A 209956-nucleotide genomic window follows, 5' to 3' on the forward strand; every position below is an offset into this window, starting at 1 on the left:
AAAAGTGCTCTTGGCAGCTAGAGAGTGCCGCGTTGACCACTGCGCATGAAGAAATAACCACCTGCAACGTTTGGTTTAGGTTTTGGGTGCATTTTTAATTTTATTGCTTAAATCGCATTTTCTGGACGAGCTGAGCACGTTTTCTGAAATGTGCTCCTCCCGTCACTCTGGTTGGGTGTGCATAGTAAAAAGTGCTCTTGGCAGCTAGAGAGTGCCGCGTTGACCACTGCGCATGAAGAAATGACCATCTGCAACTTTTGGTTTAGGTTTTAGGTGCATTTTTTATTTTATTGCTTAAATCGCATTTTCTCGACGAGCTGAGCACGTTTTCTGAAATGTGCTCCTCCCGTCACTCTGGTTGGGTGCGCATAGTAAAAAGTGCTCTTGGCAGCTAGAGAGTGCCGCGTTGACCACTGCGCATGAAGAAATAACCACCTGCAACGTTTGGTTTAGGTTTTGGGTGCATTTTTAATTTTATTGCTTAAATCGCATTTTCTGGACGAGCTGAGCACGTTTTCTGAAATGTGCTCCTCCCGTCACTCTGGTTGGGTGTGCATAGTAAAAAGTGCTCTTGGCAGCTAGAGAGTGCCGCGTTGGCCACTGCGCATGAAGAAATGACCATCTGCAACGTTTGGTTTAGGTTTTGGGTGCAGTTTTAATTTTATTGCTTAAATCGCATTTTCTCGACGAGCTGAGCACGTTTTCTGGAATGTGCTCCTCCCGTCACTCTGGTTGGGTGTGCATAGTAAAAAGTGCTCTTGGCAGCTAGAGAATGCCGCGTTGACCACTGCGCATGAAGAAATGACCATCTGGAACGTTTGGTTTAGGTTTTGGGTTCATTTTTAATTTTATTGCTTAAATCGCATTTTCTCGACGAGCTGAGCACGTTTTCTGAAATGTGCTCCTCCCGTCACTCTGGTTGGGTGCGCATAGTAAAAAGTGCTCTTGGCAGCTAGAGAGTGCCGCGTTGACCACTGCGCATGAAGAAATAACCACCTGCAACGTTTGGTTTAGGTTTTAGGTGCATTTTTAATTTCATTGCTTAAATCGCATTTTCTCGACGAGCTGAGCACGTTTTCTGAAATGTGCTCCTCCCGTCACTCTGGTTGGGTGCGCATAGTAAAAAGTGCTCTTGGCAGCTAAAGAGTGCCGCGTTGACCACTGCGCATGAAGAAATGACCACCTGCAACGTTTGGTTTAGGTTTTAGGTGCATTTTTAATTTTATTGCTTAAATCGCATTTTCTCGACGAGCTGAGCACGTTTTCTAAAATGTGCTCCTCCCGTCACTCTGGTTGGGTGCGCATAGTAAAAAGTGCTCTTGGCAGCTAGAGAGTGCCGCGTTGACCACTGCGCATGAAGAAATAACCACCTGCAACGTTTGGTTTAGGTTTTAGGTGCATTTTTAATTTTATTGCTTAAATGGCATTTTCTCGACGAGCTGAGCACGTTTTCTGAAATGTGCTCCTCCCGTCACTCTGGTTGGGTGCGCATAGTAAAAAGTGCTCTTGGCAGCTAGAGAGTGCCGCGTTGACCACTGCGCATGAAGAAATGACCATCTGCAACGTTTGGTTTAGGTTTTAGGTGCATTTTTTATTTTATTGCTTAAATAGCATTTTCTGGACGAGCTGAGCACGTTTTCTGAAATGTGCTCCTCCCGTCACTCTGGTTGGGTGCGCATAGTAAAAAGTGCTCTTGGCAGCTAGAGAGTGCCGCGTTGACCACTGCGCATGAAGAAATGACCACCTGCAACGTTTGGTTTAGGTTTTGGGTGCATTTTTAATTTTATTGCTTAAATCGCATTTTCTCGACGAGCTGAGCACGTTTTCTGAAATGTGCTCCTCCCGTCACTCTGGTTGGGTGCGCATAGTAAAAAGTGCTCTTGGCAGCTAGAGAGTGCCGCGTTGACCACTGCGCATGAAGAAATAACCACCTGCAACGTTTGGTTTAGGTTTTGGGTACATTTTTAATTGTATTCCTTAAATCGCATTTTCTCGACGAGCTGAGCACGTTTTCTGAAATGTGCTCCTCCCGTCACTCTGGTTGGGTGCGCATAGTAAAAAGTGCTCTTGGCAGCTAGAGAGTGCCGCGTTGACCATTGCGCATGAAGAAATAACCACCTGCAACGTTTGGTTTAGGTTTTGGGTGCATTTTTTTAATTTTATTGCTTAAATCGCATTTTCACGACGAGCTGAGCACGTTTTCTGAAATGTGCTCCTCCCGTCACTCTGGTAGGGTGTGCATAGTAAAAAGTGCTTTTGGCAGCTAGAGTGCCGCGTTGACCACTGCGCATGAAGAAATGACCATCTGCAACGTTTGGTTTAGGTTTTGGGTTCATTTTTAATTTTATTGCTTAAATCGCATTTTCTCGACGAGCTGAGCACGTTTTCTGAAATGTGCTCCTCCCGTCACTCTGGTTTCGTGCGCATAGTAAAAAGTGCTCTTGGCAGCTAGAGAGTGCCGCGTTGACCACTGCGCATGAAGAAATAACCACCTGCAACGTTTGGTTTAGGTTTTGGGTGCATTTTTAATTTTATTGCTTAAATCGCATTTTCTGGACGAGCTGAGCACGTTTTCTGAAATGTGCTCCTCCCGTCACTCTGGTTGGGTGTGCATAGTAAAAAGTGCTCTTGGCAGCTAGAGAATGCCGCGTTGACCACTGCGCATGAAGAAATGACCATCTGCAACGTTTGGTTTAGGTTTTAGGTGCATTTTTAATTTTATTGCTTAAATAGCATTTTCTGGACGAGCTGAGCACGTTTTCTGAAATGTGCTCCTCCCGTCACTCTGGTTGGGTGCGCATAGTAAAAAGTGCTCTTGGCAGCTAGAGAGTGCCGCGTTTACCACTGCGCATGAAGAAATAACCACCTGCAACGTTTGGTTTAGGTTTTGGGTGCATTTTTAATTTTATTGCTTAAATCGCATTTTCTCGACGATCTGAGCACGTTTTCTGAAATGTGCTCCTCCCGTCACTCTGGTTAGGTGCGCATAGTAAAAAGTGCTCTTGGCAGCTAGAGAGTGCCGCGTTGACCACTGCGCATGAAGAAATAACCACCTGCTACGTTTGGTTTAGGTTTTAGGTGCATTTTTAATTTTATTGCTTAAATCGCATTTTCTCGACGAGCTGAGCACGTTTTCTGAAATGTGCTCCTCCCGTCACTCTGGTTGGGTGCGCATAGTAAAAAGTGCTCTTGGCAGCTAGAGAGTGCCGCGTTGACCAATGCGCATGAAGAAATGACCATCTGCAACGTTTGGTTTAGGTTTTGGGTTCATTTTTAATTTTATTGCTTAAATCGCATTTTCTCGACGAGCTGAGCACGTTTTCTGAAATGTGCTCCTCCCGTCACTCTGGTTGGGTGCGCATAGTAAAAAGTGCTCTTGGCAGCTAGAGAGTGCCGCGTTGACCACTGCGCATAAAGAAATAACCACCTGCAACGTTTGGTTTAGGTTTTAGGTGCATTTTTAATTTTATTGCTTAAATCGCATTTTCTCGACGAGCTGAGCACGTTTTCTGAAATGTGCTCCTCCCGTCACTCTGGTTGGGTGCGCATAGTAAAAAGTGCTCTTGGCAGCTAAAGAGTGCCGCGTTGACCACTGCGCATGAAGAAATGACCACCTGCAACGTTTGGTTTAGGTTTTAGGTGCATTTTTAATTTTATTGCTTAAATCGCATTTTCTCGACGAGCTGAGCACGTTTTCTGAAATGTGCTCCTCCCGTCACTCTGGTTGGGTGCGCATAGTAAAAAGTGCTCTTGGCAGCTAGAGAGTGCCGCGTTGACCACTGCGCATGAAGAAATAACCACCTGCAACGTTTGGTTTAGGTTTTAGGTGCATTTTTAATTTTATTGCTTAAATGGCATTTTCTCGACGAGCTGAGCACGTTTTCTGAAATGTGCTCCTCCCGTCACTCTGGTTGGGTGCGCATAGTAAAAAGTGCTCTTGGCAGCTAGAGAGTGCCGCGTTGACCACTGCGCATGAAGAAATGACCATCTGCAACGTTTGGTTTAGGTTTTAGGTACATTTTTTATTTTATTGCTTAAATAGCATTTTCTGGACGAGCTGAGCACGTTTTCTGAAATGTGCTCCTCCCGTCACTCTGGTTGGGTGCGCATAGTAAAAAGTGCTCTTGGCAGCTAGAGAGTGCCGCGTTGACCACTGCGCATGAAGAAATAACCACCTGCAACGTTTGGTTTAGGTTTTGGGTGCATTTTTTAATTTTATTGCTTAAATCGCATTTTCTCGACGAGCTGAGCACGTTTTCTGAAATGTGCTCCTCCCGTCACTCTGGTTGGGTGCGCATAGTAAAAAGTGCTCTTGGCAGCTAGAGAGTGCCGCGTTGACCATTGCGCATGAAGAAATAACCACCTGCAACGTTTGGTTTAGGTTTTGGGTGCATTTTTTAATTTTATTGCTTAAATCGCATTTTCTCGACGAGCTGAGCACGTTTTCTGAAATGTGCTCCTCCCGTCACTCTGGTAGGGTGTGCATAGTAAAAAGTGCTTTTGGCAGCTAGAGTGCCGCGTTGACCACTGCGCATGAAGAAATGACCATCTGCAACGTTTGGTTTAGGTTTTGGGTTCATTTTTAATTTTATTGCTTAAATCGCATTTTCTCGACGAGCTGAGCACGTTTTCTGAAATGTGCTCCTCCCGTCACTCTGGTTGGGTGCGCATAGTAAAAAGTGCTCTTGGCAGCTAGAGAGTGCCGCGTTGACCACTGCGCATGAAGAAATGCCCATCTGCAACGTTTGGTTTAGGTTTTAAGTGCATTTTTTTTATTTTATTGCTTAACTCGCATTTTCTCGACGAGCTGAGCACGTTTTCTGAAATGTGCTCCTCCCGTCACTCTGGTTGGGTGCGCATAGTAAAAAGTGCTCTTGGCAGCTAGAGAGTGCCGCGTTGACTGCTGCGCATGAAGAAATGACCATCTGCAACGTTTGGTTTAGGTTTTAGGTGCATTTTTAATTTTATTGCTTAAATCGCATTTTCTCGACGAGCTGAGCACGTTTTCTGAAATGTGCTCCTCCCGTCACTCTGGTTGGGTGTGCATAGTAAAAAGTGCTCTTGGCAGCTAGAGAGTGCCGCGTTGACCGCTGCGCATGAAGAAATAACCACCTGCAGCGTTTGGTTTAGGTTTTGGGTGCATTTTTAATTTTATTGCTTAAATCGCATTTTCTCGACGAGCTGAGCACGTTTTCTGAAATGTGCTCCTCCCGTCACTCTGGTTGGGTGCGCATAGTAAAAAGTGCTCTTGGCAGCTAGAGAGTGCTGCGTTGACCACTGCGCATGAAGAAATAACCACCTGCAACGTTTGGTTTAGGTTTTGGGTGCATTTTTAATTTTATTGCTTAAATCGCATTTTCTCGTCGAGCTGAGCACGTTTTCTGAAATGCGCTCCTCCCGTCACTCTGGTTGGGTGCGCATAGTAAAAAGTGTTCTTGGCAGCTAGAGAGTGCCGCGTTGAGTGCTGCGCACGAAGAAATAACCACCTGCAACGTTTGGTTTAGGTTTTAGGTGCATTTTTAATTTTATTGCTTAAATCGCATTTTCTCGACGAGCTGAGCACGTTTTCTGAAATGTGGTCCTCCCGTCACTCTGGTTGGGTGCGCATAGTAAAAAGTGCTCTGGGCAGCTAGAGAGTGCCGCGTTGACCACTGCGCATGAAGAAATAACCACCTGCAACGTTTGGTTTAGGTTTTGGGTGCATTTTTAATTTTATTGCTTAAATCGCATTTTCTGGACGAGCTGAGCACGTTTTCTGAAATGTGCTCCTCCCGTCACTCTGGTTGGGTGTGCATAGTAAAAAGTGCTCTTGGCAGCTAGAGAGTGCCGCGTTGACCACTGCGCATGAAAAAATGACCATCTGCAATGTTTGGTTTAGGTTTTAGGTGCATTTTTAATTTTATTGCTTAAATAGCATTTTCTGGACGAGCTGAGCACGTTTTCTGAAATGTGCTCCTCCCGTCACTGGTTGGGTGCGCATAGTAAAAAGTGCTCTTGGCAGCTAGAGAGTGCCGCGTTGACCACTGCGCATGAAGAAATAACCACCTGCAACGTTTGGTTTAGGTTTTAGGTGCATTTTTAATTTTATTGCTTAAATCGCATTTTCTCGACGAGCTGAGCACGTTTTCTGAAATGTGCTCCTCCCGTCACTCTGGTTGCGTGCGCATAGTAAAAACTGCTCTTGACAGCTAGAGATTGCCGCGTTGACCACTGCGCATGAAGAAATAACCACCTGCAACGTTTGGTTTAGGTTTTAGGTGCATTTTTAATTTTATTGCTTAAATCGCATTTTCTCGACGAGCTGAGCACGTTTTCTGAAATGTGCTCCTCCTGTCACTCTGGTTGGGTGCGCATAGTAAAAAGTGCTCTTGGCAGCTAGAGAGTGCCGCGTTGACCACTGCGCATGAAGAAATAACCACCTGCAACGTTTGGTTTAGGTTTTGGGTGCATTTTTAATTTTATTGCTTAAATCGCATTTTCTGGACGAGCTGAGCACGTTTTCTGAAATGTGCTCCTCCCGTCACTCTGGTTGGGTGCGCATAGTAAAAAGTGCTCTTGGCAGCTAGAGAGTGCCGCGTTGACCACTGCGCATGAAGAAATAACCACCTGCAACGTTTGGTTTAGGTTTTAGGTGCATATTTAATTTTATTGCTTAAATCGCATTTTCTCGACGAGTTGAGCACGTTTTCTGAAATGTGCTCCTCCCGTCACTCTGGTTGGGTGCGCATAGTAAAAAGTGCTCTTGGAGGCTAGAGAGTGCCGCGTTGACTGCTGCGCACGAAGAAATAACCACCTGCAACGTTTGGTTTAGGTTTTAGGTGCATTTTTAATTTCATTGCTTAAATCGCATTTTCTCGACGAGCTGAGCACGTTTTCTGAAATGTGCTCCTCCCGTCACTCTGGTTGGGTGCGCATAGTAAAAACTGCTCTTGGCAGCTAGAGAGTGCCGCGTTGACCACTGCGCATGAAGAAATAACCACCTGCAACGTTTGGTTTAGGTTTTAGGTGCATTTTTAATTTTATTGCTTAAATCGCATTTTCTCGACGAGCTGAGCACGTTTTCTGAAATGTGCTCCTCCCGTCACTCTGGTTGGGTGCCCATAGTAAAAATTGCTCTTGGCAGATAGAGAGTGCCGCGTTGACTGCTGCGCACGAAGAAATAACCACCTGCAACGTTTGGTTTAGGTTTTGGGTGCATTTTTAATTTTATTGCTTAAATCGCATTTTCTCGACGAGCTGAGCACGGTTTCTGAAAAGTGCTCCTCCCGTCACTCTGGTTGGGTGCGCATAGTAAAAAGTGCTCTTGGCAGCTAGAGAGTGCCGCGTTGACTGCTGCGCATGAAGAAATGACCATCTGCAACGTTTGGTTTAGGTTTTAGGTGCATTTTTAATTTTATTGCTTAAATCGCATTTTCTCGACGAGCTGAGCACGTTTTCTGAAATGTGCTTCTCCCGTCACTCTGGTTGGGTGCGCATTGTAAAAAGTGCTCTTGGCAGCTAGAGAGTGCCGCGTTGACCACTGCGCATGAAGAAATAACCACCTGCAACGTTTGGTTTAGGTTTTAGGTGCATTTTTAATTTTATTGCTTAAATCGCATTTTCTCGACGAGCTGAGCACGTTTTCTGAAATGTGCTCCTCCCGTCACTCTGGTTGGGTGTGCATAGTAAAAAGTGCTCTTGGCAGCTAGAGAGTGCCGCGTTGACCGCTGCGCATGAAGAAATAACCACCTGCAGCGTTTGGTTTAGGTTTTGGGTGCATTTTTAATTTTATTGCTTAAATCGCATTTTCTCGACGAGCTGAGCACGTTTTCTGAAATGTGCTCCTCCCGTCACTCTGGTTGGGTGCGCATAGTAAAAAGTGCTCTTGGCAGCTAGAGAGTGCTGCGTTGACCACTGCGCATGAAGAAATAACCACCTGCAACGTTTGGTTTAGGTTTTGGGTGCATTTTTAATTTTATTGCTTAAATCGCATTTTCTCGTCGAGCTTAGCACGTTTTCTGAAATGCGCTCCTCCCGTCACTCTGGTTGGGTGCGCATAGTAAAAAGTGTTCTTGGCAGCTAGAGAGTGCCGCGTTGAGTGCTGCGCACGAAGAAATAACCACCTGCAACGTTTGGTTTAGGTTTTAGGTGCATTTTTAATTTTATTGCTTAAATCGCATTTTCTCGACGAGCTGAGCACGTTTTCTGAAATGTGCTCCTCCCGTCACTCTGGTTGGGTGCGCATAGTAAAAAGTGCTCTGGGCAGCTAGAGAGTGCCGCGTTGACCACTGCGCATGAAGAAATAACCACCTGCAACGTTTGGTTTAGGTTTTGGGTGCATTTTTAATTTTATTGCTTAAATCGCATTTTCTGGACGAGCTGAGCACGTTTTCTGAAATGTGCTCCTCCCGTCACTCTGGTTGGGTGTGCATAGTAAAAAGTGCTCTTGGCAGCTAGAGAGTGCCGCGTTGACCACTGCGCATGAAAAAATGACCATCTGCAACGTTTGGTTTAGGTTTTAGGTGCATTTTTAATTTTATTGCTTAAATAGCATTTTCTGGACGAGCTGAGCACTTTTTCTGAAATGTGCTCCTCCCGTCACTCTGGTTGGGTGCGCATAGTAAAAAGTGCTCTTGGCAGCTAGAGAGTGCCGCGTTGACCACTGCGCATGAAGAAATAACCACCTGCAACGTTTGGTTTAGGTTTTAGGTGCATTTTTAATTTTATTGCTTAAATCGCATTTTCTCGACGAGCTGAGCACGTTTTCTGAAATGTGCTCCTCCCGTCACTCTGGTTGCGTGCGCATAGTAAAAACTGCTCTTGACAGCTAGAGAGTGCCGCGTTGACCACTGCGCATGAAGAAATAACCACCTGCAACGTTTGGTTTAGGTTTTAGGTGCATTTTTAATTGTATTGCTTAAATCGCATTTTCTCGACGAGCTGAGCACGTTTTCTGAAATGTGTTCCTCCCGTCACTCTGGTTGGGTGCGCATAGTAAAAAGTGCTCTTGGCAGCTAAAGAGTGCCGCGTTGACCACTGCGCATGAAGAAATAACCACCTGCAACGTTTGGTTTAGGTTTTGGGTGCATTTTTAATTTTATTGCTTAAATCGCATTTTCTCGACGAGCTGAGCACGTTTTCTGAAATGTGCTCCTCCCGTCACTCTGGTTGGGTGTGCATAGTAAAAAGTGCTCTTGGCAGCTAGAGAGTGCCGCGTTGACCACTGCGCATGAAGAAATAACCACCTGCAACGTTTGGTTTAGGTTTTAGGTGCATTTTTAATTTTATTGCTTAAATCGCATTTTCTCGACGAGCTGAGCACGTTTTCTGAAATGTGCTCCTCCCGTCACTCTGGTTGGGTGTGCATAGTAAAAAGTGCTCTTGGCAGCTAGAGAGTGCCGCGTTGACCGCTGCGCATGAAGAAATAACCACCTGCAGCGTTTGGTTTAGGTTTTGGGTGCATTTTTAATTTTATTGCTTAAATCGCATTTTCTCGACGAGCTGAGCACGTTTTCTGAAATGTGCTCCTCCCGTCACTTTGGTTGGGTGCGCATAGTAAAAAGTGCTCTTGGCAGCTAGAGAGTGCTGCGTTGACCACTGCGCATGAAGAAATAACCACCTGCAACGTTTGGTTTAGGTTTTGGGTGCATTTTTAATTTTATTGCTTAAATCGCATTTTCTCGTCGAGCTGAGCACGTTTTCTGAAATGCGCTCCTCCCGTCACTCTGGTTGGGTGCGCATAGTAAAAAGTGTTCTTGGCAGCTAGAGAGTGCCGCGTTGAGTGCTGCGCACGAAGAAATAACCACCTGCAACGTTTGGTTTAGGTTTTAGGTGCATTTTTAATTTTATTGCTTAAATCGCATTTTCTCGACGAGCTGAGCACGTTTTCTGAAATGTGCTCCTCCCGTCACTCTGGTTGGGTGCGCATAGTAAAAAGTGCTCTGGGCAGCTAGAGAGTGCCGCGTTGACCACTGCGCATGAAGAAATAACCACCTGCAACGTTTGGTTTAGGTTTTGGGTGCATTTTTAATTGTATTGCTTAAATAGCATTTTCTGGACGAGCTGAGCACGTTTTCTGAAATGTGCTCCTCCCGTCACTCTGGTTGGGTGTGCATAGTAAAAAGTGCTCTTGGCAGCTAGAGAGTGCCGCGTTGACCACTGCGCATGAAAAAATGACCATCTGCAACGTTTGGTTTAGGTTTTAGTTGCATTTTTAATTTTATTGCTTAAATAGCATTTTCTGGACGAGCTGAGCACGTTTTCTGAAATGTGCTCCTCCCATCACTCTGGTTGGGTGCGCATAGTAAAAAGTGCTCTTGGCAGCTAGAGAGTGCCGCGTTGACCACTGCGCATGAAGAAATAACCACCTGCAACGTTTGATTTAGGTTTTAGGTGCATTTTTAATTTTATTGCTTAAATCGCATTTTCTCGACGAGCTGAGCACGTTTTCTGAAATGTGCTCCTCCCGTCACTCTGGTTGCGTGCGCATAGTAAAAACTGCTCTTGACAGCTAGAGAGTGCCGCGTTGACCACTGCGCATGAAGAAATAACCACCTGCAACGTTTGGTTTAGGTTTTAGGTGCATTTTTAATTTTATTGCTTAAATCGCATTTTCTCGACGAGCTGAGCACGTTTTCTGAAATGTGCTCCTCCTGTCACTCTGGTTGGGTGCGCATAGTAAAAAGTGCTCTTGGCAGCTAGAGAGTGCCGCGTTGACCACTGCGCATGAAGAAATAACCACCTGCAACGTTTGGTTTAGGTTTTGGGTGCATTTTTAATTTTATTGCTTAAATCGCATTTTCTGGACGAGCTGAGCACGTTTTCTGAAATGTGCTCCTCCCGTCACTCTGGTTGGGTGTGCATAGTAAAAAGTGCTCTTGGCAGCTAGAGAGTGCCGCGTTGACCACTGCGCATGAAGAAATGACCATCTGCAACGTTTGGTTTAGGTTTTAGGTGCATTTTTTATTTTATTGCTTAAATCGCATTTTCTCGACGAGCTGAGCACGTTTTCTGAAATGTGCTCCTCCCGTCACTCTGGTTGGGTGCGCATAGTAAAAAGTGCTCATGGCAGCTAGAGAGTGCCGCGTTGACCACTGCGCATGAAGAAATGACCACCTGCAACGTTTGGTTTAGGTTTTAGGTGCATTTTTAATTTTATTGCTTAAATCGCATTTTCTCGACGAGCTGAGCACGTTTTCTGAAATGTGCTCCTCCCGTCACTCTGGTTGGGTGCGCATAGTAAAAAGTGCTCTTGGCAGCTAGAGAGTGCCGCGTTGACCACTGCGCATGAAGAAATAACCACCTGCAACGTTTGGTTTAGGTTTTAGGTGCATTTTTAATTTTATTGCTTAAATGGCATTTTCTCGACGAGCTGAGCACGTTTTCTGAAATGTGCTCCTCCCGTCACTCTGGTTGGGTGCGCATAGTAAAAAGTGCTCTTGGCAGCTAGAGAGTGCCGCGTTGACCACTGCGCATGAAGAAATGACCATCTCCAACGTTTGGTTTAGGTTTTAGGTGCATTTTTTATTTTATTGCTTAAATAGCATTTTCTGGACGAGCTGAGCACGTTTTCTGAAATGTGCTCCTCCCGTCACTCTGGTTGGGTGCGCATAGTAAAAAAGTGCTCTTGGCAGCTAGAGAGTGCCGCGTTGACCACTGCGCATGAAGAAATAACCACCTGCAACGTTTGGTTTAGGTTTTGGGTGCATTTTTAATTTTATTGCTTAAATCGCATTTTCTCGACGAGCTGAGCACGTTTTCTGAAATGTGCTCCTCCCGTCACTCTGGTTGGGTGCGCATAGTAAAAAGTGCTCTTGGCAGCTAGAGAGTGCCGCGTTGACCACTGCGCATGAAGAAATAACCACCTGCAACGTTTGTTTTAGGTTATGGGTACATTTTTAATTTTATTGCTTAAATCGAATTTTCTCGACGAGCTGAGCACGTTTTCTGAAATGTGCTCCTCCCGTCACTCTGGTTGGGTGCGCATAGTAAAAAGTGCTCTTGGCAGCTAGAGAGTGCCGCGTTGACCATTGCGCATGAAGAAATAACCACCTGCAACGTTTGGTTTAGGTTTTGGGTGCATTTTTTTATTTTATTGCTTAAATCGCATTTTCTCGACGAGCTGAGCACGTTTTCTGAAATGTGCTCCTCCCGTCACTCTGGTAGGGTGTGCATAGTAAAAAGTGCTTTTGGCAGCTAGAGTGCCGCGTTGACCACTGCGCATGAAGAAATGACCATCTGCAACGTTTGGTTTAGGTTTTGGGTTCATTTTTAATTTTATTGCTTAAATCGCATTTTCTCGACGAGCTGAGCACGTTTTCTGAAATGTGCTCCTCCCGTCACTCTGGTTGGGTGTGCATAGTAAAAAGTGCTCTTGGCAGCTAGAGAGTGCCGCGTTGACCGCTGCGCATGAAGAAATAACCACCTGCAGCGTTTGGTTTAGGTTTTGGGTGCATTTTTAATTTTATTGCTTAAATCGCATTTTCTCGACGAGCTGAGCACGTTTTCTGAAATGTGCTCCTCCCGTCACTCTGGTTGGGTGCGCATTGTAAAAAGTGCTCTTGGCAGCTAGAGAGTGCCGCGTTGACCACTGCGCATGAAGAAATAACCACCTGCAACGTTTGGTTTAGGTTTTAGGTGCATTTTTAATTTTATTGCTTAAATCGCATTTTCTCGACGAGCTGAGCACGTTTTCTGAAATGTGCTCCTCCCGTCACTCTGGTTGGGTGTTCATAGTAAAAAGTGCTCTTGGCAGCTAGAGAGTGCCGCGTTGACCGCTGCGCATGAAGAAATAACCACCTGCAGCGTTTGGTTTAGGTTTTGGGTGCATTTTTAATTTAATTGCTTAAATCGCATTTTCTCGACGAGCTGAGCACGTTTTCTGAAATGTGCTCCTCCTGTCACTCTGGTTGGGTGCGCATAGTAAAAAGTGCTCTTGGCAGCTAGAGAGTGCTGCGTTGACCACTGCGCATGAAGAAATAACCACCTGCAACGTTTGGTTTAGGTTTTGGGTGCATTTTTAATTTTATTGCTTAAATCGCATTTTCTCGTCGAGCTGAGCACGTTTTCTGAATTGCGCTCCTCCCGTCACTCTGGTTGGGTGCGCATAGTAAAAAGTGTTCTTGGCAGCTAGAGAGTGCCGCGTTGAGTGCTGCGCACGAAGAAATAACCACCTGCAACGTTTGGTTTAGGTTTTAGGTGCATTTTTAATTTTATTGCTTAAATCGCATTTTCTCGACGAGCTGAGCACGTTTTCTGAAATGTGCTCCTCCCGTCACTCTGGTTGGGTGCGCATAGAAAAAAGTGCTCTGGGCAGCTAGAGAGTGCCGCGTTGACCACTGCGCATGAAGAAATAACCACCTGCAACGTTTGGTTTAGGTTTTGGGTGCATTTTTAATTTTATTGCTTAAATCGCATTTTCTGGACGAGCTGAGCACGTTTTCTGAAATGTGCTCCTCCCGTCACTCTGGTTGGGTGTGCATAGTAAAAAGTGCTCTTGGCAGCTAGAGAGTGCCGCGTTGACCACTGCGCATGAAAAAATGACCATCTGCAACGTTTGGTTTAGGTTTTAGGTGCATTTTTAATTTTATTGCTTAAATAGCATTTTCTGGACGAGCTGAGCACGTTTTCTGAAATGTGCTCCTCCCGTCACTCTGGTTGGGTGCGCATAGTAAAAAGTGCTCTTGGCAGCTATAGAGTGCCGCGTTGACCACTGCGCATGAAGAAATAACCACCTGCAACGTTTGGTTTAGGTTTTGGGCGCATTTTTAATTTTATTGCTTAAATCGCATTTTCTCGTCGAGCTGAGCACGTTTTCTGAAATGCGCTCCTCCCGTCACTCTGGTTGGGTGCGCATAGTAAAAAGTGCTCTTGGCAGCTAGAGAGTGCCGCGTTGACCACTGCGCATGAAGAAATAACCACCTGCAACGTTTGGTTTAGGTTTTGGGTGCATTTTTAATTTTATTGCTAAAATCGCATTTTTTCGACAAGCTGAGCACGTTTTCTGAAATATGCTCCTCCCGTCACTTTGGTTTGGTGCGCATAGCAAAAAGTCCTCTTGGCAGCTAGAGAGTGCCGCGTTGACCACTGCGCATGAAGAAATAACCACCTGCAACGTTTGGTTTAGGTTTAGGGTGCAATTTTAATTTTATTACTTTAATCGCATTTTCTCGACGAGCTGAGCACGTTTTCTGAAATGTGCTCCTCCCGTCACTCTGGTAGGGTGTGCATAGTAAAAAGTGCTTTTGGCAGCTAGAGTGCCGCGTTGACCACTGCGCATGAAGAAATGACCATCTGCAACAATTGGTTTAGGTTTTGGGTTAATTTTTAATTTTATTGCTTAAATAGCATTTTCTCGACGAGCTGAGCACGTTTTCTGAAATGTGCTCCTCCCGTCACTCTGGTTGGGTGCGCATAGTAAAAAGTGCTCTTGGCAGCTAGAGAGTGCCGCGTTGACCACTGCGCATGAAGAAATGCCCATCTGCAACGTTTGGTTCAGGTTTTAAGTGCATTTTTTATTTTATTGCTTAACTCGCATTTTCTCGACGAGCTGAGCACGTTTTCTGAAATGTGCTCCTCCCGTCACTCTGGTTGGGTGCGCATAGTAAAAAGTGCTCTTGGCAGCTAGAGAGTGCCGCGTTGACTGCTGCGCACGAAGAAATAACCAACTGCAACGTTTGGTTTAGGTTTTAGGTGCATTTTTAATTGTATTGCTTAAATCGCATTTTCTCGACGAGCTGAGCACGTTTTCTGAAATGTGCTCCTCCCGTCACTCTGGTTGGGTGTGCATAGTAAAAAGTGCTCTTGGCAGCTAGAGTGCTGCGTTGACCACTGCGCATGAAGAAATGACCATCTGCAACGTTTGGTTTAGGTTTTGGGTGCAGTTTTAATTTTATTGCTTAAATCGCATTTTCTCGACGAGCTGAGCACGTTTTCTGGAATGTGCTCCTCCCGTCACTCTGGTTGGGTGTGCATAGTAAAAAGTGCTCTTGGCAGCTAGAGAGTGCCGCGTTGACCACTGCGCATGAAGAAATGACCATCTGCAGCGTTTGGTTTAGGTTTTAGGTGCATTTTTAATTGTATTGCTTAAATCGCATTTTCTCGACGAGCTGAGCACGTTTTCTGAAATGTGCTCCTCCCGTCACTCTGGTTGGGTGCGCATAGTAAAAAGTGCTCTTGGCAGCTAGAGAGTGCTGCGTTGCCCACTGCGCATAAAGAAATAACCACCTGCAACGTTTGGTTTAGGTTTTAGGTGCATTTTTATTTTTATTGCTTAAATGGCATTTTCTCGACGAGCTGAGCACGTTTTCTGAAATATGCTCCTCCCGTCACTCTGGTTGGGTGCGCATAGTAAAAAGTGCTCTTGGCAGCTAGAGAGTGCCGCGTTGACCACTGCGCATGAAGAAATAACCACCTGCAACGTTTGGTTTAGGTTTTAGGTGAATTTTTAATTTTATTGCTTAAATGGCATTTTCTCGACGAGCTGAGCACGTTTTCTGAAATGTGCTCCTCCCGTCACTCTGGTTGGGTGCGCATAATAAAAAGTGCTCTTGGCAGCTAGAGAGTGCCGCGTTGACCACTGCGCATGAAGAAATAACCACCTGCAACGTTTGGTTTAGGTTTTGGGTGCATTTTTAATTTTATTGCTTAAATCGCATTTTCTCGACGAGCTGAGCACGTTTTCTGAAATGTGCTCCTCCCGTCACTTTGGTTGGGTGCGCATAGTAAAAAGTGCTCTTGGCAGCTAGAGAGTGCCGCGTTGACTGCTGCGCATGAAGAAATAACCACCTGCAACTTTTGGTTTAGGTTTTAGGTGCATTTTTAATTTTATTGCTTAAATCGCATTTTCTCGACGAGCTGAGCACGTTTTCTGAAATGTGCTCCTCCCGTCACTCTGGTTGGGTGCGCATAGTAAAAAGTGCTCTTGGCAGCTAGAGAGTGCCGCGTTGACCACTGCGCATGAAGAAATAACCACCTGCAACGTTTGGTTTAGGTTTTGGGTGCATTTTTAAATTTATTGCTTAAATCGCATTGTCTGGACGAGCTGAGCACGTTTTCTGAAATGTGCTCCTCCCGTCACTCTGGTTGGGTGTGCATAGTAAAAAGTGCTCTTGGCAGCTAGAGAGTGCCGCGTTGACCACTGCGCACTAAGAAATGACCATCTGCAGCGTTTGGTTTAGGTTTTAGGTGCATTTTTAATTTTATTTCTTAAATCGCATTTTCTGGACGAGCTGAGCACGTTTTCTGAAATGTGCTCCTCCCGTCACTCTGGTTGGGTGCGCATAGTAAAAAGTGCTCTTGGCAGCTAGAGAGTGCCGCGTTGACCACTGCGCATGAAGAAATGACCATCTGCAACGTTTGGTTTAGGTTTTGGGTGCAGTTTTAATTTTATTGCTTACATCGCATTTTCTCGACGAGCTGAGCACGTTTTCTGAAATGTGCTCCTTCCGTCACTCTGGTTGGGTGTGCATAGTAAAAAGTGCTCTTGGCAGCTAGAGAGTGCCGCGTTGACCACTGCGCATGAAGAAATGACCATCTGCAACGTTTGGTTTAGGTTTTAGGTGCATTTTTAATTTTATTGCTTAAATAGCATTTTCTGGACGAGCTGAGCACGTTTTCTGAAATATGCTCCTCCCGTCACTCTGGTTGGGTGCGCATAGTAAAAAGTGCTCTTGGCAGCTAGAGAGTGCCGCGTTTACCACTGCGCATGAAGAAATAACCACCTGCAACGTTTGGTTTAGGTTTTGGGTGCATTTTTAATTTTATTGCTTAAATCGCATTTTCTCGACGAGCTGAGCACGTTTTCTGAAATGTGCTCCTCCCGTCACTCTGGTTGGGTGCGCATAGTAAAAAGTGCTATTGGCAGCTAGAGAGTGCCGCGTTGACCACTGCGCATGAAGAAATAACCACCTGCAACGTTTGGTTTAGGTTTTAGGTGTATTTTTAATTTTATTGCGTAAATCAAATTTTCTCGACGAGCTGAGCACGTTTTCTGAAATGTGCTCCTCAGAGAGAAGAATAAGGCGGCAGGCTTTGATGTCTATTCATATGCAAATGAGTTAGGAAGTCATAAAATTTTATGACCTATTGATGTTAAGATTTATGGCTTTTTTTTTATTGGGGGTCATAAATCACCCTTGGGGGCATCAAGATGGCGCCAGTCATGACGGCGCCATCTTTGACTGTCGCCATTTTGGTTTGCTGGCGCCATTTTTAAGATGTGGATATGTATGGGCATGTATTTTTATGAATCAAGACAGGTGCAGCACCTGAGCTAGCTTTGCTAACAGCCCTCTGAGCTACCTTTGCTTCCGGCCCGCACGTGTGAGCTTGAAGAGAGCCTTTCTGTTGAGAAGAGGAAGAGGAGGAGGGGGTTAGAGAGGCGTCATTAGAGGTGGCAAAGTCATTAGAGGTGGCAAAGTTGGCTTCAAGAGAGTCGCATATAATTTGAGAAACAATAGCTCAGCCAAAGTTATCTGAAAGCGGGAGACGCATGTAATTTGGTAAACATTGCTTTAGAGGATCAAGGGGGTTTTGGAGGATCAAGGGGGGTTTTGTTGAGAAAATCACACGGCTACAAGTCACAAGTTATCTCTAATGTAATTTGACAAACAATAGTGGAGCCGGCATTACTGGGTCCAGGTGGAACCGTTTAACTTTGGAGGGAGACAGACGAAGGCCTCTGTTTTTTTTATGAAGGCTGTATAAGTTTAAAACATATCCTGATTTAAAAAATGAAAAAAAAAAAACACGTGATACACAGAGGTGTGGTTTGAGAGAGGGGCTGGACTTGTTGTTCGTATATTTACGCGAGAGTATCGGGCTGATAGTTCATAGAAAAAGAGCTAAAGCTGTGATGTTAAACTGCAAACCTGAAGCTCAAATCATGATAGCAGAAACGCCGGTCAGTATTCATCTTTGCCGCAGAGGCCCTGATGGTTTGCTAGATGCCCCTAGGAAGAAACAGATGTATCTGAGACGTATGCAACAAAGGCCTACAGAAAAACTTGAGCGGAGCTGGCATCTAACACCAGAGACTCAATGGGGATTTAAATTTTTTTACGAGACTGGTGAGTTGTCTTTCTTTATGAGAAACCAAGAGAGCTCTGGATCAAGCAACAGCAACTATGTGCAGGCCCACGCATTTGGTACTCTGAACTCAAATGATTGGGGTGTTTTAAATCAACTCCTGCCAGAGGTTTTGACTGAATTTCACAATGAGTACGGGTCAGAAGGTGAGCTGAATGCAACTTGGATTTCAAAAATCACAGCCGGCGGGAGATGTTTTTTCCGGCTGAAAGTTTCTCCTCAAACTGTTGATGGGTCAGAAGATGGGGAGGTAATGGATTTTTTGTTTTTAAAACTTGAAGCATTCAGCAGTGAATGTGGGCTTTTCCAGACAATTTTGAATATACCGTTGACAGAATGGTATGGAACGATGCAAGCATATGGGGAGAGTATTACGAGGCTTTTTCTATCAAGCCGTGTCTGGACAAACGTCGTCGGAGTGAAACGTAAACTGGCTTTAGATTAACCCTTACTAAAAAAATAAGTTTAAACCCTGGCCCTCTTCAACACACAAGACTCTGTTCCTCCTCCTACCCCCCTCTTTTTCTCACCTGCTGTCACAGGAAGGTGGAGTTATAGTCATTAGCATAACTATCTAAATTGTATAAGAGCGGGCTTGCAATCGGCTCTTTCACACACGCACACGCACAAGAGCAAGAAGATGGCCCAAAAAATGCTTGCCAGAAGACTTTTACCACGTTCTACACCTACGGGGATCACGTTCTGGTCAACCCCTGACAACTCGGATGCAGAGTCAGATGCTGCTGACGATGGGAACACAGCTTTCCTAGCGTCGCCAAGACCGACGCCAGTGGGGCCTGAGACATGGGCTGAAAGATTTGAGATTCTTCCGCTGCCGCCATCCGATCCGAACGAATGCGCCTCCCCGATTCGACTCGACGATCTGCAAACCGATTCTCTCTATGGAGCTTTGTCATCAACTTTCGACGTGTTTGAAACCCCTGAAACCTCGGGGGAGCAGCAGCAGCAGCGGCAGCAGGAGGAGCAGCATGAACCATGGTCCACGTCACGAGCCATTGAATTGTTTGATGGCGCCTGCGCACGCTATCCTGAAAATGGTATGGATTTGCCAAGCTTGTCTGCTACCGACATTAGAGTCTTACTCAGAGAGGCAGAATCGCACCTGCCCGCTGATTTTGAGGAGGTTGACGACACGATGGCCCTTGAGTTTGGGGCCGTTCCTCCGAGGGCCCCGGCGCCTGCGAGAATCAACACACAGATGGACACGGAGGCTGACGACACGATCGTTGGCACTCCGATGGTCCTTGAGTTTGGGGTCGTTCCTCCGATGACCTCGACACCTGCGAGAATCAACACACAGATGGACACGGAGGCTGACGACACGATCGTTGACACTCCGATGACCTCGGCACCTTTGAGAATCAACACACAACAAGACGCAGGGTATAATATGACAATAGAGCCTCTTAAATGGTTGGTGATTGAAGACTACACACGCCTGAAGCTGATGCTGGTTCATCTTTTGTATGATGCCTTAATGAAACATGCTAAATCTAACTGTGACGGATGTGCTCTTGATGATCTTAGCCAAATGCATCATACGTGCCTATATGTTGAGGATCGAAACTTTTATTTCTATGCGAATTATGAAGCAGTGACGGGTGAATTGTGCAATGCTGACTTGCTACACACGTTGTCGACAATGTTTTTCTATTTTAAAAGCTCTGCAACGCTTATAAACATCCGCAATTCTGTTTCTGCCATTCTACATGACCTAGCTCATGAAGGCAAGATCTTCACACGGCTCCGTGCGATAAAACAAGAAGCTGGTGGTACTCTTCTGAATCGCAACGAAGTCACTCTATTATTTAGAACGTTTGGAAAAACACAATGGGAGGTTTTGTAAAAAAAATGTGGAATCAATTGATGACTTTCCTAACAGTACTTTTAGATTTAACAGGGGGGCAGCTAAAGAAGTTTAAAACTCTAATAGGGTCCAAAGTAACACCATCTATGTTATCTTCATTCATGCGTTATGTCAAACCTTAGGATTTATAGAAAAACTTTTTTTTACCATGTTTTACATTTGTTTGTGTTTATTAGTAATGTTTTTTAAGAACTAGTTTGATTTTTTCTGTAATAAACTATTGTGACCGTTTCTCTATGTTTATTCAATGGTGAGAGATGTCTTCAGCTAAGAATCCTGATAGTTTTTGGGGGGAGAGGGGAAAAAAAAAAAAAAAAAGCCAAATCGAGAGTCACGCCCACATAGAGGTAAGAAAAAAAATAAATAAATAAAGCCAAATCGAGAGCGAAGGCCGCCCAAAGCAACAGTGCGTTCGAACCTCTCATCTCGTGCGTTTACTAACCTCGACTTAATCCCCCGCTAAAAATTTGAAATAATGCCCTCTAAAAAGGGCCTCGTGATGGACGCGCTGGAAGACCTGTCCAAGGAAAACTTCAAAAAGTTTGTTAATGCTCTGGTGAGCCGCCGCGGTAACATAAAGCTGGCAGAAAACAAGCTGCAAGATAAGAACTTTATGGACGTAACCGAGATGCTGGTGGCCACTTTCACCGAGGATAAAGCTCCAGCCGTGGTCTTTGAATTGCTCATCTCTATTAAGTGCGTCGACGAGGCCGAAAAGCTCTGTAAACTCATGCGTTATGTCAAACCTTAGGATTTATAGAAAAACTTTTTTTACCATGTTTTACACTTGTTTGTGTTTATTAGTAATGTTTTTTTTTTTTAAGAAGTAGCTTGATTTTTTCTGTAATAAACTATTGTGACCGTAAAAGTGACTGTTTCTCTGTGTTTATTCAAAATCGCGAGATATCAGACCTGTTTGCTTTATTAACAGCGTCACAATCTGATATCCATCAGAATTTACCTAACAATGGGTGGCGACAGGTGTCTTCAGAGACTCTACTATTGCGCTAAAAATCCAGCGAGTTTTGGCGGCGAGAAACGGCTGCACAGGGAGGCGATTAATAGCTGTAAAAACACTAACATAAGAAAAGTAAAAGCTTTTTTATCCGATCAGGATGCGTACACTTTACACAAACCAGCCAGAATAACTTTTCCTAGAAATAAAGTTTTTGTTCGAGGTCCTATGAGACAATTCCAAGCAGATTTGTGCGATATGCAATCACTAGCACGCTACAACGATGGATATAAATATTTACTAACCGCAATCGATATATTCTCGAAACGTGCATATGTACGTGTTTTGAAAGCGAAAACTGGTACACAGGTCACCAAAGCATTTGAAGATATCCTGACAGTTAGCGGTTCACCATTACGCCTTCAAACAGATAAAGGGGTGGAGTTTTTTAACAAACATTTCCAGAAATTAATGAGAAAGCACAATATTACACATTTTTCCACCGCCTCGGACACCAAAGCCCAAACGACTGAAAGGTTCAACAAAACGTTAAAAACGCGGATGTGGAGGTATTTCACTGCTAAGAACACACAACGATACGTCGATGTAATTCAGGATTTTATTGTCAGTTATAACAACAGTTTTCACAGCAGTATAAAAATGACACCTAACGCTGTAAACGAAGAGAATAAGAATATCGTTTTCACTAACCTCTACTCAAGAAATCCTTTTCAACGGGGATGCAAGTTCCGGTTCGCACCGGGTGACACTGTGCGAATTTCCAAAATAAAAGGGAATTTTGAAAAAGGTTATTTACAAAGTTACACGGATGAAATTTTCAGAATAAGACAGCGTCTCCACCGCGTTCCTCCCGTCTATAAAATATCGGACTTGGATGGTATGCCCGTGCAAGGCAGCTTCTACAAAGAGGAATTACAAAAAGTAAAAATTAAAAAAAATAAAATTTTTCGCATACAGAAAATTCTTAAATCACGTACTGTGGCAGGTAAACGCGAGTCCCTCGTCCACTGGGTGGGCTGGCCAGCCAAATTCGACAGTTGGGTACCCACAAAGAGTATTAAAACCATCTGACGGTCTCTAAAGCGGCCATTCTGTGGAAATTACAAGATGGGTGACCATCAGAGAGAATTCTACATCACATTAGCGTCAAATGCCAGTGTTCATCTTTTTAGCTCAAACACGCTCACAGAATTCAAAACCGAACTAGCTCAACATATCGATTTAAAAGGCTCGTGGGAGGTCGGTTTATGCGAGATTTCCTACATCAACACAATACCCACCATTCCTGAGAAAAAACGGAACTTTTACCTAAAACAACCTAAAAATCCGCCCCCTAGAGGTGATACGTTCCAAGACGACTCATCAGAAATTCGACATTTGCTCAAAACAAGGGGAGGTGTTTATCAAAATTATGACTCGTTAGCTTTGGACATTCAAACTCTATTAACTAAAGCGAGTAACAAAAAGATTGACGTCCGATTTGATCAGCACAAACAGAGGTTCATGTTTTCGGGCGAAGAAGGATTGAGAGTTATGTTCAAGAGCCCCCTGGCGTACATTATCGGAATGGCGCCAGAGAATTGGTTGTCACTCAAACCGGAAGGCGTCAACGCACAACATCCTGCCGATATACGCGCCGGATCATATTTCATGTTCATCTACACCGACATTATACATCATCAGACAGTTGGTGACGCGTACGCCCCCATGTTACGAACTCTGCCTCTGGAAGGCGGATACGGTGAAGTTGTAAACAAAACTTTTAATCCGGTTTACTATTTAGATGTGTGCAGGAGCCATATTGAAACCATTTCGGTTTACCTACGAACAGACCAGAACAACCCGATAGATTTCGAATACGGGAAGGTTATTCTCACTCTGCATTTTAGATCTAAATAATAATAAATTTAAAAAAAAAAAAAAAAAAAAAAATGACGTCATCGTCAATGCATCCCGACTTGTATCGTTTTGTTGATTATTATGAAACACAAGTGGGGGGCTCTTTTCAAGCCGGTTTTTCGGGAAGCCCTGTGCAGTACGGACGAGGGATTGGGTCTATTTTTGCAAAATTATTTCGTTTTGTGATGCCTATGTTTAAAAGCGGGTTTAACTTGGCGAAGCCGCATCTTCAAGCAGCCGCTAAAAACATAGCAACGGATGTAGCGGGGCGCGTCATTCAAAGAATCCACCAGAAACAGGGCCCCGAGCAAGAAGGTTCCGGGCTTGCTGTATTGTCACGTGGGACGATCCATCCTGGGGGGCGGAGAAAAAGAAGCGTTAAAAGGAAAAGACGCTCCACCCGTCTCAGACCAGTTGTCAGAAAAAAGCGGAGAAGAAGCAAGACAGATATTTTCTCTTAAAAAATGGCCCTTCTACATTTTAAAAGTCAAGAGGCGATTTTATCCAGTCTTGATCTGTTTAGTGCGCCCCTGACGCAACTCTCCATAGAAGATAGCTCATATGTCGAATTCCAACCGTTAACAGCAATCGTGGACCAAGGCCCAATAGAATTTTATATACCCGGGGACGGCTCAAAATATTTAGATTTATCCGACACTTTACTACATCTCCGTGCAAAGGTGACGCGTAGGGATGGGACAAATATTCCACCGCAAGAACAAGTCGGCATCGTGAATTTTCCTATAAACACAATTTTTAGTCAATTAGATATTTCGTTGGGTGGACGGTTAATCTCACAATCTAGCGCCACGCACGCCTACAGATCCATCATCGAGCTGCTGTTAAACTTTTCAAACGATTCTTTGGAGACACAATTCACAGCAGGAATGTTCGCAAAAGACTCTAGGGGGCGCATGGACTCCATTTCTTTCGAAGAGGGCGTGGCTAACGCTGGTTTTGTGCGGCGCGCACAACAGATTGCAGGCTCACGTGAATTTCATCTTATGGGACCGCTTCATGGAGATATTTTCTTTTCCGAACGCCATCTACTGAATAATGTGGATCTGCGTCTAAAGTTAACTAGAGCTTCTGATGATTTCTGTCTCATGAGCGCTCCAGACAGTGATTCGTGTCTCAAAATACTAGGAGCATCCCTGTTTGTGAAAAAAGTATCAATCTCACCGGCTGTAGCTATAGGTCACGCCGCCGCATTACAAAAAGGTAATGCCCTCTATCCCGTCAGTCGCGTAAACATGAAAACCTTCAGTATCCCGCAAAACTCGAGAATCTGTCAGCAGGATAATCTCTTCCTCGGACACATCCCCAAGCAAATTGTATTAGCTCTCGTAAACCACAACAGTTTTATGGGACGGAGAGATTTAAACCCGTTTAATTTTTTGCATTATAACATAGAGTATTTAGCTCTCAGCCACGAAGGTCGACAAATACCTGCCAAACCTTTTCAGCCCAATTTCGAAGCTGGACTATGTACACGTGAATTTCATAATTTATACACAGCAACGGGGCGTTTTCTAAAAGATTTACCTCTCTGTATAAACCAACAGGATTTTACTCAGGGCTATTCACTTTTTGTTTTCAATTTAAGTCAGGTGGATGACTCAGGCGCGTTAACGCCGATCAATAACGGGGTGCTGAGACTCGATTTGCGCTTCAGAACCCCATTACCGCATACAGCAACCCTCATTGTATACGCGGTTTATGATTCGCTTATAGAGATTAATGCTAAGAGGGAAGTATTGATGGACTATTATTAACGCTATGAACGGCCGTGAATTGGACATGATTATGACCCGGATGCAGAGAACCTTATTTGGAGGCGTTTTCGCATCGGATGAGCTAGGTGACGTCAGAGACACGCCTCCGAAACATTACATAGTCAATACGCATCCAAGACATTTACCCGGAGAGCACTGGCTCGCTTTGACTTTAGAATCGGACGGCTCGGCCACATTCTTTGATCCTTTTGGGCTACCACCGAATGGGTCGTACTACCCGGCCAGTATATACAGATTTTTGAAGAAGCATTCTAAACGGATCGACTATCAGAACGGGCAGTTGCAGCACGAGCTCACAGACACCTGCGGTCAACACTGTGTGTATTATTTAACCCAACGCGGATGGGGGCACACTTATCGTGAAGTGCTGACTCATTACAATTCCGACCCTCTCCATAACGACGCGATGGTTAGAGAGTTTGTCAAAAAATGTCGAAGACCAGACCGGATGTGCGGCGGGCAAACATCATGTTCGTTGCATAAATTTAAAAAATGTCATTGTCTGAAACCATGTTAATGTTTTATAAAATCTCTTTTATTCAATAAACATTGTTAAAGAGAGTTACAGAGTCATGCGTTGTTTTTTCCACTAACAACAATAGTGTCATCTAATAACTAACCCATTTTACTACCGGTGATGTCCTCTTTCTTTTTTTTTTATTCATCATGTTTACATCTTCTACATAAGAAACATCCCCATCTTCACCTGTAGCGTATTTTAAACGTTTAAAATCTGCGCGAGCCAAGGGGTTGGAGATGCTTGTTTCCGGCAAGTTTAACCGTGCTAGCGTTCGGAGAAATTCACTCCATCCTACCGGCTTCTCGTTGATTTTTTTCCCACTCGTACACAAATGTCTCAACAGATCGCTCATATGGGAGCCTTTGATAGTTTTTCCTCTAAAAACAAATTCACTTAACGGCGTCCAGCTTACATCTTCTGCCGATAGTCTTTTCAGCACATAGTTGGCATTGCGTCGGAAACGTGGACCTATGGCGTCCAGAATATCATCAGTTGCGCTCTCATCAGCGGCCTTTATTTCACCCCTCTCATTGTCTTCGTGGCGAATCGTAATAGGAATTTGCTCGGAGTCTTTTTGTTTGACCAACCCCAAGTAACGCTGCATTAAGGTCTGATAAATTTTGATCTTTTCATATTGATTTAAATTTTTATTATCCAAAACCTGTTTCATCTCTTCATCCAAAGAATGCTCTGCTGTATCACGGATGGTCGGCGCTGGTCGATTCAGCCTCTCGAGCTGATAAGGCGAAATCAGGAACATTTTCTGAGCCGTTTTCAAACTCATTTTATGCTTTGTTCATAAAGCCACTAATGACACTCCCGAGAACAGGTGCGAAAGCGGCCAGTAACGGTAAAATAAAACCACCTTTCTGAACTAACACAGCTCTTTTCTTCTTCAAAGTATTTTTCTTATCAGCCAAAAAGCGGATATTTTTCTTTTGCTTTTTAAGTCTCTTGTAAAGTTTTGATTTTAAGGGTACATGTCCTTTAAGAAGATTTAGAGCAATCTCACATAATGCTTTCACCAAACTACTGGGGCCTCTGAGTAGCAAATGCTTACGTTTGGCCGGCTTGGATGTAAACAGAGATTTGAGTAACGGTGCGTTTGTTTTTAAAAGCTTCGTCATCGCTTTATTGTTTGGGTATATAAACGACAGGCCACTGGTTATGTAGTACACCTGTACGTAGTCTATATTGTTCTGGGCATGAAGGTGTCAAATCTACCAGTAAATACCCATGCGGCTCTCTTGTAGCATCTTCAAAGCATTCCAGGAAAAACTTCCGGTTGCTGGGAGAAATTTGATTCGCCAGGACACTCACCTGCAGTTTATCGCGGGGGTTTTTGAACAAAATCAAATAATTACTGTTCAAACTAATAGTCCGGCTAAATTTCCCCTGATGGAATACATTCTGCGTTAGCATTATAACGCTTAAATTTTTATGATGTCTATATTGGGTGAATATTCGAACCACTTCAGGGTTATCCGAAGCTTGGAAGATGACGTCATCCAGAATCAACAGATGGTGCTGCTGTGGCGGGAACAGCTTCTCGTCGTCAAAAGATTCAGGCAGCCCCTTGATAAAAACAATGTCTTTATTCAGGTTTTTGAGCTCATCGTACATTGGCTGGTACGAAGTATAAACCCAGACAATATTATCAGGTTTTTTTCTCAGAACATGTTCAGGATTTTGCAATACATTTTTTACAAAGAAAGTCTTGCCACAACCCGAAGGCCCTGCTACTAGCGATGAAAAAGGGAGTTCTAATCTGGGGTCGAATTCAATCTGATTAAAAGCCATTTCCACACACAGACACACGTATGGATAGATAGAAATATCAGTAGCCAAACGGTTCAGTGGTGCCTCGCTCTAGCAGCCTTCTTTTATCATACACCACACGAAGCCGCTTGGAAAATGACACGTTTCTGAGATGAAACCCTCTCTTATCGCGAACGATATTATGCTGGGGCGCGTAAAGCACATCTGAGGTCGCACCTGCTGTATCGATGTAGCCTTGAACCAAACTGAGCATGCTGTCGAGATTGATGCTCTGACCGCTTTCGTGACTTTGTGTGATACCCTTTACCTTCATGACCGTCTGAGACGACCCTCGTGTTTTATAAGCGTATGTTTTGGGGCCGGCTGAGACAAATTCTAAAATGCTGTCGTTCGAAAGCTCATCTGTCAAATCACCCAGATAATCACCTAGCGCGAGAACACTTTCACCTGGCTTCACAGTGTACACGAGGCTGTCTGTATCTGTGTAAAGGACACGCTTCTGTAAAATTTCTAAATAGCTGTACATTTTTAGGCGTGCATAGGCTGTTGTGAAACACGCTGCAGCCACGTTTGATGTTTTTGAGGCGGGGATCTCGTTGTTTATGTTGATACAATACTGCACAATTGAGAGCTTCTCATTGATAAAATGGAAGAATTTCACATTGTACAGACCTGAAAACAAAAGTTCAAAAAAATCCTCTGATTTTGTCACAATTTTTGTGTTTGTCATGTTGTCACGTTGCGCGAGTTTTCCCCACAGATTGTTAAGACAGAGTTTTGACACTTGCCTTTTGCCAGGGTTTACAGCAATTTTGGAAGGATCGAGTTGGATACCCTGATGAATGGCATACCCTTCTATGTATCTTTCTCTGTCAGCCTGGTTGACCACGTGAGGCGGGTAACCTGAAGATTCTTGTTTACCTTTTAGAAATGTTCGCATGTAATCACGGAAAATTGTGTCGCTCGTTCTTGTGTAATGCCACACTTCTGTAATTTCCGCAACCGTGTACCCGAGATCGAGTGCCTTAACAAATTCAGGGGTTGTCCAAACACCTGTTAACGATCTTTGCTCATCACTATGTGTACAAGCCGTCTGCTGGTTGTTACACTCGGCACATGTGCGGCACAGTGTGAAGACGAGTTTACCTTTAGCTGTTTTGAACGGTAGAACGGGAAAATATAAACCACGGGGTGGGTTGACTGTGGCGCTGATGAAACCAAAATACGACCTAGGGTCTTTAAAATCATCGTGGATAATCGTTGGATGATCGATTGGGTATGTGGCTGTACTGTTGATGAAAGGATATAATGATGTCACATCAACATACAACACACGCTCGTCTGGCTCTGCCGTGTATTTTAAAACGAATGCGTTTGTTCGGCCCCCAAAAAGAGCCTGCCTCGGTTTGAGCGGTGTAGGAAATTTGTTTTTTTTAAGGAATTCCTTCACCTCTATGTCCATCTTTTTCATTTGCAACCATTCATGCTCCCACATAATTACAAGGTACACATCCTGTCTAAGCTGTAGATCCTGAATTTTCTTTTGTGTTTTATCAAACCTCTCCTGAAAAGGGCGTTTGGTTGTCGGGCATATTTTAGAGAGGTCGAAGCATTCTGCGCAGCCGTGGTGATAACAACCAAAATACTCAAACACTATTTTTACGCCCCCGATTTCACAATAACCATCTACAAAGTAGTTGTCTATCCTAACTTCACCACCGTTCAACGCATGTCTAATTTGGATATTTTGGCTGTGCATGATCCATTGCATGTACTGAATAGAATCGTGCGAGAAAGCTTTGTACTGACGCATATAGTTGTCTGATGGTGTAATGGCTAGTGTTTGAGGAGTCAGAAAATTAGCTCGAAAAACTTTCATGCACGCCGACGCAATTGTTACCGCATTGAATGGATCTGTTCCGGTGGCCTCAAAAAACTCACTCCTGAATTTTTCACACCCTTGCATTAACAGATCAACATCATTCTTGCAGTAGGCTATTGCCTGTTTAGCAAAATCAAACACATTGCTAGCTTCTTTGGCATACCACTCGTCAAACTTTGATCGTTGGGAGGGTGACATTCGCTCGGTGCCGTAGTACGTGGGGTCAGGGTGAGACCCTACGTAGTTTAGATGCTCTAAAGAGCTGAATTTGTGTGGGAAGTAACCTTTTGATTTGTCTTCAAACCCCAGGGCCTTAGGCATTGCGCTTAGAGGCATCGTCAAGAATGAGAGAGAGTCTATGAATCGAGATTTTGTGTCTAAATCGACAAATGATAGAACTTTACTCCCTTGCATCAGAATGTCGAGTTTGAGACCTAATTCAAGCATTCTCCTTATCAGTATGTATGAATCAAAACCTCTCGCATTATGTGCAACAAACGTAGTTTGTTTAAACCGTGGCCTTCGGAAAAATCTGAGAAATTCATCAACACAATCTGTGCCATACCAATGCTTCGCCAGTCCATTATTTGATTCGCAACAGATGAGAAAAGGTTTGTGTAAACCGTCTGAATCTACATAAGTTTCGAAATCGTAGTAGACTACATTTTTGCACGGTGGTTGTGGTTTGATGGGCTGAATGTAGCACATGTGAGGGTTCAACAATGCGTCATCTTGATTTATGATCTCATCACACACTGTGCATTTTTTAACGGGGCAACGATGTTTAGCACCGGTACCATCAGCTCTCACATAATATTGAAGACCGCACTCCAAGCATTTTTTGTATGAAGTGCAGTTGCTGACACGATTCATTGATCGAGACTCTTTATGTTTGGTAAAGCATTCCTCATTACGACAAGATTTGTTACAGTCGGGGCAGATGACATGTTTAAACCGTCGCTGTTTACAGCATGGATCAAGACAAACGCCACAGTGTCCTTCACAATGGTGCTGTTGCCAATTCTCATGCCCTTTGTAACAATGCCTGCAAAAAAATGCGTGGCCGACAAAGGCCTCAATCGCTTTCACGCCGTAAAAATGGCCCTCAAGATTTAAGACAAATAAAGTGTCGTTATCTGTTTTGGGGTAACGCGTGTCGAAAAAGGTCATGGGGCGGCAGTCCTCTTTTCGATACATTACAGTTATTTTCCGTTTGAGGACTTTCTCAAATTTATGGACATCGCCCAGACTCACAGGTGTTTGACAATCCAATCCTACACTCTCATGTAAGAGCCGTGCGTGTCTTGTGGCCTGTTTTGTCGTGAGTGTGTCATTTAGCAGATAGGTTAGTGAGAGAGCGAAACACAATTTATTGTCTGTATTACGTGGTATGTGTAGGTGTCGTTTTTTCAACCTCAAAATCTCTCTGTTGGTAGTGTTCAACAGCCTTCGACGCATTCCACCACCACCACGCAATGGTGTGACTATTTGTACAATGAGCTCTAAGCCCTCATCAGCCAGAAGCTCTGTGTTTGATTGGGCTAAACGTTCAAGCAGGTTTGATACATTATCTCTGATAGAGTTTATATCACTAGTTTGCTGGTAGATGTGAGCTCTATCGTTACCAGCCGCGAGCTCTATCTGAATTACATCACCTGTTTGTGCCCTGCTAGCTACCTCTTGCACGACATCATCTATTTTATCTTCAATCTGGAGGTAGAAGGTTGCAAAATCATTAATGTTCTGTTGCGATGGTATATTTAACCGTCGCCTTACCTCTACATTATTGAAATGTGGCCTATTGATTACAATAGAACCGCCGTGTTGGTCAGCTAATACAGAACCGTTGTTAGATTGCTGGGGCGTGTGTTGAAATGCTGGTGTGTTGTTGTCAATAACGTCTATTTCGTGATCAATTATAACAGAGCAGTTGTTAGGCTGAAATATCGGCTGAACATCGTCAACAGCAAACGATGATGAATCGACAGTGTTAGCGGTCAACGGGTCAACCAGAGGCTGTGTATTTAGATTTTGGATCATGTTTAGCAACTGCACAGGAATGTCAGGACTGATACGCCCGTTGTTGCCATTAGCTTGGTTGTTTAATTCCGCTATCATGTTTAGCAATTGTGACGGGATTTGTGTCGGACTCTGTCGACCTTCATTCATACTTTGATTGTTCAATTCATCTATGACAGCCTGTAAATGAGTGAGAATAGCAGGACTGTCTGGTCTCTCCCCCTCTGACAAAGCCGTGCTCACATTGTTGAGCAAATCTGTTATTTGACTCGTACACACATTGTTAGCGTTTGATAAATCTAGCTCTGGTGTGTCACTTCTTTGGCTTGGCCCGCTAAATGACGGTAAATCTATTTCATCAATGTTTGCTAAGAAATCTGACTCCGTTGACGTAAGGTTTGGATGATCCATTATATTTTCTTTTACAAAACACAACAGAAACAACACAAACCTATTTTGATTCGGCTAAATCTGTAAGAGCACGTATAATCTTAAAACACTCTTGTAACCGTCTTTTGTAGACACAGTTACCACGACACTTTAGAGACCCCCTGCTGGTTGAGTGGTGCGTGTTGTAGAAGGGGTGCCCTCTCCTCCTCCCCCGCCTCTTCCTGTCTCTCGTGTCACGACGCTCACCTGGAAGTGGCTATAAAAAAAACAAAAAAAACGGTTAACCCTTTATATTATCAAAAATAGCAAGTCGAATGATAACATAGAAGGAAATGCGTCTAACTTTGTTTGTCGACTCTTGATGATGCTTCAAGCCCTCGTAAGTAGACAGAGCTTCAACTAGTTCTGAGTCCGTCGCTGATTCCGGCTGAACGGTGCGGGTTGAGATTGGATTGGTTTCAACAGTAGCACGTGACTCTGATGCCGCCGGTCGCGCTGGCGCTGACGTTTCGACTGCTCCAATATGGCGGTCGGACGTTTCGACTGCTCCAATATGGCGGTCGGAGGCAGTTTGTGTCGGCCGATTGTTTTTTCTAGTGGCAGCGGCCAGGAGATCTGACGCATACAAAAAATAAAATCAGCAACTAATACCCTCTATATGAACTATCTTAGATGCGCGATTGACTCACCGTAGTCTGATTGTGTTAGGTAAACGTCGCTAAAATCGTCGTCAAAAGATGCGTGGACATCGGCAAAAACGATGTTGTCTGTAAACAATACATCTTGTTTTATAAAATAACCTATTATTATTATTTATCATTATTATTATCTGTTATTATTATTGTGAGAAATGTAGTAAAATGACTTACCTTTAACCATTCTCGAAAACAGCTTTTTGACGCGCTTCGACCCCCGTTGGTCCGAGCGATGGGTTGTCTTGTCTTGTCTTCTCCAAAATGATGCTCGTCCACACCAAACTTTAAATTCGGCGGGGATAAGACCACGCCTATGAGCTCACGTGTCGCACGAAATCGGATAACTTTGGCCGCTTGTTGATGACGCATCAAAGAGGTCTTTCTCATATCGTCGGACCCAGTATTGTTTGTCAAATTATGCACCAACACCTTGCGACTTGTAGCCGTGTGATTTTCTCAACAAAACCCCCCTTGATCCTCCAAAACCCCCTTGATCCTCTAAAGCAATGTTTACCAAATTACATGCGTCTCACGCTTTCAGATAACTTTGGCTGAGCTATTGTTTCTCAAATTATATGCGACTCTCTTGAAGCCAACTTTGCCACCTCTAATGACTTTGCCACCTCTAATGACGCCTCTCTAACCCCCTCCTCCTCTTCCTCTTCTCAACAGAAAGGCTCTCTTCAAGCTCACACGTACGGGCCGGAAGCAAAGGTAGCTCAGAGGGCTGTTAGCAAAGCTAGCTCAGGTGCTGCACCTGTCTTGATTCATAAAAATACATGCCCATACATATCCACATCTTAAAAATGGCGCCAGCAAACCAAAATGGCGACAGTCAAAGATGGCGCCGTCATGACTGGCGCCATCTTGATGCCCCCAAGGGTGATTTATGACCCCCAATAAAAAAAAAAGCCATAAATCTTAACATCAATAGGTCATAAAATTTTATGACTTCCTAACTCATTTGCATATGAATAGACATCAAAGCCTGCCGCCTTATTCTTCTCTCTCTCCTCCCGTCACTCTGGTTGGGTGTGCATAGTAAAAAGTGCTCTTGGCAGCTAGAGAGTGCCGCGTTGACCACTGCGCATGAAGAAATGACCATCTGCAACGTTCGGTTTAGGTTTTAGGTGCATTTTTAATTTTATTGCTTAAATCGCATTTTCTCGACGAGCTGAGCACGTTTTCTGAAATGTGCTCCTCCCGTCACTCTGGTTGGGTGCGCATAGTAAAAAGTGCTCTTAGCAGCTAGAGAGTGCCGCGTTGACCACTGCGCATGAAGAAATAACCACCTGCAACGTTTGGTTTAGGTTTTAGGTGCATTTTTAATTTTATTGCTTAAATCGCATTTTCTCGACGAGCTGAGCACGCTTTCTGAAATGTGCTCCTCCCGTCACTCTGGTTGGTTGCGCATAGTAAAAAGTGCTCTTGGCAGCTAGAGAGTGCCGCGTTGACCACTGCGCATGAAGAAATAACCACCTGCAACGTTTGGTTTAGGTTTTAGGTGCATTTTTAATTTTATTGCTTAAATGGCATTTTCTCGACGAGCTGAGCACGTTTTCTGAAATGTGCTCCTCCCGTCACTCTGGTTGGGTGCGCATAGTAAAAAGTGCTCTTGGCAGCTAGAGAGTGCCGCGTTGACCACTGCGCATGAAGAAATGACCATCTGCAACGTTTGGTTTAGGTTTTAGGTGCATTTTTTATTTTATTGCTTAAATAGCATTTTCTGGACGAGCTGAGCACGTTTTCTGAAATGTGCTCCTCCCGTCACTCTGGTTGGGTGCGCATAGTAAAAAGTGCTCTTGGCAGCTAGAGAGTGCCGCGTTGACCACTGCGCATGAAGAAATGACCACCTGCAACGTTTGGTTTAGGTTTTGGGTGCATTTTTAATTTTATTGCTTAAATCGCATTTTCTCGTCGAGCTGAGCACGTTTTCTGAAATGCGCTCCTCCCGTCACTCTTGTTGGGTGCGCATAGTAAAAAGTGCTCTTGGCAGCTAGAGAGTGCCGCGTTGACCACTGCGCATGAAGAAATAACCACCTGCAACGTTTGGTTTAGGTTTTAGGTGCATTTTTAATTGTATTACTTAAATCGCATTTTCTCGACGAGCTGAGCACGTTTTCTGAAATGTGCTCCTCCCGTCACTCTGGTTGGGTGCGCATAGTAAAAAGTGCTCTTGACAGCTAGAGAGTGCCGCGTTGACTGCTGCGCATGAAGAAATAACCACCTGCAACGTTCGGTTTAGGTTTTGGTTGCATTTTTAATTTTATTGCTTAAATCGCATTTTCTCGACGAGCTGAGCACGTTTTCTGAAATGTGCTCCTCCCGTCACTCTGGTTGGGTGTGCATAGTAAAAAGTGCTCTTGGCAGCTAGAGAGTGCCGCGTTGACCACTGCGCATGAAGAAATGACCATCTGCAGCGTTTGGTTTAGGTTTTAGGTGCATTTTTAATTTTATTGCTTAAATCGCATTTTCTCGACGAGCTGAGCACGTTTTCTGAAATGTGCTCCTCTTGTCACTCTGGTTAGGTGCGCATAGTAAAAAGTGCTCTTGGCAGCTAGAGAGTGCCGCATTGACCACTGCGCATGAAGAAATAACCACTTGCAACGTTTGGTTTAGGTTTTAGTTGCATTTTTAATTTTATTGCTTAAATCGCATTTTCTCGACGAGCTGAGCACGTTTTCTGAAATGTGCTCCTCCCGTCACTCTGGTTGGGTGCGCATAGTAAAAAGTGCTCTTGGCAGCTAGAGAGTGCCGCGTTGACCACTGCGCATGAAGAAATAACCACCTGCAACGTTTGGTTTAGGTTTTGGGTGCATTTTTAATTTTATAGCTTAAATCGCATTTTCTCGACGAGCTGAGCACGTTTTCTGAAATGTGCTCCTCACGTCACTCTGGTTGGGTGCGCATAGTAAAAACTGCTCTTGGCAGCTAGAGAGTGCCGCGTTGACCCCTGCGCATGAAGAAATAACCACCTGCAACGTTTGGTTTAGGTTTTAGGTGCATTTTTAATTTTATTGCTTAAATCGCATTTTCTCGACGAGCTGAGCACGTTTTCTGAAATGTGCTCCTCCCGTCACTCTGGTTGGGTGCGTATAGTAAAAAGTGCTCTTGGCAGCTAGAGAGTGCCGCGTTGACCACTGCGCATGAAGAAATAACCACCTGCAACGTTTGGTTTAGGTTTTAGGTGCATTTTTAATTTTATTGCTTAAATCGCATTTTCTCGACGAGCTGAGCACGTTTTCTGAAATGCGCTCCTCCCGTCACTCTGGTTGGGTGTGCATAGTAAAAAGTGCTCTTGGCAGCTAGAGAGTGCCGCGTTGACCACTGCGCATGAAGAAAAGACCATCTGCAACGTTTGGTTTAGGTTTTGGGTGCATTTTTAATTTTATTGCTTAAATCGCATTTCCTCGACAAGCTGAGCACGTTTTCTGAAATGTGCTCCTCCCGTCACTCTGGTTGGGTGGGCATTGTAAAAAGTGCTCTTGGCAGCTAGAGAGTGCCGCGTTGACCACTGCGCATGAAGAAATGACCATCTGCAACGTTTGGTTTAGGTTTTGGGTGCATTTTTAATTTTATTGCTTAAATCGCCTTTTCTCGACGAGCTGAGCACGTTTTCTGAAATGTGCTCCTCCCGTCACTCTGGTTGGGTGTGTATAGTAAAAAGTGCTCTTGGCAGCTAGAGAGTGCCGTGTTGACCACTGCGCATGAAGAAATGACCATCTGCAGCGTTTGGTTTAGGTTTTAGGTGCATTTTTAATTTTATTGCTTAAATCGCATTTTCTCGACGAGCTGAGCACGTTTTCTGAAATGTGCTCCTCCCGTCACTCTGGTTGGGTGCGCATAGTAAAAAGTGCTCTTGGCAGCTAGAGAGTGCCGCATTGACCACTGCGCATGAAGAAATAACCCCCTGCAACGTTTGGTTTAGGTTTTAGGTGCATTTTTAATTTTATTGCTTAAATCGCATTTTCTCGACGAGCTGAGCACGTTTCCTGAAATGTGCTCCTCCCGTCACTCTGGTTGGGTGCGCATAGTAAAAAGTGCTCTTGGCAGCAAGAGAGTGCCGCGTTGACCACTGCGCATGCAGAAATAACCACCTGCAACGTTTGGTTTAGGTTTTAGGTGCATTTTTAATTTTATTGCTTGAATCGCATTTTCTCGACGAGCTGAGCACGTTTTCTGAAATGTGCTACTCCCGTCACTCTGGTTGGGTGCGAATAGTAAAAAGTGCTCTTGGCAGCTAGAGAGTGCCACGTTGACCACTGCGCATGAAGAAATAACCACCTGCAACGTTTGGTTTAGGTTTTGGGTGCATTTTTAATTTTATTACTTAAATCGCATTTTCTCGACGAGCTGAGCACGTTTTCTGGAATGTGCTCCTCCCGTCACTCTGGTTGGGTGCGCATAGTAAAAATTGCTCTTGGCAGCTAGAGAGTGCCGCGTTGACCCCTGCGCATGAAGAAATAACCACCTGCAACGTTTGGTTTAGGTTTTAGGTGCATTTTTAATTTTATTGCTTAAATCGCATTTTCTCGACGAGCTGAGCACGTTTTCTGAAATGTGCTCCTCCCGTCACTCTGGTTGGGTGCGTATAGTAAAAAGTGCTCTTGGCAGCTAGAGACTGCCGCGTTGACCACTGCGCATGAAGAAATGACCATCTGCAACGTTTGGTTTATTTTTTGGTGCATTTTTAATTTTATTGCTTAAATCGCATTTTCTGGACGAGATGAGCACGTTTTCTGAAATGTGCTACTCCCGTCACTCTGGTTGGGTGCGCATAGTAAAAAGTGCTCTTGGCAGCTAGAGAGTGCCGCGTTGACCACTGCGCATGAAGAAATGACCATCTGCAACGTTTGGTTTAGGTTTTGGTGCATTTTTAATTTTATTGCTTAAATCGCATTTTCTCGACGAGCTGAGCACGTTTTCTGAAATGTGCTCCTCCCGTCACTCTGGTTGGGTGCGCATAGTAAAAAGTGCTCTTGGCAGCTAGAGAGTGCCGCGTTGACCCCTGCGCATGAAGAAATAACCACCTGCAACGTTTGGTTTAGGTTTTAGGTGCATTTTTAATTTTATTGCTTAAATCGCATTTTCTCGACGAGCTGAGCACGTTTTCTGAAATGTGCTCCTCCCGTCACTCTGGTTGGGTGCGTATAGTAAAAAGTGCTCTTGGCAGCTAGAGACTGCCGCGTTGACCACTGCGCATGAAGAAATAACCACCTGCAACGTTTGGTTTAGGTTGTAGGTGCATTTTTAATTTTATTGCTTAAATCGCATTTTCTCGACGAGCTGAGCACGTTTTCTGAAATGTGCTCCTCCCGTCACTCTGGTTGGGTGCGCATAGTAAAAAGTGCTCTTGGCAGCTAGAGAGTGCCGCGTTGACCAATGCGCATGAAGAAATAACCACCTGCAACGTTTGGTTTAGGTTTTGGGTGCATTTTTAATTTTATTGCTTAAATCGCATTTTCTCGACGAGCTGAGCACGTTTTTACTGAAATGTGCTCCTCCCGTCACTCTGGTTGGGTGCGCACAGTAAAAAGTGCTCTTGGCAGCTAGAGAGTGCCGCGTTGACCACTGCGCATGAAGAAATAACCACCTGCAACGTTTGGTTTAGGTTTTGGGTGCATTTTTAATTTGATTGCTTAAATTGCATTTTCTCGACGAGCTGAGCACGTTTTCTGAAATGTGCTCCTCCCGTCACTCTGGTTGGGTGCGCATAGTAAAAAGTGCTCTTGGCAGCTAGAGAGTGCCGCGTTGACCACTGCGCATGAAGAAATAACCCCCTGCAACGTTTGGTTTAGGTTTTGGGTGCATTTTTAATTGTATTGCTTAAATCGCATTTTTTTGACGAGCTGAGCACGTTTTCTGAAATGTGCTCCTCCCGTCACACTGGTTGGGTGCGCATAGTAAAAAGTGCTCTTGGCAGCTAGAGAGTGCCGCGTTGACTGCTGCGCATGAAGAAATAACCACCTGCAACGTTTGGTTTAGGTTTTAGGTGCATTTTTAATTTTATTGCTTAAATTGCATTTTCTCGACGAGCTGAGCACGTTTTCTGTAATGTGCTCCTCCCGTCACTCTGGTTGGGTGCGCATAGTAAAAAGTGCTCTTGGCAGCTAGAGAGTGCCGCGTTGACCACTGCGCATGAAGAAATAACCACCTGCAACGTTTGGTTTAGGTTTTTGGTGCATTTTTAATTTTATTGCTTGAATCGCATTTTCTCGACGAGCTGAGCACGTTTTCTGAAATGTGCTCCTCCCGTCACTCTGGTTGGGTGCGCATAGTAAAAAGTGCTCTTGGCAGCTAGAGAGGGCCGCGTTGACCACTGCGCATGAAGAAATAACCACCTGCAACGTTTGGTTTAGGTTTTGGGTGCATTTTTAATTTTATTGCTTAAATCGCATTTTCTCGTCGAGCTGAGCACGTTTTCTGAAATGCGCTCCTCCCGTCACTCTGGTTGGGTGTGCATATTAAAAAGTGCTCTTGGCAGCTAGAGAGTGCCGCGTTGACCACTGCGCATGAAGAAATAACCACCTGCAACGTTTGGTTTAGGTTTTAGGTGCATTTTTAATTGTATTACTTAAATCGCATTTTCTCGACGAGCTGAGCACGTTTTCTGAAATGTGCTCCTCCCGTCACTCTGGTTGGGTGCGCATAGTAAAAAGTGCTCTTGGCAGCTAGAGAGTGCCGCGTTGATTGCTGCGCATGAAGAAATAACCACCTGCAACGTTCGGTTTAGGTTTTGGTTGCATTTTTAATTTTATTGCTTAAATCGCATTTTCTCGACGAGCTGAGCACGTTTTCTGAAATGTGCTCCTCCCGTCACTCTGGTTGGGTGCGCATAGTAAAAAGTGCTCTTGGCAGCTAGAGAGCCCCGCGTTGACCACTGCGCATGAAGAAATAACCACCTGCAACGTTTGGTTTAGGTTTTAGGTGCATTTTTAATTTTATTGCTTAAATCGCATTTTCTCGACGAGCTGAGCATGTTTTCGGAAATGTGCTTCTCCCGTCACTCTGGTTGGGTCCGCATAGTAAAAAGTGCTCTTGGCAGCTAGAGAGGGCCGCGTTGACTGCTGCGCATGAAGAAATAACCAACTGCAACTTTTGGTTTAGGTTTTAGGTGCATTTTTAATTTTATTGCTTAAATCGCAATATCTCGACGAGCTGAGAATGTTTTCGGATTTGTGCTCCTCCCGTCACTCTGTTTGGGTGTGCATAGTAAAAAGTGCTCTTGGCAGCTAGAGAGTGCCCCGTTGACCACTGCGCATGAAGAAATAACCCCCTGCAACGTTTGGTTTAGGTTTTGGGTGCATTTTTAATTTTATTGCTTAAATTGCATTTTCTCGACGAGCTGAGCACGTTTTCTGAAATATGGTCCTCCCGTCACTCTGGTTGGGTGCGCATAGTAAAAAGTGCTCTTGGCAGCTAGAGAGTACCGCGTTGACCACTGCGCATGAAGAAATAACCACCTGCAACGTTTGGTTTAGGTTTTAGGTGCATTTTTAATTTTATTGCTTAAATCGCATTTTCTCGACGAGCTGAGCACGTTTTCTGAAATGTGCTCCTCCCGTCACTCTGTTTGGGTGCGCATAGTAAAAGGTGCTCTTGGCAGCTAGAGAGTGCCGCGTTGACCACTGCGCATGAAGAAATAACTCCCTGCAACGTTTGGTTTAGGTTTTGGGTGCATTTTTAATTTTATTGCTTAAATCGCATTTTCTCGACGAGCTGAGCACGTTTTCTGAAATGTGCTCCTCCCGTCACTCTGGTTGGGTGTGCATAGTAAAAAGTGCTCTTGGCAGCTAGAGAGTGCCGCGTTGACCACTGCGCATGAAGAAATGACCATCTGCAACGTTTGGTTTAGGTTTTAGGTGCATTTTTAATTTTATTGCTTAAATCGCATTTTCTGGACGAGCTGAGCACGTTTTCTGAAATGTGCTCCTCCCGTCACTCTGGTTGGGTGCGCATAGTAAAAAGTGCTCTTGGCAGCTAGAGAGTGCCGCGTTGACCACTGCGCATGAAGAAATAACCACCTGCAACGTTTGGTTTAGGTTTTAGGTGCATTTTTAATTTTATTGCTTAAATCGCATTTTCTCGACGAGCTGAGCACGTTTTCTGAAATGTACTCCTCCCGTCACTCTGGTTGGGTGTGCATAGTAAAAAGTGCTCTTGGCAGCTAGAGAGTGCCGCGTTGACCACTGCGCATGAAGAAATGACCATCTGCAACGTTTGGTTTAGGTTTTAGGTGCATTTTTAATTTTATTGCGTAAATCGCATTTTCTGGAAGAGATGAGCACGTTTTCTGAAATGTGCTACTCCCGTCACTCTGGTTGGGTGCGCATAGTAAAAAGTGCTCTTGGCAGCTAGAGAGTGCCGCGTTGACCACTGCGCATGAAGAAATGACCATCTGCAACGTTTGGTTTAGGTTTTGGTGCATTTTTAATTTTATTGCTTAAATCGCATTTTCTCGACGAGCTGAGCACGTTTTCTGAAATGTGCTCCTCCCGTCACTCTGGTTGGGTGCGCATAGTAAAAAGTGCTCTTGGCAGCTAGAGAGTGCCGCGTTGACCCCTGCGCATGAAGAAATAACCACCTGCAACGTTTGGTTTAGGTTTTAGGTGCATTTTTAATTTTATTGCTTAAATCGCATTTTCTCGACGAGCTGAGCACGTTTTCTGAAATGTGCTCCTCCCGTCACTCTGGTTGGGTGCGTATAGTAAAAAGTGCTCTTGGCAGCTAGAGACTGCCGCGTTGACCACTGCGCATGAAGAAATAACCACCTGCAACGTTTGGTTTAGGTTGTAGGTGCATTTTTAATTTTATTGCTTAAATCGCATTTTCTCGACGAGCTGAGCACGTTTTCTGAAATGTGCTCCTCCCGTCACTCTGGTTGGGTGCGCATAGTAAAAAGTGCTCTTGGCAGCTAGAGAGTGCCGCGTTGACCAATGCGCATGAAGAAATAACCACCTGCAACGTTTGGTTTAGGTTTTGGGTGCATTTTTAATTTTATTGCTTAAATCGCATTTTCTCGACGAGCTGAGCACGTTTTCTGAAATGTGCTCCTCCCGTCACTCTGGTTGGGTGCGCACAGTAAAAAGTGCTCTTGGCAGCTAGAGAGTGCCGCGTTGACCACTGCGCATGAAGAAATAACCACCTGCAACGTTTGGTTTAGGTTTTGGGTGCATTTTTAATTTGATTGCTTAAATTGCATTTTCTCGACGAGCTGAGCACGTTTTCTGAAATGTGCTCCTCCCGTCACTCTGGTTGGGTGCGCATAGTAAAAAGTGCTCTTGGCAGCTAGAGAGTGCCGCGTTGACCACTGCGCATGAAGAAATAACCCCCTGCAACGTTTGGTTTAGGTTTTGGGTGCATTTTTAATTTTATTGCTTAAATCGCATTTTTTTGACGAGCTGAGCACGTTTTCTGAAATGTGCTCCTCCCGTCACACTGGTTGGGTGCGCATAGTAAAAAGTGCTCTTGGCAGCTAGAGAGTGCCGCGTTGACTGCTGCGCATGAAGAAATAACCACCTGCAACGTTTGGTTTAGGTTTTAGGTGCATTTTTAATTTTATTGCTTAAATTGCATTTTCTCGACGAGCTGAGCACGTTTTCTGTAATGTGCTCCTCCCGTCACTCTGGTTGGGTGCGCATAGTAAAAAGTGCTCTTGGCAGCTAGAGAGTGCCGCGTTGACCACTGCGCATGAAGAAATAACCACCTGCAACGTTTGGTTTAGGTTTTTGGTGCATTTTTAATTTTATTGCTTGAATCGCATTTTCTCGACGAGCTGAGCACGTTTTCTGAAATGTGCTCCTCCCGTCACTCTGGTTGGGTGCGCATAGTAAAAAGTGCTCTTGGCAGCTAGAGAGTGCCGCGTTGACCACTGCGCATGAAGAAATAACCACCTGCAACGTTTGGTTTAGGTTTTGGGTGCATTTTTAATTTTATTGCTTAAATCGCATTTTCTCGTCGAGCTGAGCACGTTTTCTGAAATGCGCTCCTCCCGTCACTCTGGTTGGGTGTGCATATTAAAAAGTGCTCTTGGCAGCTAGAGAGTGCCGCGTTGACCACTGCGCATGAAGAAATAACCACCTGCAACGTTTGGTTTAGGTTTTAGGTGCATTTTTAATTGTATTACTTAAATCGCATTTTCTCGACGAGCTGAGCACGTTTTCTGAAATGTGCTCCTCCCGTCACTCTGGTTGGGTGCGCATAGTAAAAAGTGCTCTTGACAGCTAGAGAGTGCCGCGTTGACTGCTGCGCATGAAGAAATAACCACCTGCAACGTTCGGTTTAGGTTTTGGTTGCATTTTTAATTTTATTGCTTAAATCGCATTTTCTCGACGAGCTGAGCACGTTTTCTGAAATGTGCTCCTCCCGTCACTCTGGTTGGGTGTGCATAGTAAAAAGTGCTCTTGGCAGCTAGAGAGTGCCGCGTTGACCACTGCGCATGAAGAAATGACCATCTGCAGCGTTTGGTTTAGGTTTTAGGTGCATTTTTAATTTTATTGCTTAAATCGCATTTTCTCGACGAGCTGAGCACGTTTTCTGAAATGTGCTCCTCCCGTCACTCTGGTTGGGTGCGTATAGTAAAAAGTGCTCTTGGCAGCTAGAGACTGCCGCGTTGACCACTGCGCATGAAGAAATAACCACCTGCAACGTTTGGTTTAGGTTGTAGGTGCATTTTTAATTTTATTGCTTAAATCGCATTTTCTCGACGAGCTGAGCACGTTTTCTGAAATGTGCTCCTCCCGTCACTCTGGTTGGGTGCGCATAGTAAAAAGTGCTCTTGGCAGCTAGAGAGTGCCGCGTTGACCAATGCGCATGAAGAAATAACCACCTGCAACGTTTGGTTTAGGTTTTGGGTGCATTTTTAATTGTATTGCTTAAATCGCATTTTCTCGACGAGCTGAGCACGTTTTCTGAAATGTGCTCCTCCCGTCACTCTGGTTGGGTGCGCACAGTAAAAAGTGCTCTTGGCAGCTAGAGAGTGCCGCGTTGACCACTGCGCATGAAGAAATAACCACCTGCAACGTTTGGTTTAGGTTTTGGGTGCATTTTTAATTTGATTGCTTAAATCGCATTTTCTCGACGAGCTGAGCACGTTTTCTGAAATGTGCTCCTCCCGTCACTCTGGTTGGGTGCGCATAGTAAAAAGTGCTCTTGGCAGCTAGAGAGTGCCGCGTTGACCACTGCGCATGAAGAAATAACCCCCTGCAACGTTTGGTTTAGGTTTTGGGTGCATTTTTAATTTTATTGCTTAAATCGCATTTTTTTGACGAGCTGAGCACGTTTTCTGAAATGTGCTCCTCCCGTCACACTGGTTGGGTGCGCATAGTAAAAAGTGCTCTTGGCAGCTAGAGAGTGCCGCGTTGACTGCTGCGCATGAAGAAATAACCACCTGCAACGTTTGGTTTAGGTTTTAGGTGCATTTTTAATTTTATTGCTTAAATTGCATTTTCTCGACGAGCTGAGCACGTTTTCTGTAATGTGCTCCTCCCGTCACTCTGGTTGGGTGCGCATAGTAAAAAGTGCTCTTGGCAGCTAGAGAGTGCCGCGTTGACCACTGCGCATGAAGAAATAACCACCTGCAACGTTTGGTTTAGGTTTTTGGTGCATTTTTAATTTTATTGCTTGAATCGCATTTTCTCGACGAGCTGAGCACGTTTTCTGAAATGTGCTCCTCCCGTCACTCTGGTTGGGTGCGCATAGTAAAAAGTGCTCTTGGCAGCTAGAGAGTGCCGCGTTGACCACTGCGCATGAAGAAATAACCACCTGCAACGTTTGGTTTAGGTTTTGGGTGCATTTTTAATTTTATTGCTTAAATCGCATTTTCTCGTCGAGCTGAGCACGTTTTCTGAAATGCGCTCCTCCCGTCACTCTGGTTGGGTGTGCATATTAAAAAGTGCTCTTGGCAGCTAGAGAGTGCCGCGTTGACCACTGCGCATGAAGAAATAACCACCTGCAACGTTTGGTTTAGGTTTTAGGTGCATTTTTAATTGTATTACTTAAATCGCATTTTCTCGACGAGCTGAGCACGTTTTCTGAAATGTGCTCCTCCCGTCACTCTGGTTGGGTGCGCATAGTAAAAAGTGCTCTTGGCAGCTAGAGAGTGCCGCGTTGATTGCTGCGCATAAAGAAATAACCACCTGCAACGTTCGGTTTAGGTTTTGGTTGCATTTTTAATTTTATTGCTTAAATCGCATTTTCTCGACGAGCTGAGCACGTTTTCTGAAATGTGCTCCTCCCGTCACTCTGGTTGGGTGCGCATAGTAAAAAGTGCTCTTGGCAGCTAGAGAGCCCCGCGTTGACCACTGCGCATGAAGAAATAACCACCTGCAACGTTTGGTTTAGGTTTTAGGTGCATTTTTAATTTTATTGCTTAAATCGCATTTTCTCGACGAGCTGAGCATGTTTTCGGAAATGTGCTTCTCCCGTCACTCTGGTTGGGTCCGCATAGTAAAAAGTGCTCTTGGCAGCTAGAGAGGGCCGCGTTGACTGCTGCGCATGAAGAAATAACCAACTGCAACTTTTGGTTTAGGTTTTAGGTGCATTTTTAATTTTATTGCTTAAATCGCAATATCTCGACGAGCTGAGAATGTTTTCGGATTTGTGCTCCTCCCGTCACTCTGTTTGGGTGTGCATAGTAAAAAGTGCTCTTGGCAGCTAGAGAGTGCCCCGTTGACCACTGCGCATGAAGAAATAACCCCCTGCAACGTTTGGTTTAGGTTTTGGGTGCATTTTTAATTTTATTGCTTAAATCGCATTTTCTCGACGAGCTGAGCACGTTTTCTGAAATGTGCTCCTCCCGTCACTCTGGTTGGGTGTGCATAGTAAAAAGTGCTCTTGGCAGCTAGAGAGTGCCGCGTTGACCACTGCGCATGAAGAAATGACCATCTGCAACGTTTGGTTTAGGTTTTAGGTGCATTTTTAATTTTATTGCTTAAATCGCATTTTCTCGACGAGCTGAGCACGTTTTCTGAAATGTGCTCCTCCCGTCACTCTGGTTGGGTGCGCATAGTAAAAAGTGCTCTTGGCAGCTAGAGAGTGCCGCGTTGACCACTGCGCATGAAGAAATAACCACCTGCAACGTTTGGTTTAGGTTTTAGGTGCATTTTTAATTTTATTGCTTAAATCGCATTTTCTCGACGAGCTGAGCACGTTTTCTGAAATGTACTCCTCCCGTCACTCTGGTTGGGTGTGCATAGTAAAAAGTGCTCTTGGCAGCTAGAGAGTGCCGCGTTGACCACTGCGCATGAAGAAATGACCATCTGCAACGTTTGGTTTAGGTTTTAGGTGCATTTTTAATTTTATTGCGTAAATCGCATTTTCTGGAAGAGATGAGCACGTTTTCTGAAATGTGCTCCTCCCGTCACTCTGGTTGGGTGCGCATAGTAAAAAGTGCTCTTGGCAGCTATAGAGTGCCGCGTTGACCACTGCGCATGAAGAAATGACCATCTGCAACGTTTGGTTTAGGTTTTGGGTGCATTTTTAATTTTACTGCTTAAATCGCATTTTCTCGACAAGCTGAGCACGTTTTCTGAAATGTGCTCCTCCCGTCACTCTGTTTGGGTGCGCATAGTAAAAAGTGCTCTTGGCAGCTAGAGAGTGCCGCGTTGACCACTGCGCATGAAGAAATAACCACCTGCAACGTTTGGTTTAGGTTTTGGGTGCATTTTTAATTTTATTGCTTAAATCGCCTTTTCTCGACGAGCTGAGCACGTTTTCTGAAATGTGCTCCTCCCGTCACTCTGGTTGGGTGCGCATAGTAAAAAGTGCTCTTGGCAGCTAGAGAGTGCCGCGTTGACCACTGCGCATGAAGAAATAACCACCTGCAACGTTTGGTTTAGGTTTTGGGTGCATTTTTAATTTTATTGCTTAAATTGCATTTTCTCGACGAGCTGAGCACGTTTTCTGAAATGTGCTCCTCCCGTCACTCTGGTTGGGTGCGCATAGTAAAAAGTGCTCTTGGCAGCTCGAGAGTGCCGCGTTGACCACTGCGCATGAAGAAATAACCCCCTGCAACGTTTGGTTTAGGTTTTGGGTGCATTTTTAATTTTATTGCTTAAATCGCATTTTCTCGACGAGCTGAGCACGTTTTCTGAAATATGCTCCTCCCGTCACTCTGGTTGGGTGCGCATAGTAAAAAGTGCTCTTGGCAGCTAGAGAGTGCCGCGTTGACTGCTGCGCATGAAGAAATAACCACCTGCAACGTTTGGTTTAGGTTTTAGGTGCATTTTTAATTTTATTGCTTAAATCGCATTTTCTCGACGAGCTGAGCACGTTTTCTGAAATGTGCTCCTCCCGTCACTCTGTTTGGGTGCGCATAGTAAAAAGTGCTCTTGGCAGCTAGAGAGTGCCGTGTTGACCACTGCACATGAAGAAATAACCCCCTGCAACGTTTGGTTTAGGTTTTGGGTGCATTTTTAATTTTATTGCTTAAATCGCATTTTCTCGACGAGCTGAGCACGTTTTCTGAAACGTGCTCCTCCCGTCACTCTGGTTGGGTGCGCATAGTAAAAAGTGCTCTTGGCAGCTAGAGAGTGCCACGTTGACCACTGCGCATGAAGAAATAACCATCTGCAGCGTTTGGTTTAGGTTTTAGGTGCATTTTTAATTTTATTGCTTAAATCGCATTTTCTCGACGAGCTGAGCACGTTTTCTGAAATGTGCTCCTCACGTCACTCTGGTTGGGTGCGCATAGTAAAAAGTGCTCTTGGCAGCTAGAGAGTGCCGCGTTGACCCCTGCGCATGAAGAAATAACCACCTGCAACGTTTGGTTTAGGTTTTAGGTGCATTTTTAATTTTATTGCTTAAATCGCATTTTCTCGACGAGCTGAGCACGTTTTCTGAAATTTGCTCCTCCCGTCACTCTGGTTGGGTGCGTATAGTAAAAAGTGCTCTTGGCAGCTAGAGACTGCCGCGTTGACCACTGCGCATGAAGAAATAACCACCTGCAACGTTTGGTTTAGGTTTTAGGTGCATTTTTAATTTTATTGCTTAAATCGCATTTTCTCGACGAGCTGAGCACGTTTTCTGAAATGTGCTCCTCCCGTCACTCTGGTTGGGTGCGCATAGTAAAAAGTGCTCTTGGCAGCTAGAGAGTGCCACGTTGACCACTGCGCATGAAGAAATAACCATCTGCAACGTTTGGTTTAGGTTTTGGCTGCATTTTTAATTTTATTGCTTAAATCGCATTTTCTCGACGAGCTGAGCACGTTTTCTGAAATGCGCTCCTCCCGTCACTCTGGTTGGGTGTGCATAGTAAAAAGTGCTCTTGGCAACTAGAGAGTGCCGCGTTGACCACTGCGCATGAAGAAATAACCCCCTGCAACGTTTGGTTTAGGTTTTGGGTGCATTTTTAATTTTATTGCTTAAATCGCATTTTTTTGACGAGCTGAGCACGTTTTCTGAAATGTGCTCCTCCCGTCACTCTGGTTGGGTGCGCATAGTAAAAAGTGCTCTTGGCAGCTAGAGAGTGCCGCGTTGACCACTGCGCATGAAGAAATAACCACCTGCAACGTTTGGTTTAGGTTTTAGGTGCATTTTTAATTTGATTGCTTAAATCGCATTTTCTCGACGAGCTGAGCACGTTTTCTGAAATGTGCTACTCCCGTCACTCTGGTTGGGTGCGAATAGTAAAAAGTGCTCTTGGCAGCTAGAGAGTGCCGCGTTGACCACTGCGCATGAAGAAATAACCACCTGCAACGCTTGGTTTAGGTTTTAGGTGCATTTTTAATTTTATTACTTAAATCGCATTTTCTCGACGAGCTGAGCACGTTTTCTGGAATGTGCTACTCCCGTCACTCTGGTTGGGTGTGCATAGTAAAAATTGCTCTCGGCAGCTAGAGAGTGCTGCGTTGACCACTGCGCATGAAGAAATGACCATCTGCAGCGTTTGGTTTAGGTTTTAGGTGCATTTTTAATTTTATTGCTTAAATCGCATTTTCTCGACGAGCTGAGCACGTTTTCTGAAATGTGCTCCTCCCGTCACTCTGGTTGGGTGCGCATAGTCAAAAGTGCTCTTGGCAGCTAGAGAGTGCCGCGTTGACCACTGCGCATGACTAAATAACCACCTGCAACGTTTGGTTTAGGTTTTAGGTGCATTTTTAATTTTATTGCTTAAATCGCATTTTCTCGACGAGCTGAGCATGTTTTCTGAAATGTGCTCCTCCCGTAACTCTGGTTGGGTGCGCATAGTAAAAAGTGCTCTTGGCAGCTAGAGAGTGCCGCGTTGACCACTGCGCATGAAGAAATAACCACCTGCAACGTTTGGTTTAGGTTTTGGGTGCATTTTTAATTTTATTGCTTAAATCGCATTGTCTGGACGAGCTGAGCACGTTTTCTGAAATGTGCTCCTCCCGTCACTCTGGTTGGGTGTGCATAGTAAAAAGTGCTCTTGGCAGCTAGAGAGTGCCGCGTTGACCACTGCGCATGAAGAAATGACCATCTGCAACGTTTGGATTAGGTTTTAGGTGCATTTTTAATTTTATTGCTTAAATCGCATTTTCTGGACGAGATGAGCACGTTTTCTGAAATGTGCTCCTCCCGTCACTCTGGTTGGGTGCGCATAGTAAAAAGTGCTCTTGGCAGCTAGAGAGTGCCGCGTTGACCACTGCGCATGAAGAAATAACCACCTGCAACGTTTGGTTTAGGTTTTGGGTGCATTTTTAATTTTATTGCTTAAATCGCATTTTCTCGACGAGCTCAGCACGTTTTCTGAAATGTGCTCCTCACGTCACTCTGGTTGGGTGCGCATAGTAAAAAGTGCTCTTGGCAGCTAGAGAGTGCCGCGTTGACCCCTGCGCATGAAGAAATAACCACCTGCAACATTTGGTTTAGGTTTTAGGTGCATTTTTAATTTTATTGCTTAAATCGCATTTTCTCGACGAGCTGAGCACGTTTTCTGAAATGTGCTCCTCCCGTCACTCTGGTTGGGTGCGCATAGTAAAAAGTGCTCTTGGCAGCTAGAGAGTGCCGCGTTGACCCCTGCGCATGAAGAAATAACCACCTGCAACGTTTGGTTTAGGTTTTAGGTGCATTTTTAATTTTATTGCTTAAATCGCATTTTCTCGACGAGCTGAGCACGTTTTCTGAAATGTGCTCCTCCCGTCACTCTGGTTGGGTGCGCATAGTAAAAAGTGCTCTTGGCAGGTAGAGAGTGCCGCGTTGACCACTGCGCATGAAGAAATAACCACCTGCAACGTTTGGTTTAGGTTTTAGGTGCATTTTTAATTTTATTGCTTAAATCGCATTTTCTCGTCGAGCTGAGCACGTTTTCTGAAATGTGCTCCTCCCGTCACTCTGGTTGGGTGCGCATAGTAAAAAGTGCTCTTGGCAGCTAGAGAGTGCCGCGTTGATCACTGCGCATGAAGAAATAACCCCCTGCAACGTTTGGTTTAGGTTTTGGGTGCATTTTTAATTTTATTGCTTAAATCGCATTTTCTCGACGAGCTGAGCACGTTTTCTGAAATGTGCTCCTCCCGTCACTCTGTTTGGGTGCGCATAGTAAAAAGTGTTCTTGGCAGCTAGAGAGTGCCGCGTTGACCACTGCGCATGAAGAAATGACCATCTGCAACGTTTGGTTTAGGTTTTAGGTGCATTTTTAATTTTATTGCTTAAATCGCATTTTCTGGACGAGCTGAGCACGTTTTCTGAAATGTGCTCCTCCCGTCACTCTGGTTGGGTGCGCATAGTAAAAAGTGCTCTTGGCAGCTAGAGAGTGCCGCGTTGACCACTGCGCATGAAGAAATAACCACCTGCAACGTTTGGTTTAGGTTTTAGGTGCATTTTTAATTTTATTGCTTAAATCGCATTTTCTCGACGAGCTGAGCACGTTTTCTGAAATGTACTCCTCCCGTCACTCTGGTTGGGTGTGCATAGTAAAAAGTGCTCTTGGCAGCTAGAGAGTGCCGCGTTGACCACTGCGCATGAAGAAATGACCATCTGCAACGTTTGGTTTAGGTTTTAGGTGCATTTTTAATTTTATTGCGTAAATCGCATTTTCTGGAAGAGATGAGCACGTTTTCTGAAATGTGCTCCTCCCGTCACTCTGGTTGGGTGCGCATAGTAAAAAGTGCTCTTGGCAGCTATAGAGTGCCGCGTTGACCACTGCGCATGAAGAAATGACCATCTGCAACGTTTGGTTTAGGTTTTGGGTGCATTTTTAATTTTACTGCTTAAATCGCATTTTCTCGACAAGCTGAGCACGTTTTCTGAAATGTGCTCCTCCCGTCACTCTGGTTGGGTGCGCATAGTAAAAAGTGCTCTTGGCAGCTAGAGAGTGCCGCGTTGACCACTGCGCATGAAGAAATAACCACCTGCAACGTTTGGTTTAGGTTTTGGGTGCATTTTTAATTTTATTGCTTAAATCGCCTTTTCTCGACGAGCTGAGCACGTTTTCTGAAATGTGCTCCTCCCGTCACTCTGGTTGGGTGCGCATAGTAAAAAGTGCTCTTGGCAGCTAGAGAGTGCCGCGTTGACCACTGCGCATGAAGAAATAACCACCTGCAACGTTTGGTTTAGGTTTTGGGTGCATTTTTAATTTTATTGCTTAAATTGCATTTTCTCGACGAGCTGAGCACGTTTTCTGAAATATGCTCCTCCCGTCACTCTGGTTGGGTGCGCATAGTAAAAAGTGCTCTTGGCAGCTAGAGAGTGCCGCGTTGACTGCTGCGCATGAAGAAATAACCACCTGCAACGTTTGGTTTAGGTTTTAGGTGCATTTTTAATTTTATTGCTTAAATCGCATTTTCTCGACGAGCTGAGCACGTTTTCTGAAATGTGCTCCTCCCGTCACTCTGTTTGGGTGCGCATAGTAAAAAGTGCTCTTGGCAGCTAGAGAGTGCCGTGTTGACCACTGCGCATGAAGAAATAACCCCCTGCAACGTTTGGTTTAGGTTTTGGGTGCATTTTTAATTTTATTGCTTAAATCGCATTTTCTCGACGAGCTGAGCACGTTTTCTGAAACGTGCTTCTCCCGTCACTCTGGTTGGGTGCGCATAGTAAAAAGTGCTCTTGGCAGCTAGAGAGTGCCACGTTGACCACTGCGCATGAAGAAATAACCATCTGCAGCGTTTGGTTTAGGTTTTAGGTGCATTTTTAATTTTATTGCTTAAATCGCATTTTCTCGACGAGCTGAGCACGTTTTCTGAAATGTGCTCCTCACGTCACTCTGGTTGGGTGCGCATAGTAAAAAGTGCTCTTGGCAGCTAGAGAGTGCCGCGTTGACCCCTGCGCATGAAGAAATAACCACCTGCAACGTTTGGTTTAGGTTTTAGGTGCATTTTTAATTTTATTGCTTAAATCGCATTTTCTCGACGAGCTGAGCACGTTTTCTGAAATTTGCTCCTCCCGTCACTCTGGTTGGGTGCGTATAGTAAAAAGTGCTCTTGGCAGCTAGAGACTGCCGCGTTGACCACTGCGCATGAAGAAATAACCACCTGCAACGTTTGGTTTAGGTTTTAGGTGCATTTTTAATTTTATTGCTTAAATCGCATTTTCTCGACGAGCTGAGCACGTTTTCTGAAATGTGCTCCTCCCGTCACTCTGGTTGGGTGCGCATAGTAAAAAGTGCTCTTGGCAGCTAGAGAGTGCCACGTTGACCACTGCGCATGAAGAAATAACCATCTGCAACGTTTGGTTTAGGTTTTGGCTGCATTTTTAATTTTATTGCTTAAATCGCATTTTCTCGACGAGCTGAGCACGTTTTCTGAAATGCGCTCCTCCCGTCACTCTGGTTGGGTGTGCATAGTAAAAAGTGCTCTTGGCAACTAGAGAGTGCCGCGTTGACCACTGCGCATGAAGAAATAACCCCCTGCAACGTTTGGTTTAGGTTTTGGGTGCATTTTTAATTTTATTGCTTAAATCGCATTTTTTTGACGAGCTGAGCACGTTTTCTGAAATGTGCTCCTCCCGTCACTCTGGTTGGGTGCGCATAGTAAAAAGTGCTCTTGGCAGCTAGAGAGTGCCGCGTTGACCACTGCGCATGAAGAAATAACCACCTGCAACGTTTGGTTTAGGTTTTAGGTGCATTTTTAATTTGATTGCTTAAATCGCATTTTCTCGACGAGCTGAGCACGTTTTCTGAAATGTGCTACTCCCGTCACTCTGGTTGGGTGCGAATAGTAAAAAGTGCTCTTGGCAGCTAGAGAGTGCCGCGTTGACCACTGCGCATGAAGAAATAACCACCTGCAACGCTTGGTTTAGGTTTTAGGTGCATTTTTAATTTTATTACTTAAATCGCATTTTCTCGACGAGCTGAGCACGTTTTCTGGAATGTGCTACTCCCGTCACTCTGGTTGGGTGTGCATAGTAAAAATTGCTCTTGGCAGCTAGAGAGTGCCGCGTTGACCACTGCGCATGAAGAAATGACCATCTGCAGCGTTTGGTTTAGGTTTTAGGTGCATTTTTAATTTTATTGCTTAAATCGCATTTTCTCGACGAGCTGAGCACGTTTTCTGAAATGTGCTCCTCCCGTCACTCTGGTTGGGTGCGCATAGTAAAAAGTGCTCTTGGCAGCTAGAGAGTGCCGCGTTGACCACTGCGCATGACTAAATAACCACCTGCAACGTTTGGTTTAGGTTTTAGGTGCATTTTTAATTTTATTGCTTAAATCGCATTTTCTCGACGAGCTGAGCATGTTTTCTGAAATGTGCTCCTCCCGTAACTCTGGTTGGGTGCGCATAGTAAAAAGTGCTCTTGGCAGCTAGAGAGTGCCGCGTTGACCACTGCGCATGAAGAAATAACCACCTGCAACGTTTGGTTTAGGTTTTGGGTGCATTTTTAATTTTATTGCTTAAATCGCATTGTCTGGACGAGCTGAGCACGTTTTCTGAAATGTGCTCCTCCCGTCACTCTGGTTGGGTGTGCATAGTAAAAAGTGCTCTTGGCAGCTAGAGAGTGCCGCGTTGACCACTGCGCATGAAGAAATGACCATCTGCAACGTTTGGATTAGGTTTTAGGTGCATTTTTAATTTTATTGCTTAAATCGCATTTTCTGGACGAGATGAGCACGTTTTCTGAAATGTGCTCCTCCCGTCACTCTGGTTGGGTGCGCATAGTAAAAAGTGCTCTTGGCAGCTAGAGAGTGCCGCGTTGACCACTGCGCATGAAGAAATAACCACCTGCAACGTTTGGTTTAGGTTTTGGGTGCATTTTTAATTTTATTGCTTAAATCGCATTTTCTCGACGAGCTCAGCACGTTTTCTGAAATGTGCTCCTCACGTCACTCTGGTTGGGTGCGCATAGTAAAAAGTGCTCTTGGCAGCTAGAGAGTGCCGCGTTGACCCCTGCGCATGAAGAAATAACCACCTGCAACGTTTGGTTTAGGTTTTAGGTGCATTTTTAATTTTATTGCTTAAATCGCATTTTCTCGACGAGCTGAGCACGTTTTCTGAAATGTGCTCCTCCCGTCACTCTGGTTGGGTGCGTATAGTAAAAAGTGCTCTTGGCAGCTAGAGACTGCCGCGTTGACCACTGCGCATGAAGAAATAACCACCTGCAACGTTTGGTTTAGGTTTTAGGTGCATTTTTAATTTTATTGCTTAAATCGCATTTTCTCGACGAGCTGAGCACGTTTTCTGAAATTTGCTCCTCCCGTCACTCTGGTTGGGTGCGTATAGTAAAAAGTGCTCTTGGCAGCTAGAGAGTGCCGCGTTGACCACTGCGCATGAAGAAATGACCATCTGCAACGTTTGGTTTAGGTTTTAGGTGCATTTTTAATTTTATTGCTTAAATCGCAATTTCTGGACGAGATGAGCACGTTTTCTGAAATGTGCTCCTCCCGTCACTCTGGTTGGGTGCGCATAGTAAAAAGTGCTCTTGGCAGCTAGAGAGTGCCGCGTTGACCACTGCGCATGAAGAAATAACCACCTGCAACGTTTGGTTTAGGTTTTGGGTGCATTTTTAATTTTATAGCTTAAATCGCATTTTCTCGACGAGCTGAGCACGTTTTCTGAAATGTGCTCCTCCCGTCACTCTGGTTGGGTGCGCATAGTAAAAAGTGCTCTTGGCAGCTAGAGAGTGCCGCGTTGACCACTGCGCATGAAGAAATAACCACCTGCAACGTTTGGTTTAGGTTTTGGGTGCATTTTTAATTTTATTGCTTAAATCGCATTTTCTCGTCGAGCTGAGCACGTTTTCTGAAATGCGCTCCTCCCGTCACTCTTGTTGGGTGCGCATAGTAAAAAGTGCTCTTGGCAGCTAGAGAGTGCCGCGTTGACCACTGCGCATCAAGAAATAACCACCTGCAACGTTTGGTTTAGGTTTTAGGTGCATTTTTAATTGTATTGCTTAAATCGCATTTTCTCGACGAGCTGAGCACGTTTTCTGAAATGTGCTCCTCCCGTCACTCTGGTTGGGTGCGCATAGTAAAAAAGTGCTCTTCACACAATAATATATGCGACGTGTGTCGTAAACACGAAAATGTCAGGCGCAGAGCAGGGAGAGGACTCGAATGCAGAGATTCCAAAGTTCAACAAAGTGTTTATTGTCTCCACTGATGGTCGAACAAAAAACGCCTCACTAGGGGGGGAAAAAGGGGAAACTAAGGCGCCTCGAACCGAGGGAGAAAAAGGAGAAATCAAAGCACCTCGAACCGAGGGAAATACAAAAACAAGATAGCGATGTGACCAAGTTAACATCGGTGATCAAAGACGTTCAAACAAGGCTTCTACGTGGACTCGAGGGTTTCGTGATCACTAGTGTTCTCAACAAGGCAAGACGCACTGGCACTGGATACGGGGAAAGACGCGGGTTATATGGACACAGGAGGGGAACACAGGTGAAGACAGTTGGTCATTGGCGCAGGTGCACACACTTGGAATCAGGGGTTCACGTGACCGGACGCACATGGTTAGGACACACCGACTGGAACGAGAGGAAAATCACACAATAAAACAGGAAGTGATCCGGACGACACATGACAGCATGACAGAAACGTCATAAACGGAGGACCCCCTATAATCAGATAATCAGCGAGGTCTGCAGAAGCTGAAGAACGACTCTAATCTTGTTGTAGGTTATTTTCTATCCCGCTAATGACTGGCCTGCTTTATGAAACCCGCAACTGGGGTGAATACAGCAAATGTCCTCAAGGGAGCTGTCACCAATTTAGAACTTGTTGGCCAAATCACTTGAGAGCGTTGTCGATCACAAGTATTGATGACAGTAGCACGCTGTAAGAATGTAAACTTCAAAATAAACCTTGGCATACCAGATAATACATAGGTGTTAATTACCTTACTTTACTTTTATTTTGAAGGTTTCCCAGCAGCGTTTGGTGGCGTGACAGCTATCTTGACTCGTAGTTCGGACTTGTTTACCACCAACAAATAAACAAAATGCCATCCCAAAATCATCTTATATTGCTAATTCCCGACGCAATTTTTTTTAAATTAAAAATAAATACATAATTCGGCTGTCTTTGGCCGATGTATTTAACAGGTTTTGAAAAAAGATGGTTTTAGAATAAACTCGAATGCAATATGTGTTTGTCGTAATTATTGAATTATCAGTAGAATACTTGATTCTAAAAACAATTTAAGAATATTCAAGGCATGAGTTATATACATCGTTGTTTGCATCCATGTTCCTCTGGCGGTGAATCTAGTAATTCATGGTGTTTTTAACATGTTACAGCCAAATACTAGCCACGCTGCAGTTACATTAACCTTCATTCATTACTGATACAAGTTAGTGTCACGTTCAATGTATAGAGCTTTTTTCACTCACAAACTAATGCATGTTAAGGGCATGTGAGTTTCAATAAATCAATATGGCAAAGTGGCTGAGTATCTGATGATGACTAGTGGCATATTATGTCATACAATTTACTCAACTGCTCTGTCTACAGGAGGTCAGTGCATTCGGAGAGAATGGCGAGGGCGAAGTCAAGTCAAGTCAAGTCAAGTTTATTTGTATAGCCCTAAATCACAAACAGTCTCAAAGGGCTTCACATAGCCAAAATTGACAATTATTCTCAAAGCATCCCCTGATCATAAGCTCCCAAAAGGGCAAGGAAAAACTCAAAAAACCCCTACCAGGGGAAAATGAGAAACCTTGAGAAGGGACCACAGATGGAAGGATCCCCCTTTCAGGATCACCAGGTTATAATGGATGCAGAGAGTACACAAGTAATACATAATATGAAAATCAATGAAAAAAAATGGATGTCGGAGGTGTCCTCGATTGTCCTGGCAGTGTCCTCAAGGGGGCCGAGCCGCAGCTCCCCCATCCCGAACTGGTCCCCGAGAATCCAGCCAGCCGCTATCCGCTTTCGAGCCACCTAACCCCCTCCCCAGCCGGGGAGGAGGTGGGCAGAGAGAACAGAACAAACTCCGGCCAAATCGGCCATCACAAGTTAGTTAAAGGCCATCTCATAGAAATGTGTCTTTAAACGTGTCTTAAATGTTTCTACTGAGGTAGTAGTTCTAATATCCATTGGTAGGGCATTCCAAAGCTCTGGAGCCCGAATAGAGAATGCTCTAGACCCTGCAGACATTTTCTTGGCCCTCGGTATAACTAAAAGACTAGCGTTTTGCGAACGAAGGTTACGAGACGGAACATAAGGAACGACTAGGTCGACGAGATATGAAGGCGCTAAGCCATGCAGTGCTTTATAGGTTAGTAGAAGAACCTTGAAGTCACATCTTAAATGGACCGGGAGCCAATGTAATTCGGCTAATATTGGGGTAATGTGATCAAATTTTCTTGACCGTGATAGCAGCCTCGCAGCGGCATTTTGGACTAACTGTAGACTTTTAATACTGGATTTAGGAAGACCAGAGAACAATACATTACAGTAGTCCAGGCGCGACGTGACGAACGCATGTATAATAGTTTCCGCATCCCCAGTCGAGAGGATAGGACGAATCTTAGCAATATTCCGAAGGTGAAAAAACGCAATCCTGGTTATATTCTTAATGTGTTTTTGAAAGGAGAGCGTTTGGTCAAATATTACCCCGAGATTAGTTACCGTATCACTCTGAGTGATAGTACGGTTATCTATAGTTATAGTGGTTTGCTTAAATAAATGTTGATAACGAGTAGGACCAATTATCAACATCTCAGTTTTATCCGGGTTAAGACGAAGGAAATTGAGAGACATCCATTGCTTAATCTCCGCAAGGCACGCCTCGAGATTACAGCAGTCCTGTGGATCTGTCATCGATAACGGCATATATAATTGGGTGTCATCCGCGTAGCATTGAAAACTAATATTATATTTACGTATTATGCCCCCAAGCGGAATCATATAAATATTAAATAAAATCGGTCCGAGTACCGATCCCTGTGGGACACCACAAGTAACATTATAAAGCTCAGAGGACGTATTACCATGGACCACTCGGTGCGTCCTGCCTGATAGATAGGAATTGAACCAGCTTAGTGCTGACCCTGAGATACCAACACAACTTTTAAGACGCCCTAATAAAATATTGAAGTCTACAGTGTCAAAGGCAGCACTAAGATCAAGTAGTAACAATACAGACGACGTATTTGAATCCATAGCTATGAGGAGATCATTAGTCACTTTAGCAAGTGCTGTCTCTGTAGAATGATTGGCTCTAAAACCAGACTGAAAAGAGTCATATCGATTATTATCGACCATGTAATCAATAAGCTGCTGTGCTACTACTTTTTCGAGAAGTTTTGCTATGAATGGGAGGTTTGAAACTGGCCTATAATTACTGAGACAGTCCGGGTCAAGATTTGCTCGCTTAAGTAGTGGTTTAATAATAGCGGTTTTAAAGGCCATTGGCACTATCCCAGAGGAAACAGACAGATTGATTATATTTAAGATGGACGGTCCTAAAATTGGAAATAATTCTTGAAGTAGTTTGGCTGGAAGCGGGTCGAGTAAACATGTTGTTTGTTTAGCCGTACTAACCAATTTTGTAAGCATTTCAAGGGACACACTTTTAAAATTTGAGAGGGTTATTGCATGATCCCCAGCGCTAGTAACCGGCGGAGCGATTGGCATGGTATTCTTGATCTCGTCCCTAATGGACTCAATCTTTTGAGCAAAAAATTTCATAAACTCGTCAGCTGAGTGGAAGGAGCTATCGGGGGTCGGCTGGCGCAGAGTTAGCTTTGCCACTGTATCAAATAAGTATTTAGGATTATTTTTATTAAGATTAATGACTTGCGAAAAATAACGAGTTTTTGCTAAAATAAGCGCATCTTTATATTTCAGGAGGCTGTCCTTCCATGCCTGATGGAAAACCTCAAGTTTGGTTAAACGCCATCTGCGCTCATGCTTTCTACATAATTGTTTAAACGTACGTGTTTCATCTGTGAACCACGGAGTTGGCCATCTACGGCGAGTTTTCAGACGTACCGGTGCCACAGAGTCGATGGCTTTTAATAATGTCGCATTGAATTCATTTGTAAGATTATCGATAGAGCCACTGTACGCGGGAAACATGGCGGTTGCCGGCGACAGTAACTCAGATAGCGCAGTTGCAGTCATGGAGTTAAAATTACGGCTGCTATAATTCTGATTGCTCTCTTGTCTTTGACAAGGAACTAAAATTTCAAATTTTATTAAAAAATGATCAGACAGAACAGTAGTGTATGGCAGTACTGTTATATTTGAGGTTGTTAGTCCTCGGGATAATACCAGATCTAAGGTATTTCCATTCTTATGCGTTGCTGCCTGTACAGCTTGCGTAAAACCAAACGTATCGATTAAAGTTTGAAATGCCGAAGTCAGTGGTTCCGACGGTGAATTCATGTGGATGTTGAAATCACCCATGATAACTATATTATCTGCATTTGTCACTAGATCAGCCACAACTTCTGAAAATTCATCCAGGAAGCCAGAGTAAGCCCCGGGTGGGCGGTAAATAACAACAAGATAGAATGACGGTAACGCAGTGGATCGCACAATGAGAACTTCAAATGTTTTAAATACGTGAATTGAGCGAGGCCTAAATCTAAGCTCAGAATTTGAGATGAGGGCGACACCCCCACCCTTTTTTCGAGGACGAGCCACATGCGAGCTCACAAAATTTGGAGGCGAGGCCTCGTTAAGTGGCAGCAGTTCATTAGGTTTTAACCAGGTCTCGCAAAGACCAAAAACGTTTAGATTATGTTCCGTGATAAGGTCATTAACGAGAACTGCTTTCGTATGAAGTGATCTAATATTCATAAAACCGAGTTTAAGTGTAATTGGTTGATCAGGGTGCGTATCTATCGAAGGATTTTTAAACGGGATGCGAGTAAAATTGTGTTCTCTAGGCCTAATATCACCTCTCAAAAGTTTATTAGGGCGGTGGGATGAAACGACCGTGGGAATTTGATGATGAGTATTTGTTACACATGTGAAGTTATCTAAAACAGGCACCGTTTCATCAGCAAGACCGGTCGGGACGGAGTGATTGGATTTGTCTACTACCCCAGTAGAAAGTGTGTTTATGTGTACTGCAGCACTATTTAAACTGTCGCGCTCTAGTCTACACGAGGAGCTATGTGTATGCTGAAAGTCTAGCCTAGCGCTAGTTAACTTTAACTTAACAGACTCCAAACCCATCCTCACAGGTGGTCTAATCACCTGTGCCCTGACCTGCTCTAAAGTGACCTGTCATGAGTGGCTCAAACAGTAATCTATATTCCTAGAAAGAGTGAAGGCGCCTTCACGGTTAGGGTGAAGGCCGTCCTTCCTCAGCAGGTCGGGGCGGCCCCAGAAGGAGGACCAGTTATCTATAAAATACAGTCCCTGCTTTTTACAGAACCCAGCCATCCATCGATTAAGGGAGACTAATCTACTAAACCTCTCATCAGTGCCTCTCCCAGGCAGGGGGCCAGAGACAAATACTCGATGCCGACTCATCTTTCTGGCAAGATCACAAGTCCTCGCTATGTTTTTCTTTGTGATCTCTGACTGTCTCATCCTAACATCATTGGAGCCGACGTGTATTACTATGTCCGAGTAGCTAGTGTTGTTGGAACTACGCTGTTGACTAGGCCTATTGCGAGTCAGCTCCCTAAGATTAGCTTCTATGTCGGGTGCTCTGCCCCCAGGAATACACATTACCGTGGCTGGATTTTTAAGCGTAATGTTGCGGGTAATGGAGTCGCCTATGACCAAAGTGCGAGGGCCAGCAGACCGAGATGACTTTGGACGGCTATGCGAAGACCTGGACGTTTGGACAGTCCAGTGTGATGGTGTCCACTGGGAGCGCAATGATGCTGTGCGATTCAAACATGTAGGTACCAATGTTTTCCTGAGTGTGACAGGTGAGCAGTATGGCCCCCCCCATCCGTGGCCAACGGGAAGTACACGGAATGACCTCAACAAACCAACATAACTGGTGGCAGGTTATGGAAGGCGTCTTCATCCAGCCAAGCAAGGATCCACTTCATCAATCAACCCACCACGGTGAACTCTAAAATCAAAAGCAATAATCACAAAATGATGGCTGCCCCTTGGTAAATTATTTCAGTTGAGTGATGATTTTTTTTTTTGTTCATGTTCTCAAGGAATTGCGATGAGTTGTATGTAGAGATCATGAATAAAGATGGGCAATCCCAAGGGAATTTGAGCATACGTAGTATATGACACATCCATGAAAATGAAATCAATGTTTATTTCAACTGACCTAGGGTTTGAGCTCAAATATCCATCTCTAAGCTCCGCCTCTGCATGTACTGGTAATACAAAGTCTTGATTACATTAGTGCATCCCAAAGAGATACGTGGGTGAGCAATAACTCACTGACATGAGCAAAGTCAACCTCCATAAACTGGTGTTGTTGGCATATTTTGTGACGTGTGACCTCCAACCTGTGACACGTATACCAGTGGTTGGAAAATTACGGAAGAGAAGGGAAGGGTCTGACGCTCCCATATGTACTGTAAGTGTCGCTTCAAACCTTTTGCTGCTGGGAAGGATAAAATAAAGCCCCATGTTTATTTCATGTGTGCTTAAATCACTGGAGTACGTTCACAGTTTGCCACTCAATACAGTTCGGAGCTGAGAACACCGATCTGAAAAGATAACAGTTCTGTCAAATGAGGGTATTTTGTTAAACCGTCATTCTTGATCCTTGATGTATTCTTGATCCTTGATCTATATTGCCTTCTGTATGTTACAGCCATTGTATCTGGACACCCAGGAACAGGAAAAATCTAACAGTGATACTTTGATATGTCATTTGCATGTGTTTTTGAAAAAATATGTGAATTTTAAATAAAACAAAAACAATGGTTTGTGAAATTTTCTTAGATATTCCATCCATCCATCCATTTTCTGAACCGCTTAGTCCCCACGGGGGTCGCGGGCGTGCTGGAGCCTATCCCAGCTGTCATCGGGCAGTAGGCGGGGGACACCCTGAACTGGTTGCCAGCCAATCGCAGGGCACACAGAGACAGACAACCAATCGCACTCACACTCACACGTAGGGACAATTTGGAGTCTTCAATCGGCCTACCAAGCATGTTTTTGGAATGTGGGAGGAAACCGGAGTGCCCGGAGAAAACCCACGCGGGCCCGGGGAGAACATGCAAACTCCACACAGGGAGGGCCGGAGGTGGAATCGAACCCGCACCCTCCTAGCTGTGAGGCGGACGTGCTACCCAGTGCGCCACCGAAAATTCTAAATTTCTTAGATATTTTTTCAGAAAAATAAATTCCACAGTTAAGATCAGCGGCACAATTAGATCGACACATCATGAAATCTCAAGATTCTCTGATTAGCCATGCATGTGCGATTAGCAAGTGACTGACCAGGCCTTGCGCTATCTGACCTGTGGTTTGGCGATCCTATTTACTATGCACTCCATAATTACTATTGGACAATATCCCTTAGCACAGCTGAACGTCTCTCACGGCACCTGGTGTGCTGCAGCACAGTGATTGTCAAACACTGCAATAGAGCATTCCTTCACAACACAGACGTTGGAAATTTTGGGTTTTGGAAATAGTTTCACTAATGTTATTGTCATGTTGTATGAAGTATGCTATACATATAATTAGCTCAATTATTTTATATGAAACTCTTTCTCTCACAATTAGAGAAATTGATACTATATTAACTAAAATGCTCCAATGTTAGAAATACATTCTGTAGCTATAATAAAATTTCTCCTGAAGGAAGGTCTTTATTAGAATTCAGAATCAAATAACATAAATTGATGACAAACATGGTTATGCCTGTATAAATTCTGTATTTCAAATAAAATAAGAGAGCTTCAATTTAAAGTACTACGCACTGGTTAGCATGTCTGGCTCACAGTGCAGAGGTTGTGGGTTTGATTCTGGCTCCGGCCTCCCTGTGTGGAGTTTGCATGTTCTCTCTGTGGCTGCATGGGTTTCCTCCGGGTATTCCGGTATCCTCCAACATTCTAAATGGTAGGCCAGTTGTCACCTCCAAATTGTCTGTGAGTGTGAATGGTTGTTCGTTAATGTGTTCCTTGCGATTGGCTGGTGACCGTTCAGGGTGTACTGCCCAAAGTCAGCTGGGATAAGCTCCAGCACGTCCGTGACCCTCGTGAGGACAAGCGGTTCAGAAAATGGATGGATGGATATTTATCCTCGCAATTATGTACTCTCCAAGTTCACTGGCATGGAAGACAAATACACCTTCTGTGGGAGGGATTGGGAGACGATTCTACATTTCTTTTGAACTTGCTCTGTGTCATTGAAAGTTTGAAGAGATTTTGAGAAATCTAGATGTGCTAAAATTGGTCATTCCATTGCAATTCATTCAAAATATATATTACAATTTTTTGTACATGGTCAGAACTTTGTAAACAATCTTATGCAAGTTTTCCTTGCACACTTGCACAAAATAATATGTTCATTCCTAACATCAACATCTTCATCTCTGCCTTCTGTCTTTCTGTTAGTGCCACCGTATAAGCTGAACAATGTAGCTGGTCGCAATACTGCCTTGAAGACTTTTCCCTTCACCCTTGCAAATATTATTCGATCACAAATCACTCCTGCCACCTTTCTCCACCCACTCCACCCTGCCTGCACTCTCTTTTCCACCACTCTGCCACACTCTCTATCACTTTGGACAGTTGACCCCAAGTATTTAAACGTATGTATCTACTTTCACCACCTCTACTCCTTGTAATAGTTTTGTTCCACTGAGTTTCTCGAATAAATTGTTGGGGATATGATACTAGAGAGAGAGTTGTTATTTAGGGAAGAGTTTAATCAAATGGTCTTTGAGGCTTCTGTCTTTTTATTCTTTGGTTATTTCAATATGTACTATTTTATTATAATGATAATAATTTTCCCCCATATATTATCAAAATTAACTTGGTTGATTTTCTTAATGACTATACAATATTTTATAGATACATCGTGAAATTATTTCCAATTTGGTCAGGAGGTGATGCACCATAAGACAAATGGCCCAAGAATTAAGCGGTTCGGAAGCAGAATGAATGAATAATTATAATGTACCATACCCCCAGACCAGCAGATGGGAGTAATGCATTTTTAAGGAGGCTGCCAACTGTCAGTTAAATTAGAGTAAGAATCAGCCGAAGAAGATAGCCTTCAATTCATTGTAACGATTACCAGTAGCTACTCGTATCGCATTTAGTAAAGTTTATGCTGAGAAGTACAAAATGAGGACCGTTCTGATGGTGGCAGAAAAGCCTTCCCTGGCTCAGTCAATTGCCAGAATTCTCTCTAAAGGTCTGTACAGCAATAATTATAATTATAATAATTTGTATTACAAAGTTAGGCATTTCATATGTTGAATATGTTGGGTGAGCACAAATGTGCAATTCTTTCCTATGCGCTTTCTAGCCAGGTGACAACATTTCGGAAATAGTTGTCTCTTAATGTCAAACTGAAAACGTTTTGGCAGCTTTTATTCTTTTAAACAAAGACGTTATAAATATGATTTAAATTAGGTGGGTTGTTGTTTGTGGTGCAATTGCTTGAGGGAGAGAAGGGAGTAACAGACACACCAAGCCGTCTTCCCTTTTCACTCGATCAAGCCAGCCGCTCCTGAATTTCAAGTGTGCCCTTATTTTAGGCATTGCGGTAAAAGAGAGCGAAGGAAAAGCAGAGCAGTGCGATACCATATAAATACATAAATGAGTCGCTGATGGTGTAGCTGTGCACTTGCTTGCTTTGTTTGCCGACACCGTGAGTTCGCGTCCCACGTATGACGGTGTGAACGTGTGTGTGAGTGACGGTGTGAGTGAGAAGAAAAACAAACAAACAAACAAACAAACAAACATTTTATATCTATATACACACACACACCATACGGTTTTCAAAATAAAATACGTGCAGTTTCAAATATGTTGCATTTTATGTCATTTTTCCAAATGAAAAACGTGTTACTGACATACACATTCAAAACAACCTCAGCAGTGCATTTTAATATGATTGGTTATCATGACCTGGATGCTATTAAACTAAAACACTAATATTTACAGAAACAAATTCATGAAAAAATATGAAAAGCATTGGAATGAAATAAGATCAGTGGTTCTTAACCTTTTTGGAGGTCCCAAACCCCATCAGTTTCATATGCGCATTCACCGAACCCCTCTTTTTGGGGGGGGGGGTGTTAATGACATACCAGCAAATCAGTGTGACTTCTGCTGTTGCCTTTGCAAGACCAGTTCAGCGTTATCGCGAATTTACACGACATTCAGGTGTGTTCGGCCATCCGGGGGGGGGGTATAGCATAACCCCTGAAGCCGACTCACCGAACCCCTAGGGTTCCCCCAGGTTAAGAACCACTGTATAAGATGTATCAGTCCATATAGGTCCCAGTCCATATAGGATTATCCTGCACTGTCCAATTTATTGTTCTTGCTTGTCTTTAGGAAGAATGACACACCTGAGACAAAAATCAAACTTAGCATGGTCTGAGTCTAAATCCAATTCTTGTTGAAAGGCACACAAAGATGGGGGCCAGTTCGTCTTCCATAATCATTCCTTGGCGGCCCTTGTGGTTGTGCTCGTTCTTCTCCCTGCTCCTTGGTTTGTTTTCTCCAGTTCCTGCAGATATGATACTCACACCCGTTCCCCATTGGTTCTCCCCAACGTCAGCTCTTTTTATCATTTTGTAGCAGTTCTGGCCGACTATTATGTTTTGTTACTAATGTCCTTGCTATCCGTATCATCCCTCATACCCAAGCTCATTGTCTCACATTCTGCGCAAACATTCATTTTCTCTGTCCAACTTCAAAATGCCGCACATTATTCCTTGTTAATTGTACAAAAACCTCTAGCAGTACAAACAAACATCAAGCAGGTCAAGAAAGCATCAGGCAGTAGCTATAATTATAAAACATTATTTGGAGCCATTGAGCCATATCGATGAATGTTTAGAAGTCATTCAAATACATTCCCAAAAGATGTCTAATAAGAGAAGTTGTACAGGTAAAGTGATTTCAATATTAGAATATATACTGGTGCATTTTAATCAATGATTGTGTGTATGTAAATGTATGCTTGTGCCCTTTAATAAAATATGAGCTTATTGATTTTCTAGCTAACTGGGAATCTGAAACTTATAGTATATGCAAAAGTTTGGGCACCCCTGATGATTTTCATGATTTTCCTTTATAAATCATTGGCTGTTTAGATCAGCAATTTCAGTTAAATATATCATATAGCAGACACGCAGACACACACAGTGATATTTGAGAAGTGAAATGAAGTTTACAGAATTTACAGAAAGTGCAATTACTTGAACAAAAGTAGGTAGTTGCATAAATTTATATATATATATATATATATATATATATATATATATATATATATATATATATATTATACGGCTTTCCTCTGCTCTTTGTCCACCACCACAATGTCCGGTTGGTTCGCCATTACCAATATATATATATATATATATATATTGGTAATGGCGAACCAACCGGACATTGTGGTGGTGGACAAAGAGCAGAGGAAAGCCGTTGTGGTTGACATAGCCATCCCAAATGATGGTAACATTAGGAAAAAGGAACATGAGAAACTTGAGAAATATCAAGGGCTCAGAGAAGAGCTGGAGAAGACCTGGAGAGTTAAGACTTCAGTGGTACCTGTGGTCATTGGAGCACTAGGGGCAGTAACCCCCAAACTGGAGGAGTGGCTGAAACAGATCCCAGGAAAAACATCTGACATCTCAGTCCAGAAAAGTGCAGTACTAGGAACAGCAAAGATACTGCGTAGAACCCTCAAGCTCCCAGGCCTCTGGTAGAGGACCCGAGCTTGAAGGGAAAAAGAGACCACCCACGGGGGGTGAGGAAAAGTTTTTTTTATATATATATATATATTGCATAAATATATATATTGCATATATCTATCTATCTATCTATCTATCTATCTATCTATCTATCTATCTATCTATCTATCTATCTATCTATCTATCTATCTATCTATCTATCTATCTATCTATCTATCTATCTATCTATCTATCTATCTACCTACCTACCTACCTACCTACCTACCTACCTACCTACCTACCTACCTACCTACCTACCTACCTACCTACCTACCTACCTACCTACCTACCTACCTACCTACCTACCTACCTACCTACCTACCTACCTACCTACCTACCTACCTACCTACCTACCTACCTACCTACCTACCTACCTACCTACCTACCTACCTACCTACCTACCTACCTACCTACCTACCTACCTACCTACCTACCTACCTACCTACCTACCTACCTACCTACCTACCTACCTACCTACCTACCTACCTACCTACCTACCTACCTACCTACCTACCTACCTACCTACCTACCTACCTACCTACCTACCTACCTACCTACCTACCTACCTACCTACCTACCTACCTACCTACCTACCTACCTACCTACCTACCTACCTACCTACCTACCTACCTACCTACCTACCTACCTACCTACCTACCTACCTACCTACCTACCTACCTACCTACCTACCTACCTACCTACCTACCTACCTACCTACCTACCTACCTACCTACCTACCTACCTACCTACCTACCTACCTACCTACCTACCTACCTACCTACCTACCTACCTACCTACCTACCTACCTACCTACCTACCTACCTACCTACCTACCTACCTACCTACCTACCTACCTACCTACCTACCTACCTACCTACCTACCTACCTACCTACCTACCTACCTACCTACCTACCTACCTACCTACCTACCTACCTACCTACCTACCTACCTACCTACCTACCTACCTACCTACCTACCTACCTACCTACCTACCTACCTACCTACCTACCTACCTACCTACCTACCTACCTACCTACCTACCTACCTACCTACCTACCTACCTACCTACCTACCTACCTACCTACCTACCTACCTACCTACCTACCTACCTACCTACCTACCTACCTACCTACCTACCTACCTACCTACCTACCTACCTACCTACCTACCTACCTACCTACCTACCTACCTACCTACCTACCTACCTACCTACCTACCTACCTACCTACCTACCTACCTACCTACCTACCTACCTACCTACCTACCTACCTACCTACCTACCTACCTACCTACCTACCTACCTACCTACCTACCTACCTACCTACCTACCTACCTACCTACCTACCTACCTACCTACCTACCTACCTACCTACCTACCTACCTACCTACCTACCTACCTACCTACCTACCTACCTACCTACCTACCTACCTACCTACCTACCTACCTACCTACCTACCTACCTACCTACCTACCTACCTACCTACCTACCTACCTACCTACCTACCTACCTACCTACCTACCTACCTACCTACCTACCTACCTACCTACCTACCTACCTACCTACCTACCTACCTACCTACCTACCTACCTACCTACCTACCTACCTACCTACCTACCTACCTACCTACCTACCTACCTACCTACCTACCTACCTACCTACCTACCTACCTACCTACCTACCTACCTACCTACCTACCTACCTACCTACCTACCTACCTACCTACCTACCTACCTACCTACCTACCTACCTACCTACCTACCTACCTACCTACCTACCTACCTACCTACCTACCTACCTACCTACCTACCTACCTACCTACCTACCTACCTACCTACCTACCTACCTACCTACCTACCTACCTACCTACCTACCTACCTACCTACCTACCTACCTACCTACCTACCTACCTACCTACCTACCTACCTACCTACCTACCTACCTACCTACCTTCCTTCCTTCCTTCCTTCCTTCCTTCCTTCCTTCCTTCCTTCCTTCCTTCCTTCCTTCCTTCCTTGCATAAATTTACATACCGTAATTTCCGGACTATAAGCCGTGACTTTTTTCCAAAATTTTGGACCGTGCGGCTTATAGTCAGGTGCGGCTTATATAAGATTTTTTTCGTGATTTTTGTGATGACTTGATCACTTTTACTCTTAACACTATTATATACAGTAAAAGCTACAAAACAAACTGACAAATAACTCGTTTTCAAATCAGACGAGTAAAAACTGGTCAAATATTAAAAAAAAAAAAGATATTATTAAAAGTGAAGACAATTTGCAATTCTAGTAATGACACACGAATTTGATGCACAATTTGTCTTCGCGGGCCACATAGAATGATGTGGCGGGCCGTATCTGGCCCCCGGGCCTTGAGTTTGACACCTGTGCTCTAAACCCTTTCTCTTACTCTGCCATGTCACTCAGAGATTACACAAAGCAGTGGCGCTGTTTGGACCATCTGCATTGTATTAAAACCCAATCAATCAGCATTTAAATTCAATTCTTCTAACATTTTGCTCACCAAAAACAAGTTGTAATGAATGTGAACTTTTAATGCATTTTATTCAGAAGGTTACTTTGAACCTTAGACGGCGGCGCGGCGTAGTTATGGATTTTTACTGCCTCCGGCCTCCAGGAGGCGCTCTAGCAGGAAGCAAGAGCGAGACAGCCGGAGAAGAGATAATGCGCCGGAGAAGACGTGCTAGTTTGTGTTTACATTTCGCGCATCACGCAGAACGCGATCAAGTCGGACATTACTGAAAGGAAGCCTTTATACACAAACCGTCATCATGGGGGACAAAAGAAATGCATATGATGCCGCTTTTAAGCCAAACTGTGTCCAGTTTTTGTTTGCTAATAACTCGCGTGCACACTTCCGCGTTGCTGCGGTACTACTGGTGCGTCACAGGCAATGTTTAGAACATGTTCAAGTATGTTATTAAAACGTTAAAAAGTCTTTCTATGTACTGTCTTTCTTTGTAAAAAACTCGTGTGCACATGCGGCTTATAGTCCGGTGAGGCTTTTTTTTTTTCTTCTTTTTAAAGTCCACTTTCCAGACTCCGCTGGGTAGGACTGGATTCTCAATATGGCTTTCCTCCACTGGAGGTGGTCCATGGCCAGTGGATGAAAATGCCATACTGAGAATATTTTTGGAGCAAAGGTTTTTACAGTCGGATGCCCTTCCTAACACCAACCCAAGGGGTTTGCTTTTTTTTTTTTGCTTATGTAAGAAAAAAACTGAAATATCCCTGAATTTTAGCTGGTGCGGTTTATAGTCCGGCAATTACGGTATATATAAATTTATTGCATACATATATATATATAGATATATATAAATGTATGCACCTGCCTACTTTTGCATACGACTATGAGAGAGAGAGAGAGAGAGAGAGAGAGAGAGAGAGAGAGAGAGAGAGAGAGAGAGAGAGAGAGAGAGATATGAAAAATGGATCTTTAAATGTGCTTACGTAGGGCTTGGTGATTTCAACTGACAATGTTTTCTCAACATAAGTATAAGTACAAAATAGTTCTGTTAAACCACAATTCATTAGTTAATTATCATCAATAATGATTTATTTTGTATGATTTAAGTTATTTTTGTGACCACTTGGGTTTTTACTTTAATTATCTGAGGGGTACCAATAATTTTATCCATGTGTGTAATCGGCACCAAGTGTACACAGATGTTTGCTATTTGCAGGTCTTCCACTGTGTGTATGTATGCATCTCTCTCCTCTGTCTCTCTCTTAAGCTCTCACCCTCTCTGTGTCTCGCTCCCCACTCACTCACTCACTCACTCACTCACTCACTCACTCACTCACTCACTCACTCACTCACTCACTCACTCACTCACTCACTCACTCACTCACTCACTCACTCACTCACTCACTCACTCACTCTTTTTCTCTGTCTTTTTTTGACCAACTTGATGAAATACTGTACTGATTGTTAAAACATTTTTCAAAATCATGGTTCATTACCCACTATTGATTACATGATTTAAAAAAAAGATCAAATCAGTATATTAAACGCTTGACAGCACGTTCGCCATGACACATTGCGTAATCAGATTGCAATGAAAAAAGAGATTCATTTGAGTGAGGCTTTTATTTCTTTGACACCAGGTAGGATAGTCTAAATGTGAGAAAATAACTAAGGATATACAGTAATTTATATTGTCAGTGTCTATTGAAACTTTTAAATGAATATAAATTCACTATAATTAAATCACAACCCTTACATGAATCCTCTCAACAGACACATGCATCACAATCAGCAATGCCATCAGATGACAATGGTACCACATGCCCTGCTTAGCTTTGCCTGGCGATAGCACATATACATGCTATAGTGATTAGTTCAAACTCTAAGGAGTAACTTGCCGTTGGTAAACAGCTGGGGTTCTTCTTGAGGACGGGCATCCACAGGGCTATTGGTATGGTCTCAAGACCAAAAGCATTGTCCAGCCCTCTGCAGGAGTGGCTTGTGTGGCAACTGGCTTCATGGATCACTTGAGGTACCCGGTTCACATCAATGTTTTTACTATGTATAGGGATCAGAGTAAAACCAGAAATACGTAATGAGCATTCATGTACAAATTTTAATCAGGGATGTCTTTGTGCCTTTAATGGCTTTCAATGTATTTTTGATGCTGATTTAAAGATGTTTTTACTTTTTCCTAGCACATCAGATTTTTGAAATATTCTAATTTTTGTTTAGGACCTGTAAGCGCTTGTGCAATACTGATTTTACCATGCGTTATAATTTAATGTATAGTAATAACATTTCAGGTAAAAAACATGTTGCTGTTTTTAACCCTTAATAAATATTACCAAATACAGCATTATATATTATCGACCCTGAACAGGATAAGCAATGTTGAAAATGAATGGATTACTGTTATGATGATGATTGATGACGACGACAACAACGAAAGCCTGATGTGCTAGAGAAATAATGAGAGCATATTCGGAATCAACACATACACTTTTCATCTAGAAAACTTTACTTGCATCTCTGATTTAAAAAAAAAAAAAAAATGTTGACAAGTGTTAAAAATCAGTCTAATCTTTCAGGCTGAGACAAGTACTCACACATAATTCCAGGGGGCAATACTGCGCTCATTGATGTCACTGGGCATATTGACCAACTGGCTGCTGTAATCATGCAAGCTGTATGTACAGATTGATTCATCAATACATTGGCTCTGTGGTGGCATAGCCAGGCACCAGTGGACAGCCAGCAGGTACAGCAAAAATACACGCAGCAGCTGCACACAGAAAAAGAATGGAGCTAAATGTTGTGGTTATTCCGTTGTAATATATACTTTGTGCTGTGATTGTTGTATTAGTTCCCTTCAACCCTGCACACAATAAGGAGTATAGATGATGGATTTCTGAACAATAGTAATGTAAATCTCACATACCTGAATCCTTTCCATTAGTGATTTTCAGGGGTAAGACAGGACACTCTAACCCTAGATTAAGCCTTGTTGATGATGTTTTAGCCTGTTTTTTCTCTTTGTCTTGGTTTCTTTGTCCCTCACCACATCCTTTTGCTGGAGTTTTGAGAACTGTTCTTGATGTAACTCTTTTTATATGTATGTGTATGTGTACATGTGTGCAAGTCGCATGAATTTTAAAAACGTTTTGGTGATTTGTCATCAGCAAGTCTGAAATGTTGGTGAGGGCACACATTGGCCACTCTAGTTCATATTCACGTCCTTTGTCAATTAATATTCAACCTTGAGGGAATAATTGTATTCACAGAGGATGTAAGAATGTAGCAAATGAAAGAGCCCTCTTCACTACCCCCTCACAATCCTGGAAATGAACATAGAGTATCTCATCAATAACTCTAAATCAGCCTTGGGTCATGCTAATGAAGGGTAATGTGTGTGTGCAAAAAGTAGTTTCTTTGCCCACCTAGACTAGTGCCTTCAAGCTTAGGTTCTCTACCATCTGCTGGAACACTTAATCCAGTTTTGGGGTAACTGCTCCTGGATGCCAAGTGACACTACTGTTGCCTTTACCCTCCACACTTTCTCCAGTTGTTCAGCCCTTTACATTTCTCCAGATTTTAGTGTCCCTTTTTTGGGGGGGGGGGTATGTTGCTGTCATTCTGTATTATTGCATCTAACATGACTGCTGTCCTCTCATGTTTATTATCCACCTCTATATCAGGCTGGTTGACTATCACCAGTTTGTCAGTTTGGATCTGTAAGTCTCACAGGATCTTGGCCTGGTTGTTCTCAACTACTTTTGGAGGTATCTGCAATCTTGATTCTGGGACCTCTGTTGTTGATGTTCCGGTACACTAATTGTGCTACCTCGCTATGCCGCTCCATTTATGCCTTGCCACGTGCATTCACCCTGCTGTGATATGCTGCACCATTTCTGTGTTTTTAGGGCAGGTTTTTGTGCTGCCATGAATAGTGCCTCTGCACTGACCTTCAGTCCAAGTTTTTCCAGCCACTGATATGTTTTCTTGATGTCAGCCACTTCTTCAATTTGACGGTGGTGCATGCCATTCAGCGGCTTTTCTTTCCATGACTGTCTGGCACCTGCGTGAAGCTGGTCCCCCACCCCACGCAAAATTTAAGGAAAATAGTCTGTTTTGTTTGTGCTTCGTTTGTGCTGGATTGTGCCGTAAAACGTTTAGTTTGTGCTGCAACATATTTTTAGTTATGAGAGATTATTTTATAGGTCATCCAGAGTTCACCCAGCCCCCCATCTGCTCCATATGAACCCAAAACGGTACCGTTCGTTTGTGCTGGTTTGCGCTGCAAAAACCTCTGAGCAATGTGCTACACTGAGGCTAGCTGACGCGCACATGGGAAAAAAACACTGCCATCCAGGGATCGCAACAGCGGCAATGAGCCTTGATAGTGATTGGTCGACAAGAAATCCAGACAGGTTAATTAAAGGCCATGGCATAACATTTTTTCTTTAATCGTGCCTTGAATGTTTCTACTGAGGTAGCAGTTCATATATCTATCAGTAGGGCATTCCAAAGCTCTGGATACCGTGTCGAACTCGTTTTTTCCGCGGGCCACATTGTAGTCTTAGTTTCTTTCGGAGGGCCACTATGACTGTCAACCCAAATCAATGTATGTACAACTCATATTATATAAAGAATAAGCGACAAAACAAACTGACAAATAACCAGTTTTCAAATCAGACTAGTAAAAACTGGTCAAATATTAAAAATATGTATTTTTAAAAGTGAAGACAATTTGTAATTTTAAGTCAAGTCAAGTCAAGTTTATTTGTATAGCCCTAAATCACAAACAGTCTCAAAGGGCTTCACATAGTCAAAAATTGACAATTATTCTCAAAGCATCCCCTGATCTTAAGCTCCCAAAAGGGCAAGGGAAAAACTCAAAAACCCCTACCAGGGGAAAATGAGAAACCTTGAGAAGGGACCACAGATGGAAGGATCCCCCTTTCAGGATCACCAGGTTGTAATGGATGCAGAGAGGGCACAAGTAATACATAATATGAAAATCAATGAAAAAATGGATGTCGGAGGTGCCCTCGATTGTCCTGGCAGTGTCCTCAAGGAGGTTGAGCTGCAGTTTCCTCATCTTGAATTGGTCCCGAAGAATCCAGCTAGCCCAGGGGTGGGCAAACTTTTTGACTTGCGGGCCGAATTGGGTTCTAAATTTTGACCGGGGAGCCGAACCAGGAGCAGATGGATGTAGTGTTTGTGTGAAGTAATATAAACGACCTGTAAAGGTCATTGCATAAAAGGTTTTGGCCTTTAGTAGGTAGTAAAGCATGGATATTCAAAAAAAGTTTTTTGAAAACAAATGCATTTATTAACAGCATTAAAAAAAACATCCCTAAAAAACTGCTATCAGTGATTCTCATAAAATATGACACTGTTATTATGAATAACAGTCTCCATAACTTCAGTGCCTGCAGGTCAGATTAATGAAAGATGTATGTTTATCTTATGAGATCACATCAAACGGCAAACATTCTGACCAAATATATCATCTTGAAGAATCGGTGAAAGCATACATCCAAATAAAGTAATCAAACCGGCAACACGGTGAGGGGTATCTGAAAATCAGAGCAGAGTTTTAACTCACAAACACCTGGTAACAGAAGTGAGGAAACGGAAAACACTTCCTTAAAGTAAGCCTTAAGAACTTTAAAGGTTAAGATTAGTCACAAACAGGTGGTGCATCAATGTCCTTGAGCATCCTGCATTGTTTGAAAATGAGAATGGTCGCTAGTTTCAATCCCTGCTATTTGTACAGATCATATTCAAAATGCATTTTTTTACAACAAACTTGAAAGCCTCTCCTTCATTTTCAGTGTTCATTTGATGTTGATGTTCATGTGGCTGAACGTCACCTCGCGTACGTCGAGCCAAATTGGCCACTCTTTTTAAACACTCGGCACTCAGTGTCCACCTTGCTTTTCCGTGGGCGACTCATTTTAATGGAAGGATTCCAGGGGAAGGTTTGTGGGTGGCTTTAGCGTAAAACTGTATCCGAAAACTCGGCGCGCAAATTACAAGAATGCTGTCGTCACAGCCCACGCTCTAAATTCGGCACTGCTACAAATAGAGCGCGAAGGTGCCATTTCCGTACTACTGTGTACGTACACGCACTTGTGAGTGTGCACCGAGCTTTCTGACACGGCTTCCGGTAGTAAATGCGCAGGCGAGTGGTTCCCCATCTACTGGGTAAACGCAGTCATTGCAGGCAAAATGACCGAAAAAAAAGTTTAATAATACAATTTATTCCCACGGGCTCACCACCTGTGGGAGGGGCCGAAGGGGTCGGGTGCAATGTGAGCTGGGCGGCAGCCAAAGGCGGGGACCTTGGCGGTCTGATCCCCGGCTGCAGAAGCTGGCTCTTGGGACATGGAATGTCACCTCTCTGGCTGGAAAGGAGCCCGAGCTGGTGTGCGAGGCAGAAAGATTCCGACTAGATATAGTCGGACTAGCCTCCACACACAGTTTGGGTTCCGGTACAAGCCCTCTCGAGAGGGGCTGGACTCTCTTCCACTCTGGAGTTGCCCACGGTGAGAGGCGTCGAGCAGGTGTGGGTATACTTATTGCCCCCCGGCTGGGCGCCTGCACATTGGGGTTCACCCCGGTGAACGAGAGGGTAGCCTCCCTCCGCCTTCGGGTGGGGGGACGGGTCCTGACTGTTGTTTGTGTCTATGCACCAAACAGCAGCTCAGAGTACCCACCCTTCTTGGGGTCCCTGGAGGAAGTGCTGGAGAGCGCTCCTTCTGGGGACTCTATCGTTCTACTGGGTGACTTCAATGCTCACGTGGGCAATGACAGTGAGACCTGGAAGGGCGTGATTGGGAGGAACGGCCCCCCTGATCTGAACCCGAGCGGTGTTCTATTGTTGGACTTCTGTGCTCGACACGGATTTTCAATAATGAACACCATGTTCAAACATAAGGGTGTCCATGTGTGCACTTGGCACCAGGACACCCTAGGCCGCAGTTCGATGATCGACTTTGTAGTCGTGTCATCGGATTTGCGGCCGCATGTTTTGGACACTCGGGTGAAGAGAGGGGCGGAGCTGTCAACTGATCACCACCTGGTGGTGGGTTGGCTCCGATGGTGGGGGAAGATGCCGGTCCGACCTGGCAGACCCAAACGCTCTGTGAGGGTCTGCTGGGAACGTCTGGCAGAATCTCCTGTCAGGAAGAGCTTCAACTCCCACCTCCGGCAGAGCTTTTCCCACGTCCCGGGGGAGGCGGGGGACATTGAGTCTGAGTGGACCATGTTCCGCGCCTCCATTGTTGAGGCGGCCGATCGGAGCTGTGGCCGTAAGGTCGTTGGTGCCTGTCGTGGCGGCAACCCCCGAACCCGCTGGTGGACACCGGCGGTAAGGGATGCCGTCAAGCTGAAGAAGAAGTCCTATCGGGCCGTTTTGGCCTGCGGGACTCCGGAGGCAGCTGACAGGTACCGGATGGCCAAGCGGAACGCGGCTTCGGCGGTTGCTGAGGCAAAAACCCGGGCGTGGGAGGAGTTCGGTGAGGCCATGGAGAATGACTTTCGGACGGCTTCGAGGAAATTCTGGTCCACCATCCGGCGTCTCAGGAGGGGGAAGCAGTGCAACGTCAACACTGTTTACAGTGGGGATGGCGTGCTGCTGACCTCGACTCGGGACGTCGTGAGTCGGTGGGGAGAATACTTCGAAGACCTCCTCAATTCCACCTACACGCCTTCCATTGAGGAAGCAGGGCCTAGAGACTCTGAGGCGGATTCTCCAATCTCTGGGGTCGAAGTCACTGAGGTAGTTAAAAAACTCCTCGGTGGCAAGGCCCCGGGGCTGGATGAGATCCGCCCGGAGTTCTTAAAGGCTCTGGATGTTGTGGGGCTGTCATGGCTGACACGCCTCTACAACGTTGCATGGACATCGGGGACAGTGCCTCTGGATTGGCAGACTGGGGTGGTGGTTCCCCTCTTTAAGAAGGGGGACCGGAGGGTGTGTTCCAATTACAGGGGAATCACACTCCTCAGCCTCCCTGGTAAGGTCTATTCAGGGGTGCTGGAGAGGAGGGTCCGTCGGGAGGTCGAACCTCGGATTCAGGAGGAGCAGTGTGGCTTTCGTCCTGGCCGTGGAACAGTGGACCAGCTCTACACCCTCGGCAGGATCCTCGAGGGTGCATGGGAGTTTGCCCAACCAGTCCACATGTGTTTTGTGGACTTGGAGAAGGCGTTCGACCGTGTCCCTCGGGAGGTTCTGTGGAGGGTGCTTCGGAAGTACGGGGTGCCGAGCCAACTGATAAGGGCGGTTCGGTCCCTGTATCACCAATGCCAGAGTCTGGTCCGCATTTCCGGCAGTAAGTCGGATTCGTTCCCAGTGAGGGTTGGACTCCGCCAAGGCTGCCCTTTGTCACCGATTCTGTTCATAATTTTTATGGACAGAATTTCTAGGCGCAGCCGAGGCGTTGAGGGGGTCCGGTTTGGGGACCTCAGCATCGCGTCTCTGCTTTTTGCAGATGACGTGGTGCTGTTGGCTTCTTCAGGCCGTGATCTCCAGCTCTCGCTGGAACGGTTCGCAGCCGAGTGTGAAGCGGTCGGGATGAGGGTCAGCACCTCCAAATCCGAGTCCATGGTCCTCGATCGGAAAAGGGTGGAATGCCCTCTCCGGATCGGGGATGAGATCCTGCCCCAAGTGGAGGAGTTCAAGTATCTTGGAGTCTTGTTCACGAGTGAGGGGAGGATGGAGCGTGAGATCGACAGGCGGATCGGTGCAGCGTCGGCAGTAATGCGGACCCTGTACCGGTCCGTTGTGGTGAAGAGAGAGCTGAGCCAAAAGGCAAAGCTCTCAATTTACCGGTCGATTTACGCTCCTACCCTCACCTATGGTCACGAGCTATGGGTCGTGACCGAAAGAACGAGATCTCGGATACAAGCGGCCGAAATGAGTTTTCTCCGCAGGATGTCCGGGCTCTCCCTTAGAGATAGGGTGAGAAGCTCGGTCATCCGGGAGAGACTCGGAGTAGAGTCGCTACTCCTCCACGTTGAGAGGAGCCAGATGAGGTGGCTCGGGCATCTTATCAGGATGCCTCCTGGACGCCTCCCTGGGGAGGTGTTCCGGGCATGTCCCACCGGTAGGAGACCCCGGGGACGACCCAGGACGCGCTGGAGAGACTATGTCTCTCAGCTGGCCTGGGAACGCCTTGGGATCCCCCGGGATGAGCTGGATGAAGTGGCTGGGGAGAGGGAAGTCTGGGAGTCCCTCCTGAAGCTGTTGCCCCCGCGACCCGACCCCGGATAAGCGGAAGAAGATGGATGGATGGATAATACAATTTATTTAGGGTTGGCGGGCCGGATTAAACGGTCCCGCGGGCCGGATGTGGCCCGCGGGCCGTAGTTTGCCCATACCTGAGCTAGCCGCTATCAGCTTTTGCGCCACCTAACCCCCTCCCCAGCCAGGGAGGGGGGTGGGCAGAGAGAACAAAAACAAACTCCCGCCGAATCGGCCACTACAAGTTAGTTAAAGGCCATCTCATAGAAATGTGTCTTTAAACGTGTCTTAAATGGTTCTACTGAGGTAGCAGTTCTAATATCCATTGGTAGGGCATTCCAAAGCTCTGGAGCCCGAATAGAGAATGCTCTAGAACCTGCAGACATCTTCTTGGCCCTCGGTGTAACTAAAAGATTAGCGTTTTGCGAACGAAGGTTACGAGACGGAACATAAGGAACGACTAGGTCGACGAGATATGAAAGCGCTAAGCCATGCAGTGATTTATAGTTTAGTAAAAGAACCTTGAAGTCACGTCTTAAACGGACCGGGAGCCAATGTAAGTTGGCTAATATTGGGGTAATGTGATCAAATTTTCTTGTCCGTGAGAGCAGCCTCGCAGCAGCATTTTGTACTAACTGTAGACTTTTGGTGAGGGACTTAGGAAGACCAGAGAATTATACATTACAGTAGTCCAGGCGCGACGTGATGAACGCATGTATAATAGTTTCCGCATCCCCGGTCGAGAGGATCGGACGAATCTTAGCAATATTACGAAAGGAGAGCGTTTGGTCAAATATTACCCCGAGATTAGTTACAGTATCACTCTGAGTGATAGTACGGTTATCTATAGTTATAGTGGTTTCCTTAAATAAGTGTTGATAACGAGTAGGACCAATTATCAACATCTCAGTTTTATCTGGGTTAAGACGAAGGAAGTTGAGAGACATCCATTGCTTGATCTCCGCAAGGCACGCCTCGAGATTACAACAGTCCCGCGGCTCTGTCATCGATAACGGCATATATAATTGGGTGTCATCCGCGTAGCATTGAAAACTAATATTATATTTACGTATTATGTCCCCAAGAGGAATCATATAAATATTAAATAAAATCGGTCCGAGTACCGATCCTTGTGGGACACCACACGTAACATTATAGAGCTCAGAGGACGTATTGCCATGGACCACTCGGTGCGTCCTGTCTGATAGATAGGAATAGAACCAGCCTCGTGTTGACCCTGAGATACCAACACAACTTTTAAGACGCCCTAATAAAATATCGAAGTCTACAGTGTCAAAGGCAGCACTAAGATCGAGTAGTAACAATACAGACGACGTATTTGAATCCATAGCTATGAGGAGATCATTAGTCACTTTAGCAAGTGCTGTCTCTGTGGAATGATTAGCTCTAAAACCAGACTGTAAAGAGTCATATCGATTATTAGCGACCATGTAATCAATAAGCTGCTGCGCTACTACTTTTTCAAGAAGTTTTGCTATGAATGGGAGGTTTGAAACTGGCCTATAATTACTGAGACAGTCCGGGTCAAGATTTGCTCGCTTAAGTAACGGTTTAATAATAGCGGTTTTAAAGGCTGTTGGCACTATCCCAGAGGAGACAGACAGATTGATTATATTTAAGACGGACGGTCCTAAAATTGGAAATAATTCTTTAAGTAGTTTGGCTGGAAGCGGGTCGAGTAAACATGTTGTTTGTTTAGCCGCACTAACCAATTGTGTAAGCCTTTCAAGGGACACGCTTTTAAAATTTGAGAGGGTTATGGCATGATCCCCAGCGCTAGTAACCGGCGGAGCAATTGGAATGGTATTCTTGATCTCGTCCCTAATGGACTCAATCTTTTGAGCAAAAAATTTCATAAACTCGTCAGCTGATTGGAAGGAGCTGTCAGGGGTTGGCTGGCGTAGAGTTAGCTTTGCCACTGTATCAAATAGGTATTTAGGATTGTTTTTATTAAGATTAATGACTTGCGAAAAATAACGAGTTTTTGCTAAGATAAGTGTTGGGTTGACAACATTTATCTGAAATCAATCTCGGAGACGGTATGTCTTTCTTGGCTTAGCGTTTTCTCCTGCGCAGAAGGGCGCATCCCAGACACAGCAAGTGTGGCTGAGATTCGCGCTCTGCTCTGAGTTTTGCCGAGCTTTTTATTGAGAAAGAAACAATTGGGCAAGTGTACATGATCGGGTAGGTTCACAGGCAGGAAATACATTCCATAGTTATATCTCATTACCACAGAACAAACTCTCGTGGACGGAGCAGTATGGACGTCTCATGACTATTAGCTTAACAAAAACGTAGTCTTTAGTGGCCCTGGGAATACATCCCGGTGTCGTACTCATGACTTCAACTTAAATGAGACCTCTGTCTGCTTCAGCCATCCCATGACAATCTCATGATCTGAACATGTCTAGCTAACTATGGGGCTTATTGTATAGCGCGGCTAATGACTCCAGTCATTAGCCGGCCATATGCCCCCAAATCATTTTCACAAGGCTAGATGGTCACATACTGCGGAGAGTCTTGCACACAAAAGTAGATACATAGAATCCAATGATAAAAAGTATATCATTTCCAACATTCCCTCCTGTTTTTAACATTGGAATTCATGGGAAAACAAAACATCAACTAATAACTACATATGTGTATAAATGAGTATATGCTTACACAATATAGTATAGTACCATCAAAAAGCATGAAAGTTTACATTCCAGAGTTTATCAGAACTACAGCCCTTCATCCGGCTTTGGCTATGTTCGTTATAATGGAATGTATTTTGTTCTGGATCGTCAAGAAAAATAGACAGGTAGGCGATTTACGCAAGGCGGTCCCACTCATCTTGTTCACACTGGGCCAACATGATATTCTGGACAGCAGATGCTGATGTCAACCTTTTAGTCATGTGACTAATTAAAATAATGCCGCATGTGGTCGTTTGATAAAGTAATGAAGGACATAATATTGACACAATATCACAGCATACTGCAAAGTTGAAATGCTCTTAGTTTTGCCCCCCTTGCATATGTATGTGTCTGTCGATGAATTGCTCTGGGATCACTGCCCAGGCCCTGCTGTCCATCCAAGATCTTTATGTCCACTTCACCGTCCTCAGAGTCTCTTCCCAGGCCCCGGTCAGCGTTCAGGAGTTCCCTAGTAATCGACATCTCCATAACCAGTCGTCAGCAAACAATTCTTCTCCTTTGTGGTTGTTTGGGGCACGGGGATGATTGGTGGTCGTTGTTCAATAGAACCTCCAAGCGTCCCTGCATCTACTCCTACGATCCAGAGGCCCGCGTGAACCTAAAACAAACAAACAAACAAACAACAACACTCCCCCCAGGAGTTATGAATTATCTTCCTTATTTCTCATCGTGCTGTCAGTCTCGCACGATTTCTCCTGTGACTGCTGCCTGTTGAATTCTGGCACGTCCTGTTAAAGCCTCCAAAACAAGTGAATCCAAAAAAGCATTGAATGTCACAATTAAATTTTATATGTATCTACTTACGCACTCAAACGTAACTCCACCCCCCTTTAACACATTCGCCCAATGTGTCATTAGGCATTTAAAAAGGAACCGGCAAACGTCCTACCACATCATCACGTCTTGCAGCCAGTCCTGTCGAACCTTGCAGTCATCCAGGATCGTCATCCCCAAGTTCCTGAAAATTGACTGTGCACCTCACACTCGGCAATACCAACAACGGACACTTGTGCTCACAAAACTACACAGGCATCGAGTATCTACTAAATGAAAATAGACACACAATGAATCATGGCGCACGGGGATTCCGTCCTGAAAATCATCAATCATCATAAAAATCAAAAGGGTTAGGGTTAACATTTTCACGTGAATTCAACATAAACTTTCCAAGACTGCAATCGACAACCTGCAAAAGTAATACAAGTTATAAAACAACCAGCAATCTGCTCCTTGGCTGTCGGTTGACGCTGCAATAAGTCAAGTGACACACAGAAACAAAGCCAAGCTCGCACTTGCCACAAGCAAGCTTAAGTTCCATATGTATGGTTGTCATCTACATAGTCTGTCACCTTGTCGGGTGAGTTCAGGTTCGTCATGTCATATGTCCATCGTCCTAGTGTTCGATATCAGTCCTGTCTTGTCCATCCGTGTTGCTGAATTCGGCCTTCTCCATGAACTATTTTTGTTGTTCATGGTGCCTTTGATTAACCATCGGCTGTTAGTCATCACACTTGGGTGTTCCTGTCTCAGGTGAGAGGAATCTTACCCTCAACTGTGACCCTTTCATACCAACTACAAAATACTTTGGCCTTTCATACTGCCCTCAACACACACACACACACACATATTCGTAACCACACAAGCGCCAATCCATTTGCATCTATCACTCATACAACAACAAACAAATTTAGTATGTGTAAGTGAACAGGCAATCAGCGAATATTAACGGTAAACCCTTCATTTCTGGATGTCCTTCCCAAGTGAATATTTCGTACATTCGTACCGGACCTTTACTGTAAAATTGCCAATTAAATGCCTAAAAATTCAGTCATTTGTACTGCTGAGCATGTTCATGGGTGAGCATGGGGAAAGAAGCAGCCTCAGTAGGTCCTTAAATAATCTTGTCCTAATCCATCGTTCTGATCGAGCACCTGGGTAAAGATACTCAAAAGTCTTCCTCCAACAGTCTACTCCACTACATTATTTTCACTTTGCCATGTTAAGGCATTTGTTTTCCGAGTCCTATCACATTTGTGTCACGGTCGGGTGGAGCATGGAGCAGGACGACCAAGTGCAGCTTGGACCAGGGTTTATTGAAGCAACTCAAAATACAGACTCGGTAAACTGACATGACTTAAACAATAACTTGACTGACTGACCGGGACGTGGAACAAGAAGACAGCAGGACATGACGGCACCAAGACAGGACGACAACACCGAACGACAGCAACCAAAACCAAAACCAAAACCAATGACCAAAACCAATGATCCGACAGGGAGAGAGGGGCAGACAGGACTTTTATACAAGACAGGTAACGAGAGGCAGGTGGGAACAATCACACTAATCATGGGCACACAGGAGGGGAGGGGCGAGCACACAGACAGAAACCAAGACAACAGACACATAGTGGAGCAGTTGGGGACGAGACGTGACAATTTGTCATCGCGTTCACTGTCACTTGGTGTGAGTCTCATGCAGTGTTATTCTTAACTGTCAAAAGTTTTCATGGCTGTTATTCCTTGATCTTATCAAACTTTTTGTTTTGACACCAGAATTTCCCTATGAGGTGTGATTAACTTCTACTTTATTAATTACCTCCATTGAATAATCTAATCACCTTTTGACTGCATCCTAGTAGATCCTAATGCCCTATTTTTCCTTCTCCGAACTGTTAATGACTAAATGTCTAATTGTTAAGCTGGATGGGCTAAATGTGATTCTACTCTTATCTCTTACAATTTTAGCCTGTTTCATCCAAATTTATCCTCTGACTATGATACTTTTTCTTTCTTCGTAACACTACACAATTTGTTCCTTATTTGTTTATCTTTTAGCAAGACTCCTCAGTTGTGTCAAACTCAGTGCCCAAGCAAGCTTCCATCCACTCTGACCCAAGCTCCACCAAGTTTGATAACGTCTCAGCAGCTTGGTGCATCTTTCAGGTCTTGTGTGTCTTTCGCCGCACCTCATTGTCAGGTTGTTATCTTTGGTTGTAGTCTCAGAGTCAACTCATCCCTCACTCTTGGATGAGTCCATTTTCAACTGAGTCCATTCTCATCTTGTGAGCTCCTTCACTCTTTGTACTCCGCCTCCGAGGATGTCGTTCTCCTCCAGGGCGTTGTGCTCCCCCCAAGCACAAATATAGTCCTTCTTTGCTCTTGCAAAGGTCAAAGGTGCCTTAGAGCCATGCACCATTTTTCTTGATGTTCTCAGCTGTCGGTGGAGTCTCGGGATCGAGTTTCAGAGTCACTGATGGATACTGAAAAAACAGACTGGGATACCAAACTTAAATATCATCTTCCAATTTGACATAAATTCCATAGTGCCTTCTGTTAATCAAACTTCAAATTCTACTATTATCAATAATCTAATCTACCTGAGAAGAACAGCGCCTTTCCTTCATGAGCGCTCGGATGTATTGTGATGGACCTCATTTGAACCATTTTAAATTGACAGATTACCCTAAACTTAAATTGCAAGTCTTAACTGTTATTTCTCTCAATTATACTGTAATTTCCAGAAACTCCTCCTATTTTCAGGCCACTATCTATCTTTTGTTTTCCTAACTTTGATTTTATGCCATTCTCTCTATTACCTTTCCACCTTTCCTGATTTGAGCCTTCAATTTCTGATCTAGTTTCCAAATTTTGCCTAGTATCATCTCTATTTTGACCTCAGTATTAATGGTGTTATGCTCACTTTACAGATATTACTGAACTGTCCTGAATTTATAATTCACTGCCAGTACATCGAAGGCCATTTCTCAGCTGTTCACTTTTTCCATGTTCCTGTTAGGCTCCACTATTCGAATCTTCGAATTTTCATATAGAGTTTCTTTTAGGTTCCTGTGTGGATCATGTTTCACACAAACAGGACATGCTTAAAAAAAAAATTTTTTTTCAAGAATCTAAACCAAAGGTAACTAATAGGTAACTAATAACTCATCTCCCCCCTTTTGTCACATAAGTGACACAACAGGCGTTGCCTTAAAAGTCATTTTGGCAAAACAGTTTTGTTATTGACATCGTCAATAGCACCTTATCCATTATCACACCCTTTGTTGTTTGAACTAATATCATTTTCAATCTTGTCAATCCTTCTTCTACTTTTGGTGTCCACGCGAATGTATCTTTGACTGCTAACGGCTGTCCATGAGCCACTCCTGTTAGTGGCTTAGCAATTTCAGCATAGCATGGAGCCCAAGCTCAGCTGTAATGACAAAAAAAAAACATCAGTTGTTCTTCGTGGCAGGTCGTGGTGTGTCTAATATAACCTGTTACCTGCTCTCCCTTTCGCTGAGAGTAAACCAAGATAGTTTACTTCTGGTTTTTACCCATCCTAACTTCTGTTACTTGACTTCACTTCCTCTCTGGCCTAAATGCTGCATGAGGAGAAAGGAATCTCATCCTTACACTTCCTTTGTTTCAAAAGCAATTATCATCATTGTAGACGAAAACTTGAACTTTTGTCTACTTGAAGCCCTTTGAGACTGTTTGTGATTTAGGGCTATACAAATAAACTTGACTTGACTTTTAGATGAAAGCCTAAAACGAGCCATTCAATTCATGATAATCAGTCAACCACTGTGAAATAAGGCCTATTTTCTTTTCTTAGCATTAAATATGCTCAAAATCATTCTTTCTTCAAAGTTGTTCTACTACTTTTCACATAGTAGTCTCCAACAACGTCAACCAGTCAAGCTGTATCTTGTTATTCATTCCTGCTCATTTGCATCTCACACACGCGCACACACACACAGGCACGCACGCATGCACTGTTCTCACTCTCCTCAAGCTCTCTTCAAGCTGTCCACACAGTCATACTACATCATTTTTAATTCACAGTCCTCATTTGAATCTGTCCTATCTCAAGGTTCTTGGTAAAACAACCCACTCATTCCGATTTTGACATATTCCAAAAATTCACTCAAGAGATGCTTGCATTGAATTAATTCCATAAGCTTTTCATTTCCAAAAAATTTGCAGATTTAGGGCAATTTTCCTTCCACTCATTCTTACAGGCAAATTCTACATTTCACCTTTACATTGTCCCAGTTTGAAATTCACATCATTCAGCCCATTTAAATCACACTGGGAACGTTTTTAAACATTCCCGAAATTGCAAAATTAAGAAATTCATATTTTCACGTTAAATTATTACTTCTTTGTAATGCTATGGCATGCTCAAACTTGGCCAATAAAAGATTGATTAAAATTTCTGCAAAATTTTACAAAATTCATATTTCACCTCTAAGTTCTACATGTTTCAACTGATTCAATTCTGCTCGAACATCATTCTGTTGCATCTCCTAAATATTTATTCATCTTTTTCGCCTGTTTTTACACCAATTTCTCCAAAAAATGCATTTTCCAGTTTCAATGTCTCCTTTTTTATTTTATTTTTTCTTGCAGTGCAAATCGAATAGACCCCAGTCTAGTAACTTTCCTTGCACACTGTTTTAGCCAATTTCAAAATTTTAACACATAGACACACATAAACACACAGAGAACACAAGGACAACACAAAGGCCCACAACAAAACACAGTGCACAAACAACATCAACAAACAATGCTGTGCAAACGTCTTCCTCTATTTGATGTTTTGGTTTTACTATTTTTATTTATTTTTTCTCACATTACTGGCCTTTCAATAAGGTTTGACAACTGTATCATTCGCATACATCAGCGTCATTTATACTTTGGGGAAATTTAACAGCCTTGGTCATGCTTCTTGTTTGGTAGGAGTTCTTATTGACTGACCATAATATATTTTGCTATTATATGGGGGGGGGGGGTTCAGGTCTTTTAAATTAGATGCATGTTTTGCATAGGAGCAGAAGGAGCTTCTGCCTCAGGCTCCTCTTCTTGAGCCACGCCTAAGCCTACGCACTATAGCTTCATTGTCTGACAATCATACTTGCGGCCTCAAGTTTGGTAACTTATTTAACGTATACTTCTCATCCCCTGATACATTGTCAGTAACACTTTGACGGGCCCCCAATGTAATCAATTTAGTTCAACATTTAAATCATAGGGATTTCTAAAGATGGAATGTTTCTTTAGTGCAATAACAACTTTCTGTGGTAATTCCTGCTTTGACCAGTTTTCTGGTGAGGAATTCCACAGAAATTTGCCATTTCTTCCCACCATGTTACATGCAGCACAATAGCGAGTGATACGTGCTACCATTCACACACATTCACACCGCGGAATTTTCTTAACACAACGAGGTGTATTTCCGTCTACAAGTTCCATCTGTAGACCGAATTCCTATCACTTGGAATTCACAACAAGGACTCCGCCGTCCTTACCCAGGTACCCTTTTTCTGGGGACTAAAATACCCCAACCACGCAGCCAACAAAGAGGTCTCACCGAGTCTCTGAGAGATTTCTTTTGAAGTTTCCGTCAATCCTCGCTGCCGAGAGGTGCTGAACCGGACGCCGGCCTGGTGGATGAACATTGTTCCCCAGGGCTTTCCTTCAGGCGTCCTGTGACCTCTGCCGTGCACGGATTCGGCGTCTTCAACACTCTTCGGATGAGCGAGCAGATTTTCAGGAAATCCCGGACGAGCCCCCAAAAATGTTGGGTTGACAACATTTATCTGAAATCAATCTCGGAGACGGTAGGTCTTTCTTGGCTTAGCGTTTTCTCCTGCGCAGAAGGGCGCATCCCAGACACAGCAAGTGTGGCTGAGATTCGCGCTCTGCTCTGAGTTTTGCCGAGCTTTTTATTGAGAAAGAAACAATTGGGCAAGTGTACATGATCGGGTAGGTTCACAGGCAGGAAATACATTCCATAGTTATATCTCATTACCACAGAACAAACTCTCGTGGACGGAGCAGTATGGACGTCTCATGACTATTAGCTTAACAAAAACGTAGTCTTTAGTGGCCCTGGGAATACATCCCGGTGTCGTACTCATGACTTCAACTTAAATGAGACCTCTGTCTGCTTCAGCCATCCCATGACAATCTCATGATCTGAACATGTCTAGCTAACTATGGGGCTTATTGTATAGCGCGGCTAATGACTCCAGTCATTAGCCGGCCATATGCCCCCAAATCATTTTCACAAGGCTAGATGGTCACATACTGCGGAGAGTCTTGCACACAAAAGTAGATACATAGAATCCAATGATAAAAAGTATATCATTTCCAACAATAAGCACATCTTTATATCTCAGGAGGCTGTCCTTCCATGCCTGATGGAAAACCTCAAGTTTGGTTAAACGCCATCTGCGCTCATGCTTTCTACATAATTGCTTAAGCGTACGTGTTTCATCTGTGAACCACGGAGTTGGCCATCTACGGCGAGTTTTCAGACGTAGCTGCGCCACAGAGTCGATGGCTTTTAATAATGTCGCATTGAATTCATTTGTAAGATTATCAATAGAGCCGCTGTATGCGGGAAACATGGCGATTGCCGGCGACAGTAACTCAGATAGCGCAGTTGCAGTCATGGAGTTAAAATTACAGCTGCTATAATTCTGATTGCTCTCTTGTCTTTGACAAGGAACTAAAATTTCAAATTTTATTAAGAAATGATCAGACAAAACATTAGTGTATGGCAGTACTGCTATATTTGATGTTGCTAGTCCCCGGGATAATACCAGGTCTAAGGTATTGCCATTCTTATGCGTTGCTGCCTGTACGGCTTGCGTAAAACCAAACGTATCGATTAAAGTCTGAAATGCCGAAGTCAGTGGTTCTGACGGTGAATTCATGTGGATGTTGAAATCACCCATGATAACTATATTATCTGCATTTGTCACTAGATCAGCCACAAATTCTGAAAATTCATTCATTCCCCAGGTGGACGGTAAATAACAGCAAGATAGAATGACGGTAAAGCAGCCGATCGCACAATGAGAACTTCAAATGTTTTAAATACGTGAATTTAAATAGGCGAGGCCTAAATCTAAGATCAGAATTTGAGATGAGGGCGACCCCCACCCTTTTTTCGAGGACGCGCCACATGCGAGCTCACAAAATTTGGGGGTGAGGCGTCGTTAAGCGGTAGCAGTTCATTAGGTTTTAACCAGGTCTCGCAAAGACCGCAAACATTTAGATTATGTTCCGTGATAAGGTCATTAACGAGAACTGCTTTCGTATGAAGCGATCTAATATTCATAAAACCGAGTTTAAGTGTAATCGGTCGATCAGGGTGCGTATCTATCAAAGGATTTTTAAACGGGATGCGAGTAAGATTGTGTTCTCTAGGCCTGACATCACCTCTCAAAAGTTTATTAGCGCGGTGGGATGAAACGACCGTGGGAATTTGATGGTGAATATTTGTTACACATGTGAAGTTATCTAAAACAGGCACCGTTTCATCAGCAAGACCGGTCGGGGCGGAGTGATTGGACTTGTCTACTACCCCAGTAGAAAGTATGTTTATGTGTACTGTAGCACTATTCAAACTGTCGCGCTCTAGTCTACACGAGGAGCTATGTGTATGCTGAAATTCTAGCCTAGCGCTAGTTAACTTTAACTTAACTGACTCCAAACCCATCCTCACAGGTGGTCTAATCACCTGTGCCCTGGCCTGCTCTAAAGTGACCTGTCATGAGTGGCTCAGACAGTAATCTATATTCCTAGAAAGAGTGAAGGCGCCTTCACGGTTAGGGTGAAGGCCGTCCTTCCTCAGCAGGTCGGGGCGGCCCCAGAAGGAGGACCAGTTATCTATAAAATACAATCCCTGCTTTTTACAGAACCCAGCCATCCATCGATTAAGGGAGACTAATCTACTAAACCTCTCATCAGTGCCTCTCCCAGGCAGGGGGCCAGAGACAAATACTCGATGCCGACTCATCTTTCTGGCAAGATCACAAGTCCTCGCTATGTTTTTCTTTGTGATCTCTGATTGTCTCATCCTAACATCATTGGAGCCGACGTGTATCACTATGTCCGAGTAGCTAATGTTGGTGGAACTACACTGTTGACTAGGCCTATTGCGAGTCAGCTCCCTAAGATTAGGTTCTATGTCGGGTGCTCTGCCCCCAGGAATACACATTACCGTGGCTGGATTTTTAAGCGTAATGTTTCGGGTAATTTTAGCAATGACACATGAATTTGATGCACAATTTGTATCTGGCCCCCGGGCCTTGAGTTTGACACCTATTCTCTGAACCCTGTGGACTTCTTTTTGGTCCTCGGGGTCACTTAAAGACTAGCGTTTTGCGAGTGAAGGTTACGGGATGGAACGTAAGGTACAACTAGGTCGACGAGATATGAAGGCGCTAAGCCATGCAGTGTTTTATAGGTTAACTAGAAAATGCAATTTCCTCAGAAATTGCGTGTGAAGGTGAAGACTTTGAATAACTTCTTGGGGAATGATGCCGAATGATGTTGAAATGAGTTGAATTACTTGAGAAATATGAAAAATAGAAGTGTAAAATGAAATTTTGGAGAATTTGTGGTGAAAATTTGTAATTTTTGGTAAGTGGGAAATTGCGGAATACGTACGAAAATGATGAACAGTTGAAAATTTGAATGGGTTGAATCGGTTGAAAAATGTAGAAATTAGAGTTGAAAAATGAAAGTTTGGAATTTTTGGTAAGTGGGAAGTTGTGGAACAGGTAGGCAAAAGATGAAGGGTTGAAATTTGTAATGGGTTGAATTGGTAGAGAAATGTAGAAATTAGAGTAGCAAAACAAAATTTTGGAGAATTTGGTTGAATTTCAAATTAGAAATTTTCGGTAAGTGGGAAGTTGTGGAATGGGTAGGCAAGAGATGAACAATTGAAAGTTTGAAGGGGTTGAATTGGTTGAAAAATGTAGAAATTTGAGTAGAAAAACGAAATTTTGGAGAATTTGGTTGAATTTCAAATTTGAAAGTTTGGAATTTTTGGTAAGTGGGAAGTTGTGCAATAGGTAGGCAAGAGATGAACAATTGAAAGTTGGAATGGGTTGAATTGGTTAAAAAATGTAGAAATTAGAGTAGAAAAATGAAATTTTGGAGAATTTGGTTCATCCAGCTTCTTCCGCTTATCCGGGGTCGGGTCGCGGGGGCAGCAGCTTTAGGTGGGACTCCCAGACTTCCCTCTCCCCAGCTACTTCATCCAGCTCATCCCGGGGGATCCCAAGGCGTTCCCAGGCCAGCTGAGAGACATAGTCTCTCCAGCGCGTCCTGGGTCGTCCCCGGGGTCTCCTACCGGTGGGACATGCCCGGAACACCTCCCCAGGGAGGCGTCCAGGAGGCATCCTGATGAGATGCCCGAGCCGCCTTATCTGGCTCCTCTCAACGTGGAGGAGTAGCGACTCTACTCCGAGTCTCTCCCGGATGACCGAGCTTCCCACCCTATCTCTAAGGGAGAGCCCGGACATCCTGCGGAGAAAACTCCTTTCGGCCACTTGTATCCGGGATCTCGTTCTTTCGGTCACGACCCATAGCTCGTGACCATAGGTGAGGGTAGGAGCGTAAATCGACCGGTAAATTGAGAGCTTTGCCTTTTGGCTCAGCTCTCTCTTCACCACAACGGACCGGTACAGGGTCCGCATTATTGCTGACGCTGCACCGATCCGCCTGTCGATCTCGCGCTCCATCCTCCCCTCACTCGCGAACAAGACTTCAAGATACTTGAACTCCTCCACTTGGGGCAGGGTCTCATCCCCGATCCGGAGAGGGCATTCCACCCTTTTCCGATCGAGGACCATGGACTCGGATTTGGAGGTGCTGACCCTCATCCCGACCGCTTCACACTCGGCTGCGAACCGTTCCAGCGAGAGCTGGAGATCACGGCCTGAAGAAGCCAACAGCACCACGTCATCTGCAAAAAGCAGAGACGCGATGCTGAGGTCCCCAAACCGGACCCCGTCAACGCCTCGGCTGCGCCTAGAAATTCTGTCCATAAAAATTATGAACAGAATCGGTGACAAAGGGCAGCCTTGGCTGCGAATCCGACTTACTGCCGGAAATGCGGACCAGACTCTCGCTTCAGTGATACAGGGACCAAACCGCCCTTATCAGTTGGCTCGGCACCCCGTACTCCCAAAGCACCCTCCACAGAACCTCCTGAGAGACACGGTCGAACGCCTTCTCAAAGTCCACAAAACAAATGTGGACTGGTTGGACGAACTCCCATGCACCCTCGAGGATCCTGCCGAGGGTGCAAAGCTGGTCCACTGTTCCACAGCCAGGACGAAAGCCACACTGCTCCTCCTGAATCCGAGGTTCGACCTCCCGACGGACTCTCCAGCACCCCTGACCTTACCGGGGAGGCTGAGGAGTGTGATTCCCCTGTAATTTGAACACACCCTCCGGTCCCCCTTCTTAAAGAGGGGAACCACCACCCCAGTCTGCCAATCTAGAGGCACTGTCCCCGATGTCCACGCAATGTTGTAGAGGCGTGTCAGCATAAGGGACGGCCCCACAACATCCAGAGCCTTTAAGAACTCCGGGCGGATCTCATCCACCCACGGGGCCTTGCCACCGAGGAGTTTTTTAACTACCTCAGTGACTTCGACCCCAGAGATTAGAGAATCAGCCTCAGAGTCTCCAGGCCCTGCTTCCTCAATGGAAAGCGTGTAGGTGGAATTGAGGAGGTCTTCGAAGTATTCTCCCCACCGACTCACGACGTCCCGAGTCGAGGTCAGTAGCACGCCATCCCCACTGTAAACAGTGTTGACGTTGCACTGCTTCCCCCTCCTGAGACGCCGGATGGTGAACCAGAATTTCCTCGAAGCCGTCCGGAACTCATTCTCCATGGCCTCATCCAAACTCCTCCCACGCCCGTGTTTTTGCCTCAGCAACCGCCGAAGTCGCGTTCCGCTTGGCCATCCGGTACCTCTCAGCTGCCTCCGGAGTCCCGCAGGCTAAAACGGCCCGATAGGACTCCTTCTTCAGCTTGACGGCATCCCTTACCGCCGGTGTCTACCATCGGGTTCAGGGATTGCCGCCACGGCAGGCACCAACGACCTTACGGCCACAGCTTCGGTCGGCCGCTTCAACAATGGAGGCGCGGAACATGGTCCACTCAGACTCAATGTCCCCCGCCTCCCCCGGGACGTGGGAAAAGCTCTGCCGGAGGTGGAAGTTGAAGCTCTTCCTGACAGGAGATTCTGCCAGACGTTCCCAGCAGACCCTCACCGAGCGTTTGGGTCTGCCAGGTCGGACCGGCATCTTCCTCCACCATCGGTGCCAACCCACCACCAGGTGGTGATCAGTTGACAGCTCCGCCCCTCTCTTCACCCGAGTTTCCAAAACATGCGGCTGCAATTCCGATGACACGACTACAAAGTCGATCATCGAACTGCGGCCTAGGGTGTCCTGGTGCCAAGTGCACACATGGACACCCTTATGTTTGAACATGGTGTTCATTATTGAAAATCCGTGTCGAGCACAGAAGTCCAATAATAGAACACCGCTCAGGTTCAGATCGGTTCCTCCCAATCACGCCCCTCCAGGTCTCACTGTCATTGCCCACGTGAGCATTGAAGTCACCCAGTAGAACGATGGAGTCCCCGGAAGGAGCATTATCCAGCACTTCCTCCAGGGACTACAAGAAGGGTGGGTACTCTGAGCTGCCGTTTGGTGCATAGACTCAAACAACAGTCAGGACCTGTCCCCCCACCTGAAGGCGGAGGGAGGCTACCCTCTCGTTCACTGGGGTGAACCCCAATGTGCAGGCGCCCAGCCATGGGGCAATAAGTATACCCACGCCTGCTCGACGCCTCTCACCGTGGGCAACTCCAGAGTGGAAGAGAGTCCAGCCCCTCTTGAGAGGGCTTGTACTGGAACCCAAACTGTGTGTGGAGGCTAGTCCGACTATATCTAGTCGGAATTTTTCTGCCTCGCACACCAGCTCGGGCTCCTTTCCAGCCAGAGAGGTGACATTCCATATCCCAAGAGCTAGCTTCTGCGGTATCAGACCGCCAAGGTCCCTGCCTTTGGCCGCCGCCCAGCTCACACTGCACCCGACCCCTTTGGCCCCTCCCACAGGTGGTGAGCCCATGGGAAGGGGGCCCCACATTTCCTTTTGGGGCTGTGCCGGCGAAGGCCCGGCTACCAGACGCTCGCCTTCGAGCCCCGCCTCCAGGCCTGGCTCCAGAGGGGGGCCCCGGTGACCCGCGTCCGGGTGAGGGAAAACGAAGTCCATTTATTTTACTCATCATAAGGGGCTTCTGTGAGCCGTGCTTTGTCTGGCCCCTCACCTTGGACCCGTTTGCCATGGGTGACCCTACCAGGGGCATGACGCCCCCGACAACATGGCTCCTAGGATCATAGGGGCACGCAAACCCCTCCACCACGATAAGGTGACGACTCACAAGTTTGGTTGAATTTCAAATTTGAAAGTTTGGAATTTTGGTAAGTGGGAAGTTGTGGAATAGGTAGGCAAAAGATGAAAAGTTGAAAGTTGGAATGGGTTGAATCAAAAGACAAATGTAGAAATTAGAGTAGAAAAATGAAATTTTTGAAAATTTGGTTGAATTTCAATTTTGAAAATTTGGAATTTTTGGTAAGTGGGAAGTTGTGGAATAGGTAAGCAAGAGATGAAAAATTGAAAGTTGGAATTGGTTGAATCTTTTAAAAAATGTAGAAATGAGAGTAGAAAAACGAAATTTTGGAGAATGTTAAATTTCAAATTTGGAATTTTTGGTAAGTGGGAAGTTGTGGAATAGGTAGGCAAAAGATGGACAATTGAAAGTTGGAATGGGTTGAATGGGTTGAAAAATGTAGACAGAGTAGAAAAACGAAATTTTGGAGAATTTGGTTGAATTTCAAATTTGGAATTTTTGGTAAGTGGGAAGTTGTGGAATAGGTAGGCAAAAGATGAACAGTTGAAAGTTGGGATGGTTTGAATCGGTTGAACAATGTAGAAATTGGAGTAGAAAAACGAAATTTTGGAGAATTTGGTTGAATTTCAAATTTGAAAGTTCGGAATTTTTGGTAAGTGGGAAAAGGTAGATGGAATGGGGATGGAAGTCCACACTGCCACACGCCTGGAAGTCCACGCCGGTTCTTGGGGCCATGTGGCGGTTAACTATTTCTGTTACAGTTATTTGATATATTTTATTTCGTGTAGCAACTTGTATATGTTTTTATCGTTACAGTTCAGTAGTTGTTGGCTCGTTGAACTCTTGTTTTGTTAAATAAAGAGCCGTTTACCAAACCCACGTCTTTCCTTGTACTTTGTTAAAGCTACAATATAGTTATACACTAGATCTGTGGAATAACGACGAGGCTGACGTCAGGGCGCACGTGCGGCGTTGTTGACAAAGAACGAGGAATTTGATCGATTGATTTAATGATTTGAGTGGTTTGATATTATTCATCATATAATAGTTATTTGATATATAATTTATATACTGTTATATGGGCCTGTGGAATGTTTTGAAGTGCAAGCGCCGTCAGCGGCGCGCACCCATTGTTGTCAAAGTCAAAGTCAAAGTCAGCTTTATTGTCAATTTCTCCACATGCCAAAGACACACAAAGAAACCGAAATTTCGTTCCCCCCTATCCCACGGTGACAAGACATGGCTCACAACAGACAAACAAGTAAACAAGTATAACAAAAGCCTGCTGAATAAATAATGAATAAATAACACAACAATAAATAAATAAATAAGAGGAGCAGAAAAAAAAGGAGCAAGTGCGCGTACAGCAGACATTCCCGAAAATAGCGCAACAGTGCCGCACGCTACGCAGAAGGGGGTAGCGAGTTCAGGGCCCTAACAGCCTGGAGAAAGAAGCTGTTGGCGAGTCTGGTGGTGCGGGAGCGCAGGCTCCTGTACCTCTTCCCAGAGGGCAGAAGGTCAAACAAAGAGTGAGCCGGGTGACTCACATCTCTGGCAATCGAGGTTGCCTTGCGGGCGAGATGGGAGGTGTAAATGTCCTTCAGGGAGGGGAGCGAAGCACCAATAATCTTACCAGCCGTATTCACTATGCGCTGCAGGGCCTTCAAGTTCTGTTCAGTGCAGTTACCACCCCAGACAGCGATGCAACTGGTGAGGACGCTCTCAATGGTGCCATGGTAGAATGTAGACAGGACTGCCTGAGGAGCACATGCACGCCTGAGCTTCCGCAGGAAGTACAGGCGGCGCTGAGCTTTCTTTGCCAGTGACGAGGTGTTTGCGGACCAGGAGAGGTCCTCACTGATGTGCACCCCCAGGAACTTGGTGCAGCTCACCCTCTCCACCACAGCACCGTCGATGATCAGCGGCAGGTGTGTTGTGTGACCCTTCCGGAAGTCAACAATGATCTCCTTGGTCTTATTGACGTTCAGCAGGAGGTTGTTGTCCCTGCACCACGTGGTCAGAAGGTCAACTTCCGACCTGTACCGAGTCTCGTCGCCCTTCGTGATGAGACCCACCAGAGTTGTGTCGTCAGCAAACTTCACTATGTGGTTGTCGCTGTAGGTCGCAGTGCAGTCATGCGTCAGCAGGGTGAAGAGCAATGGACTGAGCACGCAGCCCTGGGGGGCCCCCGTGCTCAGCGTGATGCTGGCGAAGATTTTGTCGCCAATACGCACCACCTGAGGCCTCTGACAGAGGAAGTCCAGTATCCAGTTGCAGAGGGAGGTACTGAGGCCCAGCTCGTCGAGTTTGCAGATGAGTCGCTGCGGCACAATGGTGTTGAAGGCAGAGCTGAAGTCCACAAACAGCAACCTCACATATGAGTCCTTTCTCTCCAGGTGGGTGAGGGCCGAGTGGAGGGCAGCGCAGATGGCATCCTCAGAGGACCGCTTGGCACAGTACGCAAACTGGAAAGGGTCAGTGGTGGGGGGTAGAACGGACTTGATGTGCTCCATGACCAGCCGCTCAAAGCACTTCATGATGATGGCCGTCAGTGCCACAGGGCGGTAGTCATTGAAGCAGGACGGTGCAGGTTTCTTCGGCACAGGAACGATGGTGGCAGCCTTGAAACACGAGGGGACGATGGCCTGCTGCAGGGAAACGTTAAAGATGTCCGTGAAGACACCCGACAGCTCCCCAGCGCAGTCCTTCAGCGCTCGACCCGGGATGTTGTCAGGGCCCGCCGCCTTTCGGGTGTCAATAGCGGCAAGCGCCCTCCTCACACCGTCGGCAGAGAGGCGCAGGGGGTGCTCGTGTGGGGGGGGGAGTGGTCTTCAGCGGGCAAGTGCTGTTCTGGGCGTCGAAGCGAGCAAAGAAGCGGTTCAGATCGTTCAGCAGACGGACGTCGCCCTCACAGCTCCTTGGCGCGGGCTTGTGGTCCGTGATGGTCTGAATGCCCCGCCAAAGGCTACTTGCGTCCTTGCTGTCCTTGAAGTGGGTGGAGACCTTGCACGAGAACGCCTTCTTCGCTTCTTTGATGCCTCGGGACAGGTCGGCCCTCGCTGTCCTCAAGCCAGCCTCATCCCCCGCTCTGAAAGCCTTGTCCCTGGCCCTCAACAGTCTGAGGACAGCCCCCGTCAGCCACGGCTTCCAGTTCGCGCGAGTGACGACGGATTTCGAGCAAGTCACATCATCGATGCACTTCGTGATGTAAGAGGTTACAGAGTCAGTATACTCCTCTATGTCCGTTCAATCGTTGTAGGTGGCTGCCTGCTTAAACAAGTCCCAGTCAGTGGTGTCGAAGCAGTCACGAAGTGCATTGGAGGCACCCTCAGGCCACACTCGAACCTGCCTCCGAACCGGCCTGGATGCCTTTACCAATTGTCTGTATGCGGGCAAAAGCAAAACGGTGAGATGGTCAGAAAGCCCCAGATGGGGGAGGGGGGTGGCTTTGAAAGCTCCCTTTTGCGCCGAGTAGACTAGGTCCAGGAAGCTGTCTCCACGTGTCGGAAAAGGAACATGCTGGTGAAGCCTCGGGAAAACAGACTTCAGGTTGGCATGATTGAAGTCTCCAGTGAAGATGGTGAAACCGTCAGGGTGCGCTGTTTGCTGTTCACTGACAGCCTGGTACAGTTCACCAAGCGCCGCGATCCTGTCTCCTTCGATGTTGGAAGGCGGGATGTATACTGCGACTAGCAGAATCGCGGTAAATTCCCTCGGCAGATAAAAAGGACCATCGATGGATTTAATGAATTGGAGTGACACAGATGGTTTTATAAACGTGTTATTTATGTAATAGTTATTTTAATAACTCTGAATGTTACGTCAGGCCCATTCTCAGCTCTTCGTTTGTGTTTATGTCACGTTAGCATACCTATCGTTTAGCCTGTTGTTGCTCGTTCATGTCTGTTCTTGGTGTTGGATTTTGTCGAATAAATTTCCCCCAAAATGCGACTTATACTCCGGAGCGATTTATATATGTTTTTTTTTCCACGTTATTGTGCATTTTATGGCTAATGCGACCTATATTCCGGAGTGACTTTTTGTCCGAAAAATACGGTATTCTGATATTTCTTGGCCCAGTCTCGACGTTTCAACATGTATGTCTTGTTCAGTCGTGGTCGCTTGTACCACGTCTCTGAACACCAAACACTGTGATATAGGGTGTTTATCTCCTTCGGCCCTACTATCCCTCATTATATAGATACACATCACTTCATATGCTTGTATCGAGTAAGCATTCAAGCTTATACAGCAGGGAGTTGGAAAATATGCAAAAAATGATCAAATGGTCAAAATACACACTTTCCTAATAATTGTGCACACAGTGTAGTCCAGACACCTTCGCCTAGCTTGTTTTGATTTTATTTGTTATATAAGTTAATCATTGCACTTTATTTACCATTGTTTTGGTTTCTTTACCACTGACAATCAGAACACAAAATTTGCACACTCTGCTTGCAGGTAATTTACTTGCAGTTAACTTCAAGCTATTCCCACTCAAACAGTATATTTTATGTTGTGCTACAATAATAAATAGCTAGTTGGTAGATAGAAAAGCTCAAACAAAACATAACGACTTTTAGTCCGAAAAATACGGTATTTAACTTCTCTGCCATTTGGATGCGCTACCCGCCAATATCAAATTTCTTGTTTTGTCATTGCTTACAGTGCTTAATAATTGCCGTTTTTTGACATCGTTTTGATCAAGTTTTTTAAAGACCTACTTGGATTTATCCTGTCCAACAATTTGATTTCCTTGATGCTTTTTATGTATTTTTTTTTTTTCTGAAACCCGGTTTGTAGATGCAACCACATAAATTATCCATGGTAATCATCATAAGGTCATGCATTCTTGATCAATACACCAATGCCTGATTTTTCTCCTTTTTTATGTTTAGGAAATTTTACGAGCCGGAAGGGCCTCAACGCATCATGTTTTGTGCATGAATTCATTGGAATCTTCCAGGGCCAATCTGTACATTATAAGATGACTTCTGTTTGTGGACATGTGATGAGTCTGGATTTCATTGGTGGGTATTATTTGCATTCTATCATTCTAATCCTTATATATTTTTTTTTTAATTTGATGCCCATTTAATCGTTAAATGTTCTAATAGTGTAAACACCTAGTTGTTTCAAATAAATTTGTGTTGTATTGGTAGCATAGTGTTATTTTTGTATCATGCTGTCGGAAATGTGAACCGAACTCTGGCATTGATGGTACAGGGACCGAACCGCCCTTATCAGTTGGATCGGCACCCCGTACTCCCGAAGCACCCTCCACAGAACATCCCGAGGAACACTTTCTCCAAGTCCACAAAACACATGTGGACTGGTTGAGCAAACTCCCATGCCCCCTCGAGAATCCTGCTGAGGGTATAGAGCTGGTCCACTGTTCCACGGCCAGGACAAAAACCACACTGCTCCTCCTGAATCCGAGGTTTGACCTCCCGACGGACCCTCCTCTCCAGCACCCTTGAATAGACCTTACCAGGGAGGCTGAGGAGTGTGATTCTGCTGTAGTTGGAACGCACCCTCCAGTCCCCCTTCTTAAGAGGCGAACCACCACTTAAGTCTGCCAATCCAGAGGCACCGTCCCCGATGTCCATGCAATGCTGTAGTGGCGTGTCAGCCATGACAGCCCCACAACATCCAGAGCCTTTAAGAACTCCGGGTGGATCTCATCCTCATCCTTGCCTCTGAGGAGTTTTTTTAACTACCTCAGTTACTTCGACCCCAGAGATTGCTTCCACAATGGAAGGCTTGTCGGTGGAATTGAGGAAGTCTTTGAAGTGTTCTCCCCACCGACTCACGACGTCCCAAGTCGAGCTCAGCAGCACGCCATCTTAACTGTAAACAGTGTTGACGGCGTACTGCTTCCCCCTCCTGAGACGCCGGACGGTGGTGCAGAATTTTCTCTAAGTCGTCCGGAAGTCATTCTCCATGGCCTCACTAAACTCTTCCCATGCCCGGATTTTTGCCTCAGCAACCGTCGAAGCCGCATTCCGCCTGGCCATCCGGTACCTGTCGGCTGCCTCCGGAATCCCACAGGCCAAAACGGCCCAATAGGACTTCTTCTTCAGCTTGACGGCATCCCTTAATACCGGTGTACACCAGCGGGTTCGGGGGTTGCCGCCACAATAGGCATCGACTACCTTACGGCCACAGCTCTGGTTGGCTGCCTCAACAGTGGAGGCACAGAACAGGGTCCTCTTGGACTCTATGTCCCCCGCCTCCTCCAGGATGTGGGAAAAGCGCTTCCTGACAAGGGATTCTGCTAGACGTTCCCAGCAGACCCTCACAATACATTTGGGTCTGCCAGGTCGGACCAGCATCTTCCCCCACCATTGGAACCATGATCAGTTGACAGCTCCACCCCTCTCTGCACCCGAGTGTCCAAAACATGCGCCCGCAAATCCGATGACACAACTACAAAGTCGATCATCCAACTGCGGCCTAGGGTGTCCTGGTTCCAAGTGCACATATGGACACCCTTATGCTTGAACATGGTGTTCATTATGGACAATCCGTGTCGAGCACAGACGTCCAATAATAGAACACCGCTCGGATTCAGATCATGGGGGGCATTCCTCCCAATCACGCCCTTCCGGGTCTCACTGTCATTGCCCATGTGATTATTGATGTCACCCAGCAGAACGATGGCGTCCCCAGAAGGAGGGCTCTCCAGCACTTCTTCCAAGGACTCAAAAAATGGTGGGTACTCTGAGCTGCCGTTTGGTGCATAGACACAAACAGTCAGGACCCGTCCCCCCACCTGAAGGCGGAGGGAGGCTACCCTCTCGTTCACCGGGGTGAACCCCAATGTGCAGGCGCCCAGCCGGGGGGCAATAAGTATACCCTCGCTGTTCTCAAGCCAGCCTCATCCCCAGTTCTGAAGGCTTTGTCCCTGGCCCTCAGCAGCCTGAGGACAGCCCCCATCAGCCCTGGTTTCCAGGTAGCCCTAGTGACGATGCATTTTGTGTGGGTCATATCGTCAATGCACTTCGAGATGTAAGAGGAAACAGAGTCAGTATACTCCTCAATGTCCGTCTGATTGTTGCAAGTGGCTGCCTGCTTAAACATCCCCAGTCAGTTGTGTCAAAGCAGTCCCGAAGCGCATCAGAGGCACCCTCAGGCCACACTCTTACCCGCTTGCGAACCGGCCTGGATGCTTTCACTCTTTGTCTGCATGCAGGCATAAGCATAACAGTGATATGGTCAGAAAGCCCAATATGAGGGAGGGGGGTGGCTTTGAAAGCTCCTCTATGTGTAGTTTGTTAGAGATTTGCTCACACCAACTTATTTTGCAAGAACCACACGGAAGACAAGCAAGTTCTTTTAGACACCTGCAGGTGGAGAGATCACTCGCTACAGGAATGAAATCTGGAGCCTCTCCCAACTGCAAAGGCATATTTATTAAGAGAAAGAGTGGGGGTAAGAGTAGACTGAATAGGAAGCCCTTGTGCTCTAGTCAAAACATATAAGGGGATGTTTTACGACCTTGTGTAGGATGAGACAAGGTAGGTTATTTATTACCGGTTGCATTCCAACATAATCATGCGATAAGGATAATTTGAAAAACCCTAACATCTCCCTACTGTTTTATCATATGAATATGCCACCGCAAACAACAAAGACAAGTCAAAAAAACAAAAAAAAAACACACATATATATGTATAATGAAGAAAGAAGAATAGTAAAAATAAAAAACAACAAACAATGATAGCAACACTTTCCAGTGAAGATGAGGCATTACCTCAATACCCCAGATCAAACTTATTGTGTAAGCGAAAAACCTGCTGGCCAGATGTTATTAGCAGGAAAATTCTTACACGGCCCCGTTGCCACAGGCGACCAGAATGCTATCAATAAAAACAAAAACACAGAAACAGTACATCATTGTATCCATCACTTGCGAAGCATTTTCGATGGTCAAATCATCGTTTCTGTAAAACATGCTCAATAGAACAGCATTTACGCAATCCACGCTTCATTATCGTCATCACATCCGTCATCTCTAAGAAGTTGTATATGAACTTGGGCTACAGTAGAGGACATAAACTTCGACACAGCAGACTTCAAACATGGGATAACGCAGGACGTAAACAAGCACAACACCACCAGCACAACAAGCACAGGAGACAGCAATTTCAAAAGCAGTTGCCACCAGTTGCCAGAGAATAGCCACGAAAAGAAATCAAACTGATGTGGGACCTTGTCATTAGACGTGGCCTGCTGTAAGTTCTTCAGTGAATTCATGGCGTCGTTGATGTGGGTGTCATTTTCTCCTGGTATGTATGTGCAACAGGAAGTCCCAATGATGTGGCACACACCACCTTGTGCTGCCGTCAACAAGTCCAGAACCATCCTGTTTTGCAAGACCATCAGTCTAATAGCCTGAATCTCTCTATTTTGTCCATCGTTGACTTGCAGTGAGAGATTCACAAAGGATTGAAAACGATAGTTCAGTGTCTCGATGAAGAGCGATAGTTTCCCAACCCCAATCTGAGGGAAGAGCGCAAGGACAACTTTGTCTCCGACGGACCATACTTTATGGTCCTCTGGAACGTTCGCACCCCAGACAGGGTCATGAGGGTCAAAGGTTGCAACTGCTCTGCGTCGACGTCCAGAAGAGTTGTGTGCTCCTGTCAGCTGATGATGTCGTATCCTGTAGGTGTGGTCCGTCACCCACACTGGTGCACACACTCCTGTCCAGTTGGCGGGCAGCATCGGATAAACCTTGTGACCACAAAGCCACCAGCCATTCTGTATGAAGTATGTTCCGTTCGATGGTGTAGCCATGTTGGTTGGAGAGCCCTCACCACCTGAAATGGCTCTCTTATCTTGACACTCATCGGTGATGTCCAAAGCTCCCATCCAGTTTCCTCCTGGAGAGCAGTCGTCGTTAATGCAGACGTGGGTCTTGTTACCTTGGATGTAACATGTGTAATTCACTCCGGCTGGAGTCTCTGTGTAGGCCACTTGTGGTATTGTTCGTCCTCTAACAGTCACATTGAGATTTGTTCAGAATAGCTGATCACAGGCACCGTCAGCAAGTCCAGGGCGGTAAGGGTCGGCATCTTTGACTGTGACGGCACGGTGCTGATATCCAACTCCTCCCATGGATGCCATACATTTTGCTTCAGTGACATTCATTGCTCTGGCCTCCAAGCGAACTTGTGTGGAGGAAGGGGGGAGTTTCGAACACACATAACACCCCTCCTGTGTGTGAGCTCTCACAGTGAACTTGACATACCGGTACCAAGTGTTGGTTTCGTATGGGTTTCTGGGGTCCCATGACCAGTCCTCAAAGTTCTCATCATGCGACCATCGTTTTCCACGGGCAACATTGTCATTTGGTCTGTTCAGATGAGTCAATAGACCATAGCACGCTCCAACCACAACGCAGCAGAGGATCCATCTGGCATATGGAGCCCCGTTGCTACTAGGATGGCAGAGACACCGGGACATCCCCTCGCCTAGCGGAGTGGGGATCGATGAATTCTTCACCAACATTGAGACGTCTCACCCTAAACGATGGGACTCCTTTGTAGTTAGCCTTCCCCACCACTCCGAATTAGGGGTCCAGCACTCTCTGCAACTTGCAGTGGCTGAGGTGAATCCAACTGGGCCGTTGAGAAATCTTAACCGCCGTGGGAGTAGCAAGCAAAACTTGAAACGGTCCCTCCCACCGCGGGCTGGCCCAGTTCTTTCTTTTGATGACCTTGATGTAGACCCAGTCTCCTGGATTGATGGGGTTGTCCACCTGTGAGGGGGAGAGATCAGGCGGCAGTAAATTTGCATTGGACACATCTTTCAGTTTGAGCGTCCTGATTAGATAATCTGCCAAGGTCTGTTCTTCGTCTGCTTTTTGGAAATCTGCAGGGAACACTGGTAGTCTGTATGGTCTCCCATGTATGACTTCAAAAGGTGTTAGTCCTTCGGAAGTGGGAGTAATTCTCATATAGAGCTTCACTAAGTCGAGGCACTCTGGCCAAGGTCTGCCTGTTGTTTCCATGCATTTTTTCAACCTGCTTTTGATAGTAAAGTTTGCCCGTTCAACCAGGCCTGCGCTCGAAGGATGCCAAGCACAGTGGTTTTTTAACGTTATTCCAAGGTGTACAGCCATGTTCTGCACAACTTGGTTCACAAAGTGTGGACCATTGTGACTGTAAATGGTTTGGGGGATGCCATGAGTTGGTATGATGGTTTTGCAGATACCTTTTGCCACTGTTAAGGCATCTGCGCGTTTAGATGGAACTACTTCCACCCATTTTGAAAATGCATCAATCATCACTAGGCAGTATTTGTAAGGTCCACTTTGTGTGAGTTCAATAAAATCCATATGCATGATGTGAAATGGATAAGAGGGTTTTGGAAATGAGCCTCTCTTAGGTCTCATGTTTCCTTGTGGATTATGTTTCACACAAACAGGACATGCTTTACAATTTTTTTTTAAGTAAGCATCTAAACCAAAGGTAGTGAATTGTTGATCTATGATGGACTTCATCCCTCCTGTCGACACATGGCAAGGCCCATGTGTCGCAAGCGCTGCTGCCTTAAAAAGTGATTTTGGTAAAACAGGTTTGTCATTGATGCGGTGGATATTATCTGTATCCACTATTGCACCTTTTGTCGTCCACATTCATTCTAGATATTCATCCCATTCTTTAACATCTACAGAGGTTGTTGACAAAGTACACATATAAACATCATACTTTCTTGGCAGTCCAGATCCGACACAGCAGATCATCCTGCAAAGGTCAAATTGATCTTTTAAATTGGAGGCATTCAGTGTTTTTGTTTTTGTTGAAACAAGCTCTACAAAAAAAAAAATTGTTTTGTTTTGAAACTGTTTTGAATATGAATCAAATCCATATGTTGTATAAAGCTGACTGACCTGCCCCACTATCCCTCCTCTTGAGCCATGTGACACGCACCATGGCTCAATATTGCTCACCATTAGCATAGGTTCTTTGGTGGGGTAGGTCATTTATAGATGCCATTCTCTAATCTTGCCCCTCTTTTCGTCCATAATTGAATTTCACTCTATGGACTTTGTCGCTGCACATCTTTAAAAATGTTTCAGTGATCTAATCTGCTTCTTGTGTGTATAAAATTTGAAGTGTCTTTTGCGCTGCAGCTTTGTGGTTCTGTCTGCAAGCTTGTTACCTCTTGACACCTTATCAGTCTCGTGTGTGTGTACTGCACACGTGCACATAGCTACTTTTCGTGGCAATTGGACTGTTTTGACAACTCGCTTAGCAAGTAAATGGATGCCCTCCCCGAATGGGGAGTGACTCAGCTAGCAAATGATTAGACATTTTCACTTTCTTGTAGTTTCTTTAGTTACTTTTCAATCGTTTTCTCATTGTTTATCACAAGAATCTTAGAAATTTGAATACGAATCAAAACGTATGTTTTATTTTACTCAATTGTATGATTTAGAGAATCCATATGTAGTAAAGTGTTGTATTACTACATATGATTTCATCATCTTTTAATTTGACTTTCTTTCCAAAACGCTTCTTAATTTCTCAGTTCACACATCTTCTACATGTGTTACTGGTTCTCCAGTTTTTTCTCTAGTTAACTATCAATCCAAAAGCTACGTTTTCTTTTTAGCATTCAACCTGCTCACTCTTTCATCAAAGTCGCTCTACTAATTTTCTATAGTAGTCGCCAACGACTTCAACCATTCAACCTTTCATTCAGGCAATCATTCATCAATGCTCATCATATGCATCTCATACAGTCTCCAAAAAGGAGTCTTATCACATTGGTCCCATTTCATCCAAGCTCACCACACAACATTCATATATCATTTTCAACTCAAGTTTCCTGGTAGAACAATCCACCAATTCAAAAAAAAAACGTAACTAAAACAAACAACTGGCAAATTAATCTGAATTTTTTCTTTGTTTTTAAATTTGAAGAACTCAATCTCTCAGATTTAGCTTGCAATTAGAATTTTGCATCATCTTATAACACAACCAATCAATTATTCCTATTAAATGTAGCATTGCAAAATCTTAAATTCACAATTTAGCTTCTCCCAATTCCTGAAAGCATGTTCTGTTGTTTTGTTAACTCCGAATTTCTCATGAGGGCTTGACACTAACATGCACTAGTGTGGATTAGTTTCTGCTCGCAAACAGATTTCTCTCTTTTTCTTTCATTTTTATCTGTCAAAATTGTTTCTGTTCTGCGGTGTAAATTGAATAGACAACAGTCTAGCAAATTTCTTTATACTAAAAGTTTAGCCAATCTTCATCAACTTAACACATACGCACACACATGCACAGCTCTCGCGTGCGGAAGGTAGGTCCCAGCACCAATGATTCGTCACAGGCTGGCCATTTCCTGTGGTCGATCATGAGGTGGTCCCTCCCATGCACACGAGGACAGCACATTCTAATTTTATTTATTTATCTTCTAGAAGCAAGTTCCATTTCTTTACTACTTGATTTGCATATTTTAACTTCAGTGTAACACAATTTGATCTCTAGTCATTTGTAATTTGGGCTTACAAACAGCATTGTCATACTTCTTGTGTGGACAGGGGCTCTAACAATCTAAAAAGATTTTTGATAACCTGACAATGACATGTTTTGCTGTCATATGGGAGAGGTTTCAAATCTTTTAAATTTCGATACATGATTTGCATAGGACCGGAAACTCCTCTTGCCCCTTGCTTGAGCCGCGGCTTGAGCTGCGGCCTTGCACCTGCTCACAGGGGCCTTATTGTCTCCTGGTCTGACAAACACTTGTGACCGCATCAGTTTTCATCCTTCTAGCTTTTGTCTCTTGAATTCGTTCTCATCTCTTTGTGAAGATTTCAACCACACTCTAGCACTTCTACCACTTCTTCCACATTTCAAATTTCCCTGTAATCCATACATTTTCTTCCACTTCAGCATGTATTGCATACAATTAAGAAATCTACTTGCCATGAACTTCTCGTTTTAAAGAAGAGCAGAGCAAGAGATTTACCGTTCTTATTTCCCATCTTAATTTCAGTAGTTTAAGGTTTTACAATCTCTTTGTCTCAAAAATATTATTATTATTATTATTACTATTATTACTTATTTATTTCTTTGAGGATCCTCAATGCAGGTTTACATTGAACTTTCAACAAATTGCTAGCCTGTATCAATGCTAGAACTGCTATTTAGTCAATTTATCCTACCAGTCACACTCTCAATCACATAAACTCCAGCGCTTTTTTTTTTTTTTTTTTTATTTAGGCCTCATAGCTCGGACAAACCAAAGCCGTATCTCATAGGTCGGACAAACCAAAGCCGTATCCCATAGCTCGGACAAACCAAAGCCGTATCTCATGGCTCGGACAAACCAAAGCCGTATCTCATAGCTCGGACAAACCAAAGCCGTATCTCATGGCTCGGACAAACCAAAGCCGTATCTCTCGTGCACCTGTGGTTTTTTTTTTTTTTTTATATATACGCGTTTCACAAACAACAACACAATCACACAACTTCAGGCCTTTAACTTACTTGTCCCCTGGTTCGTTGCACTGCCGGGTCCCGTCAATCCACCTCTGTCAGACGAAGGCAGACCTAAGATGCTGGCCCAGCGAAGAATTCTCTTCCCAGGACTTTCTCCTCCAGGTCCTCCTAGTGGACGCTGGCTTGTCAACAATGCAGCACGTCCTTCTTCGTCAGACAGATAGCGGGTATGAGGGGTCCCGGGTTTCGGCACCAAAATGTTAGAGATTTGCTCACTCCAACTTATTTTGCAAGAACCACACGGAAGACAAGCAAGTTCTTTTAGACACCTGCAGGTGGAGAGATCACTCGCTACAGGAATGAAATCTGGAGCCTCTCCCAACTGCAAAGGCATATTTATTAAGAGAAAGAGTGGGGGTAAGAGTAGACTGAATAGGAAGCCCTTGTGCTCTAGTCAAAACATATCAGGGGATGTTTTACGACCTTGTGTAGGATGAGACAAGGTAGGTTATTTATTACCGGTTGCATTCCAACATAATCATGCGATAAGGATAATTTGAAAAACCCTAACATAGTTTAGACCAGGTCCAGGAAGCTGTCATCACGTGTTGGAAAATTAACATGCTGGTGAAGCCTCGGAAAAACAGGTTTTAGCTTAGCATGATTAAAATCCCCAGCGAAGATGGTGAAACCGTCAGGGAGCGCCGTCTGTTGTTCACTGACAGCCTGGTACAGTTCACTAAGAGCCGTGATCCTGTCGCTTTCAATGTTGGAAGGTGGGATGTATACCGCGACTAGCAGAATCGCAGTAAATTCCCTTGGCGGGTAAAAAGGACGGCACTTAATGATCGCAAACTCCGCCAGTGGCAAGCAGTGCCTGCATACAACTACAGAGAGAACTTGGCTCCTAGGATCATTAGGACACGCAAACCCCTCCACCACGATAAGGTGACGACTCACGGAGGGGACACACATGCGAGTATGACTCCAGCAAATCCTCGTTGATGTTTTCGTTTTGTCACCACAAAGGAATACAAAACATTAGCATTTTGTAATGGTACAATAACTCTTCATGGTAGCAGGTGACTTCCATTGAATGTGTCTAATTGTAATTGATTCTGAACATGATCTACTTTCGCGTCCCCAAAGTTATGGTGTCATTCAATTTTTTACATGTTGATTTAAATTTCCCTTCCTTAACCCTCAATATTTTAGATATTTTTCTATATAAAATATTTTTTCTACTAATCCCAGCCATTGCTTCTTCGTTGGTGCATCAGTTTTAAACCATACCCTTTTATGGCTTTTTTTGCTGGCTACCAGCAGTACTTTCATCAAGTATCTATCACATCCCTTTACATTTTCCTGGTCGAAGTTACCTAGATTCATCACCAAACCCATCTTTGGTATTTCATAGCCAATTATCTTCAATTTTGTCAAAACTCCATACAAATATTCTTTCAATTTTTGAGGCTTGCCTTTTTAAAAGACAATATTTCCTCCCCGTACAGCGGATTATTAGGGTCACTACATAATTAAAACTAAAAATTAAGCAAAATTAGATAAATAAAACGCTAACTAATAATGATTAAAATAGATTTACAGCTATAGGCAAGGGAAGTGAAGCAGCTCCAAGCTAAACTGACATAACAACAGCGATTCTTCATGCGGGGCTGCAAGTCAAAAGTAAATATTACTAAAGCAAGCTATGAAGCTGCCATGTTAATACTGTTGATGTCATGAACCTGTAGACATGACACAAACTATTACTTTCTGAAAGATATTGTAAATGACAAGAGCAAAATTCACTTGTTCTAAGTTTTAATAATAACTGACAAATGTGCATTACTTATAACTCCTGTTTAAAATGTTCATGAGGGAAAAATAATTTTAAACTCATGTAAATTTAAGGTATTTCATACAGTTTATTCAATGTTATCTGACTCTTCAGATATGAATGAAAGGCAGAATTTGTGTTTTTAGAGTTTTTCACATCTGCCTGAGTGACTTATATTGGGTTATTTTGTCATTTGAAAAATAAAGACGATTGTGACAATGAAATTTGTTTCATGAAAGTGTGTATTTGCATGAATTTGTTTTAGTTAAAAATGTCCGAAAAAAACTATTGGCCCCCGGGCCCCTTCACTTTTTTTTAAATCTGGCCGTCCTTGCAAAACATTTTGACACCCCTGCCCTAACCAGTGTTAAAGTAACATTTGCTAAAGTGTTAAATGTTCAACTTCCATGGTGTGTTGTAGCCACCAAATGTCAGTGCAGTAATAATGGCACTATTGAGTGTTTTGATTAACAATGATTGTTCATGCCAACACTATACAGTGTGGGGAAAAGCGCAACCTTAAATAAAACACATGACAACATTTCAAATAAAATCACATTTGTTTTATTAAAGCCATTTTTAACAGCTTCTATAAAACAGTAGTATGACACAATGTTATGTTTTTTATTGTTTTCATGCATAAACTGCCCATCATGATGGCAATAATACAATCAGGTCATACACACCAATAACAGCGAGCAAATCCTCATTGATTCTAAACGCATTCAGGTAATCGAAATCCATTGTAATTCCATCCATCCATCCATCCATCCATCCATCCATCCATCCATCCATCCATCCATCCATCCATCCATCCATCCATCCATCCATCCATCCATCCATCCACCCACCCACCCACCCACCCACCCATCCATCCATCCACCCACCCATCCATCCATCCATCCATGGATCTATCCATCCATCCATCCATCCATGGATCTATCCATCCATCCATCCATCCATGGATCTATCCATCCATGGATCCATGGATGGATGGATCCATCCATCCATCCATCCATCCATCCATCCATCCATCCATCCATCCATCCATCCATCCATCCATCCATCCACCCAAAAACCTACCCACCCACCCACCGAAGCCAGCCAGCCAGCCAGCCAGCCAGCCAAATACCTCTCCCCCCCCCCCCCATCCCCCCCCCCCCCCCCCCCCACCGGTTTGCGCACCGAGCCAAACGGTCCTCTGAGGATGCCATCTGCTCTGCCCTCCACTCAGCCCTCACCCACCTGTGAGGTTGCTGTTTGTGGACTTCAGTTCTGCATTCAACACCATTGTACCACAGCGACTCATCTGCAAACTCGACAAGCTGGGCCTCAGTACCTACCTCTGCAATTGGCTACTGGACTTCCTCTGTCAGAGGCCTCAGGTAGTACATCTTGGCGACAATATCTCCGGCAGCATCACGCTGAGCACGGGGGACCCGAAGGCTGCGTGCTCAGTCCACTGCTCTTCACCCTGCTGACGCATGACTGCACTGCAACCTACAGCAGCAACGGCGTGCTGAAATATGCCGACGACACGACTCTGGTGGGTCTCATCACCAAGGGCGACGAGACTCAATACAGGTCGGAGGTCGACCTTCTGGCCACGTGGTCCAGGGACAACTACCTCCTGCTGAACGTCAACAAGACCAAGGAGATTGTTGTTGACTTCCGGAAGGGTCACACCCGACACCTGCCACTGACCATCTAAGGTGCTGTGGTGGAGAGAGTGAGCAGCACCAGATTCCTGGGGGTGCACATCAGTGAGGACCTCTCCTGGACCACCAACACTGCATCACTGGCGAAGAAAGCTCAGCGCCACCTGTACTTCCTGCAGAAACTCAGGCGAGCAAGTGCTTCTCCGGCCATCATGACCACATTCTACCGTGGCACCATTGAGAGCGTCCTCTCCAGTTGTATCGCTGTGTGGGGTGGTAGCTGCACTGAATACAACATGAAGGCCCTGCAGCGCATATTGAACACAGCTGGTAAGATTATTGGTGCTTCACTCCCCTCCCTGAAGGACATTTACACCTCCCATCTCACCCGCAAGACGACCACGATGGTGTGTGATGTGAGCCACCCCGCTCACTCTTTGTTTGATCTTCTGCCCTCTGGAAAGAGGTACAGAAGCCTTCGCTCCTGCACCTCCAGACTCACCAACAACTTCATACTCCAGGCTGTTAGGATCCTGAACTCTTTCCCCTCTCCACCCCCGGCTGCATAACGTTCTGTACTTTTGTGCTATATTCTGACTGTCTGCTATATGCACACTTGCTCCATTTTTGCTCCTCTTATTTATTTATTTGTTATTTGTTTATTTATTATTTATTCATCACTCTTATTTGTTCATTGTTTGTGCCTTCTTGTTTTTACTTTTTGTGCTGTTTACTTGTATGTATATTGTCTTGTCACCGTGGGATAGTGGGAAACGTAATTTCGATCTTTTTGTGTGTCTTGACATGTGAAGAAATTGACAATAAGGCAGACTTTGACTTGAATTTGACTTTTGAACCGCTCCTCCTCATTTGCCTTATCAACATTTTATGTTTCTGAATGTTGAGGAATAATTTTCAGTACCCACACATATAGACATTTCCTTCTGGCATTTAATTCCTTAGTTTTTCACAAAGTAGTGGCAACACTACATATCACCTTGTCTAGATAAAGTATGCATGCATGTTGCCTTCATTGTGACACTGACAACTGGCTGGTTGGCCAAAGATTTCATCATGTACACGCCTTAATCACCTGATGTTGAATGGTTGGTTCAGATGTTGGTTGATGTTGCTTCAGATGTTGGGTGGTCTTGAAAAGTCTTTGGGCTACCTTCAAAATTACATACTTGTAGCAGCAAAATAGAAGAATATGAACACAAAACAATTCACATAACATAACGAAGTCCATTTCCTGTTGGCCTATATGGTCATTCTTCCTTTAACGAGAACAACAGTCTTTTAGGTATTATAGCATTAACTGAAAATTCTTCTTTTTTAAGCCAAGTACAACAACTGGGATAAGGTGGACCCTGCAGAACTTTTCAGCAAAGCCCCAACAGAAAAAAGGGAGGTCAACCCCAAGCTCAACATGGTGAAATTCCTCCAAGTATGTTCAATGCATGTCTGATGCTGCTCTTAAATCAGAGTGTTTATTGCACTTTGTATCTGACACTTTTGTATATTCTTTTATTAGGTTGAAGCCAGAGGCTGTGACTACTTAGTTTTATGGTTGGACTGTGATAGAGAAGGCGAGAACATCTGTTTTGAGGTCAGAACATTTCATTCCACATCATTTGCGTTTTTGCATGTTCTTTCATGTTGTGTGTTAGCAGCTATGGGCTAATGTATATGTTGTTGTAAAACACTAGAACAGGTGAGAGCTACTTCTTGGGTACTGATTTATGCGAAGGGCTACATGTTTTGCCAGTGTTTACATGATGAAGCTCTATTGTACAATATTCCAGGGCAGTGTGGCTCAATGGTAGTCTCGAAGGTCATCTCCAGGTTTGTAGGTCTGAAACCCTGACAACCATGTCAAAGTATCCGTGAGCAAGACACTGAACCCTAATTTGCTCCCTGTGGGCCCGTGTATTTTTAATATTTTAAATGTAGATTTTCATTTAGAATTTCAGTTACAAGACTGTGGATATATTTCTTAAGTTGATGATGTCGAGTGGCACTCTATAGCCCTGTGTTCAACTGCTATTCATACATGAGAATGAAATTGTTGGTACCCCTCTGGTAAAGATAGAAAAAGCCACACCATAAAACAAAAGTAATAATATCATGAAACAATGAAAATGAATCAATGAAAATCAGGGGCTATGTTTTTAATGATGGTCTAATCTTTTTCCAAGGTTATGGAGTCTGTACAGCCAGTGATGAAAGGGGCCGTTCTGGAGCAGACAGTTTATCGTGCCAAATTCAGCTCAATTACTGACACTGATATCTGGAAAGCTATGAATCACCTTGGAGAGCCCAACCGCAATGAAGCCCTTTCAGTGGATGCACGCCAGGAACTGGATTTACGCATTGGCTGCGCCTTCACTCGGTACATTCTCTTCAGAATCCTTCAGATTACAATAAAGGGATCAAACATGTTTTAACTGTGGACATGTGACTGAAACCATTAAATACCTGTACAGTGGAGCCTCGGTTTTCGAACGTCCCGGTTCTCGAACAAATCGGTATTCGAACAAACAATTTGAGATTTTTCTGCTTCGAATGTCGGACGAAATTTGGTTGTCGAATCTCGCGAGATGAGCCAAGAGGACCCGCATACCAACTGACTCCGTTCGTTATTACATTCTCGTTACTCTGAGGATTGCATCAACTCTAATCATGCTTCCAAAGGAACCAAGTGGGAGCAGTAAAGCTATCCTAAAACACAAAGACGCTCTTAAAACAGTGCGACAGTAAGCGTCCAGCACGCTGCGGTTGCGCGATCGGACTAAATTAAGCTCCTTGCGCACTAGGTCCACTTAAATTTTGGAAAGTACATCAGGACATTAAAAATATTTTATAAATTTCAGCGACGGCTCTGTCACAATAATGCGACCAGCGCGGTGTAGTCACGAGGTCGGCGACGCGCTACGGTTGCGCGTTCGGCGGCGTGCTGCGGTTGCGCGATCGGACCAAATTAATCTCCCTGTGCACTGAGGTCTACTTAAATTTTGGAAACTACATCAGGACTTTAAAAATATTTTCTAAATTTCAGCGACGGTTCTATCACAATAATGCGATCAGCGCGGTGCAGTTGTGTGGTAGGCGACGCGCTACGGTTGCGCGTTCGGCGGTGCACTGCAGTTGCGCTATCAGACAAAAATGCACAACATAAAAAATGCTTAAAAAAGGTGTTTTTTTTTTTTGCTTGGAACGGATTACATTTCCATTATTTGTAATAGGGAAACATGATTCGGAATTCGAATGATTCACTTCTTGAACAGCCTTCTGGAACGGATTGTGGTCGAAAACCGAGGCTCCACTGTATATCAGTTTACATAATTGTCCCATTTATTATTAATTAGTTTACTTTTGGCCTCCCATAGGCTCAACACCTATGGGAAGGACCAAAGGGGTTGGGTGCAGAGTGAGCTGGGCGGCGGCCAAAGGCGGGGAGCTTGGCGGTCTGCTCCTCGGCTACAAAAGCTGGCTCTTGGGACATGGAATGTCACCTCTCTGACAGGAAAGGAGCCCGAACAGGTGTGCGAGGCAGAAAAGTTCAGACAAGACAAGGTCGAACTTGCCTCCACACACAGTTTGGGTTCTGGTAGAGTCCTCTTGAGAGGGTCTCTCTTCCATTCTGGAGTTGCCCACAGTGAGAGGCACTGAGCAGGTGTGGGCATACTTATTGCCTCCTGGCTGGGCGCCTGCACCCCGGTTAACGAGAGGGCCTCCCTCCGCCTTCCTGACTTGTGTCTATGCACCAAATGGCAGCTCAGAGTACCCACCCTTTTAGGAATCCTTGGAGGAAGTGCTGGAAAGTGCTCCTTCTGGGGACGCCATCGTTCTGCTAGGTGACTTCAATGCTCACATGGGCAATGACAGTGAGACCTGGAAGGGCGTAATTCGGAGAAACAGCCCCCTCAATCAGAACCCGAGCGGTGTTCTATTACTGGACTTCTGTGCTCGACATGGATTGTCCATAATGAACACCACGTTCAAACATAAGGATGTCCATGTGTGCACTTGGCACCAGGACACCCTAGGTCGCAGTTCGCTGATCGACTTTGTAGTCGTCTCATTGGAATCGCGGCCACATGTTTTGGACACTTGGATGAAGAGAGGGGCAGAGCTGTCAACTGATCACCACCTGGTGGTCGATCCACGCTCCTATGGTCACGAGGTATGGGTCATCAGTCTGAATCCTTGAAAAGCAGTCTCACTTTTGCCTCTTGCAAGAGCCTTTTTAGTGAAAGAAAGCAGGGTGGGGGTGAGTGTGAACAGGTTTCAGGGTTGCCTCTGCAAACTGGTTCAGTCAGTGCAGACGGGTCTTATCTCTGTCTTACAAGGTTGTCCACAGATACTAGTCAAGCATGTTTGGACAACTAGCTAAGCAAGGACATTTTCACAACACACAAAGAAGGTGGAAAGTTTCAGCATCTCAAGAGTTTCGGCAAGCACTAACACAATTACTGATTCTCAGTCAGCACTTCACAATAATCATAAGATCAAAATAAGGTGTCAACCATTTCCCTCCTGTTTATCATATGATTATTCCTTCCTCTGTAACAAGCATAAGCAAGAAAACATAAACACAGTATCATTGTATGTATCACTTACTAGGGATCATTTTCAATGATAAATTCATCAAGTCCCTGTAATGCATGTTTGTTTACACAGCATCCTCACAATCATTGCAATCTTTCTTTGGTGTGATATAGTCATCACTTTTGACATGCCTCATGTGTTGTATTTGTCCCGGTTCTTGAACAAATCGGTATTCGAACAAACAATTTGAGATTTTTCTGCTTCGAATGTCGGACGAAATTTGGTTGTCGAATCTCACGAGATGAGCCAAGAGGACCCGCATACCAACTGACTCCGTTCGTTATTACATTCTCGTTACTCTGAGGATTGCATCAACTGTAATCATGCTTCCAAAGGAACCAAGTGGGAGCAGTAAAGCTATCCTAAAACACAAAGACGCTCTTAAAACAGTGCGACAGTAACCGTCCAGCACGCTGCGGTTGCGCGATCGGACTAAATTAAGCTCCTTGCGCACTAGGTCCACTTAAATTTTGGAAAGTACATCAGGACATTAAAAATATTTTATAAATTTCAGCGACGGCTCTGTCACAATAATGCGACCAGCGCGGTGTAGTCACGCGGTCGGCGACGCGCTACGGTTGCGCGTTCGGCGGCGTGCTGCGGGTATTTGCGGTTGTATTTGTACCTGTGTTACGGTAGAGGACACATACCTTGATACTGCAGACTTTAAACATTGAATAACCTAAGGTGTCAATAAGCATAACAATACCAGAACAGCAAACACAGATTACAGATTTTAATAGCCGCTGCCACCAGATAACCAGAGGTTAACTATGAGAAATCCCACTGTTGTGGGACTCTATCTTCTGAGAGGTTGCTGCCATGTCACTATGTGCAACTAACTGTTCTTTTCCTGTACTTGGCCAATGGTGTGTATGGTTTGGTCCTCTTGTACCAGTTGTCCTGCTGTTATCTCTCTTCTGCGGCTTCAGAATACAACAAAGGACAGCTTGGGTTGGTACAAATTACGTGTCATTATCTCCTAGTATATAGGTGCAATAGGAAGTCCTAATAATGTGGCATACGCCACCTAGTGCTGCAGTCACCAAGTTCAGGACCATCCTGTTTTGTAATACCATTAGTCTAGTAGCCTGAATCTCTCTATTTTGTCCATCATTGACCTGCAGAGAGAGGTTCAGAAAAGATTGAAAACAATAGTTCAGTGTTTCTATGTAGTGCTTGTTTTCCAACTCCGATCCAAGGAAAGGCTTTATGGCTGTCTGGGACATTCAAACCCCAGATGGGAGGTAGTGAGGGGTAGTCAGCAAGACTTGGAATGGAGGAACCAGTTTTTCTTTTTGACGACTTCAATGTAGTAGGCCCAGTCTCCAGGCTTGATTGGATTGTTGACCTGTGAGGGAGAAAGATCAGAGGGCAGTAGACTTGCATTTGACACATCTTTCTGTTTTATCATTCTGATCTTGTAATCTGCTAAGGTCTGTTCTTCATCTGCTTTTTGGATACCTGCAGTGAATACAGGTAGTCTAAATGGTATCCCATGGATGATTCTAAAGGGTGTCAACCCTTCTGAAGTGGGGGTGATTCTCATTTAGAGTTTCACAAAGTCCAGGTCAGTTTTAAGCTGAAGCGTATGTTGTCCTGAAAAATGTGACATAAAGCATTTCTTTTTATGCCCAAAGAGTAACAGCAGAAATAGAAACATTCTGACCTAGGTTGTCATAATTCATGCATGAAAGGGTTCATACATTATCTATAACACTAATCTGACATGGATTGTATCCTTGAATTACATGACTTCCTATACATCTAAATAGAGTGTGCTAATGAATACAATTGTTTTTGTTCTTTTAGTCTGAGGATAATAGTTGAATACAGTATATGAAGTTTAAGCCTCCTTTCTGAATGCCAAATTGTTTCTAGGTTCCAAACCAAATATTTCCAAGGAAAGTATGGAAATCTGGACTCTTCTTTAATATCATTCGGACCCTGCCAGACTCCAACTCTTGGCTTCTGTGTAGAACGTCATGACAAAATCCAGTCCTTTAAACCAGAGAACTACTGGATTATACATGCGAAGGTACACCAAATGTGAACCTCTATTATCAGTAAATATGGTGGTAGTACAGTATTTTGAGAAATATTTTCTTTTGCCAGGTGTTCAAAGGGAAGGATAACCCATTGACTCTTGATTGGAACCGGGTTAAGGTCTTTGACAAGGACGTGGGCCAAATGTTTGTAAACCTGGCCAAGACATCCAAGGAAGCCCAGGCAAGTACAAACACACATAATTTCTTTAAAATTGGTGCTTTCTGATGAATGTTTGCCACTTTTCTACTATGCTTAGAAAATATTCGAAGTAGGGCAGTCAATTTATGTTAGTAATTACCGCAAATTAACACACTTAAAAAATTAATACAATTAATCTTGGGTGGCAAGTCAATGAGCATGCAATTTGGCCGTGCGAGACCTGCATCCTGCAATGGTCCTGTGCCCACTAGCTGTACGATATCTGAGATTTTGGGATCATCAGTCCATAAGATCTTTAGAAAATATGTACCATATTTTTCGGACTATAAGTCGCATTTTTTTTTCATAGTTTGGGTGGGGGGGCGATTTATACTGAGGAGCGACTTATATGTGAATTTTTTTCACAAATTTTCAAAATAAAAAAAAAAAGTGAAACCGCGATAAACGAACCGCGATGTAGCAAGGGATTACTGTAATTTAAATTTCAAGTGACATTAGCTGCGCGCCGCATTGCGGCGGTTGTATACATAAAGGACAAAGATTCGATCACGGGATGACAAAGATGATGTAGGGGCCCACGTACTACCGGCATCATTAGCGGCTTTGTTTGTAAGTGACACGGAGGACGAAGAGTTTGAAGGATTTAATGATTTGGAGTGACACAGAAGGTTTGAAAAGCTATTATGGCTTTTACGCACGCCTGGTCCTACTCTACGGAGCTCTCTTTCACCTCCGTGGATGGAAGTAGGTGGCTGGCGCTCGGCCGGGTGGCTGCCCGGGGACGGTGGATGAGGCTCGGACATGGCTTTTACGCACGCCCGGTCCTACTCTACGGAGCTCTCTTTCACCTCCGTGGATGGAAGTCGGGGGCCGGCGCTTGGCCGGGTGGCTGTCCGGGGACGGTGGTTGGGGCTCGGATATGGCTTTTACGCACGCCCGGTCCTATTCTATGGAGCTCTCTTCCACCTCCGTGGCTGGAAGTGCCACCTCCGGGGATGGAAGTCCACGCCGCCACATGCCTGGAAATCGAAGCCGGTGCTTGGGGCCGTGTGTCGGTGAACAATTTATGTTATAGGTTTTTGATATATTTTATTTCGTGTAGCAACTTGTATATGTTATCGTTGCAGTTCAGTAGTTGTTGGCTCGTTGAACTCTTGTTTAAATAAAGAGACGTTTACCAAACCCACGTCTTTCCTTGTACTTTGTTAACGCTACAATATAGTTCTATACTAGTTCTGTGGAATAATGACGAGGTGTCAGGGCACACGCGTGGCGTTGTTGTCTTAAAGGACGAGGAATTTGATGGATGGATTTAATGATTTGGAGTGACACAGATGGTTTGCTAATTTGTATATTGTTATATGGGCCTGTGGAATATTTTGAAGTGCAATCGTCGTCAGCGGCGCGCACCCGGCCGGCATTGTTGACATAAAGAACGATCGATGGATTTAATGAATTGGAGTGACACAGATGGTTTGATAAACGTGTTATTTATGTAATAGTTATTTGAATAACTCAGAATGTTACGTCAGGCCTGTTATCAGCTCTTCGTTTGTGTTTGTCACGTTAGCATACCTATTGTTTAGCCTGTTGTTGCTCGTTCATGTCTGTTCTTGGTGTTGGATTTTGTCGAATAAATTTCCCCCAAAATGCGACTTATACTCCGGAGCGATTTATTTATGTTTTTTTTCCACGTTATTGTGCATTTTATGGCTAATGTGACCTATATTCCGGAGTGACTTTTTGTCCGAAAAATACGGTATTCTGATATTTCTTGGCCCAGTCTCGACGTTTCAACATGTATGTCTTGTTCAGTCGTGGTCGCTTGTACCACGTCTCTGAACACCAAACACTGTGATATAGGGGGTTTATCGCCTTCGGCCCTACCATCCCTCATTATATAGATACACATCACTTCATATGCTTGTATCGAGTATGCATTCAAGCTTATACAGCAGGGAGTTGGAAAATATGCATAAAAATGATCAAATGGTCAAAATACACACTTTCCTAATAATTGTGCACACAGTGTAGTCCAGACACCTTCGCCTAGCTTGTTTTGATTTTATTTGTTATATAAGCTAATCATTGCACTTTATTTACCATTGTTTTGGGTTTTTTACCACTGACAATCAGAACACAAAATTTGCACACTCTGCTTGCAGGTAATTTACTTGCAGTTAACTTCAAGCTATTCTCACTCAAACAGTATATTTTATGTTGTGCTACAATAATAAATAGCTAGTTGGTAGATAGAAAAGCTCAAACAAAACATAATATTACTCTTAGTGTAAAATTTCTATTACGGTCCACAATAATTATTTGAAAATAACTGAAATCATAGAAATAATTGCAAAGAATCGATACTACCCGTTTAATACTCACAGTAGCGTTGATTCTATTGATACAAGGATTGATCTGCACCAACCTCCCCACTCGTCAATTGCAAACATTACTCAGCATTTCCCCCAAATGTCGCACTTTCATTCTAAAGGACTTACCATGAAAGAATATTCTGTTCATGAATATTCTTTTTTCTTCTGCAGTACCTTAGTCTCAGATACACGGATTATATGAACAATCACAAAATAGTTCACAACATGGTTGACAGTCATGCATTGTCCACCAGAATGTAGCAGTGAGTAAACATGAGCCGAAGTGATTACCGTAATTGCCGGACTATAAGCCGCGGCTTTTTTCCAAAATTTTGGACCCTGCGGCTTATAGTCAGGTGCGGCTTATATAAGATTTTTTTCGTGATTTTTGTGATGACTTGATCAGTTTTACTCTTAACACTATTATATACAGTAAAAGCTAGAAAACAAACTGACAAATAACTCGTTTTCAAATTAGACGAGTAAAAACTGGTCAAATATTTAAAAAAAAAAGCTATTATTAAAAGTGAAGACAATTTGCAATTCTAGTAATGAACAACGAATTTGATGCACAATTTGTCTTCGCGGGCCACATACAATGATGTGGGGCCTTGAGTTCGACACCTGTGCTCTAAACCCTTTCTCTTACACTGCCATGTGACTCAGAGATTACACAAAGCAGTGGCGCTGTTTGGACCATCTGCATTGTATTAAAACCCAATCAATCAGCATTTGAATTCAATTCTTCTGACATTTTGCTCACCAAAAACAAGTAATGAATGTGAACTTTTAATGTATTTTATTCAGAAAGTTACTTTGAACCCTGAGGTTTAAATGGCGGCGCGGCGTATTTATGGATTTTACGGCCTCCAGGGGGCGCTCTAGCAGGAAGCAAGAGCGAGACAGACAAAGAAAACGTGCTAGTTTGCGCATCACGCACACACCCTCACCATGGAAAGCACGCGAAGAAATTCATTTGATGCAGCTTTTAAATTAAAAGCAATCAATTTGGCTGTCAAAGACGGAAATAGAGCGGCGGCACGTAAGCTTGGCATCAATGAATCGATGGTGAGACGTTGGAGACGGCAGAGTGAAGAACTGACACAATGCAAAAAGACGAGAAAAGCTTTCAGAGGCAACAAAGGCAGATGGCCCGAAGTTGAAAACATTCTTGAAGACTGGGTGAACACACAGAGAGCAGACGGCCGAGGTGTTTCCACCGTGCAGATCCGACTGAAAGCCAAAACAATCGCCACCGAAAAGAAGATTGAAGATTTTAAAGGTGGACCATCGTGGTGTCTCAGATTTATGAGACGAAAGGGCCTGTCAATCAGGGCACGCACGACTGTGTGTCAGCAACTCCCTCCCGACTACGAGGAAAAAGTTACAAACTTCCACAAATTCACACAAACAAAGATAGCTGAGAATTCCATCGGACCAGACGAGATCATAAATATGGATGAAGTGCCTTTGACGTTTGACTTACCTCTCACTAGGACTGTAAACAGGAAAGGTGAATCCTCCGTCACGCTGAAAACAACTGGCCATGAGAGAACGCATTTCACTTGTGTTCTGAGCTGCACAGCATCCGGACAAAAGCTCCCACCAATGGTGATTTTTAAGCGAATGACTATGCCAAAAGAAAACCTCCCGAAAGGCATCGTCGTGAAAGTAAACACGAAAGGGTGGATGATGGAAAGCCTAATGAAGGAATGGCTGGCGGAGTGCTACGTCAAGCGACCAGGAGGATTTTTTCACAGAAAAAAAACACTGCTCGTTTTGGACAGCATGAGGGCCCATATCACAGATTCTGTGAAAGCTGCCATCAAGAGGACAAACTCAATTCCAGCTGTGATTCCTGGGGGAACAACAAAGTATTTGCAGCCACTCGATATCAGTGTGAATCGTGCATTTAAAGTGGCACTCCGAGTTGAGTGGGAGGCGTGGATGACCAGCGGCGAGAAATCATTCACCAAAACTGGCCGCATGCGAAGAGCAACTTTTGCTCAAGTCTGCCAGTGGATCCTGACTGCGTGGGGCAGTGTGAAAAAATCCACGATCACCAACGGCTTTCGAAAGGCTGGACTGCTGCGTGAGGAAGAGAACGGTGCGAGCACATCTTCGCCTCGAGACGAAAGTGACAGTGACAGCGACAACGAAAAAGAGAGAGACGGTGTAAAAGTGTCTGACGAAGTCATCCTGAGTCTGTTCAAGTCTGACACTGAAGAAGACAACTTCAGTGGTTTTAGTGCACAGGAGGAAGATGAAGATAGCGATCAATGACTTTTCTGGTAGGCTGGTTATTTTTTTTAACCAGCGGTGTTACTGCCGTTGTACTGCTGTGTTATTGCCGTGTTGTTGCCGTGTTACAGGCACTTTTTGGAAAAAGACATTTATTTACAGTAAGCGATCGATTACTTTTCTGGTAGGCTGGTTATTTTTTTAACCAGATGTGTTACTGCAGTTTTACTGTCGTTGTACTGCCTTGTTGCTGCTGTTACTGCCGTGCACTTTTTGGAAAAAATGCATATAATTACAGTAATTAAAAATTACTGTAAAAAAAAATTCTGTGTATCATCTTTCTGTGTAAATATCTCATGTTACAACGTGGACACCTGCTTTTATACACGTCACTGGGGAGAAAAGTGGTGCGTTGATCGCATGTCCATCCGCCAGGCGAATAGTGCAGTATAATTCACTCAAATAAGAGACAGAACGAGATCAAGACGAACATTACTGAAAAGAAGCCTTTATACACAAACCGTCATTATGGGGGACAAAAGAAATGCATATGATGCCGCTTTTAAGCCAAAGGCAGTCGATGTTGATGTCATTGTGTTGTGTCTACTCTGGAGCGTATTTATGGATTTTTACGGCCTCCAAGGAGCGCTCGAGCAGGAAGCAAGAGCGAGACAGACGAAGAAGAGATAATGCGCCGAAGAAGACGTGCTCGCTTGTGTTTTGATCTTCTCGCGCATCACGCACACACTCACACTCACAAAGAAGATACATAATGAGATGAACACGGACATTACTGAAAGGAAGCTTTTATACACAAACCGTCATTATGGGGGACAAAAGAAATGCATGATGCCGCTTTTAAGTTATACGTTATATCGCTAGTTTAATGTAATTTAGCGCTTCGTGCATGAATAAGATAAGCATGAAGAACTCGAAGCAATGCATAAAAGCGACGACGAAAGAGAGACTGAGAAAGTGAGGCGAAGGATATCAAACGCTATTCCAATCGGACACTAACAAGGAAGACTTTGATGGTTTCAGTGCACAGGAGGAAGATGAAGACGGCTCTTTTTTACTTTTACTGGTACGTTTTTTTTTAACCAGCCCTGTTAGTGCTGTGCTACCGTTTTGCTGCTGCGTTACCGCCGCGTCTCTGACTTTGCTGTGTTACGTCCGTGTTGCTGCGGTATTACTGCCGCGTCACAGGCAGTGTTTGGAAAGAAATGTTAAGGTATGTTATTAAAGCTTTAAAAAAACTTTCTGTGTCCAGTCTTTCTTTGCTAATAACTCGCGTGCACACTTCCGCGTTGCTGCGGTACTACTGCTGCGTCACAGGCAATGTTTAGAAAGACATGTTCAAGTATGTTATTAAAACGTTAAAAAGGCTTTCTATGTACTGTCTTTCTTTGTAAAAAACTCGTGTGCACGTGCGGCTTATAGACCGGTGCGGCTTATGTAAGAAAAAAACTGAAATATCCATGAATATTAGCTGGTGCGGCTTATAGTCCGGCAATTACGGTAATCAACATGCCTATTTTAGCTGTGGTGCAAGTCTAACCAAATTATTTGATTTTAACAAACAAAAAATTTAAAGTGGTAAAACACACGTTTTACTAACTAACATGCACACAACTAACACCTCTATTTTGGAATATGAAATAAAGGGAAAATATTTAATCTTAAACAGTGGTATCCATGTTTCCTCCAATATTTATTTGGGCTTTGATTTGACATTGCTTTATTAGTCCCACACAGAGAAATTCCAGTATAGACCAGCCAACAGCAGTTAGAAAACAATGAAGCTGCTGTGGGAGGCTGCTGCTCATCCAGGACTGGAAGTTGTGGTATAACTTTGTACATGTCAGGGTACATCTTTGATACTCTCTAATCTGCACCCCCAATATAGGTGGAGTCGGTGACTAAGAAGGAGAAGACTAAGCAGAGACCCCTGGCTTTAAATACCGTAGAGATGTTGAGAGTGGCAAGCTCTTCCCTAGGTATGTTACACCAATTTAGCCTACGAATAAAGTAGCCCAGTTTAAACAAAATTGTAACATATGTAAAACAATGTATAATATTTTATTTTTGTCTTCACTGTTACATGTGTGGTCTTAGATATCTATATATTTTTTTTATGTCTCAGGTATGGGTCCTCAGCACACTATGCAGATTGCTGAACGTTTGTACACACAGGGTTACATCAGCTATCCTCGGACAGAAACGACCCACTATCCAGAAAACTTTGACTTGAAAGGAACGCTTAAGCAGCACACCAACTGTCGTTTGTGGGGAGAGGAGGTGAGAGATTTTGGCCTTATGACGGCGGTCGATAAGGCCGGGGGTCGCGGTGTTACCATGAACCCTTTTCATTATGAAGTTATACAGACAGAAAAAAGCGTATCTAATAAATCAAGCAATGCACTTTTTGCATGCACCTCTGTTGCAGTCATTGGTGGTGGGCCCCCAATGTGTGGTCTCTGTGGCATCGTAGCGTGTATGCTTCAAAATGCAACAGTGTTAGGGAGAAGAGCCAGGGGCTCTGAACAGAAATTTTGTATTACATTTAATACATATTCTAGACATAAAATAAGACGACGACTACATTAAAAAACACCGGAAAATGCTAACGTCTGACGTCAGCCATGACAAAGAAATTGATGTTAAAAAATTAATAGCAGTAATGTTATTTGCTTATTTTTGCACTATTTCGCACCACAGCGTACAGAATACAGAATTCTACACAATAATAGGACTCAAAATGATTTACATTTAATTTAACTTTGCTGAGGAACTGTTTTTCTTCTTCCAAACCGCTTATACTCATGAAGATCACGGGCGTGGTAGAGCCTATCCCAGCAGCCTTAGTACTAGGCGAGGTACAACCTGAAATGACAGCCAACTGCAGGGCACACAGACAAACAACCATTCACACACACAGCCACATCTACGGATAATTTAGAGTGGACAAACGGCCTATTATGCAGGTTCTTGTAATGTGGGAGGAAGCTGAAGTCCCCAGAGAAAATCCATGCAGCCACGGGGAGAATGTGCAAACTCTACTGGAAGGCTGAAGCCAACTTATACTCAGGAGCGACTTATTTTTTTATTTTTTCACACATTTTTACTTCATCATTAACACTTTACTTACTAGTGTAGTTGATCACTTCACATGTTATTTTCACTTTAAACCGCATGAGGGCGCACTATGGCTGTGGAATAATTGGAGCCTCACTGACAATGAGTTCCATTCACTGACTTCCGAAGTCGGGAGATCTAATGATTTGGAGTGACACAGATTATGCGATAAACTTGTTATTTATGTTATAGTTATTTGATATATGGGGGTGGGGGAAGAGCGATCCAGGGCGCTTGCGTGTGTTGGCTCACATGTTGAGCTCTTGCCTGGTACTTTGGTAACGCTACAATATAGTTATATATGTAGATCTTTGGAATAATTGGAGCCGACAACTGCCAACGAGGTTGACGTCAGCGGTGCATGTAGGCCCGGAATCTTTGACACAGAGGATGAATATTTCGGTGGATTTAATGATTTGGAGTGACACGGATGATTCATTAAAATTGTTGTTTATATTACATTTATTTGATATATCTAGTCTGACGTTAGCGGTGCATGTAGTTCCGGTCGGTGTCAACGGCTGTGTTTTTTTTGTTTTTGTTTTTGTTTTTTTAAGTGACACAGAAGACGAAGATTCTGATGAATTTATTGAGTTGGAGTGACACGGATGGTTCGATAAAATTGTTGTTTATATTACATTTATTTGATATATCTAGTCTGACATCCGCGGCGCACGTAGTCTTTCCGGCATCAACAGCTTTTTTCTTCTCTTTTTTTTTCACGTGACACGGAAGACGAAGATTCTGATGTTTTTATTGATTTGGAGTGACATGGATGGTTCGATAAAATTGTTGTTTATATTATAGTTATTTCATATATAGTTTATATATTGTTATATGAGCCTGTAGAAAAATTTGAACTGCAACGCGCCACTGACGTCGGACTTGTTTACATAAAGGAGGACCAACTCGATCGATGGCTTTAATGATTTGGAGTGACACAGATAGTTTAATAAAAGTGTTATTTATGTTATAGTTATTTGAATAACTGTTATTGTTACATCAGGCACGTTCTCAGTTTCTCGTTTGTGTTTATGTCACGTTAGCATACCGTATCGTTTAGCCTGTTGTTGCTCGTTCATGTCTGTTCTTGGTGTTGGATTTTGTCGAATAAATTTCCCCCAAAATGCGACTAATACTCCGGAGCGACTTATATATGTTTTTTGTTTTTTTTCACTTTAATCTGCATTTTATGGCTGATGCGACATATATTCTGGAGCGATTTATAGTCCGAAAAATACGGTAAATGTGAGACAACTTGTATGCAGTCCCTTAAACAAACATTGAGTAAATATAGGATAACTTATATGCAACTACTTCAAACTGTATGTCTTTTCTATAACACTTACCAAACAAAAACAGTTCTGATAAACAACAATCTATGAATCAAAACTACAGAGTTAACAAAAAGGAAAGAAGTTCCTTTGAACTAAACAAAGAACATTTTGCCTGTGTGAAGGAGCTCTGCTCATAGTTAAAGTCAAAGTCAGCTTTATTGTCAATTTCTTCACATGCCAAAGACACACAAAGAAACCGAAATAACGTTCCCCGCTATCCCACGGTGACAAGACATGGCACACAATAGACAATCAAGTAAACAACAGCGTGCTGAATAAACAATGAATAAATAACACAACAATAAATAAGAGGAGCAAAAAGGAGCAAGAGAGCGTACAGCAGACATTCCAGAAAATAGCGCAAAAGTGCAGCACGCTATGCAGAAGGGGGTAGCGAGTTCAGGGTCCTAACAGCCTGAAGAATGAAGCTGTTGGCGAGTCTGGTGGTGCGGGAGCGCAGGCTCCCGTACCTCTTTCCAGAGGGCAGAAGGTCAAACAAAGAGTGAGCTGGGTGACTCACATCACTCACAATCGTGGTTGCCTTGCGGGTGAGACTGGAGGTGTAAATGTCCTTTAGGGAGGGGAGCGAAGCACCAATAATTTTACCAGCCGTATTCACTATGCGCTGCAGGGCCTTCAAGTTCTGGTCAGTACAGCTACCACCCCAGACAGCGATGCAACTGGAGAGGACGCTCTCAATAGTGCCACGGTAGAATGTAGACAGGACTGCCTGAGGAGCATATGCACGCCTGAGTTTCCGCAGGAAGTACAGGCGGCGCTGAGCTTTCTTTGCCAGTGACGCGGTGTTTGTCGACCGGGAGAGGTCCTCACTGATGTGCACCCCAGGAACTTGGTGCTGCTCACCCTCTCCACCACAGCACCGTCGATGATCAGCGGCTGGTGTTTTGCTTGACCCTTCCGGAAGTCAACAACAATTTCCTTGGTCTTGTTGACATTCAGCAGGAGGTTGTTGTCCCTGCACCACGTGGTCAGAAGGTCAACCTCCAACCTGTAACGAGTCTCGTCGCCCCTCGTGATGAGACCCACCAGAGTCGTGTCGTCAGCAAACTTCACTATGCGGTTGTCGCTGTAGGTCGCAGTGCAGTCATGCGTCAGCAGGGTGAAGAGCAGTGGACTGAGCACGCAGCCCTGGGGGGCCCCCGTGCTCAGCGTGATGCTGGCGGAGATTTTGTCGCCAACACGCACCACCTGAGGCCTCTGACAGAGGAAGTCCAGTAGCCAGTTGCAGAGGGAGGTACTGAGGCCCAGCTCGTCGAGTTTGCAGATGAGTCGCTGCAGCACAATGGTGTTGAAGGCAGAGCCGAAGTCCACAAACAGCAACCTCACATATGAGTCCTTCCTCTCCAGGTGGGTGAGGGCCAAGTGGAGGGCAGAGCAGATGGCATCCTCAGAGGACTGTTTGGCACGGTACGCAAACTGGAAAGGGTCAATGGTGGGGGGGAGAACGGATTTGATGTGGTCTATGACAAGCCGCTCAAAGCACTTCATGATGATGGGCGTCAGGGCCACGGGGCGGTAGTCATTGAAGCAGGACGGTGCAGGTTTCTTCGGCACAGGAACGATGGTGGCAGCCTTGAAACACGAAGGGACGATGGCCCGCTGCAGGGAAACGTTAAAGATGGCCGTGAAGACACTGCCAGCGCAGTCCTTCAGCGCACGACCCGGGATGTTGTCAGGGCCCGCCGCCTTACGGGTGTCAATAGCGGAAAGCGCCCTCCTCTCTCCGTCGTGTGGGGGGGGGGAGTGGTCTTCAGCGGGCAAGTGTTGTTCTGGGCGTCGAAGCGAGCAAAGAAGCGGTTAAGATCGTTCAGCAGACGGACGTCGTCCTCACAGCTCCGCGGTGCGGGCTTGTAGTCCGTGATGGTCTGAATGCCCTGCCAAAGGCTCCGTGCGTCCTTGCTGTCCTTGAAGTGGGTGGAGACCTTGCAAGAGAACGCTTTTTTCGCTTCTTTGATGCCCCGGGACAGGTCGGCCCTCGCTGTCCTCAAGCCAGCCTCATCCCCCGCTCTGAAAGCTTTGTCCCTGGCCCTCAGCAGTCTGAGGACAGCCCCTGTCAGCCACGGCTTCCAGTTCGCACGAGTGACGACGGATTTTGAGCGAGTCACATCATCGATGCACTTCGCGACGTAAGAGGAAACAGAGTCAGCAAACTCCTCTATGTCCGTCCGATCGTTGTATGTGGCCGCCCGCTTAAACATGTCCCAGTCAGTAGTGCCAAAGCAGTCACGAAGGGCATCGGAGGCACCCTCAGGCTACACCCGAACCTGCTTCCGAACCGGCCTGGATGCCCTTACCAATTGTCTGTATGCGGGCAAAAGCAAAACGGTGAGATGGTCAGAAAGCCCAAGATGGGGGAGGGGGGTGGCTTTGAAAGCTCCTTTATGCGCAGAGTAGACCAGGTCCAGGAAGCTGTCTCCACGTGTCGGAAAAGTAACATGCTGGTGAAGCCTCGGGAAAACAAACTTCAGGTTGGCATGATTAAAGTCTCCAGCGAAGATGGTGAAACCGTCAGGGTGTGCTGTCTGTTGCTCACTGACAGCCTGGTACAGTTCACCAAGCGCCGCAATCCTGTCGCCTTCGATCTTGGAAGGCGGGATGTACACCGCGACTAGCAGAATCGCAGTAAATTCCCTCGGCAGGTAAAAAGGACGGCACTTGATGATCACAAACTCCGCTAGTGGCAAGCAGTGCTTACATACCACCACAGAGTCCCGGCACCATTCTTCTCGGATGTAGACGCATATTCCACCTCCTCGCGACTTTCCCCCTCGTTCAATGGCACGGTCCGCCCGATAGCACGCTAGCCGCTCCAGATGCACGGCAGAGTCCGGAATGTTGACAGTCAACCAGGTCTCAGTGAACACGAGCACACAGCAGTTCCGCACCGTCCGGTTTGTAGACCTCAGCAGGCGAACGTAATCCATTTGGTTGTCCAGCGATCGAACATTCGCCAGAAGAATGGAAGGCACTGCCGGGCGCGCTGGGTTGGCCGCCAGCCTGGCCCGGACGCCTCCGCGCTTGCCCCTCTTCTGCCTCCTCGCACACCATTTCCGACGCTTCCCAATCGGGGGAGGAATAGCGGGCGAGGTCGGCGACGTTTCAGGACGTAGCAGTCCGAGCGCCTTTAATGTCGCCGCTTCAAAGTCCAGAACACCACAAAACCCACTTCTGCCGATGTCGAGCAGAACCTGCCTGCCGTACTTGTAACACGACATAGCACGACGAGACGAACACATAAAACTGTCGGACGAACACTCATTAAATGAACAAATCACCGTACTGGCGGGACAGAGAGTGGCCGCTGCGTGTGCACGCGCCGCCATCTTTGCGTTTATAGTGAAGGCCTCTTACAGGAACAAACAGAAAGATAAGAAAAGGACAGGAAGGATACATAAAACTGATTGGGGGTTTAAAGACATCCCTGGAACTAGATAAGAAGAACTTTGTTGAACGAAAGGAGTTCAACTCGTAAAATATAAGGCCCCAGGTCAGGCAGGCCAAAGCTTCACCGCTAAATTATTCCAACAGTACTGGTATGCCATGCAACACTAGTGGCAAACCCCTGGAGGTGGATGAGATCTGCCCAGAGTCCCTCAAGGTTCTGGATGTTGTGGCACCGTCATGGTTGACATGCCTCGACAAAATCACGTGGACATCGAATCACATGGATTGGTACACCGAAGTAGTTGAGGGACACCGGAGTATTTGTTCCAACTACTCTGGATCCGGGTTAGTCCCGGAATGTTTGATTTGATCCACATTGTAAGGCAGTAAGTTGAATTAGTTTGAAGTGAGGATTGGACTCTGCAAAGACTACCCTTTCCCACAGATTCTTTTCGTAAGCTTTGTAGACAGAATTTGTAGGCACACCCAAGGCGTTGAGCGGGTTCGGTTTGGTGGAGTCAGTATTGCGTCTTTGCTTTTTGCAGATGTGGTACTGTTTCTGTCAACCGAAATCTTCAACTTTCACTGGAGCGGTTAGTAGCCGAGTAGTCGGAATGAAGATCATTACCTTCAAATCTGAGACCATGCTCCTCAGTCGGAAAAGGGTGGAATGCCCTAGAGATGTGATCCTGCCCGGAGTGGAAGTTAAAATACACTAGTCTTGTTCATGAGTGAGGGAAGGATGAAAGGGAATATGGACAGGCTGATCGTTGCAGCATCGGCATCGGCTCTGTCTTAGTTTGTTGTTTTAAAGAAGGAGCTGAGCCAAAAAGGCTACTCTCTTGATTTACCGGTCAATCTACGTTACGAAAGGACAAAATCCCACCAACACGTAGCCCAACATAGTTTTCTCCCCAGTCCGGGGGCTCTCTCTCAAAGATAGGGTGAGAAGATTGTTCATCTGGGAGGAGATCATTGAAGAGCTACTGATCTGCTATGTCTCCCAGTTGACTTGGGAGAGCCTTGAAATTCCCCCAGCAGAACTGGGGACGTTTGGGCATCCCTGTTAAAGTTGCTGCCCCGCAACTCAACCCTGGATAAGATGAAAGAAATGAATGAATGTATACTGGCAACCTGCTTTAAGATTTAATACCTTTTCTCACCTAAAAATTGCATCTTTTCTGTAAGATGTAGACATACAGTGTAGCTCTGGTATCAAATCTACAGCAGTCTGTCTTCAATCCTGTTCTACGAGGACCATTGTCTTGGATGTTTTATATTACGTTTCTGTGTGTTGCAACACTTCTAATTCAAATGATCATATAATCAGGAAAGTCTGCAAAAGCTGGAAAACAACCATGGTCATTTGAATCGGGTCTGTTGCAGCAGGGAGACAAAATATCCAGCACTCTACAGCAAATAAAAAGGGATTGGTGTCATTGGCCCTCACCAATGATTTTGGAGGGGGATGTTAAATTGTAATATGTACATTATTTATCATGACTACATGACAACTGTATAATCAAAATTATATGAGGCTGTTTTTTAATTACTAGGTGAAAAATCTTCTATCAAATGGTATAATCCATCCCAAGAAAGGAGTTGATGTTGGCGACCATCCGCCTATAACTCCCATGCGTGCTGCCTCAGAAGAAGAATTGGGTGAGTCTGAGCTAATAAACATTAGATGAAAATATCTGGGACACCTACACTGAGACAAGGACACCCAGACAAATGTGTTAATGCACTTATGAGCTTGATTGATGTGCTCTGTTGATGTTTGTGCTCTTTTAAAGTCTTACTAAGTAAGATTCAAGAAGTTTATTGGCCATGTTTGGGCATGCCAAACAAGGAATTTGACTCCGGTAGATCTAAGCCTCTGTTCAACATTTAGGTGACTAACAACATTCAGGATATGTCAGAAAATTTACAATTATTCTCAAACATCCCCTGATCTTAAACTCCCAGGAAGGCAAGGAAAAACTCAAAACTCCTCCTCGGGGAAATGAGAAACTTTGAGAAGAGACCACAGATGGGAGGATCCCTCTTCCAGGATGACCAGGCTGCAATGGATGCAGAGAGGACACATTGTATACGTAATATAGACAATTCAAAGATAAAGCGTCGAGAGCAGGAAGTTATTGCACAGCAATGACTCTGAGACTTTATGAGTGGTGTGAGTTCATCACAGCGACAGCCTTGGGAAGGAAGCTGTGTCTGCTGGTTTTGGCGTACAGCGCTCTGTAACGCTGTCCGGAGGGGAGTAGTTCGAACAGACTGTGACCTGGTTGAGAAGGGTCTGTAGAGATGTTACTTGCACGTTTCCTGGTCCTGGACAGGTACAAGTCCTGGATAGATGGGAGATTGGTCCCAATTATCTTTTCTGCAGTCCTGATTGTCCGTTGCAGTCTATGCTTGTCTTGTTTGGTGGCCAATCCAAACCAGACAGTGATGTACATACAGAGGATAGACTGGATGATGGCAGTATAGAAGGTCTTCAGCAGCTCCTTTGGAAGGTTGAACTTCCTGAGCTGTCTCAGAAAGTACAGCCTCTGTTGGGCCTTTTTCTGGGCAAAGTCTATGTGGCTGGCCCATTTCAGGTCCCGAGAGATTGTGGATCCCAGGAACTTGAAGGTGTCTGTGGAGGGAATAGCATTAGTGAGGATAGTGAGAGGTGGAAGTGGTGAAGGGTCTATCCTGAAGTCCACTGTCATCTCCTCGGTCTTGAGCGGGTTCAGCTCCAGGTGGTTTTGGCTGCACCAGTGGACCAGCCGCTCCACCTCCTGTCTGTACACAGTCTCGTCACCGTCCCGGATCAGTCCGATAAGAGTGGTGTCATCCGCACATACTTGAAGAGCTTCACAGAAGAGTCGCTCAAGGAGCAATCATTGGTATAGAGCAGTGCCTCTCAATCATTTTCTGTGATTGGGAGAAGAAAACATTTTGCGCCCCCCCATGTTATTAACATTAAAGAAAACAAAAAATAAATAAAAAAGAAAAACTAACTTACAATAAAGAATAACTTTAATAACATTGTTTTTTAGTCTGTAACAGATCAGATTCAAAGTGCATCACTTTGCCTGAAATTAAAAAATAAATTATAATCATTCAAACTATAAACATTCTTGACCAACTGCAATTTTATGCTGAAAAAAATACAATAAAATAATAATTAACATACATAATATTAAATTAAATAACAGCAATAAATAATATTCAATTCAAATTAATCAACATTAACTCAGGAGCACAATATATAAAACATTTTAACCTACAAAACAAAAATGAATAAAACAATTTCTGCTGTTTTTTTAATCAAAATGAGGCAACATGACGGAGACCATATCCACGGCTGCAGGTAGTATCAGCTCTTCTGCAATGGTGTGTTTTTTTTTTTTTTTTTTTTTTGCACTGAGCAATTTGGCCTGACCGTTTGTCTCCATAACATCTGACACACCTCGCGGATCTGGAGTGCAGGCGCGGCTTCTGAAAGAGAGAGAGTAGGTGATAACGATGATGGAGGTGTGGACAGAGGGGTTGTGGGTGGAGGTGATTGTACTGCAGGAGGTCCTGTTGTGTGGGTGGACCATTCAAACCTGCAGTAAAACCTGTTTAGCTGGTTTGCAAGCCTTGGGTTCTCTACAGGTGGTTTCTTGAAGCCGTAATGCTCTGCAGGCCTTTCCACACTGTTAAGGGATCAGGATTGGCAGCGAGGTGTCTCCCCAGGCTCTCCCCATAAAACCTCTTGGCTTTCCTGATCTCTCGGTTCAGTGTGTTCCTGGTCTGCCTTAACAGGTCCTGGTCCCCACTCCTGTAGGCCTCCTCCTTGGCTTTGCGCAGCATCCTGAGGTTTGGTGTAAACCAAGGTTTGTTGTTGTACGTGCAGAAGGTCTTAGTTTGCACACACAAGTCCTCACAAAACAGAATATTATCGTATTTTAGGACGAATATGTGTTTTTAACAACTGTTATTTATAGGAGCATTTCTAGGTAACTCAATGACACTGTACAAAATATAAAACTGTCACGCACCGGTGTCGTCCAGCCACGCCCCCTTGTCACCGCGATCGCTGTCACCTGTCGCGGGCTGATTGGGAGCGCTATATTAGCGCGGGCAGCGCAAAAATTCATGTCAGCTTGTCTCGTGATGTCTGCGTGTACACCGGTCCCTTCCACAGCTGCTCGACTTAGAGATCACCCGTCTGCCACGTCCAGTCCTCGCCAGTGCGAAGCCCAGCCGACAGCTCCTTCACCTGGCTTGCCATCCGGCTAACCACCCCCCGACGAGCGCAGCCTCGCCCGATTGCCGCTTCAGCTCCTCAGCGTTCCCCTCTCCCTCCACAATAAAGACTGCTTCACTTGCATTTGGCTGTACTGTCCGATCTCTCACAAAAACAGTAATGCAGTACAATAACTGCCTGGGATTAATGTCAATTAAAATCAGCAAGAAGATAAAGTGAGCAAAAATAAGATAAATACACAAGGTTAAACAGAGTAAGCTTTTATCAGTAAGTAGGGTTTGAGTCTGGATTTGTAAAAAGTAGATTGTACTGCGCAGATCAGGTGTTAAGGGTTTCATATGCGCAGGCCGAAGCAACTAAGGGCTCTGGCCCCCAAGTTCAGCTTTCAACTGTTTCACACTAATAAACAGCTCTGCTATTTTTTCTTTCCAAAGGAAGTGACGGCTGGCGCCTTTATGAATACATCACAAGACATTTCATTGCCACAGTAAGTCAAGACTGCAAGTATCTACAGACAACCATTGTTTTCACCATTGGAACAGAAGCTTTCACATGTAACGGAAAAACCCTGATCTCATCAGGTAAATGATTTAATACAGACAATTGTTTTCACCAATGACAGCTTTACCATTGCCTGAAACACTTGACATTTGGGATTATTTTGTTGAAGAATTTAACACAAAAAGTTGTTTTATTTACAGGTTTTACTGCTTTGATGCCATGGCAGGGTATTCCTCTTGAAGAAGCCCTGCCTATCTGTGAAAGTGGAGACATTTTCACAGTAGATGAGATTAAGTTGATGGAAAAACAGACTAGTCCACCAGACTACTTGACCGAGGCCGAACTCATCACTCTTATGGAGAAACACGGCATTGGTAATTCTCAGCACTGCCTGCGTGCTCCAAATGTTTTCATTCATTTGTGTGATGTGGCTCTGAAAAAAAGTAACAACAGCTTTGTTGACTTTTGTTCATGTAGCTAATGACAGAATGTGGTGGCAATAAACCGTATAATATTAACCCTGGAATAGAATTATGGTACTCCTTGATAGACTATATTTTATCCTTTTAATATTTACACCGGTTGACAATAACTTGAAGCTTTAGCACAATGTCCATCCATCCGTCCGTCCGTCCGTCCGTCCGTCCGTCCGTCCCTTCCTCCCTCCCTCCCTCCCTGTACCGCTTTGTCCCCACGCTTCGTCCCTTCCCCTCCCTCCCTCCCTGTACCGCTTTGTCCCCACGCTTCGTCCCTTCCGTACTGCTTATCATGAAGGTCACGGGCGTGCTGGAGCCTATCCCAGCAGTCTTTGGGCAGTAGGGGGGAACTGGTTGCCAGCCAATGGCAGGGCACACAGAGACGAACAACCATCCACACTCGCACTCACACCTACAAGCAATTTGGAGTGCTCCATCAGCCTACCATGCATGTTTTTGGGAAGTGGGAGAAACCAGAGTGCCCGGGAGAACATGCAAACTCCACACAGGGAGGGCCGGAGGAGGAATCGAAACCGCACCCTCTGAACTGTGAGGCGGACGAGTTAACCATTATAATGCCGCCATTATAACAATCTCTTCCTGATATTTTTTATGCTGGTAAGACGACCAGAAGGTTGATTCCTCAGTTAGCTTTGAGTGATAATACCACAAATAGGTCTATTTTGTCAAGTCATAAAGTCTCCCTCTGGTTTGTTATGAACTGAACTCTTTTGGTTTCAGCCAGTCCCCCATCAAGCTTCTCCAGTTACCGGAAAATATTTTTTTCTCAGATGAGATGGTGTGACGCTACCTGAACTGTCAGCGTTTGCCTCGAGGACTATTTAACGTGTGCAATAACTGACCCAGATTCTAACGTTGGCCACAATGCAATGTGAAATTCTACTTTAGGTGGCCTAACAATAACTTGTATTTAGAAAATAATACACTTTTAATCTTCGTAGCTCAAGTCCATTCATCTCTATTACTTTGTAATAATGTCACTAAATTCCAAGCATTGTAATTGAACAATGTGTGACTGCTATTTTGCACCTGCAGGTACTGATGCCAGCATCCCTGTCCACTTAAACAACATCTGTCAAAGGAACTATGTGACAGTAGAGAATGGACGCAAGTTGAAGCCTACCAACTTGGGCATTGTTCTAGTACATGGGTATTACAAAATAGGTATACGGCCTCAGATTATGTCAAGCCTTCTCTTTTTTTTTTAAACATGTTTTTATTGACAGAAGATTCTAATAAATTTGTAAGCGTACAGCAACATTTATCAATGTTACTCCACAGAGCTGAAATACCAATTTCAATGACATCCAAAGACAACCACACCAAAACAACACATAGACCTCTCAATTACCCAAACACAACAGCAAAAAACAAAATTTATAATAATAAAACAATTCACAAAACACTATCTGCAGTTAGTGAATAAGTAAGCTAGGCGACACACGCTCGGGGAAGCCCTTGATGGAGAGCCTTCTTTCCGAAGACCACAAACAAAATTAGATTTAAAACAAATAAAAAATTACACAAGTTGCAAAGGTCAAAATGAGTAGGAAAAAGAAAAACTTGTATACATTTGACATAATTTCAATCTGTACCATTACCACTTTTAGCATCACAGGTTATTTCATTTTATAATGCACCATGACCTAGTACGTATATAATCTTTTTTACTCTTTCTTGACAATTGAAAGTCGCGTTAAATTGTCAACCATCATTACATACTATCACAGTTTTCACATGGGCTAATTTTGATCATGATAGACTTGAAATATTGCATTAGTAAGATCAATTTCATTTGTTAAATACAGTAATTTGAAACCGTGAAGATCCTCATAATTGTGCGTCTCTGTCATAGACTTATTAACCACTATGACCTATATAATCTTTTTTACTCTTTCTTGACTATTAAAAGTCCAGTTAAATTGTCAACCATCATTACATACCATCAAAGTTTGCACATAGACTAATATTGATCATGCTAGACTTGAAATGTTGCATTTGTAAGATCCATTTGATTTATTAAATACGGCAGTTTGAAACCGTGAAGGTCCTCATGCATGTGCATTTCTTTCATAGATGCTGAGCTGGTACTACCAACCATTCGCAGTGCTGTTGAAAAGCAACTGAATCTAATTGCACTTGGTAAGGCCCACTTCCAGCAAGTACTCCAGCATGCATTGGATATCTTCAAGAGGAAGTTTCACTATTTTGTGGATTCCATCTGTGGTAAGTACCACAAATTAAACCCACATAGGACATAAATTTGCTCAAGGGCTTTTTTTTCTGATGAAGTTTATGGCAATTTCAAATGGGCAGCGCCAGCATTATACTGTCACTCACATTTGTAGAATCCAAGTTCAGTCAAAAGATAAATGCCCCTAAATGACTGATTTCAACCAGTCCTGATTAGACATACAGTCACAAAACATTTTTAGGAGACAACTTTGCCCTCGAACTCCAGACTTCATGCAATAGTTGACTGCAAAGAATTTTCATTGAAATTGATGGCCCCTTGTCAGGTTTGTTCCCAGTTCTTTAGTATCTTTAATGCTCGATATGCTAACAGTAATTACCAAGAGGCAGCCTTCACAGTTTAACTATTTAATGTATGCCAGAATTATCGAGACACAGCTGTGGAGCCTTCTCTGTGAGATGCGGAAGAAGGTCTAACTCCCACCACTAGGGTTCCTGCTACTATACTACTCTAGGCCGCCCTCCTGCAAGGAAGTGACTCTGCCGAGCGAAGTGATAATGTGTGACCTTTTAGTCTTAACTGAGAGCGACCTCTACGTATGTGCAAAGAGTGTCAGAAGAGAAAGCTAATGAAGCAAGAGAAGGGTTACAGCGATATAACAACATAGCTCAAGTTACCTAGCTAATCACATGTGCCAAAGAGGCCTATTCTAACAATCCACCTGTTTGAGTGACCTCACTGGTCACTCAACTAAACTTGAGCTTTTGCTGAAAAAATATGCATCTCCCCCTGTTGAACTGGCCTAACTGCCAGACCATCCCACCCCCTGTTTGTGCGTGCAAGAATCCTACATATATGTGCGCGTGGCCCCCTACACGGCAAGGCTCTTACCATCAGGTGCATCCCCTCGGACCTTTTATTGAGTTGCCACTAACTTCAGGGGCCACTAGTGTGGTGCATTACAGAATGCAAACGTCTAATTAGTACAACAAAAATGTGCATATAATGTAGTGAGTATGTGTCATTTATTGGCGTACCCGGTGCGAGCGATGACATCTGTGGAGCACCATGAGCAAGCAAAACAACTATACATATACTCATCATCAGTTATCGTGGCCTCTACATCTGACTAATCACACAACATCATCCTCCTCGACCACATTCTCCAATCCGGGAACCGGAGGGACCGGCAAAATCTCGCGCCTGCCCCACTCGGCGGCCTGGAATGTCGGGGGCCTTCCATGATCACCCACTAGACGCTCGACGGTCCTAATGATCAAGAGCCTAATACAAGGAACACAGCAACAACCACAAAAGACAAACACTCCCAATATCATCCCACCAGAAATAATTACATTACTGACTACTTCTTTCCACTTCCGAACCATTTTTCTAACATGTCAGTAAACGAGTTAGACACACCAGAGTATGATTTTAATTCATTAGATAGTTCCCTCAATCCCTTCAACGCTGAAGTGAAGCTTCCATCAGGAGCCGTATTGTTGGGGATATAGGTAGTACAATTTTCTCCAAATATCGAGCAAACGCCCCCACGCTCAGCCAAAATAGAATCTAACGCTACCCTATTCTGATATGCCATTAGCGAAGTGGCTGTTAATTGCGTATTTATGGCACCAAACCCAGCCCTTGTAAAATTTGTCAAACGTTGTACATTGTAGTGAATATAATTTATTCGATCGACATTTTTATTAGGGAATATAGACTCCCACCCTGCTGCAATTTGCTCTGCCAGTTTGTATTCATTAGGGACACCCCTTGGTACCCCAATAGCATCAATATAAGCAGGACTACCATAGTACGGGTCACTAAGCGCTCTCGTAACTCTCTTCATCAATTGGTTTGAACCCGATGCAAATATTTACAACAATTGCCTTATCTCCCCGACTCCCACTTCATAAATCTTTATTGGTGATAGCAATGGAACCAGACCACATGTTCCACTCCAATCAGAAGACAGATACCCATATTGTGTCCCTCCCCCGCAATACCACCAGATGTTATTCCTTGCCACCAACAGTTTGGTGGCGTCCTCATTACCTGTCATATTGATTGTGTGTTCACAAACTTGACGGGGGAGGTCACCCATCGGCCGAAGTTTAGCTCCCCGATTCCTTATCACACAGGTCACTAATTGCTGGAGTCTTGGAGCGAAGACTGGCGGAGTGTCGTTCATCGGGGACATGGGGTACACCATATCCCACCCAATAGATTCATCTTCAGGTGTAATGTGACTCATGACGTTTACCATACATACCCTAGCATTAGACCGATTTACCAACACATTTTTATCTTCCATAGCTGATGGAACTAACACAAGTGTGGGCCTGCTTGTTGAACACACAATTAGATTCACGAGCGTCGTGTACAGCGGACCTCATCATTTCCAACCATACATTTTTTGTAAAAAGCCCGTTTCCGGTGTACCTCTGTAACCTGGCGAAATTACATCTGTGTTGTTCATCTGGGCATCTCTTACCACACTTCGCAATTTACCCCCTTGCTATGCAATTTTCATTAATTTCATGGGGTCCCTCCCAGCTATATCTTCCCCAATAATCAGATAAAACGACCGGCCAGTTTTATCCCCACATAAGCGAGCCTCAAGTGTTGGCAACCTGTCAAAAGGGTTCCTTGTCAAATCAGTAATGGTTAACAACATCGGGTTCGATTTCAAGGGGTTATTTGCATCAAACTGCCCACGCATAATAGACAAGGAGTCTTGTATCACTCCGAGCCAAAAACCATTGTGATTCCCCAAATACCCATTATCTTTAGTCGCAGTGGGGGAAGTGGACTGTGAATAAACCCACATATATATACATCATAATATCTCCAATTCATGTCAGACCCACCACAATCCATTACATCACACAAATCAAAATGATAGTTGACAGTTTCCCCATAAATGTAATTCAGTACCAGCCACTAATAAGTAATCAAACACTCATCCTTTTCATTAACTTGAAGACGCACTGAAGACAACATACCATAAAAAATACACGTAAACAATATATTTACAACTACAGGTTTACAATTCCCCATCTTCTTGCCCGCCCCCCCCCCCCCCCGTTTCTTTATCATCCCCAATTAAAGCGTATGTAAAGGCACCTTTAAGAAGTTTTAAAAACCACTCAAAATGTTCGATTATATTCACCTGTATCCAAATAATATTATAGAATTTGAAATAAAATTCGTGAGCCAAACGCAGTCAATTTGTGTGTATTTCTCGATCTTTCCTGCCTCTGTCATGAACCACGCCATTCTGGATCACATGGTACCGTGACGTAGATGATAGGACTCCCCCCTCCAATACTTAACATATAAGCATAATAGAGACAATGGAGCCCCCCCCCAAGTTCACCCACCCCCCTCGAAAGTGCCAAGACAGAGCCATGTAATTGCCAAAAGGGAGATTCTTGGGGTATGAAAACGTTACCTTTATGTTATTTGAAAAATAAAAAAGTTTAGGCTTATAACTATAGGTGTAACTTCGGTAGTAACATTCTGTGTGCAAAGGGAGAATAAGAATTAGCACACCAAAGTAATAATCCTTCATGGGTTTTCCCAGTCCTAAAAATTAATTTTCCTGCTGTTTTCTACCCTATAAAAAAAATATGTTGCCGAAAATATTATTAAAATAAATTTTCATTGCAACTTTCTTAGAATTTATTAAATTGGAAACCCAAAACAATATCAGTATATACTCATTGATTTTCTTCGGCTGTACCTTCCGCACCTTTGTTTTGCGATGCTTCAGTCGCTGGGGTACTTCTCACTGGTTCAAATTGATAGCCATGTACCCCAAGAAAGAAATCATACTCTTCTTCATTTTCGTCAGAAGGTGAAGAATCGTCTGAGGGAGATTCGTCAGACGACATCGCTTCCACTTCTGTATCCGCCATCATGCTTACATGGGCTAAGTAACTCGGCAACGCTCGGCCTCCTATAATCTACGTCACAGTCACTTCGGCAATTTTCGGGATGAACTTCAACGATCACATACAAACCGTTGATTTTTCATCGATTACTCCTCAATTCGCAATTTTATTCAAAAATTCACAACAGTTTCCAAAAATACAAGTCCATCCATCCATCCATCCATCCATCCATCCATCCATCTTCTTCCGCTTATCCGGGGTCGGGTCGCGGGGGCAGCAGCTTTAGGAGGGACTCCCAGACTTCCCTCTCCCCAGCCACTTCATCCAGCTCATCCCGGGGGATCCCAAGGCGTTCCCAGGCCAGCTGAGAGACATAGTCTCTCCAGCGCGTCCTGGGTCGTCCCCGGGGTCTCCTACCGGTGGGACATGCCCGGAACACCTCCCCAGGGAGGCGTCCAGGAGGCATCCTGATAAGATGCCCGAGCCACCTCATCTGGCTCCTCTCAACGTGGAGGAGTAGCGACTCTACTCCGAGTCTCTCCCGGATGACCGAGCTTCTCACCCTATCTCTAAGGGAGAGCCCGGACATCCTGCGGAGAAAACTCATTTCGGCCGCTTGTATCCGAGATCTCGTTCTTTCGGTCACGACCCATAGCTCGTGACCATAGGTGAGGGTAGGAGCGTAAATCGACCGGTAAATTGAGAGCTTTGCCTTTTGGCTCAGCTCTCTCTTCACCACAACGGACCGGTACAGGGTCCGCATTACTGCCGACGCTGCACCGATCCGCCTGTCGATCTCACGCTCCATCCTCCCCTCACTCGTGAACAAGACTCCAAGATACTTGAACTCCTCCACTTGGGGCAGGATCTCATCCCCGATCCGGAGAGGGCATTCCACCCTTTTCCGATCGAGGACCATGGACTCGGATTTGGAGGTGCTGACCCTCATCCCGACCGCTTCACACTCGGCTGCGAACCGTTCCAGCGAGAGCTGGAGATCACGGCCTGAAGAAGCCAACAGCACCACGTCATCTGCAAAAAGCAGAGACGCGATGCTGAGGTCCCCAAACCGGACCCCCTCAACGCCTCGGCTGCGCCTAGAAATTCTGTCCATAAAAATTATGAACAGAATCGGTGACAAAGGGCAGCCTTGGCGGAGTCCAACCCTCACTGGGAACGAATCCGACTTACTGCCGGAAATGGGGACCAGACTCTGGCATCGGTGATACAGGGACCGAACCGCCCTTATCAGTTGGCTCGGCACCCCGTACTCCCGAAGCACCCTCCACAGAACCTCCCGAGGGACACGGTCGAACGCCTTCTCCAAGTCCACAAAACACATGTGGACTGGTTGGGCGAACTCCCATGCACCCTCGAGGATCCTGCCGAGGGTGTAGAGCTGGTCCACTGTTCCACGGCCAGGACGAAAGCCACACTGCTCCTCCTGAATCCAAGGTTCGACCTCCCGACGGACCCTCCTCTCCAGCACCCCTGAATAGACCTTACCAGGGAGGCTGAGGAGTGTGATTCCCCTGTAATTGGAACACACCCTCCGGTCCCCCTTCTTAAAGAGGGGAACCACCACCCCAGTCTGCCAATCCAGAGGCACTGTCCCCGATGTCCACGCAACGTTGTAGAGGCGTGTCAGCCATGACAGCCCCACAACATCCAGAGCCTTTAAGAACTCTGGGCGGATCTCATCCACCCCCGGGGCCTTGCCACCGAGGAGTTTTTTAACTACCTCAATGACTTCGACCCCAGAGATTGGAGAATCCGCCTCAGAGTCTCCAGGCCCTGCTTCCTCAATGGAAGGCGTGTAGGTGGAATTGAGGAGGTCTTCGAAGTATTCTCCCCACCGACTCACGACGTCCCGAGTCGAGGTCAGCAGCACGCCATCCCCACTGTAAACAGTGTTGATGTTGCACTGCTTCCCCCTCCTGAGACGCCGGATGGTGGACCAGAATTTCCTCGAAGCCGTCCGAAAGTCATTCTCCATGGCCTCACCGAACTCCTCCCACGCCCGGGTTTTTGCCTCAGCAACCGCCGAAGCCGCGTTCCGCTTGGCCATCCGGTTCCCTTCAGCTGCCTCCGGAGTCCCGCAGGCCAAAACGGCCCGATAGGACTCCTTCTTCAGCTTGACGGCATCCCTTACCGCCGGTGTCCACCAGCGGGTTCGGGGGTTGCCGCCACGACAGGCACCAACGACCTTACGGCCACAGCTCCGGTCGGCCGCCTCAACAGTGGAGGCGCGGAACATGGTCCACTCAGACTCAATGTCCCCCGCCTCCCCCGGGACGTGGGAAAAGCTCTGCCGGAGGTGGGAGTTGAAGCTCTTCCTGACAGGAGATTCTGCCAGACGTTCCCAGCAGACCCTCACAGAGCGTTTGGGTCTGCCAGGTCGGACCGGCATCTTCCCCCACCATCGGAGCCAACCCACCACCAGGTGGTGATCAGTTGACAGCTCCGCCCCTCTCTTCACCCGAGTGTCCAAAACATGCGGCCGCAAATCCGATGACACGACTACAAAGTCGATCATCGAACTGCGGCCTAGGGTGTCCTGGTGCCAAGTGCACACATGGACACCCTTATGTTTGAACATGGTGTTCATTATTGAACATCCGTGTCGAGCACAGAAGTCCAACAATAGAACACCGCTCGGGTTCAGATCAGGGGGGCCATTCCTCCCAATCACGCCCTTCCAGGTCTCACTGTCATTGCCCACGTGAGCATTGAAGTCACCCAGTAGAACGATAGAGTCCCCAGAAGGAGCGCTCTCCAGCACTTCCTCCAGGGACTCCAAGAAGGGTGGGTACTCTGAGCTGCTGTTTGGTGCATAGACACAAACAACAGTCAGGACCCGTCCCCCCACCCGAAGGCGGAGGGAGGCTACCCTCTCGTTCACCGGGGTGAACCCCAATGTGCAGGCGCCCAGCCGGGGGGCAATAAGTATACCCACACCTGCTCGACGCCTCTCACCGTGGGCAACTCCAGAGTGGAAGAGAGTCCAGCCCCTCTCGAGAGGGCTTGTACCGGAACCCAAACTGTGTGTGGAGGCTAGTCCGACTATATCTAGTCGGAATCTTTCTGCCTCGCACACCAGCTCGGGCTCCTTTCCAGCCAGAGAGGTGACATTCCATGTCCCAAGAGCCAGCTTCTGCAGCCGGGGATCAGACCGCCAAGGTCCCCACCTTTGGCTGCCGCCCAGCTCACATTGCACCCGACCCCTTCGGCCCCTCCCACAGGTGGTGAGCCCATGGGAAGGGGGACCCACGTTTCCATTTCGGGCTATGCAAAGATAAGTCCATCTTTATCAAATACATTTTCGGACCCCATAGTGTCTTTACATGCCCTTTAAAGCCAAGTTGGCTCGAGTCCAGGAAACGTGCAAGTAACATCTCAACAGACCCTTCGCACCCAGGTTGCAGCCTGTTTGAACTACTCCCCTCCGGACGCCGTTATAGAGCTCTGTACACTAAAACCAGCAGACACAGAGACAGCTTCTTCCCCCAGGCTGTCGCTCTGATGAACTCACACCACTCTTAGAGTCTCAGAGTCATTACTGTGCAATAACATCCCGCTTGCCACACCTTTTTTGTCTACACTGTTTGTACTATGTGTCCTCTCTGCACCCATTGCAGCCTGGTCATCCTAGAAGAGGGACCCTCCCATCTGTGGTCTCTAATCAAGGTTTCTCATTTCCCCTAGCTGGAGTTTTGAGTTTTTCCTTGCCCTCTTGGGAGTTTAAGATCAGGGAGTGTTTGAGAATATCTTTCGTTCTTCACATGTCCTGAATGTTGTTGTTAGTCACCTAAATGTTGAACAGAGGCTGTGATTTACCGAAGTCAAATTCCTTGTTTGGCACGCTCAAACATGGCGAATAAAAAACTCTTGAATCTTGAATCTTGAGTCTCTCGAAGTGTGCGTTCTAAAGGTTGTGTTGTCACCGACAATGCGACTTGTGCCAATACCTACTCTTCCTTGTTTCTGCCGTGTCTAGCCAGACACGCAAAGAGTGAGTTGTAGACTCAGCCACCTTGAATGGACCCGCCCAGTGTGGCTCACTCCATTCTCGGTGCAAAACCTTCCTGTACACCCATGAACCCGGAGGCACCTCTGGGGGATCGGGACTGGAATTATCAGAGTGAAGGAGGTCAGTATTCTGAAAAGAAAGAAACTGGACAGCAGCATGCAATTCTTTCAAATGTTCGCGTCAGACTTTATCTGTGATTTCACAACACACCCCTGGTGCATCTGCCAAGGACGGAGCAGCTGGCGCAGGCATCTCTCTCCCAGTCAACAACTGATGAGGAGACAGGCCTGTTGCAGAGTGTGTGGTGGAGCGCATTGAAAACAATGCAATGGGGAGTGCGTCAGGCCATTTCAAATTTGTAGAGCTAATTATCTTTGCCAACTGTCCTTTTAGTGTCCGATTCGCTCTTTCTACTGGCCCTTGCGACTGTGGGTATATTGCTGAGCCCAGACTTCTTGAAATCCCAAACATCTCCTCTATCTCATGCAAGTCTTCCGCTGTAAAATGAGTGCCGTTATCAGATCGAATTGCCAAAACGGGGAATGTGGCTGTGTATTAACCAATTGATCACCTCAGCCGACCTTGTCGTCTTACATGGCGTCGCCTCGACCCAGTGCGAGAAAACGTCCACTGCGACTAGAATATACCTGTATCTATGGACCCGAGAGTCACCTCCCATATCCACGAAATCAACCACCATCTCTGCCCATGAGCATGGTGGGACAGGAAAGGCGTCCATCGCCAATTTCATTTTAGTTTTAGGGTTAAAAGTGGAGCAAGTCAAAGTCCCAATGATCGTCACACACACATCTGGGTGTGGTGAAATTTGTCCTCTGCATTTAACCCATCCTCGTGTGATTTTGATCCATCCCCTGGGGAGAGGGGAGCAGTGAGCAGCAGCGGTGCCGCGCTCGGGAATCATTTGGTGATGTAACCCCCCAATTCCAACCCTTAATGCTGAGTGCAAAGCAAGGAGGCAAGGGTCCCATTTTTATAGTCTTTGGTATGACCCGACCGGGATTGAACCCACAACCTTCCAGTCTCAGAGCGGACAGTCGACCACTGGCCCACTGAGCTGGACATGTCTCCACATGGTACTTGCAAATGTCTTTTAAATTCGGGTGCCAATAAGTGCGAGAAATCTTTTCCGCCAGAACCGAGCCAGAGCTGTGCCCCACCTTATGCACCTCAGTACAGAACTCCAATAGCAGCTGCGACGGAACTGCAGGCTTACCACTAGGGGCTTTGTACAGTCCTTGCGAGTCAACAACAGCTCCCGCAGTCAACCAGCGCTGAATCTCAGAAGGGCCAGCCTCCTTCTGTAAAGACAAAATAATTGACAAGGAGAAAACATTTCTCTTTTACAATCTGCCTCATCGCAGCCGTCCTGGCTAAACTGAGCGCTTCCTTTCACACGATAGTTCGCCACACATTTGGCCGCTAGATCAGCAGTGTTGCCATTTACAACAATAGTTCCAGTTTTTTGATGTCCCGAACATTTCACAATGACCACACGTTTCGGCATTTTAATAGCTTCTTCCAACCATCTCATCAACGTTTGGTGTTTAATTGGGATCCCCTTAGTTTTTAAGTACCCAGTTTTCATCCAAAATTTGAGGTCATAGTGAGCAACTGCATATGCCGAGTCACTATAAATGGAAACAATGTCCCCTTGAGACAACTCAAGCGCCCTGCACATCTCCTCTGCTGCTTGTGCAGATGAAGAGGCAGGCATCAATGCAGCCTCAACAGTCACAAAAAGCTCCAAGTCAAACTCATCCACTTGTTCAACCACAGCGTATGACGCAACAAGAGAACCCTCCCTATCCCTGTGGCTGTGTCCGTCAAAAAACAAAATTGTTGAACCCTCTATAGGCTTGTCCGTCAAATTGGGAAACCTCTGTGTGGGGTGCCATCCGCCAAATAAGAGGTCATTTGTTTCTCACAGGCCTGAAATGAGATCCTTGGGTTGTCCAAGACAGCCAAAACTGTCAATTTTCGTTTAGCACTCAAAATGAATTGTTTATAAAAGACACAACTGCAAGAAATAGAACCGGAGCGCCCCTAGTCACTTTCAGGGCGCGCACAATAGCACACATCATTTGAATGCAATGCAGATGTCCCTTCTCCGGGTCATCCAAGGAGCAACTGTAGTATCTCAGGACCTTTCGGCCCAGAGGCCCCTTTTGCCATAATATTGAATTAACAAAATGGCAGTCGACCTCTACCTCAAGATAGAAGGTTGAGGTTGGGTCAGGTTTGTGCAGTTCGGTGACCAATTGAAGTCTTTTCCTGATTTCTATGAACGCCTCATCTGCTGTTGGTGTCCAATCCAATTTAGCCTGCAGTGTGATAGCCCCCGTAGAGCGAATGAGCTCTCATAACGGGGCCACAATCGCAGCATATTCACTGATGTAATTTTTGCTGAAAATCGTCATACCCATGAACTTCATCATTCCTTGAACCGTAGCTGGACGTGGGTGTTTAAGGATACCTTGACGGTGTGAGGTTGACATGCCAACACCTGTACCTGATATTGTGCGTCCCAAAAAGCTTACTCTTGGTCGACAGAGCTGAAGTTTGTCCCTTGAAACCTTCAGACCTTTAGAATAAAGGTAGATCAACAACGCAATGGACAATTCAGCAGTCCGTGCCTCTCTGGGGCCGGCAATGCAAATGTCGTCTACGTACATACACCAGAATCACACAATCTTCCAAACATCGGTGTTTAAATTTCCCTAGCACATGCAACAGCACATCATTAAACAGCGCAGGCGAATCAGAGAAGCCCTGCGGCAGTCTTGTGTAAGTGTACTGTTGTCGTTTGAATGTAAAAGCGAAGTATGGCCTTGGCTTTTCCACAAGTCGTATGCAGAAAATTGCATTCGAAAAATCCATAACAGTGAACCACTTATGCTCTGATGACAAATCGGCCAACATTGTGTATGGATTCGGGGTCACAAATGTTACATGTTTGACATGTGCATTTATAAGTCTCAGATCATGAACCAATCTAGCATGTGGTTTACCTGTTTTTTCAACTGGATTTATGGGAGTATTGTAAGGTGATAACCAGGGAACCAAAACACCTGCTGCGAGCATCCCCTGGATTGTCAATTATTTTTTTTTTTAGTCATGAGACTGCTGATCGGGTATTGAGCGCGATAAATTGGTGCTTCTGTGTCCAGTTCAACCACAACTGGCTCCGCGTCACAATAACCTACATCAAAAGGCCCCTTCGCATACACCCCCTCGGGCACAGAAGATATCATATCTGCCGCTATCACGGAGTCAGTTCCTTCTCGCCCATGAGTCCGTGAGCGGATCACTCTATCAAGTTTTGCCTCTATCTTCTCACATACCAAGATTCTAAACAAGTCAGCCGCCTTGGAATGTTCCAAAACATCTTCAGCTGGAGAACTCCAATCAGTTTGTTGCAATGCTTGCGCCATCATAGGCACAAGGTTTCTTGCCTGCCACAAGAAGTGTTATGTGAGGTGCCATTTCAAGATTTATTTTGTACAATTCAACCAGCTCCATATTCCACCTTGGGTGAGCAGCCACACCTGCTTTCCCAATGACAACAAAATACCTCCAATGTCGCATCAGAGGGTGCCAGCACATGGCAAATATCTTCAAAGAACTCTCGCTAGGACTCTTCCTCATTGTGTTGCTCCAGCAAAAGAAAATAATTCAGTGATGCGTATCGTCTGCTGGTACTGCATACCCTCTAAGTGACTCAATCCAATTCATCCAGGGTTTAATGGTTTTCTCCATTATCATCTTTGAGGGGCGATCGAGAGCAGCCCAATAGATTACAGCAGACTCTCCATCTCGATTCACTTCTTGAGCCATCTGCAATTGGTGGCCATGCTCAAATGTCCGCAGAATTTCCCCATCGGGGAATCGTACATCTGTATATTTTGGTGTGCAACTAATTATGTCTTGTAGCGCTGCAATCAAATCCCTGGCCATCAAGTTGGTTGGACATCTGTCATTTAAAAGGAATTGGTGTCGAAATATTTTTTTGGATGATTTTGAATTGTAGACACAAAATTGTGGTACAGACAGATAGCAATTTTCAGTTTTACCGGAAAACCCCACGACACATACAATATCTGTAGAGGGAGAGAGGATGTTATAGTGCTGTACCTTGCCCCAGTGTCCAACATAAAAGTATGCTGTCTTCCGCCTACTTTGAGCATGATTTCTTGAGCTGGAAATGGTTCACCCTCCTCAGTGGAGTCCCGGCATCCCTATTTGGAATGATCAACTTGATTCAATTGTGGTTGACAGTTCTGCGCTGAAAGCAGAAATTGTGGGTTAGGTGGCTGATAGTATCTATGACCTGCATTATTCTGGGGTTCCTCATACGTCAATGCTGGTAATGTTTGTGGCGCGGGCAATGCCAGGTATGTCTGTTGATTTGACAGCAGTGGGTTAGCCTGTGATATGAATGTAGGACAGTTCCGAGCCATGTGTCCATACTCCCTACACACATAACACCGGTAGGTTTGATAAGGGTTGTTTTAGATGTTGCGATATGCATCATATTGATTCCCGTTGTTTCATTTTTTACCTCTGCCTCTCCCACGACCCTGCACATTACAAATTACAAATCTCAATTACTCCAGAAACCAAACAATTTCACTCACTGATACCCGTGCTAATAAAATCATTCAATCCCAGAACAATTCGATTGCAAAACACAGTTCATGAAAGAGGGAAAATGTAGATACCAGTTGGGTGCTATTTTTGGTGGAAGCAAAGTCGAGTGATCAGTTCGATTTTACTTCTAAAATCCAAATTAGAGAAACAGGTTGGCCTCGAGGGGGCTGACGACCCGATGGCTATTCCCCCCCTCGCGTAAATACAGAAAAGTCGTTCCCCTCACCTAGTTCCTCATGCAAAGTTGTCCAGTCCAATTCTTTTGAGTAAATCCAAGTTAATCCAAGCAAACGATCCTGCGTCCCACACAAAGATCCCGGGACTTTGGATAAAAGCTTGAAACTCCTTCGGGCTTCTTCAAAAGCCCCGTAGCTGCCCCTGCAGGACTTTTTATAGACTTCTCTGTCCCCCCCCCCCCCTTTCTTTCTTCTGGTACCTATACCCTCCCTATAGGGTAAGATTGCCCAGTTTCCCACGCCCCTATAGGATAAGATTGGTCAGTTTCCCACGCTCCTATAGGGTAAGATTGGTCAGTTTCCCACGCCCCTATAGGGTAAGATTGCCCAGTTTCCCACGCTCGGACACCTGTTGCCTTCAGCAGCTGTTTCCGCCCACGCATTACTTTCCACCAAATGTACAGCTAGCCCCTGGTAAAACCTTTCACTTCCTCTTTTCTTCACTTCCTGTTTCATGAGGATGACTCTTTAAAGTTACACTTCAATTAACTCTGAAATAAAAATCCAAACCTTTAATCTATTTCTTTAAACAATTTATATCACGCCACTATTCTCACAGTGGAGGGCCCCTTGATCGAATTGACTAATAATATTTTGTAAGCGGTTACAGAATACATTTTAGCCAAGCAAAGAAATCAAAAAGTAAAATCACATTTGTGCTTCTCCAAACAATTTATGTCACGCCACTACTCTCACAGTGTCGGGCCCCTTGATCGAATTGACTAATAATATTGCGTAAGCTGTTACAGAATACATTTTAGCCAAGCAAAGAAATCAAAAAGTAAAAATCACATTTGTGCTTCCATGCTTGACTCACAATCCGACACCGTGTTCCTGTTTTATTTCTATTTTTACTAGTTTAGCTTATTTTGGCCCCTTTTTGGTCCCATGTTTCGGTCTGGCGCCATCTTTTGGACAAATTTGGAATTTCAGCTCTGCCAATTTATTCCTGTGAACAATCCATATTCACCATTTGCACCATCTCTTCTCCCCATGTTACATGACAAGCAGTTATGTCTATATAAACTAATAAAGAGAATTGTACAGATATGATCATCTAAACGTACATGAGATTGTCTAATTTAACAGAACACGCTACAGGAGTGACAGCGAAGAGAGCAAGAGCACAAAAAACTAGCACTAAAAGAGTAAATGATAGGGGACGGGTTGGGGATCGTGAAGGGTGATGCATGATAAAAACAACAATGACAGCAATAATTCCCAGTGAAGACGAGGTTATGCCCCAATACTCCAGTTCAATTTTAGTGCGTGAGTGAAAAACCTGCGGCAAGATGTTATAATGCAGGAAAAGTCTCACACGGTCCCTCTGCCTTAGGTGACCAGAATGTTATCAATAACAACAGTTCAAGGCAAAAATTGCTCGTGATTGTTCAGCCATTGGGGGCTTGGCATACCCACTGGTGGAGTGCGAGCACAATTCTCACCCCCTTTGCAGCTCTGCTCGGTCCGGGGTGAACTTGGAAATGTCTGCCGCGCGGTCGTTTTCTTCAGTGGCTCAGGGTAGACTACCTGGCCACCAAGGGGGAAGAGGATTATTCTGCCTCTGTTTGAACTGGGGGTGGGGATGCTGTCGATGGCGGATCTGGTTCCTTGCAGGAACCCTTCACATGGGGCGCACTGGGACAGACGTGTCTCCTTTGCCGGCCAGCCGGTCGGTATGTGAGATGCGCTCCGCCACTTTATAGGGGTCCAGTCCACGCAGGCTCCGTCCCCCTCCTTCTTGGGACCTTCAGCCAGAACATTGGGGTGATCTGGACCACGGTCTTTGCTTCCGTATCCGCAGTAGTTTGCTGAGCAAATCCCCATCTGGATCTGCCACCGAAAGAGCAGCAACACGTCTGGAAAAACAGCACCTTTTCTGCAACCTTTGCATAAGTCATTTGAGATGTTTCTTCTGCTCCTCTCATTACTGTGTGTTGAATTGTTATATGTCCTGTTAAGACTCCAAAAACAATTACATTTGACAAAACATTGAATATTACAGTAGACTAAATTATTCTACTCCCCCCCACCCCACCCTTTTGACACATTCACGTAATGTGTCAATAGCATCGTTGGGGAGCGAAAGGGACCAGCAAGGTGTCCCGGACACATTATCATACCCATCCCGGCTGGACTAGATGGTCCTGTCTTGTCCAGCCACAGGAAACGGGCCTTCTCCATTGAACCATTTGACGTCAATGGTGCCCTTGAGTAATCATCAAATCCTTTTCATCTCAATTTGTACTATACTTACAGGCGAGAGGAATTTTATCTTCAATTGTGATCACCAGGCAACAAGAGAGGGAAAAAATATAAAAAAATAAACAACAAAAGCCCAAATCAGTTATGTCTGCCGGGAGGTTCACAACGGCCAAATGATCACATTCAAAAAATGCCGGGAGAAAACACAGCGGCTAAACGGTCACACATTCAGAAAATGCCGGGAGAAAATGCAGCGGCTAAATGAGCATACATCCACATTCAAAAAATGCCGGGAAAAAACGCAGCGGCTAACTGATCACATACACCAGGGGTCACCAACACGGTGCCCGCGGGCACCAGGTAGCCCGTGAGGACCGCATGAGTCGCCCGCAGGACTGTTCTAAAATTAGCTCAAATAGCGGCACTTGTCAGTGAGCTGCATCTATCTATTTTACAGTCAAACCTCGGTTTCCGAACGTCCCGGTTCTCGAACAAATCGGAATTTGAACAAAAAATTCGAGATTTTTTTGCTTCGGTTGTTGAACAAAATTCGGAGGTCGAACCTCACGAGATGAGCCGGGAGGACCCGAGAAAACCCGACCGCGCGGCCCGGATGCCGACTGAATCTTTAGTTATTCTATTTTTGTTACTTTGAGGATTGTATTAATCCCTAATCATGCCTCCAACGAAAGCAAGTGGGAGCATTAAGCCATCCTATAACACAAAGACGCTCTTAAAGCAATGCGACACTGAGCGCCCGGCGCGCTGCAGTTGCGCGATCGGACCAAATAAAGCTCCCCGAGCACTGAAGTCCACTTAAATTTTAGAAAGTACATCAGGATATTTTCTAAATTTCAGCGACGGCTCTGTCACAATAATACAACCAGCGCTGTGCAGTTGCGGGTCGGCGACGTGCTACGGTTGCGCGTTCGGCGGTGCGCTGCAGTTGCGCAATCGGAGAAAAATGCGCAAATGAAAAAAATGTATAAAAAAAAAAAGGGGGGGGGGGTTTAGTCTTGGAACGGACTAAAATTTTTTCTATTATTTGTAATGGGAAAAATGGATTCGGAATTCGACCGATTTGCTTCTCGAACCGCCTTCTGGAACGGATTGTGGTCGAAAACCGAGGTTTGGCTGTATTTTTGCTATTCTTGTTAAAATCACACATACATGAGAACTGAAAATAACAATAATAACACAAAGTGAAAGCTAAATTGAGCAAATTGGCTATTTCAGAAGTGTGTGTCAAACTGGTAGCCCTTTGCCTTAATCAGTACCCAGGAAGTAGCTCTCCGTTTAAGAAAGGTTGGTGACCCCTGCCATACACATTCAAAAAATGCCGGGAAAAAATGCAGCGGCTTACTGATCACACATACACATTCAAAAAATGCTATGGCCAAAATTTTACAAATGACAAACCACAAGACGCAGGTCTCGGAACCACATCGACGACCGCCAAACGCAAATGCCGGGTAACTCAGTCGGCCAAAATTTTACAAATAACAAACCACAAGACGCAGGTCTCAGAACCTCATCGAAACCACCAAACGCAAATGCCGGGTAACTCCTTGGCCAAAATTTTACTAACAACAAACCACAAGACACAGTTCTCGGAACCTCAGCGAAACCGCCAAACACAAATGCCGGGTACAGTCAGCGGCCAAAATTTCACAAATAACAAACCACAAGATGCAGGTCTCGGAACCACATTGAAACCGGCATAATTTTACATCAAAACATGACGAACAACGGGACACACACAACAACAGCGCATATGTAACCCAACAAATAACCAAGTCCCCTCCACAGACGTCAGTCTTATTTTACCAGGAGAACAAGTTCATGTACACAAACCCGTTCAACTCACGGCAAAATACGCTAGGCGTCAGACAAGGCAATACCACCACGGGTGGAGGTCCCAGTTTGTGAAGGAAAAAACAAACTGGGGTGGGGGGGGCAGACCTCCGACCCAAGGCAGCAAGCCTCACCTGAAAGCGGCCAAAACCTGCTCAACTGGACAAAACCCACGTCAGGGTCGCCATCTGTTGCGTGTTGTGCGGGATGTCCGATGTTGAGCCAGGAACAACAAAGATGTAGAGTATAGAGTTGGTTCTTTATTGGCAAGATCTCGGGTTGTTTAATGGCGGCCAATGCACGAGGCACGGCAGCAGATGAAACAACAGCGTCCTTCTCCACATCAGCTTCTTTTATACTGCCCGGAAAGGCGGGAACTTGTTACATGACCATTTGGTACCTGAGTGTGGGGGGCGTCACACCCCTGTGTGTGTGCCTATGTGTGTTCACACAGTTATGTGTGTTGTATTCGTGTTCTGATTGAGCAGTTATGTTTATATAAACTAATAAAGAGACTTGTAGAGATATGAGCATCTAAACGTACATGAGATTGTCTTATCTAACATAACATGTACAAATTGGTGTTGCTCTCTCTTCACTAGAAATGATTCTGCCCGTTCTATCAGTGGATTCAACTAACGGGTCTTGTAAATGCCTGTTTTGGTCATCATCTCTTTTCGCATTCATTGGTCTAGTAATAACCCGTGATGCACGTGTCTTAGATACCGAAGGTTCACCTCTGTACGCATCAGGCATGCTTGGCTTCATGGCCGATAAAGGATATGCAGTGAAGCCAGCGCTAGGCCGTCCCTTATCACGTTTTTGTTGTTTTAATGGCGTACTAGTGGCGTCTGTATGAGTCTTATCTGGTTGTCTCAATGGCACAAAACAATTGGCAGTCGCCTGGCCCATCCCGTCTGTTGTTACATCCTGTACCACAAACACTTTCTCATCCGATGTACCTTCTTCTGCCACAATTTTGTAAATATCTCCTTTTCGGAGAGGAATAGTATTATCATCGCCACAATCTATGTTGCCTGTGACTGTTACTAAATCCTCGACAAACGGTTCATCCAGCTCCATACAATGTGGTCCCCCATCGTCACTGTCATCCAGCCCAATGCAGGGCCTTCCATCCCTCTTTTGTTTTGTCAATTCTCTCATTTTGTCACTTAGATGGCGTACCGTTTCAGATAAGGTGGCCAGTTTATCTTTGTAGTTCCCTTGGCCCCACACTCTGTAGTGATTGGGCCTTCTATCTCACACGTCAGAGTCCCTTGCTTAATGTCAATCACAGGTGCCTGCATCACATCAACAAGCAAATGACCCTGGGCCTTCAGCACCTCAGGGCCACGCTATGCAATAATTTGACGGTTACTTCTACCAACTATCTGCCCTTTCCCTCGTTGAGCGGAAGCTTCAAGCTCACTTTCAATTTCATCCCCCTCACAAAAAGCTGGATGTGTAAACACATCCCGACAAAATCTGATCAAATCCTGTATGTTTCCGACCCTCTTTTGTTTTCTCCCTCGATCCCCTAAGTTTGCATTGATCATCTCATTGATGTTCTTTGTTTCTTACCTCTCTTAAAATGGCCCTTCTGGCCTCCTTATTTGGGGGTTCCCCCTCCAGGGGACCGACCCCTCCCCAACTCACAACAACATCAATTTTCTCCCCTAGCGTTCTCTTTCCACCTTCTGTCACTCTATTTCTCGCCGCCATTTTTTGACTGCACTTGCAATCTCTCCTACACTATTTCCCAAGTCTTTCACTTAAAATTCACACCAAAGTAATGATAATTCGATTACCAACAGTCAAATGTATTTAATTTAATTTTTTTTTTTTAACCTCAAACAATAATCACTAAACAAATCAGAAGTATACAATGAATTTTAACTTGAGATGACCTCACACAGTGGCCTTGACCTCACACGGAAATCACAGAGCTCTTTTAACTTGACCACACCTCATACAGTGGCCTTGACCCCACACAGAAGTCACGAGCTCTTTTAACTTGACCAGACCTCACACAGTGGCCTTGACTTCACACAGAAGTCACGAGCGCTTTCAAAAAACATAAACTTCGATCATTCTGGCATTTATCATAACTCACACTATTTTATGTTACTACAGTATTTTTAGTATTTCTTAGCAAATTTTTGATCACACACAAACACAATCCTCGTTCTCAGAAATTTCAACAATCTACCTCCATAGAGTTAGGCAGAACATTTTCTTATCAAAAACAAGGTATTCTGGTCACCTTTTGGGCCCAGTCGAAATTGTTAAAATTTCCGCGGGAATGTTAGTGATGTTGGAAAAACAGGATCAGCGAGCACAAGACCACGGGTCACGGCACCATCTGTTAGGTTTGTTCCCAGTTCTTTATCTTTAATGCTCGATATGCTAACATTAATTACCAAGAGGCAGCCTTCACAATTTAACTATTTAATGTATGCCAGAATTATCGAGACACAGCTGTGGAGCCTTCTCTGCGAGATACGGATGAACGTCTAACTCCCACCACCAGGGTTCCTGCTCTTATACTACTCTGGGCTACCCTCCTGCAGGCGACTCTGCCTAGCCTGTGTGATAATGTGTGACCTTGTAGTCTTAACTGAGAGCAACCTCTACGTATGTGCAAAGAGTTTCATAGAGAAGAGAAAGCTAATGAAGCAAGAGAAGGGTTACAGCGATATAACGACATAGCTCAAGCTACCTAGCTAATCACATGTGCCAAAGAGGCCTATTCTAACACCCTGTATACTGGTGGAGTAATTCCACCAAAATATACAAGTGTAAATTAATTATCCCTCCATGTACTGTATCAAAATTAGTTGAGTACTATTTTTAATCCTGAATTTAACACTGAAAGTCAAAACCCAAGTCACGTCTTGATTTAATGTTAACTCCATTGGAGTTACGCATAAAATGCCAAAGAAAACTACAAACAACTGAATTTGCATGAAGTGGGAGCACATTAAAGTGTTTTATGTGCTTTACATTTAAGTAAGTATGATCCAATTTCCCTCACAAGATGAATTAGGTATTTACCATTTACTGTACCTACAAAGTGTATCATATCTAGCTGTCTGAGTAAAATGCCTGGAGTCAATTGTTCTCAAATTGGGGTACAAGTGCCCGTGTGGTGGAAGCTCACAGGGTACTTGAAATTTTGAAACATTTGGATGGGTGGATGGTTATGGTTGGATGGATGGACGGACTGACTGACGGACACTGATGGCACAGGGCTCAGTTTGTCTTTTTTTTCTCTGTCCAAAAATGTTTCACGCTGGTTAGGGGTACTTAACTCTTTAAATGCCAAACATTCTCAGAAAAGAAAACCCCTTAAATCCAAGCCAATTTTGAGCATTTTCACTCATTTTCCAAGGCCTACAGAATATTGTCTGCTGGGGCTATGTAAACATGGGTGGGACCGAATGAAAGATTAGACTCTGTTCTTTCAATTTGATAATAGTTTGGTTTCACTCAAATCAGCAATCTTCGAGAAATTGAGGAGATAATTAGGTTTCAGTGCGAGACATTTTCTGCACAACTGACTGACAATAATATTTTTTGGTTTAGTAAAATCTCAACAGCCCTTCTCTTCTATAAAACATGAACAAAAATAATGAAAATTAGTTTTGTGAGTCGTCACCTTACCGTGGTGGAGGGGTTTGCGTGTCCCAATGATCCTAAGAGCCATGCTGTCTGGGGCTTCATGCCCCTGGTCGGGTCACCCATGGCAAAAGGGTCCTAGTTGAGGGGCCAGACAAAGCACGGCTCAAAAAGCCCCTTATGAGGAAAAACATATATGGACTCAGATTTCCCTCGCCCGGATGCAGGTCACCAGGGCCCCCCTCTGGAGCCAGGCCTGGAGGTGGGGCTCGAAGGCGAGCGTCTGGTGGCGGGGCCTTCACCCATGGGGCCCGGCCGGGCACAGTCCGAAAAGGAAACGTGGGTCTCCCTTCCCATGGGCTCACTACCTATGGGAGGGCCCAAAGGGGTCGGGTGCATTGTGAGCTGGGCGGCGGCCAAAGGCAGGGACGTTGGCGGTCCGATCCCCAGCTGCAGAAGCTGGCTCTTGGGACATGGAATGTCACCTCTCTGGCTGGAAAGGAGCCCGAACTGGCAGAAAATCAGAAAAAGGATCAGCAGACAAAACCAGTGAGGCAGAATGTTGAGTCTTTTCTCGCGAGGAGTGCAATCAGACTTACAGCAGTCCCGAAATACACTAAAGGTCTGTTTACACTCCTCACTCTTTTTATTCAGGAATGCCCTACCTACAATGTGAGACTAGCCCCTGATAGGTGGGGAGGAAAGCGTGGGCTTTGTCTCATGAGAGAAGAAACGAGATTCTATGTGAAACTAGAAGTCGCAGACAGGATGCCAAGAGAAACATGAAGAGTGCATAGACGAAATGCCATGTGCAGACATCAACAAAATAGTTTGAGCTATCAACAGCTTTCTTGGATTCCCAGAGGTGTAGAAGGTCAGGAAGCTCCAGACAGCATCGTTTGACTTGTTGTGGACTGGGTGATGTCTGCAAGGCGAAACAGCAAGCATTCTGTGCAATAACTTTATTAATAAGTACTCATTAGGGAACGCATGATAACATATATATACAATTTATCTAACAATTCCCCCCTGTTTTATCATAAGTTCCCGGAGACCAACTCATCACCCATATGGCCACTTCAAAAAGATTTTCAGCCAAGGGATCACATTTCGCAAGAACTAACTTACACTCAGGAGGAAACTGAGTCATAATCGGCAAAGCTAGGGTCAGGAAACAAACCGGACAGGTTTACCACAATAGAGTCGCCGACCGGGTCGTCACTAGAGAAGGATCCCGCGTCGATCGAAAGGTCATCCCTTTGGAGCAACGGGAAAGTCTCAGCTGGTGGAGAGATAGCAGTTGTAATTAGCCTGTTAATTAGGGATCGGAGACAAGGAATGCAACAACATCCACACAAGGTCAAAATGGCAGAGAAAACGGCAATGGAGACCAGGGCAGAGGAAACCAGGGTGCGGTACTTTCCGAACACGTTCAACCAGTCGGTCCAAACCTCTGTGTTCACCCCACCGTGTTCCTTCATCTTCCCGTTCAAGGTCCGCAGGCCCTCAAGGACCTGGGACAGGCTTCCGCCGGCTGCAGTATTATTTGGAATAAACGTGCAACATTGCTCACCGAACATGGCGTAGACACCGCCCTCTTTTGAGAGTAGCATGTCAAGGGCCATTCGATTCTGGAAAGCCATGAGGGAAGTAGCGGCCAGTTGGGAGTGGACCGCCTTGAAACCCGCCTCGGACCAGTTTCCAAGCCTCTGCACGTTGTAATGGACGTAGTTAATCCTGTCAACATTTTTGTTAATAGTACACCACCAACACAGGGCGGATTCAAAACCAGCTGCTATCTGATTCACCAGCTTATACTCATCCGGTACTCCTCTAGGAACACCAATGGCGTCTATGTAAGTTGGATTAGCTGTGCCCCGCCATTCGGCGTTTCGTTTCGTTCTCGGCCAGAATACGGGCACTACGGACTTAGCAAAAGATGTCAGATCATAAGAGGACATTGGTATCAAATGAACAGGTAGCAATAGGGTACCAAAGCGCAAATTCCAGAGCTGTTTAAAGACAACCTATCATAAAGTTTGTTACTATTACACCAAAACCAAATATCACTACGAGCAATGGGCAAAAAAGGGGCAGTGACCTTGGTCATGGACCCACACCATGGAGTAGGTAGGGCACCGAGCTTCTCACCGGTACCAGGTAATCTAATGCATGTAAAATTACCCTTAGCTACATCGGACGAAAAAAGGGGTTTAGATTTTGTCATAGAGGGAACAGGGTAAACCTCATCCCATTTAAAACAATCATGAGTGGGTGAAATGGATGAGTTTAACATTAAAACAACAGCACACTTAGGAACTATATTTGCAGGTATGATTTTCAAAAAGAGGTCTTGGACCCATGCATGCAATGCAACTGGTGTTAGCCATCCTCGCGGCCTGCTCAGTCATAAGAAGCCAGTTGTTGGTTTGACCGCTTATCCCTGTGGAGGCTACAAAATAGCTGTCTACATCAGTGAGGAGCATACTTGTGATTTTTGCTCCTGCTGACAGGGTGTAATTATTTGTAACGGGACGGTCTGCGACCGACATTGTTTTATTAATGCAAATAGCAATAGGAAAGTGAGGATCGATTCCAGAGGACCAAGCCCACAGTTGAAAACCCCAACAAGAAGTGTTAAACAAGGTGGCATTTGGAGGACAAATTTGACCATCAGGGAGTGTAAGAGTCAAAAGGAGGCTTTTGCCCTGATTTTTCAAAGTCACTCGTTTAGCAAAGAACACAGCCTCTTCACTGGAACCAGAGAGCGGGGTGACCATTTCGAAACCTTTCAAACTTTTCATAGGTAAAATAATAGAAGAAGATGTATTAGGAGCCACAGTAAACATTAATGACTTATTGTAAGTCCAAGACAAAAGCCATGGTACGCAAGTTGGAACGCAGACGGTTACTGGAATACAAACAACCTGATCAAAAGGGGATTTGGTGTCGCGCTTATGTCTATCAATTTTTCCCCCATGAGCCATATTGATTAGAATTAGCGTTGGTAGCTGCCTGAGAGAAGAATGTTCGAGGCTCATGGTACTCTATCCATACAAATAAAATAACCCCCGAAAAAAATATAATGGTAACACAAACCAGCAAAAGCAACCAAAAGCACACGGTAGACTTTGCGCAGGCTACAGCCCGATTAAAGCACTCACCAAATGACTCTCTAATGCTCATGTTTTGGATCTCCTCAGAGTCAACACCCTGAGCTTCAGGTTGGTGTCTTGAAAATTGGCTTCTGCTAGCTTTCGTGTCAACCCTGGATCTTGGCACCAGGATCAGGCACTATTACCAGACTTTGCTCATCTTCCGTACTTAGGTTGGGTCTGCAGAGATCACCTTTTTACAATGAGATAAATGAATCCACGTGTTGCGTTCGGCTATTTTCGAAGCATTAGGTGTCGTGAGTAGTACCAAAAAGGGACCTTCTCACTTAGGTGAATGCCAATTCTTCCTCTTGATACTCTTGATCAAAACCCAGTCTCCCAGTACCACTTTGGGGTCTTCCTGCGGAGAAATGGGTTCACCATCAGTGTTATTGGTTAGATTCTTTTGACGTTCCAACATTTTTCTCATGTAATCAGCTAACGCGGCTTTCTCGGGGATCTCCCATGTGTTCTTGAACTGAGGAAGCCTGTAAGGTCTTCCAAACATAGTTTCATAGGGAGTTAGCCCTGTTGTACTTGTAATATTTATGTACATTTTGACCAGGTCTAAGCACTGAGTCCATGGTCGTTTGGTTTCTTCCATACATTTCTTTAATCTGTTTTTTATAGTCGCGTTAGATCTCTCAACAACTGATTGTGAACGATAGGAACAATGGTTCTTTAGATTTATGTGGAACATTCTCCCAATGTTATGCACTATCTGATTTATAAAATGTGGACCATTGTCGCTGTAAATTTTTTCTGGAATACCGTATCTTGGAATGATGTCTTTGCATAAGGCCTTTGCCACCGTGAGTGCATCAGCATGTTTGGTAGGAAATGTTTCTACCCATTTAAAAAATGTGTCTATTATGACCCTACAATATTCTTTCCCTTCACATTTATGTAATTGGATATAATCCATATGTATTGTCTGAAACGGATACAACGGAGTCGGGAATTTCCCTCTCTGAGGTCTTAAATTGCCTTGTGGGTTATGTTTAGCACAGATCAAAATTGTTGTGAAAAAGCTGCAAAGCCGTATGTTGTATAAATAGCTTCAACTTGTTTCACCATACCCCCTGTCGAGACATGGGTGACCCCATGACTCGAAATAGCAGCCCATTTGAACAAGTTACGAGGCAAGACAGGTTTGCCCAAAGGTCACACAAAAAGACCAACAGTGTTTTTAGCTGCACCCCGTTTTTCCCAAGAGAGCCCTTCCTGGGAGGGGCTCTGAGACTGCATGTCAAGCAACACATCAGGGGAGATGTGTGACATCGAATCATGAGCTGTGAGAGACGAGAGGACATGGAGCAGGCCCTCTGCAGCGGCCTAAGCGGATTTGTCAGCAAAAGCATTACCGAGAGAAACAGGATCAGAGCTCGCAGTGTGAGCAGCACACTTGCAAACCGCTACCTTCAAAGGTAGCTGGACAGCGTCCAAAAGTTGAGTCAGTAATGTGGAATGGGTGACGGGCTTCCCTGCAGAAGTTATCATGCCACGGTTGCTCCACTGCTGAACAAAAACGTGCACTGTAGCAAAAGCATACTGACTATCAGTCCAGATAGTGACGGATTTGTTTGCAAACAATTTGCAGGCCCCAGTCAAAGCAATGAGCTCAGCGGCCTGCGCAGACATATTGGATGGCAGTTTAGCAGCCTCCAAAACCACGTCGGCAGTAACAATGGCATACCCAGTAAGGGTCACACCAGATTCATTTTTCTTAGAAGACCCATCAACAAAAACCACATGACCATCTGGCAGAGGCGTATCTTCCAAATCAGGCCGAGCCTTTGCAATTTGTTGGGCAGCATCGACACAATCATGGAATTCGCCGTCGTCAGGAAGGGGAATGAGAGTGGCAGGATTGAGTGTCTCGCATCTTTCAACGGTCAGGTGCGGCTGAGACAGCAACGTAGCCATGCAGGAAAGATGATGTGCAGGCGACAGAAAAGCCACTCACTCACTCACTCACTCACTCACTCACTCACTCACTCACTCACTCACTCACTCACTCACTCACTCACTCACTCACTCACTCACTCACTCACTCACTCACTCACTCACTCACTCACTCACTCACTCACTCACTCAATCAATCAATCAATCACACAGGTGTTAATTAAATCGCAATTACATTGCAAGCAATTTAAACTCTAATGGAATATGTGGATGTCCATATCCGTTTCATCAAATTCCAATCCAACTTTACCTTTGTATAAGGCACAGGTGTCAAATTGTGCTTCATATTCATGTGCCATCACTCGAATCGCAAATTATCTTCACTTTTAGTAATATGTTAAATTTTAAATATTAGACCAGTTTTTACTTGTCTGATTTGAAAGCGAGGTACTCGTCAGCTTGTTCCGCAGCTCCCACAATATGAGGCGCTCACACATCTACTCGGGTATGACAGTCATACCGGCCCTCCAAAAGAAGCCATGACTACACTGCGGCCCGCGAATAAATGAGTTTGACACCCCTGGCACAAGGGATAGCCGTCTCATAGATCAATCGTGTATCTGAAATCATGCTTTTCCTCCTTTGAAGCGACTATGTACTTCAAACCCAAACGGCACCATTTTATAGGGAAAAAAAATTGTCGAATTTATTCGTTGTCAACATAATACTGGTCGCAAATTTGCATGTAGAGCATTTTTGAGTTGTTGATCATAGACATCAGTTGAACACTCTTTCTGGTCTGTGCCTAAAGTCTTCAAACAACTTATCTTGTTTTTGTTTAGTACGGCCAATGTCTGTGTAATTTGCTCTACGTTGAAATATTATTTCTATCCTGCAATAGTTGGTCAATTTGTATTTGTAATGGCACCCCGTTATATTCCAATGGACGGCCCTGGAGATCAAAAGGACTCCAGGTGCCTTTAATGCTTGCCCAATGTTTGGTTAAGGATGCCATGAAAACCTGTTGTACTTCATCACCTCTCAAATTATAGGAAGCAATGAGTTGTTTAATTTGGGGTACAAAGACGGAAAGGATGGTTCGCTTTGCCGTGCCACAACATCTGTCTCTGTAATTTGATCATTTTTCTCATTTTCATTCATCACATTCTCAGCTGTGGGTCTTAAGCGAGCTTGCGCTGACACTGTGTCATCATCTTCCTGTCTGTGCAACAGCAAGTTCTTTTTTATCTTTTCTTCGTCCTCCTTATCTTTCAATTCTCCTCTCATCTGGGAAAATGAGAATGTAATTTTGCTTTTTAATTTTTAATTTTAAGTCTTGCAAAATTGCTATATCCTTACTGCACCGAGATAAACTGTTAAACATATCTTTAAAAATAAACAAACAAAAACAATCTATGCTCTTCAAAATGGGACCCACACAAAGCCACTGTTTACATAAAGGAGAGCTCAAATGAGATCACTCTCAGTCAAACCATACACACACAATGCGCATTCTTATCGTCCCACAGGCAAGCAGGGGAGTCCGCCCTCCCGTGGATCTTAACAACTTTTCATTGATAAAGAAGCCAAACCAGCTAAACAAGAGTTAAGAAAAACACCACAGATGGCAGCAGAAAGCTAACACATTAGGAAGGTTAATTAGGAGGCCCCACGACACCTCAGCGGAATTTAACTGCTCCAAATTACCTGTACTTCTTTAGAAAACAGATGGGTCCGCTCTCCCATGGAATTTAACTGACTTATCAGTCAGGGGACTCCATCATCTCAGTGGAATTTAACTGTTTCTAATTGCACTTGATAGGGTCTAGAATTGTCAAGGTTTTAAGTGACCTCTTGTCACTGCACTTTCATTACTTTCAACAGAATCAAGATTCGTACTCACAGTCTGCTGGGCCTTCTCCTCGGATGATCTCGTCAACCACTCCGGTGTCCAACCGACTGATCGAGACAGCCCCGTGAAAAGGGTTTCCTCTATATGCCTTGGCCAAGGACTTGTCCTGCGTCGAAAAGTCGGCCAGGACCCCGAAATAGGTCTATTGAGATCCCGGACGAGCCCCCAAAAATCTGTTAGGTTCAAAATCAGAAAAAGGATCAGCAGACGAAACCAGTGAGGCAGAATGTTGAGTCTTTTCTCACGAGGAGTCCAATCAGACTTACAGCAGTCCCGAAATACACTAAAGGTCTGTTTACACTCCTCACTCTTTTTATTCAGGAATGCCCTACCTACAATGTGAGACTAGCCCCTGATAGGTGGGGGGGAAAGCGTGGGCTTTGTCTCATGAGAGAAGAAACGAGATTCTATGTGAAACTAGAAGTCGCAGACAGGATGCCATGAGAAACATGAAGAGTGCATAGACGAAATGCCATGTGCAGACATCAACAAAATAGTTGGAGCTATCAACAGCTTTCTTGGATTCCCAGAGGTGTAGAAGGTCAGGAAGCTCCAGACAGCATCGTTTGACTTGTTGTGGACTGGGTAATGTCTGCAAGGCGAAACAGCAAGCATTCTGTGCAATAACTTTATTAATAAGTACTCATTAGGGAACGCATGATAACATATATATACAATTTATCTAACACTAGACATAGTCGGACTTGCCTCCACACACAGTTTGGGTTCCGGCACTAGCCCGCTTGAGAGGGGCTGGACTCTCTTCCACTCTGGAGTTGCCCACAGTGAGAGGTGTAGAGCAGGTGTGGGCATACTTATTGCCCCCCAGCTGGGCACCTACACAGTAGGGTTCACCCCAGTGAACGAGAGGGTAGCCTCCCTCCGCCTTCGGGTGGGGGGGACGGGTCCTGACAGTTGTTTGTGTCTATGCACCAAACATCAGCTCAGAGTACCCACCCTTCTTAGGGTCCCTGGAGGAAGTGCTGGAGAGCGCTCCTTCTGAGGACTCCATTGTTCTACTGGGTGACTTCAATGCTCACGTGGGCAATGACAGTGAGACCTGGAAGGGCGTGATTGGGAGGAACGCCCCCCCCCCCTCGATCTGAACCTGAGCGGTGTTCTATTATTGGACTTCTGTGCTCGACACGGATTTTCTATAATGAACACCATGTTCAAACATAAGGGTGTCCATGTGTGCACTTGGCACCAGGACACCCTAGGCCGCAGTTCGATGATCGACTTTGTAGTCGTGTCATCGGATTTGCGGCCGCATGTTTTGGACACTCGGGCGAAGAGAGGGGCGGAGCTGTCAACTGATCACCACCTGGTGGTGGGTTGGCTCCGATGGTGGGGGAAGATGCCGGTCCGACCTGGCAGACCCAAACGCTCTGTGCTGGGAACGTCTGTCAGAATCCCCTGTCAGGAAGAGCTTCAACTCCCACCTCCGGCAGAGTCCACGTCCCGTGAGTGGACCATGTTCCGCGCCTCCATTATTGAGGCGGCCAACCGGAGCTGTGGCCGTAAGGTCGTTGGTGCCTATCATGGCGGCAATCCCCGAACCCGCTGGTGGACACCGGCGGTAAGGGATGCCGTCAAGCTGAAGAAGGAGTCCTATCGGGCTGTTTTGGCCTGCGGGACTCCGGAGGCAGCTGACAAGTACCGGATGGCCAAGCGGAACACGGCTTCGGCGGTTGCTGAGGCAAAAACCCGGGCGTGGGAGGAGTTTGGCAAGGCCTTGGAGAATTTCGGCTTCGAGGAAATTCTGGTCCACCATCCGGCGTCTCAGGAGGGGGAAGAAGTGCAACGTCAACACTGTTTACAGTGGGGATGGCGTGCTGCTGACCTCGACTTGGGACGTCGTGAGTCGGTGGGGAGAATACTTCGAAGACCTCCTCAATTCCACCTTCACGCCTTCCATTGTGGAAGCAGGGCCTGGAGACTCTGAGGCGGACTCTCCTATTGCTGGGGTCGAAGTCACTGAGGTAGTTAAAAAAACTCCTCGGTGGCAAGGCCCCGTGGGTGGATGAGATCCGCCCGGAGTTCTTAAAGGCTTGGATGTTGTGGGGCTGTCATGGCTGACACACCTGTACAACCTTGCATGGACATCAGGGACAGTGCCTTTGGATTGGCAGACTGGAGTGGTGATTCCCCTCTTTACGAAGGGGGACTGGAAGGTGTGTTCCGATTACAGGGAATCACACTCCTCAGCCTCTCTGGTAAGATCTATTCAGGGGTGCTGGAGAGGAGGGTCCGTCGGGAGGTCAAACCTCAGATTCAGGAGGAGCAGTGTGGCTTTCGTCCTGGCTGTGGAACAGTGGACCAGCTCTACACCCTCGGCAGGATCCTTGAGGGTGCATGGGAGTTCGCCCAACCAGTCCACATGTTTTGTGGACCTGGAGAAGGCGTTCGACCGTGTCCCTCGGGAGGTTCTGTGGAGGGTCCTTCAGGAGTACGGGGTGCCGAGCCAACTGATAAGGGCGGTTCGGTCCCTGTATCACCGATGCCTAAGTTTGGTCCCCATTTCCGGCAGTTAGTCGGTTTTGTTCCCAATGAGGCTTGGACTCCGCCAAGGCTGCCCTTTGTCACCGATTATGTTCATAATTTTTATGGACAGAATTTTGCAGACAGCATGGTGCTGTTGGCTTCTTCAGGCCGTGATCTCCAGCTCTCACTGGAGCGGTTCACAGCCGAGTGTGAAGTGGTCAGCACCTCCAAATCCGAGTCCATGGTCCTCGGTCGGAAAAGGGTGGAATGCCCTCTCCGGATCAGGGATGAGATCCTGCCCCAAGTGGAGGAGTATCTTGGAGTCTTGTTCGCGAGTGAGGGGAGGATGGAGCGCGAGATCGACAGGCGGATCGGTGCAGCGTCAGCAATAATGCGGACCCTGTACCGGTCCGTTGTGGTGAAGAGAGAGCTGAGCCAAAAGGCAAAGCTCTCAATTTACCGGTCGATTTACGCTCCTACCCTCACCTATGGTCACGAGCTATGGGTCGTGACCGAAAGAACGAGATCCCGGATACAAGTGGCCGAAAGGAGTTTTCTCCGCAGGATGTCCGGGCTCTCCCTTAGAGATAGGGTGGGAAGCTCGGTCATCCGGGAGAGACTCGGAGTAGAGTCGCTACTCCTCCACGTTGAGAGGAGCCAGATAAGGCGGCTCGGGCATCTCATCAGGATGCCTCCTGGACGCCTCCCTGGGGAGGTGTTCCGGGCATGTCCCACCGGTAGGAGACCCCGGGGACGACCCAGGACGCACTGGAGAGACTATGTCTCTCAGCTGGCCTGGGAACGCCTTGGGATCCCCCGGGATGAGCTAGGTGAAGTGGCTGGGGAGAGGGAAGTCTGGGAGTCCGTCCTAAAGCTGCTGCCCCCGTGACCCGACCCCGGATAAGCGGAAGAAGACGGATGGATGGCTAAGACATTTAATTACATATTTGATAACGTGCGCAAACAGCAACATTTTCACATTTGACAACTTGCGTGTACGTGTTTTGCTATTTACAAGGGATGTATTTATGCGTCACTGTATCCTACATCAGAATACTCGTCAGATGTCAGAGATTCATCCGAATTGTGGCACAAACAATTGCCACTCACTATGTGAATGCCCGAGCCGTCGGTGGCTTTTGACGCAGACTTCGTGTCTGTCGCGTACTCACATCCATCTCCTCTAAATTCGTTTCATTGTATTGCGTTACCGCATTCACGAAGAGCAATAGTTTGCTCGATTGTAAGCTGCTTAAGAGCCGATCGCTTTCGTTTCGCCATTTTCTACACCACACTCTCCATTGTGCTCCCATTTGGTCTGGACTTTCGGTTACATCACCTCTCTATGAGCCAGCAAGAGCAACTCTGGTCGACTTGATTTTAAGTGGAGAGGTGACAGAGTCTATCTACCCATTAAGAAAATATAAGTTGACGAGGATACTCGTAGTTGGGGATATTCTGTAATTAATGTCAATGACGAGTATTCTCGTTGCTGGCATACAAACAGTTAAAAATATATTTACAGGGGAAACATGGTTGAAAAAATGTTCAGTGGCCTAGTAGTAGAGTGTCCGCCTTGAGACTGGAAGGTTGTGGTTTGAAACCCCGGCCGGGTCATACCAAAGACTATAAAAATGGGACCCATTGCCTCGGGACCCATTGCCTCCCTGCTTGGCACTCAGCATTAAGGGTTGGAATTGGGGGGTTAGATCACCAAATGATTCCCGAGCGCGGCACCGCTGCTGCTCACTGCTCCCCTCTCCCCCAGGGGATGGAACAAAATCACATGGGGATGGGTTGAATGCAGAGGACAAATTTCACCACACCCGGATGTGTGTGTGACAATGATCATTGGGACTTTAAAGGGCTAGGGACATCCCTTTTTTTTTTTTTTCAATTAGAACGGAATTTGATAGAATGTATAAAGTGAACACATTTGCCGCATTGGAAATTAAAAATGGACACCGATTACTAAGAATAAAGCTGAAATGAAATGCCAGTTAATCGATCGGGTCCCGCACGAAGTCAAACTGGCGGCGCCATTACTGTGACGTCACAAGTTGTACACCTGGATGTCAACAAACCCAAACAACATGGCAGATGATAGCGACAGCTCCGTTTCTAGCGGCAATATTAGCATCATTTTATCTGATTCAGAAACCTCTTTTGGCGCAGAATATGATGAATCTAGCAGTTCACTTGGGCTGAGCTGAGCACATTTTCTGAATTGTGCCCCTCCCGTCACCTTGGTTAGGTTGGCATAGTAAAAAGTGCTCTTGGGGGCTTTAGAGTGCCGAGTTGATCTCGACGAGCTGAGCACGTTTTCTGAATTGTGCCTCTCCCGTCACTGTGGTTAGGTTGGCATAGTAAAAAGAGTAGAGTGCCGAGTTGACCACTGCGCATGGAGAAATGAACATCTGCAGCGTTTGGTTTAGGTTTTAGGCGCATTTTTAATTTTATTTCTTAAATCGCATTTTTTCGACAAGCTGAGCACGTTTTCTGAATTGTGCCCCTCCCGTCACGCTTCGACATACTGTTCAAAGTCAAAGTCTCAAAGTCTCCTTTATTGTCAATTCCTCCGCATGTCAAGACACACAAAGAGATCGAAATGACGTTTCTCACTATCCCAGGGTGACAAGACAGAGTTCACAATGCACATACAAGTAAACAACACAGGAAAATTAAAACAAGAAGATGAACAATAAGAGTGATAGCACGCTAGCCGCTCCCGATGCACAGCAGAGTCCGGAAAGATGACAGTCAACCAGGCCACTGTGAACACGAGCACACAGCAGGCACGCACTGTCCGGTTCGTGGATCCTATCGGGCGAACTCAACCCATCTTGTCGTCCCGCGAACGAACGTACGCCAGGATAATGGAAGGCACGGCTAGGCGAGCTGGGTTGGCCGCAAACCTGGCCCGACGTATCCGCGCTGGCCCCTCTTCTCTTTTTGTTTACATTCACTGAAGCTAAACGCGTACAACTTGAGACGTCATGAAACGTCACTTCCGGCTGGCGGCTCGGTGCAGTCAAACTCGTCTGTGCGGCAAATTTAAATTATATTTTTCAGAGCAACAGCTTCCTTTTCGTTGTTTCGAGCGTCAATTTATATTTATAAGCCCATAAGCTAACTAAAACCGATTTATACATATACCGGTGTCTCTAGCCGTTTAAAACCACTGTTTTCAGTCATCGGTGACACAAATTATCTTCATGTTATGCTTTTGCCATTAGATTTGAGCCTGGCTGTATTGTAGTATTTTGTGACCTATGGTGACAAGGAGGCAACACAAATTGAGCCCTGCATCCAAAAGGTTTGGAATTGTCTAGAGATGCTACAATCTTTTGCACAACTTTTGGCAAAATGAAGCGCTTCAGATAACCTCTTTTTGTGACAATATTTTTACTCAGCAAAACAAACATAACACATTAAACTAAAAAATGAACAATAAAACAAATTATACACAATCAGGAGGTCAATTATCACTTACATTTGTGATAACACTCATACATAACAAAGTTTTCCGCCCAAAAAAATACGAATGTAAGAGATACAGATATACAGTAAAAAACTTTCTGTGGATATTTTTAACTAAGAAGTTCTTTATTTAACTTCAATATAGTTACTTGCCACCAAGATACCACAAGTGCCAAAATAATTAAATTGTCTCATGCTATTGCGTAATCCTCCCTCTGGACACCTTTGCAGCCAGAAATGCTACATTGACTGTCATTAAAACCACAGTCGAACCGTCTAAAACCATGCATTCTATCATCTCAACATCCATCCATCCATCCATTTTCTGAACCGCTTAGTCCCCACGGGGGTCGCGGGCATGCTGGAGCCTATCCCAGCCGTCATCGGGCAGTAGGCGGGGGACACCCTGAACTGGTTGCCAGCCAATCGCAGGGCACACAGAGACAGACAACCAATCGCACTCACACTCACACCTAGGGACAATTTGGAGTCTTCAATCGGCCTACCAAGCATGTTTTTGGAATGTGGGAGGAAACCGGAGTGCCCGGAGAAAACCCACGCGGGCCCGGGGAGAACATGCAAACTCCACACAGGGAGGGCCGGAGGTGGAATCGAACCCGCACCCTTCTAACTGTGAGGCGGACGTGCTACCCAGTGCGCCACCGAGCCGCCCATCATCTCAACATGTAACTTTGAAATAAAAGGAGTCATAAATTTATATTTCTGGTGATTTACAGATTTCAGATAACAACACTATCATTTTAGGCAGGTTTGTGAAGCTCTACAAGTTTAAGAATATAAACTCATTATGATTTTATTGCATTTTGTTTGTGTGTCCAGATTTGTGCAGATGTACCAAGGCAAACTCCTTCTTGAAATTCAATAATATGCCTTCCTAATTTGCAGGTATGGATGAATTGATGGAAGTGTCCTTTTCACCAATTGCTGAATCAGGCAAGCCAATGTCTCGCTGTGGCAAGTGCCGTCGATTCATGAAATTCATCCAAGTAAGCATATTACCTGCTACAGTATGTATAAATCAGTGGTTCTTAACCTTGTTGGAGGTACGAACCCCACGAGTTTCATATGCGCCTTCACTTCGTTAGTGAATTTTCTTTTTTTTTTTTAAATTCAAGACATAGATGTTTTTTACTAATGCACAAAATGAGAACAAAACCAACACAATGCATGAACTCGCAACAAATTACATACTGGCAAATCAGAAGCTACACGATAAAACAGGTTTGTTCGGACCTCCTCAGTGGGGACTCTGTCGAACCCCTGAGACCGACTCACCTAACCCCTAGGGTTCGATCGAACCCAGGTTAAGAACCACTGGTATAAATATAGTATATACAGTGCGTGTGTGTGTGTGTGTGTGTGTGTGTGTGTGTGTGTGTGTGTGTGTGTGTGTGTGTGTGTGTGTGTGTGTGTGTGTGTGTGTGTGTGTGCGTGCGTGTACACACAATGAAATCTATTAATTCAAATGAATAAGGAGAAAATCTTTTGTTCATATAGGATAAGATGTACCGGACTATACACCGCAGGTGTTTTAATGTTTAATTACCATTTCTAAGAGAATACAGTAATCCCTCTCTACTTCGCGGGTCACCTATCGCAGCCTTGGTGCAGTGCGGATTTTTATGATTGATTGATTGATTGATTGAACATTTATTGATCCCCAGGGGTGGGGAAATTCAAGCCCCAGCAGTATACATACCACAGAGCGGGTATACAAAAGACACACAGATGGCATGAGCGCAACTCAATAGGCTCTCATAAGGCTGCCACACAACGGCGCCACAAAGAAACCCAGAAAGTGCGAAAGATAAAAGCCATCAAAGCAAAGCAAAGCAAAGCAAAGCAAAGCAAAGCAAAACAATTAGACAAAGGAAAAAAAAGTAACAGCGGCCAACCAGTACCCCTCAATATCAGAGAACACCCCAAAACACACAAAATAGCCTCCACGGGGTCCATAGACAGGTGTAAGGGCAGTCCAGTTCAATGGCGCCCAATGGACCGTGGTCGTGAATCGGTGAAAACATCACAAAGCAGGCAAACGTGTGAGCAGCGTCCTGGGCACCCAGTCGGGGCACGTGCAGATGGTCACCACGGGGCTAGCACGGCGAACGTCGTTGGTTCCGACAAGCATGAGGGAGCGGACTCCCCACAAGGATCGTGGCTGCGAGGCCAAGGTGAGGGACCCGGTCAGCACCTTGCAGGAAGCCGTTGTAGAGTTACGCCGATCTCAACCGATGTGCGCCGCTATCCCGGTCCCAGGGGATAATAAAAAATAAATATCCGATCCGAAGCGATACCGAGGTGCGGTAGAAAGCACCAGCATCGCCGAATGGACAAAAAGACAGAAAGAAAAAGGAGAAATGAAGGAAATAAAGAGAAAAAGAGAACACTGCTGGGAGGCTGCCACTCACGTCGGCGCCATACCAAAAACAAAAACAACAAAAAAACAAATATTCCGGATCTATTCGGTGCATCACAGCTTTTTGCGGCGTCACTTGGAGCATGAGGCTTTGTCTGCCCATATGATTTTACAGTACACTGTTGGCCGGTAGGAGACCAATGGGAACATGTTGATCTGTATCCTTGCCGATAAGAGCAGCTCTAACCAGGCTTTATCTCAATCTCCTATACGTATCCACTTTGTGTCAGCAGAATCGGCAGCATCTCTGAATTGCACTTTGTTTTGTTGTCACAAATGAGGCAGGACAACCAAATGCAACATGGGCTTATTTGGGCAAAGTTTAAAAGAAACAAGGTGGTCTGGAATGCTGGCGGAGCAGGACTACGAGGCAAGCTGACGAGCTGGTCAGTGAGCTTGCGTCGTGCATCATCGAAGCAGAAGGGCAGAGCAAGCTTTTTAAAACTATTTAAGAAGTATTTAAAGATACAATAAAGTGTTTAAAAGTTATTACTTGTACTTTATTGTATTTAAAAATAAAAGTCTTTTGCGGATGCCCTCGCGCTGGGCTGCGGGGGCGCATCAGCCGGTCAGCACCGCAATAGCGGAGCGTAGCCATGACACGTTCACACTTTAAAATGTTTAAAAATACAATAAAATGTTTAAAAATAAAATTACAAATGTCTTGTGCGGATGCCCTCACGCTGGGCAGCAGGGGTGTGTCAGACGGTCAACACTGCAAGAGCAGAGCGGAGCCGTGACGCTTAAAATGTTTTAATACCGTAATTTTCGGTGTATAAGCCGCGACTTTTTTCTAAAATTTGGAACCCTGCGGCTTATATAAGTTTTTTTTCGTGATTTTTGTGATGACTTGATCACTTTTACTCTTAACACTATTATATACAGTAAAAGCTACAAAACAAACTGACAAATAACTCGTTTTCAAATCAGACGAGTAAAAACTGGTCAAATATTTAAAAAAAAAGATATTAAAAGTGAAGGCAATTTGCAATTCTAGTAATGACACACGAATTTGATGCACAATTTGTCTTCGTGGGCCACATAGAATGATGTGGCGGGCCGTATCTAGACCCGGGCTTTGAGTTTGACACCTGTGCTCTAAACCCTTTCTCTTACTCTGCCATGTGACTCAGAGATTATACAAAGCAGTGGCGCTGTTTGGACCATCTGCATTGTATTAAAACCCAATCATTCAGCATTTAAATTCAATTCACATTTTGCTCACCAAAAACAAGTTGTAATGAATGTGAACTTTTAATGCATTTTACTCAGAAGGTTACTTTGAACCTTGAGGCTTAAATGGCGGCGCGGCGTACTTATGGATTTTTACGGCCTCCGGGGGGCGCTCTAGCAGGAAGCAAGAGCGAGACAGGCAAAAAAGAGATAATGCGCTGAAGAAGACGTGCTAGTTTGTGTTTACAACATTTCGCGCATCACGAAGACGTGCTAGTTTGTGTTTACAACATTTCGCGCATCACGCAGAACTCGATCAAGACGGATATTACTGAAAGGAAGCTTTTATACACAAACCGTCATTATGGGGGACAAAATAAATGCATATGATGCCGCTTTTAAGCTAAAAGCAGTCGATGTTGATGACATTGTGTTGCGGCACCCTTTTCATTATTTCGTGGTCCCGTCTGGAGCTATACGTGTCGCTCGCTAGTTTAATGTAATTTAGCGCTTCGTGCATGAATAAGATTAGCATAAACAGACCCTCAGCATGGAAAATGCTACAAGAAATGGATAAAAACGACGACGAAAGAGATACTGAGAAAGTGTGTGGCGAAGGATATCTAACGCTATTCCAATCGGAAATTGAGGAGGAAGACTTCGACGGTTTCAGTGCACAGGAGGAAGATGAAGACGATGAAGCTCTTTTTTTACTTTTACTTTAACCAGCCCTTTTAGTGCTGTGCTACCGTGTTGCTGCTGTGTTACCGCTGCGTCTCAGTGACTTTTACCGGTAAGTTTTATTTAATCAAACCCTGTTAGTGCTGTGTTACTTCCGTGTTGCTGCCGCGTCACAGGCAGTGTTTGGAAAGAAATGTTAAGGTATGTTATTAAAACTTTAAAAAAGCTTTCTGTGTCCAGTATTTCTTTGTTAATAACTCGTGTGCACACTTCCGTGTTGCTGCGGTACTACTGCTGCGTCACAGGTAGTGTTTAGAAAGACATGTTAAAGCATGTTATTCAAACTTCAAAAAGGCTTTCTGTGTACTGTAAAACTGTTTCTTTGTTAAAAAAAAAAAAAAAACTCGTGTGCACGTGCGGCTTATCGTCCGGTGCGGCTTATGTAAGAAAAAAACTAAAATATCCCCGAATTTTAGCTGGTGCGACTTATACACCGGTGCAGCTTATACACCGGAAATTACGGTAAGCGTTTAAAATACAATTACATATTTAAAAGTACAATAGAGTGTAGAAATCATATGTTGTACTTTTTATTCTTGGGAAGGAAGTGAAACCAAAATTTGGGATGGCAAGACTTACCGTATTTTCCGGACTATAAGTCGCAATTTTTTTCATAGTGTGGCTGGGGGGGTGCGACTTATAATCAGGAGGGACTTATATGTGAAATTATTAACACATTGTTCCTTGATCATTAACATTACTTACTTACTAGTAGTTTATCACTTCACGTTTTCACTTTAAACCGCATGAGGCCTGTGGAATAATTGGAACTGCAACTGAATATGAGTCTGAATCCATCCACTGACTTCCAGAGTCAGGTGAGTTGTTTATAACACAGGACACAGATTGACAAAGAGGACGAAGATTTCAATGGATTTAATGACTTGGAGTGACACGGATGGTTCGATAAACTTGTTATTTATGTTATAGTTATTTGAAAAATACAGGACTGTCTCAGAAAATTAGAATATTGGGATAAAGTTCTTTATTTTCTGTAGTGCAATTAAAAAACAAAAACTGTCATACATTCTGGATTCATTACAAATCAACTGAAATGTTGCAAGCCTTTTATTATTTTAATATTGCTGATTATGGCATACAGCTTAAGAAAACTCAAATATCCTTTCTCAAAATATTAGAATCTCGTGAAAAAGTATACTAGTAGGGTATTTAACTAATCACTTGAATCATCTAATTAACTCGAAACACCTGCAAGGATTTCCTGAGCCTTGAAAAACACTCAGCTTGGTTCAGTAAACTAAATCACAAGTATGGGGAAGACTGCTGATCTGACTGCTGTCCAGAGGACCATCATTGACACTCTCCATCAGGGGAGAGTAAGACTCAAAAAGAAATTTCTCAAAGAGCAAGCTGTTCACAGAGTGCAGTTTAAAAGCACATCCACAGTCTGTTGGAAGGGTGAAATGTGGCAGGAAACGCTGCACAACCAAGAGAGATGACCGCAGCCTTAACAGCATTGTGAAGAAGAGTCGCTTCCAAAATTTGGGTGAGCTTCAAAGACAGTGGACTGAAGCTGGAGTCCAGGTATCAAAAGGCACGGTTCACAGACGTGTCCGGGAAATAGGCTACAATAGCCGTATTCCCATGGTCAAGCGACTTCTGAACTCAAGACAACGGAAGAAGCGTCTGACTTGGGCTATGGAAAAGAAGCACTGGACAGTTGCAGAGTGGTCCAAAGTCCTCTTTTCAGATGAAAGCAAGTTTTGTATTTCATTTGGAAGTCAAGGTGCCAGAGTCTGGAGAAAGGCTGGAGAGGAGCAAAATCCAAGTTGCTTGAAATCCAGTGTGAAGTTCCCACAGTCAGCGATGGTTTGGGGAGCCATGTCAGCTGCTGGTGTTGGTCCACTGTGTTTCATCAAGTCCAGAGTAAATGCAGATTTTAGAGCACTACATGCTTCCGTCTGCTGAAAAGGTCTATGGAGATGATGATTTCATTTTCCAGCATGATCTGGCACCTGCCCACAGTGCCAAAACCACCAGTCAATGGTGAACTGATGGCATTACTGTCCTCGATTGTCCTGCCAATTCCCCTGACCTGAACCCCATAGAAAATTTGTGGGGTATTGTGAAGAAGCAGTAATCCGTGCAAAAGGATTCCCAACCAAGTACTGAGTGCATTAATGGACATTTTCAAATGTTTGATTTTGTTTTGCTGTTATAAATCTTTTTTTTACTTGGTCTGAGGAAATATTCTAATATTTTGAGATATGATATTTGAGTTTTCTTAAGCTGTATGCCATAATCAGCAATATTAAAATAATAAAAGGCTTGCAATATTTCAGTTGATTTGTAATGCATCCAGAATGTATGACATTTTTGTTTTTTAATTGCATTACAGAAAATAAAGAACTTTATCACAATATTCTAATTTTCTGAGACAGTCCTGTAGTTTATAGTGTAGCAACTTGTATATAGTTAAAATTCTGTAGTTTCCGATTGCGGTAAGAGAGAGCCGGGGCGCGTTGTTAAAGTGAGGGTACACACACTATGTCTTGGCGCATATGTTGAACTCTTGTTTTGTGAAATAAAGAGCCGGTTACTAGCCCACGACTTGCCTGGTACTTTGGTAATGCTACAACATATTTATATAGGCCTGTAGAATAATTGGAACCACAACTGACGATGAGTCTGACGTCAGCGGCGCATGTACTTCTGGAGTCAGCAGTGGCGTTGTTTATAAGTGACACAGAGGGCGAAAATTTCAGTGGATTTAATGATTTGAAGTGACACGGATGGTTTGATAAACTTGTTATTTATGTTAAATCTGGTTGAATAACTGTTAATATGTTACGTCAGGCACATTCTCAGTTCCTCGTTTATGTAACGTTGGCATACTGTATCGTTAGCCCAGGTATGGGCAAACTACGGCCCGCGGGCCACATCCGGCCCACGGGACCGTTTAATCCGGCCCGCCAATAAATAAATTGTATTATTAAACTTTTTTTTTTTTTCCGGTCATTTTGCCTGCAATGACTGCGTTTCCCCAGTAGATGGGAACCACTCGCCTGCGCATTTACTACCGGAAGCCTTGTCAGAAAGCTCGGTGCACACTCACAAGTGCGTGTACGTACTCAGTAGTACGGAAATAGCGCAGTCGCGCTCTATTTGTATCAGTGCCGAATTTAGAGCGTGGGCTGTGACGACAGCATTCTTGTAATTTGCGCGCTGAGCTTTCGGATACAGTTTTACGCTAAAGCCACCCACAAACCTTCTCCTGGAATCCTTCCATTAAAATGAGTCGCCCAAGGAAAAGCAAGGTGGACACTGAGTGCCGAGTGTTTAAAAAGAGTGGCCAATTTGGCTCGACGTACGCGACGTGACGTTGAGCCACATGAACATCAATAAGACCAAGGAAATCATTGTTGACTTCCGGAAGGGTCACACAACACACCTGCCGCTGATCATCGACGGTGCTGTGGTGGAGAGGGTGAGCTGCACCAAGTTCCTGGGGGTGCACATCAGTGAGGACCTCTCCTGGTCCGCAAACACCTCGTCACTGGCAAAGAAAGCTCAGCGCCGCCTGTACTTCCTGCGGAAGCTCAGGCGTGCATGTGCTCCTCAGGCAGTCCTGTCTGCATTCTACCATGGCACCATTGAGAGCGTCCTCACCAGTTGCATCGCTGTCTGGGGTGGTAACTGCACTGAACAGAACTTGAAGGCCCTGCAGCGCATAGTGAATACGGCTGGTAAGATTATTGGTGCTTCGCTCCCCTCCCTGAAGGACATTTACACCTCCCATCTCGCCCGCAAGGCAACCTCGATTGCCAGAGATGTGAGTCACCCGGCTCACTCTTTGTTTGACCTTCTGGCCTCTGGGAAGAGGTACAGGAGCCTGCGCTCCCGCACCACCAGACTCGCCAACAGCTTCTTTCTCCAGGCTGTTAGGGCCCTGAACTCGCTACCCCCTTCTGCGTAGCGTGCGGCACTGTTGCGCTATTTTCGGGAATGTCTGCTGTACGCGCACTTGCTCCTTTTTTTTCTGCTCCTCTTATTTATTTATTTATTGTTGTGTTATTTATTCATTATTTATTCAGCACGCTTTTGTTATACTTGTTTACTTGTTTGTCTGTTGTGAGCCATGTCTTGTCACTGTGGGATAGGGGGGAACGAAATTTCGGTTTCTTTGTGTGTCTTTGGCATGTGGAGAAATTGACAATAAAGCTGACTTTGACTTTGACATCAACCCGTCACAGATCTAGGTAAACGGACCAACACCTCGGATCTCTCCTAAGAATTGCCACAACAAATTTTACTCCAGACTATGACACACTAGCAAAAAAAGGGAGACCAACACTGTTCCCACTGAAAATGAAGGGGAGGCTTTCAGGTTTGTTGTAAAAAAATGCATTTTGAATATGAGCTGTACAAATAGCAGGGATTGAAACTAGCGACCATTCTCATTTTCAAACAATGCAGGATGCTCAAGGACATTGATGCACCACCTGTTTGTGTCTAATCTTAACCTGTAAAGTTCTTAAGGCTTACTTTAAGGAAGTGTTTCCCGTTTCCTCACCTCTGTTACCAGGTGTTTGTGAGATAAAACTCTGCTCTGATTTTCAAATACCCCTCACCGTGTTGCCGTTTTGATCACTTTATTTGGATGTATGCTTTCACCGATTCTTCAAGATGATATATTTGGTCAGAATGTTTGCCGTTTGATGTGATCTCATAAGATAAACATACATCTTTCATTAATCTGACCTGCAGGCACTGAAGTGATGGAGACTGTTATTCATAATAACAGTGTCGTATTTTATGAGAATCACTGATAGCAGTTTTTTAGGGATGTTTTTTTTAATGCTGTTAATAAATGCATTTGTTTTCAAAAAACTTTTTTTGAATATCCATGCTTTACTACCTACTAAAGGCCCAAATCTTTTATGCAATGACCTTTACAGGTCGTTTATATTACTTCACACAAACACTACATCCATCTGCTCCTGGTTCGGCCCCCCGGTCAAAATTTAGAACCCAATTCGGCCCGCAAGTCAAAAAGTTTGCCCACCCCTGGTTTAGCCTATTCTTGTACTAAGTTCATTTTGTTTTTCCTTATTTAATCACTTCACTGGTTTCTTTTATATCAAACAAATTGTTTTAGGTTATTCACCTGACATGTTTCGGCGGTTTCTTCCGCCTTCATCAGAGTGATATAAAAGAAACCAGTGAAGTGATTAAATGAGGAAAAACAAAATGAACTTAGTACAATTATTACGAAGAAGTTATGGAGAGAACTGCGTCAAGGAATTTCGCCTCCTCGAAAAACTGACGAAAAAACGAGCCCGCTACAGAAACCACCTGAGGTTCAATCTACGCTGCCGAGACGAAGAGGTAACGCCGGCCAGCCTGACGATCAAGAACCCAATCCCGACCAGGAATGCGGAAAGGATTATCAGAAGAGTGCGGATGACTCTGGTCAAAGAACGGATACGCTGCACAACCAACAAACTCAACAACATCAACGATAAACTACAGCGGCTGACGGAACAATTCAAACACCGGTATGCCCTGGATAACAACACAGAAACAACACTACACGGACATTTAGATAATATACACGAACAGGAATTCGCTGCCACAAAAAAGCGACACATCGGGAAATTGGACAGACTCATCGCACAAAAGAAGGCACAACCGGACGACACACATATCAACGATAAATGGATTCACAATATGTCACGCCACAAACTCACCCAGGCAGAACGCAGCATACTAGCAAAAGGACTCAACTACGCAATCACACCCAAAAACATACCCGTCGATGATTTCATTTTAGCCACGGAGTTAGCATGCGAAAAAATACATAACCCGGGACAAAAAGCAGCACTACGCAATGAAGTTGCAGGTATTTTAAAAACGGCTAAATCACCACCCAGTAACATTACAAAACAGGAAATAAACGCAATGATCACACTAACAAAAAATAAAGACATTACAATCCTCCCAGCGGACAAAGGTAGAACAACAGTAATTATGGACACAGACACTTACGAAGAATCAATGCAACAGTTACTACAGGATGACACTTACGAAGTAGTACAAAAAGACCCAACAGAAGACAAGAAAAACAAACTCAAAGCATTACTCAAACCACTACTCATTGAAAATAAAATAAACAAACAGGCATACAATCACTTAATACCCACAGCAAACATCATCCCCAGAATCTATGGCACACCAAAAATTCATAAACCAGGTACACCTCTCCGCCCCATCGTAGACAGCATAGGGTCAGTCACATACAACCTTTCAAAAGCACTCACAGAAATAATAAAACCACTACTAGGACTCACGGATCGACACTGCAAAAACTGGAAACAGCTCGCTACAGAACTCACACACGTAAAGGTACAGAAACATGAAATGCTCATATCACACGACGTCATTTCACTCTTCACAAAAACACCCACACATGCCACCATACACATAGTACATGACAGACTATCAGCAGACAGGACACTTAAGAAACGCACAAACCTAACAGCACAGGACATCACCCAACTACTCCACTTCATCGCCACCTCCACATACTTTCAATACAGAAACACAATTTACAGGCAAAAAGAGGGATTCCCCATGGGAGACCCTCTTTCTGCCATCATGTGCAATTTTTTTATGGAAGATCTGGAACAAAAGGCACTCTTAACAGCTCCGGACACATACAAACCCACGTTATGGAGACGCTACGTCGATGACATTCTAGAAAAAACAAAAACAGGACATACACAACACCTCACAGACCATCTCAACACCATAGACACCACCGGTAACATTAAATTCACCCATGAAGAAGAAACAGACCAAGCCATAGCCTTTCTAGACATCAACATACACCATACAGACAACGGAGACATAAAAATAAAAGTACACAGAAAACCCACACACACCGACCAATACCTCCTCTGGACATCAGAACATCCCACTATACATAAACTGTCAGTTGTCAGAACACTATACGAACGCACAACAATAATCACGGATCCGGAGGACGTAGCACAGGAAGAACAATACATACAACAGGCACTTAAAAAATGTCAGTATCCACAATGGGCAATAACCAAAGGTGCAGAACAGGTAAAAAACAAAGGATACAAAACACGGGGGAAAAGAAAGAAACAAACACGGAAACAAGAACCCAGCGGAATGGTGATTTTGCCGTATGTGAGAGGAATTACGGAACGCATCAAAAGAGCCATGAATAAACACAACATAACCACACCTATCAAACCACATACAACACTCCGTCAAATACTGGTCCACCCAAAAGACAAAGTCAACCCGGATAACAAATGCAATTCCATATACGAAATTCCATGCAAATCATGCAATAAATCATACATTGGAGAGACAGGGAGAAACTTCATAACAAGAAAAATAGAACACAAGAAGGAGTGTGAGAAGGAGACGGCAACAAGACAAACAAGAGCAATAAAACTACAAGCAGAACAGGAGCACTACAAGTCAGCCATAACCAATCACTGTAAAAGAGAAAACCACATCATGGACTGGGAGAAGGCCAGAGTCATCCGCACTGAAGAAAATAAACATCAGCGTTGGATCAGGGAGGCTATCGAGATCCGCAAGCGGGGCCCGAGAACCATCAACAGGGATGAGGGAGCCTATATGCTCTCTCAAACCTGGAACAGCATTCTGGAGAGGTGAATGGACAGCAGAGGGCGTGGCTCACCTGTCAAATCTGACAGGTGAGCCGCGCCTTCATCCATCAGCTGATAAAGACGCGTCACCATCACATCTGTGACACTCTGATGAAGGCGGAAGAAACCGCCGAAACATGTCAGGTGAATAACCTAAAACAATTTGTTTGATATAAAAGAAACCAGTGAAGTGATTAGCCTATTCTTGCCTATTCATGTCTGTTCTTGGTTTTGTATTTTGCACTCCGGTGCGACTTAACTATATATGTTTTTTTCTTCTTTATTATGCATTTTATGGCTGGTGCGACTTGTACTCCGGAGCAACTTGTGCTCCGGAAAATACGGTATTTTGAAATGACTCACAGCTAAGATTACAGTACTCAATTTGCGTCCTTGACCTGATTGAAGATTAATTCTGTGCCACTTGCGTCTGAATTTAAAGTAGCTTTAATCGTCATTAACCGGCTGTGACATGTCCGTAGTGAATTATCATTTTTATTCACTGTCAAGTACCTTAAAAGCCTAAGCCAAATGAAAGACATGGGGGACTGGCAATGAGTCATCATTTACTTATTTGAGGCAGGGTGACCAAACAAATCAAACAATTATTGCCAATACCAAATTAAAAGATTTTAATATTTGTCAAGGGGGATAGATTATTTTCTTTCAGCATTTTGTAATAGTGACGTTTATACATTCTACATTCTACCGTGGCACCATTGAGAGCGTCCTCACCAGTTGCATCGCTGTCTGGGGTGGTAACTGCACTGAACAGAACTTGAAGGCCCTGCAGCGCATAGTGAATACGGCTGGTAAGATTATTGGTGCTTCGCTCCCCTCCCTGAAAGACATTTACACCTCCCATCTCGCCCTCAAGGCAACCTCGATTGCCAGAGATGTGAGTCACCCGGCTCACTCTTTGTTTGACCTTCTGCCCTCTGGGAAGAGGTACAGGAGCCTGCGCTCCCGCACCACCAGACTCGCCAACAGCTTCTTTCTCCAGGCTGTTAGGGCCCTGAACTCGCTACCCCCTTCTGCGTAGCGTGCGGCACTGTTGCGCTATTTTCGGGAATGTCTGCTGTACGCGCACTTGCTCCTTTTTTTTCTGCTCCTCTTATTTATTTATTTATTGTTGTGTTATTTATTCATTATTTATTCAGCACACTTTTGTTATACTTGTTTACTTGTTTGTCTGTTGTGAGCCATGTCTCGTCACCGTGGGATAGGGGGGAACGAAATTTCGGTTTCTTTGTGTGTCTTTGGCATGTGGAGAAATTGACAATAAAGCTGACTTTGACTTTGACTTTGTATGGTCAGGGCCAACAGGATGCTGTCACTTTTATCGTAGTAGACTCCAGGTAAAAAGCAAACCACTGTGTTTAATTTAAAAAAAATACCATACCTTCTTAGTAAGACGTTCCTACACAAAATACTCCTTGGCTCCACAGCTTAGAAAGCACATAATAGAATGTACATGCGTGCGTGCGTGTGTGCGTGTATATATAATTTTTGTAGTACAGTGATCCCTCGCATTTCATCCATCCATCCATCCATCCATCTTCTTCCGCTTATCCGGGGTCGGGTCGCGGGGGCAACAGCTTCAGGAGGGACTCCCAGACTTCCCTCTCCCCAGCCACTTCATCCAGCTCATCCCGGGGGATCCCAAGGCGTTCCCAGGCCAGCTGAGAGACATAGTCTCTCCAGCGCGTCCTGGGTCGTCCCCGGGGTCTCCTACCGGTGGGACATGCCCGGAACACCTCCCCAGGGAGGCGTCCAGGAGGCATCCTGATAAGATGCCCGAGCCACCTCATCTGGCTCCTCTCAACGTGGAGGAGTAGCGACTCTACTCCGAGTCTCTCCCGGATGACCGAGCTTCTCACCCTATCTCTAAGGGAGAGCCCGGACATCCTGCGGAGAAAACTCATTTCGGCCGCTTGTATCCGAGATCTCGTTCTTTCGGTCACGACCCATAGCTCGTGACCATAGGTGAGGGTAGGAGCGTAAATCGACCGGTAAATTGAGAGCTTTGCCTTTTGGCTCAGCTCTCTCTTCACCACAACGGACCGGTACAGGGTCCGCATTACTGCCGACGCTGCACCGATCCGCCTGTCGATCTCACGCTCCATCCTCCCCTCACTCGTGAACAAGACTCCAAGATACTTGAACTCCTCCACTTGGGGCAGGATCTCATCCCCGATCCGGAGAGGGCATTCCACCCTTTTCCGATCGAGGACCATGGACTCGGATTTGGAGGTGCTGACCCTCATCCCGACCGCTTCACACTCGGCTGCGAACCGTTCCAGCGAGAGCTGGAGATCACGGCCTGAAGAAGCCAACAGCACCACGTCATCTGCAAAAAGCAGAGACGCGATGCTGAGGTCCCCAAACCGGACCCCCTCAACGCCTCGGCTGCGCCTAGAAATTCTGTCCATAAAAATTATGAACAGAATCGGTGACAAAGGGCAGCCTTGGCGGAGTCCAACCCTCACTGGGAACGAATCCGACTTACTGCCGGAAATGCGGACCAGACTCTGGCATCGGTGATACAGGGACCGAACCGCCCTTATCAGTTGGCTCGGCACCCCGTACTCCCGAAGCACCCTCCACAGAACCTCCCGAGGGACACGGTCGAACGCCTTCTCCAAGTCCACAAAACACATGTGGACTGGTTGGGCAAACTCCCATGCACCCTCGAGGATCCTGCCGAGGGTGTAGAGCTGGTCCACTGTTCCACGGCCAGGACGAAAGCCACATTGCTCCTCCTGAATCCGAGGTTCGACCTCCCGACGGACCCTCCTCTCCAGCACCCCTGAATAGACCTTACCAGGGAGGCTGAGGAGTGTGATTCCCCTGTAATTGGAACACACCCTCCGGTCCCCCTTCTTAAAGAGGGGAACCACCACCCCAGTCTGCCAATCCAGAGGCACTGTCCCCGATGTCCACGCAACGTTGTAGAGGCGTGTCAGCCATGACAGCCCCACAACATCCAGAGCCTTTAAGAACTCTGGGCGGATCTCATCCACCCCCGGGGCCTTGCCACCGAGGAGTTTTTTAACTACCTCAGTGACTTCGACCCCAGAGATTGGAGAATCCGCCTCAGAGTCTCTAGGCCCTGCTTCCTCGATGGAAGGCGTGTAGGTGGAATTGAGGAGGTCTTCGAAGTATTCTCCCCACCGACTCACGACGTCCCGAGTCGAGGTCAGCAGCACGCCATCCCCACTGTAAACAGTGTTGACGTTGCACTGCTTCCCCCTCCTGAGACGCCGGATGGTGGACCAGAATTTCCTCGAAGCCGTCCGAAAGTCATTCTCCATGGCCTCACCGAACTCCTCCCACGCCCGGGTTTTTGCCTCAGCGACCGCCGAAGCCGCGTTCCGCTTGGCCATCCGGTACCTGTCAGCTGCCTCCGGAGTCCCGCAGGCCAAAACGGCCCGATAGGACTCCTTCTTCAGCTTGACGGCATCCCTTACCGCCGGTGTCCACCAGCGGGTTCGGGGGTTGCCGCCACGACAGGCACCAACGACCTTACGGCCACAGCTCCGGTCGGCCGCCTCAACAATGGAGGCGCGGAACATGGTCCACTCAGACTCAATGTCCCCCGCCTCCCCCGGGACGTGGGAAAAGCTCTGCCGGAGGTGGGAGTTGAAGCTCTTCCTGACAGGAGATTCTGCCAGACGTTCCCAGCAGACCCTCACAGAGCGTTTGGGTCTGCCAGGTCGGACCGGCATCTTCCCCCACCATCGGAGCCAACCCACCACCAGGTGGTGATCAGTTGACAGCTCCGCCCCTCTCTTCACCCGAGTGTCCAAAACATGCGGCCGCAAATCCGATGACACGACTACAAAGTCGATCATCGAACTGCGGCCTAGGGTGTCCTGGTGCCAAGTGCACACATGGACACCCTTATGTTTGAACATGGTGTTCATTATTGAAAATCCGTGTCGAGCACAGAAGTCCAACAATAGAACACCGCTCGGGTTCAGATCAGGGGGGCCGTTCCTCCCAATCACGCCCTTCCAGGTCTCACTGTCATTGCCCACGTGAGCATTGAAGTCACCCAGTAGAACGATAGAGTCCCCAGAAGGAGCGCTCTCCAGCACTTCCTCCAGGGACCCCAAGAAGGGTGGGTACTCTGAGCTGCTGTTTGGTGCATAGACACAAACAACAGTCAGGACCCGTCCCCCCACCCGAAGGCGGAGGGAGGCTACCCTCTCGTTCACCGGGGTGAACCCCAATGTGCAGGCGCCCAGCCGGGGGGCAATAAGTATACCCACACCTGCTCGACGCCTCTCACCGTGGGCAACTCCAGAGTGGAAGAGAGTCCAGCCCCTCTCGAGAGGGCTTGTACCGGAACCCAAACTGTGTGTGGAGGCTAGTCCGACTATATCTAGTCGGAATCTTTCTGCCTCACACACCAGCTCGGGCTCCTTTCCAGCCAGAGAGGTGACATTCCATGTCCCAAGAGCCAGCTTCTGCAGCCGGGGATCAGACCGCCAAGGTCCCCGCCTTTGGCTGCCGCCCAGCTCACATTGCACCCGACCCCTTCGGCCCCTCCCACAGGTGGTGAGCCCATGGGAAGGGGGACCCACGTTTCCATTTCGGGCTATGCCCGGCCGGGCCCCATGGGCGAAGGCCCGGCCACCAGACGCTCGCCTTCGAGCCCCGCCTCCAGGCCTGGCTCCAGAGGGAGGCCCCGGTGACCCGCGTCCGGGCGAGGGAAAACTAAGTCCATTTATATTACTCATCATAAGGGGCTTGTGAGCCGTGCTTTGTCTGGCCCCTCACCTAGGACCCGTTTGCCATGGGTGACCCTATCAGGGGCATGAAGCCCCCGACAACATGGCTCCTAGGATCATAGGGGCACGCAAACCCCTCCACCACGATAAGGTGACGACTCGCGGAGGGGCCCTCGCATTTCACTCTTCATCTTTCGTGAATGTGCTACTTCGCGGCTTCATAATTGATAGGAGAACCGTCTTTAAATGCATGCTGATAGCGCGGCGTGTGCTTCTGAGCAATGTGCTTCACTGCGGACGTGACTGAGTTCAAGTGCAGGAGGCGGCATCCAGTCACGCGCGAGGGAAAAAGCACCAACTAGTCCAGAAGGAGTCGCGACACGTGACAATATCACGTTTTTTCTTTTATTGACTGTAAAGGTACAATGCATGCACAGAACAACGTGGTAATGATTATTAAGGGAAAGGTAAAGGTTAATATAGTGTCAAAGTATTGGGGAGGGTTTAAAAAACTTTAATATTGTGTATTGGACCCCAACACAACAGGTGTTCTGCCCTCAGAATTGTTTTCATGATGTAAGAAATGTTTTCTATGTAAAGAAGCATACACAATGGTTATTTGTCGTTCGGAAGCAAACCGGAAATGTATTTTGAAATGCACCGGAAACTGCGCATGTTTCTGTTGAAGTGACTTGACAACTGATGAGTTGAGAGCCGTTAGCGTGACTCGCGTCATGCGAATCTTTCTCCTCTCCTTATGCTCACGTAATCAACGGCTGTAAGTTATCATTGTTTTATTGGATAACTTTATTATTGTTTATAAGATAAAAAGAATACTCATAGAAGAAACTAAGTGTTTGTTGTTTCACTTGCAGTTTCACTCGTTGTGTTTAACACTGAATAGAAATAAAGGGAGCGAGACGCTCTGAATCCTGGCTCAAGTGTTCATACATGTGTTTGGCTGGCTGATGAACTGTGACAATGTCCACGAAGTACATAACGCACAGGGAGATCAGTACAACAGGAGATTCATGTGCAACCATGACTCACTTTTGTTTTTCGCAATGCATGATGTCCCCCAGGTTAGTGTAGTGTGGCAATTCTCTTGACGGACACTTTGCATTGCTTTGAAAGATAGACTATACTTCTAGTTAACTTGCAATACACCTATGCCCTCTTGGCCAAGAAGAAACACCCTGTTGGAAATTTCAACACATCCATCCATCCATTTTCTGTACCACTTGTCCCCACGAGGGTCGCGGACGTGCTGGTGCCTATCCCACCAGTCATTGGGCAGCAGGCAGGGGACACCCTGAACTGGTTGCCAGTCAATCATAGGGCACACAGAGCTGAACAACCACTCGCAATCACACCCATGGGCAACTTGGAGTTCTCAATCGGCCTGCCATGCATGTTTTGGGGATGTAGACGGAAACCAGAGTGCTTGGAGAAAACCCAAACAGGCATGGAGAGAATATGCGGAGGTGGAATTGAACCCGCACCCTCTGAATTGTGAGACGGACGTGCTAAACCAGTGCTGAAATTTCAACTCAATGGTGTTTAAATTTCAAAATAATGTAGTATATACCGTATTTTCCGCTCTATTAGGCGCACTTAAAAACATAAAATTTACTCAAAAAACCACAGTGCGCCTTATAATGCAGAGCGCTTTATATATATGGATCCATTGATGAATTTGTTGATCCATACTGGTTGTACACAGCACTCTGCCAATATGTTTCAATACGTTTTAGTACGACTAGTAAATTACAATGTCGCATCGCTTCCCAGCATTACGCCACCCGTGGTCAGGGGGCGTCACTGAATAGCTGTTGTACCCACGAGGCTATTTCATTTCAAAATAGGTTGTTCCGTTAATGTTTTCGAGTACTTTTACGCATCAATTACCAACGGAATCATATATAAGCAGCGCCATTGTGTTAAATCAGTCTTTAGTCGGTTCCGATCACTTTTATGGGAGAGAGTTTGAGAAAAGTGATTGTTTACAGGGGGCTGACACGACACTTTGCTGAGGCTCATGGGAGTCTGCAAGCTGAGGCTCATGGGAGTTTGCGGGTGGCTAATGCTATAATGATAGCTGCTATACGCACGAGGCTATTTCATTTCAAAATAGGCTGCTCCGTTAATGTTTCGAGTAAATTTACGGATCGATATGGAAGGGAAACATAAGTAAGCAGTACCAATGTGTTAGATCGAACTTTAGTTAGTTCCGATCATTTTATAGGCGATAGTATGAGAAACGAAATTGTTTAAAGAGGGCTCATTGATTATTGGCTAGTGGATGCATACCGCAACCCAGTCAACCTCAGTTTGTTGCAGTATATAGCTTCTATTTTATGCGCCTTTTAATCCGGTGCGCTCTATATATGAAATAATTTCTAAAATAAAAAATTCAATTAGGGTGTGCCTTATAATCATGCGCCTTATGGTGTGAAAATTACGGTGCTGTTTCCACTTAGCAGAATTTCGTTTTTTTGCGGTAAATGCGTTCCAAAACCACCCGCAAAAAAAACGAAATTCCGCTCAGTGAGAGATCGCTGTATAAAGTATTTAATACTTGGAATAATATGAAATATAGAATAATTATAATGTTGGTTTATTAATCTCCATTTTTTTATCTTGCTCCCATGTTTGTTTCATTTACCTTATCTCAGTGTTTCCCAACCAGTGTGCCGCGGCACACTGGTGTGCCGTGAGAGACGTTCAGCTGTGCCGTGGGACTGTCCAATATTAATTACGGAGCGCATTGTAAACAGGATCGCCAAACCGCTGGTCAGTTCGCACAAGGCCTGGTCAGCCACTTGCTAATTGTGCATGTGTGGAGAATCGGAGAATCTTGAGATTTCATATTGAGTCGATATGATTGTACTGCATCGGCACATATTCAGTTTATGTGTGTGTTGCTGTGTGCTTTTGCTAACAGTGACAGACACTATGACGGTTGTGGTGCGTTTGTGGTCCGATGGAAATCAGAGAATGCAGTTCAACCGGAGAACCTGGATTGGTTATTTTTCACATACGTAAAATAATCAGTCAAGTCGAGACTCCTCGACTGTGATAGCCACTCAGCTGCTGTCAGAACAGCAGAGCGTCTTTAAAAGTGACTTTGTTCTTATTGTTGCAATATTTATAGACCTAGTCTAAAACAGTAAACAAAATCACGTTGATTCTTTTATTTTAATCACAATCACGTTTCTTACACCGTCTAAAACCTTTTTAAAAAACTGTTTTAAAAAAAGGAATACAATTTAAAGAATATTTAGTATTTATTTCTATTAAATTATTCAACTCTCCATACATATATAGGAACAGGACTCTACGTGTTTCGTTGTAATATAACTGATTTTAATATAGGAGCTTAACAGACTTTTGTTGGCGGTGTGCCGCGAGATTTTTTCCAATGAAAAGGTGTGCCATGGATGAAAAAAGGTTGGGAAACACTGCCTTATCTAGTCGTTTGCTGTAACTGACCACTTTAGATATATATATATTTTCTCTAGAACAGTAGTTCTTAACCTGGGTTCGATCGAACCGTAGGGCTTCGGCAGAGCCTCCACTGCGGACACACCTGATTTATTGTGTAAATTCATGATGACGCATATCTGAATTGGTCTCGCAATGGCAACAGCAGAAGTCATGCTGATTTGTAGGTATGTCATTTGTTGTGAGTTCATGCATTGTGTTGTTTTTGTTCTTTGAAAAAGGTCATGTTCCTACACGGCTCATTTTGTGCAATAGTAAAAAACATCTATGTCTGGAATTTGACAAAAATATTTATTTTTTTTCACTAAAGAGGGGTTTGATGAATGCGTGTATGAAACTGGTGGGGTTCGGTACCTCCAACAAGGTTAAGAGCCACAGCACTAGAACTTCTAAATTTCTTTGTAATTTAAATTGCATTACATATAAAATGTATTGTTGTTTACATCAGCCTAACATGTTTGCAGGCCAAACCCAGTCGACTCCACTGCTCCCACTGTGATGAGACATATAGTCTACCCCAGAATGGAGCCATCAAGCTATTTAAAGAACTTCGCTGTCCACTGGATGACTTTGAGCTCGTGCTGTGGACGTCTGGCACCCGAGGCAAAAGTTACTCCCTGTGCCCCTATTGCTTCAGCAACCCGCCTTTCAAAGACATGAAAAAAAGTAAGAATACTATATTACTTAGTCTGTAGAGTTTATGGAATTGCTGTTTTTATTTCCATAAGTAATTGCGGTCCTTCTCTGGGTCGATGGCTCCCTACACGGAATTGTATACGTGTTGATAGGGTTATTCTATTAAGTAACAATGCATGCACCAGAGAGAGACAGGAGACCAACCTGAGCCACCAATACCTGTTGCGCAACAAGGGAAAGTGGAGCTCTCGGCTCTCTAAGGTCCTTCGAAGTTCCACTTCCCTTGTGCTGCGTTTTATTGCATTTGACCTGGTAAGAGGTGGTTCCAAGTCTCACGATACCCTCCCATATGGAAATGTGTGTGTGTGTGTGTGTGTGTGTGTGTGTGTGTGTGTGTGTGTGTGTGTGTGTGTGTGTGTGTGCGTGCGTGCGTGCGTGCGTGCGTGCGTGCGTGCGTGCGTGCGTGCGTGCGTGCGTGCGTGCGTGCGTGCGTGCGTGCGTGCGTGCGTGCGTGCGTGTGTGTGCATTCTATGTGTGCATGTCCGGTGCGTGCGTGTGCGTGCGCATATGCGTGCGTGTGTGCGTGTTTGGGGCAAAAAACCTGTCATGCTTTGAGAAGTTACAACAAGCATGTGTTTTTATATGACAACATTCGTCCAATGTTTTGGTGTGCTTGTATGGAGGTGAATCACATCTTTTATCATATCGTAAGTCGGCAATGTCTCCTTTCTCACATGCTGCTTTCACTTGTGAAATCAGGTCTTTTTGCGTGAATACCTTCTTTTCTCGTATATCTATATATTTGATCCCTTGAGATACTTTGCATTTTGTAGAATCCTTGTTTTATCTTTACTTTTTAACAAGTTTAATAACAATTTGCCTGGGTCTGGCCCTTTCAGGTTTAGGTCTAACTGTGTGATGTCCACATCAGGTTGTAGTTTTTCGTTTAAAAAAAAAAAAAAGAATCAATACTTTTTCATCAGTGTCTTCCCATGTTTCACCTGGTGTCTCTTCAATTCCATCATTCACCAAGTTATATCTCTTTTGTCAGTTAATAAGAGTTGACTATCACACAACTTATAGATTTCCGTTTGCATATTCTTGTCTATCATCTGATTTAGTTTTTGTAATTTTATTGTCATCAACCTTCTTCTGTGTGAAGTGTTTACTGGCTTTTATCACAAAGTGCAGTTCCTTTGTGATATTATCAAGTCGTGCATTATATACTATATATTACCGTAATTTTCGGACTATAAGTCGCACCGGAGTATAAGTTGCACCAGCCATAAAATGCACAATACAGTGAAAAAAAAAACATATATAAGTTGCACCGGAGTATAAGTCGCACTTTTGGGGCAAATTTGTCAAAATCCAACACCAAGAACAGACATGAACCAGCAACAACAGGCTAAACGATACGGTATGCTAACGTGACATATACACAAACGAGGAGCTGAGAACGGGCCTGAGTAACATTCAAAGTCAAAGTCAAAGTCTCCTTTATTGTCAATTCCTCCGCATGTCAAGACACACAAAGAGATCGAAATTACGTTTCTCACTATCCCAGGGTGACAAGACAGAGTTCACAACGCACATACAAGTAAACAACACAGGAAAAATAACATAAGAAGTCAACATCAATGAACAATAAGCGTGATAGCACGCTAGCCGCTCCCGATGCACAGCAGAGTCCGGTAAGATGACAGAGTTATTCAAATAAGTATTACATAAATAACACGTTTATCAAACCATCTGTGTCACACCAATTCATTAAATCCATCGATCGTCCTTTATGTAAACAATGTCGCGTATGCGCCGCTGACGTCGGACTCGTAAGTTGCATTTCTAATTATTCCACAGACCCATATAACGATATATAAAGTATATTTCAAATAACTATCATATAACAACAATATTATCAAACCATCTGTGTCACTCCTAATCATTAAATCCATCGATCAAATTCCTCGTCCTTTATGTCAACAACGCCGCGCGCGCGCGCCGCACAGATCTAGTATACAACTATATTGTAGCGTTAACAAAGTACCGGGAAACACGTGGGTTTGGTAAAGTTGCTACACGAAATAAAATATATCAAATAACTATAACATAAATACGTTTTTCAAACCTTGTGTCACTCCAAATCATTAAATCCTTCAAACGTGGGGCCCTTCGTCATCTTCGTCATCCCGTGATAGAATCCTTTGTCCTTATGTAAACAACCGCCGCGCTGCTGACGTCACTTGCAGGTCAAATGACAGTAATCCCTTGCTACATCGCGGTTCGTTTATCGCGGTTTCACTACATCATGGATTTTTGAATTTTGAAAATTTGAGAAAAAATTCACATATAAGTCGCTCCTGAGTATAAGTCGCCCCCCCACCCAAACGATGGAAAAAAATGTGACTTATAGTCCAAAAATTACGGTATATATTATACTGAGCTGGTCAATAATATATATTATATATCATTGAACAACTCAGTGGCCTTGTGGTATGAGTGTCCGCCCTGAGACTGGGAGGTCGTGGGTTCGATCCCTGGCTGAGTCATACCAAAAGACTATAAAATGGAACCCAATGCCTCCCTGCTTAACACTCAGCATTAAGGGTTGGATTGGGGATGCTGTGAAGAGCTGCGCCCCACAGTCATTATTAGCAATGTATAGCTTCTACTATGGAAGCTCGTCTGAGGACAACCTAACTAACTAATACAGTCCAGTATCATTTTAACAAAACCTTGTTTTTATTTTTGTTGGAGTGTTTCATTTACCTGTGTAAATGTGATGTAGTCATCCTCAGGCTTTTGTTCTCATGTTTGCTTTGGTGTCATGTTTTGGTGCTAGCAGCTGGTGCTGGACTCAGTGGGTCGACCGCTGCCTTTCGCTACTGGTGCCTGGGGTTGCCATTATTGGGGCCTGGTGAATCGGGTTACCGCTTGGCTTTCTCATCCCAAGAGCTCTCTGCTCACCCGCCGCTCTAGCTCGAAATGTTGCTCCTTGCCGCTCACCGCTAGCTTCTCACCTCGCCTGATTACCATGATTAGGATTATTTCAGATTTTATAGAATTAACAAATATTTCAGGTTTCATATTTGTTTACATAATGTTTTATATAATCGAAACATTGTCCATAATTCATGTTACCTTCTGTGGTCCTTCCCAATTCTCCTAGATGTAGGATGCAATGAATGTACCCATCCTTCCTGCCAGCACTCTCTCAACTCTTTGGGGATTGGACAATGTGTGGAGTGTAACAGTGGAGTTTTGGTGCTGGATCCAACTTCTGGGCCAAAATGGAAGATGTCCTGTAATCGATGCAATGTTGTAGTTAATTTCTTTGAACATGCGCATCGAGTGCAGGTAAGATATGAATGGTCTTATGTTGTCCTTAAATGATCTTTTATTCTCTATATCCCTGTATTAAATGCAAAATTTATACAGTAATGGTAATTTTAAACTTTTTCTCAGCACAATCACAAAAGGCTTTAAATGAGGTGGGTGGGTCACAAACATTTAGCTTGTAGTATTTGCTAAAAGGAAGACATCATGAAATTTCTCCCACAATTTAAAGGTGTTTTAATTGCATGTCCCCTGCGAGCATTTTGACGTCTAATAGACGTCTATTAGACGTCTATACTCTAACCAGACGTCTCGGCTAAAACACGTCTAAAAATGGTCTAAAAGTGTAACAAATAGACGTCTATAGCATAGACGTCGTTTAGACTACGGGATAGACGTTTATTAGACGTATATATGTGATTTTTTTTTTTAGATGTTTATTGAGTTGACGTTCGAATGATGCTATTAGCTATTAGCGCGATTAGCGCTAATCGCGCTAATAGCTAGTGATCATTTGAACATCTAGACGTCTATTCAACATTGAGGTTCTCTTCAATACATTTAACGTGTGATCCTTACTATTGTGTAGTTCCAGGATGTTGTGAAAATGCATTTGATTAGTGATGGTCCAGGTGTGAAAATTTACATTGTTTAATACAGAATTAGGTTTCAGTAACAGTCATACTCATGTTACCTGCAGATATAGATACACCTTTTGATGTTAAAATTAACCAAAACGTTAATTGAACCAAAATTAAAAAAAAAAATTCAAACATTATCCAACCATCAGAAATATAAATGTGCAATATTTTTAAATCATATGCTTAAAAATGTAAAAATACACATACAGTATTAAAAAATGGGGGCTATTTAAAAGAACAAAACTTCTACGTTACAATATAAATATATACATATTTTATGTAGGACATATCAAACAAAACAACCAGCTCGGTGAAACACAGCAATATAAACATCACTCTCTTGTGGGCTTTTGATAGCCCCCTTTGCTACTCAGCGCTGGAGCCCGTTTTAATTGCGGTCCTTGTTTCATCATCTGTGGCCTCTGTGCGTGTCGCCAACAGCTTCTACAAAGATGAACTCGATGTACATCAGGCACCACCCATTGTAGACCTTGGGATTACTCTGTAAAAGAAATATGAATATGGGGAAAAAAACACGACTACCTGTAAAATAGTTTTTCCTTGATGCATCTCATATCAGTTGCACATTTCACCATGAAGCAATCGCACAGGAACGAGCAGACGGGTTTTTTTATTTTTATTTACCAGTGCTATCAGATCAGTCTTCCTGAGGGCCCTCTGCATGAGTCACACGAGCACGCATATTGAACGTTGTCATTGGCATTTGTGTAGAGTTTACAACAGAAAAAAAAAATGTCAAACTAATCATACCTGTCCATGGTCTTAGAAACATGCAGGTTTTCAAATAAGTGGCCTCCTAACACAAGACTGCTTTGCAATCTGTATACAAGGAATTATGAACAGTGTCTAAGAAGAGTGGAATTAAGAGTAGACAAAATTGAATTGAGGACTTTTTTTCTTGTAAATCAAGCAAAAAAAGTAACTTAAAAGTCAGCAACTTTGACAGTACAGCAATTAAACCAACAGAACCCTAAAAGCTCCATTTGTAAGCTATCAAGAGTGGGGGGGGGACATCCAAAATTTTGACTAACAAATTCTAAGCTTCAAGTCATTCAGTCTTGCATCCTATTTGTCATTTATTTCCTTGGGCATCATGTCAAAGGTCTCCAGATCAGTCATGGGCACCGTCCACTCTCCGTGTCACATTCTGAATGACAGTTGAGGTTCCTCAGCCCAGGGATTGCCAGAAGGGGCTCCACGATGACCTTCAGAAACTCTGAGAATAAAGAGGAATAGAAATACAATACTCACTTAAATTACTGCAGCTATGACCTCTTTTTAAATGACTAATGCCTACAAAAAAAACCTCTTACTTTTCCCTGTCATGGGCATTTCACACTTACTTCCTTGCTGTTGAAGAATGAAGCAATTAACATTTCTCCAATGATAAACTTTGCCCTGTTTGAAAAAAAATGGTGGCATTCTGTTTGTGCCTTTGAATGTGGTGCAAATTAATTTGGCTGTTGTACATATCCAATCACATTATTTTAAAATAGTACTGATAAAATTGCTTGTTCTACAAGTTGTTATCCAAATGATGAAAATGTGCAGGGTAAACCTGGGTTTTATTTTGCACTTTGACATCTCCCATGTTTTCCGGAGTGTGAAAGTCAGTTCCATATTGAAGATTGCAATTACAACATACACTTTTTGCATATGCGCGACAGTAGCTAAGCATACATAAGTATATTCAAACCACCAATAACAGATCCATTTCCAAAGATAACGCAAGACAGTTGTGATAACTTCTACAATCAAGAATAAATCAAAAATCAATCTGTACCTTGTGGAGTCCGGTCAGTTTTTAATACAGATGCTCCTCTTATCTCCAGGCTTGGTGTCTGAAAAAGGGAAAGGGAAAAAGAAGATGTCTGATTTGACAATTCACCCATTAACTGCTGTTAATAACATGACAATTTTAACTTTTGAAGTGATTTTGCCTGTTAGGTTACGGATTTTAGTTATTGATCTGACTCCAAATTGCGATCAACACTTAACACATAAATTGCTATGTCCTAATCCACACACTGGCACACCTAACAATTTTGCGAGTTCGTTCTGTCAAAGAGAATACCAGTAGATCAATCAGACCAAATTTACCAATTGTTTATTCCTGACAAAGCGCACTAATACAGGCCTGGGTCCCGGGTCCCTCACACTAAAACCCGTGCGTTTTTGTGACCACCAAAAGACGACACATTCTTCCGGGTTGCCCAGTTTTAAAGAAACACAATATGAATATTAAAGCATGCAAAATATTGTGAGATGATTGGTCGATGGCCATCTCCTCCCCGTGTCGGTGTTATCGCTGAGGTCAGGCGGTTGGATTTTCCCGCGAAGCCCGACCACATAGACGTGCTGTTGTTCTCGTTTCTCACCGACCTTGAGGTGTTCTCGTCCGGTACTCCCTGTCTGGGCCTATTCCACAACACTTCAAAGAAAACAAGTTCATGCAGTTTGCCTGCACATTCTTCGCCACCCACCAATCCACACGAGCACTCCAATACTAGATATTAATATGATTATAAGTTTAACACAACCTATTATAATATATAATAATAATAATAATAATATTATAATATTATTAATGGTTGTTTAGAACAAAGCAATGCAACCTCTGTTCATTATTTATACAACCTACAGCTGGTTTATGGTTTAATATTTAATATTTAATGGATTTAAATTTGTCATCTATTTTAGGTCTATATGTAGACCTAATTTAGACGTCTATTTTAGGTCTATATATAGACGTAATTTAGACGTCTATTTTAGGTCTATAAAATAACCTAAAATAGACGTCTATATCAGGTTACAGAAATAACCAATTAAACACAAATCCAAACATCTGTACATTATTTATAAAACTTAAAGCTGGTTAAGAGTTTAAAATTTTGAAATATGATCATATTTGATGTTTTTAATTTAGACGTCTATTTTAGGTCTATACCGAAACCAATTTTAGATGTCTAAATTAGGTCTATACAAGACCAGATGTCTAATAGACGTCTATGGCTGACAGGGTCTTTTATCGTTTTTGTTGTGTCTGATGTTTACCCCGGGATCAATAACCTGCCTATCGACCTACCTAATCATTTCCTTTTAAATCCCCGCAAGAGAGTCCACGTCTCAAAAACTCCACCATCCGGAAATTAGGACTACCCGCTGACTTCCCCACATCACACCTCTTCGGTGGTTGTGCACAAATTTCCAAGATACGCATGTCTGTCAGAGGTCTAAATGCAAGAGTTGCTTCACCATGAAAGTGCGCAAGGCAGGCGTTTAAAAAAAATTACTTGGGTGCAAATGGGAGAATATACCCATTGGTGAGTGAGCTATTCCATAACACTTAATAAAGCCTACATTTCTTATTTCCGCAGGTTGCTCAAGAGAATTGCAATGCCTGTGATGCCTCCCTGGTCACAGTAGACTTCAATAAAGCCCGCAGCCCACTGTCTGCCGGTGATACCCAACACACCGGCTGTGTTTTCTGCGATTCACTCTTCCAGGATCTTGTGGAGCTTAAACACGCAACCATGAGGCACCCCATGCACCGGGGTGGAGGTACAAGACGAGGACGAGGGCGAGGCAGGGGACGTCGTGGCGCCCCAAAAAAGCCAAAAGACAAAATGGCTGAATTGGCAGCGTACTTTGTATAGTGTATTACTCTAGCGTGTCATCATTTCATTTTATTTTTGTACTCAACATAATTTCACATACTGCGGGTATATTATCTTCGTAATACTTCAAGTTGATGTTTCCTAACTGGTGTGTGGAGACATAAAAGTGGCCCAGTAACAACTGTCGTAACTGTTTTTCAATTTATTGTTTTATATTCAGGTCCTATAGGTGGGTTTTTTTCATATAAATATTTACTGTAATTATTTGCTGCAAACTGATAAGAGTTTTTAGGCTGATGCTAATTATGTTATTTGGCAGAAAATAAATTAATCTTAATATTAATTCAGACAAACATTACAGATGAGCAGTTCAGAAGATGGATCGATGGAATACCTTATTTTTTAGGTCTCCTATGTATCTCAGTACAGCATTTTCCCTTAATTGCCATGGAGCATTCATGTTCTGGAAGGAATTCTGTCGCCTACTGAAGGCCATCGCGAACCACCGACCACCTGTCCTTTTCCCGCAAGCAACCATCCACGTCCAAGCACCTGTCGCCACCCTCTGTCAGCACTGCTTCTCTGTTGCACCTGCCAATGTACCAGTCCTCCAATTCCTTTTTTGTCAATAAAAATATTTGACTCACTTGGTCATTCTGCCCAGTTTCTGACAAGAAGTGTATGTTGAACTGGTTTCCCTTTGCATAAATCCTTATTTAAAAAGCAACTCTTCTTTAACAGGGCCATTTTCTTCTTAAAATGCATTGTTTTATCTCAATGAGATGTCTCGGTCTGAACACTCAGGGATGCCATGTAAAAGATTACTTGAAATGAAGAATACAGACCGTGGAAATTAGGTTCCAAGGTCCTTGTTAGCTAGAAAATCAATATGCTCATATAAGAATAAGAATAGCAAAAACATTAGTAACAAAACATAATAGTTTGCCAGAACTGTTACAAAAGATTAAAAAGTCAAAGTCTGCTTTATTGTCAATTTCTTCACATGCCAAGACACACAAAGAAATCGAAATTACGTTCCCACTATCCCACAGTAACAAGACATAGTACACAATATACATACAAGTAAACAACACAAAAAATAAAAACAAGAATGCACAAACAATGAATAAATAAGAGTGATGAATAAATAATAAATAAACAAATAACAATAAATAATAGGAGCAAAAATAGAGCAAGTGTGCATACAGCAGACAGTCAGAATATAGCGCAAAAGTACAGGACGCTACGCAGAAGGGGGGGAGAGAGTTCAGGATCCTAACAGCCTGGAGTATGAAGCTGTTTGTGAGTCTGGTGGTGCTAGAGCGCAGGCTCCCGTACCTCTTCCCAGAGGGCAGAAGATCAAACAAAGAGTGAGCGGGGTGACACACATCACTCACAATTGTGGTCGCCTTGCGGGTGAGATGAGAGGTGTAAATGTCCTTCAGGGCGGGGAGTGAAGCACCAATAATCTTACCAGCCGTGTTCACTATGCGCTGCAGGGCCTTTATGTTGTATTCAGTGCAGCTACCACCCCAAACAGCGATACAACTGGAGAGGACACTCTCAGTGGTGCCACGGTAGAATGTAGTCATGACGGCCGGAGGAGCACTTGCTCGCCTGAGTTTCCGCAGGAAGTACAGGCAGCGCTGAGCTTTCTTTGCCAGTGATGCAGTGTTGGTGGACCAGGAGAGGTCCTCACTGATGTGCACCCCCAGGAATCTGGTGCTGCTCACTCTCTCCACCACAGCACCATCGATGGTCAGTGGCAGGTGTTGGGTGTGACCCTTCCAGAAGTCAACAACAATCTCCTTTGTCTTGTTGATGTTCAGCAGGAGGTTGTTGTCCCTGCACCACGTGGCCAGAAGGTCGAGCTCCGACCTGTACTGAGTCTCGTCGCCCTCGGTGATGAGACCCACCAGAGTCGTGTCGTCGGCATATTTCAGCACCCGGTTGCTACTGGAAGTTGCAGTGCGGTCATGCGTCAGCAGGGTGAAGAGCAGCGGACTGAGCATGCAGCCTTGGGGGGCCCCCGTGCTCAGCGTGATGCTGGTGGAGAGTTTGTCGCCAACACGTACCACCTGAGGGCTCTGACAGAGGAAGTCCAGTAGCCAGTTGCAGAGGCTCAGCTTGTCGAGTTTGCAGATGAGTCGTTGTGGCACAATGGTGTTGAATGCACAACTGAAGTCCACAAACGGCAATCTCACATACGAGTCCCTCCTCTGCAGGTGGGTAAGGGCTGAGTGGAGGGCAGAGCAGATGGCATCCTCAGAGGACGTTTGGCTCGGTACGCAAACTGGAAGGGGTCTATGGTGGGGGGGAGAATGGATCTGATGTGCTCCATGACAAGCCGCTCCAAGCACTTCATGATGATGGGCATCAGTGCCACGGGGCAGTAGTCATTGAAGCAGGACGGAGCAGGTTTCTTCGGCACAGGTATGATGGTGGCAGCCTTGAAACAGGAAGGGACGATGGCCTGCTGCAGGGAAATGTTAAAGACGTCCGTGAAGACACCCATCAGCTCCCCAGTGCAGTCCTTCAGCGCTCGACCTGGGATGTCGTCAGGGCCCTCCGCCTTACAGGTGTTGATAGCGGCAAGAAAAAGAGCTGATGTTGTGAAGAACCAATGGGGAAAGTGTGAGTCTCATATCTGCAGGGACTGGAGTCATCTGGAGAACTAAGAAACCAAGGAGCGGGGAAAAGAACAAAGTGAAAGTACAACCACGAGGGCCGCCAATGAACGGCTATGAAAGACGAACTGGACCCCACCTTCGTGGACGAAGCAACGCGACTTAATATAAGTACTCTGAAGAACTTCTTTACTGCTTTTTCATCTTTATCTTACATTGGGGCATTGTCAAAGAAAAGCCCAGCGCTGTAACTCTTTTTTTGAACCCAAAGAATCAATGAGAACAAATTGGATCAAATTCAACCCATCTGGTGTGAGTATGGCTTTGTTGTGTTAGTGTGAATACCGTTCTTAAACAGAAGAAAACGAATAGTCAATTGGTATTAGTTTGATGCCGCATAGTACGAATTGGGCACCCCCTGTCACGGATCAGAATGGAGCAGGGCGACCAAATGCAGCTTGGACCAGGGTTTTTTGAGGGAAAAGGGAATTGGAATGGAGAATGAAGGGAAACAGACAGAGGAGAAACTAACATAACGACCTAACTAAACCAACAACTGGACTGACCGACAGACTGGCTAACAGAAACAGAACTGAAAGACGTGAGATGGAGACAAGAAACAAGAAGACATCAACGATCCGACAGGGGAGTGAGGGACAGCCAGGGTTTAAATACAAGACAGGTAACAAGAGGCAGGTGACTGTGCTTACATTGATTGTGAGGTAACACAGGAGTGCATAGGCGACGCGAACAGAACCCATGGTGTTAGAGATTTGCTCACTCCAACTTATTTTGCAAGAACCAAACAGGAGACAAGCAAGTTCTTTTAGACACCTGCAGGTGGAGAGTCCATTCGTCGCTGTCTGAACAGCGATTATCGAATGAAGTCTGAAAAGTCTCCTTCCTGCAAGGGCATATTTATTAGGAGGAACAGAGTGGGGGTGAGAGTGGACAGGTTTGGTGAACCCTCGGCCTCTGGTAAGATCAGAGCAGGGGCTGTTTTACGATGTTGTGGGAAACAGAACAACTTTGATTGCTTCCTCTGCAGCTAGTCAATCAGTTCAAAAGATCTTAGCACTTTGTTCTACTACTTTTGTTAAGACAGGACAGGCGAGTTTAATTATTACAGGTTACATTCCAACATAATCATAGGATCAAGATAACCTGGAAAACCCTAACATCTCCCTCCTGTTTTATCATATGATTATGTCACCCCAAACAACAAAGACAAGCAAGAAAAGGAAAAAAAAAACATATATACGTATAATGAAGAAAGTAGAATAGTAAAAATAAAAACAACAAACAATGATAGCAACACTTTCCAGTGAAATTGAGGCATTACCTCAACACCCCAGATCAAACTTATTGTGTAAGCGAAAAACCTGCTGGCCAGATGTTATTAGCAGGAAAATTCTTACACGGCCCCGTTGCCACAGGCGACCAGAATGCTATCAATAAAAAATAAAAAGAAAAACACAGAAACAGTACATCATTGTATCCATCACTTGTGAAGCATTTTCGATGGTCAAATCAACAAGTTTCCGTAATACATGCTCAACAGAACAGCATCTACGCAATCCACGTCTCATTATCATTATCACAACTGTCACGTCTAAGAAGTTGTATATGTGCCCGTGTTTTCGTCAGCTGATGATGTTCTAGTCTGTAGGTGAGGTCTGTCACACACACCGGCGCACACACTCGTGTCCAGTTGGCAGGCAGCATCGGACAACTCCTGTGACCACAAAACCATGATCCGTACTGAACAGGCACGTGCACTCATAGGATGCAGGTGAGGCAGTGCCTCTGAACTTCTGAATGAAGTAGGTCCCGTCCGATGGTGCAGCCATGTTGGTAGTAGAGCCCTTACACCTTGAAAACGGCTCTCTCATCCTGGCACACAGCGGTGATGTCCAAAGCTCCCATCCAGTTTCCTCCTGGAGAGCAGTCGTCGTTAATGCATTTGTGGGTCCTGCAACCTTGGGTGCAACATGTGTAGTCAGCAAGACTTGGAATGGTCCCTCCCGTCGTGGCTGGCCCAGTTCCTTCCTTTAATGACCTCGATGTAGACCCAGTCTCCTGGATTGATGGGGTTGTCGACCTGTGAGGAGGAAAGATCAAGCGGCAGTAAATTTGTCTTTGACACAGTTTGAGCGTCCTGATCATATAATCTGCCAAGGACTGCTCTTCATCTGTTGTTTGCAACTCTCGTAGTCAATTGTAGTGCCCATTTAACTGGCAAATAGGAATGTTTGCGGGAAGAGTTTGAACACTTCCTAATGATTCCCTTTAACCAAAAACTATTTATGACAGGGGCGTTCCCATTTATTGCCTCCTGATTTAAAAGAGATTGTCTTACCCATGCCTTCTTTCTCCTCACACGCTCGCACCCACACAGGGTGTGAACACACACACACACACACACACACACACACACACACACACACACACACACACACACGCACCCACGCAGACAAAGAGATTCTAATCCATCTCTCATGTAGCTTCTCTTGATAGAATCTCCTATTGATAAATGTATAGCAGACGTTTTAGCATATAATCCCATACTCTGCTCTCTCACTTCTACTTTTTCATGTCGGTGCAGTCGTAGGTGGCCCCTATTGCAGTCATTGTCTTGTTAACTGTCGCCGTGTGGCTCCTATGCATGATTGTGTGAATGTCAAAAATTGAACGTACCTAACTTTCTGACCATCCAACCTCCACTGTGGTGCAAAAAACCTTACTATTGTATTGAGTAGGTACATTGAGCAACCTAGCTTCCTCCTGACTGCCAAATGTCCTGTTCTAAAATTTATATAACTCGACCTCTACGTCTTAAGCTTGATGAGCCAAAATATAAGATCTTGCTCTTGTTTCCTACCGTTTTAGCCTATTTGTTTTATCTAAATCCGTTCAATCTCTGATTATAATCTGTAGCCCTACGTATTTTTCAAATTTTTATTTATTTATTTATCAAATCTCCTCAGTTCTGTCAAACTCAGTGCACAATGAACCTTCCTTCCACTTTGAACCAAGCTCCACCAAATTTGGGAACGCCGTAGCAAGGAGTGCGGTTTGGTCGTCGGACACTCCAAGTCCATATCTTTTTGCCGCACTTCACCCTCTCACGTTGGTATTCTTTGGCTGTTGCTTCAGAGCGACCCCATCCATCACTCTTGAATGAGTCCATTGTTCAAATGAGTCAATTTTCATCATTGTGAGTTCCTCCGCTTTTCACTGTCTTTTCCGTCCCCGAGGATGTTGTATTTCCTCCGGAGTGTACTTGTCCTCCTCCAAGCACAACAGCAGTCTTTTCTTGTCCTTCGCCAAAGGTCAAAGGTGCTTCAGAGCCAGGCACCATTTTGTGGTTGTTCATGGCTGCAGGCGAAGACTCGGATTGGGTTTCAGGGGCCCTGACACTGAGAATGACAGGCTGGGACATCAAACTTGTAAGACTATCTCCAAATGTAGCTGCTTCCATCAATTTGCTGGTAATGTTTGTTTACCAAACTTCAAATTCTTCTAATAACAGCGGTCTCGTTTTTATATCGTAAATCCTGCAACTCATCCTATTTTTGAGCTACATTTTATCTATAGTTCCAATTTAATCGGACAGTATGTTGTCTTCAGTATCATTATTGAAAATCAACTCATCGAGGTCTGCTTTCCACATCAAGCCCTGATCTGTATGTCTTGACCTCTCACATGTTATTGTCATGCTTGCTCAAAAATGTGACTTAGAGTATGGTGCTGTGAATTCTCAATCTCCCCAATGAAATTGGATCCCACCTCGTAGTTCTTATCGTTCTCATGTTCCTGTTAGCCTGCAATTGTCCAAATCAAAAATGTTTTCTTTTAACTGTCTTTCTTTTGAACCTCTAAATCTCTCGTGTTGCTAACCTATCTACACCAGAACAAAAAATTTACCACAATATAACACCAAATGTATTCGAAAATTCATCATAAAGTGTTGTATTATTACTATCTTCCACTATCTGTCCTACTCACTCCCCCCCTTTTGAGGCTTGGCAACGCCCATGCCTCACACCTTGACAAACTTTTTGGGAGAATGTGTTCTTTACTACATACGATTCCATCATCATTTAATTTGACTTTCTTTCCAAAACGCTTCTCAATTTCTCAGTTCACACATCTTCTACATGTGTTACTGGTTCTCCAGTTTTTTTTTTGTTTTTTTTCTAGTTAATTATCAATCCAAAAGCTACGTGTTTCTTTCTAACATTCAACCTGCTCAAAATCATTCTTTCATCAAAGTCGCTCTACTAATTTTCCATAGTAGTCGCCAACAACTTCAACCATTCAACCTGTAATTTCTTTTCATTCAGGCTATCATTCATCAATGTTCATTTGCATCTCACACGCAGTCTCCAAAAAGGAGTCTTTCTATCACATTGGTCCCAATTCATCCAAGCTCACCACACAACATTCATATATCATTTTCAACTCAGGTTTCCTGGTAGAACAATCCACCAATTCAAAAAAGACTTAACTAAACCAAACAACTGGCAAATTAATCTGAATTTTTTTCTTTGTTTTTAAATTTGAAGAACTCAATCTCTCAGATTTAGCTTGCATTTAGAATTTTGTATAATCTTATAACACAACCAATCAATTATTCCTATTAAATGTAGCATTGCAAAATCTTAAATTCACAATTTAGCTTCTTCCAATTCCTGAAAGCATGTTCTGTCATTTTTTTTCTTCGAATTTCTCATGTGGGCTCGACACTTAACATGCACTAGTGTGGATTAGTTTCTGCTTGCAAACAGATTTCTCTCTTTTTCCTCTCATTTTTATCTTTCAAAATCATTTCTGTTCTGCGGTGCAAATTGGATAGACCACAGTCCAGCAAATTTTTTTTATACTAAAACTTTAGCCAATGTTCATCATTTTAACATATACGCACACACATGCACAGCTCTCGCATGCAAAAGGTAGTTCCCAGCACCAATGATTCGTCACAGGCTGGCCATTTCCTGTGGTCGATCATGAGCTGGTCCCTCCCATGCACACGAGGACAGCACATTCTAATTTTATTTATTTATCTTCTAGAAGCAAGTTGCATTTATTTACCACTTGATTTGCGTATTTTAACTTTAGTGTAACACAATTTGAGCTCTAGTCATTTGTAATTTGGGCATACAAACAGCATTGTCACACTTCTTGGATGGACAGGATTTCTAATCATCTAAAAAAAATTCTAATAATCTGACAATGACATGTTTTGCTGTCATATGGGCATCTATTCTTTCTTTCTCTGTATGAGCATAAGCGGTCAAAGAGGAGGAAGCTTGTCATGCTAAAAATTTGGCTTCTCCTCTGCTCCTTCCTCCACCCTTTGATTGATATTGTTTTGCAAAACGACACTCTCGTGCAAAGTGTCCTCGTCTCCCACAGTTCCAACAGTTGTCAGAATCCCCTGGGGGTTTTGAATTATATGGCGGCCTGCGACCTTGTTGGCCTCTACCTCTCCCTCTGCCTAGCTGGGACCCTTGGAAGAAGACTGTTGTATCTTCATCTAGTTCATCATCATCATTATCTAGATGAAATACATCAGAACTTTTGCCTTTTTTGATCACTTTTTCAGCATGTCTGGCCCATTGCATAGTTGTTGTCACACTTGCAACATCCACTTCCACCAAATGTTTCCTCACCCAGTTGCCTATTTCAGGGCGGAAATTAGTGAGGAGCGCATTTTTAAGCTGTGTTGATAAGCACTCTCAGCTGTACCATTGAATGGGATGCCACTATGTACCCAGAATTCTTTTTCAAATCTCAATTGAATGGCGGCCTCATCACTTTTCAACTTTCTATCTTTTGTCTTTTGGATTTTTTCTCTGCTTTCTTGTGAAGCTTTCAACCACACTCTAGCACTTCTACCACTTCTTCCACATTTCAAATTTCCTTGTACTCCATACATTTTCTTCCACTTCAGCATGTATTGCATACAATTAAGAAATCTACTTGCCATGAACTTCTCGTTTTAAAGAAGAGCAGAGCAAGAGATTTACCGTTCTTATTTCCCATCTTAATTTTAGTAGCTTAAGGTTTTACAATTTGTTTCAATTTTTTTTTCTTTGAGGATCCTCAATGCAGGTTTAAATTGACCTTTCAACAAATTACTAGCCTGTTTTATTGCCATGGATCAACGCTAGAACTGCTTCTTAGTCAATTTATCCTACCAGTCACACACTCAATCACACAAACTCCAGCGCTTTTTTAGGCCTATCCAGGGATGGGTGTAAAACCATCCCAAACAGCTTTGGAAAAACGGACAAAAGAAAAAAATCTACGCCCTTCTTCAATTAAGAAAAAGAAGCTCTGTTTTTCTTAGCCCGTTTCTTCCACTGGGACTTGAACCCAAGCTATTCTTTGGCTTGGAAAAACATACAAAGAAAAATCTACGCCCTTCTTTGATTAACAAAAAAGAAGCTCCGTGTTTCTTAGCACGTTCCTTCCACTGGGACTTTAACCCAAGCCAGATCCCTCAGCTCGGAAAAACAGACAAAGAAGAGTCTACACACTTCTTCGATGAACGAAAAAGAAGCTCTGCCTTTCTTAGCCTGTTTCTTCCACTGGGACTTGAACCCAAGCTGGCTCCCGTGCACCTCTATGTGTTACGCGTTTAACAACACAACACAATTTCAGGCCTTTAACTTACTTGTCCCCTGGTTCGTTGCACTGCCGGGTCCCGTCAATCCACCTCTGTCAGACGAAGGCAGACCTAAGATGCTGGCCCAGCGAAGAATTTCCTTCCCAGGTCTTTCTTTACCAGGTCCGGCTAATGGACGCTGGCCCGTCGACGGTGTACAGCGCGTCGTCCTCCGTCAGCCAGATGATGGGTATGAGGGTCCCGGGTTTCGGCACCAAAATGTTAGAGATTTGCTCACTCCAACTTATTTTGCAAGAACCAAACAGGAGACAAGCAAGTTCTTTTAGACACCTGCAGGTGGAGAGTCCATTCGTCGCTGTCTGAACAGCGATTATCGAATGAAGTCTGAAAAGTCTCCTTCCTGCAAGGGCATATTTATTAGGAGGAACAGAGTGGGGGTGAGAGTGGACAGGTTTGGTGAACCCTCGGCCTCTGGTAAGATCAGAGCAGGGGGTGTTTTACGATGTTGTGGGAAACAGAACAACTTTGATTGCTTCCTCTGCAGCTAGTCAATCAGTTCAAAAGATCTTAGCACTTTGTTCTACTACTTTTGTTAAGACAGGACAGGCGAGTTTAATTATTACAGGTTACATTCCAACATAATCATACGATCAAGATAACCTGGAAAACCCTAACACATGGTAACATATAGACATAATAAAGCAACCGGGGATGAGTCGTGACAACCCCTTTGAATTTTCCAACAAGACAAAGAAGAAATAAGGCATCATGTCAGATGGATACTGCAGTGCGTGGTTACAAACGCAGCCCTGTGCCGCTTTCTAGTGGTGACATGAGAATTGCAGGTAAAGGTTACGTCCTGCACAATCTCAAGTGGGTAAATACCATTTAGGGTTAGCCAGTTCAGGGTGCCCCCCCCCCCCTCTCTCTCTCTCTCTCTCTCTCTCTCTCTCTCTCTCTCTCTCTCGGGATCCGAGCGTAAGAACAAGCACTAAGAACGGTGTTGTCAGCGGAAAAAAAACTGATCACACTGATCATGGGCACACAGGAGGGGAGGGGTGTGCACACTGACAAAACTATGACAATATGGACATGATCGGGGACGAGTCGTGACACTTGCAAGGAAAGACAAATGCACCCATCCAGTTTATGATTGCTTGAAGGTGTTATCGGTCCCTGGTTGCTTATTTATTGTGTTGTTTATTTATGATTTATTCATCAC

General features: G+C 44.7%; 2 protein-coding genes and 1 long non-coding RNA gene across 3 annotated transcripts; 1 reads left to right on the forward strand and 2 right to left on the reverse strand.

The window, feature by feature from the left end:
- Positions 1-21519: 21519 nt before the first annotated feature.
- Positions 21520-32420, reverse strand: LOC125994731 (uncharacterized). Its single transcript, XR_011086642.1, has 5 exons — positions 32085-32420; positions 31905-31982; positions 31559-31830; positions 21908-31471; positions 21520-21829 (listed from the first exon to the last, which is right to left on the reverse strand). It is a non-coding gene; the product is annotated as an uncharacterized lncRNA (long non-coding RNA).
- Positions 32421-63403: 30983 nt separating this feature from the next.
- LOC125994743 (DNA topoisomerase 3-beta-1) lies at positions 63404-200119 on the forward strand. Its single transcript, XM_049764222.1, has 18 exons — positions 63404-63555; positions 98703-98834; positions 112106-112212; positions 112300-112374; positions 112964-113157; positions 117258-117414; positions 117492-117605; positions 124107-124197; positions 124344-124498; positions 131634-131739; positions 134752-134898; positions 135019-135192; positions 136351-136479; positions 137392-137541; positions 171862-171962; positions 191687-191888; positions 195028-195215; positions 199234-200119. The coding sequence occupies exons 1-18, from the start codon at positions 63486-63488 to the stop codon at positions 199510-199512; spliced, it is 2571 nt and encodes an 856-aa protein (XP_049620179.1). The 5' UTR covers positions 63404-63485; the 3' UTR covers positions 199513-200119.
- On the reverse strand, positions 70204-71672 carry LOC125965752 (interleukin-17A). Its single transcript, XM_049716590.1, has 3 exons — positions 71541-71672; positions 71209-71384; positions 70204-70657 (listed from the first exon to the last, which is right to left on the reverse strand). The coding sequence occupies exons 1-3, from the start codon at positions 71553-71555 to the stop codon at positions 70429-70431; spliced, it is 420 nt and encodes a 139-aa protein (XP_049572547.1). The 5' UTR covers positions 71556-71672; the 3' UTR covers positions 70204-70428.
- Positions 200120-209956: the final 9837 nt, after the last annotated feature.

Source organism: Syngnathus scovelli, chromosome 3 (genome assembly GCF_024217435.2).
Source record: "Syngnathus scovelli strain Florida chromosome 3, RoL_Ssco_1.2, whole genome shotgun sequence".
Lineage (NCBI taxonomy): Eukaryota > Metazoa > Chordata > Actinopteri > Syngnathiformes > Syngnathidae > Syngnathus > Syngnathus scovelli.

What these genes read in the sequence shown, in the direction of transcription:
- LOC125994743 (XM_049764222.1), top strand. Translation starts at nt 63,486, where the DNA reads ATGAGGACCGTTCTGATGGTGGCAGAAAAGCCTTCCCTGGCTCAGTCA. An exon ending in TGCCAGAATTCTCTCTAAAG is followed by an intron (nt 63,556 to 98,702) that starts GTCTGTACAGCA and finishes TTTTATGTTTAG; the next exon opens with GAAATTTTACGAGCCGGAAG. An exon ending in ACATGGTGAAATTCCTCCAA is followed by an intron (nt 112,213 to 112,299) that starts GTATGTTCAATG and finishes TTCTTTTATTAG; the next exon opens with GTTGAAGCCAGAGGCTGTGA.
- LOC125965752 (XM_049716590.1), bottom strand. An exon ending in ATTGCCCCCTGGAATTATGT is followed by an intron (nt 70,658 to 71,208) that starts GTGAGTACTTGT and finishes CCCTATACATAG; the next exon opens with TAAAAACATTGATGTGAACC.